At 39.4% G+C, this 227,500-nt stretch overlaps 15 protein-coding genes and 2 long non-coding RNA genes across 29 annotated transcripts in view; 8 read left to right on the top strand and 9 right to left on the bottom strand.

Moving 5' to 3' along the window:
- Positions 1–5,176, bottom strand: part of dclre1c (DNA cross-link repair 1C, PSO2 homolog (S. cerevisiae)) — a 9,898-nt gene extending 4,722 nt beyond the window's left edge. The window contains exons 1-10 of one of the 2 annotated variants that reach the window (XM_028450370.1): positions 4,933–5,176; positions 4,802–4,853; positions 4,650–4,734; positions 3,887–3,946; positions 3,746–3,801; positions 2,909–3,010; positions 2,760–2,832; positions 1,430–1,570; positions 1,257–1,358; positions 1,064–1,188 (exon numbers count right to left, since the gene is read on the bottom strand). In XM_028450370.1, the coding sequence (XP_028306171.1) occupies positions 1,064–1,188; positions 1,257–1,358; positions 1,430–1,570; positions 2,760–2,832; positions 2,909–3,010; positions 3,746–3,801; positions 3,887–3,946; positions 4,650–4,734; positions 4,802–4,853; positions 4,933–5,041 (905 nt within the window). In that variant the 5' untranslated portion in view covers positions 5,042–5,176. Of the gene's footprint in view, positions 1–1,063; positions 1,189–1,256; positions 1,359–1,429; positions 1,571–2,759; positions 2,833–2,908; positions 3,011–3,745; positions 3,802–3,886; positions 3,947–4,649; positions 4,735–4,801; positions 4,870–4,932 lie in introns of both variants that reach the window. The other variant, XM_028450371.1, reaches the window with a different exon arrangement.
- A 2,278-nt stretch (positions 5,177–7,454) lies between these two features.
- On the top strand, positions 7,455–11,827 carry tmem243b (transmembrane protein 243, mitochondrial b). Its single transcript, XM_028449956.1, has 5 exons — positions 7,455–7,583; positions 8,679–8,869; positions 10,861–10,911; positions 11,225–11,329; positions 11,401–11,827. Exons 2-5 carry the CDS (start codon positions 8,792–8,794, stop codon positions 11,530–11,532), a joined length of 366 nt encoding a protein of 121 aa, XP_028305757.1. The 5' UTR covers positions 7,455–7,583; positions 8,679–8,791; the 3' UTR covers positions 11,533–11,827.
- dmtf1 (cyclin D binding myb-like transcription factor 1) lies at positions 10,727–21,938 on the bottom strand. Of its 3 annotated transcripts, none has more exons than XM_028449954.1 (17): positions 21,848–21,938; positions 19,817–19,908; positions 19,620–19,724; positions 19,276–19,545; positions 18,587–18,663; positions 18,357–18,514; positions 18,256–18,288; positions 18,075–18,184; positions 17,279–17,507; positions 17,061–17,212; positions 16,215–16,388; positions 15,953–16,029; positions 15,711–15,869; positions 15,146–15,286; positions 13,679–13,781; positions 13,379–13,430; positions 10,727–11,424 (listed from the first exon to the last, which is right to left on the bottom strand). In XM_028449954.1, exons 2-16 carry the CDS (start codon positions 19,905–19,907, stop codon positions 13,396–13,398), a joined length of 1,914 nt encoding a protein of 637 aa, XP_028305755.1. In that variant the 5' UTR covers position 19,908; positions 21,848–21,938; the 3' UTR covers positions 10,727–11,424; positions 13,379–13,395. The 3 variants fall into 3 exon arrangements, with proteins under 3 accessions (XP_028305755.1, XP_028305756.1, XP_028305754.1); XM_028449955.1 differs by lacking the exon at positions 10,727–11,424 and having other exon boundaries at positions 13,188–13,430; positions 19,276–19,381; positions 19,454–19,545; XM_028449953.1 differs by lacking the exon at positions 10,727–11,424 and having other exon boundaries at positions 13,188–13,430.
- A 1,714-nt stretch (positions 21,939–23,652) lies between these two features.
- Positions 23,653–33,584, top strand: cwf19l1 (CWF19 like cell cycle control factor 1). The gene is made up of 14 exons (XM_028448622.1): positions 23,653–23,747; positions 24,759–24,843; positions 24,915–24,999; positions 25,321–25,422; positions 27,881–28,095; positions 28,171–28,286; positions 28,373–28,457; positions 29,203–29,340; positions 29,407–29,527; positions 31,567–31,646; positions 31,721–31,930; positions 32,946–33,065; positions 33,200–33,297; positions 33,382–33,584. Exons 1-14 carry the CDS (start codon positions 23,725–23,727, stop codon positions 33,524–33,526), a joined length of 1,623 nt encoding a protein of 540 aa, XP_028304423.1. The 5' UTR covers positions 23,653–23,724; the 3' UTR covers positions 33,527–33,584.
- A 629-nt stretch (positions 33,585–34,213) lies between these two features.
- LOC114464436 (CD9 antigen-like) lies at positions 34,214–44,140 on the bottom strand. 2 transcript variants are annotated; one of them, XM_028448626.1, is made up of 8 exons: positions 43,879–44,140; positions 38,637–38,739; positions 37,952–38,049; positions 36,193–36,267; positions 35,964–36,065; positions 35,800–35,889; positions 35,655–35,738; positions 34,214–34,618 (listed from the first exon to the last, which is right to left on the bottom strand). In XM_028448626.1, exons 1-8 carry the CDS (start codon positions 43,945–43,947, stop codon positions 34,553–34,555), a joined length of 687 nt encoding a protein of 228 aa, XP_028304427.1. In that variant the 5' UTR covers positions 43,948–44,140; the 3' UTR covers positions 34,214–34,552. The 2 variants fall into 2 exon arrangements, with proteins under 2 accessions (XP_028304427.1, XP_028304428.1); XM_028448627.1 differs by lacking the exon at positions 43,879–44,140 and adding an exon at positions 42,899–43,050.
- Positions 44,141–45,046: 906 nt separating this feature from the next.
- LOC114464438 (uncharacterized) lies at positions 45,047–51,297 on the bottom strand. Its single transcript, XR_003674199.1, has 4 exons — positions 51,114–51,297; positions 49,534–49,676; positions 46,252–46,364; positions 45,047–45,577 (listed from the first exon to the last, which is right to left on the bottom strand). It is a non-coding gene; the product is annotated as an uncharacterized LOC114464438 (long non-coding RNA).
- Positions 45,528–64,581, top strand: LOC114464434 (acyl-coenzyme A thioesterase 4-like). Of its 2 annotated transcripts, none has more exons than XM_028448624.1 (11): positions 45,528–45,564; positions 56,550–56,761; positions 57,861–57,960; positions 59,034–59,218; positions 61,649–61,812; positions 62,088–62,207; positions 62,335–62,417; positions 63,129–63,216; positions 63,336–63,416; positions 63,511–63,652; positions 64,287–64,581. In XM_028448624.1, exons 2-11 carry the CDS (start codon positions 56,563–56,565, stop codon positions 64,409–64,411), a joined length of 1,287 nt encoding a protein of 428 aa, XP_028304425.1. In that variant the 5' UTR covers positions 45,528–45,564; positions 56,550–56,562; the 3' UTR covers positions 64,412–64,581. The 2 variants fall into 2 exon arrangements, with proteins under 2 accessions (XP_028304425.1, XP_028304424.1); XM_028448623.1 differs by lacking the exon at positions 45,528–45,564 and adding an exon at positions 54,231–54,425.
- Positions 64,582–65,825: 1,244 nt separating this feature from the next.
- LOC114464435 (arg8-vasotocin receptor-like) lies at positions 65,826–70,045 on the bottom strand. Its single transcript, XM_028448625.1, has 2 exons — positions 69,082–70,045; positions 65,826–66,525 (listed from the first exon to the last, which is right to left on the bottom strand). The coding sequence occupies exons 1-2, from the start codon at positions 69,992–69,994 to the stop codon at positions 66,263–66,265; spliced, it is 1,176 nt and encodes a 391-aa protein (XP_028304426.1). The 5' UTR covers positions 69,995–70,045; the 3' UTR covers positions 65,826–66,262.
- Positions 70,046–82,472: 12,427 nt separating this feature from the next.
- Positions 82,473–100,554, top strand: LOC114464348 (ras-related protein Rap-1b). 2 transcript variants are annotated; one of them, XM_028448428.1, is made up of 9 exons: positions 82,473–82,520; positions 82,876–82,984; positions 92,313–92,396; positions 93,918–93,986; positions 94,487–94,543; positions 94,703–94,843; positions 96,636–96,779; positions 97,031–97,123; positions 97,220–100,554. In XM_028448428.1, the coding sequence occupies exons 1-8, from the start codon at positions 82,477–82,479 to the stop codon at positions 97,115–97,117; spliced, it is 735 nt and encodes a 244-aa protein (XP_028304229.1). In that variant the 5' UTR covers positions 82,473–82,476; the 3' UTR covers positions 97,118–97,123; positions 97,220–100,554. The 2 variants fall into 2 exon arrangements, with proteins under 2 accessions (XP_028304229.1, XP_028304228.1); XM_028448427.1 differs by having other exon boundaries at positions 92,310–92,396.
- A 1,357-nt stretch (positions 100,555–101,911) lies between these two features.
- On the top strand, positions 101,912–119,589 carry upf2 (UPF2 regulator of nonsense mediated mRNA decay). Of its 3 annotated transcripts, none has more exons than XM_028448425.1 (21): positions 101,912–101,987; positions 102,660–102,989; positions 104,286–105,065; positions 105,375–105,535; positions 106,394–106,585; positions 106,657–106,803; positions 108,635–108,738; positions 108,816–108,901; positions 109,661–109,769; positions 109,948–110,061; positions 110,177–110,293; positions 110,714–111,103; positions 114,238–114,513; positions 115,382–115,565; positions 115,966–116,114; positions 116,188–116,292; positions 116,390–116,488; positions 117,263–117,436; positions 117,512–117,653; positions 117,744–117,864; positions 118,163–119,589. In XM_028448425.1, the coding sequence occupies exons 2-21, from the start codon at positions 102,661–102,663 to the stop codon at positions 118,167–118,169; spliced, it is 3,786 nt and encodes a 1,261-aa protein (XP_028304226.1). In that variant the 5' UTR covers positions 101,912–101,987; position 102,660; the 3' UTR covers positions 118,170–119,589. The 3 variants fall into 3 exon arrangements, with proteins under 3 accessions (XP_028304226.1, XP_028304224.1, XP_028304225.1); XM_028448423.1 differs by having other exon boundaries at positions 118,160–119,589; XM_028448424.1 differs by having other exon boundaries at positions 101,917–101,983; positions 118,160–119,589.
- Positions 119,590–120,605: 1,016 nt separating this feature from the next.
- On the bottom strand, positions 120,606–130,219 carry proser2 (proline and serine rich 2). 2 transcript variants are annotated; one of them, XM_028451019.1, is made up of 4 exons: positions 130,124–130,219; positions 127,846–128,040; positions 124,828–125,134; positions 120,606–124,040 (listed from the first exon to the last, which is right to left on the bottom strand). In XM_028451019.1, exons 2-4 carry the CDS (start codon positions 127,930–127,932, stop codon positions 122,620–122,622), a joined length of 1,815 nt encoding a protein of 604 aa, XP_028306820.1. In that variant the 5' UTR covers positions 127,933–128,040; positions 130,124–130,219; the 3' UTR covers positions 120,606–122,619. The 2 variants fall into 2 exon arrangements, with proteins under 2 accessions (XP_028306820.1, XP_028306821.1); XM_028451020.1 differs by lacking the exon at positions 130,124–130,219 and adding an exon at positions 128,950–130,000.
- A 1,118-nt stretch (positions 130,220–131,337) lies between these two features.
- Positions 131,338–142,576, top strand: rab3ip (RAB3A interacting protein (rabin3)). 3 transcript variants are annotated; one of them, XM_028449255.1, is made up of 12 exons: positions 131,340–131,512; positions 134,269–134,385; positions 136,101–136,267; positions 136,344–136,491; positions 137,398–137,493; positions 137,687–137,764; positions 139,510–139,704; positions 139,771–139,899; positions 141,323–141,435; positions 141,570–141,669; positions 141,752–141,821; positions 141,898–142,576. In XM_028449255.1, the coding sequence occupies exons 2-12, from the start codon at positions 134,317–134,319 to the stop codon at positions 141,978–141,980; spliced, it is 1,248 nt and encodes a 415-aa protein (XP_028305056.1). In that variant the 5' UTR covers positions 131,340–131,512; positions 134,269–134,316; the 3' UTR covers positions 141,981–142,576. The 3 variants fall into 3 exon arrangements, with proteins under 3 accessions (XP_028305057.1, XP_028305056.1, XP_028305058.1); XM_028449257.1 differs by having other exon boundaries at positions 131,372–131,512; positions 134,297–134,385; XM_028449256.1 differs by lacking the exons at positions 141,752–141,821; positions 141,898–142,576 and having other exon boundaries at positions 131,338–131,512; positions 141,323–141,507; positions 141,554–141,684.
- On the bottom strand, positions 142,365–152,499 carry tmem19 (transmembrane protein 19). The gene is made up of 8 exons (XM_028449258.1): positions 152,280–152,499; positions 151,311–151,449; positions 148,015–148,128; positions 146,404–146,541; positions 145,893–145,969; positions 145,331–145,508; positions 144,671–144,880; positions 142,365–142,813 (listed from the first exon to the last, which is right to left on the bottom strand). The coding sequence occupies exons 2-8, from the start codon at positions 151,438–151,440 to the stop codon at positions 142,653–142,655; spliced, it is 1,008 nt and encodes a 335-aa protein (XP_028305059.1). The 5' UTR covers positions 151,441–151,449; positions 152,280–152,499; the 3' UTR covers positions 142,365–142,652.
- Positions 144,793–146,436, top strand: LOC114464749 (uncharacterized). Its single transcript, XR_003674254.1, has 3 exons — positions 144,793–144,927; positions 145,323–145,552; positions 145,870–146,436. It is a non-coding gene; the product is annotated as an uncharacterized LOC114464749 (long non-coding RNA).
- Positions 152,500–157,202: 4,703 nt separating the features above from the next.
- Positions 157,203–162,750, top strand: kics2 (KICSTOR subunit 2). 2 transcript variants are annotated; one of them, XM_028449092.1, is made up of 5 exons: positions 157,203–157,584; positions 157,933–158,245; positions 160,307–160,763; positions 162,058–162,431; positions 162,567–162,606. In XM_028449092.1, exons 1-4 carry the CDS (start codon positions 157,353–157,355, stop codon positions 162,418–162,420), a joined length of 1,365 nt encoding a protein of 454 aa, XP_028304893.1. In that variant the 5' UTR covers positions 157,203–157,352; the 3' UTR covers positions 162,421–162,431; positions 162,567–162,606. The 2 variants fall into 2 exon arrangements, with proteins under 2 accessions (XP_028304893.1, XP_028304892.1); XM_028449091.1 differs by having other exon boundaries at positions 162,058–162,750.
- Positions 162,751–164,678: 1,928 nt separating this feature from the next.
- srgap1b (SLIT-ROBO Rho GTPase activating protein 1b) lies at positions 164,679–196,760 on the bottom strand. Its single transcript, XM_028449089.1, has 24 exons — positions 196,429–196,760; positions 184,641–184,836; positions 184,299–184,353; positions 184,122–184,229; positions 183,665–183,727; positions 183,031–183,216; positions 182,758–182,886; positions 182,457–182,678; positions 181,965–182,066; positions 181,322–181,519; positions 180,913–180,997; positions 180,809–180,836; positions 180,676–180,709; positions 180,093–180,153; positions 178,555–178,632; positions 176,398–176,532; positions 175,765–175,870; positions 170,905–171,129; positions 170,309–170,388; positions 169,094–169,295; positions 168,871–168,996; positions 168,183–168,492; positions 167,717–168,093; positions 164,679–166,430 (listed from the first exon to the last, which is right to left on the bottom strand). Exons 1-24 carry the CDS (start codon positions 196,493–196,495, stop codon positions 166,244–166,246), a joined length of 3,360 nt encoding a protein of 1,119 aa, XP_028304890.1. The 5' UTR covers positions 196,496–196,760; the 3' UTR covers positions 164,679–166,243.
- A 4,218-nt stretch (positions 196,761–200,978) lies between these two features.
- Positions 200,979–223,896, bottom strand: cand1 (cullin-associated and neddylation-dissociated 1). The gene is made up of 26 exons (XM_028449591.1): positions 223,545–223,896; positions 219,224–219,299; positions 219,087–219,154; positions 218,856–219,010; positions 218,627–218,750; positions 216,588–216,675; positions 216,220–216,388; positions 216,035–216,140; positions 214,161–214,306; positions 213,856–214,007; positions 213,633–213,773; positions 213,331–213,472; positions 212,148–212,356; positions 211,880–212,048; positions 210,581–210,670; positions 210,352–210,505; positions 208,451–208,688; positions 208,182–208,370; positions 205,995–206,138; positions 205,783–205,918; positions 205,525–205,701; positions 205,342–205,437; positions 204,724–204,893; positions 203,381–203,545; positions 203,194–203,301; positions 200,979–202,080 (listed from the first exon to the last, which is right to left on the bottom strand). The coding sequence occupies exons 1-26, from the start codon at positions 223,610–223,612 to the stop codon at positions 201,856–201,858; spliced, it is 3,705 nt and encodes a 1,234-aa protein (XP_028305392.1). The 5' UTR covers positions 223,613–223,896; the 3' UTR covers positions 200,979–201,855.
- Between the last annotated feature and the right edge of the window lie 3,604 nt (positions 223,897–227,500).

The following is a 227,500-nucleotide window of genomic DNA, read 5'->3' as shown; positions in this document are numbered from 1 at the left end:
AGTAATAGTAATAGTAGTTAACAGTAATAGTAATGTTAACAGTAATAGTAATAATAACAGTAACATTAATAGTAATGTTAACAGTAATAGTAATAATAATAGTAATGTTAACAGTAATAGTAATAAAAATAGTAATAGTAATGTTAACAGTAATAGTAATAATAACAGTAACAGTAATAGTAATCTTAACAGTAATAGTAATAATAATAGTAATAGTAATAGTAGTTAACAGTAATAGTAATAGTAATAGTAGTTAACAGTAATAGTAATAATAATAGTAATAGTAATAGTAGTTAACAGTAATAGTAATGTTAACAGTAATAGTAATAATAACAGTAACAGTAATAGTAATGTTAACAGTAATAGTAATAATAATAGTAATAGTAATAGTAGTTAACAGTAATAGTAATGTTAACAGTAATAGTAATAATAACAGTAACAGTAATAGTAATGTTAACAGTAATAGTAATAGTAATAGTAACAGTAACAGTAACAGTAATAGTAATGTTAACAGTAATAGTAATAATAATAGTAATAGTAACAGTAACAGTAATAGTAATGTTAACAGTAATAGTAATAATAATAGTAATAGTAATAATAATAGTAATAGTAATAGTAATAGTAGTTAACAGTAATAGTAATAATAATAGTAATAGTAATAGTAACAGTAACAGTAATAGTAATGTTAACAGTAATAGTAATAATAATAGTAATAGTAATAGTAGTTAACAGTAATAGTAATCATAATAGTAACAGTAATAGTAATGTTAACAGTAATAGTAATAATAATAGTAATAGTAATTAACAGTAATAGTAATAATAATAGTAATAGTAGTTAACAGTAATAGTAATAATAATAGTAATAGTAACAGTAACAGTAATAGTAATGTTAACAGTAATAGTAATAATAATAGTAATAGTAATAGTAATAATAATAGTAATAGTAATAGTAACAGTAATCGTAATGTTAACAGTAATAGTAATGTTAACAGTAATAGTAACAGTAACAGTAATAGTAATGTTAACAGTAATAGTAATCATAATAGTAATATGATTGGCTGACTTGATGACGACGCTGGTCCTCTTGGTTCTCTCTCCAAACCACATGGTTGATGGTTTGATGCTGATAATCCTGTGAGACGCAGTGTTTCCACATGGCAACCGGTTACCATGGTAACACTCCTCATCCTGAGACACACAAACTTTAGATTTTACTCACACACACACACATTATACACACACACAAACATACACACCTTGGGGTGACGACAGGCGTGAATCTGCGTCCGTCGATCGGTCGTTACGAAGTTTAAAATCTCCGGCATTTTCCTAAACATCTCCAGACTGTTGACGTGGATCTAAAGGAAAAGGAAGTGATGACGTGTGTGTGTGTGTGTGTGTGTGTGTGTGTGTGTGTGTGTGTGTGTACCTGTGTGTTGAACCTCTCTCCCAGGTTAATGAACAGGTACTCGTATCCATACGCTGCCTTACAGTTCAGCCACACCGTGTGTTTGGAACTCTGATTGATCCACGTCCTGATCAGATCTGAGATCCCGTCCAAACAAACCTCCTGATCACAATCAATCAATCAGTTTGGGAATTACAATTACATTTTTCAATCACGTCTTCAATTATTCATGTTCAATTACAACTCAATTACGTTTATGTCAAATGGCATTTTTCTAATTAAAATCAATATTACAATTATTATTTCTCCCCTATAATGCAATTACAATTACATTCTCAATTACTGACATTGTTTAAACAATGTCATCCTTTCAAATTACAAATTATTACTATAAGTTGTTTGGTATTTTTCACAAAAGAAAAGCTAACACTTTCATTCCAGAAGATAAATAGGGGTTTATTTTATTAAACGCACACCGTGGACTTTTTGACATAAAGAGTTGATTCATATGAGTTATTATAAATGATTCCTCAGGTCAATATACAGCGCTGACAGTATCAATGCTCTGGGCGGGGCTTCCCTCTGGAAATACTGACTATGTAAATTTGTAGAGACGGACCGTCTTTGGCCAGGTCATGTGACCTGGAGAACGTCTCACTTCATGGCAGTCATGTGACCACAGGCTCTCATATACTATTTGGGCTAAAAGGCTTTTGCTAGTATTTACCCGCTTGTTCACAAAAAGTTTAAAACTGCTGCTGAGGAGGCTAGCCCGCCGACCCGCCCGCACGCCGGGTCGCCCGTCCCCCGCTTAGGGGGCCGACAACAGTGGCGAGGCCAGGGAATAGGAGGGGAGTGCCACCGACGCGGCGAGGAGGGCTGAGCGTCGAGCTTCCCGGAGTGGGGAGAGGAGGGCGGCGGCGGCTGCTCTTCCAGCCGCGGTGTGAGCCCAGCCCCGCTTCACACCCCAATCCGACCGACCCAGCCCTTAGAGCCAATCCTTATCCCGAAGTTCCAGGTCAATTACTGTCTGCGTACACAATCTAAAGACAAGGGAGGACGGCCTGACTGACTGACTGATGATTTTTTGTGACAGTGAGCGGCGCTTGTGGCCACTAGAGGTGCTTGACGTGAAAGTTACAGGTCTAGCGCCCCTAGTGGCCAGAATTTACACAGTGTGCCTTTAAGTTTGATCAAATAAAATCAAAACTTGTTTTCTTTAAAAAGTAGAGGGAAAAAATCAGGAAAAAAACATTAATTTAACTTTTTGTGAGAAAATCTGAGATTTTATTTTTAGGCCATATATCGTCTAGCCCTAAACCATAGTGAGCAGACTTTCAGAATAAAATACCCGTGAAGGTATCTGGTAGAATCTGGGATCGTAGAAGGTGGAGTCCACATAAACGCTGTGAATGTCTTTGACCCTGAAACAGACGTCAGATTGACGCAGTAAATAATAATGTAAAAATAGATCTATATGAACATAGATAGGATGATGACCTGCTGCCAGAGTGCAGCGACTCCATCCTGGAGGCGTCTCCCACAGACAGTCTGAAGTCTCCAGTGTAGAGAACGTTTCCCTGAGAGCCTTCAAACAAAAACCTGCATTTGAAAAAAAAAAATAATAATTGTTTCAAAACAAAACTTTTTTTTTTATTATAAATTATTATTTCTGTGAAATTTGCTTTTTTTAAATTTTAAACCATGACAAGACATTTTTTTTTTCAATTAAAGGTTAATTTTTATTTTAAATATTCTTTGCAATATGAATTTCTTTAATCTGATTATCAGACAATACTTTTCTAAAAAAAATCTGACCTTGTTACTATTAATAATTAATAAAAGCTGAAAAGAACTACAATTTATTTTTGAAACTTAAAAATAAGACAAAATAGTGAATTTTTTTGTAACAGATATTTTTATTTCAAATTTTAAAAAGAAAGAAAAAATTAAATGACATAAAAATTAAAGAAAAGAAAGAAAAAAGAAAAGAAAAGAAATAAAATGAAAAAATAAAAAAAAATAAAGTACAACAAAAATAGAAATAAAAGATTTAAAATAAGACATTTTTAAACATTTTAAAGTGAAGATTTCCAAAATATTTAGGCTAGCTTTTTGAGCGTCCTGTAAATTTTAGCAGACAGAAGGACTCACATGATCTATGGACAGTGACCTATTTATTTCACATTTAAAAAAAAAAATTAAAAAAAAAGAATATGAAGATAAAGTATTTAAAATAAGACATTTTTTTTAATAAAAAACCTTTTAAAGTGAAGATTTAAAAAGCATTTAGTTTGCTCATTAAACATCGTAAAGTGTTGAAACAAAAGGACTCACATGACGGATCCTGGACAGTGACCAGCAGAAAGTAGAGTTATCACCACGTCTTCTTTCTGACGCACAAACACATCATCACCTTTAGTCGAAATGAGAATTGAAATCAATTAATTAAAGACAGAAAATCAGTAATAATTCAACCTCGCCCGACGTCTCGTCAACCAAAGAAATCTGAGTAGGACTGTCCAACTCCACGGGAACCTAAAAACACACACACACACACACACACAATTTAATGAAAAATTTAAACATTATTTACAAATCTAAACTTTACATTTTATTCCATCTGTATTCTAATGTCAGAAATTTGAGATTAAGGTTAATTCAGAATTTTAAGATTTAAACTAATATTACTTTTTCAAAAATTTAAATATTTTTTAATATTGATTATATTTATGAATTTATTTAATTTTAAATTATTTTATCTATATATACATATACATAATATGTTTAATTTATTTGTTGATTTTATAATATATATACTTTGCCCCCAAATTCTTACTTTTTCTCTGAGGCCAAAGTCAGAGCTCTTGTTTTTTTTAAGGGTAAAGTTAGAAATTTTACTTTTAAATTTTAAGATCAAAGTCAAATTACAGGTGACCAATATTAACAACTGATTATTCTATTTTATTTATTACCATAAATGTAGGTTTAAAATTCTAATTCTATAGAAATATAATGTGTCTTAAAACTAGGTTGTCTATGTAAATATTAGTATTGGTTAATATTGTTAATTAAGCGTTGGAAAACATTGGATATTGGTAAAAGATATTAAATTAGAATTTTTTTTCTAGCATAAGTTTTACAATAAATCGCAGAACTGTAAAAACCAAAAAAAAAAAAAACACGTCAGAAAAAGTCAAAACTATTTCCTTCGTGTGTTTCCGTAGTTGTAGTTTCTTACGATGTAATCCTGCCAGAACGAGTATTTGTTGTTACTCAGCAGCAGCTCTTTGGTGACGAAGGAACAATAAAGTCTGACAGTCCGACTGAAACAAACAAACAAACACGTGTTGTTGTTGTGGTTGTGGTTGTTGTGTTATTTTGTGTGTTTACCTGCTGAGGACTTTCCTCCGGAGCTGAGGAGCTTTCAATCCTCTCATGTGATCTATAAACATGTAATACTAATACATTATTATTATTATTATTATAAGTGAAATGATGATTAATGTCAATGGCGGACTCACCTTTGTGGCAGTGGGACAGAAAGTAGGCCCGGGATTGCAGGTTCTCCCGGTCGAAGCGGTCCACGGACACCGAGGGATACTCCTTTATCCGACCCGGGAACGAGCTCATCTTCCTCGGCCCTTTTCACTTTTTCACACCGCTGAGAACCGGAGGAGGACGAGCGTCCTCACAACACCGGTGTTGTCAGTTTGACGGTCCCGCCTTCCGAGTTCAGATCACTCCGCGGTTCACTTCCGGGTTCACAGCGCCTCCTCGCGCCAAAACAGGGTTTTACAAAAATAATATTTTATTATCATAGTTATGATTCATGACTCCGCCCCCGAAAATGATTAGTGTGAACTTCTTTAACCGATAATACATTTAAATATATTTATTTATTAACGATATTTAAAAGATATATATATATATATATATATTTAATTTTTTAATTTCCCCCCACAAATAGAGAATATTACCCCATATTTCTGCCAATATGAACCAAATAAAATTCATATAAAAATTGAAGCTATATACAGTAAAATGAAGCAAAATATTACTCAAAAACAAAAAAAATTACATGAAGCTTCTAAAACACAAAACAACTCAAACAGAAAATGACTCAAAAACACACAATGACAACAAAAACTGAAAATTATCATGAACACACAACATTACTTCTAAAAACTCCTAAAAACTAAATCGGGAAATTACGTATTCAAAAACACACAAAATGACAACAAAAGAACACATAATGACAACCAAAACACACAAAATGACTGATAATACACAAAAATTACTTTAAAACGCATTAAAAAAATAAAATAAAAAAACTGTGCAAAATGACACCAAATATTCTCCTCACAGCAGAAAAAGCATCGTCAAGTTTCTCCTTCACCTAAAAAGATTAAATGAAAAACAGACGTTTAAATATGAAACAGCCACTGCACAGACTGTGGAGGAAATCCCTGAAAGGTTTGGACACTTTAGAGTTTGTTTTATTCCTTTTTTCACTCTGACAGGATGTAAATGTGTGTGTTGGATGAGGTGGTCTTCTGTTGGAGGCCTCTCAGCACATTGTGGGGCCTTGTGATGGTGAGAAAAGTTTCACTGAGGCCTTGTTGTTGCAGGATTAGTGGAGCAGGCGTCACACTCGCCTCATGTGATGCCGACATGATGGTTGAGATTATGAATGGAGCTGCACAGAAACTCACATTCAACAGCTGCTGGGAAGACGATAGGAGATTTTCAGAGAAGATTCAGAGAAGATTCAGAGTCTTCACCTTCACTGGAGACCATCAGGTGAGTCCAACCACAGCAGGAGCAGATCAGGGTAAATACATAATGGAATAAGTGGATCAGAACATAAAGAAAGCAGATTTATGTGTGGTAATGTTAAATATTATATAAGATTAGATTAAATATTACGGGCTTTTAAAGCAGACTGAGAAACGACAAAACAAAATAAAAGAAATAATAAATACAATAGTATCTCATTATGGATCAATAACACCATAATATTCTGTGCAACTGGATTTCTTTTAGTTGAAAAAAGGTTTAAATGCATAAGAAGATACCAAATACTTAGTAACTTAGTATATATGTGCTTGCTTTGATTCATTTATCTTTTTTATATGTTACTCACCAAATAACTTCTATCATTTATTCTGTTATTCAAAGTGTCAAAATATTATGTGGTGCTACCGTTTTGAAAAAATCTTTAAAATTACACTTAATCTTTTCAAATTTATCTTCTTTCTTTGTCCTGTATAAGATTTACAAGTATTTCTATTTTTATTTCCATCATAATTTTCATGCAAACCTTGCCCGATAATGAACATTTTATGAAATATCATGCGGTGAAATCCTTAGACATCATTGACCCACATTCATTGATCTGAGATGAAATAAAATGAGACAAATTAAGACCAGAATTGAAACTATAAAATATAAATGTAAAATTTCACACGTCATACACAATTTAATCTGTTTATGTAGCTTTCTGATTGTTTTTAATGGATTTTTTTTGGTCTATTTTTATTGCTGCATTTTTGTTGCTGCTTAAATAACAATGACCCATTGTGGGACTAACAAATAAGTTATACTTTTAGTTTTTATTTCATGTCTGTGTTTAGGACTAATAATTACTGTTGAAAAAAGGTTTTTAATACACAGCTTTTATAGAGCTTGAATTTCAAAGCTTTACATTTTCAAGGTTTATCATTAGAGATTGAACTAAAGAGTGATTTGAGAACTTTTTCTCATTTTGCATCTTTTTGGAATTGAGTTTGTCGGAATGCTTCACTTCACGAATCCATAACAATATATATATATATATATATATATATATATATATATATATATATATATATATATATATATATATATATATATATAATCCACCAAGTATATAAATCCACCCAGACGTGTATATTGTGTAATTATCAGTAATTCGTTTTTCTAAACGTGTTTCTCTTCCATAAAACGTTAATAAATGGCATCTTTTCGTTATAATCTGCTGTTAAATTGACATTTTTTAAACAGAGTTCGGCAGGCTCTGTCTCTACTTTTCCGCTCGGCTAAACCGCAGCTAACCTCGCCTTTAACGGAGCGCCTTTAACGGTGACCCGTTTACCGGTAGCCCTGAAGTCACGTTAACGACGGAAGCTTTAAGGCGAGTAAACATGGACGATAACAAACTTTTCATCTGTTGCCTTTAATCATCGGTTTAAATGTAATGCTTGCCTGTCGTTAGCTTAGATATGCTGAAAGTGAGATAGTTTCCTATAATTTATTCAGGTTAGCCCTGTAGCTTTAGCCTAGCATCTGTAGCATTGTGCTAGCCCTCCCCTCGTTAGAATGTATGGGATTTAGCATGGCTAGCTTAGCTTTGTAGTTCTTCAGCATCCGAAACTAGTTTAGTTAACTAGTTTACCGAAGTTAATTCACATTTTAACCTTTAAATATTCAAATATTATGTTTCAATGGTTTTGTTAGACAAACATTATAAACTGTTTTCTGAGCTTTGATTAGCTGGATAATAAGGATACCTTATTATCCAGCTAATCAAAGCTCAGAAAACAGTTGCTATAGTTATGAGCTCAATGTTTGTACATTAATCTACAGATAATCACATTTAATTTGTCCTGTATTTCAGCATTAATGGATAAATAAATGAAACCAGGTGACACAGGCTTAAAACTGGAGTAAAACCCGGTTTTATCGGTAATGTAAACATTGGTTCCATTTGGATGCTTTTTATTTTCAGTTATTCACTTAAAACAATAATTATATATATATATATGTATTGAGTAACTGTTTTTTTTTTTTTTTTTTTACGAAATAAACAAATAAAAGAAATCAACATATGTTGGTTACTTTTTATTCTCAGCAAATGCTACATAAATAACATTAAAAAGCAATTCCAGCAAGTTCATTCTTTTTCAACAGTATGTTACGGTTTCAAAAAGAACTTGTTACCTTGACTATGCAGTTGTCATGGAAACATCAAAGTGATCAGTCGACATTCCAAAAAAAGACTAGTGGCAGATGATGGACCAAATTATTTCCTGAAAACAGTTGTTTAAATAAATGAAACCTTAACAAAATCATAAAATTAAAAAGTCTCACAGTTATATTTGTTAAAAATGGGAATTTATTTTAACGTAAACGACAAACACAAAAATAAACCAAAATCAGGGATCAGTTTTAATTAAATTTCTCTTTATTCATGGTTTGGATCCTAAAATAAACCGTTTGTTGTTCACAGTGTGAACGACTCGTCCTGTGGCTACAGTGACGTTGTCCTCCAACAATAACATGGATGACCAGCAGCAGACGTTATTACACGTGTTTACCAGTAGGTGGCGCTGCTGAGGGACGATGGAGGACTACAGCAGCAGGACGTACGGCACCAGCGGCCTGGACAACAGGCCTCTGTTTGGGGAGACATCGGCACGGGTAGGGGGCGCTATGGATCACCGTTATAATAAATATCATGTTAGCATTAAAGGGGACATATCATGGTTTTAAATCCTTCCTTTTTAGATATAAATCATACAGTTGTGTCTATATAAAGCAGAACTGCACTGCTTAGGTCTGAATTCCTCATTATTATAGCTCCACCCCTTTTCTGATGTGCTTCTAAGAGCAACTCGTTTTGGTGCTGTCTCTTTAAATGCAAATGAGACACGTTAGATCTCGGAAGCTAAGCAGGTCTGGGCCTGGTTAGTAGTTGGATGGGAGACCACTGAGAACTCCAGGTGCCACAGTGGGGTGGCAGTCACCCCAATGGTATCTGTCATTGTGCCCTTGGGCAAGGAACTTCACCTACATTGCCTAGTATGAATGTAGTGTGTGAGTGAGTGTTGGTGGTGGTCGGAGGGGCCGATGGCGCACTATGGCAGCCTCGCTTCCGTCAGTCTGCCCCAGGGCAGCTGTGGTACAATAGTAGTTTACCACCACTAAGTGTGGAGTGAAAGAATGCCTTAATTCTGTAAAGCGACTTTGAGTGTCTATGATAAAGCGCTATATAAAACTGATGCATTATTATTATTACTTCATACCCCGCCTCCTCTCCAGGTTCAACTCCATCCTGCTCGGCCATTTTTGTAGTTTGATAGAAGAGATACGGCTATGTAGCGGCGCATAAACTTTTTATTCAGAGGTTATTTACAAAATGTCAACAACGTTAGACTTGTCCATCCAGCCTTACATGTTCCAGCCAGAGTCTGACTCAGCGGAGCGAGATGAAAATGAAGATGATGAACCTGCAGAAAACTAACAAGTGAGCTAACACAAGCACCGAGCTAACACTAGCGCCAAGCTAACAACACGAAATGCATTTTAATAGTCTTTTCAGAGACAAAAACATCAAAATGAAATGACTAATGAAAACTTTAGACTTAAATTAAATCACGTAGGCCATATCATCAAGGATCTAAAACGAACACACAGCGCTAACATATGAAGACGGTGCAAATGCTAATGCTAACTAAACAATGACAGGGACGTCTTATCATCACACTTTTTAGCGTTATTTACAGCTTACCGAAGTGCTCTGTTCATCGTCTCCAAAGATAGAAGGAATTGAACCCTCAATCAGACAAAGTCTTTCTGTAAATCCTTCTTTATACTGGTGGAGGTTGATGAAGCAGTCATCATTGAAGTGCTTCACACACACAAAAATGACCTTATCCACAGATGTGGTACATTTCTATAAAAAATAAAACTCAACCAGACACTTTGAAAAGGTTCTGATGCTGGGAGACGGTGTAATGAAGCGTGTGGGTTACTACATCCAACAACCCAACATTTTGACTTATCCTCTCGTAACTTCTGCATCCTGGAGCTTGGACTACAAAATAAAAGTGAGAAATAAAAATGGCGGATTGCTCGAAGTGTTGGACCTGGAGTCGATGTCCTAATTTGGCAGTTCTGCTGCAAATACTGTGATGTAATAGTTCAAAAAACGTAATAGAGAATAGAAAAATCCAAACAGATTGAAAAATATGACCAAAACAGAAAATAAAGATATCTACGGAGCACCTGAAGAGATTAATTTGAACTTTTCTGTACTTCTAAATAATCTAAATATACAACAAAATGCATTTAAGGGCTAAAAAAGTGGATTTACCATGATATGTCCCCTTTAAATAATGAGCATTAACAGAAAAAAACAAAGGGTTTGTGCGTTTTTGAAGTTAATTTTGACCAATTGCTTAACATTTAAGATTTTTTTTTTTTCTTAACTAAAACTTGGATTTTTCTGGTCCGGCCCTCGGACCTAAATGAGTTTGATACCCCTGTTATAGACAGTTTATTAAACAGAGTTGTTGTAAATGTTTATTATTCTCTCAATTGTTAGAGTTTAAACAGTGACAGAAACTTTTTTATTTCCTTTTCAGTGAGTGTGAAAAATTGACCTTTATTTGATTTATTTTTATGTTCAGGATCGAATCATCAACATCGTGGTGGGAGGATTAACTGCTCTGGTTGTTCTGGTGAGTAAAAACCCACTCTTTGGTATTAATGTGCTGACTCCTATTTCAAAATAAAAGTATTTTATAACATCTTTAATGCTATGATTCACTTATTTAAATTTATAATTTCAGAATTTCTGACTTTGAACAAAACTTTTTAATTTTTTTCATTAAAATTTATATTTTTTATTTTATATCATTTTTAAGTGCAGATTTCTCACAAAGTCGATTATTCTTACAAACCAATTTAAAAAAAAGTCTTTCTAAATATTTGGATGTGAAAGTTTGAAGCCGTGTGGGGGTGTTGTGCTTAATCTGGTGTCCGTGCTCGTAGGTGACGTTGATCAGCTCCTTCGTGTTTCCGTCTCTTCCTCCTCGGCCGCTCAACGTCTTCTTCGCCATCTGCATTCTGTTGATCTGTGGCTCCGCCCTCGTGCTGGTAGGACGACGCGGTCGGCTCTTCCCGTTAGCGTGGTTAGCGTGTGGCTAACCGCTGTGGTTGTGTTGCAGATCTTCTGGTATCGACAGGGCGACCTGGAGCCAAAGTTCAGGAAGCTGATCTACTACATGCTGCTGTCCATCGTGCTGCTGTGTTTGTGTGCCAACCTCTACTTCCACAACGTGGGCAGCGGCAAAACGTGACCACGCCCACCAACAACCCTCATAGTCACACGCCATGGACCAAAGCGGCAGAGGACAAACTCTGGACTCTGATTGGACCAAATGTTTGGAGCCATTTAAGGACCGCCTCCTTTAAAACGCGCTTTTAGCTTTGAACTTAAAGTTTATTAAACATGCAGCCACACAGAGGCGCTAGAGTCTCAATATTAAATAATGCAATCGTTTAATTAAAAATTAAAATCTGTGCATATTTTACCACATGGTTATAAAACCAAGCTTTAAAAAGTAAGATAATTAAAAAAATAAGATCCATAAAGAGATTTCAGCTTTATTATTGTTTTTGTTTTTTTTTGGGGGGGGGGGGGGCTTTCTTTGAACTGGACTTAAGGTTACACACGTGTAGATCTCTTCAGTCTTTGCTCTAAACACACACGTGTACAAACACACACACACTGATGTTTTCCGATCATTTCTGCAGGTCAAGGGCCTCATTTATAAAAGTGTGCTTAGGTAAGCACACTTCAGCTGGCGTACAATTATTTTTTTTAATGATTTATAACGCCCCACGCCCTTTAACGTTTATAAATCATAATCAACTCAAAAGTTATCACACTCCGCCCATACGGTGCCTATTAAAGGTCTGGTAAACACCCTGAATGAATATTCACTCACTAATACGAATTTGACGGTGAACCGAGGGGGAAAACAAATTTCACTCAATGTGAGGGGGAGGTATTAATAGTTGAGGTGGACACACCCATCAGAGCGTAATGTGGAGACACAGTGAACATTAGGAATGATAGAACGTCACATTACGTTGCGTTGCCTCGTTAGACTGTAACAGGTGAAAAATAAACGATCACACAAAAGAGGAGAAAATGTGGATCACTCTCCATAGGAAGAACGTCTGTTCAACAGGTGGAAGAAAGGGGCGGAGCTCAGCCTCACAAACAAAAAGCTGGATGATCAGTGGGGATTGGGGAGCCCCTCTGTGTAATGGAGGTGGGGGACACACAGATTAACTATAATATGTATCAGAAACATGGAATTAAACTATGCAGCAGCTCGTCTTCCTCCCAGTGCAGCCTCGTCTTCATGGGGGGAGGGGGAGGGGGGTCCTGGTCCTGCCTATAGATCTCTCTAGTCTCTGTAGATCCTCCCCCTCCAGAGTCTCCCGTGCACCTTGTCCTCCAGCAGTGCCTGATAAGCCACTGTGCGTCTTTACGCATTAGACTGCGTCCCTTTTTATAACCGCTACAGGTGTTGCAGCCAAATGATCAGCAGTTTTGTGCAATGATCATGTGATTTTAATTACTAATATTAATATAAAAATGTATTTGTAGGCGCGCGCACGTCACTCACTCCCTGCAGGCGTCAGTATCATTTTTTCCTCCTTCGTTTTTGGCAAATACATACTTCACATATGATATGTGTTATGAAATGTTCAATGTGTTCGATTATTTCACACAAATGTATCAATTTCACAGAACTGTCTTTAATTTCATCCTTCTGTTGGGGGCGGAGTTTCCTGTTTCTCATGATTGTGTGCGTACGTCAGGGTCAGAGCTGCTGTGGAAGTGGAAACATTATCTCACTAGGTTTGCTTTTTATAAATCCCAAACTTTGCTTATATGTGGCGTACGCTTTCTTTAGTACGTACGTACGCAGCGTTTATAAACGAGGCCCATGAACTGTAAAATCATCTTTAAAAACTATGAATCATGTGATCTCCATGTTAGGACTGTTTAAAGCTTCAAATCAAACCATGTTCTGTTTTTTTTTTTTAAAGATTTGATGCAATAAACCGAAGCGTCTCCGTGTGATTCTTAGTAAGAACACTTGCTGTCACAAAGTGGGAAATAAAAACCTGTGTGTGCGTGTGTGTCAGTCTGAGCCGTCCTGGTTTTCTAAGATCGGATCTGAGGAGGTGAAGAATAAACACAAACAAATATATAAATATGAAGCCGCCTTCAGCAAAAGGAAAGACTCAATTTTTATACAGTTTCTGAAAATTTGATATTTCATAATTTAATTTGCTGATGTAAAAATATAAAGTGATTTTTGTTTTGTTAAACCAGGAAATTAGTAAAAACTGAGCATTCGTGTTTTTGTCTAAAATGGCATTTTTCAGGTTGTGTAAATGATACTGTACATAAGTGTGTGATACCTGTTAATGTGTTGCTGATGTTTGGTGAAACGATCAACACGGCACTGCCTGACGATATCCCAGAATGCACCACTGTGGCCTCCACAGATGCTGAGTTCAGGCTCTGAAACACAGGATGGATTCATCACTAATGTTATACAGATCCTTTCTTATTATTATTACTATTATTATTGTTATTATTACGATTATTCTGTTCATCACTAACTACTGACACATTTTTCAACAAGTCAAATGTGTAAAATGTTTCTACTATGTATTGGCTTTTTTAACTCACACATTTTCAACATTCTTTTACCTTCAACTTTGACCTTTATCTGTTCATCCATTCTTTAACTATTACAACCTTAACAATGTTCACTTTCACCTTTTAAAAAAAAGTTACAATGTCTGAAGCAAAAGACTGTTGCTTCCATCACATTCTTCTTAAAACAAATATTGATTGATGTAAGTTACGTCCAATCACCGTATAGAATTAGGAGTGACATCATAACTCCGTCAGCAAATATAAAACGCTTAAAACAAGCATATCCTTAAATTATGCATTTTAAACTAATATAAAACATGAAATATGATAAAGTTATCATTCTGAAAAATCTTAATATTTAAACACAAATATTACTATTTATCAAAATAGTGTCTTTATGGCCCTTAAAACACCTGTCATTAGCATGAATAATGTGTCATTAAGAATGTCTTTAAGTGTCCTTCGTTAACCTAACATAAAAAATGTAGCTCCAAAGGTGTCATAATTAGTGAACAGCACTTAATGACAGCCTTCATGACACCTTATCACTAATAAATCAATTAAGTTCTCTGTGTGTGTGTGTGTGTGTGTGTGTGCGTGTGCGTGTAGCAAATATCTCACTGACGCGGTGTCTGTTTGAGTTGAAACTAAAGCTTGCACATACGCCGAGTGTGGGAGGGGCATCTGTGCAGCCGCACTCACACTGATATACTAGCATAGCGCACGCACGCACGCGCACACGCACACACACACACACGCACACGCACACACACACACACACACACACACACACACACACAGGTTAAAACAACAGCAATAAATACAGTGATGAAAATAAAGAAATATAAATCAGAAAAAAGAAAGATCAATATCAATAAATATATTTCTAAAAATGTGTAAACATATTTCTACATTTTTCCTGATATTATCTAAACTGAGCACATTGGGTCCTTTCTGTGTGGAGTTTGCATGTTCTCTCCATGCTTGCATAAGATTTCACCGGATATACCGTTACCTCCTAGGTATGCTAATGCTAATGCTAGGCTAATGATAATCCAATGCTGGGTTAATGTTAATGCTATGCTAATGATAATGGCCTAGTGGTTAAGGAAGCGCGATTGTGATTGGAGGGTCGCCGGTTCGATTCTCACCCGATCCAAGATGTTGAGCAAGGCTCTAAACCCCCCTTTGTTTTGTTTACATCAATTACATCATCCGCTCACCTTCTCTGTGATTGGCTCCTGCTGGGTTTCTGTGACAACGCTCCCTCCCAGCCCCTCTCTCTCCACCACCAGCTGTGATTGGCCGAGGTCCGAGGAGGTGGAGTCAGAGGTGAGAGTTTGAATAATGACGCCGTCGTCGCTCTGAGGAAATACACACATTTTTCTCAATGTAACACACACACAGGTTACACACACACACACACAAGTTACACGCACGCACATCCACACTGGTTACACACACACACGCACATACACACACACAGGTTACACACACACACACATCCACACTGGTTACTCACACACACACACACACACACACACAGGTTACACACACACACACACACACATCCACACTGGTTAAACACACACACACACACACAGGTTACACACACACACGCACACATTGGTTACACACACACACACACTGGTTACACACACACACTGGTTACACACGTACACACATGCACACAGGTTACACACACACACACACGGGTTACACACACACACACACAAACTGTTTACACACACACAAGACACAAAGTAAACACACTCAGAGGTTACACACCGTCAGGTTGTGCAGGATGATGTGTTCGTGAGGGGAGGAGGAGGAGCCAGTCGTCAAGGTTACTGTGCTGTTATTGGTCAAGCTGAGAGGAAGGCTGTGATTGGCTGCCGTCTGCAGGAAATAGGTCCCCGGGGTTCCCGTGGGCTGTAGGTGGAACGACTGTAAACAATAACAACAACTGTTAGTGTGTGTGTGTGTGTGTGTTCACTTTGTGTGCATGTGTGTGTGTGAGTGTGTTGCACCGGGAGGATCTCAAAGGTCTGCAGGGCACTGCCACTGTTCAGCGTAATGGCGTCGCTCTCACCGCTCGCCGTCGAGTCTGAGGCAGAAGGAGGCAGCACGCACATGCACACACAAACAGGAAGTGCGTGAGACAGAAACACACACAAACAGGAAGTGCGTGAAACAGAAACACACACAAACAGGAAGTGCGTGAAACACACACACAGGAAGTGTGTGAGACAGACACACACATTCAGAGGAAGCGTCCCCACACAGTCTCACCCAGGTGTGTGATCTGAACAGGAATCTGCAGTGCCGCCACCGAGCTGGAGGCGGGGCCTCCGCCACTGATCTCGTCCAATCGGGTGAGTCGGATTTGTACAGAGGATGAAGGACTTCCCAGACCGGACGAGGACGAAGAGGACGCCATGAGCTCCTGGAGACCCTTCAGGAGGACTGAGGACACACACACACGCACACACACACGTGTCTGGAATCTGACTTTGTCCGTCTAGAACAGGGGTTCTGAAACTTTTAAGGCCGCGACCCTTCAAAATAAAGGTCGACCCGGGGACCCCCACTGTAGCTGAAGGTGGTTGAACACAGACATGAACATTGAAGAACAGTCATGTGGAGACAGGACCATCTATAAGGGGGAATAAAGGAGAGATTTTTGGGGTCCATCCATAAATAATGGGCATGACAAATACTGAATGTGGTTAAATTGGCAAAAATAATGATGAAATATGGTGAAAGAGGTTAAAAGTGAAAATAATGGATCAACATATGCGACATTAGGTGGAAAAGTGGTGGAAAAGGTTTATAAGTGCTGAACATGTCTAGAAAGTGGAAAAAATGTGCAGAAAAGGCATTGAAATGTGATGTAGAAGTGTCAGAAATGGGAGAAATGTAGCAAATATACATTAAAAGGAGCAAAAATATGGCAAGAAAAAGTGATGAAAATAGGTTAAAATATGGTGAGTTTGGTGTAGTTGCAAAAAAAGGGAAAAAATAAGCAAAAATGAGCTCAAATTGTTCAGAAAATGTTCTTAGTTTCTTGAAGGCATCTGGTGACCCCTCCCAGTGACTCAACCTTTGCTCTAGAGGACAGTCTGTCCTGGTGCGTACCACTGAAGGGAATGTTCTTGTGATTGGCCACTTGTCTCTTGATGCTCCACCACTTGGATCGAAGCCACTGAGGCGACCGAACGCTGCTCCACCCACCGCCAAGCTCCTCCCACTTTATGTCGTTTTCATCGTTCACGTCCAACTCTGAGATCCTACAAACACACACACAGTAACAGACACTGATACAAACACACACACACACAGTGACACACACCCACCTGTGCACGAGGCCCAGGTCGTCCTCTCTCGTCCACTCCGTCCCTCCGCTGTGTTTCCAGTTCAGATAATTCAACCACTTGGAGCGACACTGTTTCTCTGAGCGTGTTCGCACCTGCTCGGCAACCGTTGCCCAGGACACGCCCCCGGTAACGGCCGAGCCCGGGGTCACACGTGCCATCTCGTACACCACCTCAGCCAATCGCCGCTCCTCGTCCTCGCTCCACTTCCCTGGAAAAAGAAAGTCATTAAAACTAAAAGAAGAATGCATTCACATAACGGCAACATCAACCAATCAGGAGCCTGCATTTTTACTCCTCTTGAAATCAGAACAACCAATAACCATACAACTTACAAAAAAAAAATACCAGGACCAATCAGGATCTACGCAAGCAAATTAAAGTTCTGTGTGAGTTCCTGAAAGTTTAACGTGCCAGTGTTAAACTATTACCCACTAGTGTACAACTTTTACCAGCTAGCGTAGAACTTTTGCGTGCTATCGTAGAACTTGTACTTGCTATCGTAGAACTTTTACTTGCTAGCATAGAACTTTCATTGTACTTGCTAGCTATGTAGAACTGTTACTTGCTAGCGTAGAACCTTTACCTGCTAGCATAGAACTTTTACTTGCTAGCTTAAGGGTTCTACGCAAGCAAATTAAAGTTTTGTGTGAGCTTGTGAAAGTTTAGCGTGCCCACATAAAATTTTCACTTGCTAGCATAGAACTTTATTAAGTTATTCCCTCATCTCTATTTGATGAAAACATACAGGAAGTGCCAATCAGGGGCAGAATGTTACCCGTGTTACAAGTGTCTTTCATCAGGCGACAGCGGTCCTTGACGGACGATGCGCTGCGTCCGAGCGCCGCTCCGATGGTCGCCCAGTCGTTCCCGTGCTTCTCCTTCAGCCTAAACACACGAGAACATCAAAGCGTCTCCTCTGATTGGTCCATACCTGACAGGAAGCTGGTGGTACTCACGTCTTCAGCTTCTCGATCTCCTCGGGCGCGTACCTTAAAGACAGGAAGTAGAATAAGCACCCTCCCCCCGAGGAAGTGAAGCTCCCTGTGCCGATACTCACTTTCCCACGTGGTTTCGGTTGTCGTACATCCGTAAAACTCGCCTGTAGACGGCGAAGAGTGGACGGTTCAGGCCCAACGCCACGGAGCGGTAGAAGTCCTTCCTCTCCTCTTTGGACATCTCAAAAATGATCTCTGCAGGGTCGTCGATGCCGCGGCCCTGAGGAAGGCCGCCGCCGCGCGTCAAAAATGTGGATTTGTTTTGGAGAAAGGCGTAAACGAAGAGACGTACCTTCACGTAGCACTCGATGTTCCTCATCAGGATGTCGATCTCCTCCTTAGACCACATGCCCTGTTTCCACTTATGACCTGATGGAGAAGATGAAACAGTGCGTCCTTCACAGTAGAGGTACGGGATTGATTTAAATATGTTGTAAACAAAGGAAAGAGAACAACGTGGGTTTGACGTTTTAACGCCTTTAGGTTAAAAATTCAAAAGTACCTTTAACGAAAAGTTCAACTTTTCCTCTGAGTACGAGGTAAAAATGGAAAAAAAATACTTAACTGAACTAATGAACCACCAAATTTAACGTACCCGTGTAGAACTTTGACTTGCTAATGGGAAACTTTTACTTGCTAGCATAGAACTTGTACTTGCTAGCGTGGAACTTTTACTTCCTATGGTAGAACTTTTACTTGCTAGCGTAGAAATTGTACGTGCTAGCGTAGAACTTTTACTTGCTAGCGTAGAACTTTTGTTTATGAATATATATGAAAAAAACTGTCAGAGCAGGAAAATTACAATAATTCCTTTTATTAGGCTTTTATTTTTAGTTCTTACAAAAATTTTAACAGAAACCAGAAAATGATTTTTGACTTATGTGTGCGTAAACGCGGAAAACGTGGAAGGCTCTCCTGAGGTTCTCCCCTTAGGTTCTACTCTGAGGTAGGTTCCCCCCTCCCCCGTAGGTTCTCCTGTACCTTTGTTGGTGAGCGAGTCCTTGTCCTCCTTGGTGGTGAACCAGGCCTGACTAACGGCCGATACTTCAGTCTTTGTAGACGGAACATCTTCGTCGTCTTGAAGGATCTGTGGAACACAGTCAGTGTTTAGAATCACACAGAGGAGAAGGTACAAGAGTGGGCGGAGCTTCATGGGGACCTGAATCTGAGCCACGCCTTCCTCGGACAGGTCGCCACCGGCCGTGGCCGTCATGGTGACCTCGAAGCTCTCCTCCTGGTCCTGGTCCGACACTGAGGGACAAGAAGAAGAAGAGTCTGAGTGATGGAGTCAGTGAAGATGACCTTTGACCCACAAACGTTCTCACAGGGAAACGTGACCACGGAAAACTCAGCGCCGTCAGCATCCTGAGGCTCGTCTGAGGAGCGACGCTGCTTCTTCTGAGGAGGAGGAGGAGGATCTTCATCTTCATCTGAAACAAACGTTTCTCACATTATCCAGACTTACACAAGTCAGAGTTAGAGATGTTAGGTTAAGATTAAAAATGATGTTTTGTTAACGTACCGTTGTGAGGACAGTGGAGGATGAGACTACCGTCGCTGTCCTGAGTCAGCGTCAGCGACTTCACGTCGTCCATCTCATCTACTGAACTCATTCTGGAGAAAAATTAAATGTACAGCGCACGTTTTAATAACTTTATGTTGTAACTAAACTACAGAACAACAATAATAATAGAATAATTATTCATTCATTAATTAAGATGTGAACTTGAATTAATGTTGCAGTATTAGGCACATTTTTGAGTACAATTAAAAATATATATATTTTCATTTTTATAAACAGGTTACATTTGTATGCTTTATGATAATTTAGAATTTGATATAAATGTTCTATTTGTATACATTCTTTTCAGTCAATGTAAAATTACATTTTAATGTTTGATATCTATGTTTAAGTCCATTTTAAAAATAGTTATTTATATTTTTATGTTAACATTGCATTTCATTATAAACATTTTGTTTTGTTTTTTAGTTGTTTACATTTTTATGTGAATGTTGCATTTTAATGTAAAAGTTTAATTTCTATGTTTTAGTTAGTTTTTAAAAATAATTATTTAAACATTGCATTTTAATTGTAAATGCGTTAGTTTTAAAAATTATTCATATTTTATGTGATCCTTGCATTTTCATATAAATGTTTAATTTCTGTTTTAGTTTATTTGATAAATTGTTATTCATATTTTTATGTTAACTTTGCATTTTAATGTAAATGTCAATTTTCTTTCAAATGTAATTTCTATTTTAGTTAATTTTAAAAAGAATATTTAGATTTTCATGTGAATGTTACATTTAATTTTTATGTAAATGTTAAATTTCTGTTTCAGTTTGTTTAAATTTTTTTTTTTCATATTTATATGTGACTGTAGTGATTTTTCTTTATATCACATTGTTTCCTTTCTAATGTGAGTATTCTCTTGTATGTTGTATATTTATATTCATAAGAATAATACTGAATTTTTAATAACACTTCATAACCAATTGTTATTTAGTTTAGAAAGATTTTGTGAAATAATTATAGAAATCTTGCAGGAATTTGAAATAAAATTGAGAGTTCTTTATAAAAAAAAAAAAAAACTGTTAAATGTAAACAGAAACAAAAAGAAATATCTTAATCAAAACACACAAAGAAATGTTTGATATGGCTATTATTCAATTAATATGTAATATCTGTGTAATAATCAAATACAAAAATCGGTGAGAAAAATCGAAACAAATGTATATATTTTGAAAAAGATTATACCCACAATATTCTTTTATATCATTAAAATGAGAAAAGACAAGATTGTGCATCATTTTCATCTTTATGCCAAACTTATTTTTGAAAAAAGTACAAATTTATGTGTTAATATTTTATTTTTCTTTACTTTAGGATTAATCGGCTGATAACTGATCAATAAGAGAGATAATTAAAACTAATAATCTAAAGTTTAAAATGTTAAAATAGCCCACTAGCGCCCCCTCCCCTGTTATTACATTAGAATGTTTCTGATGTTTATTTTCTACATTTTGTTCAAACTAACATCTATACAACAAATAACATAAGCCGATTGAAAGAATGAGATTTAAAAAACGAATGTATTGCTATGAGAAAAGTCCATTCATGTAATTGTATTTATTAAAAATAATAAATGTCTCAAAGTGTTATTTATTTAATGGAGTTTGGCGATTAAAAAAATATGTAATCCAGCGTTAAATCAACGGTGGAATGAATATTTGCATCCAGTCCTGTGATATTAAATAATAGAGTTGAAAACAGAAACCATAAAAATGGCGTATTTGCTGGTTTACAGCAGTTCAGAGTCGATGCTAACTGTTAGCTTCTAAAGCTAAGATGCTAAATGAAAGACGACAAACTCCGGGGCGCCATGTTCGCACACAAGCTGCGGCTTATGGCGTCCGTGCCGTTTGAAAACAAGGTTTGAGGCCTTTTTGTGGCTGTAAAAACACTTTTCTGGGCTCCAGGGCGTCCAGCCCGGCTCTGAGCAGCTCTCAGCCCGAACAGAAAGTGGATTTAGGTTTTAATTCGGCTACTTACTTCCTGTTTTTGGTCCGGGGACTGTCAGTTACCAGGATGGAGAGAAATGCCAGGATGAGCGTAGCCAGCAGCAGGCCGCCGGGGCGCCAGGTCCGACAAACATCCGGAAAAAAATCAGGGCAGTGACGTCATCTCTGTTGAAATTATTATTATTATTATTATTATTATTATTATTATTATTCATCCGTTTATAACCCGCATTCTCATTTTTTCCAGGATATTTTTATAAAAAATTAAAAAAATAAAATTTGTTTCAAAAGTTTGTGTCATAACATGCTTCGGGAAGTTTTGTGTGTTTTTGTTTATATATTTATGCATGACTTATTATTTTTTTAATTAAATAATTTGTTTAAAGCTTTGTATTTGTTTCATATTCATTTGATTTATTTAATCCTTTATCCTATCTACATTTATATTTTGTAAAATCTATCTGTTTGGATTAGAATCAGAAATGTTTTTAATGGCCATGTACAGTTTTAAGGACAGTACAAGGAATTTGTCTTGGTAGTTGGTGCACAAAAACAAAAACAAAAAAAACAAAGAACAACCCAGCAACAACAATAATAATGATAAATATAAAGGATGATGGATAAATAAAGGATAGATAGAGAATAAAGGATAAATAGGTTGGGGGAGGGGGGGGGGGGGGTTCAGTGGGTGACTTGGGGTGTGTTCATGTGGATGGTGGCAGAGGGAAAGAAGCTGTTTTTGTGTCTGGAGGTTCTGGTCCTGAGGGACCGAAACCTCCTTCCAGAAGGGAGAGATTGAAACAGTTTATGACCGGGGTGGGAGGAGTCAGCCACAATCTTTCCTGCACGCCTCAAAATCCTGGAGGGGTTCAGGTCCTGGAGGGAGGGCAGATTGCAGCCGATGACCTTCTCTGCAGAGTGGATGATACGCTGCAGTCTGGCCTTGTCCTTGGCCGTAGCTGCAGCGTACCAGATGGTGATGGAGGAGCAGAGGATGGACTGGATGATGGAGCTGTAGAAGTTCACCATCATCTTTGTTGACAGACTGAACTTCTTCAGCTGCCGCAGGATTATGTTAATTTTTGTATTCCTTATTGGGAGATTTTTTTATTTTTTTTAATTCATCACTGCTTTTTTATTTTGGACTTTTAATTCTTTATTTCTCTGGTCTTATTAAGAGCTGATTATATAAAACTATATGATTTTTATTGGAAAATTAAATACCAAATAGAGATTTTTTTTTTAAATAATTGTGCATAAATTATTACTTTATTATTATTATTATTATTATTACTTTTATTATTACTTTTACTATTGGAGGGTTCAGTCCAAATTTAATCTAACCATTTAATATATTTCATGATTTATACCATCTATATTTAGATTTTTTTTTAAATCTATTTAACTTGTTTAGCTGCAAGATTTGAAACATTTTTCAAATTCATTTTTCATCAGTTCTCTTTTATTTGGGATTTTTGTTTATTATTTCTATGGTATTATTCTATGATAAAACAGTTGTTCTGATTATATAAAACTGTATGATTCTTATTGGTAAATAAAATACCAAATACATCTTTTTGGGATATTACAGTACAGTAAAACTCCTGTTATTATTAAAACCAAATCTGGCAACCCCGATGTCCGTTTCCAAAATACATCCGTAAAGGTACTAAAATTAGTCCCTTTTTCAAACACATATTTTCTGTTTGTTTTTAGTCGCCACTCGTGGTTTATTTGTTATTGAATTTATGAATGTATTTTTAGAAATAACATGTTTGTGTAACCGTGGTGTGAAGGATGATAAATATGATAAAATACGTTCTGCTTCTTGTTTCCGGCGGAAGGGTTTGACGCACCGACACGCGGCGAGACATTCAGCTTTTTATTTTGAAACATTTGTGAGACGTAATGAGTGACCAACCAATCAGAGTGTGAGTCTGACCTTCTAAAACCTTATTTTTACAGCTTTAGATATTTTTGATGACAACGTTTTTCTGTCAAACTTTATTTAAACCGTTTCTAACTAGTGACAGGGAATCGGTTTGTTCTGTACGAACACGTACACACCCCACAACACAACGAGCACCTGTTTTAAGTTTTAAGTGTTTACGTCGAGCTTTAGCTGCTAAATCAGCCAAAAAACATCGAGCCCTAGACCTCTGAAGGTGTGCTGTGGTATCTGCGGCACATCCGTTTAGTCAAACAGGGTTTTTATCTTTGTTTCAAGGTGGCAAGGCTTTGTCTGCTTTGATGCTCCCAAAATTAGATTAGCAAACATTTACTAAAGTCACGAAAAAGCTGTTATTAAGTTAGTGATTCTCAACATGTGGCTCTTTATTTGTTCATTTACATTATTATTCCCCCAGAAAACCATTAAAGGGGGAAATTGTTCATTTTTGCCCCTTTTCAACATTTTTGACACTTTTTTCAGATTTTAGCTACCGTACCTTTTGCCAATAAATATCTTATTTTTTGTCAATTTTTGCAAGTTCTTTTTGACACTTTCATGCAGTTTTTGTGCTTTCTTTAACCATTTTTTTGGGTTTTTTTGCAACTTTTCATCCAAATAAGCTCACTTTTGCCCAATACCACTTGTTTTTTTTCTCCCTAAATCCTTTTGTTGCACTATTTTGCCATTTTTCACTAATTTTTGCCCATTTAAGCTACTTTTTGCTGTTACATACCACCTGTTTCTTATTTTTTGGCCTTTTTAGTCACTTTTCTTGCCAAGTTTTTGCCACTTTTGGACAATTTTATGCCACCTGTTACTCATTTTTTGTCACTTTACTCACAATTATCACCACCGCCTTCTGATGCAGAGTCTGCCACCTCCTCGCTTGCACCACCTACATATCCCTATAGCAGATGGTTTATGTCCACCGTGACGATCTTTACCCCTTGGCCGACACTAAAGAGGCGTGTGCGTCTGTGCATGTTCACAGGTTGGCGTGTGGAGACGTGGAGGGGAAACTGAACGCTTTGTTCAGTCGAGTTCAGAACATCCAGAAGAAGACGGGACAGTTTGACGTGAGACTAAACTTCATCTCTCACGCGTAGCGTTAGCGTGCTTGTAAAACGTTGTTGTGTTGTTTGTGTAGCTGCTGCTCTGCATGGGAGAGTTCTTTGGCACGTCGACAGAGGCGGAGTCAGAGTGGCAGCAGTACAAAACAGGAGCTAAGAAAGGTGAGCGCTTCACAAGTTAGAATGGTTGCCTTTCATTACAAAGTGTCACCAAAGGGGGCATTTGTTAGCGTTAGCTAGCACTCATGATTGGTTTAAAGCTAACTTCCTGTTTAATTCCTTCCTTCCTGCTTTTTCTGCAGCAACAGTGTTGGTTTCACCATTTTATACCAACTATAACTGTTTACGCTACACTTTTAATCCTGAATCTTTCTTTTGCTTGATTGTGAGTTTTATATATACTGTATATATTTCTACCCTCCTTCTATATATGTCTATATCTGATAGTTTTACAGCATTTACAAAGTCATGTTTTGTCCTCAGCTCCGATCCACACCTACATCCTTGGAGCAGCGAGTCACGACACCACCAAGAACTTTACCAACGCTGACGGCTGCGAGCTCGCCGAGAACATCACCTATTTAGGTAAACAAACCTCACCTATTTAGGTAAACAAACCTCACCTATTTAGGTAAGCAAACATGTTTAAACAAACAGCACCTATTTAGGTAAACAAACCTCACCTAATTAGGTAAACAAACATCATCTATTTAGGTAAACAAACATGTTAGGTAAACAAACGTCACCTATTTAGGTAAACAAACCTCACCTATTTAGGTAAACAAACCTCACCTATTTAGGTAAACAAACATGTTAGGTAAACAAACCTCACCTATTTAGGTAAACAAACATAATCTATATAGGTAAACAAACATGTTTAGGTAAACAAACCTCACCTATTTAGGTAAACAAACATGTTAGGTAAACAAACGTCACCTATTTAGGTAAACAAACGTCACCTATTTAGGTAAACAAACATAATCTATTTAGGTAAACAAACATGTTTAGGTGAACAAACATCATCTATTTAGGTGAACAAACATCATCTATTTAGGTAAACAAACATGTTTAGACAAACAAACGTCATCTATTTAGGTAAACAAACGTCATCTATTTAGGTAAACAAACATGTTAGGTAAACAAACGTCATCTATTTAGGTAAACAAACATGTTAGGTCAACAAATGTCATCTATTTAGGTAAACGAACATGTTTAGGTAAACAAACATCATCTATTTAGGTAAACAAACATGTTTAGACAAACAAACGTCATCTATTTAGGTCAACAAACATGTTTAGGTAAACAAACGTCATCTATTTAGGTAAACAAACTTCATGCGTTTAGGTAAACAAAAATGTTTGAGTAAACAAACGTCACACATTTAGGTAAACAAACGTCAACATGTTTAGGGTAACAAATGTCACATTTATATTTTTTGTTGTTGTTTACGTTTTTATTTCCTTTAGTTGTTTACGTTTATATTTTCTTTAATTGTTTACATTTATATTTTCTGTAGTTATTTACTTTTATATTTCCTTTAGTTGTTTACATTTCTATTTTTTTTTATTACGTTTATATTTTTCTTTAGTTGTTTACGTTTCTGTTTTCAGAGGTTTATTCCATAAAGCTCTGTTCAAACACTGAGTATGTTCAGGCTCAAATAAGGGAAACTCTGAGTATCTCATTCCAAAAAGCGAGGTATGTTCTTCTCTGAGTATGTTACCATGGCAACATTGTCCGTGAACTAAACCTGGTCACTGGCAGGTTTTATCAAAGAAACCCGGGGTTTCTACCTGGCTCCGCCCACCTGAACACCATTTCTGAACACTTTAATAAACCTTAACACTTTTCTCTCAAACACATTAGTAACATCACACACCACAGACGTGTTCACATCATTACTAATGTTGTGTTGATTTATGGTTTTTTTTTTTGTGCTAAAGGTAGTTTTCTTTCTAACATTGTAGATGTAGATCATTAAGTGAAAGTCACTGAGAGGTTGATCTACATTAAAACATCTACTGACGTCTGTAGTAAAGTTCACTGAATAAAAACCTGTAGATAATATAAAGGAGGAGATGATCATTTAAATAAATACATTTTATAGGCTCGAGTGTTTTATATTGTTATACAGTTAAATCTATAGATCATACATCTTTGAAGGTATGATGTCACAGTGAACTGTGACGCTGCTCTTGGAAGCGATGGGTCGTGGGTTTGCGTCCCGCTTCAGTGTTTTTTTATGACATTTTTTAGGAGGTTGAGATGACTCTGGTGATAATATTACATTAAAAATCAATATAAATGATGTGATATGAAGCAGCAGTCACTGTCTTTACATCCAGTGTAACAGGAGGACTCTCTATGTAGACATCCTATGATGCTGACACGTCTCCTCAGAGACATTTTATACATATTATTCACCACTCGTCACGTCACTGAAGCAATAAAGTGATGAAGTGACCAACAACTGTGACTAATTACAGGTGATTTAAACCACTATAGTCACTGAAGACTGAACACACCTTTAGAACAGGATCATATTCATCAAACACCGGCTTATTTCACATCAGGGTGAATAAATCACTCTCTTCTGGGTGGTTGCCATGGCAGCTCGAGTAAATCTCCGATCCACTGATGATAGCTTTTTATCGCGCGTGCACATAAGTAACCCAAGGTTTACATACTCAGGGTTGATTGATCCACTTCATACCAGCTGTAATGAATCAGATACACAGAGTTTACCATTGCTGGGTATGTTGACCCAGAGTTTATGGATAGACTCAGAGTTTAACCCTCCTTTATGGAATACACCTCTGTAGTTGTTTACATTTGTATTTCCTTTAGTTGTTTACATTTATATTTATTTAGTTGTTTATGTTTCTACTTTCCTTTAGTTGTTTACATTTATATTTCCTTTAGTTGTTTACATTTATATATATGTGTTATTTTATGTGTTGTTGTCATGGTTGATGCATTTTCTTAGAAACGGGATCAATCTTGTGTATTTCCATGTTGTGTGTGTTTCGTGTGTCATCTGCAGGTCGTCGCGGCGTGTTCACGGGAGTGTCGGGGCTACAGATTGCGTACGTTAGCGGTCGGGAGGCGCAACAGGAACCGGCTCCTTCTCACTGCTTCTCGTCTAAAGATTTGTCGGCGCTGGTGACGCCGCTGGTCAGCAGCTCCACGTTCAGAGGCGTCGACATCTTGCTGACGTCACAGTGGCCTCGAGGCGTTTGGCGCTATGGCAACAACCCGGTCCATAACAAGGCTCCTCCTACTTCTCGCTAACGCTACGTTAGCTTGTATGACTAACTCCTGCTTCTTTCTCAGGATGTTAACACTAAGTTCTGTGGTAGCGGCTCGGTGGCGGCGCTTGCCGAGCAGCTGAAGCCGCGATACCACTTCGCTGCACTAGAGGGCGTTCACTATGAAAGGCTGCCCTACAGGTGAGACTGCGTTCAGCTGCCCCGCCCACTTTAACGTTTAACTTCAGGCTGAACGTTCTGACGCTGAATGTTCTCACTGTTGGCAGGAACCACGTCGTTCTGCAGGAAAACGCTCAGCATGTTAGCCGCTTCATCGCCCTGGCAACCGTCAACAACCCCGCCAAGAAGAAGGTAACAAAACAACAGCAAAAACACTCATTTAATCAGATTAGTTTGTAATCTGATTAGATAATCTGATCTAAACTTTCCAAAAGATCCAAAACCAGAATAAAGAAGGACGAGATCCAAAAAAAAAACCGATGCGTTCAGGGACTGTCTGCACATTTCTATTTAACGAAGAGCATCAGTTTAAGATATTTAATCTATGTTTGCATGTGAGGCGTTCAGGAGCAATCGGTCAAATGATGTATTCAAATTTTAATTGCGTATCATGAATTAAGAAATTGTAGATGACTGTGAGGCGTTCAGGGAACAACACTGGCATCTAGTTTAGCCTCAATGAGGTGTTTGAGGAACTTATGTAAAGTGCAGTAGTTCCTGTACGTGAGGTGTTCAGGGGACAATGACAAGTTGTAGCTTTTAGCCTGTATGAGGCATTTATGAAACTCCCGTAAAAAGCAATGTTTGCCATCATTTTTTAACATTTACTCAAACCTAACTAATTTGGCATCAATGAGGTGTTTAAGGGACTTCTGTAAAAAGCAGCATCTGATGCATTTCTGCAAGTGAAGCGTTCAGGGAACAAAGCAAATTACTTTAAGCCTCAATATGAGATGTTTAGGAAAGTCATGTAAAAAGCAGTGTTTGCTAATGTTTTTGTGTACGAGGCGTTCAGGAAACTTTGCTGTATATTTTAGGTGTTTGTGAGGCGTTGGTGCGTGTTGGTAAATCAGAATTTCTCTCTTCATTCAATCAGTATCTTTACGCGTTCAACGTGGTCCCGATGAAGTCGTTGGATGTGCAGGAGCTGGTGAAGCAGCCGCAGGACGTCACAGAAAACCCGTACAGACGAAAAGACGAGTCCAAGACGTCGTTCAACGCCGCGGACACAGAGGTACGACTACTCTAATGTCACGGTGTCCACGCCGACCCTAAACGCCTCACTGTCCCGTCTGCGTAGGAACCGGCCGCTCAGTTTTTCTTCGACCTGAACGATAAACGCGGTGGGAAGAAGAGGGCGGAGTCAGACCGACGAGGAGACGGAGAGCGACACTTTCAGCCCAAACAGCCACGAAAACACGGTGAGCATTAAAAAAATGTAAGTGGGCGTGGCTTGTTACTAACGCCAGCTTTTTTTTAAATAATATGTGAAGGTTTCATTCATTCAGACTATTTTTACAGGAAATATACTTTGATCTTTTCAGTCTGCAGACGCCTCTGTGGAAGACTGGCAGTTGACAGTCGAATCATGTCAAGTTTTTCAACCTTGGGGTCGTGAAACTATGTGGGGTCGCCTGAAATATCTAGTATTATATCACTCTATTCAGCATGACTTCAATGCAGTTCAATCCTGGCTACAATCTAATAAACTATTACTCAATAACTCAAAATCAAATTTGATGTTGTTCCAGAAGTGGGTTCGCCCAGTCTCAGCCAATGAGATTAAACTTACTTTTTCTGATTTGTCACCAGTCCCAGTAGTTGATCAGTTTAAATATCTTGGTCTATGGCTAGACTCCTCACTGTCATTTAAAACTCATATACAAACTATTACAAACAAAATTTCTTATCGCTTAAAATTGCTTTATCAATCAGTTAATTGTTTTAGTTACTCAGTTAGAAAAAGGATAATTTTACAATTGATTCTTCCCATTATTGATTACAGTGATATTATTTATCAAAACACCACTGCCACGATTCTCCAACCACTTAATGTCACTTACAATAGTCTGTGTAGATTTATCCTCCACTGTCCCTTCAGAACTCACCACTGACAAATGTATGAACATTTGTCATGATTCTCTCTGGCATCTAGACGACAGCTTCACTGGCTATTATTTATATTTAAATGTATTCATTTAAGTTTTCCTGATTATTTAAAACAATATATAATTCCTTTCAGATCGTCATACAGTTTGCGTCATGCTGATCAACCATATCTTGTCGTCCCTAGAGTCAAAAAAAGTAGTCGGTAAATTTTCATTCAAATATAAAGCTTTGATTATAGGCTATGTAACCGAAACCTTTTTATTTATTTAATCTAATGAAAGTTTTTACTATCATTAGATAGCTACTATTAATGATATCACTATTATTACTTATTTATTTTTGTATAAAATATTTACTGTTTTGATCAACTGTTAAATGTATACTGTGGGTGTGTATGTGTGTGTGTTTATCTATATTTTGTTGTATTTATTATTTGTGAAATATTGAATTTTTGTATTGTCTGCTCTGCTGTATCTGTCATTTTATGTAAGTTGAGGACCCCCTCGAAAACGAGATGTTCCATCTCAAGGGGCTTATCCTCCAATAAATAAATAAATTAAAATAAATAAATAGTAATTATTGATTAAAAATATATTAATGTAAATATTAACTTCTTATATAAAATTTTTCCAGTCTGTTTCTGCGGATTGGATGGATCGGGTCGCTGATGAACAGCTCAGTGGGGCGAACCTCTGCTTTAACACCACAGAATCATTTCATCTAAAATGAATCACAACATTCTTCACGTGTGGGCAAGATTTTATCAGCCATTTTATAATTAAAACACAACACATCATTTTAAACAACTGTATTCTATACTTTCTCTAATATACAAACGTCTACAAACATGATCACAAACTAATTCTAGAAAAAAAAGGTTGGGAACCATTGGGAAAGTGCAGGGGTGTCAAACTCATTTTAGTTCTGGGGCCAAATACGGAGCATTTCTAGTGGGCCACAGATTTTTATGGGAAAACAAGTAATTTCAACATTGTGACGTAGTTTATACTTCTACGTATACATAGAATATTAAATATGTAAGAAACCAACAATATCCAACAGGATCTACACACATTTCCTAGATTTTGTAACCAAATATTATTTAATTAAGGGAAATATTATGTGAAATAGAAGGATTTTGTAAGAATTTTGAGTTTTTTCAACAGTTTAACATTAAAAATGATGAGAATCATGACATATAAGCACCGGGAAAATTGTGAGCACCTGCAAGTATTGTATGAGTTTCATTTACACGGATTTGGCCCCCAGGCCATGAGTTTGACACATGTGGTATAGTGGTTTGTTATTGTCCTGCCCTCTGGGCCAATCAGCATCCTGTGTGTCCTCTTAGCTCCGCCCCCCGGGCCCTGCTGGTTCTGCTTGGCGAGCCCTCAGGTTGAGAAGCAGCTGGTGTTCAGCATCGGGTCTCACGTGAGTCTCTGACTTCACACGTCCTCCTCTCTCTGTGCTAACGCTAATGCTAACCATAGCGCGTGTGTGTTCAGTGCTACCTGGCCCTGGCTAAAGGTGGCCTCACCCCCCACCACGTGCTGCTGCTTCCTATTGGTCACAGTCAGTCAGTGGTGGAGCTGAGTGAGGAAGTGATGGAGGAGATGGAGAAATATAAGAAAGCTCTGAGATGTTTCTACAGCAGCAGAGGAGACAGCTGTGTCATGTTTGAGAGGAACTACAAGAGCCAACATCTGCAGCTGCAGGTACGTACACACACACACACACACACACACACACACACACGGGATGTAAGGATATATTGTTGTCACGGCAAATTTGTGGTTGACCTCATTTGGAGACATGATTTATTGCTCTGGTTGAATGATGGAGTCCAGGCGAGGCATTGATGATTTTATAAAAAAAAGGTTTATTATAAAACTAAATAAAAAGGAGTACAAAGATGGACAAAATTAGTGACCGCCCCGGGCGGACGTCCGATGATCGAGTGGCCCACAGTTCTAACTCATCACGTATATTCCCCCTCAGTTCCCCTCCCTCCTCCCCCCAGGAGATAAAGAGGACAGGGTGGAGGTGATAGAAGAGGGTGAAAAGAGACAGTTTCTTCTTTAGGTCAAAACAACCAGTTCTCTGGTATCTCCTGATTGTCGTGAGTGTTGGAGGTGTGTGCGTGTATGAATGGATGTGTATTGAGTGTGTATGTGTGACGCCTCTGTGTCTGAGCGATAAGAAGTGTTTTGGGAAGCTGACCTTGAGAAGAGAGCAGAAAACATGAGACAGCAGAAATGAAAAGTCTCAACTTAAAGCCTTAAAAAGAATAAGGTCTATGAGTAAATATGTTAATAAACATAACTAACAATTTTGCCCTGACATTGTAAATCAGCTAAAAATCAATGTAAAACAGATGGTATTAGAATGAGTACAGATCAGTATGTGCTTCAATACTCTGATTAAACAATAGGGTTTAATATGGTTTTAAAAATATATCTTTTTGTTTAACTTGGTGATGAATGAAGAAATGTGCAGTTTATTTTGGTTCATGAGTTCAAACGGTTTGTAAGAAGAAAATATAAATAAAAGAATAAGAATCTGTTTTTTTCCCTCCAAAATATGATAATTTTGTATTCAAATTGAAGAGTTAAATCATTGCATCACAATTTTTGTTTTGAGGTTGATTTTCTTTAAATTGGGATTAGAATTGAATCGTTAATTGAGTGTATCCTTACAGCCCTAGTGTGTGTGTGCACTGCTCCTCCTCAGGTGGTTCCTGTGCCGTCTCAGCGCTGCTGCACTGAGGACCTAAAGGAAGCCTTCATGGTTCAGGCTGAGGAGCAGCAGATTGAACTGATGGAGATTCCTCAGCACACCGACCTCAAACAGGTACAACACACACAGTGCAGGTGTTTGTGTGTTAGTGCTGAACAACATTCTTCAACGATAAGATTATTTGGCGATAAAAGCATCTGATAACGATGTTTTTGTGTTAAAATCTGGCTGTTGTATCCTCTCCTCAGATTGCTCCTCCTGGGACACCGTACTTCTACGTAGAGTTCGACTCGGGCGAGAAACTCTTTCACCGCGTTCGTAAACACTTTCCTCTGCAGTTTGGACGGTGAGTTGAGAACGACTTTAATAACTTTATGATTGAAACTGTGAACAATGCTATAAGTGTGTATCTAATAAGTGTGTATTACAGGGAAGTTCTGGCCAGTGAGGCCGTGCTAAACATTCCGACTCGAGCCGACTGGAGGGAATGTAAACAAACCAAAGAAGAAGAGGAAAAAAACTGCAAAGAAATCAAGAAAGAGTTTGAGTCGTTCGATTTCACCTGGGATCAATAACACACACACAGTAGTGTCTGAGCCTTTATTGGTAACTGAATAAAGAAATGGGATTAAATCTTTGTTCTTTTTTTAATAAATTGTTAAAATATTTCAATGTATTAATTTAATTTTCAGTAAGTTTTTAGAGTTAATTCCAAAAACAACCAGGGAGTAATTTAACTTTTTATTAGTTGACTTTTCTATAGCAGAATCAACGTGAATTGAATTTCTATCAAGCTAACAGGTTAGAATGTTAGCATTACCGTTGCTGAGTCATGCTAAACCAGCTGCAGGGCAGTAATTTATAGCTTTAAGAAATTGAACATACTAACTTGTGTAATCGTTGTATGCAGGCCTCTAGCTAGCAAATTAGCTTGACTTTCTGCCAAGTCATGCTATGCATATTTAACTACAGGCTTTCTTTTGCTGAGTCATGCTAAACCAGCTGCAGGGCAATAAAGTTCAAGGAATTGATCATACCAACTTGTATGTAGGTCTTTAGCTAGCAGATTAGCATTAGTTTTTACCGAGTCCTGCTAAACAGATTACAGGACAATAATGCATAGCTTTCAAATTTAAGACAATCAAGGGCAACATTTCATCCTATATTGCCTAACACAGGTCGTTAGCTACCAGATTAGCATTACTTTTGCAAAGTCATTCCAACCCCAACTACAGATATTAATTGGAAAAATAACAGAAATCTTTAGTAATCTTTAATTTATTGGTTCGGCATCTTAAAGATACATTTCAGTTGCATAAAACATGTAAAGAAAATTTTATAAAAACCAAAGCTTGTAACCATGCAGCTTTCAAAATAAAACATGTCAGTTACATTCGTTTAGCTGCAGAGCCCGTTAGACGTAACAGAAGTGGGTTCAATAACTTAGTAGCAGATTTGAATGTCCTCATGTTTATACTTTGATGAAAAGCAGGATTTCATTCACGTCGCATATCAAACTTAAAAAAGCACTCTTTTTTCGTAGCAGCCGTTTGTTAGCGTTAATCACTCAAATGTTAGGAGTCGAAGATGGAGGGATGTCATTACACAAAGTCTCTGGATCTCTTGATGGCACAGCAGAGCATCATGCTGAAGATCATCCCAAAGATCTGCAGAAAAAAAAAAACAAAGCTTTTCAAATGTTACAATACATGTAAACAAAAGATGTACAACATTATTTAAACATTCAGTATTTTACAGCTAGTCTGATTTTTTAATCAAACTTAAAAATTAATTGTATAAATCAGAAAATTCTTGATTCCAGCAAGAAAATAAAGACTTTGGTTTAAATGTTTTGAACCTTGAATATTTTGTTACAAAATTATCTTGTGCTAAATGCATTTGTCCAGTAGGGGGAGCATTACCACTTAATGTAAACGTTTAAAAAGTGACTTTAGTTAAGTGTAATGTTACTTTAGCCATAAATGGGAAATATTTAAAGAGTGAAAAAAAGAAAGAAACTGAAAAGAAAAAAGAAGAAACAAGGAAATAAAAAAGCAAAAAGGAGACAAGAAGTACTTAGTACTACTGAGATTGTAACGTAACCTAATCCAAATAAACATCACTTTGAAAACAAAAAATTGAATTTTTTTTGCAAAAATTGATTTTCCGTGGTGCGCATGCAAATATATGTGCATATACAATCCCTGTACGCCACACCCGTCTGGCTGGGACCCTGGGGGGGTAGGGGGCCTGACTTTGACAATAACTAAGGCTCATCGCTCTGGTGGGGTGGGCTGCCACTCGGCTTGGAATCTCGGGGCGTCTGGGGGGATGCCCGGTCGTGCTCCCTGGCTCCCTTTTTGTTAGCCTGGCTGTATCTTTGGGTCCGGGGCAGTGCTTGGGTTTGCAGTAGCAGTTCTTACACATGCACTGGTCTACGATGCACTGGCCTTAGACTGTGGGATAAAACTCATACTGGGCTTAACTTTAGACACGTTGATCCTAAATACCTGCTTTAGGTTTTACTACTCACTCCTTCATCTGTCCACAGCCACCACCATTATAGCTAAGCTTCACACTGGTCACCAGACTGGATTGATTACTTCACATCTCACTCTCACTTTAAAATAATTTATATATGCTATATGCAAGCAGCTAAGCTAACCAAACATGTAAAGATAACCATGTTGGTGTTAAACTCACCATAATGACTCCGATACCTATCCCCACTCCTCCGATGATGTGCAGCCTGTTGTTGAACATCTCATCGATGGCAGACGGACAACTCTGGAAAATAAAACACCTTTTAGTATCAAAGCACAGAGCTGTGTCCTTTGAGGGTGGCTACCGTGGTGATGAGGGCCTCCAGCCCCTCCTGTTTTGGGCAGATGTCTTTGGCTGCGTCGATGATGGTTCCTGTGGGACCGCAGCAGTTCAGCTTCAGAAAACAAACAGTGTTAGGATAAGACTTTACTGTTAAATTTCAAAATAAAAGAGGGTGGGGGTTCTCACTCCAAAGTGGATGAGGCGCAGCGTCTCCTTCAGAGCCTCCTGCTTCGTGTCCTTATAGTTAGCGTAAGTTTGTTTGTAGAACTCTGTTACGTCCTCGATCACCTGGAAACACAACATAGTTAATAAGTCGGAATAAAGTTAACGTCACGTCTCAGTGCACATTCTGACATCCCGCTTTATTTCAGTCACTACGTGTGTGTGTGTGTGTGTGTGTGTGTGTGTGTGTTACCTGATCCTTGTGTGAAAATCCCCAGATCCCAGCAGCTACTTCCACAGCGAAGATGAGGAGCAGGAAGAGGAAGAACTGGAAACGACATCACAGTCAGATCCTCCTGTTTTTTACAATAAATGTCATGTTTACACTATTTTTCTGTAAAACATGTGGCTAAATGTCCACCAGGTGTAGCTAACATAACGTTTCATTTTGCTCATAATCCAGAAATGTCAAGGAGAAAAAAGTAGAAGGCTAAAACTCGCGACGAGTTGCTGCCGCTGTACACCGATGACACAACACTTAGGGGGATCAGGGGGGCATGTCCCCCCCCGGAAAAATTTGCAAAAATGATGCTATATGGTGCATTATATTAGTGTAATTGTAGCACTTTTCTTAGCATCATGCATTTTCTCACCTAGTTTGTGCTTGTATCCATGGTAATGATGACAAAGAATTGAGCATCATTATCAATTTATCTCTTTCCAGTGTAAAATGTACCAACTTATAGTATAGCAGTAGTATGGGGGCGTGGTCTGTTAGTAGTCCTCTGTAGAATACTGTCTGGTTATATATTTAGTTAAATCAATGCACATTAATATTCATAATATCGCTAACATAAGCACATTGATATCATCTTACATTTGTGATTCATGGTGACATTGACTATGAATGTTTTTTTTAAAATACATATTCAATTCTTTGGAGAATAATTAAAAAACCCTTCAAAATCTACTTTTTTCTTATTTGGTCTGAATTTTTCTTACCAGTGACTTTTTTCTTTCTCGACTCTTTCTTAAATATGTTTATTTAATTTAGTTGAATTCAGTAATGTTGTGAATGTTAAGATTTATTATATTATTGGGGAAATGTTTAGAGAATGTTTGTTATCCTTCAGTTGTAGCCACCAGATATTAGTTTGGACCAGCAGAGGACGCTGGTAACCCAGTGTTCAGTTGGGATGCAACTATTCTGCAGTGAAGAAGAGATGTTATGCTAGCAGTCAGAGCTAATAGAAAAACCTGACTTTTACAGATATTCTTTGGGTGCTAAAGGGGTAAGGAATCATTTATGAACATGTTTAAGAGTAGAAGGAGAATACGACCTCCGCCTACACTTCTGGACATTCCTGTTATCTCAACATGACTGAAATATGACTAAATCCTCACCAACATGTTTAGGGACAATATCACATTTCTTGCTATTTTTCCTGTAAAAGGAGTGACGTAATTCATCATGATTTCAGCATAACCCCGCCAACTTCTACAACACCCTGATTTCCTCTTTCTTTCTCTCCAATCAGATGTAATTACAGGATGTTAAACTTCCTGAAATCATATCAAACATGCTAAATATTTAATGGAGCTCATTAACTGGAAGAGTAGTGGAAATGATTTATAAGTGCCGGAAATGTGCAGAAAAGTCATTGAAATGTGATTAAGTGTCAGAAATGGGAGTAATGTAGCAAAATGCATTAAAGGAGCAAAAATATGGCATGAAAATAGGTAAAATATAGTTCCAGCAAGTTATTTTGGTCTTCCATATAAATGGTGTTATTAAAAAAAATGTTCTTAGCATAATTATTAAATGCCTGAATGCCTCTGAAGAACACTGGTAATTGACAGTTGAAACGTGTGTTCCACTGTCTCCCTACCCTAAATGGGGTCCTAATCCCAAGGTTGAGAACCACTGCTCTGACACGTAACCTAAAAGGTTAAATCCTGGTCAGATTTACTCTATTTAAAGCGTGAGAATCACAGGAGATCCTCAAACTCACCAATCCCAGCATGCACGGCGACTCTTTGATGGCGCCGCAGCATCCGAGGAATCCAACTACCATCATCAGAGCTCCAGCTGCGATCAGGATGTACACACCTGTAAACACACACCACACACAAACTGTTTCAGGAACTTTGATGAGCACATGATCAGATCACGCCGTTCACTCAGCACACGCTCACACACGCGATGCTGATTGAACTTTAAAAAGAAAAAAACAACTTTATTAAACTGTCAAAGTTTGGAAAATTTCAGACGATATTTAGAGAATTTCAGGGAGGCGTCGACCTTTGGTTAGTGCACGTCGTGGGTGGTGCACGTGCACTAATCGCTCCTTCCTCCTCATCATCATCATCACTGTCCCTCAAAGCCTCCATTAAGTCCAGTGAATGTTGCTTTCAGTGACAGTCGGTCCGAGAACAAACGTCACCAACAAAGGTTTCTCTGTCCGTCAGTGAAGAACGAGGCTGTGTGTAGCTCACACTCAGCCCACCAACGACATTGTTTACTGGCTTTGGAAAGGGGCGGGGCTCCAGGGGAGTTGGCATGTTCTCTGCAGTCCAGAAACATGCACCACTGGAACCTCAGAACTGTTCTGGTGCATCACTGCAGCACTCGTTAGTCCACACTAACAATTTTGTGTGTTTTTGTTGTTCTGTGTGTGTGTGTGTCTCTTCTCTCACCTGTGAAGAAGACTGACGGTGAGTCCGGTCCATCAAACAGTCCTTCAGTCCTGGAGTCAAAGCGCAGCCACAGACCAACAGACAGAACCCCCGTACCAGCCAGCTACAGGAAGTGATCAGAATTGATAACGAATTGTTACCAAGAGATGAAAACAATCCACAAGGATTTTTGAATGCGGGTGGAACCAATGAAGCGCTCATAATAGCCCCGCCCCTTTGCACGGTAACCCTGCTCAGCCAGTGCTGCTACGTGCTAAGCTAACCCAAACGTGTGGGACTGGTGGCTACATGCTAAGCTAACCCAAAAATGTGGAACTTATAGCTACATACTAAGCTAACCCAAACATACGAGAAACTGGCTGCTACGTGCTATGCTAACCCAAATATACAAGACCAGCTGCTACGTGGTACACTAACCCAAACATGTGAGACTGGTAGCCACATGCTAAGCTAAACCAAACATGCAAGACTGATCACTACACGCTAAGCTAACCCAAACATGTGGGCTGGTCTTAGAGGAAGAAAAACCAAGTCATCTTTACTTTCCTTCTCCTTCACCTGGAAAGAAACAAACATGTTAGGAAAAAATATGAAACAGATGCTGCACAGATTGTTTCACGTCCAGTCCTTTAGCGTCAAATGGTTTTTAAATTCATAGCAGTTCTCATCAATTTCTGCTGTTGCTATTGAGAGTGAGGAGTCACGTGGTGAGTTGAGTTGTTTTGGGGGGTCTGAGCCCGTCAGCCATGATGGTGGTAGACGCCCCCAGAATTTCACGCATTCGCCAGAGCTTTACTTTTTGCATAGAGGAATACGACAAGGAAAAAGAAGAAAAGCAATGCAAAAAGAGAAGGCGAAAGAAAAGGGACCTTACAGGGACAAACTGATACCAAGCGCAAAAAAGAGGTATTTGGAGAAGCTAGTGGACATTCACAACGAGCTACCTGCAGCGGAATGGCACAGAGACCTGGACCTTTTACCTCCCTGCACATACATGGACATCGTAAATTACCTAGTTTTTGGTGTAAGTTACTACACAATGCAGGAGTTCAAAAGCCACAAGTCTCTGGAAAGTTCCGAGACTTTCTGCTGCGGCTGAGTCCAGGACTTGGTCATCTACAAGCCTCCAGCTGGTGAAAACAGTGTTTACTGGCAAAAGTAAGTTTCTTCACATATGTGTTTCAGTGTGTTGTAATTACATTGCATTTAGCAGACACTTCTTGACCAAAATGACAAAGTAATTAACTGCATGTTTCGTAAACACCACATTGCAATGAGATGTTCAATGTACATAAACGTTTCCAACATGTTTCAATGTCGGCTAAAGCTGTGTATGTTTAGCTATTTAGTTGTAATTTGCTTTTGCTTGGAGCTGTAAAGTGGACAAAGATCTGGGCACAATGGGCAACGGTACTTAAAAATGTGAATGCAAGCTGTAAGTAAGTAAAGAATTTATTTCAAACCTGTACACAACACAAAACAACTTACAGGCATACAAACAAGTGCATTGTTTAAAAAGGGGATGATGAAGCAGACACTTATATAATCCCCACTCACCCTCCACAGACACTACATCACAAATTACAATAATACAAAAACAATACCTCCGCTACTACCGCGTTAAAAACACATGTAAACAATCTGTTTTGCCGCAGGACTTCTGCCAACATGGCGGCGGGGGAGGAGCTCTAGGCCGTGACGACAACTCATTCTCATTAGCAACTAGAGCTTTAGATAATCAAAGTTATCCTTACACACACTGAACAAACTCAGACTGTGTGGTGGTGTTGGTTTGGGAATGAAGAACAACAGGTTAGTTAAGGTGTGATGTCATCGCCGAGTCAGCACTTACACAGTACTGAGTCAGGCTATAATACAGAGTAACTAAATACTGTTTACCGCTTCACCTGGCCCACAATCCAACAGATTCACACGAGATCATTCCATAGCATCATTGCTAATAGAGACACTTCCAACTTTAAAATGGATTTTATACTAAAACCAGTGTTCACAATCATACTTTTTCTATTAAATTATTGGGAAAATATTCCATCTACATGGAATCTGTTGCACTGCTGTAGCATTTTATTGTTTGATAATAGTTTCCTAATTTATTGTTTACACATTACAAAAAAACAGCAGCTTTTGTTCACTTCGAGTACATTTCCTGTGCGTGTCATCTGTGTGTGTGCACAGACCACATGAGGTCTTCATTTTGGTTTATATATATATATATATATAAATAAACTATTTCAGACACACGATTGGTCCATAGATAAAAATAAAGTTGTGCAGTTTCCAAAACAAATGCACAAAAAGACTCCCAAGAACACACACAAATGTCTACAAAATACCACACATGCAGAATCTCTGCAAAAAAAAAAAAAAAAAAAAAAAAAAAACAGAAAACAACAATGTCCACTAACACACAATATCTACAAACACACAAAATGTGAACAACCATAATACACAGTTTCCACAACAAATTATTTTAAAACACACTATATACATGCAGAGTATCTACAAACAAGCTAAATGACTCCCAAACACACACTGAAATGCCAAACACACACACACACCAACACGTGCAGAATATCTACAAACACAAGTTCCACAAAAACATCCAAAAAAAGAATAAATAAATTTCAAAACAAAATATACAAGATGGCAATACACAAAACACCAACAAAGCTAAAACACACAACGTCCACAGAAACACAGTGAACCAACACACACACACACAAAGCCTTTGTTGTTCCCTGTGCAGCGCTCTGATTGGTCGTTATTCTAATGCCAACATGAATGTTGATCAGATACAATCACATGTTTGTGATATAACGTGTGTGGTTGTGTTTCGTCTCATTGTTAGAAAATATCTTCCTAATCTGTTTAAATTCAGCCCAGCAGTGATTGACCAGTGAAGCAGATTCAGAGGAAACGATTGAAATGGAACCATAATAACAGCATAACAGCTCTAGAAGTGCGTTCACACTGAACGCGATTGTAGCGCTGCAGTCGCTTCCATCGCCCCTGATGTGTTGCTTGCACATAGTGGTGCTTTTTGGTCACTTTATCACTCTAGAGACGTGTGTGTGTGTGTGTGTGTGTGTAGAGAGAAAGAGTTGATCACTTCTCCATTTTTATGGGTAAAATGATCAATTTACAGAGATATTAAAGGATGACTTCACTCAGAATGTGTTATGATCAGTAGTTACTGTCGTTTTCAAAAAGTTAACTACTTTAATTTTGCCCTGATAAATTGAGGAAGTTGTACAGCCTCCGCTGCAGCTGGAGGGAAGTGGGAGGGGCTACAGCCTCCGCTATACAGACTGAATGATTTGTTGTTTGAAGTCGATTAAAAAGTTCAGATTTTTCAACGTGCTCGACCTCGTCGCTCAAATTACACAAGTCGTGTCACTTGAGGTCGCGTCATTTACATTGATTTTAATGTAATCGAGTCGTTTCAGTCGCGTTTGGTGTGAAAGCACCGATTTAGGGGATGCAGGGATTTATTCATTAAAAATCTCAAACTTCTCTTTGTAAAACTTTAGACATCATTAGAAATTAGATTAATTTAAATGTTACATTAAGATGAATAAAAACAATAAATCTTTTTAGAAAATATTTCCATTTCCTAAATGAGTTCAGTCATTAAATTACATTGTGTCACATTAACCAAAGTAAAATAAAGTTATGACTAAAATTTGCATTTATTTTTCATTCCCACAGAAGTTTTCTATGCTACGCTTCAGACGACAGCTGTTCAAAAGCAGTCACAAAATGACAACCACTAACACCAGCCAGCATGTCACGAGATAACATGATCACCAGTTGAAACATATCCCCAACTCATACAACCGCTTATTAATGTGCCAGGCGAAGAAAGTCACAAGATAACACGTTTACGAGTCAAACTGTAACAGTTAGTTAAGTGCGCTGTGTCCTAAACACGTGACATGGGTACGAATTAACTTGTAACATTTGTCATTATAACTCATTTAGAAAGCAGTCACATGATAACACGATCACCAGTCGAACTGCAACATCAACTGTTTAATGTTCAGAACCTAGTAACAGGATAACACCATCACTAAATAAACTGTAACACCATGTCAGGATTGAAGTTAAATCTCTTCCTGTTTTAAAAGTTACAAAAGTCCAAATGTCACTAAAGAAACTTCTTTATTTAACATTTTTGTATCAGAATAAAACAAACACTTTAAAACTCAGGTTTAAATGAATAGTTGAGATTAAAAACGCACCCAGATGAGGAAGTTGAAGATGAAAACCAGATATTTGATGACCTTCATTCCTTCCATGACTGAGAGATAAAGATAAGCTGCTGCTGCTGCTGCTGCTTTGTTTCCTAAAGTCACTCACCTGACGCACGCGCACCTGCACCCTCACCTGATTAGTCAGCGGGGCCGCAGTGGGCGGGGCTTCAGAGCCTCCAGGTGGAAGCAATTTACGTTTAATCATGTAAATATAATTGAATAAGTCAGTTTATTTATTATTTAAATTAAAGTGAAATAATTATTTACAGACAGAACTTTAAAAAATACTTTTTTAACACATTATAAATGACGATTAAATGTAATTATTTGGTTTTGAAAAAATAAATGATCATATGAAAAAGAATTTTAGTAAATGATCTTATCCTGATATTTAAGTCTGTGTTTAATATATATATATATAACATGTTTTATTCATACATTTGACAACATGATTACATTAAGAAAATAAAATAAAGACGGTATTTCATAAACTGTAAAAACTAAAGTACAAAATGTTTTATATTGCGGTATATTTGTTTATTTTATACTTGTATTATATACTTTATTATTCATTTAAAAAAAATCGTTTCCATGAAATAGTTTACTTCAATTAAAAATAAATATTTTCAAAGAAAGAAAAAAGTATTCAAGTTCCATAAAATATTTGAAAACCAAATAATTGCATTTTAACAAAGATTATTTTTGATTAAATAATTAAAACACAAATCTACCTCAATAGTTTTATACATAAGTGATTAGCGCATTTTCTTGAAGCAATTCTCATTGTTAAAATTATTTTTATATTGAAATAAAAATATAGACTTGTATTGAAAAGTGATGAACAAACAGCGATAATTAATAAATAAGTCTAAATAAATGCACAGAATAAAAGACATTAATGAGAAGTGATTGTATTTTATTTTTGAACCATTTTCTGTGAGTTTCCGGAGGCTCGTGCACTCACTCACCCAGAAGACGAAGTTAAAGATGAAAAGTGCGTATTTGACGCAAAGTTCTGCGCTGCTCAGCGCCGCCATCCTCCTGTCCTCTCACACGTCCGCAGATCAACACTCTCACCTGTCCAGGTAAACAGTGATGATGATGATGATGATGATGGTTATGATACTACTCAGTTCCGAACCGAACTAGCGCTCACATCGGCCCGCCCTGCTTCGGATCCGCTCGGGTTTTTCCGTCGGAGGCGGAGCTTCTGTCCGATAATGGGTTCATCTGAGTCCGAGAGGAAAAAAAGGAACAAACTGTGTGTGATATTTGATACACACAGTCACACACACACACAATTATTAAGCATCCACGTGACTACATAAAACAAGGTTCTCAACATGTGGGTCAGGACCCAGAAGTGGCAGCAGCTACAGGTTTATAAAGCTTCACACAGAATGGGAATGAAAGCAGTTTTGCATTTTTAAGATTAAATCTTCTGTTTTATGTCAAGTAAAATGTCTAAAGATTATTAAAAAATATTAAAAAATGTTCAGTGACCTGTTATACATACATATGTGTTCTTTATTAGTCTTTATTAGTCAATGTTTTTGATTCTTTTTAAATTGCAGATGAAACTGACGTTTTTGTGTTTATAAAATTTCATTTTTATTTTTAAAGGATTACATCATCATCATCGCATACAGTGTTTGTTTATCTGGAGAACAGAGAGGACTGTGTGTGTGTGTGTGTGTCTTCTGTCCTCTAGTGGTACAAACTGGGAAGTGCAGCAACATTATTGGATTTTGTTTCTTTATAAATCCAGTGTGAATAAAAACAAACTGTATATATATGTTATATTATTGTTATATTTTCTTTATTTCAAATCATTTTGTCCACATTTCAACCATTAGTTCAAACAGGTCCTCATTTATAATCAAACACAAGGATGCAAACGAGACAATGATTATAATAGTAGGATTAAATATTAAATAGGACTGTTGTTGATAAAGTTTGTTTCAGCAACAAAACAAAAAAGTCACCTCACACATCAGAAACAATAAATAGAAAATAAACAAGCAAAGGGTAGAATTATTAATAATATCTGGGATGCTGATTGTAAAGTTGCACATGCTAAAATAAACTTTTAGCAACATTTAACAACAAACCAACTTTAAAAAAAAGTATGTCAATTTTTTATGTTACTTTTGACCAGATTTACAGCAGTATTTGTGAAATTTGTGATATTTTTTTCACATAAAATTAAAATAAAATAAAATTCTCTGCGACTTTTTTCTGTAATCAATCAGAGACATGTTTGATACACAACACACATAAACACAACACAAAGACACGTTTAAAGGTAAAAGGTGATTTATTTTGTGTTGTTGTGCGTCACTTTGTGTGTATTGTAGTGTGGTGTTGTCTTTTTGTGCTTATTTTCTGTCTCGTGTCTGTAACTGTCTTTGTGACCTTTTTTAACTGTTTTAATTGTGTGTTTCTGTGTAGCCTCTTCATTTATTACTGTTTATACAGTCTTTTTGTGTACATTTCCTGTCTGTTTGTGAGGACTTTGTGTATCTGTTGTGTATCACACACACACACACACACACTCCCTGGTCTTTGAGTCGGTGGGAGTTCCACACAGATTATTCAGACGAAGGTTCAGAGTCCACATCAACCTTCACGTGCAGCAGCAGAACTGAGAGCAGGTGAGTCTCACTACTACACACACACACAATAAAACACAAACACACTTTAAATTACATATGTAGCTTCATTGGAGAACACATACACAGACGTTAGCTTACGTCACAAAAAAATACTTTTGTCTCTATAACTTGGCCACAAATTGAGATACAGTGCTCACACTTCACCCAAGGTCATATTTAAGGTCAAGGTCAGTCTTCTGTTTTTCCTGCATTATATAACTTGTCAACAAATCCAGATACAGGTTGTCATTTTTGCTAATTTTCAACTCACAAATACATATTTACCTTTTCACCTTGGGAATAGTTATTGTTACTGCAACGTGTGTGTGTGTGTGTGTGTGTCTATGTGTGTGTATAAAGTACAAACTCATCTCCTGAGGTGTATTCCATAAAGGAGGTTTAACAAACTCTGAGTTTATCCATAAACTGGGTCAACATACCCCCCATGGGAAACTCTGTGTATCTGATTCATCACAGCTGGTATGAAGTAGATCAATCAACCCTGAGTATGTAAACCTTAGGTAACTGACGTACACGCACGATAAAAAGCCATCATCAATGGATCGGTGATTACACGAACTACCATAGCAACCACCCAGAAGAGAGTGATTTATTCACCCTGATGGTGAAATAAGCAGGTGTTTGAGGAATATGAGCCTGTTCTAAAGGTGTTCACATTGAACTCACCTTCAGTGACTATAGTGGCTTAAATCCCTGGTCAAATCAACCGCACGTTGTTTTCTTGTGCGCGAATATACTAACACTTATGGTAATCACAAAGAGATCGCCCTGATGAGCTGCTGGAAGAGAGAAACAAACATTTAAGAATAATTCACCCAACTTTGATGTGCAATAAAAAACTTTTTTTTCCATAAGTAGTCAATGATTCATATGTCACTTAAAATTTAGTTAAGCAAAAGTACTACTTAGTATTTGTTTATACAAATGAATTGCTTTGAAATGTAATTTTCAAATTCAGCACAGCTGAACTCGTAGAAATTCCTTTTCCGGTCGTGCACATGCTCATAATCGATCTCAGTACGAGGTAAAGTCAGACTAGGTTTCCATTCTACCCCATGGTCCAGACATATGAAGGAGAAGATAGTTGTCACATGTTCTACACAGACAGTACTTGTCAAAACTTTCTGCAGATCCTTCAATGTTGCTTGTGACGGAGTAGCCCCGTCAGCTAGTGCGGGGGGGCACGACGATAACGCACACATATACTTAAAAACCACTTTTCTTCTCGTAGTCATGAATTTTATACGGACGTCCCAGTGGTCACTGGTGCATTTCTCTCCAGAGGGGCTACGACTCTAAAATAGATGTAAACCAAAAACAGGTTTTGTGTAGCTTTGAACAAATAAGAACAAAAGCACTTAAAGAACTGCTTCTAACCACATTTATTGTTATTAAACCCATAAACAAGTGTGTGTGTTTCTGGTTTCATTTTGTTTTTGTGTAGTTAGTATTTAAATTATTCCATCTGTCTGTTTCTTATGTCATTTTAAATGTTTATGTAATTTGTAACAATGTGTCTGTTGTTGTTTTGTGTGTTGCTGGTAATAAGTATTTTAATCTCTTAGTGTGTGTTTGGTGTCATTTTGCAGATTTTGTTGTTCTTTTTATTATTCACTATATTTTTCTCCTATTTGGTGTTTTTATTGTCGTTTTGTGAATTACTGGTAATATTTAGTATTATCATTTTGAACTAAATAAACAAACATTATAAAAACCCATATTGTTTATGCTTTTATTTGTTAATTAATTTTCCTTCTCTCTCTCTGTAAATACAGATATAAATTTGTTTCGTAGTATTTTTTAATTCATTAATTTGGATTATTTTTTATGTCTGGGGCGGCGCCCTCTATTGGCCACTGGAACGTCCTGTTCTTGATAAAGTCACTGTTGTCATATTTTCTCGACTTGATGACAACTGTCTTTACTGTGTTCTATGTTATATTTAATAGTTTTGTACCTTCACTGACTGATATCTTTGAATAATGAGATCCTCTGATGCTTTAGAAGTTCTCTGAGAACCATGGATTGTTCTAGAAGATGTAGCTACAAAAATGTGAGGAAAAGCTTCTAAAACATCTGAACTTTATTTGTGGTTAATCAGAGACACTTTAAATGGTGACAGGTGTGTGCTGACTCCATTTAACATGAGTTTGAATGTGATTGGTTTAATCTGAACACAGCCCCGCCCCCAGTTATAGGAGGGTCACTTTAGCAACATCGTTCTCTTTTAAATGTTTCAGTTTGTTTTTCACTTAAACAGGTTCTAGGTCACATTAAAGGTGGAGAAAGTTGTGAAATTATTTATATTGGTGTCATTTTTAACAACACAATAACTTCAGCATTAATTTGCTTTGTTGTGTGTGTGTGTGTGTGTGTGTGTGTGTGTGTGTGTGTGTGTGTGTGTGTGTGTGTGTGTGTGTGTGTGTGTGTGTGTGTGAACAGTCTGTAGCAACATGAAAATGTTTTTATACGTCAGTTCATTTCAAACAGGCACAGCAACACACACAAACATACAATGTAATGTGTGTGTGGTATTTTTTTATTCCTCACACTTGAACCATGACTCAGCAAAAATAATTAAAATCCACTGCTCTAACATCACACAGTCAGGATCCTCCTCGCCATGTGTCAGACGTGAAGCTCCACCCCCTCAGAAGTCTTTGTAATGCAGCAACCAGAGGGGTGTTCCATAAAGGAGGGTTAACAAACTCTGAGTCTATCCATAAACTCTGGGTCAACAAACCCCGCGATGGGAAACTCTGAATATCGGATTCCATTACAGCTGGTATGAAGTGGGTTAATCAACCCTGAGTATGTAAACCTTGGGTTACTTACGTGCACGCGCGATAAAAAGCCATCACCAATGGATCAAAGAATACTCAAACTGCCATGACAACCAAACGGAAGATAGTGATTTATTCACCCTGATGGTGAAATAAGCCGTTGTTTGATGAATATGATCCTGTTCTAAAGGTGTGTTCAGTCTTCAGTGACTATAGTGGCTTAAATCACCTGTAATTAGTCACACTTTTTGGTCACTTCATCACTTTATTGCTTCAGTGACGTGACGAGTGGTGAATAATATGTATAAAATGTGTCTGAGGAGACGTGTCAGCATAGAGAGTCCTCCTGTTACACTGGATATAAACACAGTGACTGCTGCTTCATATCTAATCATTTATATTGATTCTTAATGTAATATTATCACCAGAGTCATCTCGACGTCCTAAAAAATGTCATAAAAAAACACTGAAGCGGGACGCGAACCCACGACCCATCGCTTCCAAGAGCAGTGTCACACTTCACTGTGACATCATATCTTCATAGATGTATGATCTACAGATTTAACTGTATAATAATATAAAACAATAATCGAGCCTTAAAAGTTGATTAATTTAAATGATCATCTCCTCCTTTATATTATCTACAGATTTGTATTCAGTGAACTTTACTACAGACGTCAGTAGATGTTTTAATGTAGATCAACCTCTCAGTGACTTTCACTAAATGATCTACATCTACAATGTTAGAAAGAAAACTACCTTTAGCACAAAAAAAAAAAAAAAAAGACGTAAATCAACACAACATTAGTAATGATGTGAACACGTCTGTGGTGTGTGATGTTACTGATGTGTTTCAGAGAAAAGTGTTAAGGTTTATTAAAGTGTTCAGAAACGGTGTTCAGGTGGGCGGAGCCAGGTAGAAACCCAGGGTTTCTTTGATAAAACCTGTCAGTGACCAGGTTTAGTTCACGGACAATGTTACCATGGTAACATACTCAGAGAACATACCTCGCTTTTTGGAATGAGATACTCAGAGTCTCATTTGAGCCTGAACATACTCAGAGTTTGAACATAACACGCTTTATGGAATAAACCTCTGAACACACACATGACATTATACACACAAGTCACATCACACATCATAATATACACACACGTCACACACCTGATGAGAGGGGCGTGTCCTTTGTTGTTGGCCAATGAGAAGAAGCCGCTGTGAGGAGGGAAGTCCAAACAGGAAGCTCGATACACAAACTTCTTCCTAGAGAGTGGAAAGTTAGAGGATACGGAGAGAATGGACACGTGGAGCTGGAACACGCACGCACACGCACACACTGCAGTAACAATAACTACTCGGCAAGACCTGTATTCCTAAGGTGAAAATACGTGTTTGACAGTTGAAAATTTGCAAAAATGACAAACTGTGTCTGGATTTGTTATATAATGCAGGAAAAACAGAAGACTGACCTTGACCTTAAATATGACCTTGAGTGAAGTCTGAGCACTGTATCTCAGGGACAAAAGTATTTTTTGTGACGTCATGAACTTTGACCCCTACTGATCCTTTTACTGTTAGGTCGTACAGCTTTTGTCCAATTAAATAAAAATACTCCACTTGCCTGAAACTTGTATGATAAATATTCAATGAGATATGGAACATTTTGATTTTTTACACTTGACGTGACCTTGACCTTGACATTTTGGCTCCAAAAAAGGAGTTGCAGAGGAATAATAATAAGAACTCCTACAATTACAATGTATTTGGCATTTTTCAATAGCCAAATACAATAACATTGGTTATAGCGTTGAAATGTTTCTGCTTGTTGTTGTTTCACGACTGAACAATAAAGTTGTGAAGTTCAAAATCACTTTAAGTAGGGCCTCCGATTTTCTGTTTCAAAATGTTCCAAATTCACTTTGTTAAACTTCCTCAAATCGTACCAAACATGTTAAATACTGTTAATATACAGTCAGGATTGTATAAATCATGCGACATTACGTGACAAGAGTGACGTTAGCCACAATGCTAACCCTTAGCCTCCCATTTAACAGTAAAAATCCCACAGAAATGTGTGATATGATCCCAAAACTTTATTTATGAAACCTTTAATTACGTCCAACCAGAGAATCTCCCTCACGTTTAGTAGTGTTTCGAGATGAAGCAGTCAGTTAGCGTAGCTAGTGGCTAGTAGCATAAGAAGCGGTTGAAGGACTAATATGCAGACATGGAGCAGTAAGTAGGAGGAGCTATCACAGGCTCGCTCTGATTGGCTGAGTCTATTGATGACAGGCACCTTTTTTAACCAAAACCTTGAAAGAAAAAAGGGTTAAATCCAAACTGAGCCAATCACCAGTCAGGCCTGTGACACGTCACCGTGGGTTTACGCCAAAATACTAAACTTTATGGAAAGGCAGCGCTTAGTCTGGGAAATACAGTAATTAGGATATTATATTAGTTATATTAGAGGAAATAAATGTGCTTTGACAAAACCAACATAAATATAATATTTTGCTACTGAAACTAGTGACAAGTTGTGCCAGCTCAGTTATTATTTATACTGCATTTTATTCTACATAGATTTATATTACAGAAAGAGAAAGTATAAAATACAGTTAGGATTGTGTTATTTTAAATTTTAAAAATGTATTTTTAATCAGTCACCATTAGTTATTTTTATTAATTACTGGACATTCCAGGAAACCCCACATTGGGTCACGACCACAAGGTTGAAAAACAAAACTCACCACGAGTTTAAACCAACCAACGCGTCACAGATGTGTGAGATGACGTCAACATCCGTCCGTCACCGTCATCATGAAACGTGCACTTTAGAACTCCGCATTCACACAAATAAACAAACAATAGAAGTGAGCACACGCCTGTGCACGTGCTCAGACTCGAGAAACGCTCGAACTTTGATTTCCAAGTAGTTTCACCGCGCATGCGCAAAGAGTCTGGCTGTCCCTGTTTACTCTTTCACCTGCATGAGACGTTCAGGTGCTCCCACAGAAAAACTGAGAACTAAGCTGTGTTTCTGAACCTTAGATTTTTTTTTTATCTTTAAAAACCTGCTTTAGATGTGACGTGTTTGTGTGGGTTTGGTGTTACAGGAAATAAAACACCACAACACGTTTTTATCTCGTTTACAAAAACTCACACAATGTGAATCCAAATAGGGAACCGACTAAAAACACAAAATTATTAAAAAATACAAAATGCCATGAAAAACATACAAAATATGAGTGAAAAAAATACAAAAATGACACCAAGAATACACGAAAGGACTCAAAAAAAAAACACATAAAAGTGACTTAAAAAAATACACAAATCACATAAAAACACAAAATAAGAAATGACAGCAAAAATGCACAAAATGACTTTAAAACACATAGAAGTAACTCCAAAAACACGGAAGTAGGACAACAAACATACAAGCTTACAAAATAATAGTAAATAAATACAAAATGAGATCAAAAACACACAAAATGAGAACAAAACACATTAGTGATGACAAACAAAATTAATCAAAAAAACATACAAACGACATAAAAACCTTAAATAATAAGAAGGAAAAAATACAAAATTACAACAAACTAGTACAGTGCTCATTGGAAGTATGTATTCATATAGTGGGAGGAGCTTAAGTGGAGTTGTCAATTACGACTAATTGAATATGTGTTTGAAGGTTGGATGTCAATGTCACGGTTAGTTGTGGGTATGGACCCAAATGCAGGGAAAGATGGAGGCAGGATGCAGGAATAGCGTTCTTGGAACAAGTCCATGTTTATTTACCAAACAAAAGTAACTTAAATCCAACGAGGAACAAAACGCAGCAGGACACGAGGAGGCGAGACAACATACAAACACAATGATCCCACACCCGACTGACTGAACTGAGGGCGTATATATACCCTCCTCTGACTTGACGAGGGAATGAGGAGCAGCTGTGGAGAGTAGAAAAACTGGGCAGGCTGAAACATGAACAGGAACAGGCAAAATCAAGGAACAGGGAGTGAATAAGGAGGTAAACAATGACTAACTAAGCAGACTCATGACAGACTTAAAATAAACAAAGACACAGAATAACTAAACTCCCAACAGAACATAACAGTTAAAAGAGGTGTACATACTCTGTAGTGTTATAAAGGGGTTTATTTATGGGTGCAAAGTAAAATAGTGTGTGTGTGATTTATCTGGTTTAATTCTGTTATGTGTTAAAGTTTTGAGATACTCTTGTTCAGTATCAGAGATTGTGATATTCTTATGTGTTAACAATTTATATTTTGTAAATTTGGTGTTCCAGTTATTCATATCTGATTTGTTTAATCACTTACTGTACGTACTTGCTTGTGATATCCAGAAAAAAGGCTGTGAGAAAGTTGACCAGAATATATTTTATTATGGTTGAATAGGAGCTATTTAATTATCATAATAAGAATCAGAATTCCTTTATTAATCCCAGGGGGAAATTGCCTTTGTTACAGCCACAGAAAAAAATCACAAATAAAAGAATAAAAACGTTAACAAAGACAAATGAAAGAATAAACAATAAATAAGTGTATAATTAAGTAAAAGGCTGTTAAAAATAGGGATCAGAAACACACACATTACAGAAGTAGAAAATATAGTAAGATTATTATTAATAATAATAATAATAATAATAATAATAATAATAATACAAATATCTACCAATATATTCCAATATGATACATGTTAAAAAAAGAAACCATGAATATAATCCATATTTACAGACATGCATATGATAAATTGATAAATAAAGTTTGCTCTAATGTTCGCTGGACTTAAGCAAATGAATAATAAATGTATCCTGTCCTCAGACCCTCCTTTGAGGAAAAACCCAGTGGGAAAAATTAATTACACACAAACATGTCATGTACAGCTAAGGTGCTGTCACGGCAAATTTGCGGTTGACCTCATTTGGAGACATGATTTATTGCTCTGGTTGAATGATGGAGTCCAGTCGAAGCATTGATGATTTTATAAAAAAAGATTTATTATAAACTAAATAAAAAAGAGTACAAAAGAAGAAGTGTCCCATCCTGTTTGGAGTAAAGAGGGCCAGGTACTAAGCAGGATGGTTCAAAAGGTCTTGTGTCAGGCTCAGGATATTCATGACTGACCAACAGTTTCACAGTTTAAGCTTTATACAGATATGAGAAAAGGTCCCATGAAAGAAAGAAAAGGAGGGAGTCAGATGCTCCCAACAGTGGAGATGTTGGAGGATGATGAAGATGTGTATATTATGAGGAAGGTTGGGCGCCATTGTTATCTCTCCTTGATAGTGTGTGTGTCTATGTATATCTGCATGTGAGTTTGACTTTGGCCTTCAGCAGACACAGTGAGTTGCACTATGGATACAATACGATCTGTACTGTTTAATCTAACATGACTCAGCTGTTCAAAAGTGTAAAGAGTAACGCAGTCATCATGTATTAAAACATGACAAACTGTACACATGAACACACATTTGATGATATGATGATGAATATAATAATTGCCATAACAGTGCCATCATAGGTTATAAACACGTGGTGAAAATATCAGCGTTGATAATGCTGTGTTTGCAGAGAAATGTGCATGTTTTGCTGTTCATTTTGAGCACAGCCTCTGTAACGACCGAGAACTATTTAAGTGTGACTCAGACATTCCACCTCTCTCGTGTGTAATTACAGTTAAAAATTACAGTTATGTCACTTAGAATCAATAGATTCAATGGATTTAAATTGCTCAACCCACCAATGACTTCTGGGAACTATTTTCTGTGTGCGTGCGGCGAACGATTGGTCTAATACGGTGGCTGGGAAGTGTCAGATGAATGCATTTACAGAAACGAACACAAATGCAAACAGGTCACAACACGAATGCAAACGGGGTTTGCATTCGTGTTGTGACTGGTTTGCTTTTGTGTTCGCCTAATCCACAGTCTAATCCACATTCAAAATAAAATTAAAATAAACGTTTTGTGTGTAGTGTGTAGTGTGTAGTGTGTGTGCGGATCAGGTAATGCTCGTCTCACGCTGTCTGAACTTCATTAGGTGAGTTTAAATGTTTTTAATTATTACATGGTTGAACATTCACGTTACAACATATCAAGCAGTAAAACTTTATTTGTCTGTCATTTTATGTTTTTTGTTCTCATTTTGTCTATTTTTACTGCAGTTTTTATTACACTAGTTTTACTTTTAATTGTCGTAATGTGTGTTTACTATTTTTCTGATGCTTTCTATGTGTTTTTCGAATCATTTTATTTTTGTCATTTTGTATCTTTTTCTGTGACTTTGTGTTTTCTTGTAGTTGTTTAGGGTGTATTTGGAGTTTACTAGTTGTATGTGTTTTCTATCATTTTGTGTATTTTTGTTGTTCTAATGTGTGTTTTTGGAATCATTTTGTCTCGGTTTGCTGTCGTTTACCATTTTTATGACGTGCTTTGTGTTTCTGGAGTCATTTTTTGTGTTCATATATTGATATCTGATATCAGCAATAAAATAAGTATGGGATTATATTAGCCTGCATCTAAAATCTCTGATGACAGGTGTTGCAAATTAGCAGTTTTGCTATAACACTGAAAACGATGTATCTGGTTTGTCCAATGCAGTTGTTATGTCCATATCAAATAAACGAATAAATAAAATAAATAATTTTTTTTTACTGGATTTATTGAGGGTATATTTTTCTTTTTAAATTAAAAAAATACATAAATAATAATAATTTCATTTTGTGTGTCTTGTTTTATGGTTTTGTTGAGAGTCATTGTCATTTTGTATTTTTTTTTTCATTTGGTCATTTTGTGTTTTATTGTAGTTGTTTTGTGTGTTTTGGGGTCATTTTGTGTATTTTGGGGTCATTTTGTGTTTTTTGTCACATTCAATTTGTTGTGTTTTATTTTTCTATTGTTGAAGTGAAAGAAAAACGTTTTTTTTTTTCTTTAATTATCACTGGTTGTGTTTATTTAGGAAATGCTGTTTCTTAAAGTCACACCTATTGGTTTGTTTTGTGCAATAAAAAAAAGCTCCCACTGTTTTTGTGTCTTATAAATCTAATAGTTGTTGAAGCATAAAGAGTGCAAGACGTGTAATTTCTCAGGTATGATTAATCGATTAAAAAATGGAGAATTAATTGATGACTAAAGCGCAGGGCTCGACTCCATCGCTGCTCTTCAGCTGCTTTACTCGTTTCTGCGTCAGGCTTCTGTTTTCCGTTTTGTTTTCGTTTCATCGTCTTTCCCTTAGTAATGTCGTTACCGGACGTTATTAAACTCCCTGAAATCCCGCGAGAGTTTGCGTGAGATTTGACATCCATCCATTCCCTAAAATTGCTAACATTAGTCCACCGGTTGTAGAGTTTTTCACAAAAATGAATTCTAAATTCAGGTGTTTCCATTACCACATTTTATTGCGCTCGTTAAATTTTGCACATTTCCAAGGATAATGGAAACGCAGCTATAGAGATATTTCTGTTTCAGAAGGTGACGCACCCCTCATATTATGTCACAGCGTAATAACTCTCCGACCATTGGTTTATGAAGACTGATTGCCTTTAAAAGTCTGACATTTTCAGGCAATTTTTGTTGATTTTGTTTTAAAAACAATAAAATAATTATATTCTAATAAATGTTTTCTGTTTGAGGAACTGAATTTGTTTTTGGTTTTTTTTGTTCGTTTTCCACGATCACGGAAAATCTGACGCCATATGTTGCGTATGTCACGTATGTTGCATTATGTTGCGTATATTGCGTGTGTCGCGTGTATTGCGTATATTGCATGTCGTGTATGTCGCATATTTTTCTTATGTTGCATATGTCGCGTATATGTTGCGTATGTTGCGTGTATTGTGTATGTTGCGGTAATTGCTCATGTTGCGTACGTTGCGTACATTGCGTATGTTGTGTATGTCTCTCCAGGATTCTGAGGTGTTCCGGGTAAGATTCAATCAATCTTTATTTATTCAATCAATCTTTATTGAATAAATCAAGATTGTGGCCGACCCCTCCCTCCCCGGTCACAAACTGTTTCAATCTCCCCTCTGGAAGGAGGTTTGGATCTTCAGACACGCCCCCCCAAGTCTGACAAATCTAGGAGTTAAAATGATCCAAAATGATCAACTGAAGTTCTCTGACCTTTAGAACCTTCACAGTAATGTTCTCTTAATGTGTTCTACAGAAGGGCGTCGACCATGCCCCTGCAGCGGTCCGTCGCCCCCATCCTCTGCGTCCAGCCCAGTCGAGCCCTGGTGGACGAGAAGTTTACGGTTCTGGTGAAGAACCTTCCTCCTGGAGGTCCGTTCACCGTCCGCTCTCTGCATCTGTCTGAGGACAACGACTACTGGGAGGCTTATGGGCACTACGTCAGCAACCACCAGGGGGAGTTGTCTGGTGGGTCCACGCCTGCTTCACCACAAAGAAAACATCTCTAAAAGAACTGAAAACTGCTCGACGCAGCATTTCTGGCAGTAGTAGTTCAATTTGGTTCCTTAAGATTAGGAAGAACCTCTAAAAACAGTTTTTTAAATTCCGAGTGATAAACCAAATTTGCAGAAGGCTTATTGTTCACGTAACCTGTAAAATCCATCCCAACAGATTCAAAAAACAAAGCATTAAATTCAGAAATGCATTTAAATGATATTCTCTCATTTTCAGTATTACGCGTGTAGTGCCAGTTTGTTCCACTAGTTGGTGTCATGTGTCACAACATCAAAAACTGGGATTTTCTCAAAATATTTAGAGCAAAAGGTGTAAGAAGAAGCTCTAAAACGGGTGTAAAGTTCATTTTAGTTCAGGGACAAAATACGGACCAGTTTGATTTCAAGTAGGCTGCAGATTGTTGGTGGGGGAAAAACACAATTTTTACACCATTGTGCCCTAGTATTCAATATCAGTTCAATTGATTTAAAAAAAAAAAAAAAAAAAAGCTTGATTTTGTTACCAATTTTTGGAGCAAATTAGAGGAATTTTGCGGAATTGTTTGTGAGAAATTGCAAGATCTGTGGAAAAATTGAGAGTTCTTTCCACAGTTTCAAATTAAAAATGACTGCATTCATGTGATGTAAACAAAGGACAAATGTGAGCCCCTAAAAATATTGTAGAGTTTCAATAAATTGGTGAATCTGAGATATCTACATCTAATTTGGTAATTTACACAAAAATGCACGTTTTCTCTGTCATATTTACTTCTTATTCTGCGGGCCAAATTGGATGTTCTAATGGGCAGGATTTGGCCCACGAGCCTTGAGTTTGACACTTATGCCCTAAAACGTCATTATCAGAAAATATAAATTTAAAGTTATTTATAATGTGGCTTTTCCTATACTTGTGGTTATAGTTTTTACTGCTAACAGTGAATATTGTATTATTATGGATGAAATATGTCAACAGAACGATTTATAAGATCTTTATTAATAAACATAATCATCATTTAAGCTGCTAAAGCTTTGTTTTGTCATTTGTTCTAAATGTTGTTGGTTGTTTTTTTCAGTGTGGGACGATCTGAGCTTTGGAGGCACGTACACGGGCAGAGAACCCATGGGTCTACTGAGCTCCATGCGTCCCATCCCTGGGAGCCGTCCTGGTCTCAGGTACATTTTCACCTTCTCTGTAAGATGAATAACAGCTGCAACTCACAACTTCATCCACCCAAACATGTCAACAAACTGACTCTCCACCCACAAACCTCCTGTCATTTTCAACCTCCTACAATCTGCTGTTGCAGCTTTAAGGTACCAGGTTAGCACTACAGCACAGCCTGGTCTTTAACAGACACAACCAATAAGAAAATTAGACATGTTTACATCATCAGCTGATGATTATCGATCATCCCACAAAAACACTACAAAAGTACTGTACATTTGCTATGAAGTGTGATTTGTTACTGGTAACATCCGCATCAGTCAACACAGTACAAGTGATCGAACAATAACACATTTATTCATTGATTATATCAGCCCAATGAAACACAATGCACATCATTGTTGCGGAGCCAAGCAAACACCCAATCAGACCAGTCAAGTCAAAAATGTAACAGACTTTATTGAGACCAAAAATGAAGGTAGTCGCAGAGGTAAGTATTAGCAGGTGAAACCCAAGGCTGAAACTTCAGGAGCCAGAAAGTACAAACACTAGGAACTGAGCCAAAAAACAAAGGTACCACGTAGGATAACTGACGATCTGGCGTCGAGTGGAGGAGAAGACCAGGTTATATACTGGAGCATGTTGGTGGTGATGAGCTGCAGGTGAGTAACGAGCTCCAGCAGCAGTGCCGACTCCTCCCCACTCCACACCAACAAGGACAGACAGGAACAAGAGGGAGGGGAAAACAGAGGACACAGGAGGGAGGAGCCACCAAATCATGACAATCATGACCCCAAAAACACACAAATTGACCCAAAATAATACATTTAACGACAACAGAAACTCACAAACGGAGAACAAATGGTCACAAACCAATGACAAAAATACACGTGACTACAAAAACACACAACCACAAAAAAAATACATGAAACGACAACCAAAACTCAAAAACTGACAACAAACTTCACAAATTGACCCAAATACAAAAAACAACAAACAAAAATGCACAAATGGTTATGCTATGAATTGTGATTTGTTATATGTGATTTGAAGAACATAAAATCTTAAGCTTTGTGCGCAGGTTGCGTAAGAAGGATGTGACGACCCCCATGTTGGTGACCATCTCAGTGTACTGCGGACATGAGGACTACAGAGATCAGACTCCTCTGGCATCGGTGCTCACTGAGCGATGGCACATGGCACCGGGGGTCCAGAGGTTCCCCCTGCAGGAGAACACCGTGAGAGGAACGCTGTTCATACCTCCAGGTACAACCTCGTTCAACTACGGGACCGTTTGTTACACCTTAGGTTCTTCAGACACAGAAAGTTTACGGCACTTTTAATGTGTACCTGTAGTGAAAATGTATATAGGCCTAGTAAAAATGTGTTTAATGTATTACCAATAAGCAAAATATCTTCACCTTTTTATAAAAAAAACACACCAAAAGGACTTTTTAGAACAATTTTATACCTTGGGACAAAAACTAGAGCTGCCATTTTGGACAGGATATGACAGTGTTCCGTTGGTCTACAGTTTTTGAACAAAGGTGGAGTGTAAAGCCAACGGTTGTCATAACAACAACAGAAAAACCCCACAAAAACATTTCCTTTGCATCTCTGAGCCAAATAACGACACTAAGACAGAGTTATCGGTACGGGATACACACTTAAAACGTTTACGTTCACACCACATTACGGTGGCATGTGAGGGATCTGTGGGCTAAGCTAATGGGCTAAGCTAATGGGCACCAAGCCAAAGTTACGTGTAAAACCAGACGTGGTCCACCAAAATTCCTTCACATAACGTGGTTGAATGCCACTTGTAAACATACTTGTTCAGAGCACTACTACGTTTCTGCTTACAGAGGATACTGGGGGGGGGGGTGTCATGGCACTAACCACACCCCCACCACATTGTTCCCTCTTATTTCCTTGTGTCTAAATGATGAACTCTGTCAGGAGAACTTACCTGTTGGTTCAGGTGCTGGTCCTCTTCCAATCAATGAACACACATCCTTTCACGCAGCTTTCATCACAGTTTCTAACACCTAACTACTCAGCCATGGCTCGTTTCTGCTGCTAACAACAGCTCTGGCCGTTAGGCTAATTCTGATGCTGAGTGGGTGCAGGAAGTTGGTGAGAAAGGTGAGATTTAATCCTCTCCGAACATACAACCTTTATCACTGAGGGAGGAGTTACACACGGCTGCAGAAAAACTATACTTCCTGTTACGCCTCTACCTCACACAATTCACCGGTTATTTAAAGCGACAGGCCATGCTGATCATCCAACGTGTGTCATATCCTGTCCAAAATGATGACTCACCATAATTTATGTCCCAAAGTATAAAAGCTATCTAAAAGTCCTTTAAATGTGTTTTTTGTATAAAAAGGTGCAGACATTTTGTTTATTGGTAATACATTAAACACATCTTTATTATACACATTTTCACTACAGATACACTTTAATGTTAGGATGGAGTCTCACAAGAAACATAAAACATTCAACCGAGGATTTTCAGTTAAGCTGGTGTCGCTAGGCTAAAGGCTAAGTCGTTGCTAGGTTACAGGTACAGGTATTACAGGTATTTTATTTGTCATTAATCATTAATAGCTTCTGTAAAAAAGAATTATTTCAATAGTTTTTTTTAAAGTTGTAGGGAGCCATTGTATAAGAGTCAAAGAGCTACATTAGGCCCCAGAACCATAGGTTGCAGACCCCTGCCCTGAGAGAACCACAGCTGAACATCTGTCCTGGTATCATAGTCCATCAGTTCTGGTCCCTCCATGATGATTCTGATGAGCGTGTACGCTTTATCGCTGAGCTCAGCACGTTCTTCATTTTAACTGCTGCTCTCAATGTGAGCGTGCACTCAGTGAATGACTCGTTATGTCTGGCTCCGTTTGCGGACCGCGCGCACTCCAAAGGAGCACATTGGTGTTTAGGTTTTGCTGCGCATTCATCGTTGCATTACCTGCAGCCAAGTTGTGTGAGCGTGCACATCTCCTCACCCGCAGCGCAGAGCGAGAGAGAGAGCGAGAGAAGCCGCTCCGTCTAAAATAAGGTCATCCATATGCACTCGCACCAGATAAAATTTTCACTCGCACACATTGAAAATATACTTTTACATTTTGGTCGTAGTCTCGAGCCCTGAGTAGGATAAAAGTTTTTCTTGGTGTTTGGCCAATTCTGGAGCAACTTTCTGATCCTTTGGTGTCCCAAACATGAAACTAAACTCAGATATCAAGTTTTAAAGTTCAGAGAGGAGTCTGTGTTAAAGATTTTCACAAACCTTTTAGCTTTAGCTTTTAGGCTAAGATGTTCATTTCTGGAAGAAAGCGTGAACATTTGTCCTTGTTTTTTTTTTTTTAGTATGCTGAATCCATTTTTAATGGGATCCACGCTGGCAAACCAATAGTTCCCACCCAAAATCAAGAAAACCAAGATGGCCGCCATCAGTATCGCCAATTTAGATATTTTGTCATAACTTTGTTCTATTTGACATAGAAACATGATCTCAGTGGTGCATTACAGGTTTTCAGGGTCAATGAATTCAAAAATATATTTTAAAATACTGTAAGTTGCATCTAAAGCAAGATGTAAAACTCATCTTTTTGACATACCTGCCTGGTTATTTCTAATATAGTTTCACTGTCACCTTGTGTTGTGGTAACCGTGACCTCTGACCTCCTGCAGGTCCTGGGCCGTTCCCGGGGATCCTGGACATGTGGGGGGGAGGGGGCGGCCTGTTGGAGTACCGAGCTGCTCTGTTAGCGTCTCACGGCTACGTGTGTTTGGCTCTGGAATATTTCAAACCTGGAGAGATGACGTCGGCCAATCAGGAGTTCAGTTACTTTGAGGTGTGACAGGTTTTTATCTTCACCACATCTTGTGAGATTTGTGATTAGCGACAAATGGACAATCATAAGTAAACCAAGTACCCTACATGTTTAAATTACAGCGTCATTGAGGATTTGGGAGAGTTTTTAACCTGAATCTCTTGTTCCATCTGCTATATTTGAATGTGACAACTTTGCCTTTTCCTCAGCCAAACTGAACTGTTAGGATTCAAATGTGATTTCTACACATTTCTGCTTGAAAAGCTACTGAATGAGTTCCTGATACTTTTGTGTAGACGGCGTTTAACGTGATCAAAGATCATCCTCAGGTGAAGACGGACCGAGTCGGAATCCTGGGTCTTTCTCTGGGATCAGCCGTGACTTTAAACCTGGCCACAGAAAGCAGCGTAGTGGAGGTAAAGTCACCAGTTAACATGATCACCAGTTGATTTAAAACACCCCTGTGGTGTCTCACAGTGATTCCAGTTCTACTCTGTAAGCTAATGCTAACTAGTCAGTACTCAATAATGTGTTGTGATGCAGCCTCGATGTATCGTGTGCGTCAGCCCCAACAACGTGTTTTCTCAGCAGACATCTATAGTCGGCGCCTTTGGAGACATATTCAGGTAAGTTTGACTGGTTTTTAAAGGTTTTTACTGGTTTTTATTGGGTGTTACTGGTTTTGTCACATTATGATGTAGTTTTGGACCCAAATACAGAGAGCGATGGAGGCAGAATGCAGGCATAGCATTTGTGGATCCAGTCCATGTTTATTCCAAAACTTAACTTAAATCCAAAAAGACACAACAAGGTACAGGGAGCAACTGCAGCAGGACACAAGGAGGGTAGACAATACACAATGATCCAGCAAACACAGCTAAATAATGGAGGAGCCCTGATTGGGAATTGGCCACACCTGGGTGGAAACATGAGGGAGCTAATCAATCACAAAGCCCCTTTTGTCTGGGCCGCTGGAGGTGTTCCCATCTGGTCTGCTCAGGCTCTCCTTTTCCGTCCCACCTGAGAGGGGCTTCCCAGTCAAGTCCGGCCTACCTCCCGGCAGACCACCCGACCAGCTCTCTCCGCCAAGTTTGGCCTTCCTCTCGGCAGACACCCAGACCATTGCTTCTCAGTCTGATTTTGAGGAGCACTTTGCCTGGACCTTCCTCTGCTCCCTCGCCACCCCTGTACCTCCCTGTGTCTTGGATTTTGGTTAGTTTTGGATTAAACATGAACTGGTTCCAAGAACGCTATGCTTGCATTCCGCCTCCTCTATCTGCGTTTGGGTCCACACCTATTGGGTGTTACTGGTTTTTACTGGTTGTGTTTGATCCCAGGTTTCCAGTAAAGCATGATGAGAACAACTGTGAGATCTGGAGAGAAATGATTCTGCCCTTGTTAAAGGATTCCTCCAGAAAAGTCAAAGTAATATTTTTGATTCTCTAGTCCATGCTGACCGATTTGTTTCATTATTTTTATGTCATTTTGTGTTTGTTTTTTAGCTGAAAAGGTACAATTCATCCTGATTTGTCTGTTGTTTTCAGGTGGAGAAACTCAGATGTCCCATGTTGTGCATCAGTGGCTGTGATGATCAGAACTGGCCTGCAGTGGAGTCTGTGGATGATGTGAGAGCTGAAACATTGAAGTTACCTACTGTATGTTATTATGATGTCAGACATCTGGAGCTTAATCATTAGAGCCGTGACCTTTGACCCTCAGGTGATGGAGACGCTGCGTGCGGTGGGTAAAGACCACCTGCTGACCAGAGCTGATTATCCTGACGCTGGTCACCTGATCGAGCCTCCGTTCACTCCTCACTTCAGAGCCACAAACTTCATCAGAGGCAGCACCATGGAAAAAGGTGAGTCAGCAAAACTCAATTTAACGCTTGATCAAATTCGTCAAAAAATAATATCTTTATTTAATAGTTTGAAAGGTATCTGAACCATTAACAGCTATGGCAGAGGTTACCCCATTTTTATGTTACAAATGTCCGACGACCCAACAGACATTTTTTTCTAGAATAATTTTTTTATCATATTCATTATGATCTTATATATTTATATATAAGCTCTTATATATTTATAAGTGTTTTACAAATACAGAGTAGCCAGGATTAGTGCAAGCAGGGAATCAGATTAGGGCCAATTTTGATGTAAAAAAAATATTTTGAGCAAATCAAGATTAAAGTGGAAATTTTGAAAATGAACTCAAATACAATAACGTGATAAAAGTCACAGATTTGCTTATGAAGTCAAATCTACAGAAGCTGAAAACATATTTCAACTTTATTTTTTTAATTTTCACTTTAATTTCGACTTTATTCTTGATTTGCCCAAAATAATTTAATCCATTTTCTTCTGTAATAAAGTGCCAATATTTTTTTTTTCCTGCATTTTATTTGAAGCAGATTTATATTTAAAAATGTTTAAGTATTTTGACAAATAAATATTCAAGAACATTTTATGTGTGTGTGTGTGTGTGTGTGTGTGTAGTGGTGATGCTGTGGGGAGGACAAACCAAACCTCACTCAGAAGCTCAGGAGGATTCCTGGAGGAAGATTCTGAGTTTCCTGCAGCACAATCTCTACGGAAACGACCACGCCCGATCCAGGCTGTGACCTTTGACCTGTGCTAATCATCACTCCAATGACTAAACGATAGCTTCAGCGCTAAGTGGAGGAAATAGGAAACAGCTGCTGCACAGACTGGTTGAAGTTTATTCTCAGGGTTACTTTGATCATCGTTTAATGAAGTTGTGAACAAGAATCAGGTTTGTTTCGTACAGAAACTGTGTCTCAACTAGTTTATTCACACAATCACACACAAAGGATGCACTTCAGTGTTTAGGAACAAGCTGAGGGGCGGAGACAGGTAAGAGGAACAAGTGATCGGACAATATGGACACATTTATTCATTAATATTGTCAGCCTGATTAAACTGTTTGAACTGATAGTTAGACATAAGACACAACAGGACTACAATAACACACAAATGACCGAAAGAAAAACATGAAACGATTACAAAAACCCACAAACAGAGAACAAATGTTTACAAAACAATGATAAAAATGCACAAAAAAAAACACACAAATTGACCCCGAAAATACATTAAACGTCAACAAAAACTCACAAGTAATTACAAAAATACACAACCACGAATAAAATACATGAAACTCACAGAGAACAAAAGTTCACCAAACCACGATAAAAAACTCTGAACGAACACAAAACAACAATAAAACACAAAACAGTGAGTGGTCCTGATGTTGTTCAGGCCCAGTAGTGTTTGGTCTCAGACCAAAGGAGGAAGTCCACGATGGACGACAGGAAGTGTGGATGAATGCGTCTGGAGGAGTGGGCGGGGCTGCTTCCTGTGTGAGCTCTGAGTGCTTCTATCTTCTTCACATCATTTCGTTCATTAGCTTCTCCACATCAGGAGAGCGGTCAGCCGCCGCCGTAATGAGATCAACTACTTCCTGTGTAAGCACGCAGACAGGAAGTAGCTGTAAACTCAGTTTGGATGTTTTCTGCAGCCTACGGGCTTTGATTGAGGAGGAGAACCTGCAAACACACGGTCCGCAGACCTGAACCGGCCTCACACAGGCTCCATCAGGTCCCTGGGAACCTGAAGTATCGTATTTAATCACCTTTTAATAGATTATTTGTAATATTATTTCTACAAACTGAATATTTCTCATAATCTGCTTTTGTTTCAATTGTGTTTTTGTTCAAACATTTTGCTAAAAATAAGTTAAAAGTTGGATATGGGATGCGATTTTTTTTTCCCTAAAGCTGACAATCAAACATTGAAGGATAAACCAAGTGACTTCTTTCACATTTAACAGACATTTGAACAACAATAAACTAGAGGTCGACTGATACGGGATTTTTATAGGTCGATGCAGATACCGTTTTAAAAAAAAAATGTTTTGGCCAGTATTGATTATGAAAGACAATTGAAACACTCATATATGAATAAATGAAATACACCAATAGAACTCTTACCATTTATTGAACTTTAATTAGACCCGTACACAACCAAGTAAAACAAAAATCCTCATCCTGTTAAGAATATAATAGGATACGGTTATTTGATCAGGCACTATTATATCAGCTTTTTATTTGTAAACCTTTCCCATGCACATACTTTTATTAATTATTACTTTTTTGTTGTTGTATATTCATACATCCCAATGGATGTTTTGTATGTACAGTACTTTCTTTTTTCCTTTAACGGCTACTCTAAAGTGCTAAAAAAAAAAAAATGGCCGATTTTGAAAAAAGTCCATATATCGGTCGACCTCTACAATAGACATGTACAGCTAGTGTGTAGATATTGTTGTTCCCTTTAGATTTGATAAAAAAAACGGTGAAATGTAAAAACAATGTTAAAAATACACAAAATTCATCACAGAATCTTCACAGAAAACAGAGACTTCGTGACAAATGTAAACGAGACTTTCCCACGCCTCACGATCCAGGAGGAGAACATGCAACCTGCTCAGGGAAGGAGTTGGGGTTCAGGTCTCTGATTGGCTCCATGGTTCCCTGGAGGCGGGACATGAGCGTGTTTCTGCGCACGCTGCTGTCGGAGTCGCGATGCGAGGATTTGTGCGCACGGCGGCGGCGACAGAATGACAGCTGTCGGCTGAAGATCATGTAGATCCAGGGGTTACAACAGCTGTTCAGACTGGCCAATAGGGCGGAGAGGCTGACCGCTGCATTCTCTGAGTCTGAGGAAGGACCAATCAGAGCAGAGCATGTCATACATCCAACCTCCAGGAAGGAGGAGCATGGAAAACCAAAATGAATTTCCTCCCATTTTAAAACACTGGCTAATGCAAAGTCAATAAAAATTCAATGCTAATGCTGAAACTAATACTACCATTTTAAACAATACATGCTAAAAACTAAGCTAATGCTAACAATATTCAAAAATTACAATGAATACAAATTATATGCGAATGCTCACCGCAGTTTTATTAGAAAACACTGCTAACGCTAATGCTGACGCTAATGCTGAAGCTAATGCTAAAAACTAAGTTAAAGTTTTTAAAAAAGAATTCCAATTTTATGCTAATGCTAACAGATTTTTTTTTTAGAAAACACTGCTAACGCTAATGCTGAAGCTAATGTTAAAAACTAAGTTAATATTGTTTTTTTCTGAAAAAGAAAAAGGAATTCCAATTTTATGCTAATGCTAACAGAGATTTTTTTAGAAAACACTGCTAATGCTAATGCTAATAAGCCTTTTCACACTCTGAAACTGCGCATGTGCAACCTGGGGGGGTCATAGAGCAGAGGTATATAAACGTAAACAAGCTCGTCCACTCTGTTGATATTTCCAACCTAACAGTGTTTGTAATGTTATTCCAGAGATCGTTAGTGTTTTAATAATGTTTATATTATTAATATTACACATATTCAGACTAGAAGAGTCTGAAGGAAGTGCACAAGATGGACAGTAAACAGGTCGTGTTAGGAAACAGAACTGATCAGCTGATTGGTCACTGTTGAAAAGCAGGAAAACCCTGAATTTTCAGCTTGTGTGCAGCGTTAGCTTTAGCAGCGTTAGCTTTAGCAGCATTAGCTTTAGCAGCGTTAGCTATAGCAGCTAACTCGGCATTTCTACCTTGGAGACAGATATCACGTTTCCGCAAAAGAATATTTCAAGGAATCAACTCTCAAACGGTAAAAATAATCTACATCTGTCAGACTTGTTTATCCCTCATGACCTTTGAACTCATGTGAAAACTGAAAGTCAGGTTTCAGAGAGAGTGAAAAGGCTTATTTTATTGGAATCATGGAACTATTCTTTGTCTAGTTTTAGTCACATGGAGGAAAAATGACTAAAATATGATCTACAAAAAATATTAGTCTATGAATACGAAGTTTTAGTTGGTGAAGTTTGTAGCAACATGATAGCATTGTTGGTGTTTATTAAGAATGTCCCGATCAGGTTTTTTTGGCCCCGAGTCCTTTGATTATGAGAATTGGCCGATACAGAGTCCTGATCCGATATAATATATATAATACATTAAAAAGATAAAGAAGAGTAAAAAAAACATTTAACATTCAACCCTAAACAGAACACTTCTGTTACGTAGCTTGATCAATCAAGCAATACATTTCAAAAAAATTCACTTCAGACTTTAGTGCAAGATTAAATAATATTGAATAAAAATGTCTAATATAAAATGAATAGTGCCTCATCTTAAAATACCCAACAGACATGTTAACAAATAAGCAAATAAAAGTACCACAGTGCTGTAAAGTAAGGCCAGTAATGAACTTTTAGGAACTCTTAATGTTTAATCTCCTCATTTAGTTTCACGGACTTAAACATATGTTTGCGTAGCGTTCCGAACGTTGTGTAATCAATATACCGGTACGGCGGTATATTAAAAATCTATATCATAACAAAAATATCTACCGGTACCTGGTATGAACCGGTATACCGCCCACCATATGATGATAATAAATATACTTACTGTATATATCCGAGTCCTGATCGGGAGATAACGACCGATTTCGATCAGTCCGAAACCACGTGATCAGGCAGGATTTCCGATCACGTGATCGGATCGGGACATCCTTAGTGTTTATAGTGTTAATTAATATTTGTCAAATTAAAACATTTAGATGACTAAAACTTAATGAGCATTTTTTATGAAAATGTGAGGAGTTTTGCTTTCGTTTACTATGTCAGGATAAAAAGTGTTGATGACTCTTATTGTGACAAAAATGATAAAAACAACTATTTAAAAAATGGTTAAATGACTAAAATGTTAGTCCAGTGGTTGAAAACTGGTTACAGACAATAAAAGAATCTGCTGATATGTAAAAACCCGGTCACATATTTTGAACATTTAGCTCATTTTTCTTTCATTTTATAAAATTCATGTAAAACAGTATGTTCTATAATATCATTGTTAAAATATGAAAACATGATAAATAAATCTAAATGTAAAAGACAAATGTAACACAAAATCTTAAATTCAACATTTAGATTTATTATTTACATTTGTGTCTGCGTGTGTGTGTGTGTGCGTGTGTGTGTGCGTGTGTGAGTGTGTGTGTGTGTGTGCGTGTGTGTGTGTGTGTGTGTGTGCGCGTGTGTGCGTGTGTGTGAGTGTGTGTGTGTGTGTGTGTGTGTGTGTGTGTGTGTGTGTGCGCGCGTGTGTGTGTGTGCGCGCGTGTGTGTGTGTGTGCGTGTGTGTGTGTGTGTGTGTGTGTGTGTGTGTGTGTGTGTGTGTGTGTGTGTGTGTGTGTGTGTGTGTGTGACTGACCGTGCCAGATGAAGCTCGTGTCCCACACTGACCACATCTGGACGGTGAAGAACGGAGTCCAACACAGGACATAAACCACTACGATCACCAGCGTCATCTTCACCGTGCGTAATTTGGCACGAGACACGGTGCTGACGCTGCTCACGGAGCTCCGGCCCAGGGCCCCGGTCCTAGGGCCCAGGGTGCCCCTGCTGCCCTCCTCCAGGCTCCTGTGGCGCAGGTTGTTCCAGAGGCAGAGGCAGATGTATCCGTAGCAGTAAAGTAACGCGGCCACGGGCAGCACGAAGATCCCTGCGGTGATCCACGTGACGTAGGCCCGCAGACCCCACGGCTCCACAAAGTGACCCCAACAGTCGTAGACCTGGGACCCGGGGCGGACCTCACTGAGGGAGAAGATGAAGGTCTGGGGCGCGCTCAGCAGCACGCTGCCCAGCCACGTGCCGCCGATCATCAGCGCGTTCCTGCGCGCGGACGCACGAAGCGTCTGCAGCGGGTGGCACACGGCCACGTAGCGGTCCACGGTCATCATCACCATCATGTAGGTGGAGGCGAACATGCCGAGAACCTGCAACTGCTTGACCAGGCGGCACAGCGCGTCCGGGCCATAGAACCGGAAGGTGACCTCCCAGCAGAGCTGAGGCAGCACCTGGAACAGGGCCACCACCAGGTCCGCCAGGCTCAGGTGCTTCATGAACAGGTGCATGCGCGAGCCGGGCTTCCTGCGCGTGCGCCCGACGGCCAGCAGCACGCTCACGTTGCCCACCACCGCGGCCACGAAGGTCAGACTCAGGACCGCGATCTCCAGCTTGGCAACCTCCTCGTTCCTCCCGAACGGGTCGGACTGGTTCCCGGTGCCGGTTCCGGTGCAGTTGGACTCAGTGCCGTTGAAGGAGTCCTGCAGCTGGAGCAGCATGGTGTGGTTCCTCTCTCCCTCTCCGTTACGCACGCAGGTGTCTGCCCCGTGCGTAACGGTCACAGCGGCAGAGCGCGGCCGATCAGCGGCTCCATCATCCGGGCTGAGGATCAGGATGAGGGTCGATGAGGAACCAGATCCTTTAAAGCCTGCAGAGCAGAGACCACCTCCTGTAGGACCCTCCCCCCCTCCAGGAGGATGGATGCATGTATGTGTGTATAGATGGATGATGGATGGATGAGATCCAAACACAAAACAAGTAAGTTTCACTTCATTTTGTTTGTGATTAAAAGGTTATTTTCCCTCCCTTTTATTTTTCACAGATTAAATATTCTTTGTATAATTCAGTCATATACATTTTATTCTTTTATTCCTGAATTTGGAAAAATTAAACATTGTTTTCTAAATTTTCCAAAACAATTGACATTGTATATATTTGAGCAATTTCAGGATTTTTTTCAAGATTTTAGTAAAAAATAAGAGTTCTCGTAACAATTTGTGATTAAAAAAACTCATTTTTTTCTTAGGTTTTTTTTTATTTATTGAGGAACTCAAGATTCTGTGTCAAACCCAAAACCTGTAGATATTTGTTTATTCCAGTTCACAAAGTAAGGTTTTATTTTTGTGATGCTCCTGTTTGTAAATGTGATCCTGATTCTGATTCTCGCCACACGTCCCACAACCATGAACCCTCTGATCTGCCTGTACGTACAGACTGAGTTTCACATCATTCGTCTACGCTAACTGCCTCTAAACTTCACGTCCAGCCTCGGGGTCTCAGACCTTAATGTCCAATCAGTATGCAGCGCACGCCGCCATCCATCATTGATAACAGCACATGGGCAAGGGGCGCTCGTTAGAGCCAGGGAGATATAGGCACTGAAAACAAACGCACCCATAACTCTGTTATGGTGTTTACATCGCCGTGACAACCAGAGGAACAACAGATGCGTGTTTCAGAGCAATGTGTGAGAAACACACAAACCACCAGAAAACAGCAACAGAAACACACAAACCACCTGAAAACGGTGTGTGGTAAAGTGAGTGAAAGAGTGTAAAACAGTAAAACATCTGATAAACTGTCCAAACTGACTTGATATGAACTCTAATCCTCCTCATGAGTCGCTCTCATGTCAGAAGCATCGTAAACCTCAGAGAGTTGACCTCGAACTAGCAGAAAGAAAGACCACCAACCACACAGAGAACTACAGCAAACTACACAAAAAACACACAAAACACTTCAAACTACACCAAAAAAACATTTAAAATAACACCAAACTACACAAAGACTGATTATTAATGAATGGAATGCAGTGCATTGAGATATTAAATGTTAGCTTTGACGTCATGAGAAGTGCTCACAGCCTCAATTTAAACCTTTGCTGTTAAACCTTCATTGATACAAAGACATCATCACTCTGAGAGTTTGTACTGTTGTCATGACAACAGCACAAAATGACAACAAAAATACACAATCCCGTCTTTGTTCTTTCTTGTGTTCAAGCTTTGATTTATGGTGAAGCTGCGTTCACACCAAACGCGACTCTGGCGACTAGATTACATTCAAATGTCCCTTCAAGCGACGCGACTCGTGCAAATCCAGTGACTTTGTCGCACGTTTTGAGTCACTGGAAGTAGCTCAAAGTTGAAGTCGCGTTCAAAACTGTAGTCGCTGAAGTCGCCCGTGATCAGTCGCTTTTTTGCTAAGCTTCATTACTTCAGTGACATGACGACCTGGGAACATTATAAACAGTGTTAATAGTATGAATAGTATGAATCTGCTGCACTGAGAGGGCTGATCACTTCTCCTACAATTGTACATTTACAGCACTTTTCATTGACAGCACCACTTGTACTTATGATTTAAATGATCAACTTACAAAGTTACTAAAGGATAAGTTCACACACACACACACACACACACACACACACACACACATTGCTTCTTGCTCTAAACAAAGGCAGACTTTTTTCTCTGCTGTCTCCCTCTCCTCTGTCCTGCTTGCTGCTTCGTCTTGTGCTGTTCTAATAGGAGACTCTCTCTACATCTCTATCAAAAAAAAAAATGGAATTAATCAGCTGGTCTCACAATGCAATTGACCAAATTTTTTTGACTAAGAGAACGGGCAGCGGTCAACCCGCCTGTCCCGCCGGAATGTTTCCAGCTGGATACACGATGGACTCCTGGGACAAGTGGAGGATTTATCTTTTCCGTTAAGGACGTGGAAGACGTCTACGTAATGATAACAAGTATTCTGCTGATTGGAGCTGGCAGTTTTTTTATCTATAGCAAAGTTCATATAACGACGGCAGCTGCTTTGGTAAGGCTGCCAGTCATTAATGAGGGATGGAGCAGAGCTCTCAACACTCATGCGAGAAACAAACTCAAAGTAAGCAGGACGCTACCTTTGAACGTTTACGCAGGATGGAATCCAACTTGGAGAAGTTAACAGCTCAGCTTTCGAGATAAGGCCACCAAATTTGATATACTGCTTGAGACCTGGACTCCATGGCTGACAGAGATTGTGCTCAGCCTGGCCTATCATCATTGGCTCCCCAGACTAGTGATGTGTCGGTCGCGAATGAACCTGCTCTAAGGCGTGAAGACGGGTGCCGGCTCCTGCTTGGTTTCTCTCTCTCTCTTTTTTTTCTTCAAGCCACATTTGATTGGTCATTGGTGTGTCATCTCTGTCTGCGCTGAGCGGGGGGGAGGGGCTATGGTTTCACATTAGTTTCAAAATCTACACGTGTAAAAACAACAACCCATAAAACCCGTGGTTAGTGAGCGGGCATACTCACGCATTAACATGCACCGTCACTTTCTGAGCACTCCATGCATGCTTGACATCACTTCCTGCTTGCTCGCGTAGCAAAATCACTTTACACCAGGATCAATCCCTCAAAGCTGAGGCACCTTGTTTTTGTCAATGCCAAACTTTTACCTGGATGCAGATTTTTTTTAATTTTCTTTTATACATTTTAATTTATATTTTGTTATGTGATTGTAAGCTTCTGTATGTTGTTTTACATTAAATTTGTTTAGTAGTAAAAAGCTAAAAGTTAGTTAAGATCATTTCTTTTTGCTTTTCTAATTTATTTTATTTTTTATCACTCTGTAGAGTGTATGAAAAAGGTGTATTTATATAATAAACATTTAATAAAGTGCATGTATTTTTACATTAGTAATTCATATTGTGCATAATTTTACATTATTGTTGGTAATAAATTAATTTAAGCACCAAAAAATCTTAAAGAGCCACTTGGGAGCCGAAAGAGCCAGTTCTCTAAAAAGAGCCGGAGTTCCCATCGCTACCCCAGAGTGCCAGCCGTTCAAGGCCGGTTCATCTTTCTATTCTCCAGGATGTTTGTGTCGAATGATGCTCCGCCCCACTCCTCCTCCTCCTGTTCCCCACCACCACCACTTGGGAACTTTGTTTCTGAATCAAATCTATCCAAGATCATTTCACGTCACCTGACGACGGGCTAAACTGTACAGAATGAAACGAACGGGATCATTTTTCAACTCCTCCTTTGGCCCCCAGTCCCCCCCCCCCCCCTAATCTCACACTGTACCCCTAAAGAAGCATAGTTTGAGACCTGCCTTTTCCCCCTCTTCTTACGCTCCTGTCCTCCCATGTTATATGTGTTTGTCTTTTCATGTTTCTTGGACAGGGATGAAACTGAAACTGAATTACCCCTTGGGGATGAATCAAGTATTCTGAATCTAAATCTGACTCACACATGAGACACATGTTCATTGTTAGATTTTGTTGATTTTCAGTCTGACCCATTTTCAAAGTCGTGGATGTGTAAACTTGTGACTTGCTGGAGTTTCTTGGGCTCCATGTAGCAGATTTCACACTGATAGGCTGTGTACTGGGAATAGTGGGAGGAAGTGTGTTTACGTCCAGCGTGTGGGGCAGAGCAGGCCGAGGGCTCAGGGTTGTTTTTGAGTTTTTTATCATCTGAAAACAACTTTTACGTGAAAAACGATAGCGAAGGTTTATTTGGAATATGAAATAAAACGACTGCTGCTTGTAACAGTTTTAAAATGAAATGCTGTGTGATGTGTTTGGTGTGTAGGACATTACATTAGTCCTGTTGTGTTGATGCTGTGTTTACATGAGGTCAAAGGTCAGGGGGGCGGGGCACATACTTCCTGTGCTACATCCTATCTATAGCTGACTGTTTATCATCAAATATCAACTTTTACATTTTGTTACAATAACTAAAATACAACAAATAAATACAATATTATATTAAAATGGAATTCTTTATTTTAATATCCACAATGTATTTAATTTAATATTCAACATGATTCTGCATTTATCTTCATTTAGGTTCAGAAATAGTTTTTTAGCCCAAAAGAAGAAGTCAGTCTGCACACACGCACACACATGCACATGCACACACGCACACACATGCACACACACACACACACACATGCACACACACACACACGCACACACACACACATGCACACACACGCACACACACACACGCACACACACACACACACACATACACATGCACACACGCACACACACACACACATGCACACACACACGCACGCACACACACACACATGCAAACACACACATGCACACACACACGCACACAGAACAGTTTGTCCAGATTATGTAAACCCTTTTTAAGACACACCCACTTCCTGTTTACATCTGCATGTTTGTGTGTCTATACATTTGTTTATTTTTTCAAACAGGTTAAAAGAAAAGAAATATATAATTAAATAAATAATAGAAAAAGTAAAAGGACGACTCTGTAACAACAAAGTGATAAATATTCTTCGTTTGAAAAGCTGCAGAATGAAATAAATCAAACTTATCCATCAGTCCAGTCCCTCCAGTGTTAATTTATCTTCCTTTTCTCTTATTTTGAAATAGCTTTTGGATTCCCTTTGGTCACCGATTCTGTTTTTTTTTTTTGTGCTTGATTAAAGATCAATATTAAATCTGCAATAGAAAATAAGACCGATCACTTAAATCAACACTTCAAATGACATCAAACCACAAAAAACACTTCAAATTACACCGAACTACTGTTCCTCTTATTTTGAAACAGCTTATTGATTCCCTTTCATCATAGAATCTGTTTGTTTTTTGCGCTTGATTAAAGATCAATTTTAAATCTACAATAAAAAATAAGACCAACCATTTAAAACCAACCAGTTCATTCCTTTGTTTTATAATATTATAATAATCTACCTCCTCTCATGCAAATGGTTCAAAATAAAGAAATAACTTATCATTTTTTTGGGGAAAAGATTCCACCATGTATTAAATGTTTTGTTTATTAAATGAATTATTTTAAATAACAGAAAATTCATGGCATATTGTTTGTGATGGAGGTGTGGGAGGAGCAACTGTGAGGTTTCACGAGAACGTTGAATGTAAACCTTTAAGTTTCCACATTAATCAATGTTTGCTCTCCAAGAAACTTCCTCGTTCCCACAGACGCTCTCACACACTTCCTCTGGGACTGTGTGTGTGTGTGTGTGTGTGTGTGTGTGTGTGTGTGTGCCCTGTTTGTTCTCAATGTTTCTGTCTTTGTTTTTATACAATTATATAAGATCATTTTACCAGAAACTAACGAGCTTTTTCATCTTGATAATAAACAAATGTGTCACTATATTAATATAAAGAAAACTACACTATAGATATTGTTTAAAGGGATCCTCCACTGTTTATAAAATCTTTGAACTCTACTTATTCGTAGATCTATGTCTAAGAAAACACATTATATTAGATTAATGTCCTTTTAAAAACTGGACTACTTTACAGTTTTAGAGCCTGTGTTCCTCCATCTTGAAATCACATGATTGATGATGTCACACGACCCCACTTCCTGTAAACATCCCATTGTTTTCTATTGGAGTGAAACTTTCATCCTGATTTATAGATCATTTAGCAGCTTTTTCACTAAAAATAACAACTTGTGCTATTTTGGTTGCTCTTCTTTACTCTAATAATTAGAAACAAAGCTAATGTCCCCCCTGCAGGAGTGATCAATAATTTATTAAACAAAGCAGCTCCTGAAATATTCCCAACATGCATCTTTTATTTACATAGTTTCACTCCACTTGGTCTATCTGAACTGACCTCAATAGTTAGTGCTTCTAAACCAACAACCTGTCTTTTAGATCCAATCCCAACTCCACTATTTAAATATGTTCTTCCACTAATCAGCACTAATATGATGAAGTGGATTAACACATAGTAACAGGTTATGAACCACAGGCATTTAAAACCACTGTAATCTGGTTCCAACAGAGATTGTTAAAAGTTGTTTCTTCACACTGTCACTAAACACTTGTTCATGTGGATCTTGTTGGGTTTTCTCTTTCTAATTAATATTATTATTATTATTATTATACATCAATTTTATATAGCGCTTTTCTGGGTACTTTACAATGAAGGGAGCAGTGTTGGGGGTCGGTGCCTTGCTCAAGGGCACCTCGGCAGTGCTTGAGAAGTGCCCTGGCACCACTCAAGCTATCAGAACAACTTCCATTATGAATTTTATATTTTGATAAGCTGAGATGCTTTTGTTGTAAATTACACTATACAAATAAAGTTGAATTGAATTGAATTAAATAATCAGGAAAACTTAAAGATGTCGATGTAAACCTCTGTTGTTTACAGAAAGACGATAAAAACAGTTGTGACCTGAAAAATAATCTGTGACCACAGGGGGCGACAGTTCCACCTCTGAGGGTTGGTAGTAGACAGTGGCCACGGTTACATGATGGTTTTTAATTTGGAATTAGTTTTTCCCAATTAAATAATTCTGAATTAAAGTGTTCTGTTTCGAGTTTACATTGTAATAATAATTCAGAATAGAGGTTTACATGGAAAACCGGCTTATTCGGCTTTATTTAATTCTGCTTTAGGTCTGGGGGTTGGGAAGGCTCTGATTGGACAGGGGGACAACGTGACGGGAAAAACACACGACAAACCTTTTATTGTCGGCTATAACACAGACGACCACATGAGAACTGTTTTCACATTTATTTTGATTGTAGTTTTAAAGCAACAGCTCAACAATCACACACTTGGTCCACGGAATGGAAGAGATAGGAGCTCATCACCAGTAAATAAATCCCAGTAAAAACAATAGTAAATAGTCTCGGCTCTAGTTCGGGCGGCCATCTTGGATTATGTCGTCTCCAGCGCATCATCGCGTCAAGTTGTGCATGCTCATAACGACCCGAAATAACTTAAAGATGAATTAGTGCTTACAAGATAGAGGAATTATTTAATTCGGGATTAAAATTGAGTGTTTACAAGGTCAGTTTAAAGAGGATTTAACTTTTATTCTGAATTAAAGCTCCCATGTAAACGTGGCCAACGTATCGAAGAAGAATAGCTCTCTTAAGGGACTTTTACTCTCCCTTAAACAGTGCGCTGACACGCTCTGGTGGCTGAAGTTGGCGAGTAAATCACGGCCTGTTGAAGGACTCCCGTCCAAAAGGACATTTACCCTTTTGTGTTTAGTTTGTGACTGACTGAAAAATACACACATAGAGCGCTCCGCCTCATTGGCCGCACCCTCAACTTTTAATGAAAAAAAGCATCTTATATGCTGGAAAATACAGTAGTACCATTTTAATATGGTGGATAATACTGTATTTTGTTAGACACAGATCTGTAATAAGTACATTTAGAAGGTTTTAAGTCACATTTGTATAAAACAGTGGAGGATCTCTTTAATGTGAGGATGTGTCCGTCGTCCTGTTTGTTTACATGGACAGAAGCTGCGGCTGCTGCGTGTCGTCCTTCAGTAAAGTTTAGGTGTCTTAATTTTGGTCTGCTTTCTTGTGTCGTCAGTGACGGGGCCTCTCAGAGCAGACGAAGAGCCACGTGCTGCTCCTGAGCCTCAGCTTTTTTACATGTCGGAGGATGAGGATCTGCTGCACAAAGTGTTCCATGATGATTCAGATACAAACAGAGCAGACTGTAATTCTCCGTATTATCATTATTCCTCAGGTCGTCCTGCATGCTTCGCTCTGTCCTTTTATGGAGGCGTCGGACGGCGAGGTCGCAGCCAGGAATGTGTCGTAACCCGAGCTCCAGCGCAGGTGGGAATAATATAGGATGGAGATTTGACTATTTTCACACCTCAACTTTAAGGATAAACCTCCAACTAAGAACGTTTATCACAGAAAGAGAAATGAGACGGATTTATTTATTCTGAGAAAGCAGCAGGAAGCATTAAAGAGTTAATAATCAGCAAACATCTGAAAACACAAGTTTAACTAATCATCACTTCATAAATCAGACACAAAAACAGATTTAAATGTAACTTGTTGTACCTATAGACACCAGCAGGCGGCAGCAAACAGAAAATAAAAAGAATTTATTAACTTATCTCGGAAAATGAAATAAAATCCTCTTCTGCAGAATTTCATCACATTTATTCAGTATTTATTCATTTTTTTATTGTTAGTGGGTTTTTTTTGTATTGTGGTGAAAGTAACAGATTACAAGTACTCACGTTACTGTAATTAAGATGCTTTTATGAGTACTTTTTTTGTATATTTCCAAATCAGTAATTTTACTTTAGAAGTAAAGTAATTTATTACATTTCTACATCCAACCATTACTGAGTATATTTATTATTTTTTGTTTTTAAATGATCAACAGAGTGAAACTACAAAAAATTAAATGTCAAAAAATTAAAGGTCAGATTAAATGACGTTTAATCTGACCAATCAGATTAAACGTAACGCATCACATCGTAGCCGACCAATCAGATTAAACGTAATGTATCACATCATAACCGACCAATCAGATTAAACGTAATGTATAACATCATAACCGACCAATCAGATTAAACGTAACGCATCACATCGTAGCCGACCAATCAGATTAAACGTAATGTATCACATCATAACCGACCAATCAGATTAAACATAATGTATCACATCATAACCGACCAATCAGATTAAACATAATGTATCACATCATAACCGACCAATCAGATTAAACGTAATGTATCATATCATAACCGACCAATCAGATTAAACGTAATGTATCACATCATAACCGACCAATCAGATTAACGTAATGTATCACATCATAACCGACCAATCAGATTAAACGTAATGTATCACATCATAACCGACCAATCAGATTAAACGTAATGTATCACATCATAACCGACCAATCAGATGTATCACATCATAACCGACCAATCAGATTAACGTAATGTATCACATCATAACCGACCAATCAGATTAAACATAATGTATCACATCATAACCGACCAATCAGATGTATCACATCATAACCGACCAATCAGATTAACGTAATGTATCACATCATAACCGACCAATCAGATTAAACGTAATGTATCACATCATAACCGACCAATCAGATTAAACGTAATGTATCACATCATAACCGACCAATCAGATTAACGTAATGTATCACATCATAACCGACCAATCAGATTAAACGTAATGTATCACATCATAACCGACCAATCAGATTAAACGTAATGTATCACATCATAACCGACCAATCAGATGTATCACATCATAACCGACCAATCAGATTAACGTAATGTATCACATCATAACCGACCAATCAGATTAAACGTAATGTATCACATCATAACCGACCAATCAGATTAAACGTAACACATGGCACCAAAACAGCGTTGAATGGAGGTTCTTTTCTCAGTTTTAGAGTTCACAGTTCCTGATCAATGGTTCATGGCTCAACTCGTCTAGAACATTCTGATGGTCTATCCTTCTGTTCTATTCTGTTTGTCCTTCTGTTCACTAACAACAACCAGTGGAACCAGATGTTCTCCACCTCTGAACCTGGTTCTAATGGAGATTAATTCCTATAAAAAAGAGGGAGTTTTTTCTTCCCACTGTCACTAAATGTTTGTTCATGTGGATCTTGTTGAGTTCTTTCTTTCTATGAACTTTATTTTGTTAAGTGCTTTGAGATAACTTGCATGATATAAATAAAGTTGAATTTAATTGAATTTAATAAATATAGCTATACTTAGAGTCTGGGAATTTTTGGTGTTATTTTATTTAATAAAGATTTGTACATTTTGACAAACTTTTTATTTTCTACAGATGCCTTTGTTGAAAATAAATTAATATTGTGTCTCTTCCTTTTTAAGTTTCTACATGAGATGTTTACTGTATGTGAGGGACCCGTACCAAGATTTATTACCAACAATAACTGTGGGGGGTGAAAGTAACTATAGTAACTTTTACTTTGAGTATTATTTAATTGAGCTGCTTTTTACTTGTACTGGAGTATTTTATGACTGACTTGTACCTGAGTAGAAATGTCAGAACTCTTTAGTTGTGTTGTTTTTTCTGATCATTTTTGTCTCTGAGGAGTTTTTGTCTGTTTTTTTTTTAATGGGAAAATGTGACATTTTTATTGTTTTTAATCTTTTATTATTGATTTCTTTTTTTTTTAATTGATTTTAGTTTCCTAGGAGAGTTTCTAATTAATTGAAAATATAACTGTAATTTACCACCATTAATTGTATTTTGTGAATTCATAAAGAACAAACTTGAATCACAGAAACTGTGTTTATATCTGAAAATGATATGTTTATAATTGCTGAGAGAGTAGGTGGAGCTGTATTACTGTACCACATTGACCTTTCCTATGTGATGGAGTTCCTGACATGAGCTGGCAAACATAACACATACTAAAAGAAATGAACAAAGCAACAGTAAAATGTTTAAATTCAACACAATAATCCACAAATAAAATAAAAAGACATTTGACACCAAATTTAAAGATAATCTGTGTTTAATCTAAACAGATTAAACATCTGGTGAATTAAAAAAAACATGAAATTTAAATCATATCTGATCAGATATGATGATCTCTGCTGCCCCCAACAGGAGAGAAACAATAAGGGCGTTTAAAAACACATTATTAATCATTATAATTTGCAATTTTAGACTGAATTTGCCTTTTTTTCACATTGTGTATTGTAATATATGTAATATTTCCCGCTCAAACAGGATTAATACATTTTTTAAACTCACTTTTAAATGCTGACAGTGTCCCATGTGACCACTAGATATGTTTTATTGTACAATGTCTTTTTTATACCATTGTTTTCCCTTTTTTATTACGCTGTTTATTTATCTGTTGCAGCTGAAACACTGCAAATTTCTTCTTTGTGGGAATTATAAAATCTATCTTATGTTTTATCTTTTCTTATGTAGAGTCTGAGAGTAGAACAGTTCAAACTAATATCCATCCGTTTTCTGACACTTTTGCTCCTTTTCAGGTCAGCTGGTGCTGATCTCCGTCTCTCATTGGGCGGGTGTACACCCTGAACCGGGCTCCAGTCCATCCATCAGGACAACACGATCTAGACTCCAATCAACCTAACACGGTTTTTGGATTATTGGAGGAGGAAAAACCCATGCAAGCGTGAGGAGAACATGCAACCTCCACACGTGTCCAAAGACCTTCTATAATTAAATCAAAGAGTTTATTATGACTTAAATGTTTTTTTCGGAGTTCGTGATAACTGTGAAATGTTGAGTTGTGTTAACTTCACCAAACAAAGGAGGAGCTGTAATGTTTGTGTTAAGAGACTAAAAAACAGAAAAGCAGAAGCGCGGTGACGCTTATCGCAGTGTCTCCATGGCAACAGGCGTGAAGAGCACCCACAGATCATTGACATGCTGATGACTCCTCTTTGAAGTTTGGCAAATGTATTCAGAGTGTTGGTTTCATCATTGCTACCGGAAACACACAAAAATACAGTTAAAAGGAACCACACTACCTCAAACACAAGTTTATTTGAAGTAACTCGATTCACACGGGACAAACTTTCTCACAAACGTCTGATAAATGAAATTGTAAAAATAAAAGTACAAAAAATAAATATTAATACTCACAAACACAGAGTCCTTAAAATGTATTAGCAATCTCCTATTCTTTGGAAACTCTAATATTATACATGTTGTGTTGCCCTGAAAAGTAACAGCATAAAATGACACGCAAACTGAGAGAAAAACTACTAAATAATACCAAAAATACACAAAATAAGAGAAAAATGTATTAAATAATAACTAAAACACAACAATGCATAACCTGTGTTTTTATTTAAAACTTTGTAAAAGCACTTTGAGCTGTATTTTATTGTATAAAAAGCGCTTTTTATAAAAAAAAAAGATTGATTGATTGAAATTGACAACACAAACACAAAATGAGAGAAAAATGTTATTTTCATGTAGAAATATAGTAATGTAAAAAACATTTTAATGGATAAACATAAACTATTGAAAATAATTAAAAACACGTGGGATAAATATGTGATGAAAAGTGAAAAATCTAACTGATTAAAAAAGAAAGACTAATCTTGTGCGTGTGCAGGAAGCAGCAAAAATATAAAATATTTGATCTGTGACGTATTTAAAGCAAAGCCGGATGTAGATTTAGAGGGCCTTCAAAATAAAAATGGTACTCTCGCCAGCTCTGCAGTGTGAGCCGATACATCATAGGTGAGACCAATACAAACTCACTTTAAAGGGGAGGTATGATGAAAAAAAGTCACTGTATGATGGTTTTGATATACATTCATTTAGCCTCATTCAGAGGGACAAGGTTGAATAAGTTATGTTTGTTGTAATTATTCACCCTGAAATCCTGTGTTCGTTGGAGTTACTTAAACACTATTTTTAAGACGGACTTTTTGACGTTTGAAACACTTCTAACTCGAACAACAGTTGTATTTATTAGATGTTTGACTACAGTGTTGTCTTCACGGAGGTATGAGCCGTTTGTATGTTCTGAAATCGGTTGAGTTTCATTTTTTGTGAATTGTTCTTTAGAGGTAAACCTGAGTTTATTCTGAAGGGTCGCACCGGATGTGTCTCTGTTGGTCACGCCCAGCTTTACGTCAGAGGGAGCGGCTCTGGTCGAGCGACGTTCACGGACCGTGGGAGAGAGAGCGAAACCAGTGACTGTGAGTAGCGCTTCTTTTCCTTCTTTTCACACATTTTCTGCTCTTTTCTTTTCTTCGCTCGGCTCGGACATTCAGACTAACCCGGGACAGGGTGGGTGACACCGGGTGGAGGGAGGAGAGCCGAGCCGAGCTGGGCTGGGTTTGCGGAAGCGGTGGACGGACGAACTGTGTTGTGACAGACACGCCGGGTTTCTGTTAACAACACCCCCGTTAGACCCCTCCGGACCCCCGGTGTCCGTGTCTGCTCCTGCTCGCCGTTTGTGTCAGAAGCTCCAGAGGAAGCGGGGCCTGGTGGCAGAGTTAGACGGGCGACCAGGCTCCCCGGGCGGCCACACCGCTGCCGAAGTCTCGGTGTTTTCCTGGAGAAACTCAAACAGTGAGCGTGTATGGGGAGTTTGGAGAGGCATGTCGGGCTGTGCTCTGCACACTAAGCTGGGTCGACCTTATGAAGCTGTGCTGCCTCCTACAAACCGGCCCCACCTAGTCTGTTTGCAGTCCAGGACCCATTTCTTGTTCCCATTGCTGACCTCAGCAGATCATGGTGATAAAGGATCGTTAGTTTTCTCTAAACACGTGAAAAGCTTTGATTTCAAACCTGAACCCTGGTTTAAAGTCTTCGGGCTGTGAAGTTTTCAGCTTCGGGTTTTGAACCTTCATGTTTTTACTGCTAACAAACCAGAAGTGCAGGCCTCCGCTCAGCAGGGGGCGATGTAGGGAACAGTGTACGATTCATGGAAGACAACTGTGTCAAACTTAAGGCCCGGGGGCCAAATCCGGTCCTTCAGAGGGTCATTAATGTGTAAATTACCAAATAATTTAGTTATAAATTGTTGTTGAAAGAACTCAAAATGTTTCCACAATCCTGCAATTTTTTTATTTATTTATTTTTTTTACAAATTATTCTTCAAAATCTCCCCAAATTAAATAGAATTTGTTAAAAAAAAAATCAAAGGACATTTAAGTATTTGTCACTTTTTGCCTAGATATTGTTGATGTCCTCCATACTTTGTCTAATTTATAACTGGAAGTGTAAACTTGGGAACGTTAATCTTGAAATTGTTCATTTCAAACCTGCGGCCCACTTGTGATCGAACTGGTCCGTACATGGCCCTTTAACTAAAATGAGTTGGACAACCCTAATTTAAGATGTTCTCAACCTGTTGGACCCTAACTTTATTTAGCGTGTCCCAGGCTTTTGCCTTGGCAGAAAAATTAAATATCTTGTGCTTTTATTTTGAAAAATATTTTGTATTGTAGGAGAGTGTGATCTTTTCACTCTTGTAACAGTTCAGGGCGATACATTAATGTTAATTTTTGTCAAAGCTATCCTACAACTCTGAGTAGACTGAAAAATATTATTATTATGGGGATGATCCTAGTAATGTTCTTTAGTTCAGTGGTTCTCAACCTTTAAAGGCCACAGCCTCCAAAATAAAGGTCCCAAAGAGTGGTCGAGAACAGTCATGTGGAGACAGGACCATCTATAAGGGGCAATAAAGGGGAGATAATTTTGGGGTCCATCCATAAAGTCAGAAAAATGAATCTGTATGAACCACATTTATTTATTCATCTGAATAATATCCACTGTTATCCAGGAATGTTTCTTATTATTATAGTCATCTTAAAGATTTTAATCACAAATAAAATGTGTTCAAACCATATACTGTAAAAAGAATGGACAGGACAATCTCCCGGTGGAGTGAAGCTTTTATTTTTAGAGCTCCCCCTGCAGACTGGCTGCAGTATAGGTCATGAACTCCGCCTCCTCAATGATTACTAGGGATGTAACGATTAATCGTAAGGCAGTTAAAAATCGATTCATAGGTATCACGATTCACATCGATACTGTGAAAATTGAATCGCAGTACTTTTTTTAACGAACGGAGGGCGGCGGGCGGAATCTGCTAATACTTTTTTTCTGGCCGCCTTCTACTCTTAAACATGTTCATAAATGATTCCTTACCCCTTTAGCACCGAAAAAATATCTGTAATATTACGTGAATATCTGTAAAAGTCCCGTTTTTCTATTAGCTCTGTCTGCTAGCATAGCATCTCTTCTTCACTGCAAGATATCTGCATGGCAACCGACCACTGGGTTACCAGCGCCCTCTGCTGGTCCAAACAAATATCTCGTGTAAATACAGTGAAATGACTTTTTTTGTTTTGGTTTTTTTAAGTCCAATTGTTAAGGCACAAAATACATTTTCAGTTGCACTTTTAAAAAGAAAATGAACTATTATGCAGTTTTGCATTGTTTACTATAGAACCAGAATTTAAATTAATAGGCTTCTTCTTCATTTGTATTATTCCTTTATTTATTTCATTCAAGATTTATTTTTAGCAAAATTGCATTGTTTTAAATAGTTTATCAAGGGATTCTTTTGACAATGAAAAATAAAAGGAAAACAGTATAGTTTTTTTCCCCCCCAAAAAAATAAAGGAATATTTTTCAGTCATCATTTTTCTACAGTTCATTTTGTAAAATAAATTGTGAGAGAATCGTATCGTGAATCGTATCGGGAGTTGAGTGAATCGTTACATCCCTAATGATAACAGATGGGATGTGGGTCAAACTGTAAAGTTAAAATACTCGTCACATCATTTTTTTCCGAACCTAAACTCTGCTGTGATCATTAGTTATTATCACCCTACATTGTGTTCAAGTGCTCATTTTTCTGTAAAATTTATTTTAAACAAGTTATTTGAGTTTGAAAAATGGGATTTTATATCACATATGATGATGATTGACAGCCGTGGATCTTGCGTAGCTCTCTTTGTGAATAGCAGTTACGTCGTGAAGGAAAGCAGAGACTATTAGTGTAAATATATAATGGTTTTGTACTAACCTCTATGATATGAACAAGACGTTGGTAGAATTTCCAGCAGGAAAGATACTTATGTTCTTGGCGTAGCTGGGCTGCGTAAGTCATCAGGGCAGTACACTAAATGGGTGGGGTGTGTTACCAGGGCTCCTCCCACCAGACCCTACTGCGCAGACTTTGGCTCCAAATGATGTTAAATTTTCAAGATGGAAACGCCCCTAAGTACTGTATTTTGGCTTCAGGAACGTTGAGTGGGAACATCTACAGTGCACGCCCACTGGTTCAAAGTGACCAAAATGGTGAAAAGGTGGTGAAATGGGATTTTAAAAACCACAGAAATTGGTTAAAAGTCGTAAATTAGAGTGGACAAAAACAGACAGAAAAAGTGGTAAAAAAGGGTTCAAAGTGTCATTTGCCAAAAAAAAAAAAAATGGTGAAAAGAGGTTAAAAGTGACAATAACATATGTGACATTAGGTGGAAAGGGTTTATAACTGCTGAAAATGTCTGGAAAGTGGAAAAAATGTGCAGAAATGTGATGAAGAAGTGTCAGAAATGGGAGTAATGTAGCAAAAATACATTAAAAAGAGCGAAAATATGGCAACAAAAAGTTATGAAAATAGGTTAAAATATGGAAAGTTTGATGGAGTTGCAGAAAATGATAAAAAATAAGCAAAAATGGGTTCAAATTGTTCAGAAAATATTCCTATTTTCTTGAAGGCATCTGGCAACCCCAGTCCAAGTGTCTCGTGACCCCAAAGTTGAGAACCCCCGCTTTAGGGAGCAGTAATTCTGTTGGACTGTGATTGAAATATTTATTTATTACATGATGTTCAACAATGTTATTTATAGAGCCTCTGCTCCACTTTGTGCCAGAAAGGAAATGAAGTCACTAATTATTATTATTTACCTGTTGCTGTCTCAGTTCATCTGGTCATTGTTATAAATGGTGACACTCAGTGTTTCCAGTAAAATGAACACATTAAAACACTCCAGATGAACCTTTGCATTCAGTTACACGTTCTACTTAGAATCAGTCGGTCACCAGATGACACGATGACGAGTCGAGCTGTAACACCAACTGCTACAAGCACTCAGTGTGTCATAAGATGATCACTAGATAACACGATGACCAGTCTGAGCCTAACAGCAGCTGCTCCGAGTTCTCAGGATGAGGTTTTAATGACCGTGTGCATCAGATCACCCCATTCACTCAGCGCACACACACACAGGATGCTGATTGGTCGAGGGGCGGGACAATAACAAGTTGAAGAGAGTTGCATGTTCTCCTGAGCTCTTTCTGCTGCCTCAGTTTGTGAACTGAACTCGTCTGGACTCGTTTCTCCTTCTGAACTAAACTCACGCCTCAGGGCGCCACTGATGCCTTCACAGACCGTGGGACAAACCAATGTGTCCTTATTGACCTTTACCTGTGAGGTCACGGTCCTCACTCGTCCGTCAAGCAGAGAACATCCTGCATCCAATGGGTCATTAACATCTTCTTTGTTTATTGTTTATACATTAATTATGATGTAAACATGATGAGTTCAGGTATAGATTTAAACCTGGGAGCACCCACTGGTGGTTAGAGCAGGTATTACAGGAGAATATAGACGTTTGTTTAATACGTGCATTTTTTTAATTTTATTTAGTTAAGGGCTTATTACCAGGGGACTTGGCTTTATTATTTTATTCTGTTCATGTTCTCAGGAGCACCAATAACTAATGTAAATCCATGAATCTGAATTAAGGAAAACTGAATTAATGCGAGATTTCCCATGTCCGTCAGTTTTTGCGCCAATTGTTAGTCATTTAACGACCAGTTTTACAGCAAAAAAATCATAGAAATGTTTGATATTGTCTCAAAATATGCAGCGTTGTTTTAAAATTTCCGCTTAATTAAAAAAAAAAAACGATAATAAAAACCATATTGACATTTTTATTTCAGGAAGTGGATTTTGTAAACGTTTGTTTTTTGCAATCACGGACAATCAGAGTTTTTAACACATGACCTGTGCAGAGACAGATGGAAACATTCACACGTTGGTCACAAGGCCACTGGAGCGCACCTGATTGGCCGTTGTTGCATTTATAACTTTGTTATGGAAGTTAAAAACAAAACAAAAAATAGTAATACTACTAATAATGAGATAATATTAAAATATGATTTTTTATTTTATATTACTATTTCTATTTTTTTATCTATTTTTTATCATAATTATAACTATAATTATGAGAAAAAATAGTAATAGTAGAATAATAAAAATTTACTTAGTATCTCATAATTATATATACTAATAGGATAGCATTATTTTTAAAATGTTACTATTCCTAGTTTTTTCTGATATGAGATACTAAATCATAACTATGAGATACAAATAGGTTCTATTTCATAATATTTTGTGAGATCTCTCACTATTGGATGCAACCTCTGTCTGCATTCCTTAGAAGCATTATTTCAATCTGCCAATAATGATTGGCCGGTGAAGCACGTCATTCCTCTAGGGACCCTCCCACTTCCTATATTCAAGCACCTCTTCTCCTTTCAGCTATCTCGCGTTAATTTTTCCAGTTTAACTGTCGACAGGCGGATTCTCTTTATTCCAGTCAACAAACGCTGGCAGAAATTGCGCCTGCTTTAGACCACAACAGGTCGAGTAGTAGGAAAGAAAACACAGCTCTTACCTTGCTTTGCTTGGTGAGTGCTGCCCGGAGCAGTCAGCTCCGGCTGACTGCTCCTTCCAACGCTGCTGCCTCAGCACACGTTGGTCCCCAGCGGCTCTCTCACGCCGGTGTTAGCCCCGCTGCACGTGCTGCAAGGCCGGTGTGAACTGCCCTCAGCACACCTCGCTGTCATCTCGGTCCCACTGCCCCAGCACCTTCGGGCCTGTGCGTACGTCGGTCCCCCCTCTGGGCTCTCATGAAAGTGTGCAACCCGGCTCCAGCTCTAGATTCCACAGTATTTGAGCTTCGGACGCAAGCAAACCAGCTGCCGTCTCGAAAGCCAACGCTGTCCTCAGTGTCTGACACGTACCAGAACACGTTGACCTGCATCCCTGCTAGCATCTATGCAAGCTGCCTCGTGGTAGCGCAAGCTAGGCCACCTGCTTATCCTAACTATGTCACGTGGTGATGGAAGCTAAGGCTCCGCTCACTGAGATGCTCTGGGGCTCGCCTTTGTCCATGTGGGGGAAAAATCTCCAATAAGGACAGGCACAAGGTATGCTCCAACTGCCTGGGTTTGGAACATGCCCGAATGGCGGTCGAAACTCCGGGCTCATGTCAGCGCTGCATTGTGTTTAACGCACAAAGCCTCCACAGGAGACTGGCATGTCAGATGAACCTCTACGAGCAGAACCCCTTCCTCCCTCCTCACAGCGCCCCTGCTGAGGTAGGTGAAGAAGAGGCTGTGCTGATGGACACTGCGGCTGCTCAGGCTTCCAGCTGGGTTTCCCAGCTGGACCTGGCGACTACCTCCCCACTACACGAGGATGTCATCATTATAGACTGTGGAGAGTTTGATGAAGACTCCTCTGACCCTCTCGGTTCGAGTGTGGCGAATGAACCATACATCACCCCGCTTGTGATGAGCTTCCTACCACCTTTGTAGCCTCTCAGGAGGAAATGGAGGGTTCCATGCCTGTCTCCCATCTTCCCAGCCTGGACACAGTGGACGTGTGTAAACGTCCTGTGGCTCGGCTGGCCATTCCGTGGCCCGTCCTTGTGACTGAAACTACCAGGTCCCACTGCGAAGGGAACAAATCCTTCCTGTCTTTCTTGAGTTGCTTGTTGAAGTAGTGCGTCCCTGGAAGGACCGTCCGTTCACAGGGAAAACCCCGGTGTCAGGTGCTTCAGTCCTCGACTGTGAGGCAATGGAGAGCCTTGGACTGCTTTGAATACCGCCAGTGGAGTCCCTCGTTCCGGCTCACTTTCTCTCACGACAGCCTGCGGTGTCCCCTCGGAGGCCTGTGTTGCTGTTCAGAACAAACTGATTGTAGATAGGACATATGCGGCTGCTGCTCCCTCGGTCAGGGCGCTGTCCTCTCTCTTCTCACTGCCTACCAGGCTGAACTTTGTGAAGATTTCTCTCTGTCTCAGGACCCTGCAACAATGAAGGAAAATCTACGCTGGTTCCACCGTGGGATCTGGCGTTGGTTCTGGCGGGCCTTAAATGTCCTCCGTTCGAACCACTGCAGGAGGCAGGCCTGAAGTTCGCCTCTGTTAAGGCTGTCTTGTGACTGGCTCTGGCATCAGCCAAGAAGGTCAGTGACATCCATGCGCTCTCGGTCCACCCGTCGTGTGCTCAGCTCTTTCCAGGTGATGCGAGGATCATTCTGAGACCCACATTTGTGCCGAAGGTTGTGGGCTCATGTTCTCCCATTGACCTTTTGACCATTTCTGCCTCACAGGGTGAGCAGTGGCCGAATGTGTTATGTCCAGTTCGTGCAATCCGCACTTATATGGACATGACAAGGAGCCTCAGGAGGAGCGATCCGCTGTTTGTCTCCCACAAGGGGAAGCCTGTTCCTAAGCAACGCCTGTCTCACTGGGTGGTGGAGGCTATTGCTTTGGCTAACTTGATTCAGGGTCTGCAGCCACCTGTTGGTCTGCGTGCACACTCAACTCGGGGTCTTGCCAAACCCTGGGCTTTGTTCAATGGAGTGTCTGTTCAGGACATCTGCGTGGCGGTGAGTTGGACCTTGCCCATCATGTTGGCACGAGCGGTTTTACTGTCTTGATGTGATCAGACTTCTGCCCTGGGGTCTGGTACCGCTCGATAAGCATGTCTGCAACACAGGAGTTTCCATATCCCATAGTGAGACATCTCATGAAATATTATAAAATAGAACTTTAAGGTATGTATATAATCCTGGTTCTATGAGTAATATGAGTGAGATGTCTCACCAGACTACCCTTCTTGCTCAAACAAGGAGAGGAGGTGCTTTTTTTGAATGGTGCCCGTCTGTCATTGTCCTCCTTTTGTAGGAGGTGGGAGGGTCCCTAGTGGACTGACGTACCTCACTGATCAGGATTGGCAGATTGAAATAATGCTTCTGAGGAATACAGACAGATGTTGCATCCTGTACATCTCACTCATATTACTCATAGAACCGCAGTTATATACATAACCTAAAGATTTTTATTTATTATTTTACTATTCCCAGTTTTCCCCCTCATAATTATGAGATATTAACTCAAAACTATGAGATAGTATCTCAAAATTATGACTCAGTATATCATAAATAATAATAAATAATAAGAGGATCGTATTTTTTTTATTTTTATCAGATTTTTTTATTAATTTTCAAACAACAACAAAATTACACACAACATAAACATACACATACACAAGTCCAGGGCAACAAGAACACTACATGATGAAACACACAATCTGCACTCAAACAAAAACTAAACTTAAAGAAGGGAAGACTTAAGTTCTTTAATTGCACTGTCCCACATATTGGTAGTGCCCACCCTAGCACCATGCATCCGCGCCGTGGAGAGCTCCAGGTAAGCAATGTCAATAAATGTCATGACCCACTGTTGACGAGACAGCAAGTGAGGGGGCTTCCACCTTGTGGCGACCATCTTTTTGGCAGCCGTAAGTCCCGCCAAAAGGACTCTTTGTTTTGCCATGTTCAGTCCAAGCCGAGAAAAGTCATTCAGAAGAAGGACCAGGGGAGAGCTGGGAACCAGGCACGATAAGAGGAGAGACAAATTACCAGCCACCATGTCCCAAAACCGAGCAACCCCTGGGCACTCCCAAACCATGTGGAAGTAGGTCCCCACCACGCCATCATGGCACAAAGTGCAGGTGGGATCCGGCTTATACTTCATGGAAAATAGTCTACGTGGTGTCAAGTGCGTCCTATGTAAAAAGTTCAGATGTATCTGTTGGTGATCTGGATTTTTCGAGGAACAGAGTACAGTGTCCCACACAGTGTGCCAGTCAAAGTCCACAGGAAAGTTTGAAATATCTGACCTCCATCTCGGCTCTAAAAGCAATGGTACATAAGTCTGTCCCAAAAAGTGAGAGAACATTTTAGAAATGACACCTTTTGATCCACATGTACCATCTACAAACGTTTACAAGGGATGTGGCTGTGAAGGGGACTGCCAAGGTACTCCGTATGTTTTCATGGCGGTTCTTAATTGTAAATAAAAGAAAAAAGATGATTGCTGTAAATTAAACTGGATGCAAAGGTCCTCAAATGAATGAAGGCCCCTGCCACTAAACACATCTCCAAGGGAAATAGGATCGTATTTTTATGAATTATTTTCACTATTCTTAATTTTTTCTCTCTAGGATTTTTAAAAAATATTTTTACGATTCCTAGTTTTTTGTAGTTTTTTTTTACTGGTAGAAATAGGCGTTCATAATTCTTTGATGCTGAATTTTAATTTTTTAAAAAGTCAGTACTAAAAGTTTAGATTTTAATCAGACGACACAGACTTAACTCTCTCTCTTTCCCTCTCTCTGTGTGTGTCGGTGTCTCTCGCCCAGCAGACAGACAGAGACAGACAGACGGTCAGAATGCGTGAATACAAGCTGGTGGTTTTAGGATCAGGAGGCGTGGGAAAGTCTGCTCTGGTAAGTCTCCACATCCTCACTGTCCAGATACACACATTCTACCAAAATAATTTCATCTTTTTTTTCTGTAAATAAATAAAATCTGCACTCATGCATAATACTTTATTATTAGTACGGAAAATAATAATTAAATATGAATCCATGAACTAAACTAAGCCACTTGTACTATTTTATTTGTTGTTTTTGTGTATTTTGTAATATAATATTATTTAGTGCAGCATTCACACGTAACATGAAAACGAAGTGCATTAGTTATACTTATCACAAAAGAATTCAATATTCTAATTTTATTGAATAAAATAAACAGAACTAATTACAATAAATATTATTATTATTATTTATACATTCATCAAGACTAAAACAAATCTAATTAATCACAATTAGATGCAGTATTATAAAGAATGAATACAATATATAAAAATAATAATAAATGAATAAATAAAGATTACAGTATATATATTATATATACCAGGGGTCACCAACGCGGTGCCCGCGGGCACCAGGTCGCCCGTAAGGACCAGATGAGTCGCCCGCTGGCCTGTTCTAAAAATAGCTCAAATAGCAGCACTTACCAGTGAGCTTTTATATATATAGATTTATTTATTTAGCTATTCTTGTTTAAATCACACTTACATGTAACTTAGAAATGACAATACATATATATAAACACTTAAAATGTAAAGTGTTTTTTGTGTTTAATACATACTTGCCAACCCTCCCAATTTTCTCCTGATTTCTGCCCGACATTGTCCGGGCGGACCATCCTTCACTGAGCGTCGTTTCCAGCCGGACAATAATAACGATTACACCACATAAGAAGAGGAAGAAGACTCTTCTTCCTCTTCTTATGCGGTGTAATTATATTATTGTAATAATAATATTGTTGTAATAATAATAACGATTACACCGCATAAGAAGAGGTGTAATCGTTATTATTGTCCGGCCGGAAACGACGCTCAGTGAAGGATGTTCCGCCCGGACAATGTCAGTGAGGAAATCGGGAGAAAATCAAATCCAACCATGTGTAGGGAAGTGTTTCTGTTATGGTTATAGCCGTTGTTGTAGCTATGTTTAATTTTCCTTTTGTTGATTATTTTTATTTCAAGCATACATTGCATAGATTGATGGATAATTTATGCAATGTATGCCTTTTTTGTTTAATTTTATGTTATTTATTTTATTTATTCTACTACTACCACCATTTACCATTTGGTGGAATTTGTTCTTTACTTTAAGCAAATACCCCCCCCCCCCGCTCTCTTTTGAAAATCTCACCAAATTATTATTTAAGTGTGTATCAAACTGGTAGCCCTTCACATTAATCAGTGCCCAAGAAGTAGCTCTTGGTTTCAAAAAGGTTGGTGACCCCTGATATATACTATAGTAAATAAAATATTTAAAAAAATAGTTGAATAAATTCATCACAATTATAATTATTTGTAAATGAAATTATATATACTGCATAATAAATAACATGTTGTGATTTATGTTAAATAATTCTATGATGTGCTCTGTGTGCAGACGGTTCAGTTCGTTCAGGGCATCTTTGTGGAGAAATACGACCCCACGATAGAAGACTCCTACAGGAAGGTGAGACCACGCCCTAACATAGACATACAGCCATAGATCCTTGTCTAGAGACATAGACATACACACACAGATCCTTTGTTATAGACATACACACATAGATCCTTTATTAGAGACATAGACATACAGACATAGATCCTTTATTAGAGACATAGACATACACACATAGATCCTTTGTTAGAGACATAGACATACACACATAGATCCTTGTTAGAGACATAGACATACACACATAGATCCTTTGTTAGAGACATAGACATACACACATAGATCCTATGGTAGAGACATAGACATACACACATAGATCCTTTGTAAAGACATAGACATACACGCATAGATCCTTTATTAGAGACATAGACATACGCACATAGATCCTTTGGTAGAGACATAGACATACACACATAGATCCTTTGTTAGAGACAAAGACATACAGCCATAGATCAGACTGTTCTGTGTTTGACTCTGTGGGACGTTTGAGTGACTGCTACTTTGTGTGTGTGCAGCAAGTGGAGGTGGACGGGCAGCAGTGTATGCTGGAGATCCTGGACACAGCAGGAACAGTAAGATCAGCACCGGCTGCTCCTTGGGAGCCCGCGGTCATCTGACCTCTGACCCCTGAGTGTCTGTGTGTGTGTCTGTGTGTGTCTGTGTGTGTGTGTGTGTGTGTGTGTGTGTGTGTGTGTGTGTGTGTGTGTGTGTGTGTGTGTGTGTGTGTGTAGGAGCAGTTCACGGCCATGAGAGACCTGTACATGAAGAACGGTCAGGGCTTTGCTCTGGTTTATTCCATCACTGCTCAGTCTACTTTCAACGACCTCCAGGACCTGAGAGAACAGATCCTCAGAGTGAAGGACACGGAGGACGTACGACACACACACACACGCACTATGGGGGGTGGATCACTTCTAAATTCACACACACCAGTCTAACACACGTGTACGTGTCTAACTTTCACTAAACTTACCTAATGTCAGTAGTTATGTGTAGACACAGGTGTGAGTGAAGCTATAGTGATCAGGTGACCTTCACTATGTAGCACCGTCTACGTGACATGTAAACACTTAGAAATAAATATTAGGTGTGTACATGTGTGTAAGTGTGTGTGTGTGTGTGTGTGTGTGTGTGTGTGTTGTATTCTGTCCAATCACAGCAATGATCTGACTCAGAGCGTAACACTACAGTCACTACCACTCTATGGACGGGTGTAGTGACACAGACTGTAACCAGACTAAATGGTGGTCTGTTATACACACACACACACTTACTGACTTACACACATGTACACACCTAATATTTATTTGTAAGTGTTTACATGTCACGTAGACGGTGCTACATAGTGAAGGTCACCTGATCACTATAGCTTCACTCACACCACACCTGTGTCTACGTGTGACTGATATATTTATGTTGTTAGGTGTATATTCAGGTGTGGCGTATGTGTGTATACGTTTTAATGTGTATGTACATTAAAGTGTAGGACAAAAACAGGACTTGTATACATTAATGTATATGAATGACCACCAGCAGTCGACCATAATAAAAGACTAGTTAGGTATTTTTTCCGCGTTTCAATAAAATTATACATAAACATAGATTTATCAGAAACTCTGGATATCAGCTTTAATTATTATGCGATATTATCTCAGAATTCTGAGATAGCATTTAAAAATTATGACTTACTTATGACAGTATCTCATAATTGTAAAATACTATCTTATAATCATGACTTATGAGATGCCAAGTCATAATTAATAGTATCTCATAATAAGAAATCCATAATTATGAGATATCTCATAATAATTATGTGAGATAGGGTATCTCATAATTATGACATAGCATCTCATAACAAGTAAGTCATGATTTTTGTGTCAATCACTCCTGCAGTGTATTACATCTATAGAGGAATGATGTGTTTACACTATTAAAGTTGTTATAAATCACTCAATTCTCAAACAATTTTCACGAGCTTTGTTTGTAGCAAACGTCAGACATGATAGATATAGATAGATAGATATAAATAAATAGAACAAAAGGAACCTAGAAAACGTTCAGATGTGCTCAGGTTGTTATTAACAACATAGTTTAGGCTATACATTGCATTCGACAATTATTCTTATTATTATATAATTATACAACTACTGTATTATTGTTATAGCTATTCTTATAATTATCATTATTTTCTCATATTATTGCATTTGTTAATTGTTATTAATACTTTGTATCATAGTTAGTGGTATTATCATTGTATTATTATTATTAATAAATATTGTTTATTATTATTATAATATTATTACTATTATATCATCATCATTAATTATTGTAGCCAAAGAACTGAAATATTAAAGGTTGTGGGTGTAGAGATTAAGTGTTAAGTGGTAAAACCAGCATTTTAAATATATCATAGCTACATTTGTGACGTTTTTAAAAAAAATTAAACAGTTTAGAAATCGGTTAAAAATTCAACAAATAATTCTACTTAGAGATTGAGAAATACGTCTTTCTGTCATAATGTCTATGCACCGCGGCCTTTACCACCACCGCTGGTCCATGATGGCGGCGCTGTTGACGTGTTCCTCCTCAGTCGATGCGACATCTACGTATATAATGTCTATGGTTTCTACTTCCTGTCTCAGGTGTTTCTACTTCCTGTCTCAGGTGCCGATGATCCTGGTGGGTAATAAGTGTGACCTGGAGGTGGAGCGCGTTGTGGGCAAAGACTCGGGCGTGAATCTCGCCCGTCAGTGGAACTGCTGCGCCTTCCTGGAAACTTCGGCCAAGAGCAAAATCAACGTCAATGAGGTGAGAGTGGGGCTGTTGCCATGGCGACCAGCCTGTTTCCATGTTTAAAGACCGTCTGAAGCAATATCTGACATTTTCTTCTAAACACATTAAATAGGTCATAAATATATATTTTTTACACTTTTTATATTTTTTTCAAATTTGGCTCAGTGGTCAGTGACACACGTTTCTGTGGTGTGACAAACTCATAACACACGTTTATTTCTGTTTTACACGGACTTTAACGTCTGTGTTTCCTGTGTTTGCTGCAGATCTTCTACGACCTCGTTCGGCAGATCAATCGGAAGAGTCCGGCTCCTGGAAAAACCCGTAAAAAGTCCACCTGTCAGCTGCTCTAATGTCGGGTATCTATCGCTCGCTCGCCACAGGTTTTTATTTTTTCCCACGTACGAAACAATTGTTTTTTATCTTCTTGGGTTTGTTTGTTTCTGGTTGTTCAGTTTTCTGCTACCTGGACCGACCGACCAATCACAGGACCTCTTCCAGCTTGCCACGCCCTCTTTAAAGCAACCTGCGCAGTCATCGCCATCGGCCTTCACTGACCTTCGTTACCGTGACGACCGCCTCTAACATTCCTTTCCCCCTCACTGTGTAAGGGAGACTGTTGCCTTGGAAACGTTCCAACCAAACATCACATGAATACGATGATGATGATGATGATGAGGGGAACAGCAGGGCGGCCCAGGATTCAAACTACAGCTCCCATGATGCTCTCTGATTGAGCCGATGTTTGCCGGGGCGAGGCTGCTTCCTGCTTTTCACTCTTTCTGCTTTCTTTACTTTTAACTCATTTTTCAGCCGCAAAGAGCCGTTCTACCACTGACTGACTGTCTGTGTGTGTGCGTGTGTGCGTGTGTGTGTGTGCGCGCGTGTGCGTGTGTGTGCATGCATGTGCATACACGTGTACGTACGCGCACGCACGTGTGTGTGGCTCTGGTTAAACCTGTGGATCTTTTCAGTGATTGTTTTTCACTGATTCTGTGTAAAAGGAATATAGACGTCATTTTGATTTAATGGGTGGGAGGGGTGGAGTTTTAGGGTGGGAGGGGCTACAGAAGGTCATGGATTTCCGCTCAGTGTGTTGGTAGCACTATGCTAGCTCAATGCTAGCTCATGGATTGGAGAAAATGTTTCCACGCGTTGAAAAACTACTAAACAAATGTGTTTTGGTTGCTTTTGATCATAAAATATTACGTCCTCAAATGCAAATGTTCTGCTAGCTGATTCAATGCTAGCTAGCTAACGGCTACATTGCATTTTCTATGTTTACCAACACCTTGAGCTGAACCCTGACCCCCGGCCTCGGGTGAACAAGTTGCCTTCAGACAGCAGACTCACACTGGGCTGTGTGTGTGTGTTAATGTGCGTTAGTGTGTGTATGGAAATGAGCTGAAATGTTTTGGTCGGTTTCTGCATTTAATAACTTTTATTTTCTGGTAAACTGATATCATTAACACGTGTGAGCGTTAACACAGATTTATTATCGTCTAAAAAAGGAAAAATCCTCGTATTTCAATTTCTAAGAGGCCTGACTCAGAGGCCACGCCCCTTTTAATGTATTTGGGGCGTGTCTGTGAATCAGAAGCCAGTTTAAAGATATTTGAGCGTTGTTTTTTTGGCTAACCTCGCGTGCACGGCTGCTGTCGGTGTTAGCGGCCGTGCGTTAGCGTCATGTAGCATGTTGGTGTATCTGTCAGTCACTTGGCCCTACCTCCAGGGGGCGCTGCCATTGTTTGCATGTTGAGCAGAAGCTTTTCTGAAAGGTCGAAGGTCACTCTGCTGCTGCCACAGGAGTTTTATTTCAGCAGCTATTAGTGCTCATTACTGCCCCCTGTGGTAGGAGGAGCTAACTGCAAATAATTTAACTTCTTCCAGGCACGACCGTAGGGGGCAGCGATGAGACGTCTGCAAACTACAGAAACCAAAATAATGATGACAAAAGTATTTTTTAGCCCCTATTAGACGTTATGTCAGTGTTTTTCAACCTTGGGGGTTGCCTGAAATTTAAATTGGGTCACCTGGAATGTGTTAATTATCATACACGGAGTTTGTGGAGGGGGGAAAGAATTTTCATTACAGTTTTCCAAAATTCTTTCTGAAAAATACAATTCCTAATATAATGTACATAATATACAACTATTTTAAATGCCATTAAACACAGTGAATTAATATGAATTCATTTGTTTTAAGTTTTTTGTGAAATGGTACCAAACTTTTGAGACTTTAGGTTGGTTCTTCTGTTGACCAATTCTTCTTCACAATGTAAATGGTACTGCAGCAAAAATGAGGCAGAAAAACTTTATCATGAATTTACAACATTAAACGACGCGTCAACGCAAATTTTTGTCGTCACCATTATCAATTATGTTACTAATAATTTTTGCATTATTGTATATGTTACATTGTGGTTGGCGCCAATCCCGAAACAGTCCATGTATTTAATTCTGTTTCCCCCCCCCCCCCCCCCCCCCCTCGAAAGAATCTCAAACTCCACCTATGTAAATACTGATTAAATTAAAATTCTATTAAGTTTTAATTATTCCTTTTCAGATTAAAAAACAAAACAATCTTAAACAATTGTATTCTAAACTTTTGTCAGAATCTATAAATAAATCTAGTTCAAATAAAATACAGTATAAAGTAAATAAAGAAAAAAACATATAGTATAGAAATGTCTGACCCGCTAGAAATGTGTGATATAAAAATAGGGTCACGATCCAAAAAAGGTTGGGAACCACTGTATTATGTCTAAAGTATCTATGGACGTAATTATTAGATATTAACAGTATTTTTTTGTGTGATTAAAGTCATTTTGTGGCAGCAATCGAACGTTTCCGACCTTCAACGCGGCGGCTGCGGTAGCTTTTGTCATTTAGTGCGATGTGATTTTATTTTGTTTATCTCCTCTCGGTTCTATAAATGAATATTTTAGGTTTTATTGTGAAGGTCGTGTGTGATGAATAGCGCTTCTAAGGTCATTATCGTGTGTTTTGAGGTTTTTAACAGTTTTAACATTCATTTGATGGGTATTGTTTGCTTTTTTAAACATAACTTTAATGATTGTAAACTTTGCTGGTTCACCAAAACCTAACAGGCTCACTCATCATTCTGTTTGTTTTTTTTTTCTTAACTTTAAATTCTGCCTCAACTTTAGCAACAAAATGAGTTTAGTGTAAATGCGTTAATTTACAGATGTGCACTGGTTACATTAGGACTAATCTGCTCTCTTTAGTTTTTGTGAAGGCTTGATCATGTACTTGAGGTGTTTTAATGTAAACGTGTGAAACTAATATTAGACTTCATCGTAAACCAGGCATGTTTGTTGTCAAACTTGCAGATTTTTTTGGCTAAACTTTGAATTTTTTTTAACTTCCTCAGAAAATGTTTTATTCATTTAATCTGTAAGAAACCAGTGATTATTGTTTATTGTGTCTTGAACTCCTGGAAAAGCTTTTAAAACACAAAGGAAACAACAATCAGTATCTCACACAAACCCTTTAGTTTAGTTTAGTTTAGTTTGAGCCTGACGAGGAGAGTACAAGTGACAAAACGCCATCGCAGCTGAACGAGGAAAGTGTTTTGTGCTTTTCCTTTGTGTCCGTACGCAGTGATGACCAATGAAAGGTACAGGAAACCACTGGGACTATGTGGTGTTCCACTGGTTTCCTCAGCAGCAGCAGGAAGAGGAGGATGAGGGCGAGCGGCTGAAGCCAAATGTAAAGTCAAAACTAAAAAGCCTTAAATGAATAAAAGTGGTGCAATTTTGTAACAGAAACCTGTGAAGTGTTTTCACTGAGAGGAAACAACGATTACACAATGTGTCAGAAATGCATCAAGTCCACATTAGGAAATACAAAGGAAAACAAACATTTACACATTTTTGGCCACTTTGATTCAAAATCTTTATCAGTTCGGACTCAGTTACTACCTCTGCCGACATTTAAGTCACAGTTTTCACAGTTTAAAGTGTGATGTTGAGTCCTGAAGCCATACCAGTTAAACCACTGGGAGAAGGATACCACTCTAACATGTGTTTTTCTATTTCTTTAACAAAGTCTTTTTAATTTCAGATATATAGCAATATCCTAAATTCAGGTCTAATCTGCTCCCTCAGTGAGTTTCTATACAACTATGGGGACAAAAAATGACACAATTACTAATAAATACATCAATAAAAAATTGCTGAATAAATAATTACATAAATACTTTTTTTAAATGTCTGTTACCATATATTAATATTTTTACATTTCCTCAATTATGCATACTTTTTATGTATTAATTTATTTACATATTTATGTGTCATATGTTAATTAAGAATTGGTTACGTCTATGTAATAAGTAAATAAATACATGTGTAAATATATATTTAAATGCATAATTGGAAAATTAAATATGAAAGTATGGTAACAAAGACAAGTATTTAATTATTTATTTACTAATGTATTTTTTTTTCCTTTTATTTATTAGTTCACGTACATGTATTTCATTTATTGTTCATTTAATTCAGTATTTATTCATTCATTTATCTATATATTTATTTGTTTGTAATTATGTATTTTATTGTCCTCATATACAGCCAGTCACCATATATTATATAAGTAAGTATTAAACAACATATATGCATACATCACGTTAATATATGTATGTGTGTGGCCTGCAGATTTACATACTTACACAAACACAAATATTCTACTAAATTTCATAAGTAGTACGAAGTTACATACACGCAGAGGACAGGACAACGGAAAATAAAAGAAGCAGCTAAAAAAAAAACAAGAGAAATCGATATTAAATAATGATGTTTTCATGTTTGTTTTGTTTTTCTACTGTTGTAGTCTGGTTTTGTACTACATTAATCAAAGACGAAATTTAACACTGGGTCGAATAGATATTGAAAAAATAAAAATGTATTCAAATTGCCCTTTTTATTTAATAAATATAAACAAAAATATTGCTCTTTGCTATTTATTCAAAACGCCCCACAACAAAAAAAGTGCGGTCGTTTGAACTGGAAACAAAAATAGATAATACATTAGGAATTTTACAACGTATTCTACAAAAGCACTATTCGTATTATCTATTTTTATTTATTTTGTTTATATTATTATTTTTTACATTTTGGTCAGGCAGAGTTTCGAGGACCTAAAGAAGGCCCTGCACACGGAAGCAGACGCTGACACTCGATGTTTATTTTGCAACAATTTGTAGGTAAAATCTTTTTAAACACACTGTAAATCATCACTTATAGTTCAAAAACCAGGCTGTAAATATTTAAAGGTTTATTTTGGATTGTCTTTACGTTCACAGAGTGTCATTTTTGCGCTGTTGAACCGTTTGTTTACATCCGCTAGCGTCCATTCAGGCGCGCTGCTAAGCAAGGCTAGTGGCTAAGCTAACGCTAACTCGCTGTTTTGCGTAAAAGACCTGTTGCTTTTTTATTGATTTCTGCTGTAAAACAGACCGAAGTGACTCAAATAGATAGAACACAGAGCTTTAGCTGAGCTGTAACTGAGAAATTGTTAGCAACGAGGCTAACAGGCTAATTAGCTGCTCCTGAGTTTGTGTCGCATCATAATTAGCCCGAAATATTTGCACAAATGTGACTACTTATGTAGCCGAAAACAGATTTAAAAACATTACAATCACCCTCCTAATTTTGACTTTTGAAACAAGTCAAATACATGTTTTTAAATTTAAAAAATGTAACATAAAAACTATTTATTTTATTTTGTTTTAAGATAAAAGTCACACAAACAATGTCAATGATGTATAAATAATAGATCTGTTCGTGTACATTTTTATAGATATTTAAAGAGTGGATATGTTCCTGTACATGTTTATAGATGTTTAAAGAATAGATCTGTTCCTGTTCCTCCACAGCATGCCCGCTGAACGCCAGCGCCCTGTAAACATGGATGACAGAGAGAAGGAGCGTGAGGGGGAGAGGAGGCCACCGCCCACCGCCCGCGATAAACCCAAGGAGCAGGAGGTGAAAGGAGGGAGTAAGGAGGAGAAGAAGAGACGTTTAGAAGAGGAGAAGAAGAAGAAAGAAGAGAAGGAGCGCCGTAAGAAAGAGGACGATAAGCAAAGGGAGGAGGAGGAGCAGAGGAAGAAGGAAGAGGAGGAGAAGAAGCAGCAGGAGGAGGAGGAGAGGAGGAGTCAGGAGGAGGAGGCCAAACGGCAGAAAGAGGAGGAGGAGGCTTTGCTCCGGTGAGAACAGCCTCTATTTATTCACTTTAACATTTGCAATGGATTTAATTTCACATAGAAAAAGGTACTTTAATTGTTTTAATAAATATGCATTTATTTTTTTATTGGTACTACATTGACCACATTTCATGATACATACATTATTTATTTAACATATATTTAATCGACAGCCATCTTTAGTCACTCCAGGGTTTTGGTTTGTTGGATTTGAGCCACACTTGGCAGCTCAGTTGTGTTGTTATTAGTAATGCACCAAAATTTCGACTGCTGAAAATTTTCAGGCAAAAATGGCCTGAAACACTTTTCTCACCGAAACAAGCCGACTGAATCAGGATGTTGTAAACACGTGAGAAAACACCGCGGTCAGCACGTGCGCTTGCTTGGAGATAAACCAACTTGTCCGTGGACTCACGGAGCAGATTTATTTATGCACGAAAGATTTTCCTGAGCAGTTTGAGACAGGGAAATAACTTACGTGCGATTTATGTTTGTGTCACGTCAACACTGTAGTTACGTGTAGACCTCTGTCAGGGATTACACAGTAGTGTGACGTACAGCTGCTGAGCATCAGAAACATGACTGACAGAGATCCTCTGATTGTCATCATGACGATACTTGGTCCGCGTTATAAAGATCATTACTTTGATGCGATTAAAGCAGCGTGTAGAAGAAACTATGCATGCTGCAATCAAAGCACAGAGTGTGTGTGCATCTCCAAAAACATGGTTGTATAATAAATTAAATGGAGAAGCTGATCTTCACCGAGAGCTTAAATACACTTTGTGTTTTAAAGAGAGAACAGATTCAATTCCCACCTGGGCCATCACTGTGGGATGTTGAGCAAGTCCCTTAACCCCGAACTGCTCCCCATGCGCCGCAAAATGGCTGCCGACTGCCCCTCAGGGATGGGTAAAATTGCAGAGGACAAATTTATATGTGTGTAACAACATATATACCAATAAAGACTTAAAGCCCCAATTTAATTTAAATTTAACTCTTTCAGCAGCTCAGTCAGTTATAGGCTTGTGTATTATTTTTTAAAGTATGATTGGGACGAGTTAAACATTTCATTTACTTATTTTATATTGTTGGAATATAAGTGCTTCTTTTAATATTCATTTATACAATTGCAGTGTTTTAATGTTAGTGTTTAGTACAAAAATTCAGAGCCATAAATGCAATGGGACTCGTATTTTGCATAATAGTTTCTTTCAGTGGTTTTTGGTCAAAAATGTTCATTCCGGTGCATCACTAGTTACTGTGTTTGATATGTTGACTGATGGTGGTGTTCCTCAGGGAGAAGGAGGAGGGCCATCAGCTGCACCAGGAGGCCTGGGAGCGCCACCAGGGCAGGAAGGACCTGCGCAGCCGCAACCAGAGTGCCCCCGAGCGCCGGCCCGAGGAGGCGTTCTTCAGCCGCCTGGACTCCAGCCTGAAGAAGAACACGGCCTTCGTCAAGAAGCTGCGCACACTCACCGAGCAGCAGCGGGACTCCCTCTCCAACGACTTTGCCTCGCTCAACCTCAGCAAGTACATTGGAGAGGCCGTCAGCTCCGTGGTGGAGGCCAAACTGAAGATCTCTGACGTGGGCTGCGCCGTGCACCTGTGCTCACTGTTCCACCAGCGCTATGCAGAGTTCGCCCAGCTGCTACTGCACGCCTGGAAGAAGCACTTTGAGGCGCGGAAGGAGGAGAAGGCACCCAACGTCAGCAAGCTGCGCACCGACCTGCGTTTCATCGCGGAGCTCACCATCGTCGGCCTGTTCACGGACCGCGAGGGCCTGTCGCTGATCTACGAGCAGCTGAAGAGCATCATCAACACAGACCGCGAGACGCACACGCACGTGTCTGTGGTCATCAGCTTCTGTAAGCACTGCGGCGACGACATCGCCGGCCTGGTGCCGCGCAGGGTGAAGGCGGCGGCCGACAAGTTCTCACTGGCGTTCCCGCCCAGCGAGATCATCAGCACCGAGAAGCAGCAGCCCTTTCAGAACCTGCTCAGGGAATACTTCACCTCCCTCACCAAACACCTGAAGAAGGACCATCGAGAGCTGCAGAACATCGAGAGGCAGAACAGGTGAGAACCAGGAAGTAAACAGGAAACAGGAAGTCACAGCTGAGCTGTTTCTGTTCAGAAACAAACCAGAATAAGACTTGACTTTATTTGACTTCTCTTATCTTGTCTTGTCTTGACTCGTGTTTTCTTGTCTTGACTTGTTTCCGCTCTCCTTGTCTAGTCTTATCTTAACTTGTCTTGTTTTGACTCGTCTTTGCTTGTCTTTACTTGTCTTGTCTCATTTCTCCTTGACTTGTCTTTTCTTGTCTTGATTTGACTTTTCATTGGACTCATCCATTTCCTGACGTTTCTCTGTCATCTGATTTCCAGGCGAATCCTGCACTCCAAAGGCGAGCTGAGCGAGGATCGACACAAGCAGCATGAGGAGTTTGCCACCTGCTACCAGAAGCTTCTTGCCAATACGCAGTCTCTGGCCGACCTGCTGGACGAGAACATGCCGGAGCTGCCACAGGACAAGACCGTGCAGGAGGGTGGGTTTCCTTAAAGGGATCCTCCACTGTTTTTACAAATGTGTCCTAAAATCTTCCAAAAGTACCTATTAGTAGATCTATGTCTAACAAAACACATCATTATGCACCATATTTGTTTAATTTTTTTTTAAAAATGGGACTACTTCACAGTTTGAGAGCCTGTGTTCCTCCATCTAGAAATCATGTGACTGATGATGTCACATGGCCCCACTGCCTGTAAACATCCCATTGTTTTCTATTGGAGTGAAACATTCATCCTGATTTTTAGATCATTTAACAGCTTTTTCAGTCATAATAACTTGTGCAGCTTCTGGTTGATCTAAATAATCAGGAAACGTTAAAGATGTTGATGTAAACCTTTTGTTTACAGAAAAAGAATAAAAACAGTTGTGATCCCACTCTGCGTGTTGGTAGTAGACAATGAAGCAGAGAAGAAGAGCTCTCCTAAGGGACCTTTACTCTGCCTTAAACAGTGTGCTGACACTTTCTGGTGGCTGAAGTTAGAGAGTAGATCACACTTAGGTCACTTAGGAGAGCTCCTCTTCTCTGCTTCATTGTGTACCACCAATCGACATCTTTAACTGTTCTTGATTTTTTTTTTAGAGCAACCAAAAGCAGAACATATTGTCATTTTCATTGAAAAAGCTGCTAAATGATCCAATAATCAGGCTGAATGTTTCACTCCAATAGAAAACAATGGGATGTTTACAGGCAGTGGGGCCGTGTGACATCATCAGTCACATGATTTCAAGATGGAGGAACACAGGCTCTAAATCTATAAAGTAGTCACCACACCTCACTCTGTCGCAGGCTTTCCTTCACAAACTATTGCTGACTTTCTAACCTCTCCTCTCTCAGAACACGGCCCTGGCATCGACATCTTCACTCCTGGAAAACCCGGCGACTACGACCTGGAGGGAGGAATTTGGGAGGACGAGGACGCTCGCAACTTCTACGAGAACCTGGTGGACCTGAAGGCCTTTGTCCCCGCCATTCTCTTCAAGGACAACGAGCGCGGCGGTCCCAGCAAAGACAAAGACGACGGCAAAGGTGAGTCACGGTGTGTGAACGCAGACAAATGTTTCGGTGTTGAGTTCTCACTGTGTTCCCTTTTCTGTCAGACGGGAAGGAGTCCAGTACCACCAGCACCACGGAGGAGCTGGAGCTGGAGCTGGAGGCGCTGGACATCACTGATGAACCTTTGGAGCTAGAGGGAGGTGACGAAGCGGAGAATGAGGAGCTTGCCAAGAAGCTGCTGGATGAACAAGGTGAAGGTGTCACTATGATGTCATTATGATGTCACTGAACTACGATGTTTCTCAGATGTCGACATTTATACCTTAAATCGTACTTACTTGTCACTTATGGGCTACTTAAATTTCATTAGGGCATTAAATGTCACTTAGGTAGTAAATAAAAGTCCTACTCATGCAAATCAACTTTTTTGAACTTTTAACCTTGTTACAATGTTAATTCCTTATCAAAAACACCCCCAAAGTATTATTGGGCTTCCTTCCTACATCTCTTAAATATTCTCAATAATCCTGTTCTCTGAGAGGCTTCTCTGCCATGTTCTGAAAAACGAGCGGTTCAAATGATAGTGACATCACTGGCATTCTGAACCTTCCCCTCCAGGAAGTGCCTGCTGCTGGTGCCGCGCCTCCACAGTGAACATACATGCCCATTCTCTCTGGTGCTAGGCATGCGAGCGGTTGGTCATTTGTCCTTTCTTATCCAGTCTGCACAGGGAAAAGAAATGATCTTTGTTTTTCTACCAAACGATAATGTCTTGTAACCGAAAATGTGTTAGACTGCGAAAGTCCTCAGAATTTGTTCAAACTTCCTAAAGAAGAGTCTACTCGCCAGAAGTGGTTGAAATTTATCTCTGGGAACACGCGACACACCATCGAGCCTCCGTTAGTGGTGAACCTTGGCCAGTTCTAAAGTGGATTGTACAGTAAATTACGTCTTCAAATCGGAGCGATTCCCACAATAAACCCCACTGATGGAAAGGCCACAGCCGTAAGTAAAATAAACCTCTAGCCAAATGTTAGCCATACTCGCTTCTTTGTCTTTATATTTGAAATACATTCTCTGGAACTGTTTACAAAGATTGGTGGGCGTGTGTGTTGTCTATGCTGCCAGGGCTCTAGGGCTACGTCTTGAAATGGGAGGCACTCACACGGGGAGAGGCGGCACTCCGAGAAATTGTGTGTCTGAACTTCCGGGTTGAAAGAAAATAATAATATATCTTAATAAATTAGTATTTTATTTTGTAAAATGTAAAATATTACCCATATGTGGCTGTAGTTGATATAGGACCTTTAAAGGTCACTTAAGGACTTTTATGTGAGCTTTATATTAATATTACCTTCGTGCAGTTTTTTTTCAACCTTGGGGTCATGATCTCATGTGGTTCGCCTGGAAATAAAATGTAATTAACACAGTTTTTTAATGTATTTGAAAATGTTTTATTTTGCACAGATAAAAAACAATACATAGTTCAAGGATTTTTATTTGTCATTATGTGCATGAACGTGTACATGGCGAAATAAAGTCCTCAAGTTCCACGTTAAGCCCTTGAAGAATAAATAGAGTAAAAGAATAATAGTATAAAAATAGGAAAACAAATAATAATAAGAAAAACACCAGTAATATAAATAGAATAAATACAAAAATTATACAAATATACAGTGATAAACAAAACAATAATATTACAGAAATAGATATAGAGTGCAGGAAGAGGCAGAAAAAAATATTATTATTCTTTTTCAAATTAAAACAACACGTATACATTCAACTGTTGGCTATACTTTCACTTTCTCAAATATATATCTAGTTCAAATAAAATGCAGTATGAACATATCTGAGCTGGTGCATAGTGTCACTTTGTATTTGTAACAAACATGATCAAAAAACTAATCTTAGAGAAAGAATGTCAGTGGGTTCGCCAAGAATTTGTGATGTAAAAATGGGGTCACAACAAGAAAAAGGTTGGAAACCACTGCTTCAGTGTTTATATGTTTAGAAAAGACAAACATGTAGCTTGTGTTCTGAAAGTGTAACTAAGGGTTTTTTTATTTCTTTGTGTGTGTGTAGAACAAGAGGACGAGGAGACGAGCACAGGCTCTCATCTGAAGCTTATCGTGGATGCTTTCATTCAGCAGCTTCCCAACTGTGTCAACAGAGACCTGATAGACAAGGTAACACACACATACACACACACACACACGCACACACGCGTGATGTACCTGACATGTGACTGTTCAAACCCTCACAGGCTGCCATGGACTTTTGTATGAACATGAACACTAAGTCCAACAGGAGGAAGCTGGTCCGTGCTCTCTTCACCGTCCCTAGGCAGAGGTTAGCTAGCTTTGATCACATGCTAACACTGCTCATTCACCGAGCACACACACTTAAACACACGCAGTACAATTACAGATTTTAGACCTCAGGCTTTGTTCGAATATTCTATCCCTGTCCTCTTCAATTCAATTGTATCAGTTTCCTCTAACTTTGGTCTTTTTAAACTAAGATCCAGACTTATTTTATCTGGACTTATCCTGACTTGATTATCGTGATTATTATTTTTATCTTGAAATCTTTTCACAATTGATCCTATCTTGACTCATCCTGTTATTTCTTGACTTATCTTGACTTATTGTAACTGATCTTATTCTGACTCATCTTTTCTTATTCGGACTTATTCTGATTTATTTTTACGTAGCTTGAACCGACTTATTTTGACCAATCTTAACCTTTTTTTCAAATTTTTTCACTGATGGTCCCTTATTTTAACGAAGTTCTTATTTTATTGAGGGTCATGTTGACCTGTCTTATTTTGTCTTGTGTTGACTTGTCTTCACTTTTTTATTTTTATTTATTTATTTATTATCATTATAATTATTATTATTTTTTGTCTTGTCCTATCTTATCTTCTCTTGTCTTTTCTTGTGTTGCCGTTCATTTGGCACTCAATTAATCAATTTGAATTCATTCTTGTCTTGTCTTGTCTTGTCTTGTTGTTCATTTGGGCGCTCCATAAATAAAGTTGAATTTAAAGCTGTATCTTTGAGCTCCATCAGGTGGCGCTGTGCTCACAACTCTTCCTGTTTCCCACAGGTTGGACCTCCTGCCGTTTTACTCTCGCCTTGTGGCGACGCTCCATCCCTGCATGTCTGATGTGGCTGAGGATCTGTGCTCCATGCTCAAAGGAGACTTCAGGTTTCACGTGAGTTATCCCATCCACACCTCCTTACTTTGCTCCCTCTGTTTATTTCATTTGGCATTAACATTAAGGTACTGTTTATTATTCCCCAATTGTACATACAGTATATGTATCTTTATCCTTATTGTCCTTCACTTGGGGTTTTAAGCAGTTGTTGTTTTTGTTGTTTTTTGTGCTTCAGATCCGTAAGAAAGACCAGATCAACATTGAGACGAAGAACAAGACGGTGAGATTCATCGGAGAACTGGCAAAGTTCAAGATGTTCTGTAAGACGGACACACTGCACTGTCTGAAGGTCAGATCCGATTCCTGGTCCATAATCTATAATCCTGATTAAAGATGATAATAATCTGTTAATTCCTCTAAATGAACGTGTTAATAAATAATGTTTTTATATTTGATCTGGACAGATGCTGCTGTCTGACTTCACCCATCACCACATCGAGATGGCGTGCACGCTCCTGGAAACGTGCGGGCGCTTTCTCTTCAGGTCACCTGACTCCCACCTGAGGACCAGCGTCCTATTGGTCAGTACCAGCCCTCCACACCAGGGGGCGCTGTCGGAACTTTGAACACATCATTAAAACACTTCTTTTTCCACTCTTTGAATCTGCAGAGAGATATTATTAATATAATTTATCTTGGAGGGACAGAAATAATAAATTGTTGTTACAATGTTGTCTTATCTTGTCTGGACATGTCTTGATTTGACTTGTCAATCAATCAATCTTTATATAGTGCAGATTACAACAAAGTGATCTCAATGCGCTTATCAAAATATAAAATTCATGATAAGAAAGAATAATTACACAAAGATCTGGCTGTAATTTATCTTGAAGAGACAGAAATGATCTAATAATCTATTTGAGAGTGTGAGACTCGTGGTTATTACAGAAGCTGAACGGAGAATAAAAGACAAATATTGATCAAACCTTGTTTGTTTTTAGGAACAAATGATGCGTAAGAAGCAGGCTCAGCACCTGGACGCCCGCTACGTGACCATGGTGGAGAACGCCTACTACTACTGCAACCCTCCGCCCATCGAGAAGACGGTGAAGAAGAAGCGTCCCCCGCTGCAGGAGTACGTGCGTAAGCTGCTCTACAAAGACCTGTCTAAGGTGACCACGGAGAAGGTGCTGAGACAGATGCGTAAGCTGCCGTGGCAGGAGCCCGAGGCCAAGGCTTACCTCATCTGCTGCATGGTCAACATCTGGAACGTTAAGTACAACAGCATCCACTGCGTGGCCAACCTGCTGGCTGGCCTGGTGGCCTACCAGGAGGATGTGGGCATCCACGTGGTGGACGGCGTGCTGGAGGACATCCGGCTGGGCATGGAGGTGAGAGGGTCACCTCCCAGAAATGTGTTTGCATCATTAATAAGAAATGAGAACGCAAATTTATAATCATCTCTGAACAAAATACTTTTTCCATCCGTTACATCTTTGTAGTGTTTCTTTGTTAGCAGACTAGTTTAGACTAGTTTCAGGAGTCTGCAACTGGTGGCTCTGGAGCCTCATGTGGCTCTTTAACTCTTTTGCAATGGCTCCCAGTAGCTTTAAAAATTTGTAATAAAGAATTGTAATTTTCTGATAGAGGGTATAGATGATTAATGACATTGACACCAAATTAAAACATAATACAATAAATTGTAATGTGCAATAACAATAAAATTTTCTTGCACATGTGGCTAACCTTAAGTTTTAAATCCCTGCTAATGTAACTAAACCAACAAAAAGATAATTTTGGAAGAAAATAGAGATTTTAGTTGTGTTTGAACTGATTAATTTAACTGCCAATGTACAGTTTTAATATTCATTCTCAATACAGTATTTGTCAAGTAATTTCTTTTGGCACGGGAAGGACTTTAATTCAGGTGAGATGAGGCAAAATGGCTCCTTTAAGAGTAAAGGTTGCAGACCACTGGACTGGTCAAACTAAACACAGTACACAGACGCCTCTTAAAGAGACAGTATCTGTCTGTATAACCTTTCAGCAGTAGTGGGCGCTACCAAAAACAAACGCAGTACGTTTTTGCTGCGGCTTATCATATGTGTTATACGGTGCATTTTCAGCTTTCAATAAGTTGATAAGTATAGTTTGAACTAATAAGAAGTACTATTGTCATAATTTATTGGAACAACACAGAAATGATACCTGAAAATATTAAATGAAATAATAAAGAAAGGCAGGAAAACATCTTAATCTGCCCCATTTTTTTGTCAATGACAATCAAATCATAGAAATTGCAAATGCCTTCATTGTTTTTTTCACGTTGGACCTACATTAGCTCACAAAATTCTCGATCCCAAAGTCACACAAAGACTAAATTGTAACGTTCTAAACAAAATCCAAACTCACTTTTCATAAGAGAGGTTGAGGAAAATGAAATTATAGAAATAGTTTAAAAATTCAAGAATAAAAGGTCATCTGATTGTTTTGACATTGATATGACGATAGTAAAAGAAATTATTCATTATGTGACAAAACCATTTACATACATTTGCAATCAGTCCTTTCTCACGAGCACCTTCCCAAGAGAAAAGAAAACTGGCAAAAGTAGTTCCAATTCATAAAAATGGAAATAAAAATATATTTGACAATTATAGACCTATCTCGCTTCTTACACAATTTGTAATTAGGCTTGATCATTTTGTTTACAAATTTGTTAAGTGAACATCAATACGGTTGTTGTGGAAGATATGGATACAGCAATAGACATTTGTGAATATGCAGTGGGTATTTTTATTGATCTGAGCAAAGCCTCTGACACCATAGACAATACAAGGCTTTTAAAAAAGATTGAAGGGTTTGGTGTCAGGGGACCAGCATATGCCTGGCTAGGAAGCTAGCTTAGCAACAGATGCCAATATGTACATATACACAATGAAAAACTAATGACACATGGTGTTCCACAAGGCTCTATATTGGGTCCCAAACTGTTCATCATGTATATCAACAATGTTTATGATGTTTTGGAAAATGTAAAATGTTTATTATATGCGGATGATACCAGCCTGTACTGCTCAGGAAAGGGCCAGAAACAGCTCCTTGATACTGTAGAAGACAAACTTATAGTCTTTAAAAATGGTTTGATCTAAACAAACTTTCAATTAATCTGAGTAAAACAAAATACATAAAAATCAGTGATCATACAACTTTAAAGATTAATTATACAGAAATTGAACACGTTTTTGCAAATACATTTCTAAGTTACCATTGATAGAAAACTTGAATGGAAATCACATATAAGAATATTAAAAACAAAATTAGCAAAAACCATTGCTATAATTGGCAAAATGAAAACTGTACGTGACAAAAAATCTCTTCTATTACTAAATAACTCCCCCATTCTTCCTTACCTAAATTATATCTTAGACATATGGGGAAACAACTACAAATCCAATACTTATCATATTTTCCTACTCCAAAAAAAGACAATAAGAATTATCACTAAAGCATATTTCTATAACAACAAACCCTATGTTTGTAGAACTAAATCTATTGTAAATCCATGATCTTGTTGACCTGAACACATTAGTAATGGTGTATAAGGCACATAATAATAATCTCCCTCCTCACATCCAGGAGCTTTTTGAACACAGGAAAAGTCAGTATAACCTCAGAGGGAAAAAAAGTAAAATCTAGGACAAATAAAAAAAGTTGATGTATTTCTGTAAGAGGTGTTAATCTGTGGAATGACTTGAAAGATCAAATAAAATAATCTGGAACAGTCACAGCTTTGATAAATATGCATAAATCTACTGTAATTAAAAATATATAAGCTCAGAATAAATAAAGTAGCAATGAAAAGACTTTAATAGATCCATAACGGATGAAATTAATTAAATGATGACATGATTTAGTTTAAAAATAAAAATAACATAAAATAAAATGAAATTTATGTTAAAATAACGATTCTAAATACATGTGTATTTCTCTTCTGTTGGACACTTGAAATTGTTTATTAATAATCTTTGTGTTTTGTCTTGTGGAAGTTTGTAAACATGGGTTAGGTATCATAAGTATTAACTTCAGCCTAAACCCTTTCAGTCATGCTGTACACAAAATTATGGAAATGTTTTTGTTTAATGTTTAATGGAATGAAATGACCGAATAAAAAAAACTACTACTGTAAAGTAGCTTACATTGGGCAAAAATACTGTACTTTTATTTTGAAGTCCTATCACAGTAATTGTTTACTTTTTTCACAGCTAAGTGATTTCAGTATCTCCTGATGAGGTGATGACAAGGTTTAATTTATTCAGAGTTTTTGAAAAAAACACTTTACAGTTTCTATAGTTGAGCATTAAACCATCATTTGAACCTTTAAAGTGCTCATCAGTAGCTATACTCTAATAATGGTATGACCTCACATTTATGATTATCTTTTGTGTATATTAATTAAAATCTTGTCGATGGTGATGCTGATTGTTGTGTTTAAAGCTTAGTTTGTTCTTTCAAACTCCTGCAGGTCAATCAGCCAAAGTTCAACCAGCGACGCATCAGTAGTGCCAAGTTCCTGGGTGAGCTCTACAACTACCGCATGGTGGAGTCGGCCGTCATCTTTCGTATGCTCTTCTCTTTCATCTCATTCGGGGTGAACCAGGACGGTAGCCCCAGCCCCCTGGACCCCCCGGACCATCTCTTCCGCATCCGACTGGTCTGCACGCTGCTCGACACCTGTGGGCAGTACTTTGACCGCGGCTCCAGCAAGAGGAAGCTCGACTGCTTCCTCATCTACTTCCAGGTCAGACTGAGCCCTAAACCAGAGTTAGACTAGACTAAACTTGTTATAGACTGGACTAAACTTTTGTTAGACTGGGCTAAACCAATGTTAAACTGGACTGAACCAATGTTAAACTGGGCTAAACCAGTGTCAGACTGGAATAAACCAATGTTAGACTGGACTGAACCAATGTTAAACTGGACTGAACCAATGTTAAACTGAGCTAAACCAATGTTAAACTGGGCTAAACCAGTGTCAGACTGGAATAAACCAATGTTAGACTGGGCTAAACCAATGTTAAACTGGGCTAAACCAGTGTCAGACTGGAGTATACCAATGTTAGACTGGACTGAACCAATGTTAGACTGGACTGAACCAATGTTAGACTGGACTGAACCAGTGTTAGACTGGACTGAACCAATGTTAGACTGGACTGAACCAGTGTTAGACTGGAATAAACCAGTGTTAGACTGGACTGAACCAGTGTTAGACTGGACTGAACCAGTGTTAGACTGGACTGAACCAGTGTGCAACGTTACGTGACTGCAAATAAAACAGACAAAGAAAACAAAAATGGGAGGAAGACTGCTGTCGGCCGTAGAGGCTGACTCATACGGCTGGACTCGTTGGGGTCTCACAGGCTTTCCGCGCCCCATGTGCCCGTGACATCAGAGCAAATCTGGAGCAAGTTGGATAGAAATCTAACCAGCACACACTGTGCGTCTGTAGTCGGCTGTCAAAACTGTGTCTGTCTGGCTCATCTCGAATAAGCCTAATGTTAGACTGGGCTAAACTAATGAAAGAGAGTTAGACTAGATTAAACCAAAGTTAGACTGAACTAAACTGTGTGTTATTGGGTGTGTGTGTGTGTGTCTTTGTGTGTGTGCAGCGCTACATCTGGTGGAAAAAGAGTCTGGACTTGTGGACCAAAGACCATCCGTTCCCGATCGACATCGACTACATGATCAGTGACACGTTGGAGCTGCTGCGTCCTAAGATGAGGCTGAGCTGCTCCCTGGACGAGGCTACCAAGCACGTGGTGGACCTGGAGAGGGAGGTCCTCGTCAAGCTAGGTGAGTGTTAGTGTTCTGGTCACGCTGTCAGCCTCCATTCCAGGTCCCAAATTGCAGAGTGATGATGTCATCGCAGAGGACACGCCCACAGATCAGCTTTTGCTAAGCACTAAAGATGACCACGATCTAGATCACGTGACCCTCAGAGAGAGGAAAACTACTCCTTAAACTTTGACCTTTGGTTATTGTAACATGTAGCCCAGGTCTAGGTCTTTGTCTGAGGTTAAATGGAATAAACCAAGATCTTTTTTGACCTGGGGTGTTCTGGTATAACAAGTGATCATGTCATACAATTAACTAATGTAGACGTGTCAGTGAATGCACAGCTTTATCGTGTTATGACTGAACCAGTGGTTCAGCATCAGAGCTAAAGTGTTTGTTACACGTCTGTGGTTCTCAGGTCTGGCCATGGAGAAGGACGGACGCTCCAGCGCTATGAGCGAGGGCGACGCGCTCGACGAGGAGGACGACGATGACGAAGAAGAGGGCGGAGCCGAGACGGAGGAGCAGTCGGGCAACGAGAGCGAGATGAACGAGCAGGAGGAAGACGTGAGGGCGGAGCTACAAATGAGCTATGATGTTTGTGTTGTGGCGCTGGATGTCACACGTCGTTTCTCCTCAGGAGGGTTCTGACAACGAGGAAGAGGAGCATGAGGAGGAGGAAGAGGAGAACACAGACTACCTGACCGACTCCAATAAGGAGAACGAGACGGACGAGGAGAACAACGTGAGAACCGTCGGATGGAACCTGCAGAATTGACGACTGGGCGCCGTCTAGACTCAAGTGTGTGTGTGTGTGCGTGTGCGTGCGCGTGCGTGTGCAGGAGGTGACGATCCGTGGTGGTGGACTGAAACACGTGGCCTGTGCTGAAGACGAGGACTTCATCCAGGCTCTGGACAAAATGATGCTGGAGAACCTGCAAGTAGGTCTTTGATTCGACCGTGGGAACCTCCATGACTCAGTTTTTAAAAGGTTTAATTCAGATAAAATTGATCCGGATTAGGTAAACCTTTTTTTTTTCCAAATCGATGGTCACATAATCCATTTTAGCTTTGAGCCGATGTTTCAAAGCAACATCAGATTGGATCAATCTGATTCAGATAGAAACTTTTCATGATCACCAAATCTGGATAACCAGAGCTGATCTTTGTTTGATGAAGGGGCTTCAAGTCTTTGGAGACCCTGACAAACCTCCTGCATTTTGACAGAACCAGAACCAGCAGACAGGATGTGCCGCAAGGGACACAATGGTTAGACACTATTTATGATTTGGATTTCATAAACCAGTGATGTCATTGCTTTATTATCCTGTTTTATCATTGCATGCATCACTAAAAATATCTAAGAACAAAACAAAACTAAAATATTTTTGATTGTGATGAATAAACATAAATTAGTGACATATATTATGTCTATTGACAGCTGTTTGGAGAATTAATTGATGAGCCAAACTTTTCCTACTTTGCTACAGACTTATATTGTTATAGCATACTTATCCACCCTTCTGGTGGGATCAGTTTAATCCAGACTTTTAGGATCAAAGTGATCCCAATCCTACTGAAATCCAATCCAATCTGTTGTCCAGAATCCAACTGATTACTTTTGAAAAACCAGGCCCAGGAGGTGCGTGCTTGCGTCCTGGTAGTCCTCATGCTCCTGCCTCTCATTGATGTGTGTGTGTGTGTCGTCCACACAGCAGCGTAGCGGTGAGTCGGTGAAGGTTCACCAGCTGGACGTGGCCATCCCTCTGCAGCTGAAGAGTCAGCTGAGGAAAGGCGGAGCCTCACAGACCTGTATCACCGACACTGAACAGGACGTCTCCAACACCATGCAGTTCGTCATGCTCACCAGGAAGGGCAACAAGCAGCAGGTAGGAGGGGCTTAGCAGGAAGCGGCGAGGATGCAGGAAACTACCTGTATTTATGTGTGTGTGTGTGTGTGTCAGTATAAGATCCTGAACGTGCCCCTGTCGTCACACCTGGCTGCGAATCACTTCAACCAGCAACAGGCGGAGCAGGAGGAGAGGATGAGGATGAAGAAGCTCACACTGGATATTAATGAGAGGCAGGAGCAGGAGGACTACCAGGGTATACACACACACACACACGCTGTGTGTGATGTTACAGTAAAACTTCTTGGTGACTGCAGTGGTGCTCTAAAGTGTGTGTGTGTTGCAGAGATGATGCAGTCTCTGGCTCAGCGTCCTGCTCAGGCTAACACCAACCGTGAGCGTCGTCCTCGTTACCAACACCCCAAAGGAGCTCCTAACGCCGACCTCATCTTCAAGACCGGAGGAAGGTGAGGCGTCGTTACCACGGTGACGAGAGCTGCTCCTGGTGGATTTCCTCTGATTTTCACAATAAAGCAGCATGAATTTACATGATCCTCTTTCCTGTCCTCCCACTTCTTCCCATTTTGTTCCTCTGTTCTGTTCTCCTTTCCTCTCTTTCTCTTCGAGTTTTTTTCTGTCTTCTGTCTGGTTTTCTGTTGTGTGTCTTCCCCCACCTCTCTCTCTCTCTCTCTCTCTCTCTCTCTCTCTCTCTCTCTCTCTCTCTCTCTCTCTCTCTCTCTCTGTGTCTTTCTTCTCCACCAGGAGACGCTGACTGGAGTCTGTCTTCAGACAAACGAGCGAATGAACGATCAAACAAGAGTCGGAGCGAGAAGATCGTAGAGGAAAACCCTCGACGAACCGTAAACGTGTCCTCCGGGAGCGGACCGGGTCAGGGGTCAGAGGTCAAAGGTCGGGGTCTCACGGTCGGCTCTCTTTTCCTTTTTTTTTTGTCTGTTTTCGCCTGAGATGACAAAAAGAAACAAACAAACCGGGGACGCTCAAACAGCTGAGGACGTAGACAGAGACGTCAGAGTCTAGGACTGGCACCAGGACGGAGGAGACGCAGACCCTTAGCATCGTTAGCATTGTTAGCTTTGGACTAACTTGTCGCACGTTACGCTACATACTCAACGCCACACGCCAACGACAGGAGGACGGCGAGCGTCCCTTTTGTTCCACATGATAGATACCGACTTTGGTCGCCCTGGCGATCGTCTTCTATCTTTACATAAAAAGACTAAACGATGCCACCCGCCATCACAAAGCCCTGAGAACAGAACGAGGCTGATGTCAAATTACAAACAAACCACAGATTTGTTAGTTTTGTTTGTTTATTAACCATGAAAGCTCTTCTGCTTCAGTTTGAGCATCAGTAATTTGACACCAGCCTCACTGTTTCATTGAATGTAGCCAGTCAAGTAAATTTTACATTTTTTGGGAGGTTTTTTTTTTGCTACAAAATTTAACATTTTAATGTTTTTTAAAACTAACATTAGTTTCCTTCTCTCCATTATCATAGTAAACAATGTGCTTGTAATTTGACACCAGCCTCATGGTGTACCTCTGTTAGGTCAGTGCCTCGTTTTATTGAAACATCACACATCCATCCGTCTGTTTTCTTTTTTTTAAACTGTCCCTTTTCTAAATTCCAGCACTGTGTAATTTGACACCAGCCTCCTACATGTGGCCGAAGATGTGATTCAACCCTCAAATCTGTTTCCAGATGTTTCATGTGAACTTAATTGATGCTTTTCCTGGAATTAATAGTCAATTATGAATTTGTTTTATCATGCTAACCTTGTTGTCTGGTATGCAGGGATGAGTACTTGTAATTTGGCACCAGCCTCATCGTGTTGTGTAGTTTCATTAGGTGTGGGTTTTTTTTTTTTTTATTGATACTTCATCTCAGTTCAGTGTAATGGTAATTTGACACCAGCCTCCTGATGAATGCAAACTAAAGGTGTTTAATGTGACCTTAAATGTTGTGTTTTTCATTGTTTTGTACTAATTAGATACAGAGGCTAGTGGAAATACTTGTAATTTGGCACCTGGCTTGTCAAACAAAATCAATTTTGGCCAACAGACGATGTGTTATTCTTTGGAGGTAATTTAACACCAGCCTCAGTGGAGTGGGTTTGTGATGGTTTGGTGCATTTTTTGAGTCTTTTTTATTAAAAAAAAGTGTAAAGATGTGTTTGTAAATGGGAATATTTTTTTAAACATCCTTTAGGTCCAAAAACAAGCAAATGTTGGAGGTAAAAAAAAAGAAAAAAGGTGAACGTTCTAGAACAAGTGTCTCACTCCTTTAGTGAAGCCGTGGACGATGTTATTGGCGTGTGCTTTGCTCTGTGCAGTGACGTCTTCCTGAGTTTCTGTTGCTTTGGCTGAGCCTGTAGATGATTGGTTGGTTTGAATCTTCAACACTCGGCCGTTCTCGTAGAAAAACTATCGTAGCCGTGCTGAAACGTGACCAATAAACGTACACTAAAGCTCTTTGGACTCTGGTTTTATTTCATTTAAGATAACTTACTTATTACCTTTATTATATATTGATTATATTATATTTTTAAAATACTTAATTCAATAAACTCAAGACTTATTTATGAAACGATTCAATAAACTGAAGATAATCATCAAAACGTTTTGATTTTTGAGCAAAATGTAAATATTTGTGAAAACACTTCAATATATTTAACTGCAATTTTTAAATAAAAAATGTGTAATTACTGTCATAATTATTTGTGATAAACAATTCAATAAACTAAAGAAAAAAATGACTACAAAGTGCAATTTTTAAATAAAAGCAACTGTATTAAGTATTTAAAAATAAAATCTATTTTTCTTGATAGTTTAAAACTGAGCTTACTGTTTTGATAATTTTCCTTATGTTCTGCTGTGATATTTTTTATTAGCTCCACTAACAACTGGTTTGCACTTCCTTTTGTTCTGTTTTTTGAAGCTTAAGTTTTTTTTAGTTTTGGAATAATGTTATGATATAAACTCATCAAATAGTTTGTTTAATAAGCTTTGGTTCTATACAGAAATCCTGTAACTAGTACTTTTCTACATTGCTACTGTCATGTTTGTCGTGGCCACTAGAGGGAGTTAAAGTCTGTTTATCATTAACCGAAGACAGCAATTTAAATCATATGTAATTTTATTGTATAATATATAATTTCCAGTTGTTAGATTGAAACCAAAGCAGACGTGGCGTTCTTCTGTTTACTGGGGAAAAGTCATCACATACACACATACATACACACTGTACAATGTGAGATAATACACCACAAACACTTCAAAATCCCTCTTTTGTTCCCCGTCCTTTAAACGTTTCCACATTAAGTCAACATGGAGAAAGTAAACACACTTTTTTTTTTTTTATAATAATCGCACCATCAGATCCTTCAATAAGACTGTAGAAGAGCTACAGAGAACCGGAGTCCATGGATTCAACCATATTTACTTCATGGGTTAATGTAGGTAAACTACAGAGACCGGAGTCATAATCACACACACACAGCAGCAGTTACATAGCACACATTCCTGGGAGACATCAGCAGGAGCACAGAGTCAGTGGGCGGAGTCTGGATGGTGGCAAGCTGTGGTTTTTTTTTTTTTTTAGACGTATAAATATCCTGCATTTTCAGCTCCTCCCTGAACAGCAGCCTCAGAAAAACCTCTGAATGTGTGTTTTCTTCTTCTTTTTCCAACTCCGTGAAGCTGCTCTTTGTCCCAAAGCTCAGGGAGAAAAAAATAAAACCAACAAAATCACAACAAACCTTCCCCTTCACAACACACACACACACACACACACTCTGTTCCTGGACCAGGACTCTAACATGGAACTTTTTATTTAGCAAAGGTGAAGGAAAAACTGTTGATATTTTATTTTGGTTAAGTTGATTTGATCAATTGACATTTCTGAAAATAAATAGAATTAATTGTTTTTTTGTTTTAATGCATTTTTACCTATGGCACCAAATACATGTTTTTGTTGTTTATTCCCTCCTAATAAGAAGAAAAGTTGATTATATATTTACTTTTTTAAGCTTTAAAAACATTGCCGCCTACACTTTTTTGCCCAAAACTTTATTGATTAAAAAAAAATTATACATATGAATATTTTTTTAACCTTTTTCAAGCTTTCAAATAAAAATAGCAGCCTTCACTTTGTTAGTAAAGTGAAACTTTAGCTTTTAAACACTAAACGTATTCCCCGCCCATACATTTTATATTGTAAACTCATTTTTAAAACTTTGTTGTAATATATATTATATATATATATATATATATATTTTCACCAACATTTAACTTTTACCAGCGTTCTGAAAACAAACCAAAAAGAATGAAGCCACTAAATATAAAAACGCTAAAGATAAACACACAAATGTGGATAAACATGAACGGCAGCTCTAAGGACTCAATCTGCTAAATCTTTACAGTTGTCTGTTGCTAATCTGCAGCTCTCAGCGAGTGCTCGACCATCACAGTCCTTCCAGCACTTTCATTACAAACTGGTTCATGATGAGTGTTGGGGTCTTTTGCGTCTTGGCGGTTATTGAACAACGCAGATAAAGGTCTTCGGTAGCACTTGTATCTTGTTGAGCTTTTAGGAGTCTTGGGGGTTCTGGTTTTTACTTCTGGCTTCTGATGGCTCTGGTTCTGAGGCATTTCATTGGTCATTGTTGGCTTTCAGAGAACTTATTGTATTCATTCACAGTTTTGTAGCGTCTACTTGTTCTTTATGGCTCTTGATCGGTTCTCCCCCCAGGTCTAAACGGTTGCTGATGGTTTCAGCGGATCTTTGGTTCTTGATTAATGAGTTCTTTTAAAGGTTCTCAGTAGTACTTGAGTCTCTTTTTGGTTCTTGTTTTGAGGTGAGGAGTCATTAGTTGTTGATCTTGGTGGTTCTTGGGGACCTTTTGTTGGCTCTGAATGTGACAATTGCTTCTTTTTGGCTTTTAGAGGTTTTTTGGTGGATTTTCTTTGGTAAGATTTTGGCTGCTCTTGTCTATTAAAGTAATGTGTCTTGTTTACTCTTAGCTACTCCTGCTTGTTTTAAAGTTTAAAATAGTGAAACTGTACACCTGATTCTGTTTTTTGTATAATGTCTCAACAGAGAACTGTCCATATTCACATCCCAACAATGTTGAGCATGGCACACTTGCACAGTTTTTTGTGTTTTTCTGACCAGAATGTCAGAAGCTGAGAGTTGTATCAGTTTATAATGTTCGAGGCTCCTTCAGTAGCCCCAGTTTCCTCAGCGCGGCCCTTCGGGCATCGTTCATCGGCCCCCGCCCACAAAACTCCACAGAGATGGACTGTGGACGAAACAAAGAGTTTTTTCTTCCGGTTTTGGGCGGTGCCATTCCAGCGTGGTATGTGAACCGAGCAGGTCTTTGCACTGGGATCGGGACGGGGGCTTTAGGAAGGCGGCACGTTGGCCCAGTGCCTGGTTGGATGGTCATACTCTTCCCTCCATAGCTGTTTACCTTGATCGGTGGTGGCTCGGGAAAAGAGGACGAGGTTTGGCTCTTATCGATGTGGGAGCTGAGGATATCGGGAAGGTCGCTCCTGTTGATGGTTACGGGAACAGGGGTCATGGGTTCGGATTTTACTCTGTAGCTGTTGAGCTCTGCTGAGGTTGATGAAGTTGGCGGAATGGTTCTGGGGTCAGGGCGTGGATGAGCTGTTGTAAAATCAGACCTGGGCGTCGGTAAAGGGTTGACCACAATGGATTTCCCGCCGTAGCTGTTGATTTCAATGGATGTGACTTCTGGAGGGGGCGGGACAGGGGTCCTGTTGTCCAGAGACGATGTGTAGTAGCTGCTTTGTGAGACCGCTGTGGGTGATGGACTGACCTGAGGGCTTCGCTCTTCGTAACTCCGGCGAGAATCACTTCGAAGGATCTCTGGTTTCCTCTCAACATGAACGTAGCTCGGAGATGGAGACAAAACTTCTGGAAACTTGTACGGTGGGGAAAAACTTCCCTCAGGTTCTACACCTGTGGGGATCCTTAACGGGAGGCCATTAGGGATGTCTGATGTTTCCCCAGACAAGGCTCGGCTCCTGTTCAGGCCCAGCTTGGAAAGAGCCTCCATTCTGGACTTGTCTGGTGTCGGGTCCTTGAAGGAAATGCTACGACCTGGTCTGTTTCCAGTGCTCTGCTCTTCAGCTGGCAGAAGGTTTTCCTGCTGCAGAGGGTGGGACGCACCAGAAAGGTTTGCCAGCATCTGCGCCCGCCTCTCCTCCAGGTTCACGTTAGGCAGAGACTGGCTCTGGTGCTCCTTGTTACCAAGAACCACGCTAATATTACCAGGGAAGCGAGAAGGCTTGGCAGCGGTCGGAGGTCCATGTTTCGCCTGAGGCTCAGTCAGCGGTTGTTCTGACTCAAGGCTGAGACGATGGAAGATGGCAGAAGGATGGATGTTGGTTGGACTGCCTCCCTGGTTCTCGGCGATCTTCTGGGCGATCAGGACTGGGGTGGGGATGGATCCTGGAGGATGGTAGGAGTGGGTGTCAGAGGGTCCGTAGCTTCCACTGGGGAGCGGAGGGTTGTACTCTGAGGGGTGGCTGTCCATTGGATCGTGCCTTGGTTTGATCTCAAAGTGGCTCTCAGGGTTCAGCTGCAGACTCTGGAAATCTGAGGGCAAGAAAGATTTTGGAAGAGTTTAGAAAAACTAAAGGCCTTTAGAACTTTTATTTGACTACCACCTCCTTAGGGTGTGTTCAGACCGGTTTAGTTGTGGACTCGCTCCGAATGGGCAGAGGACAGCTGATAATTTTATCACCTTAGTTTGTGTTCAGAGCGAAACTTCTGATCTGCTCCAAACAGCCTCTGGTGCAGTTCCATGAGCTAACCAGTTACTGTAGTTTAGACTTCTCTAGGCAGAGAAACAAAAACCTGAAGAAGAGACTCTCGTCTATGGGTCAAAGCCACCACTGTTCAGTGTTCACACACTTCTTCCTTCTCTGTTTGTTCTTTAGCAACATTCAACAATGGAGCAGCAACAAGTTGTCCTGCTTTTCCTGGTTCTAAAGCCCTGATTTGGGCTGTCGCCGGTTTGATCTACAATATACATGGTTGCTGACTGTGCCAAAAATATCCAAAGATTTTGTCCAACTCTCCAAATCTGTAACAAAAACTCCTAATTTTTATCAGACCAAGGAACCCTTAGATGCAGCTATTGTTGTTGGTGAGAGATTTAATCATGTGTGTGCACGTGACTCAAACACGGCTCTTCCAGTTCCACTCACATTAATTGAATAACTGGGATCTGCTTTGAGTGTGTGAACTAAAGCCTCAAACAGGACTTTGTAAAGGACTTGTGACCATAGGGTCAGGGTTTGAATCCATCAAAGGCATTTGGACAAAGAATTACAATCTGGGAAAGTAACGGTCTCCTGGTGTTAAGGTCTATGTTGGGTACCTGGGTTCATGGGGCTGAAGACCGGATCTCTTGTCTGCACGAGGTCTGGCTCTTGTTGAACCAGGTCAATGATGTCCTGGTCTTTGTGGCTGGGCGTTATGGTGAAGTTGGCTCCGTGGGTCGGGCTGGAGATGGGTGGGGCATCCATGGTGTCGACCGGACGACGACGGTGGCTTTCCAGCGTCCTCGCTCGGTTGTTCCTTTGGGTTTCGTCCTCCAGGCTGTCCTCCAGCGAGTCGATGGTGTTCTCGAAGAACTGGATGCACTCCTTCTCCTCCTGGCTCAGGAACAGCAGTGTGTCGTCATGCTGGAAAACACAGAAGATGTCCAAGGTGAGAACATGTTTGAACTTCCCGACGTGGACACGCCTTCCTCACACTGAACTCAAACACTCAAACCCCCACCCCACTCTCCCCTCCCATGTTCCTCTGGTCTCACCTGCAGGGCAACCCACGACACAAAGAGGATCTGTTACTCAACCCTTCATTGTGTCTTCAGACGGTAAGAAACAACCCGTCAACAACAGACTGTATCAATTACTAAAAATAATACTAATGTAATTATTCATATTAAACTGTATTTGAAGCCAAAAAAAGTGTGAATTCTTAGTTTAAATTACAAATGAAGTGAGTATTAATTAAAGAGAGTTAATGACTAAAAAGGCTCATCTTTAAAAATCTTTTTAATTAATCTAAAAATGATTTTGTGGTTTTTAACGAGGAGATAAAAAGTCTTTAAGCTCATTTTTAACATGATGAAGTTACTGCTTTAATGTAAACTGAACAAATGCAGTTTTCTCACATTTTTACACACAATTATTTCTTTTAACCCAAGGCGGACATGAATGACTCCAAAACAAATACACAAAATGACTGGAAAAAACACAAAAACATTGAATTTGTATTTCACTGTAAATGGTAAATTTTCAAAGTTCTTAAATCACTGAAAACTGATGACAAAAACACACAAATAATGATTTAAAAAAAAACGGACAAAATTAATTCCAAAAGACCCCAAAACAACAACAAAAATGCACAAACCTATTTGTTGTTGCCTGTGTTAAAGCTCTGATTGGTCATTATTCTAAATGTTAATCAGATACAGTCACGTTTGTGATAAAAGCTTCCTATGTCTAGATTACATGATTGGTTGTGACACCAGCATTACATGGCCATAGCTCCGCCCACTGGAATGCAGGAGGTACTTTCAACTTTGTAACAAATCACTGGATTGAAGTCAAAATCGACCCCCACGGCATCCTGAGACGGACGGGCCAGGCCCACGGACCGTTGATTGAAAAGCGCTCCCATAGAGAAAAATTAAACTTAAGTTTTCATTTTGTGTATTTTCTTTCATTTTGTTTGTTTTTGAAGACATTTTGTGTATTTTTACTGGAGTTTTGTGTTTTTTGTTCTCGTTATGTATATTTTTCAGTTATTTTTGTGTCATTTTGCTGTAGTTTTTGCATGTGAACCCTGTGGCACCTGTTGCCTGTGTCTGACAGAGGTTCTCCTGCAGACGGAGCTGATGGAGGGGGTGGGCGGAGCTTAGAGGGTTGTGTGATCATGAAATTGTGTTTGGTGGTGAGAAGCTTCTGCCTTCAGTTGTATTTTATCTGGTTTGTCACCAAGGTCACGACCTTGAGCCGTCACTCTGAGGAGTGTTTTAACCTCTCGCACAAACTCTGCTCAAATCAAGTGTTGCTCCGCCCACATGAAACCAGCAGGTTTCAGGCTGAATGAGGCCTATTGTGGCAAACCTGCGGTCCGACCAGTCTGACGGGTGTGCATGAGAGCGCGTCACCTCAGAGGCATGCGAGGCGTTCTCTGCGTGACAGACCGGTTTGATCCCATCAGCTGTGAAACCACACTGCTGTCACACAAAGTCTTTAACAACCGCTTTAACAAAAACACACACCTTTTATCACCGCAGGCCACAGTGTAACAAAGACTTATTGTGTGTTTCTGTTGACATTGTTTATATTTTTATGTCAATTTTGGATGTTTCTGTTAATGTCCTGTGTGGTTTGGGGGCCTTTTAACTTTTTTGTGTGTATTTTTATTATTTTGTATATTTTTCTCTCGTTTTTCTTTTCATTTATGTATTTTTGTTATCTTTGTGTATTTTTCTGCAAAGTTTTGACTTTTTTTGGTCATTTTGGGGACTGGACAAAATTAGAACAAGGGCCGTATGTGGCCCCCGGGCCCAAACTTCTTTTTTAAGAATAGGAAAAAAAAAACTGCATCAACAAAGTGAAAACTTTGTCACAACGAGGAAAGAGAAAACTCACAATCAGCGACCAAATCCATAACGAAGACTTTTTAAAATCATTTTTACAAAACTTTAATCTCCCAAAAGCAAAGAGGAGCTCGCTGTGCTTTTAGTCTCAGAGGAAAAATAGACGCACATAAAAACCACAAGACGACAGAAATATACATGACAAAAACACACAGAACAACAAATATACACAAAATCAATGGAAAAACACACAAAACGAGAACAAAAACACACCGACTCCGAAAACACACAATTATGACCAAAACATAAGTAATGAATTTAAGAAAACCTATAAAATACTCAACAAAGACGTCAACAAAAACACACAAAATGACAGCAAAAAACGTTCAGAAACCTATAAAATTACATTAAATGAGGTTCCCAGAGCAGAAAAACATCTCCAAGTTAATGTATTTATCTCGTTAAAAGTGGCTGTTTGGAATTAATATGAAGCGGCCGCGACACAGACTCACTGACACAAAAGCCACATTTTAAAGTAAACACAAACTGTTGAGATGACAAAAGTTATTTTTGCTGCAGTCGTTAAAGAGCACGTCATTTTTCACGTTGATGCTAAACGCAAGAAACGTAATTTTAAATAAATGAAAGTTTTCACACAAAGAGAAGGTGAAGTTAAATAGAATCTGGATCAGAGATCTGATTGGTTCCTTTCTACGTTGCTGCTGTCGTTCTCATTGCGGCCACTAGAGGGCTTGTGTGTGTGTGTGTGTGTGTCCTCACAGCTGTGTGGGAGCTCCTAGTGGCAGCGGCGGCTCCTCCGTTGACTCCGTAGACGCGCTGAGGGTTCCCCTGCAGACGGACGTCCATGACGGCGAGGGCGGCGGTCAGAGGCCGGCCCACATCTGGACGTCTGGTAGAGGGTCCAGAGTCGGAGGAGAAGGACGATTATCAGCTGCGTTTTCCTTCATTCAGAGTCTGAGAACATTCACACATCAACAAACAGGAAACGTTTGAATTAGCGCGAGTAGATGCTCAGATGGAGGTTGAGGAGGTGGAGGGGAGGCGGCCTCTGGAAAATCAACAAATAATGTTAACAAACGTATAAACAACTCGTTGTTGGAACGAGTTCAGGCTTAAAGATAATTAGTTTCATTCTGTGTCGGATTAAACGTTAAAAGTCTGATTACATCTGTGGCTGGAAGGCCCCTCGGTAACCATGGCAACAATCTCCACCTATAAATGAGTCGCATTTCCACCTCCACGGACCAATAAATGACCGAGATGGTTGCTACGGAAACAGAACAAAGACTGTGAGAGTTTATGATGCGATGCAGGTTTAACCACGAATGTCCATGTTTAGTTGTGTTGTTTAGCCTTGATTTGTGTTATCTAGTGGTTTTTTTGGTACTTTTAGGTTTTTTTCTGGTTGTTTTGTGTTGAATTGTGTAGTTTTTGTTGTTTCTTGGTGGTTTTCTGTCTTTTTGTGTTGAATTGTGTAGTTTTGGCTGTCTTTTGGTGGTTTTGTGTTTAGTTGTGTTTGTGTTGATTTGTGTCGAGTGTTTTTTTTTTTTTGGTTCTTTTCTGGTTGTTTTTTTTTAGCTCTTTTGTTTTTGTCTAATTTTGTAGTGGTTTTTGATGGTTTGGTGGTTGTTTTGTGTTGAATTGCGTAGTTTTTTGTTCATGTCTAAAATGAATTTTCTAAAGTTATTGATAAAATATGATTTAAAACCAAATGAATCCATTGTAGTAAACTTGGGTAGTGTGTGATTGTTGTTAAGAACAAAGAGTTTGAAGATAAGTTGTTATTATCTCTGCGATGAATACCTGTGTGTGTAACTAAGGTAAGAACACTTCCTGTCCCAAATGCACCAGACTCTGACTCACTTCCTTCCAAACCCAGCGGCGGCGTTTCACCAGAGCGACCGGTTCGCCCGGAACGAGCGGCCAGACCAGAAGCTTTCGACGCCGAAACCGCCCACATTCCAGTTTTGTGCGTTCAGAAGGAGGAAAAAAATGCTCTGCAGGAATTTCAAAAGCTGGAACTTTACCAAAAATACTGAAGCGTTCAGAGAAAAACGGGTTTAGAGTTCACGAACCATCGATGATGTCATCAGCCTGATTTACCCAGAAACACCAGAGACGCTTTGACAGATTCCTTCATTTTAATTTGTCTTTTTGAACGTTTTCATCTGAAACCAGTCGCTGCATTCCTGTTGAACGACGGTCAGACACAGGAAAAGAGTTCAGGTGGAATCTCAAAGATGGAAAATGTCCAAAGAAACACTGGTTCACACTGTTTCGCCTCAAAAACTGGATCAAACGCCATCATTTTAAAACCGTTTTAACTCCTAAAACAGACTCTGTTTAACAGAATCTTAAAGTGTTCAGAATGAACCTAAAGGACGGGAAAGTTTCAGGAGTTTCTTCTTTAACCCTTTAGTGACGCTGCTTTATTTTCAATCTTACTACTCACACGCTTTCTTAAGCTTCTAAAACCATCTCTGATTCACAGAAACCAGTGAACCACAGCATGAGAACCACACACTGGGGCCTCCTCCACTGATCCAATCAGGTTGAGCCGTAGTCTCTCAGGAGCCAATGAAATCATAGGAAAGCCTGTCTGTCGTTAACAGACTGTTCTGTATAACAAGCTACGCTATGCCACATCAAAGCTAATAATATAAGTGTTTACCATCATAGTGTAACGTAATATACTCTTCATTTTCTACATTTATGTTTATTATAAGAACAAAGTTGAGGCAAAATGAAAAAGAAATTCGTTTTTAAATATTCACTAATTAGTTTATTCAGATAATCAAATACTTTGGATTTGATTAAACCCAGATTTACTATATATATATATATTAGTACTTCTTAATTTTAAAAATCACAGTTTATGTAAAATACATTATTTTCATCATCATTTTTACTTTGTCCGTGACGTCACGCGACGCAGCGAGCCAATAAAACGCTGTGTTTATAACTTCACGAGAGAGATTTAAAAATTGACGCAAAGCTAAAGTGAACCAGAGTGTGCGTGTGTGACGTCAGCACTCACCTGTGGCTCGCGGACCTCCACCTGCAGCAGCTCCGCGTGCGAAGACAGAAAATCCAGGGCGGGAGAAAGGCTTTAAAGGGCCGCGGAGTCCCCGCCCACTACGCATGCGTGTGCGTGAGAAACACGCAGTCAACACAGGAGGTGTGTGCCACATTTGCTTTAAAAATAAATAAATATACTTTTATAATGATATAATAATAAATATCAGTTCAATGCAGCTCCTAAAATTAAAAATGAACTACGCAAAAACATAGACTTACAAAAATAGAAGATAATAAAAATATTTTTAAAAATCAATTCGGTTCAAATGATGAAATCCTAAAACATAAAAGTATTAAATGTATAATTAAAATAAATAAATATACTCAAATGGAGCTAAAAGGAAAAAAAAGTAAATAAGCAAATGATAAATGAATAAATAGCAGTTTAATGCAGCTTCTGAAGTTAAGAATATATTTAAAATGATGCAAAAAAAAAAAAGTTACAAAAATAAAAATGTAAAAATCAGTGCGGTTCAAATCCTGAAATCCAAAAACTTAAAAGTATTAAAATATAATTTAAATAAATATATACTTATACCTCTATAAATACACATGCTATCATTTTAGATTTACTAAAAATATATATTAGTTAATTGGGTATTATTATGGGAATACAATAGTATAAATAAAACTAATTTTCAACTCTTTTAAATCAGATTCAGTTAAAAAGAAGAAAAAAAATACCGGTCATTTCATGTAGCGATACAGTGAGTAAATGTGATGTGATAAATGCTGATTTTGATGGGATTATGCTTATGATGATGCTTATTTTCGATTGTTTTTTTTTTTTTTTTTAAATGACCGATTTATTTGTTTATCTATTTTAAAATTATCTAAAGATTCAGAGTGAAATATATATATATATATATATTTTAAAAAAATAATTGAAGATAACTTTAATCCTTCATTTCAATTAAATATTATTTGAGTAGCAATTTAGTTGAAATGTGTGTAAATGTGTTTCTTTTAGCGCCTCCTGCTGAATAAAAAGAGACATTACATCATGACCACCTGTGTTCAAATTTATATATAACTTTAATTTAAATCTACATTAAAAAAATATAGTGTTATAACTGTCACATGAATAAATATATCGTTAAAAACTTAAGTATTTTATCAGAAATCTAGGATGTAAATATTCATTCATGATTTGAACGCAACATGCCGACGTCACACTACCAGTGTAAAATCCTCCTCTGACAGTGTTGCGTCGTCCGGGCTGTTCCTGAACGCAGCTCCAGACTCTGCGCTGCGTCAGCTGCTCTCCGTTTGTTTATTTGTTGTTTACAGCTTGTTTATCACGCACGGACCCAAACACCGGGTTCGGTTCTGTCTTCGCGGAGCTTCGGTGAGTCGAAGCCGGACGTTGTGTTCCCCGTGTGTCCGTCTGTTAGCCGTTAGCTTCGGCTCGGTGCACCTTAAAGACGATGTGGGTCCATTATCGGACAGTGTCGCACTATTCATTCATTTTCTCATTTCTGTGCTGATGTATCTCATTTTATCAGTTTAAATAACTGTATTGTAGCAATAGTTAGCCTCCATCCACCTGCTGTGAAATATTGAGCTGAAATGTGCACAGTGTGTGAGGCCGGGGGCGGCTGTCCGATAATAGAAGTAGCTCCTCCTCAGAAGTAATCCGTAGGATTAAAACAGGACGTTTAAAATGACATCAATGTGTCCGTTTTGCTCTTTTTCCGTCACTTGTTTCAGTCACTGTACAATAAAAAAAAAACGTTAAATAATCCCCTTCATGCAGCAGCCGTCTCCACACATCGCAAAAAACACGGGCCGACACGAGTCCAGAGGAAAGCCCGCTGTTGGGGCGTCTCTGGCGGGGAGAAGAGCCACTCAGCCGCCGCCGTCACGCTTCAACTGGTGACCGTTGTATCTGGTGACTGCCTTCCGGCCCCTACACTACCGACAGTAGCTTTCCAAATACTGTCAAATAACGCCTTTCCGTCCATATAAACACAGTTTGTTGGCACAAAATAACAATTTTTGACACGGGAAGTTTAATTTAACCACAAAACAGCTGCTGGACGCTTAAACTGATGCTAGCACAGCTAATAACAGTTAGCCACGATGTCAAATCGTGAAAAATGCCTGTTTCCGTTCTTGTAAATGCAGGTTGTTGACCCAAAAATGAAACAATACAATTTTCTTTTCCTGCAGTTATTGTTGTATTATCATAAAACCGAAGCGAAACGCGTTTAGAGAGGTTCGCTAACAGCTAAAAATGGTTATGATAATAATTCATGTTAGGCCTGGAAAATATCCATTAGGTGTTCTTATTAACACTGTTCAAGTTTGTATACATAATAAAACTGTTATTTCACACTAAGTATAATTGAATCAACAGCATTTGATTTGCGTTCCTAAACTAAAGCAAGCGCTGCTAAGTGCTAATAGCTATATATATATATGCTAATGAAACTTGTTGCTTTGCTCCAAATCCGTCACGTTTAATGATCAAAAAAAAAAAAAATCAGATTTTTTTTTAATTTTTTATACTAAGAACTTTGATTAAAAGTGAAACTTACTTCACGGTTTTTAGTTCTGGAAGGGAGTCAACGGTTTAAACGGTGACTACTTGAAGCGCAACACCACAGCTGGACGATACCGATGCACAAACCACAGCGAAATAAACTGAAATTAGTTTTAGTTTAAGGAGTGGTGAAAGGGACGTGTGCAGGTTTTTATTTATTTAGTTAAAATGTTTTTTTTTTTTTGTTTTGTTTTGTTTTAGAGATTAAACTTAAAATATTTGCTTATTAATGACATTTGGGGATTGGAATAACGTTTTCTATTTATATTTTTTATTATTTCTATTTTATTTTAATTTTTTTTTTATGTTTTTTTTTTTTTTTTTTTAAAGTATTGCCATTCATTTTTTTTTTAACAATTTTTTTCATTTTAAACATTTCAGTCTTTTTCCCCCAAAAAAATTAGTAATTTTTTTAATCGCATTTTTATTTTTCAACTGTTCTTTACATTCGACCGAGGTTTTATATAATTTCATTTTTTTTTACGTTTGATCATCTGTGAGACTCCGCCCCCTCAGTGACAGACAAACTCTTGCCATTGAGTACTGACTAGTTTGCAGTAGCTGACAGTAATCATGTCATAGTAAAACTGCTGCTGAGTGACTCCGCTGGTGTTTGGAACCAGCTGGTGATCATGTTAACTGGTGACTCAGTCTAAGTTAGCTACAAAGCTACGTCTCCTTTGTTTTTGATTCGTCTGTAACTGTCGGTGTAAAAGAAGTAAACGCTGTAACTGATCCTGAGCAGCTCTGGTTACCACTCTACCCCATGGCCCGTCTCCATGGAGACGCTGAGACACTGTGTTCACTGTTTGTGTCGGCATCCACGGGACGGACACACAATGCAAGAAAACACACAAAAAATCTCACTAAAACACATACCAATCTGTGAAAATATTGTGAAAACAAAAATATCAACAAAATTCCAGAAAATATATCAACAAAATGTGAAAATTGTTATAGAAAGTTCACCCAAACACTAGGAAATACTTTCTTCACACATTACAGGTTGGGTTTATCTCTTTTAAAGTGTGTTTTTAAGGCTTGGGTTTGTGTAAATGTTGTTTTTATAATCGTAACTTTGTGTATCTCAGCTCATTAAATAGAGATGTCTTCTTTTGGTTTCTTTTTTGGATGAAAACTACTCTTCTTCTTGCTGAGTCATCGTTTCTCAGGACATTGAACTCATCCTCGTGCTGAACTTTGGTGATTAAACACACAATCAACAGCGGGGACACACAATCATTATCACACATTTTAAAGTTGTACCATAGGAAACGTAGCCCCGCCCCATTCCTGTTTCAGCCTGCTCTGCCTGTATTGCTACGTGCTAAGCTAACTGAAACATGTGGGACTGGACTCTGGTAATGGAGTTCCAATTTCTGAGCCTCAAACACTGGACATGTGACACAATGACGACACAAAACGACAACAATAACACAAAAAGACATGAAACAACCTGAAAAATATTTCCAGAGGGGAAACTTTTCTTCTCCATCACCTGAAGAGACGCAACCATTATGTTTGTTAATGTGTGTATGTATGTATGTGTGTGTGTGCAGTGTGTATGATGTGTGTGGTCCTCCTCAGTGTCTTGCAGCAGAGCTCAGATGGACTCTGAGAGTTTGGAGGGCTTTCAGGAGGTCAATCTGTCGTCGCCCACAACGCCCGACCTCCTGGTGATTTGACTTTAATTCTTCTTTAATGAGATCCTCCACTATTTTTACAAATGTGGTTTAAAACCTTTGAAATGTCCTTATTAATACATCTATATTTAACAAATTGCATTATTTTGCACCATATTCATTTTATTAACTTGTAACAATGGGACTACTTTACCCTGTGCACCGCCATGTTGAAATGACGACATTGAATCAACCTTGTAACGGTAAAATGCATTATAGTAGATAAATAAGTTGTTATTGTCCATAAGGTTTAAATGTTTATTCCTCTCTTTATAACAAAGACTTAAAAACCATCTAAAACCAGTGGTGATTGAAGTCAATCACCTTTATTATGCATTATAATAATTTTCCTTGAAACATCTCATATTTACCATCTTAGAATTCTTCAGTCATTGAAACAATGAGAAACATCTAGAAGTTAAAGCTATAACAAGTAAAGCCTCTAATGGCTTACAGAACATTAAATAATCATTAAATATACACTTCAATAAATAACTGTGACCTTAACCTCTTATAGGAGACGTTTCTCTGAGCCTCCATGGAGCTTTTATCATCCAGGAGGTTTTTTAACGCTGACAATTTTAAATTAAAACCTCTAGGGGTGGGGGAAAAATTGATTCACATAAGAACCGTAATTCTAATCATTCACAATTCTGAACCGAATCATAAACTTTAAAAATCGATTTTTTTTTTTTTTATTTATTTTTTGTTTTGTTTTTTTTATTACAAGTCAAACAATGCAAGTAGAAACACAAAACCTAAACAACAACAAAAAACAGACAAAGTACAGGACGAAAGCAGTTACTACAATTCCTGGAAGAAAGGAGCAGCTGGCCTAAGCTTTTATTTAGGCGAGTTATTTCTTGTACAGTAAGTAAGTGTTTATTTTAGGGATGCACCGAATATATTCGGATGAATATTGCAAAAAAGGCAACATCGGCCTCCGGGTTAGTGAGTTAAAAGCAAGGTCGAATAGTAGCGTGTGACGCAATCAAACGACTAGCAGTGATTTTGAGTATAAAGTGTGTGCATTGCTGCAGAGCAGCAGCTCCTCCTTTCCTCACGCAAACACATCCAGACTCTCTCCGTAACGCTCTCCGTCAACGCGTAAAAGTTGGAAACCGTCCAATTCCACAACCGAGTCCGTTGTTAGCGCTGTGAGCCATGAATCAGTAAACATCCATTGTTTCCTCTTCAGTTCACAAGCAAGTTTATTTGAAATTATTTTATACAGAATGTATTGTTTTGATGCCATAATTTGCCTTAACACATAATGCATTGTACCAATTTTTGAATCGAGAATCGATTTTGAATGGAATCGTGAGACACCCAAAGATTCACATCCATAAAATCTACCGATATTTGGTCTATTCAGCGTTTCTCTTCTCTTTGCTGCATGTTTGACAATTTTGTCAAAACAAAGCAGCATCTTTAATTTAATCAGATAGCAAATATTAGCGTTACAGTCTTTGAAATGAACGTGTTTCCCTAGATGCATTCAGGGTTCCGGGGAAACCCGGACATTTTCATTTATCTGTAAAATCCGGCCAGAATAGTCCGAACAAGATGTAAAAAGAGGACATATCCAGGTAAATCTGGACGTATGGTCACCCTACTCATGTTTAATGTCTGTTGGCTGGAGTTTTGTTTTCAACCACTAGAGGACGACACTATTGGCTTGTTTTGATGATTTTGTGTCTCTCCTGTAGAACCAATCTGAACAGCAGCACCCCCCCGCCCGTCACAGCACGCCGCCTGCCGCCCTCTACCGCACACACTCCTTGGGAGCGCCCCCCGCTGGACGCCCCACCTCCCTGCAGGCCGACCAGCTGCCCACGCAGCCCGTCTACTCCAGGCCCCACAGCCACAATGGCAGGTAACCATGGCGACGAAGCCCCAGGTGGACAGCGAGGGGACACACTATTGATGGCGTGAGCTCTCTCTCTACACAGCGTGTCGACAGAGGATGGCGTTCCCGAGGACGGAGAGGAGGGCGGCGCTCTGAGTGAGAGTCTGTCAAGGCTCCGCCCCCTGTCGGTGACGGAGGTCAGAGAGAAAGGAAACGGGCGGCTGAAGGAGGAGCTTGCTAAGGCTCAGAGGGTAGGAGGCCCACGACGCTGCTCGCTCTCACAGCTTGCCACGTTACTTTGAAAACATCATCATCATCATCATCATCATCATCATCATCATTATTATTATTTACCGTGAGCTGATCAGCCATAGCTATTGACAAATAAATAAAGATGTTGTTAGTTTTCAATTAATGATTAAACTTTAGACCGTTACGTTCACAAAACACGACAAAAAGTGTAAATAAGTGCAAACAATAGTGTTAAAAATAAGATTTTTCACTTTTTTGGGTGTTAAACAGTTTGTTTCAGCACAAGACGGACAAACCCGGTGATCTTTCTAAATCCATCCGCTGGTCGGCCATGTTTGTAGTCTTAAGAAAAGGAAGAAGCTGTTGAGTTGAATGATACTAAAATATTGGATGAACTACAAGAACCACGAGTCGTCCTGGCCATACTTTATCACACTTAACGAATCATATTCACAGATTTTTTTATTTTGTTTCTATTTGTTCCAATTTTTATTTTGTTTCTTCCAAATTTGATTAACAAAGTAATGCAGCTCCATTTTATTTTAATGTTATCTTTTTTATTCTATTAAACTAAATTGTATTAAAAAATGACTATATTTACTAACAATGAGTACAATATAACAGTTTTATTTATTTAAAACACTGATAATAAACTACTTTTTAAATATTAATCATTAATTTCTGTTCCCAGTTATTGTTATGGTTAATATCGTTGTTTTTGTGGATCAATAGGTCATAATGTTGTGGCTGATCAGGTCGATTCTCATTAATGTTCATTTCTTCATCCTGTTTTTATTGTTTTTATTCTTTGGTTTTTATTTAAATGTGTTTATTTGGTGTGTGCGTACATGTGTGTGTGTGCGTGCACGTGCGTGTGTGTGTGCGTGTGCGCGTGTGTGTGTAAGGAGCTGCTGTTGAAGGATGAGGAGTGTGAGAGATTATCTAAAGTCAGAGATCAGCTCAGCCAGGAGCTGGAAGAACTCACCGCCAGCCTTTTCCAGGTCGGTCCAATTGTGTGTGTGTGTACGTACGTTTGTGTGTGTGTGAGATTCTGCATGTTTTTCCATTTATCCTTTAAGTTTGTGTTGAAGCTGCTTTACCTTCAAAATAAAATCTAACGCTGATTAACATGTGTGTGTGTGTCTGTGTGTGTCTGTCTGTCTGTCTGTCTGTCTGTCTGTGTGTGTGTTACAGGAGGCTCATAAGATGGTGAGGGAGGCGAACGTCAAACAGGCGAACGCTGAGAAGCAGCTGAAGGAGGCTCTGGGAAAGGTGAGCATCGTCACTTTTGGATCCTTTAAACTCACTCCCATCACTTGAAATCTCCTGTAACGTGATATGTAAATGTAAATCCACTATACACTGTTTGTTAAATATTTTAATAGTACACATGTAAATATGTGATTGTTTTGGTGTTTTTTTTTTTAGTTGTTAAAGGAAAAACCACTGTAAGACGAGTGCTTAGTAGTTGTAGGGTAACAGCTCCCCCTGGTGGTAGAAATGCTTCATTTAGTGATGTGTGTAACTACACACTCTGCAGCATCACATTAAATAGATGGAGCTCAATATGGCTGCTGTGCACATTTGTCTGTTTTATTAAAGACATGGAAACCACAAATCTGGTTTGCTTTAATATTGTGGTTTTGACATTTTTACATACGTTTAAGATGTTGTCTGATGAAAGAAACCACAAATGGAGACGATTTACCAAACCTGAGGAGCCAACATGACCTGTGCTCAGTGTTTCTGAAAGACAGACACGTAAACCTACCTTCAAAAAGACAAAAAGAAGTCTACTTAAATAGTAGGTAGCTGATGTTATATCAGCCCACTTTAATACTATAATAATGCTTGGTAGTAAAAAAAGATGGATTACAAAGAATTATTCATGTAAACAAAATATACAAAAGGGATCAAAACACAATACACAACATTGACAATCAAAAACCAAACAGAAAATGAAATCAGAACCAAAATAAATGCGAATTCACTCAAACATTTCCACTAATTTGGGAAATCTTGGCAGCAGGTTTAGATGGGCTCCAAAACTATTCATGCATTTAAGAAAATGTACAAGTTAAATATTATAGAGAAGTATAGAACACTTGAATGAAACATTAGAAAAGAAGTTGATCGAGGATGCTTAATATAATTTTGATTGTTGACGTTTAAGTTTTGTGCTTACATGTTACCATCGTTGGTATGAGAGAAACTGTATAATTGTGTCATCTTTGGACATACAGTAGTGTTTCAGTTGTAAAAGGGGTTAGGCAAAATAAGTCTTGACTTCAGCTTAAACCCCTTTCGGTCAGGCATCATTTAGCGGTTGACATTCTTAATGTATACATTTTTTTTTTTTTCCTGTCGTGTAATGTGTGGGATCTTTGAATGACCTTAGATCTGGATGTTCACAATGACCGAAGAAATAAACTAACTAACTAACTAAGATGCACAAACTAATTCTTTTAACATATTAGTTTAGCTCATTCAAAAAAAGTGACATACATGGCTTCGTTTTTTTATTTCTGCATTAATGAATAATAACAAAAAAGCTAAAAAAAACTTTCCCTTTGTCCTTATTTTTAAACCAAACTCAAGTGATGGAAAATCTAAATCCTGCCATGGTAACATTTAGATTTAGGTTTAACATTTAATATTTAGATTTAACATTTAAGTTTAGCTTTTGACAAATAGATTTAATATTTATATTTAGGTTTAACATTTACATTTAACCCCCACGACCCTGAAAAAACAGGAATAGGCGGGTCTGAAAATAGATGGATGGATTTAGATTTAACATTTGATATTTAGCATTTAGATTGAACATTTATAAATATTTAGATTCAGATTTAATAAGGCAACCCGATCTGTAAAATAGTACACAAACTAACATAAAATTGGCCGATCGGATGTAGACGTTTTTCACGCATGCAGTGAAAGCATTGGGCTGTGACAAGCATTCTCTCTGTTTCTCTCCTGACCTCTGACCCCTGGCTGATGTCACTTCCTGTCCTCAGATTGACGTGCTGCAGGCGGAGCTTCAGGCTCTAAAGACTCTGGTTGTTTCTTCTCCAACGTCTCCGGTCGGTGAACTTCCTACGACGAGGACGTTTAGAAAAGGTCACAGCAGGAACAAGAGCACGTCATCGGCCGTGCTCGGATCGCAGCCCGACCCGTCAGCAACGCTGCCCATCGTACGAGAGTGTCGGGAGGTAAGGAGGGTGAGGCTGAGGTTGGGGGCGTGGCTTCCTGTCTGACCCTGCCATGTGACGGTGCAGGTGGACGCCGTGCTGTTTGGAGAGTTCAGGGCGTGGAGGGAGGAGCCTACGATGGAGCGCAGCTGCAGCTTCCTGCAGAGAGTCTACAGAGAGGACATCCACCCCTGCCTCACCTTCAGCAAGAGCGAGGTAGCCCCGCCCACTTCACCATCCAATTACATCACAACATTCACAATAAACGCATACATGTTAAATTTAAAAAAAAAGGTTTTATTGGTTTAAAATTTTTAATTCATTCTTTTGTGGCTCAAACAAAGTTTTCTTTGTTTTGTTTTTTCTTATTTTAATTAATTTAGTTTTATCTAAAAACATCAATAAAAGTAAAATATTCACAAGTTTTTAAATGATTTAATAAAAAATAAAGTACGATTATTTCATCAACATTTATAACTGTTCTTTTCATATTAATTTGAATTAATTTATCTTCAAATCTGCTTTGTAATGTATTTTTAAATAGTGTTATTATTATAATTATGATGGAAAGGTTATCAATCTATGGATTCATAGAACAGCAAAGGTGAATTTAATACGTTAAACTTCCTTTTCATTTCCATTTTCAAAATTAAATAATCAAATCAAGTTAAAGTTTATTTTATATATATCAATACTTGGATATGAATAATTACTTAAACCAATATTTGTAATGCACAAACACACACAGACAAAAATCATTATGCAAAAAATCATTTGATTGTTTATTTACTTCATTACTTGTTAAGTAACAAATATTAATTTTTTTTATTGATAATAAATTTGACAAATAAAAATCCAACTCTTTGGCACCATCTCCACACAGTGAAAACACATAAACCTGTTCATCTTAACAGGTTGTTTTTGATGGAAAAGAGTTTAGTGTGCTTCCTAATCCCTAGCTGCATCCTAATATTCCCTCCTATCTCCTTTCCTATCCACTGTTCCTTAACCCCACAATCTTATGTAAAACATATCAGATTATAACATTTTTATCCACATGTTGTTTTATTCAACATAATTCATATTAGTGAGTAGAAGGTGAGTGTGACCAACTATTCTCAATGTGACGTTCTTTTAGTTTACTTTTAGTTCCTCATAGCCATGGTAACCTCTTTTCCTTTGATTTACATTCAAACCTGTGATTTATGAGATTTTATCAGTGGAAAGTGTTAAAAATGAGCTTTTAGTCCATTTTAGGAAATGTGTAGTTTTTTCACCACTGTGAGCTTATTACGTCACCTAGTGGAAGTGCGTCTGATTGTCAAAACAAACATTTTAGGAAAGGAGATAGGAGGGACTATTCTGACACATCCCCTGACTGTAGCTCACAGTGCTGTTTACTCCTTAGACTTCTTACATAACCTCTTTCTGATTGGCTCTCCCTAGCGGCCAATCAGCAACATGCAACAGCAATGACAGGGAGCCATTCAAACACATGACATATAATGGTATTTAGTCTTTGTATCGGTGGGCGTTAACGAGTACGAGTCTCGGAGGCAGGTATCGGATCAATACTATTTACACTGCATCTCATCTCTAGTTATTTCAGTTTTTTTTTATATTTGTTGTTGTTGTGCAGCTGGGCTCGTCCATCCTAGAGGCCGTAGAGCAGAACAGTCTGAGTGTGGAACCTGTGGGATTTCAGCCTCTGCCTGTAGTCAAAGCTTCAGCTGTGGAGTGTGGAGGACCAAAGTACACACACACACACACAGTAACACACACGTCTTCTTTCAGTTGGACATCATGTTTTTTTATGATTCTCATTGTGTGTGTGTGTGTGTGTGTGTGTGTGTGTGTGTGTGTGTGTGTGTGTGTGTGTGTGTTAGAAAATGCGCACTCAGCGGTCAAACCAAAACGTGCAAGCACAGAATCAAGCTGGGAGACTCGTCCAGTTATTACTACGTGTCTCCGTACTGCAGATACAGAGTGAGTCACAGCCTTTCACAATAAAAGCATCCCATCCCAAGTGTGGCTCCTTCATAATAAAATCCTAATGATTGTGTCTCAGATCACAGCGGTTTGTAACTTCTTCACCTACATTAGATACATCCACCAAGGACTGGTTAAACAGCAGGATGGTACGACGCACATTAACCTGTTTATATTTATGTACCTGTTGTTTACCTTTTTTACCTGTTATTTGTTTGTTTCCAGTGGAGCAGATGTTCCTGGAGGTGATGCAGCTCCGTAGAGAAATGTCTCTGGCTAAACTCGGCTTCTACAAAGACGAGCTGTGAGCTTTTCTTTGTTTTTGTTTACTTATGAAAACAAACATTGTGTGAAGGAGCAACAGAAACATTAAACCTTTATTTATTTCATCAAGAAACCCTAAATTAAAAACACTCCATTGTTTAAAACTCCAAACACTAAAGAATGTATTTATTTATTTACAATAAAATCTTTGACGCACTTGTTAATTTAAGTCATTAAATAAAAGAAATTAATGTTAATTCACTCATTTACAAAGTTTTAGAATCAATTAAAAACTTCCTGCTGCTGTTTTTTAAAATGAAGTTTCTGGAAGAATTCTTCAAATTTTTATTTTTTCAAAGGTCGACCATCATTTACTGATTGAAAGCATTTATTTTGAAACACTGACCAACGTTAAAATACTGAGAAGGTTTTGTTTTTGTTATTATGAAGTTTATTGAGAAACAAAAAAGATCCTGCAACGATAATCAGAGGCTCGTGATGCGTTCAGGGGCGCTGGGTTTTTTGTGTGTGTGTGTGTGTGTGTGTGTGTGTATACACCTCCCTGATTGATGTTTGTTTTGACCAATCGTTTTGCTTTAGTGCCTTTTCACTGTTCAATAAAAACCTGTTACCTCTGACAGGCCCCGCCTCCTGCTTTCATTTAAATGTGATTATCTTTGTAACAAACACTTTTTGACGATGTGGTTTTTATTGGTCTATTGAGGCCACGCCCCCCACGCCAGCCCGGGCAGGAAGAGAGCGATGAGCAGGGAGGAGAACAGGTTCACAGCGTTGTTGTCCAGGATGGGTTTCCCACAGATGCGACGCGTTGTGGCTGACTCGTAGCTAACCACCTTCCCGATGCTGGAGTCGAAGCCTGTGTGGGTGGAGCCGACAACAGCCAATCAGATTACAGAGTGCACGCCTGGTAAAACATGCGTTATTAATATGAACTCCTTTACGAAAATCAACATTTCTCTCATCAATGTAAAGAGTCTGTATCAGCATCTAGTGGACAGAGATGGAATTGCACGTCAGTTATTAATCTACTCGTAAAGAAAAAAAGGTGTCATTAGTTAGCATCATATGCTAATGAGGGCACGGGGTGAAGTAAATTCAGGCTTGCCATAAGAGTGAAAGTATTCCAACCAATCAGGGAGATGGATTTCAGTGAATCTCAAACTTTATTTTGTTCTAGGCCCCACTGGTTAGAAAACTATTTAAAAACATCTATAGAGCTGAATAATGGAATGAATGAGAGATAACACACTTTAAATAATCTCATTTTGTAAATACGTGAATGAAACAGTATTTACTGCAGTGGTTCTCAACCTTTTAAGGATCGTGACCCTGTTTTCATATCAAAAATTTACGCTGACACCAGAGACTTTTTTTTCTCCAATATTTATTGATATATATTTATATAATTTCATTTAAAAACTAGGAACAATTAGTTCAAACTAGCAAATAATGGGCATGACAAATGGTGAATGTGGTTAAATTGGCAAAAAATAATCATGATACAGTATATGTTGAAAAGAGGTCAAAGGTGCAGTCTGCAACTCTCAGATCCCTCCCTCCCCGCTGCTCTCTTGCCCTGCCTCCAAAGTCCCTCCCTCAGAGGAGCTAACAAGCTAACGTTAGTCCGACAGCAACATCACAGTAATATAATAACTCTGTTAAAAGCCTGTTACTGCAGCGCTTCTCTCTGTCAATGTGCACACACCTCAGCAGCAGCAGCCACACAGAGGCTGCTGCACACACACATGAACAACACATGCACCACAGAGTTCTAGTGTAACAATTACAAATCAAACATAATGTAAATCAAGCAGCAGTAATTACCTTTAAAGCAGAAAAGTCACCAATTCCATCTTCTACTCCTCCAGACCATACACTAAAAAAAGCTACAGCTTTGAGAAAGGGACGGGGCCTGTGTGCAACAGCTGTCAGACAGCCCATCAAACACAATCCTGACTCCGATTGATTCTTTTTGCTCGGTGCATTCTGGCAATCTGCCAAAGGCTGCAGGAACAGCAGGGGGCGGAGCTCAATGAGCCTATTTTTTTCACAGAAACTACGAGTTTGATGTAAATCTGTCCTTACATAGTGACAGCTTTAGCAAATATGACAAAAAGTTACTTTCATAAGAGTTGCAGACTGCACCTTTAAATGTGACAATAATGGGTCAATATATGTGACATTAGGTGGAAAAGTGGTGAAAGGGTTTATTAATGCTGAATGTATTGGAAGTGGAAAAATGTGATGTAAAAGTGTCAGAAATGGGAGAAATGTAACAAAAATGCATTAAAAGAAGCAAAAATATGGAAAGAAAAAGTGAAGAAAATAGATCAAAATATGGAAAGTTTGGTGTAGTTGCAGAAAAATGGTAAAAATAAGGAAAAATGGGCTCAAATTTTTCTGAAAATATTCTTAGTTTCTTGAAGGCATCTGGTGACCCCCTCCTAGTGTCTCTTGACCCCAAGGTTGAGAACCGCTGTTCTAGAGTGTCTGACAATTAATTTTCATTGGAATGAACTACATATAGTGAATAATTAATTAACTTCAGAGCTTTGTTGTGCTCAGCCAATGAAATGTGTTGTTTAATAATCTTTTTTTTTTTTCATTTATCATTAATTATCCTGCGTTGCAATGAAACTACATTTTCCCATATATAATTAAAGCATCTCATCATCAGTATTGATCGGTATTAATTAGCATTGATCAGTGATACCTGAGAACTGCATGTGAGCTCCCAGGAAGGAGTCGATCATGGAGCCCAGGAGGCCAGCCACGCCCCCATATACCACAATTGGCCACTGGGGGTCGGCCTGGTGGAGGTCACCCACCAATAAGAGCTGAGTCAGGAAGTAAGCCCCGCCCACCGTGGCCCCGCCAAGGAAGCTCGCCACCAAACCTACGGGAGTGACTCCTCCGTTGGTGCCTGTGGGAGAAACGGTGATGCGTTCAGGGACCCTCAGCCCAATGTTGGTTAAAACAAACTCCTGCAGTCTGAGAATAGAATCTAAAGCCTTTAATGTTTCTTTAAAAATATCTACTGAAAATAATTTTTTTTAATGTGCAGATTTAATCTTTTTCTGGTTTTTCTTGTATTTCTTTTAGATTTTAATTTCCTCTTTAAAGATTAACAAACTTTATTTGAAGTAATTAAAAAATGTCCCGTAGTGACTTTTATTTGGAAACTCTGTCTAAAGATCTATATAATGTATTATAATAATACATGTTCTATACATTAACATAATAATAATACATGTTGTTAACATCACCACTACAGAAGTTTTTTATTTTAAAAATCATAAAAAATGTAAATGATTGAATACAAACAGCTCGTTCTTTGTGTTTTTACCAACGTTGGATGTGTTTAGTTGCTCACCTGCCGGCACATCCTCCCATGTGGTGATGAGCTTGGGCTGTGATTGGCTGAGGACTGGCCCCACCTCCGATGCCCACGTGTCTCCAGCGCTACATGCTAACGCTCCCAGCAGAGACAAACACATCCAGGACGCTGAGTACTGCTTACTGAAGTCTATGGGAATCTCACCTGGTCCAACCTGCACATGGTTACCATGGAAACAGGATGCAGCGCCCTCAGCTGGTCAGAGTCTCACATTACAGACACATTGAACGATGCTAATGCTCACTTTAGCTTCACTAGTTAAGTCTACTCATGCACTAGTAAACATTAACAATAGTTGACATTTATAAACGCACTGTGAATTTACCTCTGTGTGTGTGTGTGTGTGTGTGTGTGTGTGTGTGTGTTACAGCACTTAAAAAAACTACACAAACTATACTCATTACACACACTTACATTTATAAAATCAGTGAATAATATTCCTAATCATTACTCAGCATTAAAAACCTTATTTTGAGCGTAATGTATGAAATGTGTGTTACCACTTTAAACCACAGGTGGAGCTGTTTTAATTTCTCACCTCGATCATGTAGAGCAGAGCCAGCTCAGCAGGAACGCCTCCGTTACAGAACACCTGGACCCAGTTCCTCTGCCCACCTGCACCAGAGCACAGGATCAGGCAGGAAGTGTCAGTCAACCACAGGAAGTCCAAACTACACACCACTATAAAGAGTCTGAAACCAGTACAAACTACAACACTCCAAAAACAAGCTACAACCAGTCCAAAGTTAGTCTAAAACCAGCAACAAAACAATTACAAACCAGTGGAAACTCATAAGAAATAACACATTTCTGCCCAAAACCAATGAAAAACATTATAAAGTTGTCATTTAATGAGTCTGAAACCAGTAAAAACTAGACAAACTGAAAAATAAACCAGACACCTCAAACACACTAACAAGTCTAAACTAAGTATGATTAAACTGGTCTCAAACCAGACACAAACTGGTAACCTGACGTTACATAATGTTATTAAACCAGTGGTAACTGCGACTAAACCAGTAACAGCAGGGGGCGACATGGAGCTTCACCTTCTTTATAATCTGCATCGATTTTCTTCTTCTGCTCTCCTCCCCATCGCGTCAGCCGTGACGAGGAGATGAAGAACGCCAACAGAGCGGAGAAAAAACTGTAGTTAGCCATCGTTAATACGAACCCGACCATTAGGGCTGAAAACAAACAAACAAACAAACGTTAGCTTGTAATTTCTAACAGTGGGATTCATCTTTTTTATTTATTCATCATAATCTTCTAACTGTAATAAGCAGCAGATTATCTGCTGTTCACACAGCAGCCAGACCCACATGTTAGGGTTAGCTTAGCATGTAGCAATCAGTCCCACGTGCTATAGTTAGCTTAGCATGTAGCAATCAGTCTAACATATTATGGTTAGCTTAGCATGTATCAGCCTCTCAACATGTTATGTTAGCTTAGCACATAGCAATCGGTCCCACATGTTATGATTAGCTTAGCATGTAGCAATCAGTCCCACATGTTATGGTTAGCTTAGCATGTAGCAACCTCCCCACATGTTATGTTAGCTTAGCATGTAGAAGCCTCTTGACATGTTATGGTTAGCTTAGCATGTAGCAATCAGTCCGACAGGTTATGGTTAGCTTAGCATGCAGTAGCTTCCCGACATGTTATGGTTAGCTTAGCACGTAGCAGCCTCCCCACATGTTATGTTAGCTTAGCATGTATCAATCAATCCCACATATTATGGTTAGATTAGCATTTAGCAACTAATTCAACATATTATGGTTAGCTTAGCACGTAGCGGCGCTGCTGTATGAATGTAAATCTTTGAATATGAACTGATGTCTTTCACCTTTAATGGTTTTATTTAATAAAAGTCTGTTTTTGGACGTTTGATCAAAGGTTAACGGTTTATTTTCAGCGTTTCTTCACTGTGGGAAACGAGCAGTGACTTTGTTTTGACTAAAAACCATAAAAGCAGTGACAGCTGCTGGTTTGTTTGCTCTGACGCACGCAGACTTTATTTTACAGAAAGACTTTTTTAGGAGGAAACTGAGAAAAACATCCTGTAGTCTCATTATTTACGTCACACTTCAGTGTTACTAACATTTATCAAAGAGTCAATAATTACTGATTATCAATAAGATGTGTGCAAGAACATTATTGGATCTTTTCATTTAATAATAATATACAAATATTCTACAGTGAGTAATTACTGTCACTCCATCAGATTCACCCTTTACTTATTAATGTACTCATTTATTTATTGATTTAGGTATTCCTCTATTTATTTATATTTTTGTACATTTGTTTTTGTAGATTTTGCAAATGTTTTCATGCATTTCTTTATTATTTATTATTTGTGTATTTATTTTTGTGTACATTTGTTTCTTATTTGTACATTTATTTTTTCATGTATATTTATTTTTTCTTTGTATATTCATTTTTTCATATGTATATTTTTGTTTTTGCATTTTTTTATTTGCATCTTTATTTATTTATTTGTATATTTAATTTAATTTGTATATTTATGTTTTTCTATATTTTGACATTTTTTGATTTGTATATTTATTAATTGGTACATTAATGTATTTACTTTGTTGTTAAATTTATAAACCTGAGAGAGAAAAAGTTAAAACTAATAAATAAGAGACGTGTCGGCTCACCTCCGATCGCTCCGGTGCGATCTAAGCTCCGCCTCTTTAGCGCTCGCAGCGTTAACACCAGAGGAACTAGGATGGAGAACAGCCATCGCCATGGCGACACAGGGTGCAGGGTGCCTTCGTGAACAATGGGAGAAAACACATTCAGAATGACCCAGTAAACCTTTGGACTGCAGTACCAGTTGGTACCACAAGTTGGTGGTGCGTTCAGGCCACGCTAGGATGAAACGTGTCTGAAGAAGCGTCCCAGTGTCACGGTCTGAGTTTACCTCGTACTGAGATCGATTATGAACATATATGTGCATGCGCACTACCGGAAAATGAATTTTTGCTAAAGAAAAATAATAATTCAGTTTTGTTTATTTTTGTTTCCAAAGTGAACAGACATTTGTTTTATTAGTTTATTGGATTAGGTTAGAGTTAGGGTTGCGTGCGCACATATGTTCATAATCAATCTCAGTACAAGGTAAACTCAGACCATGACATCGAGCTCAGTTTGAGGTGCATTCAGGATTCTTTTCTACTACGATGATGCATTCAGGGTCTGTGGACTGTGTGGTGAGTTCATGTTCACAGAAACGTTGTGTATACTCAGTTATAAATGAGTTTAAACACGGTTTAATGTGGCATTTAAGGACCAGTATCTGCAGTACATCGATTGTTATGGTGAATAAAAGAAGCTCAGAGGATGATTTGATGCTGATTTCAGGGCCCGTTGGATTTATGAGCGTCTGAAAGATCGCTCTGTTTAATAATCATCTCACTGATCTTTGGGATTCATTTAGGAACAACGTAGAAAACTCAGCAGAGAGCACATGATCCTGTAAGACCACACTGTGGGAATTTAAACACCAAAACCCCCAAAAATTAAAAACACACTAAATCACAATCACTCTCAATAAACCACACAAACTATATATTAATATCTTTACATATTACTAGTGCTGTGTGATATTATCACAATATAAGTAGACTTATATCTGACTATGATATATATTCTGATTATAGTATTTCTTCCTTTAAATTACATGAAATTAATGGAAAATTGCTATTCATTATTTATTATATTATATATAAAAATAAAATAATGAAAGAATGTTGGTGACTTTTGCTACACGTACTGTTGTCACGAGGCATGTGAATGTCCATCACTGTTAACGATTCGATACGCATCTCGATACGATACATTAGCGATACATTGAATCCCCTGGTGATACGATACGATACGATTGGCCCCTGTTCACGATTTGATGGGAATTCAATTCTATACAATGTGATACAATGCAATTTTGTGCTATACGATGCGATTCAACATGAAGTAAATAAATTATACCAAAAATATAAATAGAAAACAAGTAACTGTGACATCAGCGTACAAGAGGCAGAGGATGTATTGATTTCCTTACAAGCAGCAAATTCAACAGAAAAAGTGCATGTTTTGCTTATAATATTGACGAGAATCTCTCTATGCATCACTTTATGAAACTTCTTTTTTGGCCTCTTAAAAAACACAATAAACCAGTTCTTTTCAGTTTGGATTTAGAACCAGATTTAACATAAGGAACAAGAACTGGTTCCTCACATTTAGAACCTGTTTATAACACTGTCACAACTTAAACAGTAAACTGTGACATCATCACAGTGACTTAAAGTGACATAACAGTCCAGTGTCCATATTCCTGTCTGCCACAGATACTAATATGAACTGTTGGCAAAACAAAATAACCACACTGTTTATTTGTTATTTTGATTTGGTTTTAAAACGGTATAACCAAAGAACAAACCGTACCTGTAGTGAATTTTACTCCATCATATATAATAGTAGAAGTTTGGTTAGGTTCTATTCTTTAAAAGTCCTTCGAGAGCAGCAGGAGATAAATTAACACTAACTATTGTCCACACATTAAATTTGTGTTATAAACCATAGAGGGTTATATCGTATGCTAGACATTTTATGTCACACTGCCATATACATAATTATATCGCACTACCGTATATATCGTTATATCGCACTTCGATATATATTGCTATATCGCACTAGTTTTCACGATACCAAAATGAGTAACCACGATACTACACCAGACAAAGTATCACAGTTCCGGGTAATATCGCGATACTGAAGCCTTTTATTATTATTTTTATTTTTATGAAGTGCAATGTATTTGTACAAGTTATAAATACTTATTACTTATAGTGTTGTTTGGTGCATGATAAGAGTACAGGAACAAAAACATATAAGCAAAAAAAACTAATAAATGAAGTTAAAATTTATATGCTTGAAATTAAAAAATAATAATTCAGTTTCTTTTGTACATTAATTTATGTTTAACTAATATAAATAATCAACCCACTATTTGACAATAATTCTTCTCCAACATAATAAACCATAGAGGATAAAATATCATAAACAGGAAGTGATTCCCTGAGAAAACTATATTTGTGTATTTTCTGAGTGACATCACTGGTGTTTTATGAGACTGAATGTGATCCCTCCTTTGTATGTATATAATTTGTAAATATTGTTTGTACATTGTAAATATCTCTGTAAATAAAAAAATCAAAATAAAAAAAGATCACTCTGAGTCCGTGCAGAAAAAAAAAAAAAGTGTTCCTCCTTTGGCTCCTATAGCTGGTGACAGCGCCTGTACAGTAGATCTCCTATTGCTTTACCGTCTCTGCCTCGTTTAAAGCCAAAATAGTTCCAAATGGGACTTTTGAAGTTTGTTTTTTTGAGCAAAATTAGTGATGCTACTGACGACGCCGTGGCAGACTCGCTGCTCAGGCCTGGTGCTTCTGCCATGTGTTGTCTGGTGTTTGTGACTGTACGCCGTGCACGCATCCAGGAGAGACAGAACTTTAGCTTTTTGTTTGTTTTGAGTTTCTGTCGAAGAGGAGCTGTCTTCATGGAGTTTGTTCTACTGACAGAAACACACAAACAGCCAATCAGCTAACAGATGGGCGGACCCAGCGTGTGGAAACAGCCAATCATATCTCTGTACATCACAAACAGCCAATCATTCAGAAACTGGTACCGGTAGTATCGTAACCCACGGTAGTACCATTGTGTAGAATTTCTAGTATAGTAGGAACCGCGGGGTATCGTGCCACTATATATAGCACTACCATATATATATATATATATATATATATATATATATATATATATATATATATATACTATTGTTTCACTGTTTTCGGTTTGATTTAACTTCAAACACATAGTGGTTACTTCTGATTGGCTGAGCTCCCATCATGTCCTGCCCCCTAGCTCAGAATCAGCCTGTGATTGGTCGACTCACCAGAGACGCTGCTCATGGCCAGAGAAACGATCCAGAAGGAGAGAGAGAGGGCCAGAGTGGCACAAAGGATCATCATATCTGTCATCATCTTCATCGACTCCTTCATCACCAGCTCCACATCAGAGGTCATCGTCACACACTGCACACACACACACATGATATTTAATATCTATAAATATCTGTAAATCGAGTGGATCTTTCAATTAAAACAAGGATTACATCCAATAAATTGTTAAGAAATTATACGTAAAACTCCAAACTATGGTAATATTAATTGAATACTGAAATATTCCCAAATCATGGTATTAAATATTTAAAATACTATCAATAGACTACTATCATTGTGATACGTTTTATTAGACTTTACTGTAAAAATATGATTTAATCATATATCAACGTTATCAAAAATACATCAATATAGTCTGTAAAGGAGCCACTATTCACAAATGTATATTAGATTAAAAAAACAGTGTTTTCGTGAACAGTCTCTACTATGACTGTGATAAGTTTCGTGACATTCTACTATATTATAATGAATAAAATTTAGATTCATATGAGCGGAGAAGCCCATTTAAAGTAAAATACAGTACATTTGTGTATTTTTACTGTATGTATTATCAACCACAAGTATATTCTAATAATATATTGTATGTCATCCTGCAACTTTTTATTGATTACTTTGTATGAATTGTTTTAAGATGCTTAAACAAAGAAACGGGAAAGTTTAAATCGAAAACAAAACACAAAAACATGATGGTCTTGTATTTTACGAGTTGTTCTTGAACGCAACACCGTACCCAACGAGCCTCGCAAAGCCCCGGATGTTGGTCAAAGCCCAGCAGGTGCGACTCAGCTGGGCTGTGATTGGCTGGTTTTATCCAATGATGAACGGTTAAATAGTTAAACGTGATCGTTAATTAAAGCTAATCGATCAGGTCGAACTGCGCTGAGCTCGGATCAATAACTCACCCATGTTTCGTGAAGCCATCACGACTTTCCTCCGAGTTACGGTCAGATTTCAGTCTTTAAAAGTCCTCTTCCGGTCAAAGTGAAGCTTTGTGTTCTCTCCAGGTGTGACGGAGACTTACTTTTACCCGTCCGGGCTGAGCTAAGATAAGCTAAGCTAACACACTGAGTGTTTCAGCGCGGACTCAGACACACACTGAGCTGCTCTGTCATCGCTACGGGGGAGTGCCCGAATGACCTACTGACCGTGAACGTACCATGACCGTTTAAAGGGACAGGCGCCTAAAACAGAGTGATTGAAATAAAAGTAATCACCCAATACAGTTTAAAAAGGAATCAGTGAATAAATACATATATAAAATTAATGAATAAATAAATAAAATGAATGAATCAGAGTAAATAAAAATACAATTACTAAATTAATTAATAAATAAATAAATAAATCAATCAATGACCTAATAAACAAACGGATGTCACGTTTATTATTAATAGATAGCTGTGTCATTAAATAAATGAATAAACAAACAAATTAAAGAATAAATAAATTAATCAATGAGTAAATAAATAATTAGTTTGTGATAAACAATAGATAAATAAACAAAGGAATGTGATCCAGTTAAAGAAAAAAAAAGATACATTTATTAATATATATGTAAGTAAAAATGAAAATAAATACATTTTTAAAATAATCTACAATGCACAATAAAATAAAATACATACAAACAAAGGGATGGCTATCTTTTAAAAGCAATGTAAAATAATAACTAATAAAATCTGTTTGTTTCTAATAAATTCTAGTTCTAATCATTTTCAGGCTACTTTTATAAATCACAGAATTATTAAATCTGTGAAAAAAGGGATAAATAGGATGAGCTAAGTTATAAACATGAGGCTGTGTCATGGTTTGGATCAATGCACTGATTCATATTTATGAATACACAAACAGTTACATTCTGACATATTTATGGGAATATTCAGTACTGTTAATCTCATAAAGTCTGATTTCATTATTCCAGAGAAACTTTCTATGAATTCCAGTGAAAGCAGAGTGTGGTGGATTCCAGGGTTCATACCGCTGACATCACATGGAAGTCTGAAAGAGTCCTTTCTGTTCAACACAACACACACTCTTTCTGCACCGTCACACTCTAATCAACTCATTCTGTTCTCAACACGAGGGGCGCGGACCATAAATGTACACACCGCCAGGGGTGGACTGGCCATCCGGCATACCGGGCTTTTTTTTTTTTTTTTTGATGAGTGAGTGGAGTCAGACATGGTAACTGGTGGTCAAAAATGGTCCAAAAGTAAGAAGGACATGGCAAGAAAAGAGTGAAACGTGACTAAAATGGGCCAAAAGCAGTAAAGAGTGGAGGACAAATGGCATATAAAGAGGAGGTGGTATGAGATGGCAAACAATAGTGAAAAAGGGAACAAAAAGAGGCAAAATGTAGGGAAAAAAGTAAATAAGGGGTATTTATTGGGCAAAAGTTAGCTTATTTGGATGAAAAGTGACTAAAAAAATGAAATAAAGGACACAAATTTGATAAAAGTGTCAAAAAGAACTTGAAAATGAATACATTTATTGTCAAAAAGAGCTAAAGTCTTAAAAAAGTTGTATAACTTTTTGAAAAGTGACAAAAATGGAACAAAGGAAGTTGCAAAATGGCCAAAGGAAAAAGGTGAAAAGGTTTTAAAAATATTCCCCCTTTAAAGGTTTTCTGGGTGAAGAATAATAAAAATGAAGACATAAAGAGCCACATGTTGAGAATCACTGACTTAATAACAGCTTCTATATGGTGTCTCTGATAATGTAGATAGTGGGAGGGTCTGGGCAGGAAAGGCCAGGGCTGCACACTGCACCTTTATTTTGAAGGATTTGAAACCAAATTAATAAACAGAAAGAAGCCTTTTGGAAACCTGAGATGTGATTTTAATCTAAAAGGGCTTTTGATCTTTAGTGATTTTTACGAAGCAAAGGATGCACAGTTATGCTGTCTGACACAATCACAGACACAATGATCTATAATCTATAATGATCTATAATCTATAAATCATGTTGTGGGTCGTCCTGCGGCTGAAGCAGGTTGACATTAATCAGAGAATAAAATGAGCTGCTGAATAGAAATTATCTCTTATTCTCTAGAAGTGTCTGAGAGTTGTGCCTTGTGTCTCTGAGACCTCGTGCAGACTTGGTCCAGGAAAGACCACATTATATCTGCTAAGAGGGGCCTGACTGAAGACGCCCTGAGGCCTCCCTTCATGCTTTCACCTCATATTTACACCAGGGCTGGGACGAGAATGATTTATTATGATTAATTCATTACAGATAATACTGATGCACAGGCCACAACACAAGAAACAGGAGAACCAGAGGAGAAGTCGTTGCTGTGCTTCGGGGGCTTTAATTTTAGTTGAAATAAAGACACTGGATGGAAAACTAAAGACCAGGACAACAGTAGCAGCTAGCACCTCAATGCTAACATGTAGCTGCTAACACCTCAGTGCTAACATGTAGCTGCTAACATCTCAATGCTAACATGCAGCAGCTAACACCTCAGTGCTAACATGTAGCTGCTAACATCTCAATGCTAACATGTAGCTGCTAACATCTCAATGCTAACATGTAGCAGCTAGCAGGGACAATGGTCCTAGTGGAGCAGACAGTGTCTCCAATCCACACTGACACTCAGACAGGGTTCAGAACCAATAATAAATCCATGAGTGACAAATGAACAAAGTCAGTGATAAATGATTGTAGTGACAGTCGACCACTCTGTGGTAGAGGATGTGGGCGGGGCTAGAAGCGCTGCTACAGATAGCATCGTCTGACCCAACTTATCAACTGTTATGTAGAAAAACTATTTCAGACTAAATTCATCATCTTCATCAGTTGTTCTGTTTATTTCATGATATCCACAGATATTATAAATATTTTACACTGTTCAGTTTATATTTCTCTGGAATGTTCTGGAATAAGTGACGTTTTTATTTTGATACAAAAACATTTGTTTTATAAAGTTTCTAAAAATCTAGAAAATCATGAATATACAGTATCTAGGTTAAATATTAGTTGCTTTGTGAACAATGCAATCATAATATTCTTTATTCATATTATATATTATGTTAGCACTCAGTGATGAAATAATAAACACTATTTAGTTGTTTAACATCATTTATTGTTTTCATTGATTTAGTCATATAATAACACACATTTAAACTGGAAAATGTTGCTTCTCGTGTCAAATATTATTATGCTATAAATATAGATAAATTATTTACAAAGTTTCTGATAAATTAAATAGTTTTTTTAATCTAGTTCCACCACATTCATAGATGGAAAGCAACATGAAGGAATGAAGGTGTGACCTACCAGAAGGATGGATGGAGCAGCTTTCACTGATCCACAGGGAGTAGAGACTTTTAGATCCACCACTGAAGAGAGAGAGAGAGAGAGGGAGAGAGAGAGAGAGAGAGAGGGAGAGAGTAATAAACCACAATAAGTTAGAAAGCAATACATTCCAGATAGAGACACTAAACCACTGATTCTCCTCCTTTGTGTCATTTATTACATTCCTTAAATTAGACATGATAACTGTTTATAATTGTTTATCAGCTGCTTTTAAGAAAGAAAATTCATTTGAAACATTTTCTTATGAAGGAATTCCAGGTCAACATTAAAATTGAAATGTGTTATTTTTCGAAAATAAAGCAGTAATTTTTAGAATAAAGTCGTATCTTAAGAAAATCTTGATAATATTATTATAGTCATAATATTAACAGAGAATTCTGAGCACTATACTATACCATTACATGTTTTTTTTTTTAAGATATGACTTTATTCTCATAAAATAATGACACTATTCTCAAAATATTACAATATGTATCTCAAAATATTACAATATTTATCTCAAAATATTACAATTTTTATCTCAAAATATTACGACTTTAATCTGATAATATTACGACTTTAATCTTGTAGTGTTCAGATTTCTTTTTATTTTAATATGGTCCTAAAATGCCATCATATTTCATCAGGTGAAACAGGTTCTTTATTACAAGCATTGTCAGTGAAAAAAAAAGAAATGAGTTTTCCGAATTATTATTATTTTAAATCCGTTTTCCAAATACATTTTTTAAATCTGTTTTTCGAATTAATTATTTTCTAAATCCGTTTTCTGAATACATTTTTTTTTTTTTAATCTGTTTTCCAAATTAAATTTTTTTTAAAAATCCGTATTCTGTGTTAAATATGTTAAAATACAAATTTTTTTCACGGAAAATTACACCTTTAAAGATAAATATCCGACAAAAATAAAAAAATTTGGGGTAGCGATTGAGTTAGGGTTAGAGCAAAAATAAAAGGGTTAGCGAGGTAGCTAAAAATAAATATGAGCTACGCGGAACTTTAAGTCACGTGGTGCAGCTATTACGTGACTTAAACTGGCCAATGGCGGCGCTGCGTATCCATAAAGTGACAGTCTGCGGAAACGTTTAACGTACCCATAGCCACGGCCTAAAATAAAACGGTTAGAAGGGTAGCTAAAAATAAATATGAGCTAAAATACAACTGACGGAACTTTAGGTCACGTGGTGCATCTATCAAGTGGCCTAAACTGGTGCATAGAGTGGATATGGATACGTTTAACGTTTCCATAGCCACGGCCTAATATTATCCCCCGGTATCCGTGAAGTTGTCCGTAGTATTGTAGTTGTTGCTTTTACTTTTACAAAGATTTTTTTTTTATTATTATTGTTGTTTTTTACTTACTTAATATTTTTATTAGACTATCTTGATTTGATCATCGTCCTTTTTGGTGAATAAATAATTACATTTACGGAAGTTTTTTTTTTTTTTTAGTAAAACAGTTTTTACTTGAACTTTCTGCGCCTCGCGCGTTTCCATAAATTTGTCCCTCCTTGCTCGCCACCTTATTTACTTCAAGCCGGATCCAAAATGGCGTCTACCGCTGTGATTTTAAACCTTTTTAATCAGTGTTTTCACACGTTTGTAGTGAGGAACCTCACTCTGCTCTCAGCCCGGCTCAGAGCGGAGCACTGACGGCCAAAGCGGCCATGGCGGACCGGGAGGAGCTCCGGCCTGTGTCCCGGGAGAGAGCCACCCTGGAGAGCTTCTTCACCCTGCTCGGCCTCTTCTCCTTAGACCGGGCCAAGGATTACGTGGAGAAGGAGAGGGACAGCAGCCGGGGGTCCGCGGCCCTGTGGGGGGCGCTGCTGGCCGCTCTGGCTCACCTGGCGGCCGCAGAGAAGGTTTACCACAACATGACCTTCCTGGGACTGAAGATGGGTGAGTAACGGACCGCTTAACTAGTCCAACAAATATTTAGTAGTCATACTACTAGTTATGTAGCTAGTTACTAGTCCTACAGATAGTTACTAGTCCTGCAACTAGTTTTATAGCTAGTTACTAGTCATACAACTGGTAGTAGTTACTAGTCCTACAGCAAGTTAGTAGTCATACAACTAGTTACTAGTCCTTTTGTAGCCCTACAACTAGTTACTGTTCCTGCAACTAGGTACTAGCTCTAAAACTAGTTTCTAAATTCATTTCGTAGACATGTGAGTAGTAGAGTATGAACACTAGTTAGATCAGACTGGTAACGAGTTACTTCCTGTGTTCTTCTGTCTCCATTAGGAGGCCAGTCGTTCTTCAGTCGTAAAGACTCCATCAGAACCATCTACACGTCGCTCTACAACGAGCTGAAGAAAGTGGTGACTGTGGGTCGCTCCGCCCCCTCAGGCTCAGCTCCCACAGGCTCCACCTCCTCAGGCTCCCACCTGGAGGAGTTGCTGTCTCACCTGTCGGAGCAGCTCTGCCACTTCACTCAGGCCCGCATGGAGATGGCCGACCTGTACGAGAAGATGCACGCTCTGGGCGCGCAGAAGAGCGTCCAATCAGAGGAGCTGGTTTCTACGCTGGAGGCTCTAACACACAAATACAGCAACAAGTGAGTAATAGTATCCACAAAGTAGGCTTGGGCGGTAATATGGTAATACTGTATACCGCAGGGTCAGTGGTGGCTGCTGGTCTTTCATGCAGGGGAAGCTCATTTTCTGCCTACTTCAGAAAATGTATCTGTTTATTTAAATGTGAATTCTAGTAGAATTCACATTTTGTTGTCAACAACTATTTATAGATTATCACACACGCGCTGCGCGCTGGAGTGTGAGTCTGAGTGTTTGGTCAAAAGTCTCACAACACAAGCAGTAACAGTCTCCACAAACACCAAAAACAGACACTAGGTTTGTCAGAAGTTGATTCGCTATGAGAGGATCAGCAAAGTCTCCGTGTCAACACAGAGCAACGGACTGAAATATTTGAAAAACCCGCCTGTGTGCTTACAACGTCATACTCTCTGATTGGCTCATTTCGCTGTCAATCAAAATTGAATTAGCCTGAGACAGATCATCCAATCATCATCCATTATTCCAGCGTCCGGAACAGACAGATCCAGCCCACTGCTCCATAGACCTCCTGTGAAGCCCGGCGTCCGATGGGCGGGACTAAGTGCGTCATAACCGAGCATTTATCCAATGAGCGTCTAGTTTGACTGCAGTGGATCAACCACTAAATCCTCTCCCATTGAAGTCAATTGAAGCTGAACTTCACCACTGTTTATTAACACTGTGACGCTGCGGTAATGAATGAAGAACGTCACGCTGTCACTGTCAGTTTCCTGTTATAAGAAGCTGATTCTGAACTAAACATACATGTGTTCTGTCATATATTTAGTCAATGAAATGTACACACAACACTACATATTTGACCACTGATTTTAGGGGAAGCTGAGGTTCCCTTGTAGTCTTAAAGCATCCGCCACTGCGCAGGGTCATAAAAATAGCAACAATATCAGAAAAATGCAACGCACTTCCCCGTGACTGCGCAGAGTCTCTCTCGCACGCACACACACACACACACACACACACACACAGTCGCACCCTGAGCCTTACATCACATTATCTAATTAGTCACTGTAATACTGTATACCGTGGTAAAATAGGGAGGAGGTTTGATGGTTTTAAAATTTGGTAATATGTTTTAACATTTAGCATCTTCTGATGAACCTCTGCTTTAATCTACAGTTTGTATGATCACAGGCCATATTAATATTTAATCAGTTTCAATTTCAGTTTTCACTAGTGGGAAAATTACATTTTGACAAATTGTTAATTTAATATATTCTGGAAATAATTGACATGTTAAAAATATATTTTCACATGTAATAAATATATTGTGACTAGTTAAAACTTATTTAAAGATATCAGTAACTCCCTTTCCACGTGTTAGAATAACAATTACATTTTATACATCTAATATTGAATTTCCACAAGACAATTGTAACCAGTGTATTTTCCCATTTCAATTATCAACTATTGTATTCCAGATATGTGACTAGTTATTTTAACTAGTGGAAGGTCTCTTTTTTGATATTTATAATTCAATTCTGAATAGTTATTAAAGGAATTGTAGATATCTAAAATAAAGTTGTTACTAGTGAGAATTATATTCCAGATATCTAAAATTACATTATCACAATCTCAAACTGACATATCAGAATAGAATTGTAGATAACAATTACAATTGTCAGAATTATATAATGCATATGTGGACTTTAAATTGTAACATGTCAAAATTTAATTGTAGATATCTACAATAAAATTTGAATGGGTCATGGGTCATGTGGACTAGTTGTTCTGAAGTTTCAGATATCTACGACGGTGATTTACTCTAGTGAGAATTAAATTGTTTATCTACAATGATTAGTGTAACTAGTGAGAATAGAATTGTAGATATTATCAATAATTAAAATTGCAACTACTCAGCTTTTAATTATTTAATTACATGTACTGCTACTTATTAAATGTTAAAACAGCTTCCCTATTTGTACTACATCTGTGTTTAAAACCAGTCACAACATAACATGATCACTAGTTGAACCCTAACGTTATGTATAAACGCTGGAGGAGGAGTTGTGGTGAGATTCTAATGACCTTCTCCTCCTCCTCAGGTTCCATCACCCCATCCTGACGCGTGTGGAGGAGAGCTTCCACACAGAGCTGGACGTGGTGACCCAGCTGCTGCGGTGCCAGGCCCAGATGTCTGAGTGGCACTTCCTGCCCGCCCTGCTCAGCCTGCACGGCGCCCACACTAAGCTGTCCTCCTGGGGTCAGCTGTTCCAGCGACAGAAGGAAACCCGTAAACACCTGTTCGGCGGTCAGTCCCAGAAGGCCGTGCAGCCGCCGCACCTCTACCTGTGGCTGCAGCGCTTCACCGCGCTACTGCTCGCCAAGTTCAGCTTCTACTTCTACGAGGCGCTGAGTCGGCAGGCGATGCCGGCCGACATGAGGGCGCTGACGGCCCGCACCACGCCCGACTATCACGGGAAGATCTGCTCCTTCATACGGAAACACGACGTCAGCAACGTCTCACTGGTGTTCGATAATCGCGGCTCAGAAACCTTCCAGGTAGGAATGTAACAAAGTTTTGTGAAATAAAAAAAAACACAATTAAATTAGAAGGTTCACGAAAAATAAAATAAAATAAAAAGGTTTGGTAACACTTTACTTGAGTTTCATACATAAGGCTGACATTACGCTGTCCTCATCTGTCATTTGCATGAATAAGGTGTCATGGAGACTGTCATTAACTGTCTTTTGCTAAATTATGACACTTTTGGAGCTATGTTGCCATTTTTTAGGTTAGGAGTTTGGGTAACAAAGGGTTAGGCTTAGGTATGGTTATGGTTAGGTAGGGTTAGGGGTTACAGTAACAAAGGTTTAGGCAGGCTTAGGTATGGTTAGGGGTAAGGATAACAAGGGTTTAGGGTTGGGAATGGTTAGGGTAATGAAGGGTTAGGCTTAGGTAGGGTTAGGCTAGGCTTATCTATGGTTAGGGTAACAAACAGCACTTAAAGCAGAACTAAGTAACTTGCGCTTAGCGTTCCCCCTAAAGGTTCCTTTTGGTTATGTCTCTGTCGTAAACACTCCACACCCCTGAGACAGAAGCTCCTCCCTCCCGCTACAGTGAGACGGGCTTCTTTCATGTACCGGGGCTAAATTATAGCGGTTAAAGTTGATTAAGCGTTTACATTCTGTGTGAACTCATCCTTTAGTAACTCAGTAAATTGATCATTTATATGTAAAAACGGAGCTGTTTATGATAAGTGAAGTGATCAGCCAGTTGTTTCCCCTGTCACACACACACACACACACACACACACACACACACACACACACACACACACACACACACACACACACACACACACACACACACACACACACACACACACATTTCCTGGTATTGATGTCACTGGGGCGACTCATCACGGGCGATTGAAGTGACTGCAGTCGGGTTCAGTGTGAACGCACCATTAGTGTGTACTGGGCTGTCGTAAAGCAGTGCGTGTTGTCATGAGAACAGAGCTGTGAGACTGGTACCGGGTCAGAGGCAGGAATATTGCAAGTCCTGTTTTCTGGTCATAGACAGCAGGGAGGATGAAAGACCCCCCAATCACCCCATTAACACTTGTATTACCCTCAGAGGGACTATGAGAAGGATTTATTAAGGTGAAAAAGTTACTTAGTTCTGTTTTAATAGCTGCCTACATGACACCTTATTCATGTTAATGTCATAATAATGACAGTGTTTCAAAAATAAAAACATTTATATCATATCGTGAGTATTTTGTATTGTGAGCCCAACATCTACTTCCATATCGTATTGTGAGTAACTGTTTGGTTCCACCCCTACTTCCAGGGTCACGGCTACCACCACCCACAGTCCTACCGCGAGCCACCGAAAGGCGTGGAACAGTTCCCCGCCGTGGTGTCGCTGCCCACAGGTGAGCGCCCCCTCACCCACTGGCCCAATGTGGTGATGATGATGGGCGATCGTGCCGTTGAGCTCAACACACTGGAGAAGGTGGTCCACTTCTACGACGACAAGGTCCAGAGCACCTACTACCTGTCGCGGCCCGAGCCGCACTTCACGCTGGTCGTCATCTTTGACGGACGCAAGTCAGAGAAAGACCTGCACATCGCCGCCTTCCTGCAGGAGATCTCTGCGTCACTGAGGAGCTCCAAACCCTTCAGCACGCTCAAACCGGGATCCAAGGGCTGAGCGGAGATCAGGTCCACCGTTTTTAGATGTCAGTGAATGACTCACTGTGCAAATCCTTTAAGTTGAGATGTTTATAATTAATTACCATCCGACTCCAAACTCTTTAGCTCTCACAAACCAGGATCCAAGGGCTGAGCAGAGATCAGGTTCACCTCCAAAGAGACTTCAGCTCACTGTGAGCGTTTTTATCATCATTGAACGCATTGCTGCACAAATCCTTTAAAGAAAAGCTTTTAAGTCATTACAATTATTAGTTGTTTTTTTTAGTGATTTTGGGTTTTAATCTTTGTTCTTGATTGGTTTAAATAAAGTTTTCAGATGAATGAATGAGCACTTGGTCTCTGATTTGATTGGTTGATTCAGATGCATTAACCTCACACTTAATTAACCTATAGACAATGAATTATACACATTAGCAATTGAACGCATCATTACTTATGTTAATATGTTGGGGTCAGTGAATGCATCACTTGAAATGCATAATAGTGTACACCAAAATTAAATATGAATATTAGACAGTAGGGATGTAACGATTCACTCAACTCCCGATATGATTCGATTCACGATACTGGGTTCACGATACGATTCTCACAATTTATTTTACAAAATGGGACTGTACACAAATGACTGAAAAATATTCCTTTATTTTTGGGGTGAAAAAACTACTATTTTCCTTTTATTTTTCATTATCAAAAGAATCCCTTGAAAAACAACCAAAACAATGCAATTTAACTAAAAATAAATCTTGAATGAAATAAAATAAAGGAATAATACAAATGAAGAAGCCTATTAATGTAAATTCTGGATCAATAGTATACAATGCAAAACTGCATAATATTCATTTTCTTTTTAAAAGTGCAACTGAAAATTTATTTTGTGCCTTAACAATTGGACTTTAAAAAAAAAAAAAAAAAAGTCTTTGAACTGATTTACATCAGATATTTGTTTGGACCAGCAGAGGGCGCTGGTAACCCAGTGGTCGGTTGGCATGCAGATTCTTGCAGTGAAGAAGAGATGCTATGCTAGCAGACAGAGCTAATAGAAAAACGTGACTTTTACATATTTTCACGTAATATTACAGATATTTTTTCGGTGCTAAAGGGGTAAGGAATCATTTATGAACATGTTTAAGAGTAGATGGCGGCCAAAAAGAAAGTAGTAGCAGAATCTGACCGTCGCGATTAAACTTTCAAAGTATCGATGTGAACCGTGGTACCTATGAATCGATTTTTAACTGCCTTACGATTAATTGTTACATCCTATTAGACAGTGAATGCATCACTAAGGTCATTAAATATGTCGCCAATAAAAGAAGGAGTCAGTTGGCCTGGAAGGCGTCATTGAATGCATCATAATGGGAATGTACTAATTATATTTACAGAAGGATCACAGAATAATCTTGGGGTCAGCGAATGCATCACCTTTGAAAAATCTAATACATGTAAGGGTCAGTGTTCTGAAGGCCAAAGGGACTGTGTATACTGTGTTCAGTTGAGGTGTGTTTCCCAGGCCGTTTTGTGAGCAGTTAATAAGTTACACAAGTTTCCTGCATAGACCTGTGCTCTGGTGATGGTGGCCTGTGCTCTTCTTAACCTCTGTTTGTAAAGTGTGCATCCTTTTGACAGGTGAGTGGTTTCTCTCCTGTCTTGAGAATAGGTTAGGATTGGGGATTGAGTTGTTAATGTTGTTTCTGTTCCTAATTTGTGTATATTAGCCAGTTAGCCGCTAAGCTAAGCTAATCAGCTATGCTACATGCTGTGTTATTATTACTATTGTGTGTTAGAGGCTTTTTTAATATAATTGTCCATGTTTAGAGAGGTTAATTTGAACATATTTCATAACCTCTGTTCCTGCTGTTAGATATTAATACATAATGTGATATGTTGTCAAGGTGTGGTTAATACCATTGGAATGTCCACAAGAGGGCAGCATGGCTGCATTATCCTGTTATTAGTGTGGATTGATCTCTGTTAATTTAATGTTGGGGATTTAAGTGATCTGTTATTCTGATTATTATTATTATACTGTTTATTTGACAGAAACACACATACATAATCAGAAGATAATTAAAGGAAACTGAAGAATCATCCTGCCTATTCATTGCATTCTGACCGATGCACATTCCACGACACCAACGTTACTGAACTACATGATATTGGCAGTATCCGCCATTACAGTCAGTGAAGGCACCACTTTTTGTAATATTTCACTGATTCTCTGATTTGAAGGACAAAAGAAGAAACAAACGGCCTCAGTTGAATTGAATGCTAGTTTATTGTCTTCCTTTATATTATAAATACATCACATTGATACAATCGTTTTGGCTATACGAGCTTTAGCTAGCTCCAGTTCCAATACGGCAACACCAACGGACAAAAACTTTTTCCTTTAAGGTCAAACACATTCCAAGGATTTCTCTCTTTGAGTCTCAAATGCACCAAGATGTTGAGGCTACATGCCAAGGTCACAATGGGTTTAAAGGTCAAGGGTCAAAGGTCAGGCTGACTTCAGTCAGAGCGCTGCAAACGCCGCGGCTGCTGCTAACTCAGGACATGCGGTGAGTTTTTAAGAATCAAAAAAAGGCACTTACACACATACACACACACACAACCTGGCTCTGGGCCACATTCACTGTGCTGTTCAAGTGTTTTTGTTTGTTTAGGGCATTTAAATGCGGCGCCCGACCCTGTTAGCTTATTGTCAACTTAAGGTTAACGCGTAAGGTATGTAAACATCGCACACGCACACACATATCTAATATGCCTTCACACAACACAACAAGCTCACGCCAACACTCACGCAAATTAAATACATTCACGCTAAAATTATTGTTTAGGCGCTAACATAAAGTGCTCACGCTAACACAAAACATTCTCTTTAACACGTTAATATGGAGCTAACATGACTCTCACTATGACACCTTTACCCAAAAATAATGCACTTCCGTGATTAACAGGGCTCACACTAACATGATTTATGCTAACATATGTCAGGCTAACATTAATTGTGCTAACATGACTCATGTTAAAATGACTTGCGCTAACATGACTCATGCTAAAATGAGTTGCTCTAACATGACTCATGTTAAAATAAGTTGCGCTAACATGACTCACGGTAAAATGACTCGAGCTAACATGACTTATGCTAACATATGCCAGGCTAACGCTAACATTAATTTTGCTAACATGACTCACATTAAAACGACTTGCGCTAACATGACTCATGCTAACATAGCTCACACTAACATGACTTATGCTAACATGACTCACATTAAAATGGCTTGCGCTAACATGACTCATGCTAACATATGTCAGGCTAACATTAATTGCGCTAACATGACTCATGTTAAAATGAGTTGCTCTAACATGACTCATGTTCAAGTAAGTTGTGCTAACATGACTCATGCTCACATGACAAATGCTAACATGAATCACGTTAAAATTACTCGAGCTAACTTGACTTATGCTAACATGCCAGGCTAACGCCAACATTAATTGCGCTGACATGACTCACATTAAAATGACTTGCACTAACATGACTCATGCTAACATAGCTCACACTAACATGACTTATGCTAACATGACTCACATTAAAGTGACTTGCGCTAACATGACTCATGCTAACATAGCTCACGCTAACATGACTCATGGTAACATAGCTTACGCTAACATGAGTCAAGCTAACACGACTCACCCTAACTTGACTCTAATATGACTCAAGCTAACATGACTAAGACTAACGTGACTCAGGCAAGCATTTCTCACACTAACATGACTCATGCTAATATGCACACGCTAACACACTCCTGTTAACATGTTCGCGTTTACCTCAAATCCCAAACTAGCATACAACAGTAACAAAAGACACAGAGTGAAATGATACTCTCTTTTAAACATGCTAACAATTTTGCGGACTTAGTAATTGTCAGCGAGACTTCTCTTGTTGCGTCTTTGTCCAATAAACCCCGTCCACACCCTGTAGGAATCTTCACCTCTTTGTGTTGAACACAACTAGGAGAAGAAGAAGGCTAAAGTTAAAGATATTGGCGAGCAGCAGCTCGCTGAACATTCAAAATATGGCCAAACAGTCGTTAAATTACAGGAAACATTCATGGTAGAGTGGTTGATAAAGTGGCGCCGTCCAAAGGCGCAGAGGCGTCGCTAAAAGCAGGAAGGCCCGCACGCTTCCTCACAACCATCCTTTCTTTTTTTTTTTTAAGTTTTGACTTTTTTCTGTCGTCATGACAACACAGCCAACATTCACGTCACTTGAAACTACAATTTTTTACCAGGAGCCGGACTATGAGTCCCAGGCAGCTCCTGCTGGTCCTAGTTTAGCTAACCGTGGATAAATGCGTAAAGGAAACTCCTAAACACTGAAGGAAACACAGCGACCCGACGACACTCAAACATCATATATCAGTCTGTGATTATTGGTAGAATACATTAATAAAAGCCTCTTTTACCCTCATGTGTTCACGATGATGGATATCAGCGCCACACAAAGATAAAAAAGATTCTTATGTGCAGGTAAAAATTCTATTTGCAAAACAATGAAAATGTTTCATATTTAAAGAGTAACTAAACCCCCTGGAAAAAAAATGCCTTTATTATGGGCGGGGCTCCTGAAGCAGTTAAGATTCACACAGTCTTTACTATAAAACCTCCAATTAACAATCTATGCTACGCTCTCTATTCACAATTCTCTCAGTCCAACAGGTGATAGTTTTTATAGAAGGGGCGGGGCTAACAATGACGCATGACGGTCCAATGATGTCACATGATCTGTTCTCAGCCAATTGCAAAACTCAATTGTAATATCCTGGTTTCAACCCATGGAGAGCAGTCACTGATATTTTAAAACTAAATACGACAAATTGAAATACTTTAAGTAAAATGTTGAAAGTTGGACCAGAATCAATCAACAGCACTACTTAATAATACCCAAATACATTTGGTTTCAGTAGAAAAAAGTTGTTTGGAGGTTTAGTTACTCTTAAAAGTGGAAAAAAGGTTTTAATCGCAAAAATTTGCTTTTTTTATATTTCGCTGTAAAATTTGAATTAGTCATTTTATAAGTTTGTACCGTCAATTTTCAGTCTTTCACTGAACATTGTCCATTTTCTATTTTTGTACCCATTATTTTTCCACAGAATACTGAAATATTATATTCATATATATGTATACATTTGTTGCGTGGCTCTGATATCCGATAACGTTATGATGGCGGAGGACTGGCTCTACCCTGATCTCCTCTTCTGGCCCAGTTTTGGCCTGGGTCGGCCTGATTGGCTCACATGGTGCAGGATTTGTCCAGTGGTGCCGGCAGAGGGGGGGTGCTGCTCTTCGGGGGTACCAGCGGTTTGGGCCTCAGAGCTGGGGGGCGCAGCGGGGTGCCCACCCGGGACGACACGGCCACAGGTTTGAAGGAGGCGTCGGGGGAGGGGTTGGTGGGTCCAGGCAGCGGGCTGACGGGACTCAGGGGGCTGAGCGGGCTAGGGGTACCGGGGGTGCCGGGCGTCTCCGGGGTGCTGGGCGTGCTGTGGGGGCTCGGAGAGTCGGAGGAGCAGCCTGTGCTCGGGCCATTCTTCACCTGCTCCAACGTGTCCAGGACCACGTCGGGCGCCGGCCGACAACCGCGCAGCTCACCGAACGCCACCGAGTCCTCCATGTCCTGCAGGGGGCGGGGCATAGAGACTTGAGCGCCATGACATCATCACCTTTTTGTTTGTGTCTGTGTGTGTGTTTATTGTGTAGTTCCACCTGTGTCAGAGTGTCGTTGTCCAGCCGTCCTCGGTGTGCGTCCAACCCGCTGTTGGAGCGCCGTAGGTTGGAGTCCTCGGGGCGTCGCAGCGACTCGTGACGGCTGATGGTGACAGTGACGGCGGCCGAGCGGCGGCGGCGCTCCGGGCTGTCCAGCGGCGGCGTGAGGACGTGACTCCGCCCCAGCAGCAGATCTCTTGGGCTGAAGTGACCAGTGACGGGCGGAGAGCTGCGCTCCATCGCTCCGTTACCATGGTTATTGTTGGAGCGGCACAGCGGGCGGCGGAACAGTCCGTCCGTCCTTTTCCTCCTGGGAAGGAAACTCTCATTAACTAATCATGAACTAATCATTAACTAAATGTTAACTCATTGTTAACTCATTAACTCATCGGGACATGAGTGAACCAATCAGAAGTCATTTGGTTGAGCTGAAAGTGGGCGGAGCTTTGATATTGTATATGGGCGGTTCTTTAATATTGTCATATTGTCCATGGACGGAACTTTCAGTTGACAGAATTGTACTACTGTAAATAGGCAGAGCTATAGGACTGTAAATGAGTGGAGCTTTAATACTGTAAATTGGTGGAGCCATAGGATAATTAGTGGGCCGGGCCTCTCTCTGAGCCTCACTTTAACATGACTAATATGACTAGTGTTAACATGACTCATGCTAACATTTAGCTCTGACCTGTAGCTGTCCGACGGTCGCCCGTCTGTAGGAGAGCTCAACTCGCTGTGACGTTTGTCGTCGGTGCTGCTGCTTCCTCCATCACTGTCCGTCTTTGTGCTCAACGTGTCCGACACACTGTCAGTCCTGAAGGAGACGGACAGCTAAATCGACCAATCACCAGCCAGCGATGCCTTGCCACAATAAAATACTTTTAAAAATGAATAACAAGCGACATACGAACCATCTGGGACTCTGCACTCGCCGCTCCTTCACCGTTACGTACTGATGAGGCACAAGGCCACGCGAGCCGCCTTGACGCCCCTCCCACCAGTCATGTGACACACGCTGGAGAAGCTGCAGCGATGCCCCCTTCTGGAAGGACAGCTCCCTGCCCGAGCGGCCCACATAGTCAAACCTCGCCACCGCCTCCACGGCCTCGCCCTCTGAGGACGCAGAGAGGCAAACAAAGACGTTCAGGCGTGTGTTTATGTTCAAACATTTAGAGAAAAATAAAATCTTACATACAAGAACATCAACATTATCAAAATAAGGTTCGCATTTCAACAGAAAACATGAAATGTGGGAGAGCGTGTTCAGTTAAAGCAGAAGTGGGCAACTTCTATCACAGCAGGGCCAAAAAAAAGTGTTTGATCTAAAAAGAGTTCTTATAGTAATTTTGTGTGTTTTCTGTCATTCTGTGTATGTTTGTTGTTGTCTTGCTTGTTATGAGCATTTATGTAGTCCTTTTGTGTATTTTTCCAGTAAAAAAAAATATGATTTTTGGAGTCATATTGTGTATTTATGTTGTCATTTTGTGATTTTTTGACTAATTTTGTATTTCTGTTGTTGTTTTGCTTGTTTGTTAGTACTCTGGGTTTCCAGAGTTATTTTTTGTTTTTCTTGTCTTTTTAAGTACTTTTGTTGTCATTGTCTGTCATTTTGTATATTTTTGTTGTCGTTTTGTGTTATTTGGAGTAATTTTGTTTAGTACTGTTGTCAGTTTGTTCATTTTTGTAATGGTTTTGTGTGTTTTTTCTCGTCTTTTACTGTATTTTTCTGCAATTTTTTAATGCATTCTTGCTTTTGTTTTGTGTATTTTTCTGTCATTTTGTACATAAAATTTGTCCGAGGACTGCATGTGGCCCCCAGGCCACCAGTTGCCAATATCTGCCTTAAAGGATGGATGTGTGCTCACATTATGTAAATAAGATAACTACATTTACATTCATTAAAAACATTAAAGGTTGTAATGGGTATTTGACTCATTTGCAATCTGAAGCTTTACAGATACAACCTGTAAAGGGTTAATGTTCTGAGAGGAGGAGGAGGTGCTGATGGAGTTTCCATGGCTGCTGTTGCCACGGTAACTTTATTCCAACAGGGAGCGAGACGGGGATAAGTGAGATGGGAAATGGGGCGTGGGCGGTGCTGAGAAAGCTTAAAGGGTGGAGCGTACCCTCGTCGCTGGTCTGTGTCTCCGTGCCGGCGTCGGCCTCGGTTTCCTCCAATGCTCCGGGTTCACTGAACGGACTCTCACTGAGGATGAAGAAGAGGAGGAAGAGGAGGGTTAATAATACACTGTGTGACAAGAACGACACATCATTTAGTAACAGATTCATCATGGAAAAATATTTGTCGGTTTATTTAGTTTACTTGTGTATTTTTGTTGAGGTTTTGTGTTTTTAGAAATATGTCGTGTATCTTTGTTGTAATTTTGTATATTATTGATTTTTTGAGTGTATTTGGAGTAATTTGTGATGGTTTTATCTGTTTTTGTTATAGTTTTGATTGTTTGTGTAATTCTGTGTCATGTTCAGTCCCACATGTTTGGTTAGCTTAGCATGTAGCAACCTGTCCCACATTTTTGCTTAGCTTAGCACGTAGCCACCATTCCCACATGTTTGGGTTAGCTTAGCACGCACCCACCAGTGCACATGTTTGGTTAGCTTAATACATAGCCAACAGTCCCACGTGTTTCATTAGCTTAGCATGTAGCCACCAGTCCTGCTGATTAACGTTTCCTATTGTATGTTTCCAGGTGGATTCTCTCACCAGTACTGCTCTCCCGTCATACACTTCTCGTACACGGGTCCAGGGAGCTCCTTGGTGTCGGGGAAAATGTTGTCATGGTTGAGGATGACGGTCTTGATGACCTCGTTAACGTGCGCCTGGCAGGCCACCTGGTCCAGGGTGTCGGGGGTGGGCAGCAGCGTGGGGCCGAACACGATTGCCAGGTTCCCAGCATCCATCATGTTCTCATCGCTGTACTGGGACAAACTGCGAGATGCACACACAGAGCCAGGGGTCAAAGGTCACAGCAGACATCAACCTTATTGTGAGGATGCAGGAGGCATCCATATACTTTATTATTTTAAGTCTAAGTCTATTTGTGTTATATGTTTTCATTCTTCTGTACGCTTAAATTACTTCATTTCAATCATTTCAATTTTTTTTAGATTTTTTCAGGACCTTCAACCTATTTCAACAATTTTAATCACATGTTCTACAATATTTCACAGAAGGTTAATTGACTAAGCTAATGCTAGGTTAGTGTTAATGCTATGTTAATGCTAATCTTTAGCTAATGCTAATCTTGTGTTAATGTTAAGCTCATGCTAGGATAATGCTAAGTTAACGCTAGGCTAATGGCAAATGTTCATGCTAAGTTTATATTAGCTAATATTAATACTAGGTTAATGCTAGGCTAATGCTAATACTATGCAAATGCTAGATAATGTTAAGCTAATGCTAGTTAACGTTAAGTTAATGCTATGCTAAGCTAATGTATTGCTAATATTTGGTTAATGCTAATGTTAATGCTTTGCTAATCCATCCATCTTCTCCCGCTTAGCCGTTTCCGGGTCACGGGGGCAGCATCCTCAGTAGGAAGGCCCAGACTTCCCTCTCCCCGGCCACTTCCTCCAGCTCTTCTGGGGGGACCCCGAGACGTTCCCAGGCCAGCCGAGAGACATAGTCTCTCCAGCGTGTCTTGGGTCTTCCCCGGGGCCTCCTTCCGGAGGTGCCCGAGCCACCTCATCTGGCTCTTCTCGATGCGGAGGAGCAGCGACTCTACTTTGAGCCCTCCCGAATGACTGAGCTTCTCACCCTATCTCTAAGGGAGAGCCCAGCCACCCTACGGAGGAAACTCATTTCGGCCGCTTGTACCCGTGATCTTGTTCTTTCGGTCATGACCCAAAGTTCATGACCATAGGTGAGGGTTGGAACGTAGACCGACCTGTAAATCGAGAGCTTTGCTTTTCGGCTCAGCTCCCTTTTCACAATGACGGACTGGTGCAGACTCTGCATCACTGCAGACGCCGCACCAATCCGCCTGTCGATCTCTCGCTCCATCCTTCCCTCACTCGTGAACAAGACCCCGAGGTACTTGAACTCCTCCACCTGGGGCAGAACCTCATCTCCAACCCGGAGAAGGCACTCCACCTTTTTCCGGTCGAGAACCATGGACTCGGATTTGGAGGTGCTGATTCTCATTCCGGCCGCTTAACACTCGGCTGCGAACCGATCCAGTGAGAGTTGAAGGTCACGGTATGTTGGAGCCAACAGGACCACATCATCTGCAAAAAGCAGTGATGCAATACTGAGGCCCCCAAACCGGACCCCCTCAACGACCTGACTGCGCCTAGAAATTCTGTCCATAAAAGTTATGAACAGAATCGGTGACAAAGGGCAGCCCTGGCGGAGTCCAACCCTCACCGGAAACGATTTCGACTTACTGCCGGCAATGCGGACCAGACTCTGACTCCGGTCATACAGGGAACGAACAGCTCCTATCAGGAGGTTCGATACCCCATACTCCCGGAGGACCCCCCACAGGAATCCCAGAGGGACACGGTCAAATGCCTTTTCCAGGTCCACAAAACACATGTGGACTGGTTGGGCAAATTCCCATGACCCCTCAAGGACCCTGCTGAGGGTGTAGAGCTGGTCCACAGTTCCACGGCCAGGACGAAAACCACATTGCTCCTCCTGAATCCAAGGTTCAACTATCCGGCGGACCCTCCTCTCCAGTACCCCTGAATAGACCTTACCGGGGAGGCTGAAGAGTGTGATCCCTCTATAATTGGAACACACCCTCCGGTCCCCCTTCTTAAAAAGGGGGACCACCACCCCGGTCTGCCAATCCAGAGGCACTGCCCCCGATGTCCACGCGATGTTGCAGAGTCGTGTCAGCCATGACAGCCCCACAACATCCAGGGCCTTGAGGAACTCCGGGCGGATCTCATCCACCCCCGGAGCCCTGCCACCGAGGAGCTTTTTAACCACCTCGGCAACCTCAGCCCCAGAGATAGGAGAGCCCACTCTCGGGTCCCTGGGCCCTGCTTCCTGATTGGAAGGCGTGTCGGTGGGATTGAGGAGGTCTTCGAAGTATTCCCCCCACCGATCCACAACGTCTCGAGTCGAGGTCAGCAGCGCACCATCCGCACCATACATAGTGTTGACGGTGCACTGCTTCCCCCTCCTGAGACGCCGGATAGTGGTCCAGAATCTCTTCGAAGCCGTCCGGAAGTCGTTCTCCATGGCCTCACCAAACTCCTCCCATGTCCGGGCTTTTGCCTCGGCGACCGCCGTGGCTGCACTCCGCTTGGCCTGTTGGTACCTGTCTGCTGCCTCCGGAGTCCCACAGGCCAAAAACGCCCGGTAGGACTCCTTCTTCAGCTTGACGGCATCCCTCACCCCCGGTGTCCACCAACGGGTTCGGGTATTGCTGCCACGACAGGCACCGACTACCTTGCGGCCACAGCACCGATCAGCCGCCTCAGCAACAGAGGCACGGAACATGGCCCACTCGGACTCAATGTCCCCCGCCTCCTCCGAGACATGGTTGAAGTTTTCCCGGAGGTGGGAGTTGAAGCTCCTTCTGACGGGAGACTCTGCCAGGCGTTCCCAGCAGACCCTCACTATACGTTTGGGTCTGCCAGGTCTAACCGGCATCCTCCCCCGCCATCGGAGCCAACTCACCACCAGGTGGTGATCAGTGTCCAAGACATGCGGCCGCAAGTCCGATGACACGACTACGAAGTCGATCATCGAACTGCGGCCTAGGGTGTCCTGGTGCCAAGTGCACATATTGACACCCTTATGCTTGAACATGGTGTTTGTTATGGACAATCTGTGGCGAGCACAGAAGTCCAACAACAAAACACCGCTCACGTTCCGATCAGGGGGGCCGTTCCTCCCAATCACGCCCCTCCAGGTCTCACTGTCGCTGCCAACGTGAGCGTTGAAGTCCCCCAGCAGAACGAGGGAATCCCCAGAAGGAGCACTCTCCAGTACTCCCTCTAAGGAATCCAAGAAGGATGGATACTCCGAGCTGCTGTTTGGCCCATAGGCACAAACAACAGTCATGATCCGTCCCCCCACCCGAAGGCGGAGGGAGGCTACCCTCTCGTCTACCGGGGTAAACTCCAACGTACAGGCACTAAGTCGGGGGGCAAGAAGTATAGCAAGAAGTATAGCCCGGCGCCTCTCACCATTGGCGACTCCAGAGTAGAAGAGAGTCCAACCCCTGTCGAGAAGGCTGGTTCCAGAGCCCTTGTTATGTGTCGAGGTGAGACCGACTATATCTAGTCCGAACTTCTCCACCTCGCACACAAGCTCAGGCTCCTTTCCCGCCAGAGAGGTGACATTCCACGTCCCTAACGCTAGCTTCTGTAGCCGGGGATCAGATCGCCAAGGCCCCCGCCCTGGACGAGTGCCCGATCCACACTGCACCGGCCTCATATGATCCCTCCTGCGGGTGGTGGGCCTACGGGAGGGCGGGCCCACGTCGTCCTTTCGGGCTTTGCCCGGCCGGGGCCCGTGGGCAAAGCCCCGGCCACCAGGCGCTCGCACTCGAGCCCCAACCCCGGGCCTGGCTCCAAGGTGGGGCCCCGGTAGCGCCAATCCGGGCGACGTGAACTGCCTTTGATTTTTATCTTTCATATATGGCTATTGAACCGCTCTTAGTCGGACCCGTCACCTGGGACCTGTTTGCCTTGGGAGACCCTACCAGGGACATTAAGCCCCCGACAACATAGCTCCCAGGATCATTCGGGTACTCAAACCCCTCCACCACGTTAAGGTGGCGGTTCATGCTAATGCTAGGTTAATATTAATAAAAATGCTAATGTTTGGTTAATGTTAATGCTATGCTAATGCTAGGTTAATATAAATAAGAATGCTAATGTTTGACTAATGCTAATGTTAATGCTAAGCTTATACTAGGATAATGCTAGTTTAATGCTTAGCAAATGCCAGGTTAATGCTTAGCTTATGTTAATGCTAGGCTAATGCTAAGTTAATGTTAATACTAGGCTTATGTTAGCTAATAGTAATACTAGATTAATGCTAATGCTAGATAATGTTAAGCTAATGCTAGTCAATGTTAAGTAAATGCTAGCTGATGTTAATGCTTGAGTAATGCTAAGTTAATGCAATGTTAATGCTTTGCTAATGCTAGGTTAATGCTAAGCTAATTCTAAGCTAATGTTGTTTTGGGTCGGAAAATGGATCGACTGCTTTCTCTGTTTAGGGAAATCAGTTTCAAATTGGCCGTTTTTTCCCCTCACCCCTCCTCTCCTCCTGTTGTTAATCCCCTTTTTCACCTAAATATGTGGGCGCCGCAAATGGCTGCTCCGGTGTGTTGATGTGCATTCTTTCGCTGCAACTACCAAGTCAAATTCCTCGTATTGCTCTAAACTGTACCTGGCCAATAAAGCTGATCCTGATAGATTTTCTGAATTCGCTCATGTAGCGTACTGAGACGCGTTGTTTGCTATTCTCCTGCCATTGAGTACTGACTAGTTTGCTCTATATTAACATAATGAATTCAGTATATAAGGGGGTAAAGTTATTAGTGATCGACTCGTGGCTCTCCTGCTGTTTGGCGGGCGGGGCTAAAGCGCCACTCACTGGTTGAGGAAGGCAAACAGGTATCTCATCACCACCAGCGTCGGCCTGGACACGCCCATCAGGATCTTACGGACGCACTGGGCACGCTCGTATAGGTTTTCTATCCCTGCAGGAGCACAGACAGGTGATAAGCTGCAGAGGGTAAGGGGGCGGAGCTAAACAGACACATGAGAGGCTGCAGAGGGTGAGTGGGCGGAGCTAAACAGACACATGAGAGGCTGCAGATGGCAAGGGGCGGAGCTAAACAGACACAAGAGAGGCTGCAGCTAAACACATGAGAAGCTGCAGAGGGTGAGTGGGCGGAGCTAAACAAACACATGAGAGGCTGCAGAAGGTGAGTGGGCGTAGCTAAACGGAACGTGAGAAGCTGCAGAGAGTGAGGGGGCGGAGCTAAACAGACACATGAGAGGCTGCAGAGGGTGAGGGGGTGGATCTAAACAGCATGTGAGAAGCTGCAGAGGATGAGTGGGCGGAGCATAAACAGCAGATGGACACCACACAAATGTTCCCTTCCATGTGTGAAGAGTCACACTGAGCCAGATTTGACAGTCTGACACCATCATCATCATCTCACACAGACAGTATCACATGCTTCTCATGCTAGGATCTATCTTAGATCAGACATTGACTCACGGACACAGGACAGCAGGTCGTTGAAGCGGTCCCTGGGGAACAGAGGGTTCTCTAATCCTCTGAAGTAGAGTTTCAACACCCCAGCCACAGAGTTGATGTCATGGTTGCTCTCCTCATCGATCAGTGGGTCATTACCTGAACCACACAGATAATCCATGTTAACTAACCCAGGGGTTCTCAACCAACTAAGAATATTTTTTCAACAATTTTTTATGCAACTACACCAAACCCATCATATTTTAACCTATTTTCATCACTTTTTCTTGCCATATTTTTGCTCCTTTTTATAGGTATTTTTGCTACATTACTCTCATTTCTGACACTTCTACATCACATTTCAATGCTTTAACTGCACATTTTTTCCAATGTCACATGTTGACCCATTATTGTCACTTTTAACCTCTTTTAACCATATTTTATGCTTATTTTTGCCAATTTAACCACACTCAGGTTAAGTTTTACACTGTGCTCCACAATCAACTCAGTTTATGATCTGCCTTTTCCCCTCTTCCCTTTCTTTCCTCCTGTTTTCATCTAAATATGAGGTGCTGCCCTTGTTGCAACCCACAGTTTTCCTGCTACTGTCCTCCCACATTATATATGTGTAGCCTGTGAGTAAAATAATTACAAGATCTATTAAATGTTTATCAGGCACCGGGCTGGAGTAAGTAAATGTTTATTTACTATTATAGTTGGTGTCATTACTATTGTTATGTCATTATTTAGTGATGTAAATGTTTTTGATAATATTTTATTTAACAGTTTACATTATTGGTGCATAATATATATTTGAAATAATACTATTGAAGCCAATGTGTATTATGTTTGTTTTTTTTTTCTTTCTTTTATAATCCTGGGTTTATTTCCAATGGCAATCGAAAAATGCGGAAGTAGACGTCAGCGCGCACTCGCGCGGGAAGGACAGAGAGGAGAGTGAGGTGTGGGGAGAAACCCGGATGCTGACCGAAGAAACACAGACGTAGGGACGGAGTGAAGGCTTGCAGGAGTTTTGACGAGTTCGACAGACTTCAGCGTGGAGAGCGGAGGACGGGTCGTACCGTGTAGGACCAGGTGTGAGAGAGGCGCGGACGAGGAGGAGGCCACTGCTGGTTAACGGGGAGCCACGTGTCGGCTACTGTGTTTGGGAACCGCCGTTGCCCTGTGTTTTCAACGCACCCAATGTTTTGAAAGACCTACCAGCTGGAAACAATAATTGCATCGAGTTGTGAGTAAGACAGAGGAAGTCGTTCGTTTTAACTATTACACGTGACTGTGTGTGTGTGTGTATGTGTATGTGTGTGCGTGTGTGGTGTGGGCCCACCACCATTGCTAGAGTTGATTTGACACGTGTTGGATTCCATTGTGTGTGTCGTTGTATACTGTTATTCATCCATCTTAAAATATAGTTCATATAATGTTGTTTAAACATATTTCATCTCTGGATCTCAGCGTTATTGATTAGGATTATATAGCGAATTAGTTGTGTATATTGGTGGAGTGATACACTTAGTATCTTTACAAATTTAACTGAACCCTAGCACCCCTCCATTCTCAAGAAGGCCTTCATATCGAGTGGTGTGCAGGTGCTACATATGATTGTCTTTTCATGTTTCTTGAAAACTGAAACAAAATTTTGTTGCTTTGTAACATGTGCAATGACAAATAAAGATTGATTGATTGATTCACCATTTGTCATGTCCATTATTTACCAGTTTAAACTAATTGTGCCAATATTGACTCTTTGAACCCTCTTTACCACTTTTTCTGTCTGTTTTTATTCACTCTAATTTACAACTTTTAACCAATTTCTGTGGTTTTTAAAATCTCATTTCACCTCCTTTTCCACCATTTTTGGTCACTTTAAACCATTTTATTAGTGATTAAAACCAGGATTTCCATCTTTAAGATGACTATAATAATAATAAATGTTCCTGGATAACAGTGGATATTATTCAGATGAATAAATAAATGTGGTTATCACAGATTCATAGAACAATGGACCATCATTTTACTAACTTTATGGATGGACCCCAAAAATCTCTCCCCTTTATTCCCCCACTCTCTGGGACCTTTATTTTGGTGGTCGTGGCCTGAAAAGGTTGAGAACCATTGAACTAACCCGTTGTGGGTTGGTTAGTTAACGGTTAACCCTCTCACCTCTCTCAAAGGAGTTCTTGATGTCGTTGACCTCCACCTGAGACCCTGAAACACGGAATATTCCCTGATGCTGAAGACCTGAGGTGTAAAGAACAAGTAGGTAGTGGTTTAGTTAGTGACACAACTTCCTGTTGTTGTTTTTAGTAGATGGAGGAAAACAACAGGAAGCTCTGAGGAGGAAAAAACACTTCAGCTGTCGGTGTATCAGTGTGACTGGTCATCATTATACCTGGTGACTCTTTGATGCTGTCACTCAGCGTTTTCATTAATGTGAACAATTGGTTGACATTTTTTAAAAATTCTTCATTCATGAAAGGTTCGAGGACATTTTATACATTAACAGTCATGTTTACACACACCACTTTCCCTTGTTTTTTCCAATTTTTGAGTCTTTTACTTTAATAACTATTTAAAACTGAGGAATGTACACATGTAATATATAAATAGATACAGAGACAATTCAGCAACAAATGATTTACAAATTTCTACTCAAAATTTCTTACTTCCAATCTGACCAAAGCTGGGTAAACCTTTCTGTTTGTAATCTGAGAGAGAATGTGATTTATTCTATGATATAAAAACCATTGACTATGTTTTCTCACTCTTCAACTGTGGGGGAGTCAGGATGCAGCCAGTGTCGGGTTATGGTCTTTTTAGCGCTAATATAAGAACATTAAATAGATACGTGCTGAAGTGCCCTGATTGGAAGTCCACCTTTCCAAAGAATAATGTTTGACAATTATTCAAGGTGTGGAAGCTCATTAAAAGATTGTTATCAGTAACTGAATACAGGGTTGTATTTCCTAGAGCTATACATTTTTGGAATCTGGAGTCTGACTGATTAGGCATAAAAATCTGGATCATAAGTGAACCAGCGTATTATTTATTTATTCAGTTTATTTCCGACATAGTTGCATTCACAGAAGTTTTTTTTTTTTTTTTTTTGTACATGACAAAAAAGGAGACGAGAGAAGCAGTTTGCTTATCTAAGTCCCGCCCCCTGTTTTGAACACAGAAAATTTACATCAAAGCTTGTCTCTCTGGTCAAACATTCTTAGGTTGTTCTTTTATTTTATTTATGTATTAGTTTGAAATGTTCCTGTAGATTGTATTCCTCCCTGTTGGCCCTCCAGATTTTCAACTGACATTTTATCCAGGGGTTTTGTATATTGTCTATAGCTTTTGCTAAATCCTGATTTGCTAGTAGTGCCTGTATTGGTTTTTACTCTGTTATTGAGAGTTCTGTTTCCTTCCATCTCAAGTTGTATTGCAGAGGTTTATTAGTGGTCTTATCTGGGCGGATCTTTTAAACTTGGCAGGGCCATGCCCCCTTTGTCTTTTGGGAGTTGTAGGGTTTTAATAATTGGTTCACATTTTACAACATAATCAGTCTCAATATAACATGATCACCAGTCAAACTCTAACCCCAACTGGTTTGAGCACTTCATGTGTCAGACACTGGTCACAGAATAACATGATGACCAATCTGAGCCTAAAAGCAGCTGATAATGAATGAATGAATTGAAGCGGTGACTCACCGTGCAGGTTGATGTAGCGAATGCAGCTTTCTACGAGTAAAGGAATGGCTCGAGTTGAATCCTGGAAACACAAACAATGTAATAATAATGTAACACAATCCAACCAATCAGCATTAAGAACAATAAAGGATCCAGGCAGGGATTTAATGCTGTAACGGCGAGGTCACGTTAGCGTTGCCGCCGTTAGCTGAGCTGTGACACTTTTCACCGTCATCATCGAAAATTCACATATATTTATTTAATGAATGAATGGTTTTAATTCTGGAATCAAATCTGAATATGACGCGTTTTGAATTCTATTTTGATTTGATATTGATTTTTTATCAAATAATTGTGATTCGATTTGTATTTGATTATATGATTTTGTGATCTATTGTAATGTAATGTTAATTAATTTAAATGAATGTAATGTAATTTATGGTTTTTTAATGTAAATTATGATCTAATGTAATTAATTGTTAATTATTGTGATTAATTCACTGATATCACAGTAGAGATGTAAAAGTTTTCTTTGATCCCTGATTAATAAACACTCATCATGTCTGTCTAATAATAATAAGGAGGTGATTATGAGAAACTTTACCTGATGTTTGCTGTGTGAGTTCTTCCTTCCACGGCTGTGAAGACAGAGACAAAAGTTAACGTGTCACTTCCTGCTACAGATATCATCCGACTGACAGTGAGTGAGAGGCTAAATCAAGTTGATTGATTGATACCTGGTGGTCAACAGCTCAGCTTTATATCCTGTAAAGAAACAACAGAGTCAGTGAGACGTCTGCATCAAACTCTTCATCATCGCAACATAGGAGGCCACACCCACCTTCTGCTAAGCCCTTCTTCAGCACGTCGTGCTTGGCCTGTAGTTTGGAGATCAGGTTACTTCCCTCCAGGTACTCACGAAACTTCTGCAGATGAAAGAGAAAACTGAGCTTTTTCTGATGAAAACACAAAACATCATCAAAAATACACAAAGAATCCAGAGAAGAATCAACGCATTCTGAACCGATAAGTGGAGCTGATAACGTAGCCCCGCCCATTTACACTTTAACCCAGCTCAGCCAGCGCAGCGACGTGCTAAGCTAACTGCTTTTGTTATGGGTTGGATTAAAAGTTATTTTGGGTGAGTTATGTGTGTTAGTTAGCATTAGCCTTTCTTTGCACTCTGCTGGTACCAGTTTAGGACTAGTCGACTTGATCAGGACGACGTGAACGTTTTTCTGGTTTCTCACGTTGAAGTAGAAGAGCTCCGTCTCCTGCTGGTTGGCCCGTCTCTTGGCCAGGCTGGGTTTGTTCAGGTATCCGTCCGACACGCTGGACTTCACCGACTCTGAGGACGGACTGTGTGTGAAGCTTTGGGACACGTCGAAGTCGTCCAGCACCGTCATGTCCTGCAGCGTGGTCAGCGTGGCCCCCCACGTCTTCTTCACCTGCAGGACGGACAAGGCAGCAGACCATGGATTTAAAATCATGGTTTCACAGGAACGAACGGAGAAGGCGCTTGTTTTTAAACATTGAATATGATCTGCTGACAGAGAGATGACTCTGGGGTGGACACCTGGGTCCTTTCTGTGTGGAGTTTGCATGTTCTCCCCGTGCTGCGTGGGTTTCCTCCAGCTACTCCGACTTCCTCCCACAATCCAAAAACATGACTGTTAGGTTGATTGGCGTCTCTAATTTGCCTGTAGTAGTGAATGAGAGTGAGTGGTTGTCTGTTTGTGTTGCCCTGTGATGGACTGGTGCCCTGTCCAGGGTGTACCCAGCGCCCAATGAGAGCCGGAGATTGGCAACGGCAGACCCCCGCAACCCTGACAAACAGGAATAAGTGGGTCTGAAAATGGATGGATGGATTGAATCAAGTTTAAAGTCCTTCACCTCCTCGTTCTCGATCTTCAGCGACGCCAGACGAGTTTGTAACTGAGTGAGACGTAGTGTGAGCTCAGCCTGAAGCTGAGGCTGGGAGGCAATGTGGTCCACCTGCAGCAACAACAACGGGAAGAAGAAGAACCAACAACAACAAAGAATGAGAGAAGAATCAATAACATCAAAAGGAATCCATGTTTCAGGTGATTGTGCTCCTGCTGATCATAGGAGGAGTTTGACACTTTTGCCAGAATTAGTCAACAGAAGAAAAACCAACCTAAAGTCTAAATAGTTTGGGACCATTTTGCTGAAAACTTATACTACACTTACACTACTTGTATTTTTTAAAAGAACAACAAATTAATTCATATATAATTTGTACACTGTTTTTATGGCACCTAAAATATTTGTATATAATTATTATATTTTATACATTATATTAAGAAATATATTTTTTCAAATTAATTTGGGAAAATTGTAAACTCCTCGTGTGTGTGCACTGACCGAGTCACCCATGTGAGCCTGGAAGCTGAAGCGCTGTGGGGGGCAGAAGGTTGTAGGGTAGAGTCCCAGCAAGCGCTGTCGGTCCCGGGCCGGGTCCAGACCCTCCACGGCCCCCTCCAGGACCTCCAGCCCCGACCGACGGGACGTCTCCAGGCTCAGCTCAGCTGACAGGTAGGTCCTCAGAGCCCGACTCAGACTGGAGTGGTACCCTAGGTCACAGCACTGGGAGAGAGGGGGCGGAGTCACAGACCTATTAAAAATAGATCTGCTCCTTAATGTAGAAACATAAAGGTAGACTCACGTCGATAATGTCGGGAAGGTCGTGGATGTAGTATTTAAAGATGGAGGCGTTGGTGGCTTCCAAGGTCAGTAAGTACTCGTTCCTCGCCTTCAGAGTCTTCAGCTTGTTCTCAGAGTATTTAGCCTTCCTCTGACACAGACACGCCCACGTTAGCATCACACACGCCCACGTTAGCATCAGACACGCCCACGTTCGAATCAGACACGCCCATGTTAGAATCAGACATGCCCACATTACCATTACCACCAGACACGCTTTAAACACGTCTCTCACCTTCTCCTTCATCTTCTCCATCTTGCGCGCCGCGTTACGTCTCTGGTGTCGCTCTTCGATTCTCAGACCAAACACCGGCTCCGCCCCCGACACGCCCTTCACGCGGCCCTCCTGACGCTCTGCCTCTCGCAGTTTGGACTCCGCACTGATGGTCTCCACGTGGTACATGTGGTACGTCTTCATCACCTGAGGAACAGACAGGTGTGAAGTTTGGTTTATTTAGTGACCTACTGTGTAAAGATTAGTTTATTTAATGACTTACGGTGTAAAGATTAGTTTATTTAATGACTTACGGTGTAAAGATTAGTTTATTTACTGACTTACGGTGTAAAGATTAGTTTATTTAATGACTTACGGTGTAAAGATTAGTTTATTTAATGACTTACGGTGTAAAGATTAGTTTATTTAATGACTTACGGTGTAAAGATTAGTTTATTTAATGACTTACGGTGTAAAGATTAGTTTATTTAATGACTTACGGTGTAAAGATTAGTTTATTTAATGACTTACGGTGTAAAGATTAGTTTATTTAATGACTTACGGTGTAAAGATTAGTTTATTTAATGACTTACGGTGTAAAGATTAGTTTATTTAATGACTTACGGTGTAAAGATTAGTTTATTTAATGACTTACGGTGTAAAGCTCGTTGAGAAGCTTCATAAGATCTTCCTGAAGCTGAAAGATGATTTCTTTACTCTGAAAGTCACAAACAGAAGTGTCACAATGAGAAATGTAATCATTAAAGAACAAAAACTAACAGGTTTAAGATCATATAATGCTGTCAAATAATAAAAAAAGGTCATATTTGACCCAAACAGCTTGACAGAAACCTTTATATTTTCTTATAAATTCAAGTCTACAGTGAATGGATGATCTCTGCAGCCTGATACACACACACACACACACACTCGTTGCTGACTTTAGCCGCCCTCCATTATTAATCTTCGCCTCTTCTTTTCTTCTCGCAGACATGAAATGACAGCTTTTGTAGGTGACGTAACCATGACAACCAGACAGACCATAGATACACACATACACACACACACACACAGACCGAACACAGACACACAACCTGGTCAAAGCGTCTCACCCTCTTCAGCAGCCGTGCTGAGTCATCACTGATATGTGTGAGGCGTGTGATGACGTTGTTCAGGTAGAGGTCGCTCAGCGTGGCGTGGTCTTTACTCTCACGCCTCACCTGCACAAACACACTTCACTCGTGAGAACCTGCAACGTTCCCTGGTTCTGTGTGAGGACACACACTCACCTGGTTGAGCAGCAGGTACCAGCAGTTCACTGGAGACAGAAGGTTCTGGTCTTTCCTGGAAGACATAAGGTCAGACATCTTTGTTTCTTTGAGTTCTTTTTGTTTCTACGAGACCTTCTTAGAAGTTCACAAGCTTATAAAGCCTCAGATCATTTTTAAATCCATTCAATTCTGAATCTTAAAGGTGTCGTGGCACAACCAAATTCAAAGAACTTTATTTTTCAGTTTCAGTTACATCCAGACCAAGAAACATGAAAGACAATAACATATCACATGGGGGACAGGTACGGGACTACTGGGGAGCAGCCACAAGAGCAGCGCTCTGTTAATATGGGGTCCTACTTGTACTGCTGGTGGTCTTTGGTGCTCCTGGTCTTGGCCATGAACCTCTCTGCCAGCTTCTCCAGGTTTCGTGAGTACTCGGTCTCGATTTCAGCCTTCTTCCTGAAGAAGTCCTGGAGGTCCTGGAGCAGCTGAACCCGCATCTCTGTCTGCTGCTCCAAACATCGCTGCTGCTCACCCAGCTGAGTGCGAACATCTGGAAAAACAACCAGCAGCAGCAGGGTGAGCAACGGACACTGAGATGAATGAAAGCTTTCCTCTCAGAGTGAAAGAAAAGTATAAAAAACGTCCTGCACTGATGTGAGCAAAAAGCAGCAGGAACACGACACACTGACTGTGTGAGAGACACAAACAACATCACAACATGTGTGTGTTTTTAAAAGGATCCTGAGCCACAGGTTGAAAAACATTTAAACCAGCAGGACGGACAGAGAGCAGTCACCAAACAACACCATGACCACTTTGACTGGAACACAGCAGAGATGATCTGAAACACTTCCTGTGTAATCACACTGCTCATTTTTTACTGACAGGTCACCTTGGACACACACACACGCACACACACGTGCACTCACACACACACACGCACGCACACACACAGAGTTTGAATTGTCATCCAATCAGCACAGAAACACTGAGCACCACGCTTCACTGCTCACACTGTTTCTATTAAAACACACACACACACACACACCGTGGACTGCATCTACTTCACAATCTGTTGCCCTGGCAACCACACACTGACTGCAAACCATGTGATGAGGAAGGTGACCATGAGAGCTCTGCTGCGCGCACGCGCACGCACACACGCACACACACACACTGCTAATAATCAGTAAAACTGAAGCCAAGTTTCCCTGAAGATAAAAATGATGTTTGCAGTAAATGTTCATTAAATAATTCATTTATTAAACACTGATGACAACATTCACAAAAACTTGAACAGAATGTTCAGCGTTAGCGTTGGTAATAAAATAACTGACCTGTGTCTGTAGATGATCCTAAAGGAAACTCAACATGTCTAACAAACGAACCAACGCTGATTGGCTGAAATCTCCAAAGTGGTCACGCCCAAATTTAAAGGGATGAGTTTGTCACTTCTGTTCATTAGATTTCTGATGGTCATGAGTTCCCAATTTGTCCTGTCAGTGTTAGTGTGGAGAGGTGAGCTCCGCCTCCCTAATGACCCTCACTACTTAAGGAGTGCAACACAACAGCACAAACACAGAAATGATGATGTCATCTGTAGTCTGAACATCAGGAGGAGGAACCACAAACAGATGAATGTGATTGGTCAAAGCTGGAGCTGGTCCTAACTGTCCCAGCTTTATTCTGCATTTAATTGCACTCGGAACTTGGATAAATCCGACAGAACGAATCGGAAAAGAGCAATAAAACAGCCCTTGACCTCGGAACACAAACTCAGGAACTCGGGCAGGATCCAAGCACTCAGTCGGTCAGAATGACGTTTCTTACATTTACTCCACACTTTTAAACCAATGCTACTGATATGTGTGCGTATACGTAGTGTTCAAACAAGAGTGTGGAGAAAATGTAAGAAGCCATATGATTGGCTGAAAGCAAACACACCTGATTGGCTGATGAATCTGTCAATCACTTTTATCAGCCAATGGTGACGTTCATTGACCCACAACGTCAGTGCAGTCTCAAAATTCACCACACCCACATTTCTCTCACAAATACACAGAGGTTTCACACACAGAAGCAGTTTGTAAATGCACATTCAGCTATTTGCATTATCTGTGTATTTATATTACATGTGTGCCTCAAAATAATAATTGTGAAGTAGAGCGTGTGCATTTCAGTATTTATATTATAAGTTTGCATAAAATATATATTTGTGAAACAGATCGTGTGCATTTGTGAATCTGAAATACAACTGTGAAACAAAGCATGTGCATTCGTGAAAAACCCTGTAAGAGTTCATTCATTATGATACTGTTCTGATTCCATAGATGTTCTCCACCTCTGAACCTGGTTCTAACAGAGATTTTTCTTCCCACTGTCACTAAACGCTTGTTCATGTGGATCTTGTTGGGTTCTTTCTTTCTCACTATGGACATTGTTGTAATTTGCGCTATATAAATAAAGTTGAATTGAATTGAATTTCCTATCAACTGTTTGTTCCTTTGATCTTCTTCTTCCTTATCTATCCATGTCCGTCTTTCCTTAACTTCATCTGCTGTTCTTATTTTCCCCACAGCACTGACTTTCTCACAGATGGACATCCATGTGGTGTTTCAGTGACTCAGTGACCCAGCTGCTGGTCTGTGGTGTTACTGTAGTGCTACAGTCTGTCTTTCCTCCTCCTCCTCACATCGTTAAATAAACGATAGAAAGAGGAAGTTTCACATTGATACTCATTCGTTTGTTCACCCTCTGATGCATTCATGTGTTCACGTGCACACGCACACCGTAAGTGTGTGTGTGTGTTCTCTGCTGCTCTCCTCACTTCTCCACAGTCAGCACTCTGCAGCTCTTCCTGCAGCAGCCAATCAGGAGCCAGGCTGAGAGGCAGACTGAGAGAGCACATAGTTACAGGCTGAGAGGGGGCGGAGCTACACACACATACGCCGTCCTTCAGAGGTCACAGATGAGTGAGGAGGTGAAGACGAGGAAGAGGAGAACAGAAGAGAAGCTTTGCAGAAACATATTAGAGAATTATATGATCTGAAGGTGTGTTGTGGTATCTGCAACACATTCATCTACTCATTCACCCTGTCAGATAGGCTGTGTTGTAAATGTCCCACTAAAGTATTATCGACAACAAACTCAATGAGTATATATTGTTTAGTATATACTGTCTAGTATATACTATAGTATAAACTGTGTACTATGTGCTATATTATATAATGTCTAGTATATACTATAGCATATACTGTCTAGTATATACTATAGTATAAACTGTCTACTATATGCTATATTATATACTGTCTAGTATATACTATAGCATATACTGTCTAGTATATACTATAGCATATACTGTCTAGTATATACTATAGTATAAACTGTCTACTATATGCTATATTATATACTGTCTAGTATATACTATAGCATATACTGTCTAGTATATACTATAGCATATACTGTCTAGTATATACTATAGTATAAACTGTCTACTATATGCTATATTATATACTGTCTAGTATATACTATAGCATATACTGTCTAGTATATACTATAGTATATACTGTTTACTATATGCTATAGTATGATTTGGATGATGAGCGTTCCCACTGAAGTATACTTCCAAGTTTCCCAAGATGCATTTGGAACCTCCAGCATTAAAAACCTTGTTCACATTGAGGCTAAATATCTCTGTTGATTCTCCACCTTTACTTTGAAAGTTCTGAAAACATTTGAAATGAGAAAGTGACCAAGTAGGATATCAACATGTGCTCATTTGATCCATAAAACTCACGTAGGCACATTTCATTCACACATTTTCCATTGGTCTACTGACTAAACTTCCTGTTAACTTCAAAATAAGAGTCCAATTTACAAAGGAGTTAAAAAATGAATCAAAGACAAGAAGAGATGCTTTTATTTTGAAAAGTGGGTGTATGATTTTTAGCTTGATGCTGGTCCCAGGACCATTTTACATTCAGCTCCCAATGCATCATGGGACGGATGAGTTTGACTAGTGTGCCCACCGTGCATACTTAAAAAATGTGCCCATATAGTATACATCAAGGTTTTTCTTGCATACTCAATCTTTTCCTCAGAGCTCACATACTCGAAATCCTACTTTTCCCACAATCCTTAGCTCTTCTCTGTACCGGACACTTTTACATTTAATGCAGGTTGATACATGCTCAGCAGGGTTTGGTGTGACACCAGGTGTGAGGACTAGTCCATGCAGTCGTAAAATCTGAGCTTTACATTTAATTGGCCTGGTGGAGTCTGCTGCACCGATGTACGCACGAGTATGTTTGAGCCTTTAGTATGAGTTGTACGTTATTATGTTAATATGAGTATGTTAGTATGAGAAGTACAGTAGTATGTGAGTATGAGTAGTACGTTAGTACGTTAGGATGAGTAGTATGTTATTATGTTAAAATAAGTATGAGAAGTACAGTAGTATGTGAGAATGAGTAGTACGTTAGTACGTTAGGATGAGTAGTATGTTATTATGTTAAAATAAGAATGTTAGTATGAGAAGTATGTTAGTAAGAGAAGTATGTGAGTATGAGTAGTACGTTAGTACGTTAGGATGAGTAGTATGTTATTATGTTAAAATAAGTATGTTAGTATGAGAAGTACGTTAGTATGAGAAGTATGTTAGTATGTGAGTATGAGTAGTACGTTAGGATGAGTAGTACATACGTATGAGTAGTATGTTAGTAAGAGTAGTAGGTTAGTATGAGTAATACGTTAGTATGAGTAGTACGTTAGGATGAGTAGTCCATAAGTATGAGTAGTATGTTAGTAAGAGTAGTACGTCAGTATGAGTAGTATGTTAGTAAGAGTAGTACGTTAGTATGAGTAGTATGTTAGTAAGAGTAGTACGTCAGTATGAGTAGTATGTTAGTAAGAGTAGTACGTTAGTATGAGTAGTATGTTAGTAAGAGTAGTACGTCAGTATGAGTAGTATGTTAGTAAGAGTAGTACGTTAGTATGAGTAGTACGTTAGTATGAGTAATACGTTAGTATGAGTAGTACGTTAGTATGAGTAATACGTTAGTATGAGTAGTACGTTAGCATGAGTAGTACGTTAGTACGGGTAGTACGTTAGTATGAGTAGTATGTTAGGATGAGTAATACGTTATTATGAGTAGTAAGTTAGTATGAGTAGTACATTAGTATGAGTAGTATGTTAGTAAGAGTAGTACTTCAGTATGAGTAGTATGTTAGTAAGAGTAGTAGGTTAGTATGAGTAATACGTTAGTATGAGTAGTACGTTAGTATGAGTAGTACATTAGTATGAGTAGTACGTTAGTACGGGTAGTACATTAGTATGAGTAGTATGTTAGGATGAGTAATACGTTAGTATGAGTAGTATGTTAGGACGAGTAGTACATTAGTATGAGTAGTATGTTAGTAAGAGTAGTACGTCAGTATGAGTAGTATGTTAGTAAGAGTAGTACGTTAGTATGAGTAGTACGTTAGTATGAGTAGTACGTTAGTACGAGTAGTACATTAGTATGAGTAGTATGTTAGGATGAGTAGTATGTTAGGATGAGTAATACGTTAGTATGAGTAGTAAGTTAGTATGAGTAGTATGTTAGTAAGAGTAGTAGGTTAGTATGAGTAGTACATTAGTATGAGTAGTACATTAGTATGAGTAGTAAGTTAGTATGAGTAGTAAGTTAGTATGAGTAGTACATTAGTATGAGTAGTAAGTTAGTATGAGTAGTACATTAGTATGAGTAGTACATTAGTATGAGTAGTAAGTTAGTATGAGTAGTACAATATGAAGCTGAAATGAAATTAGGAAAAAACAATTAAATGTGAAAATATTTATCGGGTGTTGAAAAACCTGAACTGCAAAAAATGGAAGGCTGCTGCTGACTCTGGAAAATGAAGATGAAAGAGGATCTGAAAAGAAGAAGAAATTGAGGAGTTTTATTACTAAATGGATATCAGGTCGGGAGTGGCTGGTATTCCACCATTGAGTTAGTAAAACATGTTTTCTCTACAGTACATGTCATTCTTAATACTGATTGTTTCTATTCTTTCTAACTTCAAACAGTGTTCCAGGGATCCCGTTGAGTTAAGTTTGTTTATTAAGTTATGAAAATATACTTTATAAAAGGTTCACTTCTCTGACACACCCAAAGTTCCATATTACACCTTTTAGGCATTGCTACAATGTTGTTTTTAAATTAAATGTTTATGTTTTTACCATTTTAATGTATTTCTGCAATCAACTAAAATAAAAACTATTTAAAAAAACATGAGCGCCTAAATCTATTCTGTGGCTCATAATGTAGTTTATTTTTGCTGGGAAAAAAATTGGCTGGTGGAAAATGTGGTTGGCTGGTAATTTTAAGAATCTAAGAGTCTATATATACTACACCATGTATACTACACCATGTACACTACACCATCTATACTACACCATGTATATTACACCATGTATACTACATTATATATACTACACCATGTATACTACACCATCTATACAACAGTATATATACTACACCATGTATACTACACCATCTATACTACAGTATATATACTACACCATCTATACTACACCATCTATACTACACCATGTATACTACAGTATATATACTACACCATGTATACTACACCATCTATACAACAGTATATTTATTTTGTCTCTGGTCTTTGGAGAGAGCAGACGTGTTTTCATTCGCTTCGATAATACGACCTTGGCTACAGCTGGCTACAGCTCAACAGCCTGAAAAATTGGGCCCAAGACTGAAGGAAAATGGTGAAAAAACCGCAGGGAGGCCCTTCAGAACCCAATTCGGGTTTGGAAGAGGTCAAGGAGATGATACGCGAGGGTCTACGAAACCTATCTGCCGAGATAAAGTCGTTGGAAAAGACGCTGGAAAACTCACTGGAAAACCTACAAAGCGAAGCAAAGGTACTGAAAGAAAAGAATGAAAGAAATGCTGAAGAGATAAAATTGTTGAACGCCAGGGTTGAACAGCTGGAACAAAAGGAAAGAGAGAAAGATGTCATCATCACAGGCCTAAAGATAAAACCCAGGAGTTACGCGAGTGACGAAGAAACAAAATCGATTGAACAACAGGTCATTGACTACCTGGAGTCGAAGAACATTGTCCTCAACCCTGACAACATCAACTCCTGCCATCTCCTGCCAAAGAGAAATGATAACAGAGCTGTAAAAATAACCTTCACGAATATGAAATTCAAAGGAGAACTACTGAAGCAAGGAAATAAACTGAAGGGAACGAAGGTGTACATCAATGAAAACCTGACGAAACAAAATGCAAGCATTGCATGGAAGGCACGCCAAATAAAAAAAGGAGGAAAAATTGTGAGGACGTGGACAAGAAACTGCAGGATTTACATCACACCACTGGGAGAAGAGAACGGAAAACCATTCCTCATCAAAACGATGGAAGACTTGGGAAAATACGAAGGATCCACCTAAACAACAACATTACTGATGGTAATCATGGATATGGACCCAGATCTATATAAACACTGGAAACAAAACTCAGACTGTGATTATTTTACGGAGACTGAATTAAATGTGGAAACCAAGAGTAAAAAAGGTCTGTCATTTATTCATTTCAATTGCTAGGTGGTGGGGTGATTAAGGATTACATTAAATATAAATTCAAAGTGTTTAATGTCATATGTGCAGTTAGAAACACGTTTTCCTGTACAATGAAATTACTACCTTGCTTATGAACTAAGATATAATAATGTGTTTATACAAGTTAAATCTAACAGTGGAAAATACAACACTGCCAATAGAACTAACAACAGCTGGATTAACCTTGATGTAGAGACAAAACAAGCTGCAAACTTGTGTGTCCAAAAGAGACATTCCCGAGTGGTGACATTATGGATGAAAAGGGAAAAACCTTCCAAACACCTTGGAAAGAGGAACTATTCTTAAACTGGAGGAATCCTAACAACGTCTGGCAGGGAACAAGGCCAACACGAACAACGATAGAGAGGAGGAGGAATAAAAACAAGACAACACTGACTACAGATGAGAATACACAAGAAAGGACTGTTCAGAAGAACTCAAGAATGTTTGACCAGAGAGACATGTAAACCCATGTAAATTTGCGATGGTAAAACAGGGGACGGGACCCAGATAAGCAAACTGCTTCTCTCGTCTCCTTTTTCGGCATGTACAAAAAAAAAAAAAAAAAATGTAAAAAAAAAAAAGTGAATGTAACCATGTCGGAAATAAACTGAATAAATTAAAAAAAATAAAAATATATACTACACCATGTATACTACACCATCTATACTACAGTATATATACACCATCTATACTACACCATGTATACTACACCATCTATAGTACAGTATATATACTACACCATATATACTACAGTATATATACTACACCATGAATACTACACCATGTATACTACACCATACATACTACAGTATATATACTACACCGTGTATACTACAGTCAATATACTACACCATGTATACTACAGTATATATACTACACCATGTATACTACAGTACATATACTACACCATGTATACTACAGTATATATACTACACCATGTATACTACACCATGGTGTAGTATACATGTTGGGTGTGGGATACATATGTATGTGTATATACGTATATATGCATATGTGTGTATCCATAAAATGAAGAGTCCGTCCTTAAGACTGCTCTACTGTAAAGTGTCTTGAGATACCATTGGTTATGATTTGGCGCTATACAAATAAAAGATTGATTGATTGATGGTTACGATTTAGCAGAGACTTGGCCCAAGTCCAAAAATAAACGCACAAGTCAAAAATCAGCTCAGAATGAGCCAAAAATTGCACAGCAAATGCCCGCCTCAAGCTAACGAGACATATGGGACTGTTCGCTACGTGCTAAGCTAACCAAACACGTGGGACTGTCGTTACATGCCAAAATAGCCAAACACATGGGACTGTTTGCTACATGTTAAACTAACCCGAACATTTGGGACTGTTCGCTACGTGCTAAGATAACCAAACGTGTAACGTTGGACTGTTTGCTATGTGCTAAGCTAACCAAACATATGCAACAGTTTTCTACATGCTAAGCTAACCAAACATTTAACATGTGGGACTGTTTGCTACGTGCTACGACTGGAATATTTAAAAAAAAATGTCGGAATATTCAATAAACATTTACTTTCAATAAAAAAAAAAAAAATGTCTAAAAATTTATTCTAGGCTATTTATGCACTATTAAAAAAAATAGTGAAAAACTTAACAACCGCATTCAATATTCGGTATTCAGCCAAGAGTTTATATTTTATTCGGCTTCGGCCTCAAATTTTCATTTCGGTGAATCCCTAAAGCTAACCCTAACATATAGGACCGTTTGCTACATGCTAAGCTAACTAAGCATGTGGGACTGGTTCCTACGCGCTAAGCTTACCACACGTGGCACTGTTTGTTACATGCTAAGCTAACCAAACGTGTGGGACTGTTTGTTACATGCTAAGCTAACCAAACGTGTGGGACTGTTTGTTACATGCTAAGCTAACCAAACGTGTAGGACTGTTTGTTACATGCTAAGCTAACCAAACGTGTAGGACTGTTTGTTACATGCTAAGCTAACCAAACGTGTAGAACTGTTTGTTACAGGCTAAGCTAACCAAACGTGTAGGACTGTTTGTTGCATGCTAAGCTAACCAAACGTGTAGAACTGTTTGTTACATGCTAAGCTAACCAAACGTGTAGGACTGTTTGTTACATGCTAAGCTAACCAAACGTGTAGGACTGTTTGTTACATGCTAAGCTAACCAAACGTGTAGGACTGTTTGTTACATGCTAAGCTAACCAAACGTGTAGGACTGTTTGTTACATGCTAAACTAACCAAACGTGTAGGACTGTTTGTTACATGCTAAGCTAACCAAACGTGTAGGACTATTTGTTACATGCTAAGCTAACCAAACGTGTAGGACTGTTTGTTACATGCTAAGCTAACCAAACGTGTAGGACTGTTTGTTACATGCTAAGCTAACCAAATGTGTAGGACTGTTTGTTACATGCTAAGCTAACCAAATGTGTAGGACTGTTTGTTACATGCTAAGCTAACCAAACGTGTGGGACTGTTCTCATTTACTTCCTGGTCCTTCACCATTACTACAGAAACTAGTAAATGCTAACTGACGCTGGTCACCAAACATGTTGGACTCTTCATGATGTGAAGTTGAAGATGAAACAACTGTAACAGATTCTACTTTGAGAAAATGCTGTTGCCATGACAACGTTTGAAAGGAAAATGACACAATCGCTGCACAGACTGTCAGAACCCTGAAAGATGTTTTTATCTTCCAATTAAACAGCAGCAGCATGTTCATGTGTGGCATTACAGGAACTATTCTTTATAGATCTTTAACAGAGGAAAACAGGAGGAAACTGTGTGAGAACCAACGTGTAGTTCAGTTCCTTCAAGACTAAAATTCAACCAAACTACACCAGTTGTAAAGAACTTTCAATTTTCCTAAAGCTTTCTCACAAATTATCTCACCAAATTCCTACAAAGATTTTTTTTTTTAATTAGTTGAAAGTTTAAGGACTTTTAGAGGAGCAGAATCAGCAGAGGTCAGACATGGACATGCTCAACGTACAAAATATCATAAATTAGTGCCACAGATTAATTATACCAATAACAAGGTGTCAGTGGAAAGGTCTGGTCCTCCTGAGTCTGGATGTGTGCATCCCTCCCGAGTACAGTCAGAACTGCGCCCACTAGAGGCGAAACACTCAATCACGGTGCAAAAAAATTACGCGTTTTATTCCCCTGAGTCTGAATATGTTGTTTGTTTTCGGCTAGAGGCCAAATTGCGCCCGCAGGAGGCTGCGGAAGTTTGGTGTTTTCCTCCACCAGGGGTAACCTTGGTCAATGGGAGAAAACAGTATCACAGTCGCTCCCTTTTGCTGCCATATTGAATTTTTGAGTGGCCAATGCCTTTTTCCAAAACAGTGGCCCTTAGAGAGTATCTGTGCCAAATTTCATGCTTTTATACCAAAGTGAAGGATTTTTTTTAGTAATTTGCTGCACTAAATACACAATACAGCAAAAACACACAAAATGATGACAAAATGACACAAAAATAACAGAACAATGTACAAAACAAGAACCAAAATACACAGAAATGTCTCCTACACTGTCCCAAACAGAAAAAACAAGGCAAATAAACAAACATAACAGAACAATTTACAAAATGATAGAGAAATACTCAGAAACGACTCCAGAAAACACTGTATTTGTGTATTTTACACAAATACACGAATTGTGTATTTGTGTAAAAATACACAATTTGACTCGAGAACCTCAAAACAAGCAAAAAACACACAAACTGTATTTTTCTGTAAATGCTCTGATTGGTCGCTATTCTAATGCTGACATGAACATTGATCATGTGACCCTCAGATTAGATACAATCACTGACAACAGTTGTTTATATGATTATTTACCAAACGGGCTCCTAATAACACCTCATTAATAATGAACTATGTTATTACTGTGTTTAACCTTTAGCATCGTCCAATCAGATTACAGAACATTTAACAACTTTATCCTGAAATAACCGACAACTTTAGTTCTTTCACACACACACACACACACACACACACACACACACACACACAGGTGTAACGTGATGTTTGATGAACACGTGATGAAGAACACCTGCTCCATCATCATCATCATCATCACATCTGTGGATTGTTCTCCTTTTAAAGGTCACTCAGCGTGACCGTCGCGGGGATGGTGGTGGTTGCCATGGTGACGGGAGGATGAGGAGAGCTGTCCCGCGGTCATGGCAACCTCACTCTCTCTCACGCACACACACGCACGCGCACGTGCACATTGCAGCAGTCTCAATGGAATACCAACAGATGATGATGATGATGAAGGTGACGATGCTCCGCAGCAAAAACCTTCATCATCATCACCATCATCACCATCACCCTGCCTCAGGCGCCATGTAGCACTCAGGATGAACACACACACACACACACACACACACACACACACACACACACACACACACACACACACACGCACACACACACACCTGTCTGTGAGCAGAGGATTGTGTGTGTGTGTGTGTGTGTGTGTGTGTGTGTCCTACCTTTCACCTGACTCTCATACTCCGCGAGGATTTCTTTGTCCTTCTTGTTCCTGTTGGAGTTTGACATGGCGGAGGAAAAGGAAGAGGAAGAGGAAGAGGAAGAGGAAGAGGAAGAGGAAGAGATCCTGTCCTTCGTTCCTCCCGCTGCGGCGGCGCTCGAACCCGTTACATGTGTCCGGTGCACATATGATCGTGGACGCGCGCGCTCCTTCCACCGCTGTGCACACGCACCAGTTCTGCAGAAGCGCGCAAAAAAACGTACCGCTTTTGCAGGAGCGCGCACACGCACACGCCCACCGGGTGAACGCGCACCGGTCGGAGGTGTCGGGAAAAGGTGTGTCCGCGCGGTGGGTGGGGCTAGAGGGAGAGAAGCAGTCCGGCTAGCCAATCAGAGAGCAGGAGGAGAACTGAGGTGAAGCTCCATCACGTGATAAAAATCACTGCAGAATCCAACCAATCAGAGGCTGCGTTAGAAGCGCTAAGTTAGAAAGGTTAAATTACAATAAATCACTGTTTGTTTCTCTGCTTTAAGAGAAAATCAGTTTTTAAATAAACATAAAACTCATATGTTGGATTTAAACTAAAAAAAACTGAATGAAGCCGAAGGAGGAAAGAGTGAATAATGTGGATTAAAAATAATTAGTTTACACAAATAAATAATCATTTTGATTCTTATTCAGGAACAAGAGAGAAAATGAAAGATTGTCATTGTTTTCTGCATTATTTCACTGAAAAATACTTCATATCTTAGATTATGATGATTAAGTGTTTCTGACTAAATAACTAGGCAAGACCTGTATTCTCAAGGCGAAATGTATTTGGTAATTGAAGACTGACCTTGACCTTTTATATGACGCTGAGTGAAGGTCAAGGTCACACATTGAAAGGAAAACATACATATTTAACCTGTACATTGGTGGTTAAATGAATCTGTTCCCACACAATTAAAATCTGTATTTTCTTCCAGAAATAGTGTTTTTGTTGGTTTAGTTTCTAAAACTTAAGGTTAGTCACAGGTGGAGGAAAGTTGATGGTCTGTAGATGTTGTAGGAGGTGAAGTAGGAAAGTGCTGAGTCATTGTACAACGTGATTTATTTTAGCTTAACAAACTGTTATATCTTGATTTTATTTGTCATTAATCATTAATAGCCTCTGTAAAAAATAACTATTTATTTCAATATTTTTTTAAAAAACTATAGGAGCCATTGCTAAAGAGTCAAAGAGCCACATGAGGCTCCAGAGCCGCAGGTTGCAGACCCCTGATCTAGGAGGAGTTCCAGGACAGAAAAAAAATAGCTCATACGATAACAATGTATTTACCAGTTTTCAATTGACAAATATAATAAAAGGCTAAAATTGAACATAAGATATATCATTTGGAAAATTAAGTAATTATTCTTTTCTTTTTTTAAGATAAATTAGGGCCGTAAATGTCCAGTAATTAATAAAAAATTACTAATTGATTTTTATTTTTTCAATTTTAAAATTTTCTTTCTTAAATTATAACACTATCTTTTCTATAATTTCACTCTCTCAAATACAAATAAACAAATAAATAAAATGCAGTATTATGTAAAACTGACTTTTTCAAGATTGATATCATGTTACTGTGTCATTTCCTCATAAACACATGCCTGGAGTGTTGCATCGGTTCATGTATGTTTGAGTAATATTTAAAAACTGACGGCATCCGTTTTAGGTCCTCCTAGGAACGCCCCCACCTCCTAGAGACACCTCAGACCTTTCGTCACCGCCTACCGCTCCACAGCCGAGCCCCTCCCCCTCCTATGTTCTCTTCCTTAGTTCAGCCCACTGCACCCGCCTCCACAGATTTAGCTTTTTATTTACTTATTTTAAATATTTTTGTAAGAAACTCATGGTTTATGTTGTCTGTACTCATTAATGTTCGCATTAAAATAAAAAAGTAAATAAAACTCGTACCCCTCCCCCACTTCCAGCTCCATCCAATCAGCTGCAGTCACAGCAAACAGCTGATAGATAACTGTGTGTAGATCGGTTTACTCTGTTCATCGTAGCTGCTGTATTTTCAGAGGACTGCTTTAAAACTAGAGATTATTATTAGTGGATTAATAAGTACACAGACATAATGTGATTCCTATTCTGGACTATAGCGCCAGCAGCATCAGCATGTGTGTGTGTGTGTGTGTGTGTGTCAGTGACAGAGATCTCAACTGTATGTTAGCATTCCTCTCTTTGATAATCATTCTAATGTATTGTAGCAATGTAAAAATGTAGAAAATATCCAAATACAACACACAGAAAAACAGAAGTAAACCACATTCATGCGTGTGTGAGAGTACTGAAGGGGGCGTGTTCATGGGCGTGTCAGACAAGCTTGGAGTTTCTTAAAGAGGCAGAGGCGAAAACGAGGCGTCATGAGCCGTGTGCTACAAAGGGACATTTCTTTTAAGTTTTTTTAAAAAAAATATTTGCGGCATTTTCCAAAAACATGTGGGTAGCATATTTATTAAAGTATGCTATAGAAAGGTACAATGTTCCTGAAAAAACATACCGTCCTTTAACATATTTTTAAAATCTGTTCATGTTCAATTTTTCAAATGATTGAAATATAATCATTTTTTCTCTATCTTACAATTTTTTAATAGTTAGATTAACTTCAAATGAATTAAAGACATTAACACAATAAACCTCCACTTTAATGAAAGTCAACAGGTTTTAGTGAGGCTGCCCTCCAGTGGTCTCTGAAGGAACTGCAGAAGGATCACATGATTATCACTGAAGTTGGTTTGAAACGTCATTTAGAGCAGGTGTTCTCAACCTTGGAGTCAGGACCCCATTTGGGGACGCAAAACACTGGGGGGGGGGGGGGGGGGGGGGGGGTCCCCAGGTGCCTTTAAAAAACTAATATTTAATGAACAATTTGAGCCCATTTTTGTTTAACTTAAACCCTTTTTCTACAACTACATCAAACTTTCCATATTTTAACCTATTTTCATCACTTTCTTGCCATATTTTTTTTCCTTTTAATGTATTTTTGCTACATTTCTGACACGTAATCAAATTTCAATGTCTTTAACATTTGTTTTCCACTTTCCAGACATGTTCAGCACTAACAAACCCTTTCCGCCACTTTTTAACCTAATGTCACACATGTTGACCCATTATTGTCATTTTTAACCTCTTTTCTCCCTATTTCATGATTGTTTTTGACAATTTAACCACATTCACAATTTGTCATGCCCACTATTTGCCAGTTTAAACAAAATGTTCCCACTTTTTAAGTTACATAACCCCACCCTTTATTCCCCCATTTCTGCCACTTTAAGTCAACATTGACACTTTCAACCATTTTTACCACTTTTTCTGTCAGTTTTTACCCACTCTAAATTTCTGTGGTTTTTAAAACCCCATTTCACCTCAGTATTTACATCTTTAAGATGACTATATACTATGGCCCAATAGAGAACTTCCTGGATTCTCTGGAACCTTTTGCTGACTGAAAAGGTTGAGAACCACTGCTTTAAGGCGGGCAGACAATGTGGGATTCTTTCAATCATTGTTCTCAGCTCCAGCTCAAATTGTGCGACTCAATTACAGTCAGAATGTTCTCAACTCATGATTCATGTTCTCACACTGTACGGACCGACACTCTGATCACTCACTGTACGTCTTGTTTCCGGAAATGCAAAGTACAAATTAGAAGAAGAACTCTAAAGTGTCGCCATTAAAACAGAAGAAGAACCTGGAAGTGGAAAGACGCTCGCAAATCTCAGCAAAAAGAGTTTTAAAAAAGAAAAGGCAGCGATGTGATGGACCAGGAACTGACTGGACAGACGTGGGCAGTCGTCTGTCAATTCTACAGCGGTCCTAAGATGTTGTACAGCATATACCACGTATACTACACGATGCATGACAAATTTTTTAGATTCGGCTCGAGAGAAAAATCTAGGGGTGTCTCGATCCGATATCAGACTTTATCGAACTGCATCTAAATTCTCCGATATATATTATATTGTATTTATTCAATTGTAGAATACTGTAGATATTATGTTGAAGGTTAAAATGTATTTAACAATTGGTTAATAATAAATGGGTCAGTTTTTCTCATCCTACTGCTGACTATTATTCTGAGTAACATCACATGATCAAACCTTCTCTAACAATCCACTTTACAAAATAAGTCATAAAAGTACGTATGATCCGTGCCGATATCGCATTGGGTCGATATCATATCGGCCAATATGCAAGGCTGCTATATTGGTATCGTATCTGAAGTGAAAAAGTTGTATTGGGACATCTCTAGAAAAACGACTCGAAATGGGCCAAAAATCGCAGTGTTTGCTCGTCACACACATCAGTAACTACTGACCTTTGATTGTTGTTTCCTGTTACAGACGTTTGTTTGATCCAAGTATAAACTGGAGGTTTTCTTTATAGATCAGAAGTGATTTAAGATCTGGTTTCAAACATGAACTAGATTCTGTTATTTTTTAACATAAAACTTTAAAAGGAGGAACTTTGGAGCGCGGTAAAGAACGCAGACACAAAGAAGCACAGACTCAGAACGATTATGAAGGCAGGCAGAAATGGACCTTTTATTTGTCTCCGGCGCTAAACAACAGTAGGTTGTCCTGACCAGACCTGACCCAACCAGTTTAAACTGGTTTCAATCCAGTTTAAAGCAGATCAAACACATTATCAGAACTACAGGCAAAGTGAAGCGGTCTAAACTGGTTAAAAGTGGATTAACCAGTTTAAACTCACACCAAACCGGTTTCAGCTGATTTTCAATCCAGTTTAAACCACCAGGAGAACTGGATCGGTGAGGTGAGAACTGACCGAAACCGGATTGTGGGCGGAGCCAGAAAAACTGCATTAACACAGCAACAACCCCAGTTAGGCCTGGTCAGATGAAGGCCCGGCCCCCCCCGCGGGGGAGGTGCAACTGAATCAGAAGGCAAACCAAAATGCTGATTGGTCCAAAAACGTTAACACCACCAATCCGCCTCCCGACACTTCCTTTTGGCCGCAAAACAAAAACACAAACAAAAACCTTAAAGAAACAGCAAGCCCTTCTCCCATTGGTCAGCACAGAAAAGCCTTTACTAAGCTCCGCCCATATTGGTTTGTCTTCTAAACGTCCCAACTCGGTGGCGGCCAATCAGGTTTCAGCACCTGTGGAACTTTCCATAATGACAAAAAAAAAGGAAAACGAGCCAATTGGAGGACATCAGTAAGAGCAAACAGGAAGTGGGCAGGGCTTCTGGGCTGTCCACCCCTCCACTTCCCAAACGCTGATTTCAGTGCAATGCATCATGGGAGGGTGGGTCGCTATAGGAGAGGGTGTGTGACTACGGGTGTGTGTGTTGATGTGTGGTTGCGTCGTCGTCATGATACATGCTGCAGCTGGGCTCCGGCAGCGGGGTGGGTGGGCGGGGCCTCTCCCTAACTGGTGTCCATGGACTCCATGTTGGCCGAGCTGGAGTCTCTCTGGATGGAGTCGAAGATGGCCGCCAGCTCCTGATTGGACGAAATCTGAGACTGAAACTCTGACATCAGCGGCGACTTCTCGGCCTCGGGGATGGTGAGCAGCGCCACCACGGCGCGCATCGCGGAACGCTTCAGTTCGTCCTGCTTCTCAAACTCCTGCTTCACTGAGTTGGCTTTGACCTGCAGAGACATGGTTTAACTGGTCATCAGTGTAGATGGTGACTCTTTAATAATGTCACTCAGTCACACAACACAATGATACTGTTCTAACTGCATAGGTCACAAGATAACATGATCACCAGTTCAACCATTACACCATCCAAATGCTAAGTTAAAGTCCAGGTTTAGTGAAGGTTTAGTCCAGTCAACATTACAGTGATCAGGTGACTGGTTTGTGATCAAATGAGTACAGTTGGTGTCACGCTCAGACTGGTGACCATGTTATGTTGTGACAGTGTTAACGAGCTACAACAGTGAAGCTTTAATGCAGTGTTTATATTAATCTGAACCACTTCAACACAATGAAAACCAACTTAACGTGAAGCTACGCAATTATTTACTGTTTTTACAGCATCTGTCCATGAATCAGTCACAAAATAACATGATCACCAGTCCAACCATTACACCATCACAATCATTCATTTTAACATTGAAGGTTTCGATCAGATTATTTGGTGACTACAGTTGGTCACGGTCAGAGTGGTGACCATGTTATGTAGTGAACAGCGTTAACTAGCTACAACAGTGAAGTTCTAATGCGCTAACTCAGTGTTTACATTTATCTGAATAAAGCTCTGCATTCATTCACAGTAGTGATTCTCAGCTGGTGGGTCGGGACCCAAAAGTGGGTCACTGACCAGTACTGGGTGGGTCACGGACAGCTAATAAAAAATAATTTATCAATGTGTTTTATTTTGAAATAAACATTGACAGGCATGCTGTGAAATGCATGTTGTACAGGAAAATATAGAGATGATGATACATGAGTTTTTTTTAAAAAGACTAAATCTGGTGGGTTGATTTCTAAAAATGTGGGTCACAATTCAATGATCTTGGAAAAATGTGGGTCCCAGGGTGAATAAGTCACAAGATGACATGGTCACCAGTCCTGCTGTAACACCCACGGGCACAGCACTGACTTTTGTTTTATATTTTGTTACATATTAAAGTAAACGGCTTTAAAGTCTCCACTCTATTGAGATGAGTCACTAATTATAATCATCACCAGTGGAACCGATACACCACCCTTGTACATTAAAGTATTAAACAGGATTTAAAAAAACACACACACACCTTAGTGGTGCAGGTAGCTCTCAGAGGCTCCACCAGTCGGTCCAGTCTCTGTAGAACGGCGCTGGGACACAGGGAGGAGAGTCGGGCCAGCATCAGGAACGTCAGCATCTGAGAAAACAAAAAACGGATATCAAAAACTTGTCGTCCATTCTTGCCGCTTCCAGCAGGAACGTGGGGGTGGGGGCACCTTGATGTCGTAGTGGTCCTTCAGGCCGTCCTCCACGTGGTTGAGGAAGGTGAAGATGTCGAGCCGGTCCAGGCAGCTGTCCAACAGAGTGTACATGCACTCGAACGCAGCCTTCCTCAGGTCCAGCCCGTCGTCCACCGTGTGTTTGAACGGACCCATCTCCACCTGGGGACCGCAAACAGGAAGTGATTGGTCACGTGACCAGCTCAGGAGGGCGAACAGGAAGTGTTAGGTCATGAAAAGGAAACTTATTAGTTATTCTGGAACAATAATTGAATTCAAAAGCAACTTTTTGAGAACAGGAAAAAAATAAGTCACTGTAAAAAAAAAATTCTCTTTTTTTTAACAAATGTACATACAACTGACATAAAAAACTTGTTTCCAAATACGTAGAATAATTGTGAATTTATCAGTAGCAGTAGTAGTTTTAATATTTTAGTTAGTTATTTTTTTGCAGGCACCTTATTTGTCCGTCAAATGTATTTAAAAGAAATGAAAACTAAAGAGAGAATGTTATTTAACTGTCATAATTTTATTTATTTATATATATTTTTTAATTTAAAAAAAAAAAAAAAAAATGTTTATGGTCTTGATCTCGGCTTGTCTCAGTCTTGGTGCATTCTGGTCTCGGATAGTGTGATGAGCACAACACTACTAGCGCCCCTAGTGACCAAAAGTTACAGTGTGACTTTAAAACTTTTTATTTCTAAAATAAATACATTTTAACGTGAATTATTGATTATGTGAAACAGTTTAGATTTCAGAGATGATTCATGTTTACTATTGAGAAAATATTTTAATCCTGGAACAAAATGAGCAGAGCTTTATTTTGAAAGTGCAAGAAAGCCACTTTAAATGAGTTTTGTTTTTAATTTAATTGATTACACTTTAAAATTATTGAGAATAAAACATTAAATCAGTGTTTTTCAACTGTTGGGTCACCTAAACTATCTAGTAATTGGTACAAAACAAATGTTTTAATAAAATTTAGGTTAAAATTATATTCTTACATTTTTTTTTAAATATTAAATACACCACACATAAATAACTGTTTTCTTAACTTAAACTCAAAGAGTACAAATATCTCGTCACTTTGTTACTAATCCTGGCTACTCTGTATTTGTAACACACTTGATCAAAAACTCATTCTCTGGGTTCCCTTGAAATTTGTGATTTAATAATAGGGTCATGACCTGAAGAAGGTTTAGAACCTCTGCATTAAATGTAAGAAAACACACACACTAATTACTTCTGCTCTTACTATTCTCAGTATTTAACCTCAGCGTGTGTGACTGTGTCTGGGTTTGTGATGAACCCGTTGCTATGGTGACGGGCCACCTCACCTCTCTGATCAGCTCCTTGCGGACTTTGGTCTCGTTGTAAAGCTGCGGCAGCACCGAGTCCAGCAGCTCTCGGATCAGACTGGGCTTGTTGTGGGCGGCTGAGTTGAAGGTTACCAAGGCAACGCGCCGCACGTTGAGGTCCGGGTCCTCCAGCGTCTTCAGGAAGTCACCTGACGACAGCGCAGAGCAGGATGAGATTATGTTCAAGTTTAACAGGTTTTCAGTTTTTAGAACAATTTAAAAAAATTTAACAGAAATGTAAAATTCTAAAAATTAGTAAAATTACTAATTCATTTTAAAAAGAATACATTTGTTAAAATAACAAAAAAGATATAAAAAAAAAGCCCCAAAGCTAAAATTGTTCTAAACAAATTAAAAGAAATGTAAAGTTTTCATAATTAGAAACAATTAAATTCAAAATCATAACTACTCGTGTTAAATTCAAATAAAGTTTACAAAATCTAGTTGAAAATAAAAAAACCATATTGTACTTTTAAAAAAGAATCATTTTTTTTGAAAATACCTTCATGATAAATAGGAATTAATTCTTATAAAATCTTATTGTTAATAAATATCCGAACAAAAACATGAAGCTTTATTTTGAAAGGGACTCATTACCGATGCAGTTCTTCAGCAGAGGGTCGATGGGCTGCGGTTGGTCAGAGATGGTGAATTTAACCGCCGTCACCACTGAGCTGCGTGCGTACGATGAACCTGCAGAGGAAAAATCCACACGTCAGAAACTAGTGCCTTAGTTTGCTTCCCAACCTATCGTCCAATGAGAGCGTGCGCTGCGGTCACCTGACAGCAGGTATCCTTTAAGGCGCGGCAGCAGCGTCTCCGGGTCGATCAGAGTCAGTTTACCCAAACACTCAGCGACAACGTTCCTGGTTCCTTCTTCCTGACACTCGCAGTGTTTCAGCAGCAGAGACCAAACGGACTCCACGTACGGCTTCAGACCAGAGACGGAGGCCGAGCCTGAGCACACGCACACAGTTACACACACACACACACACACAGTTACACACATGTCTCACACACACACACACACACACTCACTGATGATCTCCTTCAGCGAGTGCAGCAGCAGGTACTGCCTCTTAGATGATGAGATCTCCTGGAGAACAAAGGGAAGATACTCGGGCAGGTTTCCCACGGCGATGCTTCCTAGAGCGTAGGACGCCGCAGACTTCACCTGAGAACACAGTAAACGCAGTTAAACCCTGACCCTGACGCTCAGTGAGCCGGTGGACGAACAGGAGACGACCAACCTCTTCGCTGGAGGACGAGAAGGCGTCCAGGATGACAGTCTTTAGCTCTGGTTGGCTGCTGAGGTCCACATGGTGTCCCACCTCGCCCAATGAGAGCAGAGCTAGCAGACGGATGGAGTCGGTGGAGCGGCTGTTCTTCACGTCCTGACCCACAGAAACACACAAGCAACACAATCCTTCATTAGTCACACAACAACAGGGAAAATATAACACACACACGCCAACATACACAAAACATAATCCTACGTTAGTCACAACAACAAGGAAAGACAACAACACACACGCTAATACACACATACTAACACTCAACACATGCTAACACACACGCTAATACACACATACTAACACTCAACACATGCTAACACACACGCTAATACACACATACTAACACTCAACACATGCTAACACACACGCTAATACACACATACTAACACTCAACACATGCTAACACACACGCTAATACACACATACTAACACTCAACACATGCTAACACACACGCTAATACACACATACTAACACTCAACACATGCTAACACACACGCTAATACACACATACTAACACTCAGCACATGCTAACAAACAAGCTAATACACACATACTAACACTCAACACATGCCAACACACACGCTAATACACACATACTAACACTCAACACATGCCAACACACACGCTAATACACACATACTAACACTCAACACATGCCAACACACACGCTAATACACACATACTAACACTCAGCACATGCTAACAAACAAGCTAATACACACATACTAACACTCAACACATGCCAACACACAAGCTAATACACACATACTAACACTCAACACATGCCAACACACAAGCTAATACACACATACTAACACTCAACACATGCAAACACACAAGCCAATACACACATACTAACACTCACACTAAAACACACAAAAATATATGCCAACGTACACGCCAACCACACACTACATACACACACGATACCTGACCGTTAACTAACCCATCCTTCCCATTACCATGACAACCAACTGTTGCTTAGTTACTCTCCTGTTGCCACCGTAACCGTCTCCAACACGTTTGCTACCAGCTGCTCTTGTGTTAGTGAGTTTCGTGACCGTGGCAACTCACCCTCACTGGGGCTGTTGAAATTCTGACGTGGCTGACATCACTGTGGCAACCCAACATCAGTGACCATTAGGGATGTAACAATTAACTCAACTCCCGATACAATTCGATTCACGATACTGGGTTCACGATACAATTCTCTCACGATTTATTTTACAAAATGGGACTGTAGACAAATTTTTTTTTTGGGAAAAAAACTAGAAAATACTGTATTATTTTCCTTTTATTTTTCATTGTCAAAAGAATTCCTTGATAAACTATTCAAAACAATGCAATTTAACTAAAAATAAATCTTGAATGAAATAAATAAAGGAATAATACAAATGAAAATGAAGCCTATTAATTTAAATTCTGGTTCTATAATAAACAATGCAAAACTGCATAATAGTTCTTTTTCTTTTAAAAGTGCAACTGAAAATGTATTTTGTGCCTTAACAATTGGACTTTAAAAAATAAAAACCGTGATTGCACTGATTTACGTCATTTTTGTTTGGACCAGCAGAGGGCGCTGGTAACACAGTGGTCGGTTGGCATGCAGCTAATCTAGCAGTGAAGAAGAGAAGCTATGCTAGCAGACAGAGCTAGTAGAAAAACGTGACTTTTACAGATCTTCAAGTAATATTACAGATATTGTTTTGGTGCTTAAGGGGTAATGAATCATTTATTAACATATTTAAGAGTAGAAGGCGGCCAGAAAGAAAGTATTAGCAGACTCCGCCCGCCGCCTACACTTGTGGATAGCGCCCTCTGCTGGTTAAAGAAAGTACTGCGATTCAATTTTCAGAAAATCGATATCAACCGTGATACCTATGAATCGATTTTTAACTGCCTTACGATTAATCGTTACATCCTTAGTGACCATCATCTGTCACTGTGGCAACAGATTGTGTCGCACACAGGAAACCAGTTTGTTCTTCTGGCTAGTCAGTTGCAGTAAACAATGACTGTTGCCATGGAAACAGTCTGAACACTTAATGGTTGACCTTTTAATTTCTAGTTGATCTTTTTCTGCCAATGGTTTAACCTTTATTACCTTATTTGATTCTGTACAACGAGAGAGCTGGGCGTACCTGTATGAACTGTCCGACCACGGCCGGGCCCTCAGTGGGACACGCCCGGGTGAGGGCAGCCACACACTTGGCGATGGAGCAGTACGCCTGTTTGTGGGGCAGCGCTGCACTCTGGGAGTAAACGGGTCCCGTAAGCATCCTCAGCAGGTCCATGTAGCCCAGACCGGACGTTTCCGTGGTAACCAGCGCCTAAACACGCACACGCAGCTAGTGAGTGAAGATCAGAGAACGAGGCCACGCCCTCCACCCAATCAGGTGACGCCCCCTACCTGGTAGAAGTCCAGCATGGCGGCAAGGGCCCCGCCCTGCAGCAGAGGGGACCGGACCAGCGCGATGAGCTGAGTCATGATGTTCCCCCCACTGAGCTGGGCCAGGGAGGACGGGTGGGTGACGGCCAGCGTGGACAGGAAGCTCAGCGCCATCTGCGACACGTGCATGTCGCTCTCTGAGATGAGCGGGGGGAGCTCGGCCAGGACGGCGTCCACCATGACCGGAGTCACCGCCGAGCTGTTGTCAATCAGGAAACGCCATCATTTAGAACACACGTCAAACTTTGTTTCCCACTTTGAATGAAGGTAAACTTTAAAGCCCCGCCTGCTCCCATCGCCTCCTAAATAATACATTTTAAAATGTATTGAACTAACGGAACCATTAACGCCATATTTCATAATGAATCAAAAATCACTAACGCACTAATAACTAAATTAAACTAACCACCTGCATGAAAAACTAATGTAAAAGTGCAGCAGTGAAAAATACAGTAAATAAAGAAACATTGTTTACAATCTGTGATTAAAAAGTTTAAGAAAACAAAAGTTAATTCAGTGCAGGTGTGAAATAAACTAACAATTAACATGTTTCATAACAACTAACATATTTGTTTGAACAATCACACAAAGTTTACAAACATACAACATAATGTGACTGATAAAATGATAAAGTAAATAGATGGTCTTTATAAGTCTTCTTTCTTAAAATAAAACTCGGAGAGAAATGAAGATGAAATAAACCTGGGAAAACAGAGATCATACAATTTTATTGCAACTAACATATTTAAGGAGACTAATATGTAATTAGTTAAACACAGGAAATAAAAGGACATTGTGTACAATCTGTGGCAAAAAGCTTAAGAAAAGCAAAAAGGAAATTCATTTTTTTAGTAATTTTAAATAATTATTTTTACACTTTAGTTCCACGTTACATTTAGTTCCTCCTCCATATCTAATGCAGTCTATTAATTTAATGCCCTTTAAATTTCTGCTACATTTTTAGGTTCTAATCATTACTTTCTTGGTGTGTTTATTAAGGGTTTAACAATACATGTATTTGTATTAAACCGTTTCGGTACAGGACGTTTGGTTCGGGCACAGGGTTGTGTACGGGGTGAGTTTCCAGAACGGAAGTTACGTGTGTTTACTTCCACCTGCAGCTACATGTGCAGCCCGTGTACGTCATGGCTAACGCTAGCGAGAAACCAGAGCTAGAGGCCCCTCCCCCTGTCACTAAAGTCTCCTGCTTGGGAACACTTCAGCTTCCAGGTGAAATACTGCAACGTAGAAAGACCAGTGGATAAAACGAGGGCAGTGTGCTGACATCGTTCAGCTGAGATCATGTATGTTTCTGGGAACACGACGAACATGTTACCTTACATGAAACGTCACCACCCGAGTGTGAATATCACTGTGATAAGAAAACGTCCTTAGTGTAAACACAGCTGACTCAGCATTTAAACATCTTCTGCCTAGTAATTCAGATCTGACCAAAACTGTAACAACTGTCATCAGAGTTTTTATAGCAGCAGATAAAAGCTGTTAACAAGCTGTGAGGAGATTATCTTATAATATGTATATGTATTATTATTACCAGGCAGCACTTTACAATAGTATAATTTTTTTTTAAACTTTATTTTCATATTGTGTATAATGTTAAATACATTGTTGGTTTACTAAAGTTTTGAATAAACAACAAGCAAGTTATGTTTTGCATTGTATTCCATACTGTACCGAAAATTAACCGAACCGTGACCTCAAAACCGAGGTACGTATCGACCCGTGATTTTTATGTATTGAAGAGTTTGACGTGCCCCACACTTTGAGAAGCACTGAAAATAAACGCTGTTGGTTCTGAGCCGACAGGTTTGTGTTTTTTAGAGCGAGGGTGTGTGTGTCACCTGTAGTTTCTCAGCAGGATGTCCAGCGCGGCGAGCGTGCACAGCTTCAGCGCTCTCTGGTTCTTCCTGAGGAAGGACGCCAGGATGGGGACGGCCTCTCTGAGGACCGGCCGCAGGTCGATCTTCAGCGGCGAGCCGGCGATGAGCGTCACAGCTGCACACACACACACACACTGCCGTTTTAACCTCAGTGACATCACAGGCTCCAGACGGAGGAGGCGGGGCTTACCTTTGACTGTGGTCAGACGCGTGATCTCGTTCTTTAGACGCTCCAGGAAGATCAGAAGCGTTCCCGGGAGCTCAGCGGGGAGGCGGTCGCCTAGGCGACAACACACAGTTATACTCTAACCCAGACATGGGTAAACTGGCAGCCCAGGGGCTGCACGTGGCCCTAGGTCAAATTTTTGCAGCCCTCAAAAATTGTAAATCAAGATATTGGAAGGAATGTGAAGCCCAAAATAACACACAAAGTACACAAAATATTTCCAAAAATACACAAAATGACTCATAAAACATAAAAACAAAGACAGACACAACAACCACTTAAAGGTGCAGTCTGCAACTCTTATAAAAGTAACTTTTTGTCATATTTACTAAAGCTGTCACTATGTAAGGACAGCTTTACATTAATAGTAGTTTCTGTGAAAAAAAACAGGCTCATTGAGCTCCGCCCACTGCTGCTCCTGCAGCCTTTGGCAGATTGCCAGAATGCACCACGACCGAGCAAAAAGAACCAATCAGAGCCAGGATTGTGTTTGACAGCTGTTGCTCACAGGCCCCGCCCGTTTCCCAGGCTGGAGCGCCATCTTTTTTTACAGTGTATGGTCTGGAGGAGCAGAAGATGGAATTGGTGATTTTTCTGCGTGAAAGGTAATTACTGCTGCTTGATTTATATTATGTTTGATTTGTAATTGTTACACTAGAACTCTGTGATGCATGTGTTGTTTGTGTGCGCAGCAGCCTCTGTGTGGGCTGCTGTAAGTGACACTGTGTTGCTGTTGCTGCTGAGGTGTGTGCACATAGAAAGAGAGAAGCGCTGCAGTAATATGCTTTTAACAGAGCATGTCATATTACTGTGATGTTGCTGTAGGACTAACGTTTGCTTGTTAGCTCCTCTGAGGGAGGGACTTTGGAAAGTTTGGAGAGTAAGGCAGAATAAGAGAGCAGCGGGAGGGATCTGAGAGTTGCGGACGGCACCTTTAAACAAAATGACTACAACCACACAAAACCACAACACATATGCAGAATAGCTCCACAGACACAAACTGTCAAAATTACACAAAAACACAGAAAACAACAAAAATACAGAAAGTGACCACAAAAACCCACAAATCAAAAACAAAAACACAGTAAATGACAGAAAAATACACAAAATTACAATAACACGGGGGTCGTAAATGGGGTCAAAGGGTAAAGAGGCGGAGCTAGGTTATAAGATTTCTGACTACTCAAAGACTAATAAGAAGCTTGTGACGATGCTTTGAACGTGTTGGTGGTTGATTGGTCATGTGACCTACTGAGAGGTTACCTAGGTTACAGATGATCTGCCCCATGCAGGAAATGGCGCGCTCCTTCACTTCCTGATCGATGTCAGCGGCCTTTAGCCGTCGGATAGTACAGGTAAAAAGGTCATTGATGTAAGGGGAGGGGTCAAAGCTGTCAGAGCCCTCGGATTGGCTGTCGAGAGGTCGGATCACCTGAAAGGGGGCGGGACAGATATTACAGCTGGAGCTGACCTGTGTGTGTGTGTGTGTGTGTGTGTGTGTGTGTGTGTGTGTGTGTGTGTGTGTGTGTACCTTAACTAGCTGCTGCGTGACCAGCAGAGCCTCAGAGGTGATCTTATAAAAGGGGTCTCCAACACACGCCACCACGGGCGGGACGAGGGCGGGGACGTGGGCGTGGAAGGCGTGCGCTGGATGTGTGACCATGATCACGTGCAGACAGGCCAGGGCATCGATCTTCAGGTTGGAGCTGCTCGACTTATCGTTGAGAGAGAAGATGATCCCTGAGGAGCCAATCAGAGCTCAGACAATGTGTGACATCATCTTATACGTCACATTATACAACATGTGATGAATCACACGTCATGTGGATTTAATTCAGGTGAGACACGATTGCAATCTGACCTGAGGTTTTTTTTTAACTCTACATTTAAAATCAGTTTCCAAGTGACACGGAAAAGCCTCACATGAATTGTTTGTGAGAAATTGCAAGATTTGTGGAAAAATTTAGAGCTTTTCTTCACATTTTAGAATTAAAAATGACTGCATTCATGTGATGTAACAAAGGAAAACTGCAAAGCCCCTAAAGATATTCTAGACTTTCAATAAATTGGTGAATTTGAGATATCTACAACTGGAATATTTGGTATTTTGGTCATTTTTACTTTGTTCCGCGAGCCGAATTGGATTCTTTTAGGACCAGGTTTGGCCCTTAAATTTGATACACTTGGTCTGAAAAATGACAAATCCATTATCTAACTTCCAATCATAATCTTGTTCAAAACCTCTCTACGTGTTAAGGTTCCACTGGTGATCATGTTATCTTGTGACCGAAAATGACTGTAAAGCTGAGTTTTTAATGTGCTCAAATGTGAAAAAGCTCTGGTACAAAGACAGGTTTAGCTAACGGTGTATTAGCTGAACTAGTCATCAGTTTACCTGGTGACACGTCACAGCAGAAGCGTCCAATCACACGGCTGTGTTTCACAAATAATAATTTGAATAGATTAGGGTCCCAAAACATTATATTATTTTGGATTCATTCCACACACACACACTTGTAACAAATCCTTAATATTTGCAGGGAATCGCAACTTTCTTGCGCTTCTATTGCATGATGGCAGTCATTTTTAATCTCAAACTGTTAAAAGAAATCTCAATCTTTTGGAAAATCCTGCAATTTCATCAAATTTTCCACTAAATGTATCCAAATTTAATAAAGTTTGTTAAAATTTCAGTAAAGTATAAGCGTTCTTACCTGGGATGAGCACCGGAATGTGCTGAGTCAGAGCTCCGGGCAGCACGTTGACCAGCTCAGTAAGCATGTTGAAACAACACTGACGAGTCTTCACGCTTTTCTCCTTTAGCTGTTTGTGCAGAGCTTTGACAATCATGGGAACCTGTGACGAGGGCGAGAGACATGCACCGAGCAGAGGCTTAGAGAAAGGATATACGTCTCCTTCAAAATAAAAGCATGTTTTCCCCTTTTTTTAAACTTTATTTTGACCAAACTAACGTAACGTGCTGAAAGCAGCTTTCTGACTGGTGTGTGGTGGTCACCTGACTCTGCAGCATGGTCAGCGGCGTCTCTCCCTGCTCCATGGCATCCGGGTCGGTCAGCCAGCTCTGAGCCGGACGCGTCTGTTTGAGCAGCGACAGGTAGGCGTGGAAAACATCCGCCTTCACGTTCTCCTCACGCTCCTGAAAGGACAGAAACACAGGGAGGGTTTGTTTTGGGTTCAGTGCTGAAAGACGTCATCGGTGAAAAGTCGGCGTACGCTACCTTGAAGCGACAGACGAGCGCCGGCGACACCGAGCGATAAAACTCAGGCAGCATCTCGTGACGCGTGGAAACCACGGCGTCCAAACACTTGGCGGCCGCTCGACGGACCTTCCAGCTCATGTCGTCATCGTCACTGTATTCGTCATCACTGCCTGGAAGGAGGAGGAAGAAAGAGGTTAACCTTTCTGTAAGTGGGCGGAGCCTGCTTGAAGGGCTAATGACGGCGACTATATGAGAAGTGCAGCAACGATTTAATCGCGTGGGCGGAGTCATATGTCAATGGCGGACCAATGAGGACTGAGCACCTTGGTAGTCTTCGTCGTTCTGCTCGGCGTCCATGGCGTTGTCGTCCTCGTCTTCGTCGTCAAAGTTGTAGTTGGGGTCGTAGGTCAAGTAACGCAGGCAGATGGAGATGACGGTGGGAACGTGAGGGTACACCTCCTTAGGACACCTACACACACACACACACACAGATTTAATAACATCATTTCTGGACTATAAGCTGCTACTTTATTCCCACGCTTTGAACCCTGCAGGTTAAACAATGACGCAGATAATTTGTGGATTTTTTCCAGTTTTACAAGCTTCATGACGCAGAAAAATGTCGCTCCGCCACATTAGACCAATGATATTATCGTTAATGTGGAACAATGAAACTATTTACATTAAATGGAACGCGTTCCCACTGAATCATTCTGATCTGTCATTTTGTCATGAACACACCCTCATCATGGAAAAGACACAGAGAGAGACAGCGCTGCAGCGGCCTGGATACAGTAAAAATCAGCCAGTTTGGAATAGTAGGAAACAATAAACAGCATAAATTCGCCAAATAAAACGTTTAGTTTGTTTAAAAGCGATCGCGTCCGTATTCTGAGTCTGAGTCTGGACTCTACGTGATCACTTCACGGTAGATCACGGTAAGAAGAACTGATACAGCACTGTATCGGCCTGGTTCAAGTAAAAAGTGACCATATAAGGCTGTGAATGGACTAGGGATGTAACGATTAATCGTAAGGCAGTTAAAAATTGATTCATAGGTATCACGATTGATATCGATTTTCTGAAAATTGAATCGCAGTACTTTTTTTAACCAGCAGAGGGCACAATCCAGAAGTGTAGGCGGCGGGCGGAGTCTGCTAATACTTTCTTTCTGGCCGCCTTCTACTCTTAAATATGTTAAGAAATGATTCATTACCCCTTTAGCACCGAAAGAATATCTGTAATATTACATGAATATCTGTAAAAGTCACGTTATTCTATTAGCTCTGTCTGCTAGCATAGCATCTCTTTTTCACTGCTAGATTAGCTGCATGCCAACCGACCACGGGGTTACCAGCGCCCTCTGCTGGTCCAAACAAATATCTGACGTAAATACAGGGCAATGACGTTTTGTTTTTTTTTTAAATCCAATTGTTAAGGCACAAAATACATTTTCAATTGCACTTTTAAAAAGAAAAATAACTATTATGCAGTTTTGCATTGTTTATTATAGAACCAGAATTTAAATTACTAAGCTTCTTCTTCATTTGTATTATTTATTTAATTCAAGATTTATTTTTAGTTAAATTGCATTATTTTGAACAGTTTATCAAGGGATTCTTTTGACAATGAAAAATAAAAGGAAAATAGTACAGTATTTTCTAGTTTTTTTTCCCCCCAAAAAAATAAAGGAATATTTTTCAATCATCATTTGTCTACAGACTCATTTTGTAAAATAAAACGTGAGAGAATCGTATGGTGAACCCAATATCGTGAATCGTTACATCCCTAGAATGGACTGATGTGCAGACATGGAGCAGTGAGGAAGAGAAGGACATTTATCAGTTGACACTCATCAGAATACCCTACACGAAAATCTCAGTTAAACCTAACAGGAGTACAGCAGCCCGCCTACTTGCCCGTTCTGATTGGCCGAGTCATCTGAAGGGCACTGTCATCAGCCATTAGGGTGTGGCCTATGTGATGATATGGCCTCTGTTTGGATTTCTTTTGGAAAATGGCTAAATTATTGGAATGTGGCCAATGGAGCGGTACGTTTTACAGTCCGGAAAATATGGTCATTCTTTGATGCTCAGTGAGGAATGGAGATGCTTCCCAGTGTCCCTAATGTGCCCAGCGTCCCCAATGTGCCTAGCGTTCCCAATGTTCCCATCATCCCCAGCGTTCCCAGTCCTACCTCCTGACAAAGGACTCAAAGGCCTGGATGCAGTACTCTCTCAGCTCGTCATCGTCCACGTTACAGAACTTCACCACCAGAGGGATGATCTTCTCCAGATATTCTCCTGAAGGGAGAGCACGGTCACACATATCAAGCACACGCCTCCATCTGTGACCTCATGAGATGTAGCCCCGCCCCCTCACCGATGCGGTGTCCGGCCTGCCTGCTGATGGCCGCCGTGCACTGGATGTAGGTCCTGGTGGTGGACATGTTGTCATTGCGTCCCAGCTCCGTCAGCAGGTGCTCGATCAGGTCGATGAAGACCAGGTTCCCACAGGACATGACCAGGTGACCAAGAGCCATGATGGTCCTCTGAAACACACACACACACGTATAGATGGCTGCCCTGCTCTGTGTGTGTGTGTGTGTGTGTGTGTGTGTGTGTGTGTGTGTGTGTGTGTGTGTGTGTGTGTGTGTGTGTGTGTGTGTGTGTGTGTGTGTGTGTGTGTGTGTGTGTGTGTGTGTGTGTGTGTGTGTGTGTGTGTGTGTGTGTGTGTGTGTGTGTGTGTACCTTCCTCACAGCCAGTCTGGGGGAGGTGAGCTGAGGGAGGAGACAGCTGAGGATGGAGGGGTGAAAGTTCACCAACAGGCCACCCTGTCTGAGATGCACAGAGTAACACGTTAGCATAAAAATGGAAAGTAGGGGTGTAACGATTCATTTTAGCAACAATTCCATTTGTGGATGATTTTGGCTAAAGCAGAACTAAGTAACTTGCGCTTAGTGCCCCCCGAAAGGTCCCTTTTGGTTATGTCACTGTCGTAAACACTTCACACCCCCGAGGCAGCAGCTCCTCCCTCCCGCTACAGTGAGACGGGCAGCGGGAGGCTTCCTAAATGTACCAGGGAAAATTAAAGCAGTTAATTTTGAATAAGCGTATACATTCTGCGTGAACTCATCCTTTAGTAACTCAGTAAGTTGATCATTCATACTGTAAAAACGGAGCCGTCTATGATAAGGGAAGTGATCAGCCAGTTGTTTCCCCTGTCACACACACACACAAGTTTGTATTGGGCTGCCGTAAAGCAGTACGTCTTGCCAACGGGTCGGAGGCAGGGAAAGTTCCAAGAGCTGTTTTCTGGCCAGAGACAGCGGGGGGGAGGGGGGGGGGGGGCTCCGATCACCATATTAACACTTGTTAATAGGGTGTGTTAGATGATTTTCACTGATTTTTCAAGACCCACAGAATATTTTGTACTATGACTATCTGAAATCTGATTCTGACAGATTAAAGTCTCTAGTTTCGCAGGTCCGTGGGATCCTCAGTGTGGAGTTACAGAGTCTGTACAACTCTGTCTCCACCCTTTCCTCTGCACACACCCAACACAGCATAACGTGGATGGCTGTTCATCATAGGAATGGGATCCACACAAGGTTCCTGCTGCTTAACAGAAGGTTTTCCTTGCCGCCATGATGAATTCATGTTGGGTGTGGGATACATATGTATGTGTATATATGTATATATGCATGTGTGTATCAATAAAATGAAGAGTCCGTCCTTAAGACTGCTCTACTGTAAAGTGTCTTGAGATACCATTGGTTATGATTTGGCGCTATACAAATAAAAGATTGATTGATTGTTTCATCAGAAAAAATAATTTTGTTTCTAGCTTGTTTGTTCTTCTGTAATCATCAGTTGAATAGAGGCAAGTTTCACACAAATCACCAGTTTGTGACAAAAAGCTGAGAAAAGCGTCTTTTTCTGAAAAATCCTATTAGTGACTTTGAAGCAATTTTTTTGCTTTAGTGACACCTCAACATTAGTTTCCTTCTATAAAACTACAAAAACACTGAGACCAGACTTTTGATGACAACATTATTATTATTATACTATCTATGTCAGAGTTGAATGGATTTATTACTGTATTTTGACGTTCCTCCGAGTCTCTCCCCGTCATTCTCCACACACGCAATTTTCTCCTCCTCCCGGACATGCCGAGTGTCACCGCTTGCCCCATTTTTTGATCGTTTTTTCTCACCATCACCACACTCTCAATAGTCCACTCAGTTCCACACATGCTGTGGTTGAGTGTGAGCTGCTGTGAGCTGGTGGGAACTTCAGCATCAACTCTCGTAGCGCCATTTTCTGTTTTTTAAACTCCTTTCCTCTCCCTCTCAGCCCTGCCCATCATGGGTGATCTCTCATCCAAAAGTGCTCTGCTGCCACCTACAGGTCACTACATCATTGTACAAGTTCGATATTCATGGAGAACTTCGTCACACTGTCTCCTAGCAACCCCAGGCAAATAACACAATTGACATCTTTAGACGTGAATGGCACTAAATGAGTTAAGGTGAAAAAGTTACTTAGTTCCGCTTTAATTCAGAACAATTTGATCCCAAACAATTCAGTGACTTTTATTCTAAAATAATTTCGTGTACAGTGTGAGTGAAATAAATTTCAGATACTGGACAATTAAAATCATTTTAGATTGATTACTGTCATCAGGAAGGACAACTAGCCGACCAGAGATCGATGTAGTTGGATCGTAGGAATATAAATGATTCATCAATCTAATGGATGAATCATTACAGCCTTATAGGAAATGTACCTGCACAGCATGTCAGCCATGATGTCCAGAGCTTCCAGCTGCACAGACACGTCTTCCTGTTTAGCGATAGCGCTTGTTAGCCGTCCAGTTATCTTCTTGCAAACGCTAGCGGCGAGGGCGGAGCCTGGAGGAGGGATTTAACAACAGTTATTAAGCATGTTTGGCATGATTTCAGGAAGCGTGTGTGTGTGTGTGTGTGTGTGTGTGTGTGTGTGTGTGCATGTGTTACCGCTGGAGGCCGGCGGCAGCTCTCCGATCACAGTCTTCAGTCCGATGGAGGAAATGTCTCTGAGCTGTTCCTTGTCTGACAGCATGTTGGTGCACAGCGTGTCCACGATGGTCTCCACCTGGTATTCCTTCACCTTACTGACCAGCGGGCCCAGGCTGACAAAACAAACGCACACATGGGTCCACACCACAACACCACCACCACCGGTTCTCAGAGGTTTGCTCTCATTACCATTTCACTGCCAGGTTCTGCACCTCTCCGTTCTTGTCCTCCAGCAGTTTGAGAATCATCTTCACCACCTGAGGACCATACAGACTTTAGTGCAGCTCCACCAATCACAGGCCAGAGACACTCAGAGCCACACCCACCTTCCTCTCACTGTCGTCGTCCAGTTTAATCGAGTCTTTCTGAAGCTCTGTCATCAGATCATTGGTGGCCATAAACCTTTGGAGGAGAAACATCTGGTTGATTTATTTACCCTTTCACCCATTGACCCTGCTCAGCCTGCAACGCTACGTACTAAGCTAATGGAGGATGTCCAACACCGAGGTGTGTCCTTGTACAACACCAGGCTGGAACGCAGAGATCCAGCTGGTGTTATGGGTGAAGTGGTGACCGTTTATTCTGGAGAGTGACGTCTGTTTGCAGCGCTCGTCATTGTGCAAACTAAGGCTACACCTATCCAATATTATTAGCTATATTTTTAAGTGATCAATGCTTGGGTGTGTTTACCACCTGCTGTGCTGTTGTACGCTCACGTACGCGCGCCTGCATGAAGCTGCTGTGCAGTAAATGACACAATGACAACTTAAAAAAAACTTGCGCCGTCTGGAAATACTTGAAATTAAATGTTTAATACAAACTTAACACAAACATTCAGGCTGTAATTCAACAGGTCGTAGAAACTTTGACTATTTAGAGGAGCTGGCATGTCCACCAGATAGGATGTATAGCAGATATTTTTCTATATTCTGAGAGAGTAGGTGGGGCTGTATTACTATACCATATTTACCTTTCTATGTGATGGAGTTCCTGACATATTGGAAGATGAAAATGGAAGAAAAATAAGGACACATACTAGGGTATTGGTCCGATATCAGCCTGAAAACGAATGTTGGATTCAAATTTCAGATTTTCTAATTTATTGATTTATTTTATTAAATTGTAGAATACTGTAAATATGTTGAAGGCTAAAAAATTATGTAACCAATAGGTTAATAATAAATGGTAGAGATGCACCGAATATTCAGCCACCAAATATATTCGGCCGAATATTGCAAAAAAAGCAACATTCGGTTTAGTGAGTTAAAAGCAAGGCCGAATAGTAATGTGTGACGCAATCAAACAACGTGCAATGATTTAGAGTCGGAAAAGTATGTGTGCGTTGCTGCAAAGGCAGAGCAGCAGCTCCTCCTCCTTTCCACACACAAACACAGCCAGACTCTCTCCTTAACGCTCTCCGTCACCACGTAAAAGTTGGAAACCGTCCAATTCCACAACAGAGTCCGTTGTTAGCGCTGTGAGCCACGAATAAGTAAACATCCCCATCATTTCCTCCTTACACTACACCAGGTCTCCCGGCATAAACTGGTGTAGCATTAGCATGGAGTGCTAACAGCTGATGTGTAAACAATGGGTCCGTGGCTGCAAGCAGTGACTCCCAACACGATCAGCAGCAGAAAAAGTAGTGCAGTTTGTATTTACATATATGATAATAAAGTATAATATATATTCTATATTAAACAGCAGTGTTTGTTTTAGCTGTTAGATAGTTGGAGAGGGAGGAGCTAACATTCTAGGAGGCGTGCTAGGTGACGTCACCTGCCAACGTGGGCAAAATCCAACTGCCCTGTTTAAAGCTGACTTTATATAAAATATGTAATAACAAGAGGAAACAACTTTTTACACTTTGTTCCTCTGAATGAGGCTAAATGATGTTTATCACTGTAGATAAACCATTAGAAAGTCATTTATTCATCATACCTCCACTTGAATGCACTTTAGTTTTTTCTTTTAATTATTTGAAGGGTTATTATAAATGAAAACCTTTGTTGTGCTTTTTTTGAAAAGCAGAGGTTACTGGAATATTTAAAAAATGTCAAAATATTCAATAAACATTTACTTTCTTTAAAAAACATGTCTAAAAATATATTCTAGGCTATTTATACACTATTAGTGAAAAGCGTTTATATTTTATTTGGCTTCGGCCACAAATTTTCATTTCGGTGAATCCCTAATAGATGAGTCAGTTTTTCTCATCCCTACTGTTGCTGACTATAATTCTCTGTTTCAGTAACATCACTTGATCAAAGACTAACATTCCACACTACAAAATAAAAAAAAATTTTTATTAAAGAAAAAAGTTTAAAAAAATAAAGTAATAAAAGTATGTATGATTCATGCTGATATTGCATCGGATCTATATCGGTATCAGCCAATACGCAAGGCTGCAATATCGGTATCATATCGGAAATAAAAAAGTTGTATCGGGACTAGGGGTGTTTATTGTCTGGCATCTGGCAATACGATTCATATCCCGATACATAGGTCACGATACGATACATCCCGATATTAAAGTATAAGGTGATTATTGTAATTTTTTTTAAATATATATGACTTAAACAACTTATCTGTAAATGTGTACACCTTCATGAGAACATTATGTATGAAATTTATTTTATTGGCATATTTTACACTCAAAATATTGGCTTTAACATGCCATGTGCCAACAAATTAAAATAAAAAATAACATAATCTGCATGTGGCTTTTAAACCAACATTGACTTTAGTGCCAATTCACTGAGGTATATGTCTATAACAACAAATAAATGCAGAAAGTTAGCACTTTCTTTTTAGATTTTTTTGAAAAACAAGCTGGTCAACATGCCCAGGTTTCAGCACTTCTTTATGTAGTTACAATGTCTCTTGTGGTGGAAAACACTTTCCTGGTTAAATAAAGATTAAAAATAAATACAAAAAAAACCTAATCAATATGGAGGCATTTATAATTGATCCGAGAATCGCACGATATAATATGATAATAATATCGCCGATTCAATTTATTCAACACCCCTAATCAGGACATCCCTAACACATACACCCCCTCACTAAATTGTCCATATCTCAAAAAATATTCATCAGATCAAACTAAAAATGTACAGTATGAACATTGAATAATCATGGAACAATCAGTAAAAATGTCAGATTTTTTTTTCTTTAAATAAAGCTGGAAGAGAGATTTAAAAACTTTAGCTTTACTTCACAAAATTTGGCCAAAAAAATTCAGGACAGAAGGTTTCAGAAGGTTAGAAATGTACATTTCTAATGCTAAGCGATCTCAGAGTGTGAAAAACTTCCTGGACAGAACCTTGACTGAGTTAGGTGATTGGATCACTTCCTGAGTAATCACTACATCACAGGAAGTCAAACATGTTCACCTCCACAAGTGTGAGTTTAAACACTTTTTATTGGATCTGAACTCAGACTTAATATAAAAAAATAATCTAACCTGGTCAGACATTTAAATAGGTTTTAACTCTTGTTTTCACTCCTTTTATTGAGATTTACTGCAGCACATTGAACACTTTAATGCATTAATGTGTGTTGTCAGATCAGGGTAGAGATGTTCTATAGTTATTAATTTTTAACCCTGTTACATTGTGATTATTGACTGTTAACAGACTAAAGTAGGGTGACCAGATGATTTACCCAGGACAGTCTCTGTTTTTTAGGGTTACGTCCCATGTCCATTTACCCAAAAACATTGATCTGTCCCTTTTTTACAAGCTCAGTCCATTTATTAAGAAATAAACGTTTGTTGCCACTGACAGAAAAGAACCTGAAAGCAGTAAAAACGTGATCTCTGTGGACTGTCGATCACAACCGTTGCCATAGTAACACATGCAATATAAACCAATGAAAAAGCTCAAAACAACAAATGTGCAAATAATAATTGGGCTGGGAGATGTGGGGCTGTGTGGTTACAGTTATTATGTTAAACAGTGGTGTTAAAGCCAGATGTCAAACCAAGCTAATATTTAGTTTTTTGTTCAAGCAATAGTTTTGATTATTTAAAACTACTTTATGTTACCTAAAAATGCTGCTTTGTTTTAGACTGAAAGCCACTTTGTATTTGGTTCAGCTGTTACAATAATACATTTCATTCAAAAGAAATAAAATCAATGTCATTTATATTACAGATAAAAGCAAATAGTTTCTTTTGAAAATCTGTCTTCTTCTTTGGTTAAATTACTGCCCCGGTTTTGGTCTGGTCACCCTAGACCAAAGTAATCTTCAAACAATGATTTATGTCTCAACAGCTAAATGAACCCCATGAACCCTCGTATCTCCATCTGAAGTGTAGGTTTGATTCCTGGAGCAGCTGGATGTTTACACGCTGTTCAATCTAAGCTAATCATGCTAATGTAGCCGGAGCTTCAGACCTCCGAACCGAACCGAACCCGCTCCGGAACGGCCCGGTTCGAATCAGTCCAGCTCGGTTTGTGGAGCTGAAGTTAACGCATGTGTTAACTTAGGTCTGCTGACAGCACTGTTAGCCACCAGGAGCAAACAGCTAACTACTAATAGCTAGGCCTATGGTTAGCCGTTAGCTCAGTTAGCACAGCAGGCTCCCGGTGAGCACACGCTCTAAACAGACCGGTACCAGGCCGCAAAGGTCCACATCATCACCTGAAGTCCTTGTCGCTGGACGTCATCTTCTCCAGCAGGTTGGAGATGTGGTACGAGGCGCTCGCCATGTTGGCCGCCGTTAGCCTGGAACGAGTGCTCCGCCTGGCCGCTGGGTGTCCGGGTGTCTCCGCCCTGCCGCACTGATCCACGGGCTGAAAAAGACAGTGTTTCGGGCGCTCCTCTCAGGTCTGTCTGCGCAGCGCAAGGATGAGCCGTTACGGCCGGGGAGCGTTTGGTCTGTATAAAGACAGCTCCCGCTTGTTGTCTGTGGAGGGGCGGAGTTAGCTGCGCAAAACGCCGCAGGTCAGAGGTCACAGAGACCGGGATATTTTATTTTATTTTATTGTCAACTGTCTTCCTCAGAGGCGATATACATTAATGTATCCCTGATGTATTTATGGGAGTGGCCAACCTGAAATTTCTCCCAGGTTGGCCACGCCTCCTGTCTCGAGCAGCGACAACGGAAGTTTGAAATACTTGACCGTCACGTGATTCATGTAGACTCAAATAGTTCCCGGAAGTTATTGACGGGAACTCAAATCCATTGATTCCGAGTGAATAACTGGGATTTTCGGCAATTTGTCGTCAATAACTGCATTTATTTACAATATTTATGCAGTACACCGTCATATGTATGTTTATATACAATTAATGTTTATGTAGTACATGAATAGTTTTTTTTCCTAACGTAATTTCGTTTTAAAGATTAGTGTAAACAGCTAGCTTACCTGTTTTTGGACGTAGTTAAGGCCAACATTAATTTGGTTAAAAACTGTGTTGATATCTATGTATTGTATACAGGATGTATTGCTTTGAATTTTCTTTAATGTTCTTAAACTTGTCAATGTTTATTGACATACTAATAGCCATGCAACTTTTATGCATACAACCAACTTTTATTTGGGGGGGTGGGGGGGGGGGGGAATTCATACTCGTTGATTTTTTTCCATTTCATTGGTCCCATTGAAATTAAGGGCCTATGGAATCTTAATGATGTAATGCAATCTGGGACAGACTAGGACAAAAGGAGTCTGACAGGTGACTGTCAATGATCGTCAACACAACGGGTCAGAGGAGATTAGCATCAGCAGCATGATGCTGTTGCGCTGTCCAGGAAATTCATTGCAGATACATTGAATTCAATCTTTCAGTTTACGATTTGTATGTAACCCTGCCCTTCATAACACTATATATACATGAATACATTATGTTTACAAATTCAGAATAACTTTACTGTCTACTTTTTGTATTGTAAAGTCAGAAATATATCGGGGTCATCTAATAAGTTCTGATGAACTACGGCCGGGCCCGCGGAACGTCTCTGCACCGAATACCACGTCCCAGAATTCAGTCAAATGACTCGGTTCCACCGAGTAAAAAAAATTACCGGAAATTATCCGGTACCACCTACCGTCTTAATATTTGACTCACAAATAAATGAGAATTTTTTGTTTTTCTTTTGGCCCCCCGTGCCCCAAATAAAAAATCGGGCTCTGAGCATCGATGCGTACACATTCATAGATTATAGCTACCAAATTTCAGCCCGATTCCTTCACAGAGGAGTAGTGATTTTAACTAGTGTACACAAGAAGAAGAAGAAGAACAAAGTGAGGGCGTGTTGAGTCCGGTAGCCCGGTGTCACGGACTGAGTTTACCTCGTACTGAGATCCATTATTAGCATGCACACCACCGGAAAATAAATTTTTGCTACTTCCGCCGTGCTGACTGAGTGACAATCTCAGTCAACAACTTGAGTCAGTAATAGCGTCTCATACAGCAATGTCAATACGAATAGGAATAGTTAATTTAAAAAAAAAAACATGATTATAATAAAACTCAATACAAAAAGGAATCATTTATTTTCCAAAAAACATGATTATGATATACATTGCAATAGATAACAGTTAACCTAACTTTACAATAACAAGCTGTTGTATTCATATAAATCTGATCATGACAATCATATTTTTATTATCATTGGTTGATTTTTTATAGATGATCAACTGATGTGATGTTTTAAGCGTTTTTTAAAATCAGTACAGTAATCTGTGTGCATGGCTAATCTAGCATCGGTACATGTCAGTACGTAGCAATCACATACTGAGATTGAAAGAGAATCTCAGTACGGAGGTAAACTCAGTCCATGACACCGGCCTAAAAAAACACCACATCCAGACAGGACATATTGAAAACATATTTATTATGTTCATACATACTGTATATAAAAACAGACATTAGATTTGTACTATGCACTTATGTACCAAGAATGATTAATTAAATAAATGTCTAACAAAGTCAGAAACATGAATAACTTGTCATGCAGTTTGTCTGGTCCTTTCATACGTGGTGTACTTGCATGTAGTCTGCACCATGGTTTGCTGTGCGGTAGGGGATGCTCCAATCGCTCCAAAAAAGGAGTGAAAATGTATGGCTTCCCAACCGAACCAGAGAGGAGAAAGAAATGGTTAGCCAAAGTCAGCAGGAGAGATCTCAAAATAAATCAGGATTATAACTATTAAAAAATATATCAGGTGATCATATTCAAACACTTCATTTGCACTTTTCACAAATAACACAATTCAAAACATTATTGTTTGATTTGAAAAAAAGAAGATATATAGATTATGTGGGTAGATAAAACTGAGTTGTGTTTGTGAAGTAAACGCTGTGTATCTGCTAATGATCCCTTAATCTACTAGTTTCGCGGGGGATTATCCACTAACAGACCTATATTTGCAAAGCGAATACGTGTTTGGCAATTGAAAATTGACAAAAATGACAACCTGTGTCTGGATTTGTTGACAAATTATATAATGCAGGAAAAACAGTAGACTGACCTTGACCTTAAATATTACCTTGAGTGAAGGTCAAGGTCACACATTGAAAGGAAATGTTGTTCAATGGTACCAGTCTAAGCACTGTATTTCAATTTGTGGCCAAGTTATAGGAAAATTTTGTTTTTTTGTGACGACATTAACTTTGACCCCTACCGATCTTTTTACTGGTAGGTTGTACAGCTTTGGCCCAGTTAAATAAAATACTTCACTTGAGATGAGCTTTTAATGAATGTAAGCATCAAACTTGTATGATAAATCTTCGTAGACATATGGAAGATTTTGGGTTTTCACACTTGACCTTGACCTTGACCTTTTGGCTCCAAAAAAGGTCGATAAATCATCCTTGACATTGTCCCTATGAGATGATAATACATGTCATTAGTGCTGCATTAATAGCCAAGGAGGAGTTCCAGGACAAAGGAGTTGCGGAAGAACAATAATAAGAACTCCTACGATTACAATATATTTGGCATTTTTCAATTGGCATGTTCACTGTGGCCTTTATCTTGTCCTGAGTTGCGAGGTTTAATGTTGCCTGCCCCAGTTTTAAAATGTAATTGTATTAATTTGAGTGTCAGTGCAGGATATTGATGAATAAATTATTAGTAAAATACCCCCAAAAGAGAATTTTATTCACATCACAGACCAACACATGGTTTGTAGTGTGTTTGTGATAAAGTGCTAAAGCACAGATATGTTCACACTATTATTAAAAAACCTCATTAATGGTTTTAAAATGTGGTCCTGATGGAGGAGGAGCTCAGAGTAGAGCTGCGGCTCCTCCACACAAGACCAATCATCCTCTAACAGGATTTACTGTAGAAGAAAGTCTGTTTCAGGTTTCAATCCTGGACTTTTATTCTGAAAAGCTGCTGAAGACTCAAAGCATCTTCCTGTTTTCTGAAAACATGTAACATTTGATTACACACATGACGAATGACAGCTCACTGTGTGTGTGTATGTGTGTGTGTGTATATGTGTGTGCGTGTTGTATATTTTAACTTCTTTAGGTTGGTGTGTGTCTAATCATAGGTTTCCAGTCAATATGGTGTCCTTGGAAGTGAGAAAAACATGCGGGTGTGTGTGTGTGTGTGTGTGTGTGTGTGTGTGTGTGTGTGT

The sequence above is a fragment of the Gouania willdenowi genome, chromosome 6 (assembly GCF_900634775.1).
Source record: "Gouania willdenowi chromosome 6, fGouWil2.1, whole genome shotgun sequence".
Classification (NCBI taxonomy): Eukaryota; Metazoa; Chordata; class Actinopteri; order Blenniiformes; family Gobiesocidae; genus Gouania; species Gouania willdenowi.
Note: the sequence above shows the minus strand (reverse complement) of the source record. Positions and strands in the feature narration are given on the sequence as shown.

Coding starts and splice junctions, on each gene's coding strand:
- cand1 (XM_028449591.1), bottom strand. CDS start 223,612: ATGGCGAGCGCCTCGTACCACATCTCCAACCTGCTGGAGAAGATGACG. Junction 210,506..210,580: donor GCGTCTGACCACAGTCAAAG/GTAAGCCCCGCC, acceptor GTGTGTGTGCAG/CTGTGACGCTCATCGCCGGC. Junction 203,546..204,723: donor GCAAGGAGCTGATCAGAGAG/GTGAGGTGGCCC, acceptor TGCGGTCCCCAG/GTGGAGATGGGTCCGTTCAA.
- LOC114464348 (XM_028448427.1), top strand. CDS start 82,477: ATGGTACTCTCGCCAGCTCTGCAGTGTGAGCCGATACATCATAG. Junction 92,397..93,917: donor GCGTGGGAAAGTCTGCTCTG/GTAAGTCTCCAC, acceptor CTCTGTGTGCAG/ACGGTTCAGTTCGTTCAGGG. Junction 94,544..94,702: donor TCCTGGACACAGCAGGAACA/GTAAGATCAGCA, acceptor GTGTGTGTGTAG/GAGCAGTTCACGGCCATGAG.
- srgap1b (XM_028449089.1), bottom strand. CDS start 196,495: ATGTCAAACTCCAACAGGAACAAGAAGGACAAAGAAATCCTCGCGGAG. Junction 184,354..184,640: donor AAAGACCACCAGCAGTACAA/GTAGGACCCCAT, acceptor TATGTCTTCCAG/GAAAGACCAGAACCTTCTGT. Junction 182,067..182,456: donor AGGCTCACATGGGTGACTCG/GTCAGTGCACAC, acceptor TTGTTGCTGCAG/GTGGACCACATTGCCTCCCA.
- tmem243b (XM_028449956.1), top strand. CDS start 8,792: ATGGAGGACTACAGCAGCAGGACGTACGGCACCAGCGGCCTGGACAAC. Junction 8,870..10,860: donor TTGGGGAGACATCGGCACGG/GTAGGGGGCGCT, acceptor TTTTATGTTCAG/GATCGAATCATCAACATCGT. Junction 10,912..11,224: donor TAACTGCTCTGGTTGTTCTG/GTGAGTAAAAAC, acceptor CCGTGCTCGTAG/GTGACGTTGATCAGCTCCTT.
- proser2 (XM_028451019.1), bottom strand. CDS start 127,932: ATGGACGTCCGTCTGCAGGGGAACCCTCAGCGCGTCTACGGAGTCAAC. Junction 125,135..127,845: donor CTAGGAGCTCCCACACAGCT/GTGAGGACACAC, acceptor TGTGTTTTCCAG/CATGACGACACACTGCTGTT. Junction 124,041..124,827: donor CTTCAGCCCCATGAACCCAG/GTACCCAACATA, acceptor TCTTGCCCTCAG/ATTTCCAGAGTCTGCAGCTG.
- LOC114464436 (XM_028448626.1), bottom strand. CDS start 43,947: ATGGCGGCGCTGAGCAGCGCAGAACTTTGCGTCAAATACGCACTTTTC. Junction 35,890..35,963: donor TGCGCCTCATCCACTTTGGA/GTGAGAACCCCC, acceptor TGTTTTCTGAAG/CTGAACTGCTGCGGTCCCAC. Junction 34,619..35,654: donor TAGGTATCGGAGTCATTATG/GTGAGTTTAACA, acceptor TTTTTTCTGCAG/ATCTTTGGGATGATCTTCAG.
- kics2 (XM_028449091.1), top strand. CDS start 157,353: ATGGCGGACCGGGAGGAGCTCCGGCCTGTGTCCCGGGAGAGAGCCACC. Junction 157,585..157,932: donor CTTCCTGGGACTGAAGATGG/GTGAGTAACGGA, acceptor TGTCTCCATTAG/GAGGCCAGTCGTTCTTCAGT. Junction 160,764..162,057: donor GCGGCTCAGAAACCTTCCAG/GTAGGAATGTAA, acceptor CCCTACTTCCAG/GGTCACGGCTACCACCACCC.
- dmtf1 (XM_028449954.1), bottom strand. CDS start 19,907: ATGAGTTCAGTAGATGAGATGGACGACGTGAAGTCGCTGACGCTGACT. Junction 18,664..19,275: donor GGACTCGCTCACCAACAAAG/GTACAGGAGAAC, acceptor CTTCTCCATCAG/GTCATAAGTGGAAACAGGGC. Junction 18,515..18,586: donor ACATCGAGTGCTACGTGAAG/GTACGTCTCTTC, acceptor GGCCTTCCTCAG/GGCCGCGGCATCGACGACCC.
- LOC114464435 (XM_028448625.1), bottom strand. CDS start 69,994: ATGCTGCTCCAGCTGCAGGACTCCTTCAACGGCACTGAGTCCAACTGC. Junction 66,526..69,081: donor CACGAGCTTCATCTGGCACG/GTCAGTCACACA, acceptor GTCCTTCCTCAG/ACTCAGAGAATGCAGCGGTC.
- upf2 (XM_028448423.1), top strand. CDS start 102,661: ATGCCCGCTGAACGCCAGCGCCCTGTAAACATGGATGACAGAGAGAAG. Junction 114,514..115,381: donor GCTTCCTCATCTACTTCCAG/GTCAGACTGAGC, acceptor GTGTGTGTGCAG/CGCTACATCTGGTGGAAAAA. Junction 116,489..117,262: donor TGATGCTGGAGAACCTGCAA/GTAGGTCTTTGA, acceptor TCGTCCACACAG/CAGCGTAGCGGTGAGTCGGT.
- LOC114464434 (XM_028448623.1), top strand. CDS start 54,394: ATGCTCGTCTCACGCTGTCTGAACTTCATTAG. Junction 61,813..62,087: donor AGGAGTTCAGTTACTTTGAG/GTGTGACAGGTT, acceptor ACTTTTGTGTAG/ACGGCGTTTAACGTGATCAA. Junction 63,217..63,335: donor ATTCCTCCAGAAAAGTCAAA/GTAATATTTTTG, acceptor TGTTGTTTTCAG/GTGGAGAAACTCAGATGTCC.
- tmem19 (XM_028449258.1), bottom strand. CDS start 151,440: ATGACCTCTGATGTGGAGCTGGTGATGAAGGAGTCGATGAAGATGATG. Junction 148,129..151,310: donor GGCCATGAGCAGCGTCTCTG/GTGAGTCGACCA, acceptor TTGTTCACGAAG/GCACCCTGCACCCTGTGTCG. Junction 142,814..144,670: donor AGCTCACATGCAGTTCTCAG/GTATCACTGATC, acceptor CCACCCACACAG/GCTTCGACTCCAGCATCGGG.
- cwf19l1 (XM_028448622.1), top strand. CDS start 23,725: ATGAGTGACCAACCAATCAGAGT. Junction 28,287..28,372: donor TATGAAAGGCTGCCCTACAG/GTGAGACTGCGT, acceptor CACTGTTGGCAG/GAACCACGTCGTTCTGCAGG. Junction 29,528..31,566: donor CAAACAGCCACGAAAACACG/GTGAGCATTAAA, acceptor GTGTCCTCTTAG/CTCCGCCCCCCGGGCCCTGC.
- rab3ip (XM_028449255.1), top strand. CDS start 134,317: ATGGACTCTGAGAGTTTGGAGGGCTTTCAGGAGGTCAATCTGTCGTCG. Junction 136,492..137,397: donor AGCTTGCTAAGGCTCAGAGG/GTAGGAGGCCCA, acceptor TGTGTGTGTAAG/GAGCTGCTGTTGAAGGATGA. Junction 141,670..141,751: donor CTCCGTACTGCAGATACAGA/GTGAGTCACAGC, acceptor ATTGTGTCTCAG/ATCACAGCGGTTTGTAACTT.